This window comes from Phascolarctos cinereus, unplaced genomic scaffold (genome assembly GCF_003287225.1).
Source record: "Phascolarctos cinereus isolate Bilbo 61053 unplaced genomic scaffold, phaCin_HiC Scaffold_726;HRSCAF=1367, whole genome shotgun sequence".
Classification (NCBI taxonomy): domain Eukaryota; kingdom Metazoa; phylum Chordata; class Mammalia; order Diprotodontia; family Phascolarctidae; genus Phascolarctos; species Phascolarctos cinereus.
In genome coordinates, this window is record NW_027556098.1 from 205,895,625 (window position 1) to 206,183,982 (window position 288,358).

A 288,358-nucleotide genomic window follows, 5' to 3' on the forward strand; every position below is an offset into this window, starting at 1 on the left:
GCTGAGAAAACATGTAAATAGTGTGCCTGTGAGCTGGAGGCTGTTGAGTTATAGCCACCCTGGAAAAGATTAATTATGGGAATTTGGAGAGAGAGAAAGACTTACACAGAAGCTATCTGAGTTCATTACAAATAACCTTTTTCAGCTGTCATATAGGAATGAAGACAGGGCTTTTCTGTTTGCTTGGAATCTAAATAACATCCCCCAGAACAAAGGTCTATGCTGATAGGAAAGCTTCTTAGTAGAAACTGGGAAGATAGTGATGAATATGGATAGATTAGCACAGAAATGAATTTATTCTGTAATAGCAGTTAGAAAGGCAACATGATGTAATAAACAGATTGCTGGCTAGGAAGCCAAGAAGACTTGGGCTCAATTCTAGTAGGTCTTGGGTTCTTATTAGCTATATGACCCTAGGCAAATTTTTTTACCCTTGAGGAGTCTATTTCCTCATCTCTAACAGGAGGGCTTGGAATTGGTGACTTCTAAAACCCCTTCCCACTCTGAATCTATCATTCTTTCAGAACTTTATCATCTAATCTCCTTTATTTCGAATCAGTGATGGTCATGAGATAAGAACATAGTAGTAGAGGATGTGCTATTATCAGGGTCCCACATTTCTTACTAAATTCACTAGACTCACATAGTGAAACATACATATGCATATATGGATGCCAACTGTGCACTCCTCCTTTTTTGACTGTGCCCATTCAAAATGATTAGGGTTCAAAGAAACAACACTATGTACTAGAAAGGTCACTGGACTCAGATTTCATTCCTTTTTGTTCTATTTTTTTAATTGCTTTATTTTTAAATTGATGGAATAAAGCAACCATATCTATAATATAGTATAATAAAAAGACAATCGTACATGAAACTGCAAATCTATTATATACAACTTGCTATTCTTTTAAAATATATAATAAAGTTAAGAAAATTCCTTTTTTCTTTTTTCTTTTTCATTCCCTGTACTCTCTCACACCCTCCCTCCTGCCCTGGAGACCATTAGGCACAAATAGGCATATATATGTAAAATTATTCCATACATACTTCTACTTATCAGTTCTTTCTCTAGATGCAGATAGCATCTTTCTTCATATGTCCTTTATAGTTAATTTGGGTATTTATAATAGTCAAAATAACTTATTCATTCAAAGTCGCTCTTAAAACAACATTGCTATTACTATGTACAATGTTCTCTTGGTTCTGCTCATTTCACTCTTCATTATTTTGTGCAATTCTTTCCATGTTTTTCTAAGATTATTGAGCTCATAATTTCTTATAACACAGTAGTATTCCATGACAACCATATAGTACAACTTGTTCAGCCATTCCCCAATTGATGGGCATCCCTGCAATTTCCAGTTCTCTGCCACCACAGACAGAGCTTCTATAAACATTTTAGAACATATAGGTTCTTTTTCTTTTTTTCCTAATCATCTTTGGAAATAGACCTAGTAGTGGCATTTCTGGGTCAAATGGTCTAGGCAGTTTAATAACTCTTTGGGCATAATTCCAGATTGCTCTCCAAAATGGTTGGATCAGTTCACAATTCCACCAATATTGAATTAGTATCCTAATTTTTCCACACCCCTCCCAACATTTGCTGTTTTCCCCTTCAATCATTTTAGCCAACATGGTAGGTGTAAAATTATATCTCAAGGTTGTTTTAATTTGCATTTCTCTAATCAATAATGATTTAGAACATTTTTTTCATATAACTATAAATTGTTTTGAGTTTTTCATTGGAAAACTGCCTATTCATACCCTTTGAGCATTTATCAGTTGGGAAATGACTCATATTCTTATAGATTTAATGAAGTTTTTCATGTATTTGAAATATGAGACCCTTATCTGAGAAACTGTCTGTAAATCCCTACCACCACCAATTTCCTTCTAATCTTGGCTACATTTGTTTTATTTGTATAAAAACTTTTTAAATTTCATTTCATTTCATGTCAGCAGAATATATGGATCTTTTGAGGGATAGAAATCTTTTGCGTTCACATCCCTAAAACCTCATACAGTGCTTTAACTGTTAGACTGTGAGCTTCTTGAGGGGAAGGACTGTCTTTTGTCTCTTTTATATTCCCAGCCTTATTTATAGTAGGTGCTTAATAAATGTTTATTGACTGACTGACATAAGCCAGCCCTTAATAAATGCTTTCTGAATTGATTCAACCTTCTGACTGATTTATACTAGCCATGAGTCTTAGGTAAGAGATGTTTTCATCCTTCAGCCTCAGTTTTTTTTTTCCATCTAAAATGAGGATAATAAGGCTTGAATCCTCTTCCTCACATGGTTGTTATGAGGAAAAGTACTTTTTTAGACTGATTAGATAGCTCTGAATGTTGCTTATTATTATTGACTCAATCTTCAAATAAAATAAACTGTACAAAATCTGTGTTCCAGAATTTAAGCAGCCCAGAATTTAAAAATATTTTGAAGGACCATTTTTTGTGTCAATTTATGTTCTTGCTTCTTCTAGTGTTTTAATCACTCAATGCCCTGAGTGCTTTCCAGTGTGTTTGTTTGACTATTACAAGAGCTGATAGTTTCATTCTTGTATCACTGATAGACCTACCTCAAAGGATGTTGACATTTTATTTAGGTTGTGTGACCCTGGGTAAGTCACTTAACCACTAGTAGCTTTAGATAGCTTTGTTAGCTATAGAGAAGGTGCTGGTTTGCATTAGTAGAGGGTGTCTGACACATCACAGCCTACATGTGTGTTCTTGCTTTATTCTCTTCCATGGTATTCCCTCCTTCTATATTCCTTTTAAAGAAATATAATTTGCTATAAATTTATGCAGAACTATTGAAGTGTGGTGTCATTTAGGTCAAATTCGATTACATAAATTCAGAAACCCCTAACTTGGTCTAATCACATTCCCCAAATTACTAGATTTGCATATTTATTGCTCCTAGGGCATTTTTCTTTTCATCAGCTCTAATTGCAACCAGAATTTATGACTTGGGATCTCTTTAAATCCTAATGCAATAGCCAAGTACTTAGGGCCTGGAACTTTGCCACCCTGCTTAAAAAGAGATCCTCAGCAGACTAGAATCTAAAAAAAAACTGAGGCTCTAGTTGCTCTTCATTTCATGCCTAGTTTTTTTTTCCTATGGGGTAGTACTCACCACCCTATTTAATAAATATTGCACACATTCCCAACAAACTCCGCTGCCAAATGATATCGAGGAAAGAGTATTTATAGTTCCCTAATTGAAAATGTACATTTCCATTCCAATTTAGGCCTTCTCCTATGACCAAATTCAAATGGAATCCAAGAAATCTGGGTTTTTCCTTTGGGCACAACTTACAAAATATCAAATGATTTAACAAGGTCTTGATTGCGAAGGGAAATAGACAATCGCTAAGATCTTTTCTAACCCCCAAATTCTATATTCCTATAATTCTTTAATTCTTAAAGAAAAGGTTTTTTTAAAAATTTGTTTTTCTCCATTCAATTATCAACAAGCATTCATCTGCAAAGTATTCACAACATATCAAGCATTGTGCTAGACACTGAGGATATAAGACCAAAACAATCACTGACTTTAAGGAGCTAACTCTACCGAGAGAAATACAAAGTGGATAGGTACTTATAAACTGGGGTTTTTTTAAGTAAATAAGTATGTAAATACTTATAGATGAAAAACTAGATAAGCAAACAAGTACTTATAGATAAAAAATTAGATAAATATATAAGTAGTCATAGATGAAAAATAGATAAGTACATAAGTACTTATAGATAAAAAGTAAATATATAAGTATTTATAGATTAGAAAGTAGGCATATATAATTACTTATAGATAAAAAGTAGATAACTATAAAGGTACTTACAGATTAAGAACTACATAAGCACTTAAGAAATCAGCATATAAGTAGGTACAAAATATGTACAAAGGAAACAAGACAATCTTTGGATGAGGGAGACAAAAGGAGATTATTGGATCAGGAAGGCTTCATGTAGCAGGTAGAGCTTAAACTGGGCTTTGAAGGAGGCCAGGGATTCTAAGACATGAAGGCAGTAAGGGAGTATATTTCAGTGCAAAAGTATGGAGATGGGAAGCAGTATACCATGTGTGAAGTACAGCAAGAAAGTTAGTTTGGCTGTACTCCAGAAGGGGAAAAGGAAATTACGTATAAAAAGTAGAGATGTGCTAGTAAATGTTTAACAACTGATCCTCTGAAGAAAAGAATGTACACTAGACACACCTTTATGTTTAATCTACACTATTAACATTTTCTCCCTCTCTTTCTTAACTCTAGACAATCAACAAAACAGTAATGGGCAAGGGATGATTTTTGCCTTTCTTTATATCATCAGCACTTATCACAGTGCCTGGCACATAGTAAGCCTTTAATAAATGCCTGATGACTGATTGATGATTAATTAGCATCTCCCTATCGCTGGTACCTGATATGCCTCCTTGCTAATAATTTGTTGTTATTCTGTCATGTCCAACTTTTTGTGATGCCAGGAGCCATACCACGCCAATTCTGGCCCATGCTGTCAACAAGGATTTCTTGGCAAAGATACAGGAGTGGTTTGCTCTTTACTTCTCTAGTGGATTAAGGCAAACACAGGCTAAGTGACTTGCCCAGAGTCACACGGCTACTAAGTGTCTGAGGCCTGATTTGAATTTAGGTCTTCCTGACTCCAGGCCCAGTGCCCTCTCCACTGACCTACCTCAAATGCAGCTATGCTGGGGGAGGGGAGGTTGTAAATATATTAATTTATTATTTGCCATTACTGAATCTGTATAGGTTAGAGTATAAAATTAGCTGGTTTTCAGATTACCATAAGTAGGGTCCTCAGGGAATGGGGAAAGGATTGTTGTTCAGTAGTTTTGGTCATGTGTGCCTCTTCATGACCCTGTTTTGGGGTTTTCTCTGCAAAAAAAAAAAACTGGAGTGGTTTGCCATTTTCTTCTTCAGCTCATTTTACAGGTGAGAAAATTGAGGCAAACAAGGTTAGTAGATTTTTTCCAGGGTCACACAGCTAGTAAGTGTCTGAGGCTGCATTTGAATTCAGGAAGATGAGTCTTCCTGGCATTCTATCCACAGTAACACCTAGTGCCCTTACTAACAATAGCTTAAATTATTTCCTGTAACACTTTGCAATTATAATGTATTTTCCCATACATTATTTAATTTGAGCCTCACAAGCCTATGGCCAAGTAGCAGGAATCCTAGAATGTAAATTCCTTGCCAGCAATATCATTTCATTCACTGTATTTCTACTCCTTATCTGGAAAGTACTAGGCACTTCATAAATACCTGTTGGTTGATTGATTTTCTTCCTTTTACAAATGAGGAGAGTAAAGTGACTTGTCCAAAGTCACACAGCCAGGAAGTGACAGAAAAAAATACCTGTATTCTGATTCCAAGGCCAAAACTCTTTCCAACATACCATGTGATTCTGTGATCACACTATTGTACAATTAGGTGGAGGCACCAAAAAGATAGACAGGATTTTCTAGAAGTGCCGTGGATATTCAAAGACAAAGCTTCTTCCAAGGCCAAAACTCTTTCCAACATACCATGTGATTCTGTGATCACACTATTGTACAATTAGGTGGAGGCACCAAAAAGATAGACGGGATTTTCTAGAAGTGCCGTGGATATTCAAAGGCAAAGCTTCTGAGAAATTTGACTGGATTTCAGTCCTCCAGCTGCAAGATCATAAACAATTTTTAGGATTCAAAATAAAACCTCACCTTAGTTACTTCCGTTGACTGAGTAGTGTTTCAAGACAAAAACTAAAGGCTACAGAGGTACAAGGTGGGGAGAGGTAGGTGGAGATGAGTCACAATTATCTTTGGAGAATCAGATACATCATGGAAAAATATGATATATTCTATTGAAGAGAAACATACTTGCACATACACACACACACACACATACACAAACACACACCCAAACTCCAGTCAATGTTATTTCCTTTGCCAGATGCTTGGCCTTGTGATAGGAGATAAGAGGGGACCTCTTTTCTGTGGAAATGGGCTGCAGGAGAAGGTTGTTCTGAAGGCTAATTTTGCAGCTGAATTTCAGGGTTACTGGAATAAGCATCAAAGATCATGTGTTCATATTTTACTAATCTTTTTTTATTTCCTTTTTTGACATCATGAAAAAGATTTTGGCTATAGGTAAGTGAGATATACCAAAGTTTGTGAATCCCTCCCCTCCCCTTTGGAAGCCCAAAAAGTTCTTAGTAAGCATCATTCAGTTAGAGATAATCAGATTTAAAAATTACTAAGCTGTTACCTTCAAAATGCATCATATTAAAATTAAAAGGTGACAGGCTGAATGGCTAATTCTTCCTCCAAATGTCGTATAATCAAAAGACTGCATCAGACCTAGGAAAAACTAGGTGAAGTAGATGAAGTTTATTTTTACATCTTTCTCATCTCCCTCTCTAGTGCAGCCTCTTTCTTACCTTTGGAATCCTCTCCTCTGGGTGCCTCAAAATGCCCAAGGTCAACCACTACAGCCTGTTTACTTTGGAAGAGGGAGAGAGATAGGAAAAGAAGAGGTACTGACAACGTGGAGGAGAGAAAGAAGGAAAAGTCTAAGACAGAAGGTGTTTGAGCAGATTCTTAAAGGAAATGAGGGATTCCAAGAGGGAGAAGAGAGAAAGATATTTCAGGAGTGGGAGACAGCCAATGCCCCAAGAAGCGTCATGGGTGCAAGCCAGTATCAAGGCCAGTTTGCCTATGCCTTTGTCCTGTGCCAAAATTTGTTTCTCTTATATCCTCTAAATAAGCTATAACTTTGGAAACTTATCATAAATAAGTTAATATTCATCAAAGTGTTAATGATTGATAAAAAAAAAAAGAAATTTAGAGTATCTTACCTCTTAAGGCTATTATAATATCCCCCCCTTATTTCCCCTCTTATTACCACCCACTAGCTTCTCATCCAGTCTTCCCTATTTCCGTCACTGCTACTACCATTCTCTTAACCTCCCAGACCCAAAATTACATTTGATCCCTTTGTCATCACTCTTCATATCCTAATCAGCCACCTATTCCTGCTAATGTTCTTCTGCAATGTGTCCTGGATTCATTTTCACTATCACTTTAGTTCAGATTCTTATCACATTATCCCTCATTTATTGAAATGTCCTCTTAACCTGATATCCTTTCACATAGTCATGTCCCACATATCAGCCATGCTGCCCATTACCACCAAGTTAATCTTCTATAAGCAAAACCATCTGCCTTCAGAAATTTTCAGTATTTCTTTCAAGATAAAATTCAAATTTCCTAACTTGGCATTTAAGGCCCTTCAAAAACAGGACTCAATCTAGCTTGTTAACATTATTTCCCACTACTCTTCTAAGTTTAATGAGACTCTGGACTCCCTCTCCCACAGCAAGGCCAGTTACATCTCCTTCAAAGGTTCTAGGGGTATTCCTGAGGGGTTAAAATGTTTTTCTCTAGTGATATCAGCTCAGGTCCCCATTCTGATATGGTCCCCTCAATATCAATCACTAGTGATTAATACCACAGTATAATCTAACCCAGTTAACATCAATTAGCTTTTACAAAGGGATATTTACTACAAAGATGAACAAAAACTGAAGTTACAAAATATTTTCACCAAAAAAAAAACCTGGGGAAACATTTCCCCTTCTATCACCTTCATCTCTGAGAAGATTGGGCTCAAACTTAAGGTAGTTTGTACAAAGCATTTGCCTTACCATGTTTATTTCCAAATGCATCATAGGCTATAGACAGAATCAATCCCTTGCTTATAGACACTTGGTTTCAGGGGTTGATACACTTCTGTGCTGTATTTTTCAATCCTACTTGGGTGGTCATGAACTTTCGAATGGATTAGGGCTTCTGGATGTCTAAGGTTTGTTTTTCTGACCTTTCAGTGTTTACAAGGTTGTATCCATCTCCAATAATCTATCTAAGAGCAGGAAAGAATAATACAGAGAGGCAAAAAAAAAAAAACAGAGGCCTACGTTCATATCATGTCTACCCCAGGAAAGGAGAACTTGAGTGTTCTCACTATTTGGAGGCTTACAAAATATCTCTCTTAATAGAATTCAGGAAGGCAGGAAAGAGAAAAGAGGCTCACTTTGGCCAGTTGGTGCCTTTGGGATATACCCCAATTTCAAATGAGCAGCCCATTTAATGTCCATCTCTTCACCATGTGGATAGCATGCCCAAACCATTTATGTCATGTCTGTGCATGCTCCAAAAATCCACTTGGGGAGTTGTGTCGGCTGTAATATTGTGCAGGATCTTCAGAGCTTCTCTGTGACCCCTTTCTGAGCACTCTAGCTCATAGCTACTTTACTCCTCTCTGAACTCCTACAAGATTATATTCACCATTCTGTGACATTCACAGTGAGTTAAGGATTTGTGTTTAGAAAACTAGTTTTTCTGAGGTTGTTTATTTTCTTCAAATACTTTGTAATATGGGTAACCATCACCAGGTAAAGAGTGGTATCTGATAGATTTGTGGGAGCTAGCTGATGTAGATGGCAAAGGGATAAAAAAAAAGATTCCCAGGTCCAGAAATTTTGCTGTTTTTCTTCAAAAATAAATGATCAATTTATGAAAATAATATTAATATTCCAGTATAATGAAAAGTCCTTGAAGACAGGATTTTTCCCCATGCTCTTTCTCTGTCCCTAGGACTTAGGAGAAAGCCTTGAACATAATAACTCACTGCTTACTCATTGACCTTGCAGTCCATTAAAACCCCCATCTTGTATTGAGGAAGTTGATTCTTTTTGGAAAAAAGTATAAGACTTTACATTTATACCAATTGAATTTCATTTTAATAGATTCAGCCTAAGGTTCTTGCCTGTCAAGCAATAGTCATTTTGTTTTGTTTTGTTTTGTTTTGTTTTGACTTGACTATCAAGATCCTTTGAGATCTTGACTCTCATCATCTACTAATTTAAGTATCCCTCCCAGCTTTGTGTCATCTTAAAATCTGATAAGCAAACTATCTCTGCCTTTACCAAAGCCATTGATAAAAATATCTTGAGTTCAAGCATTGATCCCTGGGGATATCCACCAGAAACCTCCAATTGTGTTCATTTGTATAAATATTGTATCCCTTAGTCTCTAAGCTCCGAGAAGGAAGGGTCTGAACATGATTTCTTCCTTGTACCTCATGTAGTGTCTAGTATAGTGCTGTTCCTTAAGCGCTTAATAAATGTTTGTTAAATAGAATTAAACGATGTATTGTTACGAATTAAAAATTTTTCAATAACCAAATTCAAAAGAAAAAAAACAAAAACATTTCATCCAGCACTGTATCAAAATGTAAAAGAAGACACCAAATGTATAAATTGGTGAGTGTATAAAGTCTATAGCCTATTATGATAGAGCCTTCCCATATCAGTCAGGTCTTCTCATTTGTTAGCTCAGGGTCTATACAGATGTTCTGAACTTGAATAACAGTCTCTAACAGGAAGGTTGGCAATCATTGGTGTCAGGCTATGTCTGATGTATGTGTCTAGCTCAGTATCTAGGTGTCCTTTTGTTTTCAATATTTATGCATTAATCAATCAATAACCATTTATTAAGTGCCTACTAAGTGCCAGGCACTTTGAATCCAATTGGTTGTCAAGCTGCTCCTTGGTCAATAAGGTTGGACATAACCTCAAGTTTCACTAATTAAGTTGTGAGATCCTAAAGGATAAGGACTCTGTCTTACATTTTCTTATGCCTAACACCTCTTATTCTTAGGACTTCTGCATCATAGGAACTCAATAAATATTTGTTCATGGTGGATTAATTTTACAAATTTTTGTTTGGAATGCATTTGAAGGGATGCATCTTCAAGGGTCTGTTGGAGGCTTATTTCAAAATTGGGAAGGTTTTTTTTTCCAGTATCAATCAAATCAGCATATGAAATTTAACCAATTTATTACAAACCTACTACAAGAAACTTAGTTCTTAAACCTTTTTTGTTCGTTTGCTCCAAACACAGTATTATTTGCTGTGAGAAATCATACAATGCTCAACATTTGAGAAGGGTTCTGGGGTGCCTTGAGAACCATTACCCAGGCTCTGGGATTTCCAAACTCTCCTTCATATCTCCCATTACTCCCTCTCTTTTTTCTTTATTTCTCCAAAATTTTCAATGGAGATCACTTTACTTCTTCCCAGATAGAGCTATTATTGTGACTTGATGGGAAAGGGCAGGTATTAAATTGCAAAAGGGTTGGAAGGAAGTCTGGAGAATGTTGAAGTCTTAGGGGGACGAATACCTAGAGGGGGAAGGGAGAAGAGTACAAGCTGTCACTACAAAATAAATAAAGGCTTGAAACCTCTTGTAATTCAGCCAGGCATTTTGTTTTCTTTGGGCTCTGATGGCTCATAACTAATTTCAAGCTCAAAAGGACCTAGATTTCTAGTGGATGCCAAAGTGGATATGAAGCTTAAAATGGTTATGTGGAGAGCAAAATTTTGTAGCTCACTCAGCAAAATTCAGGGCATGCCCTTTGATTTTCTAGGGTTTTTTTTTTAGTTGCATGCCTAATTCATTGATCTGTTTCTTCTCTCTTTTGTTGACAAAAATGTTCAGAGTGGTAATTTCCCCCCTATTGAAGGCTTTGGATCCATCCAAATCGTGGTATGTTGTCTCATTGTTGTCGTTTATGCCATCTGAACACCACTATACTCGGCATGAGGCAGCTAGGTGGTATAGTGGATAGAGCACTGGACCTAGAGGAGGATCTGAATTCAAATCCAACCTCAGAAACTTATTAGTTATATTACCCTGGGCAATTCATTAAACCCCTATTTGCCTCAGCTCCTCATTTATAAAATGGCAACACACTGAATAAGGAAATGGTGCATCATCTTTGCCAAAAAAAATGTCATGGACGGAATCTATGAGGTCATGTATAATTGGACATTACTGAACAACAATATTAGGCATAGTTATATGGGAAGGGAAGGGAAATGAAAGGGGAAAGGAATTAGTCCTTGTCCTCAAGGAGCTTACATTCCATTGTAGAGATACAACACATACACAGATAAGTAGATCCAAGGCAATCTGAAGAAGGAGAGAGCATTGTGTATTAGGAGGTCATAAATAGCTTGACCATGAGGGAACACTTGAGGGGGGCCTTAAAGGAGACAAAGGATCCTAAGAAACAGAGACAGGGCATTCTAAGTGTAAGGGGACATTCTGGGCAAAGTCATGGAGAAAGGAAATGGAAGATGGAGTTTGGGGAGCAACTCATAGGACAATTTCAGTGGAACATAAAATACACCAAAGGGAGTAATGTGAAATAAGACTAGAAAGGTAGTTTAGAGCCAAGCTATGGAGGGATACAAAGGCTTGAAAGAATAGGAAGCTTCTTAAGATTTTTCAACAGGCAAGAGACAGAGAAGATATCAAAATAACTTTAGGAAGAGTATGTTGACAGTGGGGAGATAGTTTGAAGAAAGGAGACACTGAAGGCAGGATGCCAAGTCAGAAACTAATGTCATAGTTCAGGTAATGAAGTCCTAAACTGGAATAATGGGCATGCAAGTCAAAAGTAGGGAGTGGATGGGGATTGGATGTAAGTCCCACAGACAAAATGACATATTTTGGGGTGCATAAGTCCAGCCCTGGTAAGTAAACCAACTATCTCCATTAAAATAGCGCTTTTTTTTGCTTTATATGTGACACAAATGATGTTATTCAAAATAACAGCCACAATGATAATGACATTTCCTTGTTTCTTTGTGAATTCCATGACCCTTAGTCAACCCTAGAATATCTGTAATAGACCTTCCCCAGAGTATGCTGGGAAATATTTTGTCCTAAGAAGGGGAGCTTTCTTATAAGTAACAGAAAAGGACATACCAGACCAATGAATCCCCCCATTTTGCATCCAAGTGGTTTAGAATAGTTTTTGAATGGCTGGTAGAAATGTTCCAGGAAACTCTACAGTGTAGGTGTTGGGTGTGGGACTATTCCAGTAGATATGGATGCAGACTGATGAGTCAGACTTGAACTGGGACCAATCTGGGGTAGGATGAGGAGTCCTTGGAAGAAATATAGCCAAATCTAGAGGTCTCATAAGGATTATGATCCATATTGGAAATTTGAAACATGGAAGGAATCTGGTCAGGGCCAAGGAAAACCTAAATCAGAATGAGCAGAAAGTAGGGAACTCTTTAGGTTCACTTTCCACTCGTGCTCTGAAGGTCAGAAACCTCTTTTCCATCCTGGTCTTCTTGAAGCCCTCTGCAGCAGAGCTAAGCCTAGCTCAAACCAAATGCTCAGGTCTATATTTATGTAAAACTGTACTGAGCTACCTCAGAATCAATGATGGTACTAGGGCTAATGTCAAGAGGGAAGAAAGTTCTATAGTTACTGAGCATTTGGCTTCATTTCAGGATGTTCTTGGTGACATTTGGCCCCCAAACTGCCATTTTTACATTTGAAAACTTTTGGAAAAAGACATTAAAATGGCACATTCTCCTAATACCGGCATCTGGAAGGATTTCCTGAAGGGCAAACCAGTCATCTGTTGGTGCTTTAGATACAGTGATATGAGATGAGTATAAAATAATCGAGGAAGCAAATAAAAAAGGGAATAATTTAATTTAACTATAAATATTCTGCCAATTTACCTTAGCAGAGGAGTGCTTCTAAAATATTTCCTAAATCTTTTGCTGAACATCTGTGCTTGATGTGGGTGGACATGAAAGCACCAAATAAATTTGTCAACGCTGATTTATTACTATTGGCTAAAAGTTTATAATGCAATTATATTCTGGAAAAAAAACAAAGCACAAGACCAAAACACATAGAACAATTCTATTTCATATGAATAAATGTAATCATATTTTTTCCATTTAGCATCCCATTGAAGATATGATACCATTTCACTAATAATTGTATTAATATTCATTGGATCAACATAGAACATGTTTTAGATATGCATCACTGAAATTGTCATACAAACCAGAGACTCCTGCTTTGGCTATGCATCTATGGGTAGCAGCATCTGGACCTAAAGAATAAAGGATAATCCCCTTTTTCCTTAGTAGAGGTGACTGCCTTGAAATATTCATTTAATTTTTAATTTATTTTTATGTCTATTGTTGTTATATCACCTTCACGTCTCAATATACCGAGAGAAACATCACTTATAACAAAGAAGAAGAAGAAATACAGTTCAGCAAAGCTAACCAACTCATTGACCAATTTCAATAATTATATGCAATATTCTACACTTGTGGTCAACCACCTCTGCAAAGACGAGAAGGACTTACATTCTCATACTTCTTCTTTGGGACCAAGCTTAGCCATCATAATTTCATAGTACTGATTTTCAATAAATGACTGACAAACTGTTACAATCCATCATGGGAGCAAGTTGATCCACAACTGATGCTGTTGTGCTGCTTCATGTAAACTCAGTCTCCATTGTAATAATAAACAAATGAAATCCTGTTCATTTATCCTCTGGAATTTAAAGCACTGGCTCCAAACCATCTTCCCTGCCTTCTTATACATTGATCCTTTTTACAGTGTGCTAAGGTCCAGCCAAAGTGGATTTCTTGCTGGTGCTCATAAATGACATGCCAACTTCCATCAAAATGCCTTTGTACAGGTTGCTTCCCCCTGCCTAGAATGTACTCCCTTCTCCCTCTCCTTCCTTTCAAGAATCAACTCTAACATGACATAACATAAAGCCCTCAAATCTTTCTACCTACTAACAACCCATCCACAAAGTGACCTTGTATTTGTTTTGTATGTACATATCCACATCTATGTTGTCTCCTCAGAGAAAACATGAGCTTCTTCAAGGCAGGGACTGTTTCATTCTTGTGGTCAAAACAATTTGTGGTCAAACAATTGTCTAGGACTAGAATTCATTGTTCAGTTGTTCAGTTGTTTGACCCTCCATGATTCTGCAGACTTTAGAATGCCAGGCCCTTCTGTCTTCCACTGTCTCCAAAAGTTTGTCCAAGCAATGCTGTCCATGGGGTTTTCTTGGTAAAGATACTGAAGTGGTTTGCCATTTCCTTCTCCAGTGTATCACCTCTTATCAGAACTCTCCATTGTGACCTGTCCATCTTGGGTTACCCTGCATGGCATGGCTCATTATTGACACCTTTAAATTTATCATGTGGCTATGAAGATGTCAGCTAGAATACTGCACATATAGTCAGATGCAATCATAGAAATATGGTTTCATAAACCTAGAGCTGTATGGTACCTTCAAAATCCAACTCCATTTTACAGATGAGGAATTAGAAGCACAGAGAGGGTAAACTGACTTGCCCTGAGTCACACAGCTAGCAAATATCTGAGGTGGGATTTGATGTCAAATCTTCCTCTATTCTATGAATTATATCATTGTTTTTGTTGTGTCCAGAGGCAGCTAGGTGGCTCAGTGGATAGAGTGCTGGCCTTGGAGTTAAGAGGAGCTTAGTTCAAATCTGATCTCAGAAACATACTAACTATATGACCCTGTGCAAGTCACTTAACCCTGTTTGCCTCAGTCTCCTCATCTTTAAAATGAGCTGGAGAAGGAATTGGCAAACCATTCCAGTGTCTTTGCCAAGAAAATCCCAAATGGGGCCATGAAGTCAGACACAACTGCACAACAAGTAACTGAAAGTGTGTCACCTTTCTGTGAGTGAAATAGTTTATAAACCCTAAAAACATATATAGTCTTTACAGGAAGCTAGGGGGTCAAAGAGCATGTTGACTTGATTTGGAGTATCTTGTCAAATGATTCATAAAATTTAGGTAGAGTGCTGGAATTCGATTCAGGAAGAACTCAAGTTCAAATCTTGACTCACTAACCTGCTAGCTGTGTGACCCCAGCAAGTCACTTAACCACTCAGCCTCAGTTTCCTCATATGTAAAGTGAGGTAATAATAGTACTTACTGCACAGGCTTGTTACAAATATCAAATAAAATAACATATGGAAAACACCTTTTAAACCTTAAAGTACTCTATAAGTTCTAGCTATTATTTAGCATATTTAAAGGCATGGTTAGCTACTCATGCTTTTTCCTTTACTGACCCAATTCAATAGGTTTAGGATGTTGACACTCCAGTTTACACAATCATGTCAATTGTTAGATTGATTCTCTGAAGCAATCAAAGAGGGATCCTTACCAGATAAAAATATGAAGCCATAGGGTATTTTATTAAATGATAGAGAGACACAGACAGAAAGAATAGGCAATTTAGTGGAGAAGCACTAGCACCTAGGAGAGTAAGGAACAACCTCACTTAGGAAGTAGCACTTGAGCTGAGCTTTGAAGGAAATTAAGTATTCTAAGAGGTCAAGGTGAGATGAAAGTACATTACAAGTTTTCTGGAAATGCTTGTAAAAAGGAACAGAGTCGAAGAGTATGTGGAAGTAGTCGTGTGTAATAAGCCTGGAAAGGTAGCGAAGGAGCCAAGTTGTGGAGGACTTTATCTGCCAAGCAGAGGAGTTTGTATTTGATCTCAGAGATAAGGAGTCACTGGAGTTTATTCAGCAATAGAGAGCCATTACCCTACATATACTTCAGGAATATCATTTTGGCAACTGTGTGGAGGATGAATTGTAGAGGAGAAGGATGTGATGATGGTGAGATCTCACATCACTATAGAGGTATAAGATTGAAAAAGCACTTGCCTCACAACAATGCCATGAGTGAAGTGGCACCATTCCAGAACCTCCATTTTACAAATGAGGAAACTGAACCTCAGATAGGTTAAGGGACTTGCTCAAGATTATCCTTGACATTGATATATTGGTAATCAAGATTACCAAGATTATCCATACTGTAATTGTAGACTACTCTAGATAACCTGAGTCTAATTCTGGCACTGTTAGGCAATTGAATGAGTCTGAGGAGATACTGCTTAATATTGGCATGGCCAATGCAAGATCATATTTTCAAAGTCTATATATTTTCAAAACCATATTCAAGAGTCATTTTTATGGGGCAGCTAGATGGTGCAGTGGATAGAGCACCAGCCCTGAAGTCAGGAGGACCTGAGTTCAAATGCAGCCTCAGACCAAACACTTGACACATACTAGCTGTGTGACCCTGGGCAAGTCACTTAATTCCAAATGTCTCAAAAGTAAAAACAAAAATAAAACAAAAAAAAGTCATTTTTAAAAGTTTTATTAATTCAAATTTTGATTTACTTAAAACTTCTCTTATTGCTTTCTTATATTATTCAAGAGGAGCTACTATGTTTATACAACTCTTGCCTTATCCCAAATTATCCTTTGTTCTTCCACAAGGTTCACCATCAAAGTGCTCAATGGTTTGTTGTTGTTTGTTTGTTTGTTTTAGCTTGGATGAATATCTTCATAAAATGTACAGGACATAGGCAATTCATAGGGATTTTTTTCTTCCATAGCAAGGATGTATTTGGGACAAAACACAAAACCCTCTACATGTCATTAATGTTTCATCATTTAGAACGTGTTTTGAACCCCAAACTGGTAACAAAATGGGAAGATTAAATGAGATTTGGTGACACAATGCCATCAAATTCTGGGCTGCAAAATGACCTACAGCTTTCTCAAGACATTAAGATGTTGGCAAACAACCAAATTCCTATGTAGACAAAGCAATGAATGTAAATGAGGCATCTTTTATTCATGATACTTTTCTGTGATGAGGATTTCATCCTTGGACTCAAAGAGAACAATGTAAAGGGTATTTTGAAGTTAATTTATCAACTACAAACACAGTGACCTACTCTACTCTCTAACTCTTCTTTGTGTTCAGAGTAAGGGGAAGAGGAGAAGAAAGGCAAATACTCTGATGCTCAGAATTACTGCATCCTTTTATTATTCATATTAACCACCAAATTCTCAGTAGCTTGTATTTGTGACTCACATATTAGACACTAATCCTGTAATACATCTCACTTTGTAGGGAGCTGTTAATGCCATTCTGTGAGGATTAGAAAGAAACTAAGAATTTTAAAGTGGGAAATAAACTCAAATGGAGTCATAGTCTCATCAAATTTTAGAGGTGGCAGGATGATAGAGGTCATTCTGGCCAAACTACTCATTTTATAAATAAAAAAAATGAATCCCAAGGTAGTTAAGTTCATACAGTTAATTAATGTTAAGGTTATAATTAGAATTTGGGCTCCCTGCCTCCCAAGACTGTTGCTATTGGCCACCTAATAGTCCACCTCTCTACTTTCAAACCATGCTTGAAATAATCTTTGGATTGGATTTGGAATACGATTATTATTTATCTCCACCTAATCATCTTCCAGAAGTTTTATTGTCAACAATAGCTCAAAACTTTAGGTAATATCTTGATGAGGTTAGTGATGGCAAAGAGAAAAGGTTTATTTAATAAATCCTGAAAGTACTCATTTTCATTATCTGGAGTCTTGTAATTTGATATTTCTATTATTTGAGGGTGGGGAAGGGTAGCTAGCTCTTGTACTCACGGGGATTTCTCCGTTCCTGGAGATGTATGTTTTGTCAGCAACCAGCATGGTAAAATACTGGCCTGTCAGATTTCCTGACACCACATTTTGAATAAATGCCCAGGGTAAATTTGAGGTCTTTCATTTAAAAGTGCTAGTGTTTTGTGTGTATGCATGTGTGTGTGTGTGTGTGTGTGTCTGTGTCTGTGTGTGAAAGAGAGAGAGAGAGAGAGAGAGAGAGAGAGAGAGAGAGAGAGAGAGAGAGAGAGAGAGAATGTGTGTGTGTGTATTATGCATGTACTTTTTAAAGACTAGATTGAGGTAAAGGAATATGTGGTATATGTACTTATATTCTTGTCATTACTTAGAAGGAAACTATTTTTCCCTTATTACAATGAAAATAAAATAAAAACAGTTGTCTCTACTAAAAACCTGCAGTAATTCCTAGATACCTCATCTTTATCATCTTCAGGTAAGATGTCATTACATTTAAGTATTCATTAGCACTTTGTAAATTTCTACTAGCCTATTAATTTCATTCATAGCCAGATAGCTTTTAATTAATTAAAAGGTTGGCAGGATTATGTTCCCAAATTTGGTATTATAGATTTTGCTTACACAAAACTTTATTAAGTGCCTGACACATTCAAGGCACAGTTCTAGGCACTGAGAGCTCAAAGACAATAACAAAAAAGTTCTACTCTGTTCCTATTTCCCCATCTATTCATCAACAGGGACATTTGAAAAAAGTTGACAGTTGGAAAAATGAGAAATACAGACCCCTTGCAATGTCTGAACTTTATTGAGTCAATACTACTTGCTTTCACAGATTAAAAACTGGGAAGTATATGGAATGCTCACTATAAGCTAGGGTTAGATATCTGAGTAAGTGTCCCAAGTCTTCTGGGGAACATGAGAGAACTCAGTAGACAGAACATAATAAATAAAATAGAAGAAACAGAAAGAATAGCTTTTTTATGGTGGTAAAGGAAGAGTCTAGGAGTGGCAATAGGGAGCAAGGGTATTACAACTTTCTTACCACTACCAGTTCCATGGAGAGAGAGAAGTATGAATATGTTATGGAAATGCTTGTTTTATTTCTTAAGTTCAGAAATATTTTTTTAAAGTACAACCAGTGCTTCAAAAGGCAGCAAAGGAAACCGAGTCATAAGATAGCAAGAGTTCAGTGAATAGAAGAAAATGGAGGGAGGGAAAAGGGAAAAGGTTAAAGTGAAATCCAATTTGTTACCTATAGAGCAAGAATTCCAGAGAGTACAGTGGAAGGATTGGGTGGCTTTAGAGTAGGAGGTGGGGGCAGAGTTGTGTTGAAGGGGATGGGAACAAGTGGAAGATTATGAGTCATCCCTCAATGCACGCCTTCTGGCCATATGTATTTACTACAAGAGTTTTCCTCCATGAATATGCCTTGGCTCCACGTGTTTCCTATTAATATGCCTCTTCACGTGTGGGCACTGGTGACATATATTTCCTATATATTTGCCTCTCCTTCTGGGTTTGCTTCACCAGTTTCCCCAGCGAAGCAAGCTTGTAATCTGGGTATCTTCTTAGTCTGCTCATCCAACATACTCAATTTATTCAGTTTTCTTGTCTGTACCTTTAATCTCTCTCATAAACAACCCTTTCACTGCACTCACACAGCTACAACTCTGATGGTGTACTGCTGCCTTCTAATAGGTCTCACCTCATCTAGTGGTTCCACAGTCTCCCCCTGCATCAAATCTGTCTTCCATTTGGCAGCCAAAATGATTTCTCTAAATCAGTCCCTTATTCAATAAACTCTTCTGCTTTGCTATTACCTGCAGGATAAGATATAAAACCCACTGTTTGTTTGGTATTTAAAGACTTTCACTCCATGGCCTTGTTATTCCAGGGGTACCAGCTTACATGCTAGTTTTCACACATAATAATATCCTATCATTTTATTCTACCTTTCTACTCTCTGTCTCCCATACCTGGAATGGTCTCCTCCCTCACCTCTGCCTCCTGGCTTCCCTAGTTTAATTCATGACTCAGCTCAAATCCTACTTTCTGCAGGAGGCTGCCTTTCTCAGATCCTAACTGCTAGTGCTTTTTCCTCAGAGATTATCTTCAATTTACTCTCTCTCTCTCTCTCTCTCTCTCTCTCTCTCTCTCTCTCTCTCTCTCTCTCTCTCTCTCTCTCTTCTCTCTTTCTCTCTCTCTCTCTCTCTCTCTCTCTCTCTCTCTCTCTCTCTCTCTCTCTCCCTTCTCTATGTGGTATATGTATAAAAACAAATATATGTCTGTGTGTGTGTGATATGCATAGTTATTTATGTATTATTACCCCTATTAGAATGTGAGCTCCTTGAAGGCAGGGACCACATTTTTGCTTTTCTTTGTATTTCTTTGTATCTTTGCAATCTTAGTAAATGTTTGTTGATTGACTAACTGAATAATTATGGTCTCTAGATGACTAATAAGGCCAAACATATTTATGGAAGCTCATGAACTATACATTTAAGAGATGTGGATACAGAGTACCCTAAATCTGAATTAGGCATTCTCTACAGCACCTGCCCTGCTAGTTGAAGACTACCCCTAAACATTATATAAGGTAGTAAACACATACATCTGATAATAATATGATAAAGAAGAGATTACTAATAATTAAGGGTATCAGGAGTCCTGATCAAACATATAGATAACTATAATACAAGGTAGTTAGGCAAGGGAGTGTTAGCAACTTGGGTTGGGAAGGGTTCATGGAGGAGGCAGCATCCGAACTGAGTCTGGAGAGAAGATAAGGATTTTAAGAGGTTGGGCAGATCGGTTTTTTTAGAATGGGAAATCTAACATACTATTTTATAGATGAAGAAACTTATGTGTTGTATCCAAAATACTCAGGCAGTAACAGCAAGAGCAGGAATTTGAGCCCAAGTCTTTTGACTACCATTTCAACTCTCTTTCCACTGTACCAGTAGGTTGGAGGTATCTAAGCAAATCACACAGGCAGGAGACAGAACATTAAGTTTGTGAAACAGCTAGTTGTCTAGTTTTAGTCATTCAGTAAGGAAGTATTTATGTGTCCTAGCCCAGTGCTCCACTGAGCTAAGTGCTAGAAATACAAAGAAAACCAAACCATGCTCCTTGCCCTCAAAGAGCACTTATTTTAATGGGAGAGACAATGTGTAAATATACGGTGAAAATGAAAGATAATCTCAGAGGGAAGACACTAGCAGATGCAGAGACTGGAAAAGCCTCCCGCAGAAAGTGGAATTTGAGCTGAGTCCTGAAGATAGGCAGGGAAACTAAGTGGTATAGGTGAGTGGGGAGAAGATGCTAGGCATGGGGGACAACCAGCTGAAAGATGAGGAAGACGGAAATAAAATGAATAACCTCTGCCAGGAATAGTATGTAGACCAGTATGACTGGATTATAGAGAGAAAGGGATATACTTGAGAGTTTGAGAAAGATTTGATTACTGATTGGGCATGTAGGGTGAGGGAAAGTAAGGTGTCAAAAATGATATGGAGGTCATGAATTTGAGGGACTAGAAGGATGATGGTAATAGGCAATTTTGGAAAATTGAAAAGTTTTTGGAAAAAAAGGTAAGTTCTGTTTTGAATATATTGAGTTTTGCATGCCTCAGAAACATAGTTCAAATTGCCCAATCAGTGATTAGTGATGAATGGCTGAATTTCAGGAGAGAGACAAGGACTACATATATAGATTAGAAGTCATCTATATCTATATAGATATAGAGGAAAGAGAAGATGGCTCATGACACTCAAGGATTAGTTCAAAGTATTAATGAAAGGGCTCCAGAAATTTCTAGAGTAATTCAGGCTATCTGTAGATCAGACTTTGGGATCCCTTTCTGCCCTAGTGGTTTCCTACCTTTCATTAACGAGGAAGGAGGGATAATCCTTCATCTCTTCTCTTGCACCATTATTGGTTCTTCAGTTACTTAGAATTTGGCTTAGTTTTAATTATATTTCCATTTACTTTGTGGCAATCATCACATATATCACCATGTTCCATGTTTAGAGCTTAGCATAGTATCTGGCACATAGCAGGTGCTTAATAAATGCTTATTGATGCTGATGCTGAAGATAACTAGAGTATAGGGAATGAGAGAATTAAGTAAGAATCAAAAAGAAAAACCTTTTTGCTGTCACTTTTTCAAAACACTCACATAAACATGTACAGGCACACATACACACATACACACAAATTCACACACATTCACACAAATGCATTTTTGATGTTACGAACTTGTTACATTGGAAAGAGTATATTTCTGAAGTCAGATGACCTGGGTTGAATTACTGTCTCTGATACTTGCTACCTGTGTGACTTTGACTAAGTCACTTAAACTCACTGTATCTCAGTTTCCTCATCTGTAAAATGAGGGGGTTGAAATAGATGGTCTCTGAGATCCCTTCCAGATCTAGATCAATTAACTAAAAAATAAAAATCTATATTTAAAACAATGTTAGATTAAGAAAGTGTAGCCTGAAGGAGCTTCTGTGTGGAAATTGTGAAGAATTCACCAACGAGAACCAAGTAATGGTCTCTTGAAGTGAATATTTGACTGTCATTCATTTTAATTTCCAAATAATTCATCAAATTCTTCACTAAGATGGGAGCTCTACTAAATAAAAATCACATTGTAAAGGATAATATATTTTGGGATGTTCCCAGAGTTATTGAACTGTTAATTAAACACAGATCAGGGTTTGGTTACATACCCTGTTAAGAGTTATCTCCCCCTTGGGTTTGAAGAGCACAGCAGGTCATCCTGTTCAACACAGCCTCTCATGCAACATTAAAGACTGTCATTATTCCCACTAAATTCTTTGGGTTTCTTTCAAGTTTGCTGAAAACTAAGGCTGCTTAAATGTAAGTTGATCGTTCTGAACATTAGCAGTATCGTAAAACAATAATTAGCAGTTCCCAATGACTGGGTGAAATGTTCTATCTTTCTTGATGATCTATATTCATTCATGAATAAAGAGGCACTTTAGGATAACGAGACATTTTTTTAATGAGAAAGATATCAGAAAGGATAATAATAAACTGAGCCTGCTGAAGGCATTAAAACTTCCTAAAATGGCTAATGAAGTCTAGAAATCTGTCTGATTCTTGGGGAAATTAGCATTTTCTGTAAATGAGTCTTCCTTTGAGTGACTTGATCGACCTCAAGTTTTTCAGGGTGAGATGGAACAAGACATTTTAATTTTGATGCATGCATAGCTAGAGGCAGTGCAACAGTACATAAAGGCTTATGTCTCAAATCAGGAAGCCCAGAGTTCAGCTCCAGACTTTGAAACTTCCTACCTATTTGACCGTGGTCAAGGCATTTCATCTCTGTGTTTCTCAAGAAACTCTTTAGGAGTTATTTACTGAATCACAGATGCGTGACTCTCTCGTGGAAGGGCTCTCACATGAGAAGTTCTCAGATAAAAAAAATCACTTTTTTTTTTAATATAGGCCTAATGGATAGAACATTGGAGTCAGGAATACCTGAGTTCAAATCCAATTTCAGGCACTTACTTACTTTGTGATCCTGGGTAAGTCATTTACCCTCTCTCAGACTCAGTTTCCTCTTCTATAAAATGAGGATAAAAATAGCACCTACCTCCCAAGGTTAATAGTGTGGATAAAATGATACGGTATTTATAAAGTTCTTTACAAACCTTAAAGTACTATATGGTGTTGGTGGTGGTGGTGGTGGTAATAGTAGTAGTAGTAGTAGTAGTAGTAGTAGTAGTAGTAGTAGTAGTAGTAGTAGTAGTGGTAGTAGTAATTGTTTTAGCCCAAATATTCTTTCTAATGCACATAGTTGAAACAGGTCCTAGTTTAAAATTCAAAGTAGTTGACAAATCCTTCATTTTTAGGATCTTGGTTTTGCCTCTTGGAAAGAGATTATATGAGTGGGAGACAATGTGGTAAAGTAGAAAGCAAATTGGATTTGGAGGACCTGATTTCAAATTCCAGTTTTGTTACCTGTATAGCACTGGGTAAGTCACCTAATTTCTCTGAGCCTCAGTTGCCTGATCTGCAAAATCAGGTAGATGGACTAGATGATATCTGGGGTCCTTTCCAGTTCTAATCTATGAACTTAAGTTGTCAGAAAAATCCTGTTAAGGTTTCTTATCATTTTCTTCCTAGAAATCGTCAGAGCCCATTTTGAAATTATGTTTCTTATTTTAAATTAAAAAGCAAACCCATAGTTGAGCCACTTCCAGCTGTCTTATAAATTCTGCGCACATTTGGTCTGTTAGCAAAAGTTTCTTTCTTTAGAATTTTCTTGCAAGTTTTTTCCTCAGTTTTTTTGATGTTTCTAATGCTAGTGAGAAAAACATAATGCTAATTTAGGCTCTATAGTTGAGCTAGGTTGTAACAAGCTGTTTCTTAAATGACCTCTCCAGTAACAGAACAAGACATGTAGATTCAAAAAGGATAATTTGATCAAGCAGACTTCTAAGTGTCATTCATTCCTTTTATTCAGATATTTAGAATCACTGAAAACAGTGATTCTACAGTTGAAAAATTCTTTGAGATTTTAATTTGCCATCTCTACAATAGTGGTTCTCAAACTTTTGTTTTTAAACACATTATTCTTTGGTATATGGAATCATGGTATAACAGCACTTTAAGCTGACCAAAGAGTAGGGCTCCCGAGCAGTGGGACCTCCAGACCCAATGTAGGATGGTAAGATTCCTCTACTTCTCCTTTTAATTCTGGCACCCTTCATTATCTTTTTTTCTTTAATTCCCCAGGACTCACTAAGGAGGGAACTTTGCATCTCTGAGGATAGAATTTCTTCTTGATGCCAAGCCAGGAAGACTGGGCAGTAAATTGAAGCTGTGGATTGTAATACTAGTGTGCTGAGCCACAGCCTTCAAAAAGCCTACCATTCCTTTGCATACACAGAATATGAGAATGAGTTTTTAACATGCTTAGCAGGAAATTGCTTTTATATCTTCCAGTTCTCAGGAGAGAAGAGGGAATCCTTATTTAGAAAAAGATGCTGACACAGGAGATTTGGCTGTCTGTGCCACCCGAATGCTATATAAGCATGGCAAAATCAGATTCCTTTATACCTTAGAGGGCCACATTATCTCAACCAATGAATTACCTCACATCTAAATGTTGACTTAGATCATTTCCAGGCTATTTAATTCTTTAAATTTCTGTCTTTTGTTGAGCTGGTCACATGGCAAGGGCAAAGGATGACTGATGGAGAGACTTCATGCTTCATTGGTATCAACTCATTGTCAAGAAAGAGGCTCCCTGGAGTTTGGCTAGACCCCCTGTGATGGATTTATGGGAGGAAGAGTTTCATACAATGGGCAGGCAAGAATGGGTGACAATCTCATGGGACAGCTAGGTGGCGCAGTGGATAGAGCACTGACCCTTGAGTCAGGAGCACCTGAGTTCAAATCCAGCCTCAGACATTTGACACTTACTAGCTGTGTGACCCTGTGCAAGTCACTTAACCTCGATTGCCTCACCAAATAATAATAATAATAATAAGGCTGTTCATTAGTTTGGGGCAGCTAGGTGGTACAATGGATAAAGCACTAGCTCTGGAGTCAGGAGGATCTGAGTTCAGATCTGACCTCATAAACATAATGCTCACTAGATGTGTGACTCTGGGCAAGTCACTTAACCCCAATTGCCTCACCAAAAAAAAAAAAAAGAATGGGTGACAATCTGTATCACTGAAAAAAGTAGCCACATAGATAAGATAACAGACCCATCAAAGTACTGACCTCCATCAATCAATCAATTAATCAATTCAAAGTATTTATTCAGCACCAACTACATGCCTAATACTTTGTGAGGGGTGGAGGTAGTGGTGGGGGTAGGGATACAAAAGAAATATAAGACATGGTCTCCATTATTAAAGACCTTGCAATGTGGAAGACAGACAAGAAAAATACCAGTAAAATAAGAAGCGTACTATAATAATTATAGTTTATATTGATAAAAATATTTTAAGGTTTGCAATATGCTTTACAGTCTCATTTATTCTTCATAGCGATCCTATGATATCTATAGAATGCATTTAAGCTTAGTGTCAGCTCTACATATGTGTATCATCTCATTTCGGTTTCACAAACACCCTCATTGGCACTATACAAGTTATCCACATTTTACAAATGAAGGAACTGAGTCTCAGAATGGTTAACACAGTTGTCTAGAGTCATGCAGCTGATAAGTAATAGAAGCAGATTTTGGACATAGGTCTTCTGGCCTCTAAGACCAACACTATCCACTGCAATGTGGAGTGAAATTATTATCATTCCCAACTTACAGAAGTAGAGAGTGAGGGGAAGGTAGGTGGTGTAGTGGCTAGAGGACTGGCCCTGGAGTCAGGAGGACCTGAGTCCAAATCCAGCCTCAGACACTTGATACTAGCTGTGTGACCCTAGACAAGTCACTTAACCCCAATTGCATAGCAACAACAACAACATAAAAAAGTAGACAGGGAGGCTCAGAAAGCTTGCGATGTTAATAAGGGTTAACGAGTGGCCATTAATGAGTGGCAAAAGCAAGACTCCAACTGTTCTTTTCTGACCATAACTCTGGTGCCCTTTGAATGCCATCACACTGTAGTAGGTCATTAGGGAGTGAGGCAAGTGGCACAGGCTGCAAATCCTATGAGAATTACTAAAGGGAAGGATTTGTGTGTACTGGAGAGTTCATAAAAGTCTTCCTGGGGCAAATGGGACAATAGCTAGAAGCTTAAGAATGGCTAAGGATTTATGAGAAATGTAAAAAGGAAGAGTAAAGGACTAGGATGAGAATAAGCACGGTGTAGACACGTCCGACCAAAGCATTTCCATCACCATTCAATTACTCCTTCTTCACCCACTTTGTACCCTAAATGCCAAAATGAAACACCTACCTATATGTTTATAGAAGAAAACAAATCAATATAAGACCTTGCCCTGAAAGTGGAGATATTTCTCTCCAATTCTTCACTGGTTGTGTTTGATCTCATTTATTTCTATCTCCTGGATACAGAGCATAATCCCACTTCACTTCATCTTCTGTGATTTTTGTCCATGTTCTACCATAGATTCTCTACAAAAGATTTAGAAAGATGCTGAAATCTTTCCTCTAGGTCTTTCAATATCTCGTAGGTACCAGTGTGGGTGGTATAGTGGATTGTTACTTGGATTTGGACTCAGGAAGACCTGAGTTCAAAGCCAGCCTCAGACACTTTCTCTCTGTGTGACAGCTGGGCAAGTCACTTAACCTCTATTTGTCTCAGTCTCCATTTTGCAGATAAAGAAACTGAAACAGTCAGGGGTCAAAGGACTTTCCCAGGGTCACATAGCTTTTCACCACTATTTTCAAATAATAAATGAGATAATATTTGTAAGCACTTAGCACAGTGCCTGGCACATAGTAGAAACTTACATGTTTATTCCATTTCATTTTATAGATAAGGAAAGTGAGGTAGACAGTGGTTATGCACCATCTAGCTGACTGTAGAAGAGAATATGATTATAAATGCAACATAGATTTTGCCTTCAAGGAGGTTATAATCCAGTGAGTGAATGGCATTTATTTTGATATTGTGTTCATCCTCATTGAAGGTATTTAACAACATGGCTGAAAACTTCATGCTAAAAAGCATGTGAGCAAGCACACAGCCTTGTTTCATTCCACTGGTGCCTGGGAAAGCCTGAGAGCAGTGTCCATTTTCCAGAACCCAGGCCAGCATGCTGTTATAAAATTGACATATAATACTGATGAACTTCTCCAGGTAACCAAAATTTGGCATAATTTTCTGTAAGCCCTCATAACTGACAGTATCAAAGACCTTGGTCAGATCTACGAACATTGTGTACAGACCTCTGTTCTGTTCCTGGCATTTCTCCTGGAATTGTCAGGAAGCATACACCATATCAACCATTCCTGGTCCTTTCGTAAGCCACCCTGGCTCTCAGGTAGATGACCATGTTTCAGGTGAAGGATAGACTATCAAGGAGGATTCTTGCCAGCCAAGAATTGCCAAGAGTCTTGCTAGCAATGACTACAAGAGAGAACCGTCCTGTGATTGTCGCAGGACAATGCATTTCATTTACCTTTATAGAGATGGACAATGCAGAAGTTCTTGAACTCCTGGAGGAAAACCTCCTCTTGCCATATAACCTGGAAAATTTTAGTCAGTTTTTTTATGAGCAATGGACACCCCCCCCCCACAACCCAACTTTGTAAATCTCAGCTGGAATAGAATCAACACCAGGTGCTTTGCCACACAAGAGGAGCCTAATGGCATTCAAAACCTCTTCTTCAGTTGAAACTTCAACTAGGGAGGAAATGACTTCAACTTGAGGTAAATGGTCATTGGCTTCAGCATTGATTGATGATGGTCTGTTGAGAACATTATGGAAGTGTTCACCTCATCTCTCCAGGATTATGTCCTCATCACTAATCATTGTGGCTCCATCAGCACTGAGTAGTTGAGATGCAGCATATGTCTTTGGCCCACAAATAGCCTTCAGGGCATTATAAAAGTGCTTTGGATTGTTACTATCAGCATAAATCTGAATTTCATCTGCCTTCTTACTAAGCCAAGAATCTTGTATCTCTCTAAGCTTCACTTGTACTTTCCTTTTGATAGAGTTAAATGCTGGCTTCTTAGAGATGAATGAATTGTCCTGGTAAACCCTGTGGAGTTCTTGTGTTTCACTTAGCAGCTTTTGAATTTTGCCATCATTTTCATCAAGCTAGTCTTGATGTTTGTAAGTGTTCTGACCCAGAGGAGCAAATGCAGTGCTATACACCAAATCTCTGAAAACTGCCCACTCCTTTTCTATTCCACTGTTGCCAACCATGTGTTGGCTCAACTTTCCTTCCAAGTTAGCAACAAATTCTTTCCGCTCAGAGAAGCACTCTAATCTGGTGATATTAAGTCTTCTGGTAATCATTTTGCTTTGGGGCCACCACTTTTGTTGAATGTAAATATCTGTGATCAGTATAGCACTTTGCATCTCACATTGCCTTCATCACTTTCACATGCTGTCTGTCTCTTCTCTTTATAATCAAATAGTCTATTAAATGCCAATGTTTGCTGCAAGCGTGCATCCATGAGGTTTTTATTGCATTTAGGTAAATGGAAAACAGCATTGGTGATGAGGTCATGAGATGCAGAAGTCTTCAGTAGTAAGTGACCATTGCTGTTGCTGTTTCCAACTCCATTCCTCCCAAGGATTCCCTGACATGTCTGGTAGTGTGAGCCTACTCTAACATTAAAGTCACCCAGAATTGTAAGTTTGTCATCTTTTGCCACATTGATGATAAGGGTCTCCAGGTCTTCATAAAATTTTTCCTTGACCTCATCAGGATTCGTTATGGTGGGAGCATAGGCACTGATGATGGTGGCATGGTGTTTTCCTGCAAGTGGCAATCACATTGTCATGAGCCTTTCATTCAGTCCTTTTAGTAGACATACAAGCTTGTTGGCTAGACTAGATTAGTTTTGATTGCAAAACCTCCTCCAGCTTCACGACACTCCCCTTCACTGTAGTCACTCCAGAAAAACACATATCCAACTCCCAGTTCAGTAAGCTAGCCTTCATTTGCCAGTCTTATTTTACTCAGGGCTGCTATTTGAATGTGATACCTGCTGAGTTCCCTCACAACAAGAGCTGTTCATCTTTCAGGTCTATTGGATTTCATGTTGTCTATAAGTGTGCACACATTCCATCCAACGGTGAATGGAATCATCTTTGCAGAAGTTTTTGTACATTTTTTTGTGTTTTGACTGCAGGGTGGGATCCCTGCTTAACATGGTAATCAGGCCAGGGTTGGGTAAACAGACAATTTTTAGGGCAACTTTTCTCACCCCTTCTTCACACCAGGAGGTGAGCAGTGTGGTCTTTAAAAGACTACTCAGACACCCAGGGGGCTGCCGAATCCCATTGATGATTCCAGTGAGAAGATGATCCTATGGCTTGGGTGGCCTGTGTATGGGGGTGTGAGTACATCTCCCAGTGTATCTGCACCTGCTGCTTTGTCACTTGCCTGTCACTACCAGACTTCGAGATAGGTAAAAATGGTAAAATGGTATGTGTGATGTCTTTTGATTCACACATACGTTGGATTTAAGTGAGGCAGAGTTGCATGAAATCATCAGCCTCACTCTCTCTTCCACAGTCATCACAGTCCAATGGCAGGACAGAGTCAAGATGACTGGTGATGGCTCAAGGTACAGTGCATGACCTCTAAGCTCTCCACAGCACCTGCTTTGGCTGCCTTCATGGCCATTGGAATAAATTGTTCTCATCCACCCATTCCACCAGGGGAAGTCTTTACATGTTTGGGGTAGACACTGCCCCCTAACTCACTGATGGGTTTGAGACCCCTGCATACTCTCAACCTGGTTTAGCCTGTCTGCTGAAACAATTTACTAGCTAAGATGTAACAAAGTATGGATGGATTCTTTGTTGTTGTGCTAATTTTGGCCTAATAATTAACACCAAGAAAACACAGGTGCTCCATCAGCCAGCACCACAACATCCATGTGTGGAACCATTGGTTACAGCAAATGGAGAAGTTTTGAGTACTGTGGATAAGTTCACTCACCTGGTGGTATTCTTTCCAGGGATGTACACATTAACAATGAGGTTGATGCACACATTTCCAGGGTTGGCTCAGTGTTTGGGAGGCTCCAAAGGAAAGTGTGGGAAATAAGAGGGATTAGACTGACTATCAAACTGAAGGTCTACAGAGCTGTTGTGCTGACCTCATTATTGTATGCCTGTGAAACCTGGACAGTATACCAGCACCATGCCAGAAAACTGAATCGCACCCATCTGAATTGTCTTAGGAAGATTCTGAAGATCACTTGGCAGGATAAATACCAGACACTGAGGTCCTTTCTCAGACTAAACTGCCAAGCATTCAAACTGTATCTGGCCACATTATTCAAATGCCAAATGTATGCTTGTCTAAAAGACTATTTTATGGAGAACTTACACAGAGCAAGTGCTCACATGGTGGCCACAAGGACACTCTCAAGGTCTCTCTTAAGAATTTTGGAATTTATTCCATGACATTGGACATAGTGGCACCAGACTGCCCAGCACGGAGTGCCCTAAGGTGCTATACTCTATGAACAAAGCAGAATTGAAGTAGCTCAAAAGACATGTAAGGTGTGCAAATTTAGAAAATCCACCCCAAGTGTGCATATGGACTATTTGTGCCCAACCTTTAAAGAATCCACCCCAAATGTTCATATGGATTATTTGTGCCCAACCTGTGGTAGAGCATTCTGAGTTCATATCACTCTGATATGTCAAACACACTGTAACTTGACTCTAACTGTGATGTAATTTTGGTCCTCTTCAAGAATGAAAGACAACAATGATCTTCCTTCCTTTCTTTTATCCTTCTTTCTTTTCTATCTCCTTCCTCTTTTGTTCCTTCCTTCTTTCCTTTCTTCCTTCCTTTCTACCTTTTCATTCTCATCTTCCTTCCTACTTTCTTTCCTTCCTTATCTTTCTATATTCTCTCTTTTCTCTTCTCCTTCTTTTCTTTCCATCTTCCTTCCTATCATCTTTCCTTCTTATCATCCTTCCTATATTCCTTCTTTCCTCTCTTCCTTCATTTCTTTCCTTCCTCTTTCCTTCCTATTTTCCTTCCTTCCTTCCTTCATTCTTCCTTCCTTCCTATCTTCTCTCTCTCCTTCCTTCCACTATGCTGAGAGTAACAATCCTGATTCCACAGGGACCCCTCAAATTCATATAAGCAAAACACTTACTCATAGAAAGGAAGTTTTAGAAAATGGGTGGCAACTTATTAACTAATCACCATCGTACAACCAGGGAAAGTGAAGCACCAGCCAATATCACAGAATCAGTTAGGAGTCACTCTGGTGATAAATGCTGATCAATCCAGCAAAGGCAAAGAGACGCTGATTAATATTTTCCCCAATGTGGAGGGCACAAGAAGCACCGTAGGGTTCACAACAGGAGATGCACTTTCTGCTTTAGATGTGAGCTGAAGGAGTAACCAACATAATTCTTTACTTTCACTTCAGCCTTGGACTTTTCACCAAGAATCAACAAAACACTCAGCTGATGAGAACCTCTCATCTATAAAATGAGTTCACTTAGGGTAGCAAGGACTGCAAAACTCGAAGCTGGCAATTTAGCAAATTGGGACCTCACAGGAAATGTTTATTTATCCCAAGAGAGGCATTACAGCCTTCTGAATCCTGGAAAGTGATACAATACGTAGTTGAGCATTCAACAAAATCTGCATGTTGGCTGCCCCTGTGGGTATTCAATAGGCTCTCTCAGACATTTAGTACCCTCATGGTGATCCTATAAAATGGACCAAAATAAACATAACATAAACCAAAATATAAATGAAAGAAAGTGGATCAGTGAATATGGATATTGTGATAATAATATAAATCTAGTTCTGAAGGCTAAGACTATGTGTGTGTGTGTGTGTGTGTGTGTATATATATATATACATATATACATATATACATATATACATATATACATATACACATATATATCCATATCTATATATCTATATCTATCTATATCTACGTATCTTTTATCAGCACCATGGAACACAAGGCAGAACTCATTAGACTACTCCAGGCAACAATCCTGTTTAACCTGGAAATGGTGATAGATTTGGAGTCAGAGAAACCAAGTTCAAATTCTGGGTCCTGCTATTTACTACCTCTAGTGACTTTGAATAAATTCTTCATTTTTCTGGGTCTCAGTTTCCTCACCTGCAAAATGAGCATCCTGAATCAGATATCCTCTAAGATTCCATTACTTCTACTTCTATGTGCCTATGACCAAAAAATAAAATATTGCATAGCATCCTTCCCTGGCCTGCAGCTTCAAGGTCAGCACATTTTTGAAAAGTAGGGAGAACCCACCAACTTCCATTTTTATTTTTCCAGCCCATGGTATCTTTTTAAAAGACAAACCCTGAACATGTCGAGCTTTGAAATCCATTTCTGATTTAATGTAATCATTTTATCATCTGGAAGAGCGTAACAGTAAAATACATCCTAAATATTGGCTTAACTACTCAAAAGCTGTGCCAGCTCGCTTCAGAACATTAACAGAGCAAAGGCCCAAGAAAGTGTGTCTCCTGTAATAGGCCTCGCTCTGCACAGCTAAAACTGCCTTAATAGAAATCATGGCAAAGGAGGAGAGAGAGGCATCTGCAAACCATGAAGCTTATTAAACAAATTTGTTTTCAAAGTCAAGTACTTTTGGTACCCTCAGTCCTAATTAATGCCTCGCTCAGATGCAACCTCATAGCTAACATTCACTTTCTTAATCTGAGCCATATGTTGCTTCGATCACTGTAACAACATTAATGAAAATTATTCTTTTTGTACCAATATTTTTATTCCAAAAATGTACCTTCTAGGCTTATGCTTAATGCTGAAAAGAATGAGTGAGAAAAATCTCTGGAAGGAATAGCACATTTTGCTTCTTCACTTTTCCTCTGTTTTTTTTTTCCCACCAGATCATTAGGGCACAGAAAAAAGACAATATGAAATGTATTGATTTTTGAAATATTGCAATTCCAAGTTAGTTCTTTGCTTTTAGTAGACTTGACAAGAGTAGGCGATCTCCACCTTAAAAAAAAACACAGAAATTTAATAATTATTTAATTCAACAAGCACTTATTAAGTGCTTACTGTGTACATAGCACTACACTATAGTCTGGGAATACAAAGACAGAACTGAACTCTGTCCTCGACATTCTTACATTGTGTTAGGAAACTAACAAAAATAAGGATAGCTGAACACAATACATATTAGCGTTTTTGCAGTGTGATGTAAAACAAAGCAAAACAAAACAAAAACCCAAAAGACGAAAACCTATGTGTGTGAAAGGTAATTATCACATTTCTCCTAGAACACAAGATGTATTGCAGTTTGCATTAAGGCTTAGTAAATATTTAACATTTTCTTGAATGGCTAAAATCTTAAAGCAAATACCCTTTCCCTTTGTTAAACAATGGTCGGTATCTGTTTCCTACTCAAGCAGTTTCCTTTGTAAATTGGAATTATAAACAGAAGCATGCAATGGCTTCCTCACATTAATATATTTGGAATAAAAGAATTTTAGAGCTAGAAGGGATATATTCCAAAGAATTTTAGAGCTAGAAGGGATATATTCCAACTCATGGAGGTCAAGAGATTAAGTGATCTGCTCAAGGTCACCCAGCTAGCTAGTGTAAGACTTGGGGTTAGGGACTGGAATTCCCAGGCCAAGGCTCTCATTACCCAAGGCTGCATGTCCTTTTAAAGTACATACAACAATGTATGCTGTTTGTTCCTGTACTAAAATGCAATTAAAAGATAAAAGCCAACAGTTTCTTCTTAAAATCTGAGCCAGCAGTTAACTGCTAGTCACATCCTTCAAGGACTTACCCATCAAAATTCAAAGATAGTTATTTACATAGGTACTAGGGGTGAGAGTGTGACAGACACTAGTCACTATTTCAAGGCTTTGGTATGTATTGCATGTAGACACTATTGCTTCTAGCAATCAGTCAGTATAATCAAAATTAAAAAAAACTGGCTGTAAACACCTTGGAAATGAATGCTCAGCTTTTAAGATTAAACTGTGACTATAATAGAAATTCACAGGCACATTATGAAACAAAGAATAAATTGTGGTAAATCATTCCAATTGCTATAATTCATACAGCTCTGCAAAGATTTTATTGTGTTTCCTTTATATACTTATTCACATAACCCATGTTTACTGATCCACCGTGAAGTAGGTATGCACTACATTTATTAGGGAAAAGGAGCTCATCAGAGCCGAGAAGAAGGATTCATTCATGATCCGAATGCAATGGCCTTCATTATATTCCAGCTTGCTTATAAATGACTGGTGGAGAGTTAGCAGATGGTGTTTTCTTTCACCCTTTGCCTTCCTCTTATTTAGTTATTTCGACTTAGTTTTGTGCTGAGGCCACAATGCCTCCTAAGCAGCTATATTCAAGAGGCTACTTTCTATTATATTGATCATAGCTGCAACAAATTTCCTAGGCTCTGAATCCTAGATTCAGTGTTCAAATCATGTTGTAGAGATCATTAGCATTAGAGAAGATGCTTTAAAAAATAACCAACATTAGAGGTCATAAAATAACCTACATAGAATGGTTTCAGAAAAAAAAAAAAAGAGGCCGCATGAAATCTCCTCTCTGACTTCCTTACTGTATGACCTCAAGCAAGTTACTTAATCTTTCTCAAACTCAGTTTTTTCATCTCCAAAATGAAAGGGTTGGACTAGATGATGATTAAGAGTCCTTTCTGCTTGAGCCGAGCAGATCCAGGTACAAATCCTGCCTCTGCACACTTGCTAGCTATGTGACCCAGGGAAAGGCATTCCATATCTCTAAGACTCAGTTTCCTCATCTGTAATCTGAACTGGTTGTGCTAGATGACCTCTGAGGTGCCTCCCAACTCTAAACTAGTGACCTAATAGTTCTATAACTATTTTGAATATTTTGGGTTTCTACAAAGGAAGGAAAGACCAATACCTAGGTCTTGAATAATAATGAGTTTATTAAAGGATTCACACTTAGGCATGTTGTTTCTTTTAAAAGATGTTCCTAATAGGATAATGTTGAATTCAACAAACGTTAATTATATGTTGTATGAAAAGAACTGTGCCTAAACTGAGGTAGGTCCAAAGTAGGGATTATATATTATCAACCTTACTGAGATTATAATCTGATACCACAGCTACGTGGCTTCCACTGAAAAATTGTCACAGCTTTTGTGAAGTTATCCTGTGAACAGAAGGGCCCACTTGCTATAGAATAGGTGTGCCCCTTTGTTATGTAGATAGGCCCATCTCTCTTGGGAGAAGGGTAATTTGTAATTGATAAGTTATGTTTGGTGAAGTCATGTCTTCCAGCTTTGCCTTCCACTGGCCCATTGTTCACCAATTCAACACAAAGGAAATCCCAAAGAAATAGATCCAGAATTGGGGTGCTACAAAATGCAATGATTAACTACGGCTGCTTGGATACTCTTCACCACCAACTCTTTTTGTTTGTCCTAGATCAGTCACCCAGACTTTCAGGTTTGAGCCAGGGTACAAACTGATTTTTAAAAAGGATAGATAAGGAACATGGATAGGGAAATAACAAAGCCCCTTATTCAAATCAGATGCATGCCAAACAGTTAGGTACCAAAGATTAATTTCAGGTATTGTGGGATAAAGAACAGGAAAAATAGGTAAGAAAGTCCCCGTCTACACTCAAGGAATGTCCTTTGGTACCACCCTCTCAATCCTCAATACTCTGGAATTCCTGTCTGTTATGGTTATACTAGGAGTCAGAAAACTATGACCTTCAGATCAAATCCATCCTATCACCTCTTTTTGTACTGGCAGCAAGCTAAGAATGGTACTTACATTTTTTAAAATAAAGTTTTATTACATTTTAAAATATAAATGCCATCCTTAGCTGTGGGTGGGGTGGGGGTGTGGGGGAGAGGGAAGGGCAGGGCTGTAAAAACAGGCAGTGGAAAAGATCTGGCCCTAGTTATGTAGTTTGATGTCTCCTGGTTTATACCATGACATTATATATTAGTCCCCTGCTTGAAAATCAAAAAACAGGCAGAATCCTCCCAAAATGTACCATGCACAGGACATTTCTAAACTATAAGGACTCTCTATTCTTTCCTCTACAACAGATAATATTTAGATTAATAGAGAAACCAATTCTTTTTTATAGATGTGTTCAATTCAAGGAAGTTACACGCTTTTCATGTAGGAATTTCCACAGTCTGCAGGTACAGAAGACATGATTTAGGGCTTACTTATTTAACATTATTTTTAAGGTGAACTCTGTTCTTCATATTTCAATACAAAATGTTTGGGGATCCCACTAGTAGGGGCGCTCACTCCAGGCTCAACCCACCTATACTTTCTCATCCAGTGCAATTGTTGTCCATTTTCTCCCATAAATCCTCCTCAGAAAAGCTAAGCAGACTTCTGGAAACTTTCCCCTAGGTCTTTTGTCATTCTTTGGACATCCTGGTAATCCTTTGTCCTTGCTCCATAAATAGCCAACCTCTTTTTTTGTTATATCTTTGCTGGGTGATATATTTTATACCACATCCTGACATGTAATTGTGAATAATGGGCTATAGCCTATTTAGCATTATTGACCTGGAGCTGGAAGAGATCACAGAGGTCACATAGTCTAAGCCCCTCATTTTACAGATATCAAAATAAAGACTCAGGTCACAGAGGTAGGAAAATTTCACTCTACAAATATGAGCTTATTGTTGTGACTGCTTTTCCCATGAAGTTTTATATGGTTTAATTTCTTTCTATTCTGCCAAAAAAATATTCATTTAAAAATCTAGACTATAAAGCTCAGAAAAGGCCCAGATAAAATAGATGCTACTTTATAATTATTCATAATAATGGCTCACTTTTAGAGAGCACTTTAAGGTTTTCCAAATATTTTACCTACATTTGACCCTCACAACAATTCTATGAAGTAGGTAGGCAGAGCACAGGCCTGGGGAGTCAGACAGATCTGAGCTTCTCAATTGAGGACTATTTTATGGAGCTGGAGAAATTAGTAGTAAAATTCATATGGAAAAAGAAGTCCGTAAGATTTCAAGAGGACACTTTGAAAGGAAAAAGAAAAACTGATGAAGGGAAATTATTCCTACTAAACTTCAAATGATATTATAAAGTGTCAATTACTCCAGTTGTTTGTCCTTTCATCCTCTGAAAATATTTTGTATTTAGTATATCTTTTGTTATTTACTCATCTGTGTACATGTTGTTTTCTTCCCAGTAAAAAATAAGTTTCTAGAGGGCAACCTCATCTCCCTCTTCCTGACCCAACAACAACGTTTATAACACACAACTCGGCTTCCTAATTTCTTAAGGTCATTTGACTGCACCCCACCACATCTCCTCCATTCTTGAAATCTATCATTTGTGTCTTTGAACTCCCAATGTTTAGGACAATGCATAATCCCTGGAAGGTGCTTAATCAGTGTTGGAGTAGAGTTGAGTTGAATTGGATTTTATCCAAGAGGTCCCTGAGTAGCCTGTGGCTTGGAGAAATGAAACCTATATCATCCACAAGTAGAAGCATGTAGAGGATTGCACCATCCTTACTGAATCCCTCTTCCATTTAGACTCTGTTCACACAAGACATTCTTCATGAAGGAGGCAGCCGCCCTAGCCAAGCTGATATCCCTCTTTGTTTTATGTCTTGCCTGACATCAAAGTAACAGAGTTGTTATAAGATGACCATTGAAGTTGAATCTATTGAAGCATCTCAAAAGGTCTTAAGAGAGGCATGAGACAGGCTAGTTGTTATTAGAAGGTCTTTAAGAATACTTTTTGCTCCATTGAATGAAATACTCTTTAAAATAACCAATAAACAAATGTAGTAGGCTCTTCTTTTTGTCTACTTTTCAGTCAATTAGATGACTAGAGAGATATGGTCTCCTATAACAAACTACTTAGTGCTAAAGCAAGTTTCTTTTTATATTTTCATATAGGATGTATTAGATGTGGAGATGATTCTCAAAGATTTTATGGAGTTGGGCAAGATGATAATTAGTGATGTGCTTTCAATCACCATTTGGGGGTAGGGATACTGTCTGTGATTTGTCAGTAATTTTCTCTCTTTCAAATGTCTTGCAAATTTCTCCCTCAGAATTTTTGTGTATATGCAAAATATGGAAATAGTATTCCTTCTGTATTTGAAAATGGTATCTCCTGAGTGTTATTTTCCACTCTAGGCTTTGAACCTTCACCAAATCAGATGCAATTTGTCTTATCACTAAATACCTATATGCCATAAAGAGCAGAATTGTATGGCATTAAAAGTAAGATTAAAAGTAGATTAAAATTAATCTATATTAATGTATCTGTCATTGCCCCCCTTCCCCACGTGCTGACAGTATTTAAGCAATTTGCTTATAGGTAAGTGGCCTAGTAGATAGAAGGCTGGTCCTGTAGTAGGGGAAATCCAAGTTTGAATCCTATCTAAGACACTTACTAGCCATGTGATCCTGGAAAAGTCACGTAATTATGTTCAGCTTCTGTTTCCTCATCTGTAAAATGGAGATAATAATAGTACCTACCTCTTAGGGTTATTGTGAGAATTAAGCGATACAACACAGATAAAGCGTTTTACAAACCTTTAAGCACTACAAAAATGCTGGTTATTACTATTGCTATGCCCATTTATAGTGGGGTTGCTTATTCTATATACACACACAGTCCTGGGCTTTGGCACACAGAAAGAAGCATGGTAATAAGGATGGCATGACGATCATGACAATGATGAACTCAACCAGTAATTCACTTCTCTGTTTGATTGGGCTCCTTCACCCAGGCAAATGTCATTACCCATTGTCCCCATCCTGGCCTCCTCAGTCTCTCCATGCCAATTTCCTCTTCCTGTCCTCCTCATGCATAACTTGTGAAGGAGTGAATAAGAATTGGTGAACTTCTTCAGAAAGGCTGCTAGCCACTGGATTACAACTTAATTCCGTAAGACAAGGGCCTTAAAGGGTAAAAAATATTTTCCCATCAATGGTAGCAAACAAAAAAGTTGTCTCTTTCATACCCATAACTAAACTTCAAATGAATTACTGAAAAACATATATTGAGTTTAGTATGTGCTAAGCACTTGGCTAAGGGATAAATATAGAAAAATAAGACCATCCCTCCTCTCAACACTCAATTTCTAAAAGAGTGAGACAACACATATAGGAGATTTCAGCTGCAAGACAGATGGGAAGGCCTGGTGGACCTTAGGATGTTGCAGCTGGAGGGATAAAAAGATCTGGAATTCTTCCAGCCTTCTTACACTTTACAGTCCTTACACTCCCCTCCACAATCCAGAAACACTGGCTTCATTGCTATTCTTTGAACATACTCTGTCTTCTGACTCTGCTTTAACTGTCCCCCATGCCTGGAATGTTCTCCCTTCTCCCTTCTGATTGCTGGTTTCCCTGGCTTCACTCAAGGTTAACTTCAAGTACTACCTTCTTCAGAAACTGTTTCCCAGCCTATCTTCTTTAAGCCGCAACCTCCTGTTTGTGCCTTCCCTCTAAAATTACCATTCATTTAAACTGCATATGCCTTGTAGATATAATTTCTTTAATATTGTCTCCTCCATTAGACATGAAGTCCTTGAGGGCAGGGATCATATTTTTGCCTTACTTTGTACCCTCAGCAACACAGTTTCTAGCATGTAGTAAGTGTTTAATAAGTGCTCGTTGACTGATTTGACTGGGAAGGCCCAGTGGATGAGAGGAGCAGAGTAGCAGGGCAAATGGCAGTGATCAGAGGTCTGAATTCTGCTTTACTGAGAGAAATACTAAAACTCGAAATTCCAGGAACCCTTCCTTAGTTGTTCTAGTTGATATCAATCTCCCCACTTAGACCTCATAGTACTTTGTTTTGCTACTGGCTAATGTAATAATATTTCTTTACATTATCAAGAAGGAAAAATGTTTTAAAAATATAAAAACTGAGATTCTTCCAATTACAGATAAATGTATGAAATATTAGCTATCATCATGTTTTTATTAGCTAGAGTTGAATTTGACCTCTGAAGGATTTAAGGAATCAGATACATATTTGTTACATCAGTGAACAATGGTTATTTTTCAAAAATATACTACAGAATTAGGAATGGCTAATCTAAAAAGGAGAAAGAAAACCAAAATACCTGGTTTTGTTTAACTTAATTAGTTCTAAACAAAGGAAAAAAACTAATGACACTATAAATTATCTACTACAAATTCATGACACGTAACCTTGAGGAACAGAGAAAGTAAATAATCCTTTTACTTTATCCCTGTCCTTCTTTATTTAATTTCCTACTAGAACTGTTAAAAAAAATCATTCTTTTCTCCTCTTGCCACCAACTTCATCCATATAACCTAGCAAATAACCTAGCTTACTACTTCTCTAAGAATATTAAGGCCATTTCATACTTCCTCCTCCATTCTAGAAATCCCAGCATCATTTCCCTCTTTCTTTCTTTCTTCTATCCATTAATAGATGCATTCTATGACTCCTTAAGGTCAATCCCTCTATCTGAACCTTTCATCCCTCCAAGTTCTACAGGACCTCAAGGCAGTCATCATCTCTCTTTCCTACATTTTCAGTCCTTATTTCACTGCTGACTTCTTCTATTGACCTATAAATATCCCTATGCTTTCTTTATTTTTACAAAACACTTGCTTTTGATCCTTATGCTTTCATATCTCTCCTCATATGCACTGCTAATCTTTTTGGAAAATTTTGTCTATACTTTTCACCTTATTCTTACCAACTTTCTTCTAAACCCTTAGGCATTGCGTTTCTGTAGCACCATTCTACTGAAGCTATGCTTTCTAAAGTTACTAATGATCGAGTCACCAAAACCATTGATGTATTTTAGCCCTCATTTTCCTTGCCCTGGCCACTTAAACTCTTATCAAAGTTGATTATCTCCCTAGTGTGGATTTTTCCCAAGAGTCTGTCCTTGTCCTTCTTCTCTTTACTCTATACTTTGTTCTTTGGTAATGTTATTAATTATGACAGTATCACTTCCTATAGTATATCTTCATCTGGTTGTCTCACCAACATACCAAACTCAGCAAATAAAAAACCAGGTTCCTTATCTTGGTCTACTCTTTCCTCTTACTTAACTGTTTCTGATAACATTTGCTGTAGTTCAGTTGTTTCCAACTCTTTATGACCCCATTTGGTCTTTTCTTGGCAAAGATACTAAAGTGGTTTACCATTTCCTTCTCCAGCTCATTTTACATATGAGGAACTAAGGCAAACAGATTTAAGTGACTTGCCCAGGGTCAAACAGCCAGTAAATGTGTGAGGCTGGATTTGAACTCAGGAAGAGTTCTTGACTCTTCTTGACTCTAAGCCAGCACCCTATCCACTTCACCACCTAGCTGCCCCATAAATTCCTACTCAGTTTTTAAACTTATACACAAATAGTATCTTTTACAGGAAACCATTTGTGACTGTATTGGTTGATAACAACTCTCGCAGCTCCCATAATACTTTGCTTTATAGCTCTCTAATGCAATCATCATGTCATACAAGGTATTGCAGCTTTCTGTGTTGGTATCTCATGTTTCTACTAGACAGAAATCCTCTAAAGAGCAAGGATAATGTTCTAAGTGAAGTATCTGCTCACTGTATCCAGCACAGTGCACACTCAATTGCTTATTCATTAAAGGGTCATCATACAGTTGTTTTGGCAATGTAAGTTGTAAGATGAGCAAATTAAATGAAATCTGCACATAGGTCTGAAGTGATATATTTAAATTAAACAAATTTGCTGGTCAGTAGTTCCAACTAAGAGTTCTGGTAATCAGGACAGTGCAGTTTTTATCATTTTTCATCAAATTTCTCTACCACATCCCTGAAGCCTTTTTATCCTGGAAGATAACTCTGGCACTGGAATTCACACCTAAGAAATAAGAGGGCCCCTGACTCTGATGGTATGGCTCCTCCCAGAACCTCCATGTCAGGAGGGCACCTGGGTTAACCATGCCTTCATTTCTCACCAGGCTGTACTCCAGATTTCTCTACCATGCACCATCTCCCAATGGATACCTTCCTCTTCCTTCTCAAAAAACCAAAAAACAAAAAACACCCTTTTCAGCTTTCTTTTTTATCTTGTCTTTCTTCTTTAGAATATAAGCTCCTTGGGGTCAGGGACTGTCTTTACTTTTGCTTGTTTTGTATTCCCAGCATTTAGCGCAATGCCTGTTGTAAAGTAAGTGCTTAATAAATGTTTGCTATATTTTAGTCCAGGTTCTGTTACTACCTGTGAGGTCTTGGGCAAATCATTTTGTTTCCCTGATGTTCCATTTCAGCTATAAAATAGAGATAGTTATGTTTTTACTAATTACCTCAAAGGGTTTTAATAAGGATCAAATGATGTAATGTTTGCAAAGTGCTTTTAAAAATCTGTCTCTCTACATATAAGCTATTTTTATGACAACTCTTTTCATGAAGTTTTATATAGTTCAATTTCCTCCTGTTCTGCTATAATTTTGTTTTATTTAAAAAATTCTAAACTATAAAAGGAAAGGCCCAGATAAAACTGATGCTACTTCAGGATTACATAAAACAGTAGTTCACTTTTATATAGAACTTTAAGTTTTGCCAAGAATTTATAGACAGTTGGTCCTCACAACAACTCTGTGAGGTAGGTATTTATCCCATTTACACAATCCTGAGAAGACCATCATCTTATCCACTGTACCATGTTGCCTTTCTAGATTATTATCCCTGTTGCACAAACAAGGGGAAACCTTGGTTCAATGAATCTGCCAATGAAATCATGATTTGAACCCAGGTGCTTCTATTATTTCCCAGAAGACCCTAAAGGGATTTACCATTGTGCTTTCTTTGATTTTTTCCTGTACTGTGAGGGAGCTTTCTTTCTATGAATGCAATATGACATCTGTGTTAGAGGCCTACCACTCCAAGAAATATTCAACTTTCTGTTTATGCTATCTGTTCCTCCCATCAATCGAGGCACAGTATTGGCCCCTTCTTCCTTTCTGTCACACAGTGTATTGATTAGCCTAGAGCACAAAACTACAGAACAAAACACACTCTGTAATTTCTCACTTCAAAATGTTTTACCTTTAATAGATTTCCAAGGCTGATGCTTAAATCAGTAGGCTCTGGTATTTCTAGTTAACTCAATTTCTTCTGCTGAGCATGAGACCATGTTTTTAAAAGCTGTTGCCACATCAAAATAAGAAAAGAAATAGTATCTCCAAAGGGAAAATCTCACTATTCAATATTTTGTCTAGTAGTTGCATACATCATTTGAATTTTAAACTTGTCTCCATTTAGTAAGATAATTTTAACAGAAAAAGACTACTTTTCTTTCAAAGGGCACCAAGCTGGTATTCAAAAGAAGTCTCTGTTTTCATTTCTCTTCTCTTCTCTAACAAGAAAAAAAAACTAAACAAATTTCTTCAAAAGGTTTTAGAAAATGATTTCTTTAAAAAAAATTTTTTGACATATAAATTGAATGCAAGTGAATGTAATTTATCTTTTTTCACAAATCAAAAGGTGATCAGTTCCAGAGCTTTTAATATGGGAGGCATATTTCCCAATAAAAACAAAAACAATGATGATTTTTTAAAAAATGGAATGAGTTCATTACCCAAACACATATTATTTTCCATTTATATTACCAATTTACATAGGAAACTGACTATAGCGGTTAGAGTGCTGGCTTGGAGTCATGAAGATTTGTGTTCAAATCCTACCTCTTGACATTTACGGGCTGCATAACTTTGGGCAAGTCACTTAACCTCTCTGTGTCTCAGCCAACTCTCTAGTACTTATATACTAGGTCGTGGACACATTGTGATCTGTGGGTAGAAGCATCAACACTGGGAGTTCCTCTAAACTGATGAAATCATTGATCATTACATAGTAATTCATTGGCATCTCCTACTTTGGTCTGATCCTATCACCCTCTAACTACCATATCTGCTATTTACCTTAGAGAATGAACTTAGAACAAGTTTGAATTGAGGAGCTTAAATGTTACTCAACAAAACTGAATTCAATTGAAATCAATTCTATTAATATTTATTGGGTACAGAACATTTTATTATAGAAAATCATGGAGAAAAGTAAGAACAAAGTAGGTGCACATTGGGAAATGAACAACTTGTGGTATAGGAATGTAAAGAAATAATTGCACCATAAGAAATGACACTATAAGGAATTCAGAAAAATGTGAGAAGATATATAAATTGATAGTGAATGAATTAAACAGAACCAAGAAAATAATGTATGCAATGGATAAAATAATGTAAATGATAGGAATATTAAAACAAAGATGAATATTATATAACTATGGCAACCAAAGATTTTGGCCCTGGGGGGAAAAAAAGACAAATAATGGAGAACTACACCTCCTTGCTTTTCTTGGAAAGGTTGGGAATTATGGGTGCTGAATAAATTGGATAAATCTTCTAAATATAGAGTATTTGATTCTATATGCTGTCAGACCTTATCACAGGATTGGTTGTGTTTGCTTGACTGTTTTTTCTTTGTTACAAGGGAAGATTCATAAAGTATAGGAGGAACTACAAAGGGGAGATTTCAATGGGGGTGAAGGGAAGTATATTCAGAAGTGACATATAAATACAAAAGACATTATTTTTAAAGAAAATGCTATGGCAATAAAAGCTACTTCAAGAAAGTTTACAGTATGCTGGACAGACCTTCTATAGAAGATTATAATTGAGTCACACAGAATGAAAGGACATGGATGGCTAAGTTGTGATCTTAATTGTTGGATGGGGTACCCACATTGACAGACAGACCCAACAAAGTCAACAAGATTTTATCAGTATCAAAGTAAAGCTTTTAAATGAATTTGCATTTTATTAATTGTAAAAATATGTATATTTGAAAAAGAGCACAGCAAAAGAAAAATCAAGGATAAAAATCGAGGAACTGCAAAACTGGATGACAAATGTCACAATTTTCAGTAAAGAGAATAGACTTCAAATAGCAGTCTAGGAAAATTTCCTGAAAAAAATTCTAGAATGTATTATTAAATGGATACTTTGTGAATTTTTAAAAAGGGAAAGCATTAAAAAGTTTCACCAAGAATAAGACATGACAAATTAAGCTAATTTCCATTCTCAACAGGGTAACTAAACTGATAGATATAAGAATTCTCTCCTTGTTGAAAAAAAAAATGAAGAGATATAGGCCAAAACAAAATAGTCCAATTAGATGGTTTTCAAACTGGTTAAGTGAGTAGACCCAAAGAGCAATCATTAATAAGTCAATGTCAACTTGGAAGAAAATTTCTAGTTGTTGCTGTTGGTGTCTTTCCTTGGCCTTAGATGGTGTTCAATCTTTATAAATTACATTGATAAAGGTGTAAATGGAATTCTTATCAAATATTCAAATCACAGAAAGCTAGGAGAAATAGTTAACACTCAATAGGCTAGAATATTGGGCTAAGATAATACAATAAAATACAATAGGTTTAAATATTATGTCCTTCAAAGATTCAAGAGCTAAAGTGAAAATTGAAGGGGACAAAAATTCATGTGAAAATGATTTGGTAATTTTAGTGACTATAAGCTCAGCATTATTAGACAGTGTGGCATGGTGGGAAAATAATAATAATAATTATAAACAAGACAAAAATGTGATGTTATATTAACTGCATTAAGAGACTCAACATTCAGAGCAAGAGATATGATTGCCCACTAGCACCCTACTATGTTGTGATAGGACCAGTATCTAACAATATTTCCTTTCCTTCCCACAACCTCCCTATCCACAAGGCTGGTTTTTTTTTCCCTAAGAGCAACAAAGTTGGGATGTAATTTGCCTAAGGTTGGTCCAAAACTCAAACTACACCTCCCTTGAGCAGTATCTTGGTTGTGTTTATGGTTTTGTGGTATCTGAATCTTCGTGACTACCTTTGAGATTTTCTTGGCAAAGATACTAGAATGGGTTGTCCTTTTCTTCTCCATCTCATTTCACAGATGAGAATTATAGCTACTAATTGTCTGAGACTGGATTTGAACTGAAATCCTCCTGATTCTTCCTAGATGCCAGTGTATCTTGAGTATTTGAGTATCTTGGTAGCCTCTGGCTATATTGACAGACATAAAAAAGTCCACCCACATAGGGTCATGGCCCTTCAGACTTAATTCATATCCTAGGACCTTACCAATTATTGTACCTTGCCCTGATAATCAGTATTTTCATATGGGAAACACTGAGCTAAGTTTTACTTTATCCTTGTTGAATAATCTTTTTATGTTAGGGCAAAATAAATCTCCTTTTGTTAACTGTTCAATGACCTATGAGTACCTCATTTTCTCCCAAAATTAAACCAGAATTGACAGGATACCAGCCTGTTAAGCCCACCCTTGACCCTTGGACAGATCATGTCTGGAGTGTTGTGTTTAATTTGGGGCATCATATTTTAAGGAGAACCTTAATAAGCTGGAGAATGGCAAAAGGGCAGACAGGAGAGTGAGGGGATTGTAGACCACAATTTAAGAAAATAAGTTGAAAGAACTGGGGGTACTTACTACTTCATTCATTCCTTGACTCAATATCTAGACCCTTTGATAAACCTCTGCCCTGAGATTCCACTGTTCTGACTGATGCCCTTCTTGCCTTCACTACTATTCCATGAACTGCTTCATCCATGATTAATTTCCTACTTCAAATCACTCTCCTAACTTCTGGCACCTCCCCTTCACCCACCAACAGACCATTACCACCACTTACCAGATCCCCTTTATATGTTGTTTCCCCCTTTATAGCATAAGCTTCTTGAAGATAGGGACAATCTTATTCATTTGTATTTGTATCTCTAGTGCTTAGCACAGGCCTGACAATAGTAAGTGTATAAATGTTCTCTAATTCTATCTTATCCTAGAGAATAAAAGAGAAAACTTAAGAGAATTGTGATAGCTGTGTTCAGGGATTTAAAGGTCTGTTCCCACTTGTTTTTTGTTTTACAAACTAGTATATGAAAGTTGAAGAGAGGCAGCTTTTAGATTGATATAATGAAAAACTTTCTAACAATAAGAATTGTCCAAAAGTACATGTGTCAGGATATAGAGAGTCCCTATTATGAGAAATCCTATTCCCATTTGTAAAAGGATAAGGAAATTTCTATTTGGGTATGGTTTGGAATAGAGAACTTGAGAGTTCCCTTACAACTCTGAAATCCTCTAATTCTGTGGGCTTCTGACCTGTCAAATAATGGTCCTTTTAGTGGAGAGATGGATTCATCTCTGAACCAGTATGGCAATGGAACTGTAGACCAGGACATAAAAAAGGAAGTTGAAGATGCTGAAGATGCTTTGTCTAGAGAAAGAAGATTCAGGGAAGCTGCTCATATCTGCTAGATAATACAGATTAAGCTAAGTACTTGTTACTCTTAATTACTTGTGGAACTTCTTGACCTCTTGACAAACTTACTTATTCTGGTCTTCTCAGTACAAACAAAAGTGGAAGGCTGAGCAATTATTTAGTGAATCTAGGATATGTAGCTAGACAGCCAATTCAGAGAAATGAAGGCCAAAGGTAGGATATCTGTTCATTTTGATTTATCCAAATTTTCTACCTCGTCCAAATCTACCAGATCATTATTCAGACTTACAATTGGTAAGGAAAAGGCCTTACCTCAGAGTTCTATGTCTAAATCATAAGAAGGGCTAGGGCAGCCTGAGGACCTATTTTCCAGTACCAGCCCATGATGTCTGTGGCACATAAATTAGTTGGGTGAACCAAGATCTCTGCACAGGCTAATGAAGATGCAATGAGAGAAGCAAAGAGAGGAAAGAAAAGGAAGCAATCAAATGGAAGGAAAGAAATGATGGACAAGAGTTCATAAGACTGGGTACAGAGGCTGAATTAGAGGAGGCTACACTGAGCCCAACACAACTGACTTAAGAAAGTTTAATAAATGTGCTTAGGAGGCAATATGGCACAACAAAAAGAACATTGGACTCCACTTCACAAGACCTTTGTTTGAATATTGAGTCATGTTTACCAGTTTTATGACCATGAAAATGTAACGTTGCATTCTCAGACACTTGGCTTCCTCATCTATAAAATGGTACTATTAACGCCATTCCTACCTGCTTCATACAGTTGTTGTGAGGAAAGAATTTTGTGAAGCTTAGAGTACCTTAGGACTCTAAGTTAATATTGTTATTTAGATAATGGACAAAGTATTTTAAAAAATAGGGGGAAGGGAGAAAGAAGCTAAAAGAAGAGGAAACAATGCGGGAATCGTTGTTTGTCCATGGGCTAGCTCTAAGCATAATGACCTACACTTTGACTCCTTCCTAGGAATGATGCCAAGGAAAGGAGATTAAATAGCCTAGGCCAACATGTAGTCTATTCCTTATCCATCTGAAAGCTGATTTTCTTCTAAAACTGTGAAATGAAAAAGGAATGAGAGTGTTTTCAACAGTATGTACTTACAGTGTGAGCTGATATCTATTTAAAGGGTGAAGCTTGTTGCTAATGAGAACTTTGAAAAAAAAAAAAGATAAAAAAATTAGCTTACTTTAAAAGTGAGAACAAGTGTGGTAAAAAATGAGAAGCTGTTCCAAAAAACATTAAGGAAGTTTACATAGTAAGTATTTACTCTGCTGTTTTGTTTTGTTTTTTAAACGGGTGCAGGATAGGGGAGAAGCACCAGCTAAACACAAGCTAATACCCAATTTCAATAAATTGATCCCTATTTGTTGAGTACCTACTGTATGTTTGGCACTGCATTAAATACTTTTGACAACAAAATGCCCTATGAACCTGTGCTATGGCAACAGGAGATTTTGTGTGTCTACTATGAGGCATGTATATTAAGTCTTGTCACCCCTACAAGATTGTAAGCTCCTTGAAGGTCCATATGTTATTTATTTTTGTACTTTTCCCAGCAGCTAATACAGTTTCCTGAATACAGTAAACACTCTATAATGCTTTAATACTGAAATGAATCTGAGATCTCACTGATACAGATATTTTTTCCATCAGTACAGATGATAACCCATCAATACATTCTCATTTTTCACAATTCTCATTCATGTTCTTCCAAAGACCTCCTTCAGAAAAGACTCAACCACCATACTGGACGTTGTCTTCTTGGTGTTTTGACATTTTATGAACACCTGTGGAATTCTCAGATTGTCTATCTGTTATTTCTTACTCTTTCCAATGGCCTACTTCCTATTCCATTCATATATTTCCTTTATGGCACTTCTTGGATTTGAAGTGTTTCATAAATGTTAAATGATGAATAAATAGATGAATTGATGATGAAGAGTATGCACTCAAAAAATATTCAATGAATGGATGGATAACTAAAAACAGCATAGCACACAAATATATCGCTACACGAAGTATTTTTGATAGAGAACCTATTTACACAAACAATATGGTAGATGTCACAGACTTTTGCTGCCATGAGGCAAGAACCATAAAGTTTGAAGAAGGTTGGTACAATAGCAAAAGTATGTGGACTAAGAAAATTGGGGTTCAAATCTGGTCTTTACCACTTATTGCTTGAGCAATCCTTGTCAAGTCCATCTCTCTGGTCCCTAATTTCCTCACTGTAAAATGGCAGTTGTGGAGTGGGGCGGGGGGGAGAATTGGGTTTTGTGACTTCTTAGGTTCCTTCTTGCTTTATATCTATTGTCTGATGAATATACTGAGTGTTATATAAAAATCTTATTAAAAGTCTTGTTTTCAGGTGCCCACAACCATCACTCAAATAACTTTTGAACTCAGATTGCCAATGCTCAGGCTCAGCCTGAAGGTGAATTATTTTTAAAAGTTTGAGTTAAATTTATTAAGCCAGTTTTGAATTTTTAGGACAGGAAAACATATGTTAATTTTCCCAATGGCATTTTTGCACTCCAATAAGTCAATAACAACTACATTTCCAACCTCTCATATATAAAGTAGCATACATCAATGTTTTACACTGTTTTTGTTTCTATTTATGAAGATTTGAGGGTTCTTTAAATGTCATCTTGGGGTCTGGAATTTTTAAACTTAAATTTAAATTAAATTAGAATATTAAAATAAAAATCTTAAGAGATACATGTTTAAGGGATGTAGTATGTGTCATCCATGTGTGTCCACATAGGTCTGTCTGGATGTGGCTTTCAGGGAGGCATAAATAGGTATCTCTATAATCTCTTCTGCCCATTCTACACTAAGAAAGACTTTGATTCCTGGTAGAAGGGAAGCAGGAGTTTAAGACAAGAGGCTAGCTACTCTTTTCATAAGAGATAGGGTACTGAGCTAGAATTATATCTATCCACCTATCTAAATATTGTTAGGCTAGGGGAAATAATTTTTAGGTTTAAGCTAAGCTTGTGATTGATATGTTTGTTATCCCTTAATGGGGAATGTGTCCTCCAAGTTGTAGATACAAGGCCCATAAATGCCATTTCCATAGTGAACATATGTAGCAAATCACCAATAGACTCATTTATCTGAGCCAATAGTAAACAGAAATCAGAAGATGAGACTGCATACCAGATAATACACAGCATAAATGAGCTCTCTCATTTGGAATGAAATATCTTAGCTCAGTCAAGAGAGTCCCATATCTCACCCAAGGGGAAATTCCTCAAAGTTTCTAGTGTAGTAAGCTAGGGACAATTCTTCTATAAGATGATTTCTCCCCAGGGTCTTTCTCTTCCTTCAGGGAACCTGGAGAGAGTCTGGAATTGAATGTTTTCTCTCTCAAAGCTGGAAGCCAGAAGACCAGGATTTATCTTCTCTCAATTTCCCAATGACTCTACCCCTAACAGAAGCATGAAGCAATGAATAATCAATTTTGACCAATAAGGAGGATTTTAATGCAAATGGGCTTTGAGGCATGGGTTACACATGTAACATATATGCCAAGGAATCCTAAAGTTCAGTGCAAGCATTTCTGTTCCTTTTGAGCTCCCATAGTCATGTGGAGAACACTCATTTCTTTCTTTTTTTTTTTAAGGCAATTGGGGTTAAGTGACTTGCCCAGAGTCAGACAGCTAGTAAGTGTCAAGTGTTTGGTCTGAGGCTGCATTTGAACACAGGTCCTCCTGACTTCAGGGCCGGTGCTCTATCCTCTGTGCCACCTACCTGCCCCAAGAACAGTGATTTCTGAACTTAAGGTTAGCCCAAGGATATACTTTGAAATGATTAAGTACAACCCCATTGAAGGCTTGATCCTCCTTGTTCGGCTATAGTGGTGCCCAGTATAATACACTAATAATATAACTACAAAATATGACATATTTGAAGGTTAATTGAGCCAAGATGAAGATTAAAAACAGTAACAATTAAGCTTTTGGAATATTTATAGATGAATCTTTCTCTGACAGATTCACAGTCCTTTACCAATATCAATAGGTGTCCAAATTTTGAATTACTATTTTACTTTAAATCAAAATGAATGAAGACTTGAAACCACAAGGTATAGACATAGTATGTGATATATATCTAAATCTATGTGTATTGAGAGGAATATCTTTATTTTTCTACCCTTTCTAGTCTTTGTGGGTTAGAAGTGACCCTGAGTTCTTAAAGGCAATGCTAATAGAGTCAAGCATTGGCAAGCCCTGCCAAATCAGAGAAGTTTCAAGTACAGGCTCAGTGACAGACTGTACATCTGTCATTCGATGATCAGTCAAGCTAAGGGACTAAGGCAGGAAAATAAGCTCCATAGGGAAGGAACTTTTTAAAAATGCATATCCAGCACATACAGTACAGCATTATACTTAGTAATTACTTGATAAATCCTTGTTCAATAGAATAAAATTGAGTGTAATGGAAATAGGTGGATTGGGAGAAGTTTCCAAAAAGCAGATCCCACCTTCCTATCCATTACCACAACTCAAAAGTGTAATGGGCTGCCTTGGAGGTGGTGGGTTCAACTTCACCAGAGGTCTTCAAGCAAAAGCTAAAGGAACAGATGTCAGGGATGTTATGAAAGGAAGTCCTTTCAAGGCACAGGTTGGATTAAATCACCTCTGACATCTTTTGTAACTCTTAGATTCTGAAAATTCAATTCAGTTCTAAAAGCTGTTATTAAATAACCTTTATATGCCAGGGAACTGCTAGCCATTGGGAATACAAAAACAAGAATGAAGCAGGTCTTGCCTTCAAGGAACTTACCTTCTCCAGGGTAGAGATGTGACATGGGGACAATATATGTGTTATTAACTAAATTTGAAAAAAAAAATACAAGGTACATACAAAGCAATTTTTAGAGAGAAGTTCTTTTTATTTCAATAACACCTGGTTGGTACAGTGGTTGAAGCACTAGGCTTGGGGTCAAGAAGACCCTGAATTCAGATTTTGCCTCAGATACTCATTAGCACTTTGTCACAACCTCTGTTTGCCATAGTTTCTATATAATGGGGATAATAATAATAGTACTTACCTCCCTGAGTTGTTGTGAAGATCAAAGGAGATAATCATTACAAAGCACTTAATCCACTGCCTAGTTCACAGTATGCATTATTTAAATGTAAAAAAGAAAAAAAAATGGAGAGGATTCTGGGGTGATATTTTGTAAAACTCTTGCACATTAACTGATATTCTAAAAATGGGCTGATGTGTAACAAACAAACAAAATCCCCAAAACCAAACAAGCCAGGCACAGAATTCAGATGACATTTTTAGAACTGAACTCTAGAAACTTAACAACATGTGAGTAAGGAACTCTTGGGGAAATAAGAAGACACATCAAAGTTTGTCTTAACCCAAATTCTAATCACAAATTATATTTTATACCATTGATGGAATAACATATTTCAGCTTCTTCCACATGGGAAACTCAGTAGTAATTTCACTAAAATATTATTGGAAACAGTGGTTATGAGAAATTGGCTGGAGTAGGATTCACGGTATGAGCAAAAAGAAAAACGGGAAGCATAAAACCTTAAAGGCTCCACAGTCTAGAGGCTTGGAAAGCTGTCTTTCATCAGGGTGTAGATGTCCTCCCTGATGGCAGCAAAAGAAATTTGTTCTCCAAAAGGAGTTCTATCCATTCCTTCTGGCTGAAATTTTGGTTTTTATCTAATGCCTAGTCAAAATAGAGAATCCAGACAGTTCTGATATTTTGCTGTCAAATTTACATGCTCAGGTGTTGTTTTATCAAAAGAGGGTAAAAACCAAGATAGCATCTATGAATATAGTCTAGTGTTCCTTCTGCTCTCTTAGGGACAAAGCAAAATATACCGCTATCTAATGAATTAAAAGGCTGATTTCATTTTTTTTTCTATGGACCTTTGATGTAATGTGGAAAATCACCCAGGTACTAGGAGTAAGAAAGTTATTTGTTTTTCTTTTTCATCCAACTGATGTTTTAGACTTCTATTTTTCTTAACTATGGGTCAATACTAAGACATACACAATGGAAAATCCACAGGCTCTGGAATCAGAGGCCTTAGATTCAAATCCTACCTCTAAGGAATACAACCTGTACATCTTAGAGAAGTTATTAAACTTTCCTGAGCCTCACTTTCCTCAATATAAAATGGAGGGTGGAACTAGACAGATGACCTCTGGGGTCCCTTTCAGATCTACAGCTATGAGCCTATTATTTTATTTTCTTTTATTGCTCCAATATTTGAAAAGATTTGGGATTTTCTTAGTGTGAGTACTCTCTCTACCGACAGATCATAATTCTCAAATTCTTTAGTATACGATTTCATGAACAGAAGCCAAGATAACAACAAAAACAACCAGCTAGTAGTTATGAGCTTCTTCCCACTCAGCTAGTAGGCTAGTCCTAGCATAGTTTGTTGCTAGTCTTTCTCAGTTTAGTAGGACTCATGAACTTGAGCACTCTGGCCAAAAACTTTAAGAACTAAGGTGTGTTAGAGTTCAACTAGAAGAGAGCTTGGGAGAGCTGATTGTTAAATTTTTTGTTTGAACATGTATACCTCAGGTATTGGTCAGTGCTACCAATTAGGCCTTGATTTATTGTTTTGTCAGTTGTCTAACCTAAAGAAAATGATGGGGAAAATGTTGATAATTCCCATTAAATTTATAAGTGTTCTATGGGTACATTTTTTTGGAGCACAAACTGTTAAATCTTTACCAGTACACCCCTGTAAAGAATCCAAGGATCCTTCCATATTACAATCAGACAATGGCATAAGACTTTATTTAAGAGCCATGTAAAAAAAAGTTAACATAAAATATGTTTCTATTTTATCCCAAATTAAGGATCAACACCCTTATTTGTATGTTGTAAACCTCTTACTGTTTGAATTTCAGCAACTGCCACCACAAATTATAAACAAAAATAATGTCTTTGGTGAAAACTAGGATGGCCACTAGTTAAAATGTTTGATTAAAGTGTTTGCTGTTTTGAACCTCTCATTTCCTGCCTGTGTTGTCAAGTCAAGGCAACTGTGTTAAGCACACATTGAAAATGCGGGGGAGGAACCCAAAGAACTCTGCCTTACAAATCCTTAGTTCCTAGAAAGTGAATTCACAGTAACCAAAACAGAACCTTGAAGCATTTTTTCTCCTCCTTAGCCAAAAAATCATGATTGAGTCTCATGGAATGTATATGTCATATTATAGTTTAAATCTGGAATCCATTTTGTTTGACCTCAGAAGATAGCAAAACGTTGTAAATTAGTAATTGGCAGCTAGACGGTGCAGTGGATAGAGTGCTGAGCCTGAATTCAGGAAGACTGATCTTCCTGAGATCAAATCTGGTCCTAGACACTAGGTATGTGACTCTGACAAGTCACTTAACCATGTTTGACTCAGTTTCCTCATCTATAACATGAACTGGAAAAGGAAATGGCAAACCACTCCAGTATCTTTGCCAAGAAAACCTCAAATAGGGTCATGAAGTATGAAATGCTGAGAGGCAACACGACACAGTAGAATGAACACTGGCTCTGATACAGAGGACTTGGGTTCAAATTCAGCCCTATTTTTTTATGTCATTGTGATCTTGAATAAATCATTTAATCTCTCTAGGTTTCAATATCCTTATCTGTAAAATTATGGGTTTAGATCAGATGATCACTATGATACCTATAATACCAATACAAATTTTAAATGGAAAATCATCCATTCATTCATTAAAATGGACACCTATACACCAGTGCTTTACTAGGTATTACAATCATTATTTCAATATTAGAAAGATGAATTATTCTTTCTTATTTCTTACATGATATTTGGCAAAAGCAAAGATCTACCATGCTTCAGATCATAGAGTTAGAGCTAGGAGGGACCTTAGAGGTCATCTAGTCCAATCCCCTTACTCAACACACAAGAAAATTGAGGTCCAAAGGGGTTAAGTGAATTTTCTTAGTTCACACAGGTAGTAAATAGCTCATTTGAATCATTTCCTGCTTTCTTTGGATAAATATACCACACTGATTTACAATATTTTGCTAAATTCTGAGGCTATTTGAACCAAATGTTGTCCAGATTTACAATATGACATTTCATGGTTCAGTATACATATAATGAGACTAAATCATGATTTTTTGGCTGAGAGAAAAAAGTTCCTAAATTGAGCATTTTTTCCATTGCATAAACTCCCAAAGAGAACTAGCCTCCTTTTTAAATGCATAGATATTTTAGACAAGCAAGAGAAGGCAATTTCTTTTATGTTTGTACTACATGTTTGGACTTATTCACTAGGCTAACCATTAACAATATATTAGTCAGTAAAAATTTCCCACAGAATCTCACAATAGAATTTCAAACATTAATACTTAACATTATAATAATTTTACCTAAATTTAGAATATCCTAAAAAGTATTTAAACAGTCTAATACTTATAATTCAAGTCCTGGGATAAGTATACATATGATAGAGACTTAAGGGGAGTAACTATAAATAATTTTAATTATTTTTCATGCTATAAAAAGAGTAGTCAAGACTTTCTCCTGATGCTAGTTGCTAGTGAAATAGGTTTGACTAGGTCTATATTCCAAAGACATAAAAAGGTAAAAGAACCCACATGTACAAAAATATTTATAGCAACTCTTTTTGTGGTGGCAAAGAATTGGAAGTTGTGGGGATGGTCATCAATTGGGGAATGGCTGAACAAGTTGTGGTGTATGAATGTAATGAAATACTATTGTTCCATAAGAAATAATGAGCAGGCAGATTTTAGAAAAACCTGGAAAGACTCACAAGAACTGATGCTGGATGAAGTGAGCAGAACCAGGAGAACATTGTACACAGTAACAGCAACATTGTGAGATGATCAACTATAATAGACTTAGCTCTTCTCAGGAATACAACAATCTAAGACAATTCCAAAAGACTCATGATGGGAAATGCTATCCATATCCAGAGAAAGAACTATGAAGTCGGAATGCAGGTCAAAGCATACTATTTTCACTTTTTTTTGTTTTTCTTTCTTTCCTGTGGTTTTTCCCTTTTGTTCTAATTCTTCTTTCATAATATGACTAATGGAAATTGTCATGTACATGTATTACCTGTATCAGATTGCTTGCTGTTTTGGGGAGGTGGGAGGGAAGAGAGGGAAGAAGAAAACTTTGGAACTCAAAATCTTACAAAAGTCAATGTTGAAAATTATCTATATAAGTAATTGGAAAAAATAAAATACTATTAAGTGCAAAAAAATGACCACATTAAAGAGCAAATATTTATTATGTTGGTGACTACTTACAATCAGCCTCTTTGGTCCTGTCGCTACCACTCATCTGAAACTGCTCCTACTCAAGAGCTGCCTATGGATTCATGTGCTTGTTGGCTAGGCCTTTTTTCTCTGTATAAGCAACAGCAGGAGAAAAAAATAAATCTACAAAGGTCTCACTCTTTTTCTCCAACCCCACAGCCCTTCAACTTTTTTGACCCTTCAAATGGCAAGGTTTCTCAATTAAGCAGGAAGAGGATAACACTTAGGGGAAATATTCAGCTAAGGGCTTTCTTTCTCTTTGCCTCTGTCCATGGTAGCACAAAGCTTTACCTCTCCTCGGGGGAAAACAGAGGGCTGGATGGCAGTCAGCATGACAGAAGGAGAGCAGTGCAGCGGAAAATTGGATAACAGGATAAAAATCTAGGGGACCCCAGGAAACCTATCAAAACTGGCTCTTCCTGTCAAAAGCCAGACAAGTGACAAGTACAAATATAGGATGTTATTTATATTTAAATATTTCTAATGATATCATAATTATACTTCTGCCACTGGTAGGCAGCCATTTAACTGTTTAGCTTCAAATGGGCAAACCAAATGCCATGTATAGAAAGAAATCTCCATAAGAATCAGACAGCTTCAATCATACATCAGACAAAACATATAAAACCTCCCAAGAAGCCATTTATAAAGGGCAGAGGATAACTCAAGGAACAAAATTTTATTTTTACAAAGCTATTTTCCTCTTAGATCAATAAGTGAAGTGAATAAAGAATGTCTGAGTGCCAATATTTAGGACATATGAAAAGCAAGTCTTCCTAGCTGAAAGTAAATTATTTGATTACATCTAAAATCCCATATGGTATGTGGCAAAGTATCCTAAATTAGAATTGGTTTTGAGCACAAAAGTTTTACCATTCAACATTTAATGTGTGAGGGGCTTTGTTTCTTCAGTTCTCTGGTGCTAACTATAAGCCGCTCAGTGATTCAAATTAATTCAGAGTGGAGTTTTTTTTTAATGGATTCCACTTATTACTTTAATATGATTGCTAAAGTTCAAAGTGCAAAAGATTGAAGATTCTCTTGATTTAATGATCATGGAATTCAGAATTGAAAAGAGCCTCAGAGGTATCTATTCCAACCCCTTGAAATTTTACTAGTGAGGAAACTGAGGTTAAGTGACTCAGTCAATGTCACATAGGTACTAAATAACTGAGGTTATTTGGAGAGATTTGGGCTCAGGTTTTCTCCCTGCAGATCCAATGCTCCTGCCACTATTCCACATTATTTCTACTTCTACTATGGATGCGAACAGACTAAATTGTAATGGGATGAAACAGTCCACTAATCAACAAGAATTTATTAATCACCTACTATGTGTTAGGCATTTTAGATGCTGAATTATTACTAATATCTTCAATACTTCTCTATTTCAAAAGATCTCTGATTTCACTGGTATGATTGGTACTAACACAGACTATTCCATACCTTTGTAAAGAGCAGGGACTTTTTTTTTGCCTTTCTTTGTATCCCCAGCACCTTGCATGGTGGCTAGCTTGTAGCAGGAACTTAATCACCTGATGTTAACTTTCTGCAGATGTGACTCTTTGTATTTAGCTAAGCTAGTCACTAAATAATATACACAGTATAAGTCATACGGCCCAATCTTAAAGATTTTTCAGATTAGTGGGAGTTTTCAGAGTTGATTCTCTACTGGTATAGCCTTTGAGAACTCACTATGCCATGAGGTGACACAGGATATTGATTTTAGTGGAAAATAACTATTGTCATTTAATGATAAAGAAATCTCATGATCATAGTTACATGATAATAATAATGTAATGTGTTACTGTTGAAAGTTATATTTGCCTATGTACAATATGTATGTCCACATGGATTATTTATATAAATGTGTCTTGTGGGTGGCATAGACATATATCTTTGGAATCTGGTCCATATATTTCTAAGGGAGACTGATTTCTGCCTTGAGGGGAATAGGGGAAAAGCCACAACAGAAGAAGTCATTTGATCCTCACCCTGCCTATTTCCAAGAGGGTTATTAGGGCTAGAATTATATCTCTGTCTCACCCCACTATTGCTTTTCTAGGGATACAATAGGTTCAGAACAAAAGCCATTCCCCTGGTCACTCTTAAGGAGGTTTATCTGCTTTTCCTTCCAACAAAACATTGGTTACTTTAAAGACCATCACAAACAGCAAAGTACAAGTAAACCCATTTATCTAAGCAAAACAGCAAACTGAAATTGGAGAAGGTAAACAGTTTAGAATATACCAGGAAATACACAAGAGTAAATGAGTTCTTTAGCTAGAAGCAATATGAGGGGGCTGCTAAGTGGCACAGTGGATAGAGCACTAGCCCTGGATTCAGAAGGACCTGAGTTCAAATCTGGCCTCAGACACATAACCAGGTACTAGTTGTGTGACTCTGGGCAAATCAATTAACCCCAATGCCTAAAAAAAAATGCTAATGAATTAAAACAATATGAATTTTTTTCTCATTTGGCTTAAGCTCCTCACCAGGAGAAAACCTGACTGTGGATCAAGGTCCAAATCTTTGCCCTTTTTTGCATTTCTGTTTACCTCAAGCCATTCACCACATCTTTCTTTATGCCTCCATTTTTACTAATCATGAATCATAAAACCAGAGAAAAAAAAAACATTGCCCTTACTTTTATCTAGAGCAGGGGTTAGTAAACTTTTTGGGTAGTCTGGTGAAATTAAATGCATAAAAGAAATAAGCCTAATTTTAAAGAATAGAAAACAGAGTTGCATGAAATAATGCATAGTGAAATGAGCAGAACCAAGAGCATTGTATAGAGTAACAGCAAGATTGTTTTAAGAAAGACTTTGAATAAATAAGTTATTTTGATTATTATAAATACCCAAATTAACTAGAAAGGACGTAAGAAGAAAGATACTATCTGCATCCAGAGAAATAACTAGTAAGTAGAAGTATGCATAGAATATTTTTACATATATAAAATATATATAAACCCATTTGTATCTAATGGTAGCCATCTCTAAGGTGGGAGGGGGAAGGAAGAAAAAAATTTATATCATATTTTTGTCATATTTGAAAGGATTAGCAAGTTGTGTGTAGTAGATTTGCAGCTTCATGTACAATCATCTTTTTTTTATTGTAGTATATTGTGGAAATGCTTATTTTATTCCATAAATTAAAAATAAAATTTAATGATAAAAAGAATAGAAAACAAAATCTTCAAATTAGACATCAATCCTTGTTGAACAGAAAAGAGAAGAGAAAGAGGGAATATGGTTTCACTTATATGCATAAAGTCTTGGTTAGGGAAAAGTCTTTACCAAAAAAAAATAGACCCTGTGATCTGGTCACAGCTGTTTCATCTGCCATTGTAGAAAAAGGCACTACCTCCCCAATGGATCCAGTGCATGTTTAACAATCCATGTTCTCTATTTCTTTCTGGATCTTTGTCTCTCTGTATCTCTCTCAAATTGGGTACTCACAGAGTCTTCTATTAAGCCTGTGTGTGTTCATGTATAACTAGCAAGAGACTCCAAGTCTTTTCCAGGTTGGAAATAAAATGATGCTATCTCTTTGAGACTACATTTCCCAGAAGCTCATTCAACTAGTCTCTGACACGCTTCTCTCTGCCTGATGAGGAACCATCTCTCCAAAACCTTCACTACACCTTGATCAAAAACACATTCACCCATTTTTAATAAATGAAACCTTGAAGGTTAGACCTACACAACACAGCATAACATGAAGTATAGGCTTAGTAACATCCTCCTTATAATTCTGTAACACACATTAGCCTCTGCAGTCTTGAAAATCTTTTCACTGGCTCCAGCATATGCCCACTCATTTTTCCTCTGTAACTTTGATCATGCTATTCCCCACTACAAGCTAGAATACCTTCCATTCTCCTGTTTTCTCCCTTCAGTCTTTGCCAATGTTCTGAGCCTTGACCAATACTTCATTCTCCATGAAACCTTCTGCAGACATCTCAGTGCAAACAGAGGGCTTCATAAACTCTTAACAGCCATGAAACAATTGGGGAAAGTATGCACTATGATCACAGAACAGAAATGGATAAGTAAGTGAAATGATAGAATTCTAGAATGGTGTTTAAAAAGCCAATCTGTTTACTACCCGCTCATAACCCTTTGGTTTCAACTCTTGTTAATATATGAAACTAAACCCCCTAATGCCATCTGGTTCTTCCTTATCGCTAAATTCAAATTAATTTATTCATCATCTATCTTTATCAACCTTTGCATTATGGATACTGCTAACCACCTTCTTCTCCCTTGACTTCCATGAAATCATAATAGTCAGGGGAATTGAGTCAATGTCACATGGAAATTGGTTGAAGGAACTGGAAATGGTCAGTCTAGAGTTCAAATATTTGAAGGGTTGTCATATGGAAGAGGAAACTGACTTGGTCAGAGGGCTAAACCTGAAACAGTGGGTAGAATTTGCACAGGTTAATTTAGTTCTGATAAAAGGAAAAACTTCTTAACAATTACTGTTGTCTAAAAGTGGAATACAGTGCCTTCAGAGGCCATGGGTTTCCCCCCTCAGAGCCTGGACAACCACTTATTGGGCATGTTATAGGAAGCATTATTTTGTATATGGACTGGATGGCTACCAAGGGCTCTTCTAACTATGACTTGGAGCTGAGGGTACCACTGACACAGTATGAAGACCCCAACAACAGCTGGTAACACCTGTCTCTATTTTTGTTATATAATGATCCTGGAATGTCATAAAGAAGTTTGTCATGTTTCAGGATATTTCAGACACCCTTGTGATTCATGTCTTCATTCTCCAGATCACAGTACTGTTTCTTCTCAATGACTTTATTTAAAATGACTCAGAATCTCTCCAACCTAGAAGTTCACTCCAGCCCTGAACTTCACACTTTGGGAGTTCCTGTGCCCTTCCCCACTTTTGCCTCCTTCCTCTAACTGGCTGATTTCTCCTAAAATAGAGGCCTCCCACATCTTTATTCCTCACCAGTCTGCACTCCATTCTCCTCTCCACAGTGCCTTCTCCCAAAGTACCTTTATCCCCCACCCTTTGCTTCCCACCTTCCTTTTCTGCCATTAAAATGTAGGTTCCTTGAAGACTATTTTTCTTCTTGTATTTGTAGTCCCAGAACTTCAACACAATGCCTGGAACTAATAAATACTTCTTGACTTGATTTGCTCAATTTAGTCGTCAGCATCATCTGAACTGAAGTGTTTCCAGCAGTTGGGGTCTTAGTATTAGCTAGATTAGTATTCACTAGGTCTTTTTTTATTCAGTATACCTTGCCTTCTTGTGCTACCAGATCAAAAAGAAGTGTCACTCATCACACTACTGTGTCAAACTGGCCATCACAACAGTATTGAGTCAGACTAACCTACAACTTTATGAGGTTATGATATGGTACAAAAGCAGTTCTGTCGTACTGATTGGGCTGCTAATACAATCAGTAGTATCACCAGAGCACAATTCTCCAACATTCCAGGGGTCCTGCCAGAACTTCACTGTTTTGGCCCCAAAGTAAAACAGTTACAGGACCCCAAAATTCCCCATGATAATCATTTTGGCTTTGTTTCCTACTTCGCTATTGTCCCCACTCACAGTAGGGACAGCAGGCTGGATTTTGATTTGGGATTGAAATGGTCAATGATCCCTTTAAAGAAAGCCTGATGAATAAAAGGGAACTATATTGACCTAGGTAAAGGAAAAGAAAAATAATTTTGAATTTGAATAGATATGCTTAATCTCCATTTGAATAAAAATCTTTACTGTTCTCATCGTTAATCTACACTGTAGTGACAATATTTATTCTAGAATTTTAAGCCAATTGCCTAATAAAGGAAAAATAATTGGAGAAAATCAGATGGCAAATGTCTCATCAAAAACAATGTGTTTCTCTGATTTGGGGGCATATTTGTTGGGTTCCAATCATACATCAGCTAAAGGCAGGTAATTTAAATTATCTGCTGAGAGTTCAAAGCTGTGGCTAATTCATTACTCACACATCTCCAGTTGAAGTACTAATTTAAAGTCATGTGTGTCACATTAATTGTAATCTTGTTTCCAAATGACAAGATTAATATCGCAAGGAATATAATATATTATGGTCATAGGTTAAACCAAATGAAGGCCTAAAATAGATTAGCACTAAGTGCATGCAATATGTCATGTTTATAAATTTAAAAAGGATAAATTGTATTAACATTTAGCAGATTGTTCATTACACTTCATTTATGTTTAGTTTTAAGTACATTAATACTCTCGTCTAGTGAGCTCCAGGATTCCTGAAAATGACAGACGTGCAGATGTTAAAAAATTTAGCTTTAAAACCACCACTTCCGCACTTTAAGAAATATGCATATAATATCTTTCCTCCCTTAACCCTTCCTCAGCAATCTGTGCCAGTTTACTTGGTTTTATTGCTCATAGATTTGTAATAGATATTTACTTAATTTTCAAGGAAGCCAATTGTTTGCAAAGTATTTTATCAAAAGAAAAAGGTTTATTTTCATCACTGAGCATGCATTCTAAGGCAATGATGTCATTAATGTGGGTAGAATAACACCAGAACACTGAGTCATATTCCATAACCACATCCCATTTACATAGCTCCTGGTAATTTAAGCTCATCCATCACTAGGAACTAGGTCAGTAACTTTATCCACAGTTCCAGATAAGAAAACTGAATCATTTCCCTAATGTCTCAGGGCAATTAAGCTTCAGCATAAGGGCTGGAGCTCAAGCCAGTAAGTGCACGAGAGGAACAAAGTGGAGAAGAGGCCATTTTCCAGATGATTCCAGACAAAATAAAACGATTAAGGAAAAAAATGACAATTTCTGTCTGAGTAGTCAGGTTTCCTGTCTACCTGTATTAACCGCACAGGAAGTACAGCCTGACTGTCCACATCACTTTTTCTATGCAGACACAGGTTAAGTGCCCCTGACTTCCACTCTTCGTGCAATTACAAAAACTTTCTACCCAAGCAGACACCAGCAAGTTAATGCCACTGTATTTTATTATTTATTAAATGTTAATTTTATTAGATCTTATTATTTATTATTTATTATATATGAAGCAATTTTACACAATCCAGAAAAGCAAAATTGCCTCACCTCAATAACAAATTTTTTCTTCAAATAGAGATCAAGCATGTCTATTTCAATTCAAAAACATTTTTCTTCTTTACCTAGGTCAGCACAGTCCCCTTTTATTCATCAGTTTGTTTTTGTTTTTGTTTTTGCTTAGGCAATCAGGGTTAAGTGACTTGCCCAGGGTCACACAGCTAGTCAGTGTCAAGTGTCTGAGGGCAGATTTGAACTCAGGTCCTCCTGAATCCAAGGCCAGAGTTCTATCCACTGCCCCACCTAGTGGCCCCCATCAGGCTTTCTTTAAAGGGACTGTTAACCATTTCAATCCCAAAGTTTCTCCCAGGGCAAACATCGCAAACCAACTTATGGCTTTCAGATCTTACTTTAGATCTTAACATGTGTTGGGAGGAAACTCCTAACGATGTAGGTCTAGTTTTCTCATTTATTTTAAAGTGCCTTTACATTAGTTGTTTGTCTTAGAGTAGAGGCTCATAGAGATCACACCACTGCCAGTTGGAACACTAAAGAGACACCGGATCTGGAGTCAGGAAGACCTGAATTTAAATCTGGCCTCAAACACTTGACTGGCTGAGTGACCATGAGCTAGTTACTTTACTACTGTTTGACTCAGTTTCCTCACTTGTAAAAATGAAAATAATCATAGCACCTACCTCCTAGGGTTGTCATGAAAATAAAATGAAATAATATTTGTAAAGTCTTTTGCAAACCTCAAAGTGTTATATAAATGCTATTATTATTATTATTATTATATTATTATTATTATTATTAACTATCATCAGTATTATAAATTTCCTCATTTAGTTCAATGTCAGAGCCAGACAAGAAATGGTAGTTACTCCTACTATGATTTCTCAGGGGACAAGGCATCTTCTTACACATGACACAAACTAGAAGAAGAGAAAAAGGAAAGATAATTCCAAGACTATAGACAGGTATTGACTGAAAGAAGCCAAACTTCAATTTCCATTACTGTAAGTCCACCTGTTAGGCAAATCAGAAATTATTTTTCAGTTTAAAGCAGAAATATTTCAGGACCTTTAACAAACAAACAAAAAAAATTACCAGGATTCAACTGAACAAATATTTAGGAAGCAAATACTTAATGCATAGTACTGCATAGTACCATGCTGGAAACTGAGTGAAAGACAAAATTTAAATAAAATGTGGTCCTGGACTTCATGGTGCTTACAGTCTAGTGGGAGATGACTCATATGTAGCTAATTACCCAAGAATGTATGGTAAGTGAATTAAAGGGATTATAAATAACTATAATTTTGAATTCTCTGCAAAAATTTAAAGCACCTGTCTTTATTTGGGGTCTGCTGTTACTTTTATTGCCATCCTATTTCATGCCCTTTCCCCTCATGACCTGAATCAATGGTACTCGTTGTCCCACGTCTGTCTGTGTTCTGTGCCCACCCATCATGCACACCCATGCTGGATATGACAATCAGACCTGATCTGTGTTCTCTGTGTTCTTCCAAATATCACTAATAGTGGCTTGGCAATCACATTCACCATTCAGTAAGTAAGGATATAGCATTAGGGGCAGATAAGTACTTTTTTTTTCTCCTGTTGGGTGGTGCCTCTCTATTCATCAATTTTTATCCTGTCCTTTCCAGGTGAAAGGTCATTCTCCTTTGCAAAGAAAACAGAATCAAAACAAGAATTGGGTGGATCTGTTCAAAACACTCTACTCAAGTGTTATCAAGCCATTGATCATCCAGTCCAAATAGAGATCTGATCTCTTTACTTACTTCATTGTTTTCCCTAGAATCACTTTTAAAAGAAAAAAACAAAGGATACCTTTTGTTGTTCTTAGCTTTCTACACCAGATTCAGGTTATTTTGAGCACTCTTGATACTACTATTCTTATAGTACTTTACCACATTTTTAAATTCATTTTCCATTATATTTATTTCCTTGTTTCTATCTCTTGTATACACGTATTCAGAAAAGATTGTGTGTCCATTTTGACTTTATTATGGCATATTGTTTAAGGTGTTAGTCTATACTTGATTTCTGCCAAAATGCTTTCCAGATTTTCCAGAAATCCATGTCAAATAAAAAGCTCTTTCCTATGTGATTTACATTTTTTGGTTTATTGAACACTGTATAATTAAACTCATTTTTTTTTGTAATGCTTTTATCTAGCCTATTCTATCAACCTACTTTCCAAGTTTTAACCAATGCCAAACAGTTTTGATTAATGTTTTACACTCTAATTTGAGGCCTGGAAGTGCTATTCCCTCTTTAATATGCTTTTTATTGCCTTTAAAATTCTAGATTTTTGGTTCTTCCAAATAAATTTTGTTAATATTTTATCCAACTCTATAAATGATAGACTAGGAGATCTCTTTCCATCAAATATCTCTGATGGGAACTGATTTTCAAATATATTTGGAATTAATAAACATATAGATGAACCAGAGCCTTTCACTTCTATAAAGCAATACTTTTTAACTTGCTATAAAATAAATCTGTAAATTAATTTAAGTGCCAGTATTTAATTCTATTAGTACAATCTAACCATGAACAATGAATAATTCTCCAAAATTTGTTTTCTTTTATTTGTGAAAAGAATATGTAAAGATTATATTTATGTATCTTAAATATTTCTTGCTATATTGACTCCAAAAAAATGTATACATTATATATATATATATATATGTATATATACACACACACACACATATATATGATTTCCTCTTTTATTGTTTTCTTCTAAATTTTAAAATTATATAAAAGTGTCCTGGGCCTCAATTTCCTCATCTGAAAAAAAGAGAGAGAAAGGTTAGCTGTTTTCTAAGGCATGCTGCTAGGATGGTAGGATGATTTTTGTGTGTTTTTATTTATCCATATCCTTTTGTGAAATTACAAATTTTCTCAAGTTCTTTGTTAATTCTCTGAGGTGTTTTAAGTAATCCAGCATATCATCTGCAAATAGAGAACGTTTTACCTCATATTTGCTAGTGTTTATTCCTTTAAATTATTTCTTATTGTCTTACTGTTATCATTATCATTTCTAGCACGGTGTTAAATAACAATGGGGGAAAAGTTCATCCTTACGTTATTCTTGTAGTTATTATTATTTCTTGTATTTTCCCAAAGCTAATAACACTAGCTAAATGATCCTTATGTGCCTATGCTTTGGAGGGTTTGTGTTTTGTTTTGTTTTTAGCATAAAAGGCTTTTAGCATACTTCATCAAAGGCTTGGTTTTTTTAATTTATTTTTTTTGCAGATATTGATGACAAGCTTGTAGTTTGAGTCATTTTTATTTTTAATATAATTGCTTTTTAACTTTAAAAATTCTTGCTATTTCTTGATTGCAATTGTGTGTTGTAGTTTTATATCTATATTGAGTGATGAATTCTGTGTGCACTCACATCCATGTCTTCAGACAATTGATTTTTTTTCCCTATTGTTGGAATATGTCTCTGTCTTCATATTTCCATTTTTAAGAATTTCTTCTTGTGAGGTACGGGCACTGGTTAGAAAGTCTTCCTTTCACATATGATCTAGAAAAAAGTGACATGAAAAATGGTCTAGCAAAAGGGATGCAAAAAAGTGAGGAAAAGAAAAGAAAAACAAGAATGTTATTTTAGCACTTTTAAGTGTATGGAAGAGAACTGAAGGTTATTCAGAAGGATACACAGTTATGATAGCTTTGAAATTATCATGTTGACTTTATTACAGTAAATTATTCTCCTTACAAGTTGAATATAATAGACATGTGTGATATCACATACAGTCCTCTTTCTGCATTCTGTGTGTATGGAATTGTTCTTATTTTATGATGCCTTTTTTTTTTTTTGGCTAGAGTCACACAGCCAGTAAGTATTATGTGTCTGAGGATGGATTTGACCTCAGGTCCTCCTGAATCCAGGGCCGGTGCTCCATCCACTGTGCCACCTAGCTGCCCCCTTTATGATGCTTTTAAAGAACAGAATAACAACAAAAATTGTACTTAAAAAGAGGAGCTATGAAATGATTCAGTCCCTCTTTTTACACACTTTTCCTCCATTCTAGTCAGAGAAAAAAATAAAGATCGAGGGAAGGAAGTGTGGCAAATAATGTACAGGCACACACATGCATACACATATACACACATCCCAATAGGAACAAAAATGGAAACTTACAGGAAAAACACATGGCAAACTTGAGGAATGATCCTGGACCTCCACTTCCTGATCACCTCTCATCTTTCTGTTTACTTCTCAAGTATAGGTTAGAGATTAGAATTCCCTCGGATGGATTTTGAGGGGTTACCTAAATGAAAACTGCAAGTTTAAGAGTTTCCAATGGATTGAGATAGTTCCTGAGTTTAATTGTTTGAGCACTAGATTCTTCAAAGAAAAAGATTTCCTCAGTAGCCTGCTTCTTGAAGAGTGAAGGTGGTAACCACAGAATACTTCCCTACAACAGAAGTGTAATTTTGTGTTGACAGAGCAAAAGATGTAGACTTTGCCAGCCCTAGTATTGCCTTGACTTGTTCAGGTAGTAAAGTTCCAATGTGAAGGGGAATTGTTTTTCAGCAAACCCCCAAAGAATATTTACCTTCCTGGATTTGAAGGGGGTCATCAAAGAGGCTGTTTTTTAGGTTTCTGTGTTTGTTCATGGATTCCTATGAGTTCTTTGTATCTCATACATTTTCATAGAGGAGTAATGATAAAACATGTTATTCATTACAGAGGGATGATGGATTTAGGGTACAGAATAAGACATATGATACACGTGTGAAGTATCTATTATAATAGAATAATATATATTTACATGTATACTTGTATACAGTCATTGGGGGAATTTTTTTGTGTGTGACTACATATATATATATGTATATATATAATATATATATATATATATATATGTTACAATAAATTTGCTTTTCTCCTTTTTTTTCTACTAGGGTGAAGGATAGGAGAAAAAATAGGTTTCCATTAAATAAAAGAGAGAGATGAGACATACTAAAAAATCTGACATTTTGCATGAACTTTCATAACAGGTCACTATCTTATTAGTTTTTCTTGTCTGTTTAACTTTATTACAAGAGACCCCTCACAATGTGAGAGCATTCCATATTTTTAACATAAAAAGAAACATATCAATAAAACTGAAAATACAACAAAGTAAAAGAAAATCAAAATTGTCTCTTACCCAGAACCCACACCGTACATTTAGGACCTGCCTTGGCATTAAGGAGATATTACTCATATTTGGGGAAACCTATACATAAGTCATATCTAAACTTTGTGTTTCAAGATTTATTATTTCCCAACCTAAAACTACAAATAAGAGCATAAGGTAAAGATGCATAATTATTCAAATATAGAACTTGATCTGTGTGATGCATATTTTGGGGGATCCTGGACCACATATATCTTTTTTCCTCCCCTTCTCTCAGAAGAACAAAAAATAAGTGCCTAATTAGACTCTATAGTCAATAACAAAATACCGTATTATGGAAAATTCAAAATTGTCAAGCTTGTAGGATAGCCTTATGACCTCACTCTTAACATATTTACTTTTTTTAAATTTTAGAACATATGTACCATAACTAACAGGAAGTAGAGTTTAATTGGAAATAATCTAGCTTAGCTGTGAATGTAATCATTGAAGGCTGACACCTTGAGTAATTTTAATGCCAGACAAACTGGCTTTTGTTGTAAAGTGCAACTCTCTGATCAGTCCTTGATTAAATAACAACAATACAAAGGATAACCTCATAATACTCAAATATCAACAACTTTCTGGATTCCAGGTTTCTCAGCGAGATAATGAGCACGGTGCATTGTTTAATGTGTGTGTTTTTAATTGGATATGCATCAAACACACAATGATTTTTTTTCTGGAATTAATATCTTATGTAACAAGATTCTAACATCTCTGTCTTTCTCCCTCATATATATGTATATATTTATGTATATATGTGTGTGTGTATATATATAAATATATATAAATGTTCCTTCTACACTCTTCCTTGTGTTCATTAACTTATTCCTTCAAGCAAAGATAATCGTCACAACCGTACTATTTATATATTGAATTCCTCATTTAAAGTATAGTCATTTATATTTATCCTACCAAAGATATTTTATTGACCTGACTCAATTTACCTTTTACCAATGAGTTGTTGTTGTTTTTATGTAACAATGCTAAGTAAAAACTACTTACTACAACACTGAGTAAAAACGATACTAAGTAAAAACTATATTTGTATATAGTGCATATATACTACATATCTGTAGGGAAGATATTGCTTATTTTTCTTTTGCATCCTCAATATCTGGAATAGTGTCTTAAACATAGTAGTCACTTATTAAATGATTATTGAATTGAAATGAGGAAAAGAATCATAGCATATAGTATGAGCGTGATACTGGTTAGTCACTTAACCCCACTGAGCCTCAGTTTCCCCATCTCTAAAATGAGCAAGTTTGATTAGATGACCTCTAAATAAACTTCCAGGTGTAAATCTGTAATCCATATTCATGCCAGGTGCTCTGGATTTATTGCCTGAAGATATTATGTTAAGATTTAAAATGCAATACAAATGTGAATTGCATTATTGTTGTTCTTTTTGTTTTCCTGATCATTCACTGCATATAGAGCATTGTAACATGAGTAGACAGGAAAGAAATAGAAAGTGTAATCTGTTCCTGCCCTTGTTTATAATCCAGCTCAGGTTATAGAACTTTCAAAAATTGAAAGATTTAGAAACATCTCAGAGCAATAGAGGACAGCTAGGTAGTGCAGTGGATAAAGTGCCAGGCCTGGAGTCAGGAAGACTCATCTTCATTAGTTCAAATCCTGCCTGAGATGCTCAGTAACTGTATGACCCTTGGCAAGTTACTCAATCCTGTTTGCCTCAGTTTTCTCATCTGTAAAATGAACTATGGAGTGAAAAGGCAGACTACTCTAGCTTCTCTGTCAAGAAAACCCCAAATGGGATCACAAAGAATAGGACATGACTGTACAACAACCACCACAAAGTAATAGAAATTACACTATAATTTTGGTCAAAATACATGGGTTTGGATTCAGACTCCAACACTTTCTATGTGACTTTAAGAAAATTATTTAACCTTTGTGAGCCTTGGTTTCCTTGTATGTAAAATAAACATATTAATAATACATTAATAACTGTATTATGGACCTCACAAGGTATATAGTCTAGTCCCAATGGGACTCTGAAAGAACTATAAGCCTATACAACTCCCTCTCCCACCCTTCCCAGTAGATAGCAAAGGAAGCTAAATGAACGAGTTGGCTGAGCTGTAGTCCTCACTCATTGGGGAAAGGCTTACATAGTATACCCAGTGGATGGTGAGCAAAGTATTAGGTGAACCCAAAGATTGCTGGATAGCTGAAAACCAGCTGTAGAAGAAAGGTGATGCCCAGCAGGTAACATCAGGGAGAGGATGTCTGGAAAGAAAACAGGATAACTAGCAAAGCAAATGCCAGTTAAGGTAAATAGGCTCAGTATGACCAGAGATAGGTGAGAGGCTTGTATAACCTCTAGGGATTTGTATATGGAGGCAGTAAGATTGAACTTACAAGGCAGTAAGATTGAACTTACAATGTCAACCTTTATTCCTAAATCATGTACCCATTTTGAGATTATCTTGGTATATGTCATGAGATGATGGCTTATATCGAATAACTTTCCAACTTTCCCAGAACTCCTTCTAAGTTATCCTAAGCTGGAAAATTGTTTCACTCCATCTCTTTGTGGGTTCTGTCCCTCCAAAATCCATTTAGAGGCTTGATTTAATGTTGTTTCTGAGGGAAACTGGGGAGAGCTCAGGCAACTTCCTGGCTTCTCTCTGCCATCTTGGCTCTTCCCCGTCTTTAGGACTCTTTAAATAAAAAATCATATCATCTACAAAAAGAGAGAGAGAGAGAGAGAGAGAGAGAGAGAGAGAGAGAGAGAGAGAGAGAGAGAGAGAGAGAGATTGTTGTTTCCTCTTTCTGCTTTTTCCTTCAACTTCTTTTCTCCCCACTATAGCTAGCATTTCTAGCACAATATTAAATAGTAATGGTTATAATGGACATCCTTGCTTCACCTCTGTTTTGGAAAGGCTTCTAACTTATCTTCATTGCAGGTCAGGCTTGTTCTTAGTTTTAGATAGATACTATTTGTCATTTTCTGGAAAGCTCAATTTATTTCTATTATTTTGAGGGCTTTAAAAACAAGGATAGGTGCTGTATTTTGACTAAATCTTTTTCTGCACCCATTAAAATAATTATGATTTTATTATTAATACGGTTGTTTCTCAATGTTTAACTAGTCTTGCATTCCTGCTTGAAATCCCACTTGGTAACAGTTTGTGACCTTTGAGACATATTGCTATAATCTCCTTGCTGGTATTATATTTTAAATTTTTGCATCAATATTCATTGGGAAAATTGGTCCATTATTTTGTTTCTTTGTTTTGACTCTCCCTAGTTTGGATATCAAGACCATATTTATGTCATAGAAGGAATTTGATAGGACTCCTTTATTTTTCAAAGTCCCTATATTATCAAATAATATAGAAATTAATTATTTTTAAATGTTTGGTAGAATTTACTTGTAAATCCATTTGGTTATGGAGTTTTTTTTTCCTTTGGGAATTTATTTATAGCTTGTTCAATTTCTTCCTAAGATAAGGTGACTTATAAATTCTATTTCCTATTCTGTGAATCTGGGCAGGTTTTGTAAATATCTATTCATTTCATTTAGACTGTCAGTTTTATTAGCATATACCTGGGCAAAAATAGCTTCTAATAATTGCTTTCATTTTTTCCCTGATAATAATGAATTTACCTTTTTCATTTTTATATTGGAAATTTGATTTTCTTTTATTTAAAGCTTATCTATTTTATTGATTTAAAAAATAGTTCCTACTTTTATTTATTACTTCTTGGCTTTGTTAATCTCTCCTTTTGTTTTCAGGATTTCTCTTTTGGTGTTTTATTAGAGGTTTTAAATGTATTTTTCCAAGTTTTTTTTTCATTGCATGTCCAGTTTTTTTTTTAATCTGCTCTTTTTCTCTTTTATTGATGTAAGCATTTAGAGTTATAAATTTTCTCCTAACTTCTACTTTGGTTACATCCCACAAATTTTGGTGTGCTGTCTATTTGTCGGCATTGTCTTTAATGGAATGGTTGTTTTTATGATTTGCTCTTTGACACACTCATTCTTAAGGGTTATTGTTTAGTTTCCAGTTAATTTTTAATCTATGCCTAAAAGGCCATTTATTGAATGCAATTTTATTACATTATGGTCATTAAAAGATACATTTAGTATTTCTGCTTGTCTGCATTTGCCTCTGAGGCTTTTATGCCATAACACAGGGTCAATTTTTGTGAAGGTGCCATAGTACGTACATGGGAGAATAGGCATATTCCTTTCTATTCTCATTCAGCATTCTACAGAAGTCTATCATTTCTAACTTTTATAAAATTCTATTCATCTCCTTAGCCTATTTCTTATTTATTTTATGATTAAATTTATTTAGGTCTGAGATGGAAAAATGAAGGTTCTTTACTACTATAGTTTTATTGTCTGTTTCTTCCTATAACTCATTTAACTTTTCCTTGCTAACTAGAGAGATGTAGAAACTAAGGATAACACCAGTTTCAAGTACAAACTAATTTGTAAATCACTATAGAGGAGGTGAATGTAAGGCTCTAAAAAGTATTGCCTCAAACAACAGCTAGGGCACCTGAAGAGAAAATTGTCTTTTAGTGAATTTAGGGTAAGATATATCTAATCCAAATCACCTTGGCAGTATTTATAGGTGCAGCACTTGGAAGATGGATAACAAATGGATATAAAATGCAAGAGACCTGTTGGCTTTTCTACTGTGATCTATTCTCATTGACAACAATAGTGAAACCACGGCATTTTAATTCTACCACCACAGTATCTGATACACTGTGTGAGAAAGCTTCTCCTGGAAAAAGAAACTACACCTGATTAAAATGTATATGGAAGAAATTCATCTAGAAGCAATACAATTTTAAAGAGATTCAGGTATTTATTTGTAAAATATCTCAAAAAAGGAAGATTATAAAAGAATGAAAAGTATCAGAAATGTTACTTTTCCTCAAAAACTACAGATATTTACTACTAACCCATATACTTTCTTTTTCTTCTCTATAAAATCTGTTTATTGTTGTAAGTTTTTATTTTATTTTAAAAGTTTTTAATTGATACTTGTTGTATGTCATAGATAGTAAAATTATGCCCCCTCTATTCCCCTATCAAATTCTTTAATAGAAAAAACTCAATAAAAATATAGAGTACACATAGATAAATTAATAAAGAGGACAGACCTAGAAGGGGTGGAGCCAAGATGGTGGAGAAAAGGCAGTGCCTGAGATCTCCCCCAAACCACTCTGAAAACCTTTAAATAATATCATAAAATAATTCCTTGAGCAGCAGAACCCACAAAAGGATGGGGTGAAATAATTTCTAGCCAAAGACAACTTAAAAGTTCAGCAGGAAAGTCTGTTGCACCTGGGTGAGAGTGGAGTACAACCCAGCTCAGGCCACACCAGTGTAGGTCAGGCCACAGTAAATGAGGACCAGGTCTTGGGAGCTACCGAATCAGCAGCGGCAGCAGCTGCTTCCAGACTCCTTAGGCCACAGACAGCAAGGGCATTGAACAACTGTTCAGAAGAAGATTACAAGGATCTCTTTGCTAGAACTGACACAGGACTCTGTGGCTTTGCCCATACTTGGATCCCTATCACAGTTCTGGGTGGCAGTCCCAGGACAAGGAGGGGCACTAACAACAACAGAGCTTGCAGCTGCAGTAAGGCAGGAAACCTCCTCACAGTTCCAGGGCAGAAAAGAGTGTCTGTGGTCACTCACAGACCGGAGCATAGACCAAGAGAGTAGTAAACACCCCTCCTTAGATCATACCACCTTGGAAGGACTGAAAACTTATAGGTCCCTAGAAGTATCTCTGAAAACAGGGGGACAAAAGCCCTGCAGCTTGGGACAGTGTGCCCTCCACCCTGGAAGCAGAGCCCTACTTTAACAAAGACTTAAAAGTCAAGTAATAAACTGGGAGTAAGAGCAAACAATGGGAAAACTCTGACTGTAGAAAGATACTGTGGTGACAAGGAAGACAAAAACACACATTCAGAATAAGACAACAAAGTCAAAATTCCTACATCCAAATCTTCCAAGAAAAATATGAATCAGTCTCAGGCCAGGGAAGAGCTCAAAAAAGGATTTTGAAAATCAAGCAGAGGAAAAATTTGGAAGAGAAGTGAGGGTGATGCAAGAAAATCATGAAAAATGAGTCAACAGTTTTGTAAAGGAGACACAAAAAATACTGAAGAAAATAACACCTTAAAAAACAGACTAGGCCAAATGGCCAAAGAGGTCCAAAAAGCCAATGAGGAGAAAAATGCCTTAAAAGCAGAATTGGCCAAATGGAAAAGGAGGTCCAAAGGCTGAAAATAATTCCTTAAAAATTGGAATGGAGCAAATGGAAGTTAATGAATTTATGAGAAATCAAGAAGCAATAAAACAAAACCAGAAGAATGAAAAAATGGAAGACAATGTGAAATATCTCATTGGAAAAAGTACTACTGACCTGGAAAATAGATCCAGGAGAGATAATTTTAAAATTGTTGAACTACCTGAAAGCCATGATCAAAAAAGGAGCTTGCTAACTAGAGAGATGTAGAAACTAAGGATAACGCCAGTTTCAAGTACAAACTCATTTGTAAATCACTATAAAGGAGGCGGATGTAAGGCTCTAAAAAGTAGTTTTCATTATCTTTCAAGAAATAATCAAGGAAAAACTGCCCTGATATTCTAGAACTGATAGAATCCTAATAAAGTTTCCCCCAGACCCAACATTTTAATTTCCTTGTGGGCCCCACTGAATAGCAGGCATGTCCTAATTTAAACATACAATCTGGCTTTAATCACACCACAGGCCCCCAGACTTAATAACAGCCACTGCTCCACCTACCCACTGCCCCCAGATCCAATTCATATATTTGAATAGGTGTGTTCTTGTACTCAACCACAATCATATCATCCATTTAGCCCAAGACAGGACCACAATACCAAACTATCCATCTTCACCAGGGAGGACCACAATAGCTAGCCAAATGGAGGGCAGCACAACAAAGCAGTTTGACCACCAAACCATAGAAGGGACCTTTCTCCATTACATAATCCCATAACAAATCCCTTCTGCCTTTTTAATATTCATAATTTCTGTTCTGTAGTGAGCATCATTACACTACGAATTTGCCTGTGTTGTCTTACTAAGCTGCTAGTCCCTCTTGGAACCTAGCCCACTTCTGAGGGATGCCAATCCTCACAACAAATGCCTGTCCTTAAATTAGAGGTGGTCTGACTCTGAATTCTTTGAGATGGTGCTGCCACAGTGTACCATGAAACCACAACCAAACCAGAGTGTAAAATAGAAATTTAAAGAATTTACCAATCACCTCCTGAAGGAGATCCCAAAATGAAAACTCTGAGGAATATTATAGCCAAATTCCAGAGTTTCCAGGTCAAGAAGAAAATATTGCAAGCAGCCAGAAAGAAATAATTCAAGTACTGTGTAGCCACAGTCAGGACAACACAAGATTTAGAAGCTTCTTCATTAAAGGATTGGAGGGCTTGGAATACAATATTCCAGAGGGCAAAAGAGCTAGGATTACAACCAAGAATCACCCACCCAGCAGAACTGAATATAATCATTCAGGGGGGAAATAGACATTTAATGAAATAGAGGACTTTCAAGCATTCTTGATGAAAAGACTAGAGCTGAATAGAAAATTTGACTTTCAAATACAAGACTCAAGGGAAGCATAAAAAGGTAAACAGGAAAGGGAAATCATAAGGGACTTAATAAGGTTAAACTGTTTACATTTCTGCATGGGAAGATGATACTTACAACTCATAAGAACTTTCTCATTGTTGGTGCAGTTAGAAGGAGTATATATAAACAGAGGGCACAGGTGTGAGTTGATTATAAAGGGATATCTAAACAAGTAAAATTAAGAGGTGAGAGAGGAATGTACTGAGGGAAAGGGAGAGGTAGCTCGGGTAAATTATCTCATATAAAAGAGGCAAGAAACAGCCTTTACAGTGGAGGGGAAGAGGGAGGAAGTCAGGGGGAGTGACTGAGCCTTACTCTTATCAGAATTGGCTCAAAGAGGGAATAACATACACATGCAATTGATATAAAAATCTATCTTACCCTATAGGAAACTAGGAGAGGGGGAATAAGAGGCGTGGAGGGATAGAAGAGAGGGCAGAATCAGAAGCAAAATACATTTGAGAATAAGGGAAAAGAATAAACAGGGGGAAATGGGATGGAGGGAAATATAGTTAGCAATAGTAACTTTGAAAAAAAATTTGAAAAAAGAGTCTCTGATAAAGGCCTCATTTCTCAAATATATAGAGAACTGAGTCAAATTTATAAAAATAAGAGCCATTCCCCAACTGATAAATGATCAAAAGATATGAACAGTTTTCAGATGAAGTAATCCAATCTATCTACAGCCTTATGAAAAAAATGCTCTAACTCACTACTGATTGGAGAAATGCAAATAAAACAATTCTGAAGTATTACTTCATACTGATTAGATTGACTCAGGAGAGAGAAGGAAAATGACAAATGTTGGAGGTGATGTGGGGAAAATGAGACATTAATGCATTGCTGGTGGAATCATGAACTGATTCAACCATTCTGTAGAGCAATTTGGAACTATGTCCAAAGGGTTATAAAATCATGCATACCCTTTGACTTAGCAATATCACTACTATGTCTGTATCCTCACAGAATTTTAAAAAAGTAAAAGGACTTACATGTACAAAATATTTGTAGTAGCTCTTTTCTGGTGGCAAAGAATTGGAAATTGAGGGGATGCCCATCAAGTGGGGAATGGCTGAACAAATTGTGCTATGTAATTGTGACGGAATACTATTGTGCTATAAGAAATGATGAGCAGGATGCTCTCAGAAAAACCTGGAAAGACTTACATGAGCTGATGCAAAGTAAAATGTACTGCATACTTATATCAGATTGCACGCCAGCTTGGAGGTGGGAAAGGAGGGGGAGAAAATTTAAAACTCAAAGGCTTATGGAAGTGATTGTTGAAAACCAAAAACAAATTAACTAAATTTTTAAAAACAGAAATGTACTGCATACAAAGTAACAACAATGTTATAAGATGATCAGTTATGAATGACTTAGCTATTTTCGGCAATATCTGAAAGATCCAAGACAACTCTGAAGGACTTATGATGAAAAATGCTATCCATACCCAGAGAAAAAGTAGATGATATCTGAATATAGACTGATGCATCCTTTTTTAAAATTACTTTTCTTGAGGTGTTTTTTTTTTCAGTCTATGTTTTCTTTCACAACATGACTAATAGGGAAATGTTTTGCATGACTGCACGTGCATAACCTATATAGAACTGCTTGCCTTCTCAATGGGAGGCTGTGGTGTGGAGGGAGGAAGGGACAGAATATGGACCACAAAGGTTTTTTAATGTTAAAAATTATTTTTACATGTAACTAGGCAAAAATAAAATGCTAAATAAATTTTTTAAAAAAAATAAAAAGTAGAGATGATAATAAAACCAGTAGGAAGAATCAGTAACAAACTCTCAAAGAGATTCCCAAATCTCACAACAAATATTTTAAGATTAAGGAAAGTGAACCAATGCCTGATGAAATTAGAAGCCTGTAAACTCTCAATGGAGTATGGAATGAGGACAAGAATATCCAGAATAATTCAAAAGGAGTTCAAGGAGTATTCAGTATTTGGAAAATAATTAAAACCGAAATATCACAGATAAAATAATTATATTAATTATGTACAAAAATCTTCTGACAAAGTACAACATTTATTTATTTTGAAAACAAAGTATAGCCATGGCCCTGGAGTCAGAAGGACCTGAGTTCAAATCTGGCCTCAGACACTTGACACTGACTAGCTGTGTGACCCTGGGCAAATCACTTAACCCAAATTGCCTCACCAAAAAAAAAAAAGTATAAATATAAAAGGATATTTCTTTACTATGATAAAATGTATCTATCTAAACCTGAAGGTAGAATTATGTACAGTGAAAAGAAACTAGAAACTATCCTAATGAATATAGGAATAAAACAAGGGTGCTTCCTTTCCTTACTTTTATTTGATATTGTCCTAGCAATAAAAACAAAAGAAAGTAAGTGAAGGTAAAAAAAATAGTAAAGAGGAGATTTTTAAAAATCTTTATTTGTACCATGATGGCTAACTTCAAAAATTCTAAGTAATCAACAAAGAAATTGAATGAGATAGTGAATAGCTTCTATAAAGTTGCAGGCTATCAAAACAAACAAACAAACAAACCAACAAACAAACTACAAAATGCCAATACCATTTCTACAAAGTAATTACAAAGTCTGGGATGCAATGATAGATAGGAAGTCCCATTCAAAATAACTGTAAGACACATAAAACAAATGAGGGCATACAGAATATTCATATTAAAAACATCATAATGCTTTCCTTAAAGAAATAAAGAATAATATAAATAACTAGAGGTAATGGGAACAAAGATCTAGTGCCAATATAATAAAAATGACAATACTAGCAGAATTAATTTACAGATTTATTGATATGTCAAAGGGACAATTTATGGAGCTAGACAAAACAATAAAATTAATTTAAATGAACAAAAGATGTAATATATCAAAGGAAATAATTTTAAAAATTAGGAATAAAGGAGAAATATCACTTTCAGATGTAAAGCTATATTATAAAGTAGTAATCATCAAAATTATTTGCCACTGGTTTAAAAGAGAGTTTGTTACTTATTCTTCCTTCTGGTTTTATTATCATCTTTATTTTTTTCTGAATAAATCTGAAACAATATGTAGTGTAGAAAAGACTAGCCAAAGAACAATCATAACTGAAATCAATAATACAGCATTCAATAAACCTAATATAAATCACTTTGGAAAGAATTTCCACTGTAACTCAAATTACTAGAAAAACTGAAATTCAGTCTAACAGAAATTATGCTTAGATGAATGTTTTACAACATATACCATAATAAATTAAAAATGGATTTTTGACTTGAACATTAAAGAGAATGCCATAAAAATGTTAGAAGAGAAACAGGTCACATATCTTTTACTATATTGGTTAGAAATTCTTAACCAAACAAGATGTAAAGGTGATGAAAGAAGACAAAATAGATAATTTTAATTATATTGAACTGGAAAGCTTTTGCATGAGGAAAATCAAAGTACCTAGGATGAGAAAGAAAGATGTTAAAGGAAATTTTTTTATCAAATATCTCTGATATCTAAGATATGTAGATAAGCAGTAGAAATATATAAGATGAAAAGTCATTTCCTAATAGTTAAGTGGTTAGCTATTAAGAACATAGTTCTCAAAAAAAATACAAGTTATTAACAACCATATGAAAGAATATTCTGAACTACTAACAAATAAGGGATGTGCAAATCAAAACAATCATGAAGATTTATAGCACACCAAGAATTGGCAAAGAAGGAAAAATATGCTGAAAGCCAATGTTGCAGAGTCTTAGAAAGGTTGACACAATATGGTGCTGTTCAGGTAGCTTTATGTCCAATCATGATAGAAATCAAATTGGAATTATATGTAACAAGACTAAAATGCCAATACTCTTTGAAATAGTGAGTCCACTGCTAGATATATACACCAAAGAGGTCAATGACAAGATAAGGTCCCATGTTTATAGCAGTACTCTTTTGTTATAATAGAGGATCAGAGAAAAAAAACAACATCCATGGATTTGGAAGTGGCCAAACAAATTGTATTATGTGAACGTAATTGAATGTTGTAAGAAATGATGAAGATGATGACCTCAGAAAAATATGAGAAGTCTTATATTTTTTGTTGTTGTTGTTTTTTGTTTGTTTTTGTTTTTTTGGCGAGGCAATTGGGGTTAAGTGACTTGCCCAGGGTCACACAGCTAGTAAGTGTCAAGTGTCTGGTCTGATTCCAGATTTGAACACAGGTCCCCCTGACTCCAGGGCCGGTGCTTCATCCACTGTACCACCTAACTGCCCTGGGAAGTCTTATACGAACTAATACAAATTAAAGGAAGCAGAAATAGAAATATAAAAACACAAATGATACAACAATGCGAATGGAAATAACATAACAATAGAAACTGAATGTTATTTTAAAAATTTTAGGACACACTTGCCTCTAAAGATGAGATATTAGAAGTCAATTCCCAATACTTACTTGCAAAGGCAGAGGATATTCAGGATCCATAAATAGTGGAAGAGGGATGCTTGAGTTAACCTCCACATTCCCATCATACCAATAACTATTGTGATCCAAAGCTCTGCGGGGAGGACCTGGGGCAATTTGAGTTAACTTTGTCTTCAAGTGAATTGATTTGTGACCCAGCTATGAGCTTTATGAGCATGGGGAATTAAAAAAAAAACAGTAGGAGGACTTCAGTGGGGGAATCCCTGAGAATAGTAGGTCGTGTGGGCCAGAAGCAGTTATTAGGCATGTGGCGCCCGTAGGCAGGAAGTGGTCTTTGTAAGTCCTAGTCAGCTATGGAACCAAGAGCAGGAAAAGGAACTTGATTTGGGATACTACATATTGTTTCAGATTCTTTCAGCAATATATCAGTTTTGTTTAACTATTTTCCCCTGTTTTTATTCCTTATTATAAAAAATAGATCTTGGGAAGGGAGTAATTGTATATATTTAGTATATTTAGAAATATAGGCAATGTGAAAACAAAAGGCATCAAAAATGCAGTAAAAATTTCTCAAAAACAGATTAATTTGGCAACTATTTGGAAGATAAGATTGGGAGGGTAAAACAGAAGCTGGAAACCAGTTAGAAAGTTATTTCAATAGTTATAAAAAAGACCTTAAATTAGGGCAACAGTAGTACAAATGGACAGAAAAGGAAAGATGGGGGAGATATCGTGGAAGTAAAATTGACAGCATTTGACAACTTATTGTGTGTATATGGAGGGGATAGAGGAAATGTCATCGTGAAGGTAAAGACTTTGATCCTGGGCACCATCATCAGAAATAGGGAAATTAGAAGGAGAAGATTTCTAAAAGATGAGTTCAGTTTGGAACATTGTGAGGTTAATGTGCCTGAGAATGTGTAGCAGGAAGTTAAGTATAGAATTGGCACCCTGGAGAGAGAGTAGGACCAGCTATATAGGAATACATTTTTCTTCTTGATTCTTCGTTTATATTCTTGCTACTTTAAGAATAGGAGACAGCAAAATTCTAGAGCTGATGAAGACAAGTAGGACAGATGGTTAGAAATCTCAGAATCAAAGATAGTTTTCTCATATGGAAAACTATCTTTTAATTCAATACCATTCAACATAGTTTTGTTAAGCATTTACCATGGTGGTGGGAATACAAAAACATACACCCTACACCCAAGAGGCTTAGATTCTAATGGAATATTTAATTTATATACTGGAGGGGGGGTCTTTCCACATGTAGTGGCTAGAAGGCTTGCTTCTGAGAGAATCCTGATGCTATGTAAAAAAAAGTAGTGCAGTAGATAGATGCATTGGGCCTGGAGTCAGGCAGATCTGGGTTTAAATCTTGCCTCAGACACTAACTAGCTGTGTGGCCCCTGGCAAGTCATTTAACTTGCCTGCTTCAGTGTCCTTATTTGTAAAATGAGAATAATAATAGCACCTGCCTCCCAGGGTTGCTGTGAGGATCAAAATAGATAGTAATTGTAAAGCACCTAGCACAGTGCCTGGCACGCTGCGAGCACTATGTAAATATTAGTTATTGTTATGGTTATTATTAAGACCATGTAGTTTGTGGAGACCTTCTGTAACTGGTCTTGGTCAGTTAACCCATGTTGTAAAAGAAACTTTGGTTTCAAAGGCCTTCAAGGAGTCTTGTCAGCATCAGCCCCTTGCTTTTTTGCCACATTAGCTCTTTAGGGAAGCAGTGATGCCCCCTTCCTTCTGAGGTCATAAGACCAAAAGAAAGATCTAAGTCCTGTGCACATGTCCTTTTCCATTCTAGGTAAAGGGAGTGGAGACTCCTGAACCTTATGAGTTTCAAAAGGTTCTGAGAGTGCCTCAGCATCCCAGCATTCCAGAGTCCGTGGGTTTGTAGCCAGTCCAATATCACTACCCTGAGACACAGGAGTGACCTTTGGCATCAGTATTCAAGACTCAGTGGTAACTAACTGTGGTAACTAAGACATGAACTTGTCTAGCAGTCATATCACCTCTGGACGTGAACTTTGTGGGATGCTATGTAGGAAGTGCTTTGAGTTTGCATTTACCCTCTACCATAGATCAAGATCATGTAGAGGACAGTATTCTGTCCCTCCAAGGTGGGGAAGGAGTGAAGGATAACGTCTATACCTTTGTAATTGCCATCTATTTGAAGTATATATACTTTTGAAAAAGTAAACAATATTAAATGGTTAAATGGAATTAGGATCAGTGAATGACCCCTAACAATGGTGATGAACAGTCGATGGGGACTCTAAGCTTGATGGCATTGGAGAAAAGATACCTCACAAACCCCTCAGAGTACCTGTTGGAGAGATGTAACCTGGCTCTGAAGCAGAGGGCAAGTGCATGCTCGTTACAGACAGAGAAGTAAAAACATGATAATTTGAGGAGGAAGTAATAGTAATAATAACTAGGAGAAACTCAAATTTACACAAAGCTAGTATGCAATATGCATATTTCATACATAACACCCAAAGGAGTTAGGAGGTGGGGGGCATTAAAGGGTCCATTTTTCAGCTAGATAAAGTGAGTCAGATTTAATTGACTTACTCAAGGTCACATAATTGTTTAGAAACACACTGAGGACTGGAATCAAGTATCTCTTGAAAAATCCTTATAATCAGGGCAGCTAGATGGTACCATGGATAGAGCACCGGCCCTGAAGTCAAGAGGACCTGGTTTCAAATCCAGCCTCAGACCAAACACTTGACACTTACTAGCTGTGTGACCCTGGGAAAGTCACTTAACCCCAATTACCTTAAAAAAAAGAGAAAGAAAAATCCCTATAATCAGTGCTCCTCCCATGTGGTAAATGTATCCCTTTCTACTAAGTGAAAGCTCTTATTTCTTGATTTTTGTTGCTCTTGTCAGAAATAGGTTTTTTTTTAAGAAAGGAAATGCAAGTTTACTTTCTTATAAAATATTGATTCAAAGAAATAAAATATATAAAAGTTCCATGTGGTCAGATTGTTTGACCTTGTGTGTGAAGAAAGAAGTTGTAAAAATGTTGTAAACTCATTTTCTAGCCCTACCTTTAAAAAAATCTAGCTCTCGTAGAATAGTCCTGGATGCCACAGTTGTCACACCTACTTCTATTCGGAAGATTTTTCAACTAAAGTGAGCAGATGCTAGAACAGATGGAAAGTCTCTTTTTGGGCAGAGAAAAAGAAACATCCAATTAAGGAATGCCTGGACACTATGCTATCTCCCTCCAGCTGACTGAACTATGAGAGAGACTTCCTTATGTCACAGTTTAAAGATTTTTGAGAAACCTGTCATTTCCTCATCCTTAGCCTTACCTTGACACATAACCACAAATAGGTACTGAAATCCGGACTGATTTCAAAAATTTCTCAGATTTTCATGTCATCTTTGTGAAATTAGAATTCTCAATGACAACAAAAAATGAATACAACTGTCTGTGCAATATTTATATTTACTATTCCTCTTCTCTACATTATCATTCCAATTTTTATAAATTGTTCTTCCTCTCCGATTCATAGAATTTTAGAGTTGTAGGAATTTTAAAGATCATTTAGGTCAGTTCTGTCTCATTTTACGGACGATAGAACTTAGAACTGAAGAGATTATTATCCCACCTTTATTTTATAGAAGGAAACTCAGGCCAAAGATGTTTAGTGACTTATCCTAAGTCAGAAACATTACTTAGGGACAGAGCTGGGGCTGCAACCTAAGTAGTCGGATTCCCAGTCTAAAGTTCTGTCCCCTAAACAACACTGTCTTTCTTACTTTGTGAGCTTTAATTGAATATCTGCGGCATTCTGAGCCCCTAATGGTGTTCTTAGCAGGTACAAAAGAAGTAGGACCCTCTCCTGAAGGAGATTATCCTTCTGTTAAATAGAGTAAACAATATCAACATGTGAAATAAAGAAAAACCAGTAACCCAGGATTGAGACTCAAGATAAATGAGGAGATTGTAAGAGGACCCTGTAGTTGTCCTCAATAAACTCAGGTCACAGGTTGTTGTGTTTGTCCTTCGTTCTTGAAGAGGACCATGATATCAGGGAGATGATGACATGACTTGCAATTGACTTGGATTTGAGTGAGGGAGGGCTGTGTAAGGTCCCCAGCCTCATCAGTCATCCAGTCCTAGTGACTCAGGTCACTAGGACTGGACACACTATATCCCTCCATTCATGATTCATAATGAGTTTGTGGGCTGGTCTATTTGCCTAAATTACTCTTTTACGTTTCCCCACATACAGTACTCATTCATTTTCTTTCTTCTTTTGATCTTCGAATTTTGCGTGTAGCACATGCTTTGAGGTAACTAACACAACTCCTACTCCTACATGAGCTGGGTCCCCAGAGTGTGGTTACTAGTCACTTTGGGATCCAGGGCTAACCATGAGGGGATATGGAATATCTTTCTTCTGCTGAAGCTCACAAGCTTACACCAATGTATTTCCTGGCATGATTGTCAGTTGACATCAATTAGCTAACCATACAACTAAATTTTAGAAAGAGATATTTACTAAGATGGCATAGTAATAACAATTAGTACAAAGCATTACCCACAAAAGTCTATGACATCCACACATCCACACATACACACACACACACACATGCATGCACAAAAGTAAGAAGTAAGAATGGAAGGGCAGATGACACCATCCTCCTTATTCCTTTTTCAGTCGGAAAGAAACAGTAAGATATAGCTTTCTACCCCTCAAATTTCAAGAAACATCTTGCTCCACATGTTAGCCCCACTAACTACTTGGAGCATGTACTTAGTAGGACCAGCTACGGTTTAATTTAAAGTAGGGACAGCTATGGATGCAGCAGGTAATATTACAGTATGTATAGGAAGTAATATTATAGCAGCAGGTATGAAAAACAAAAATTGAGAGACACAATAGTCAGTGTACCTGAGATTAGTAAACATTTTTCCTGGTTGTTAACAATGTTTGAGATGTATCTGAGAAACAGTAAAATCTCCATCTTCTCCTCAGGAATAATTTTAGGAATGAAGATTAAGATAAAATAAAATCTATCAGGTCAGGCCTAAACAACTTCCAACAAAGACCTGCTTTAATACAGTCTCAATACATACAATTGACCATGGGTTTATAAATCCCACAGCAATAGAGAATATGTTATAGTGGGTCTTCTAAGCTGAAAACGCTTTGAGTATAGGCTGTCTAAGGACCAGAAGGTTGGCTACCAAAAGACTAGGTGTTTTGTTTGTTTGTTTGTTTGGGGTTTTTGTTGCTGTTGCTTGCCCATACCAACTCGTGATCTGTGGTGGATGGGGCTTGGCTCTATATCTGTAGAGGATGTGCTCACACTGATGGAAGTTGCAGGTCTGTTGACACAGTTGAAACTAGGATGATGGAGTCCAATGCACCATCTCTCCTGAAGAAATTCTGAACTAACCACTGGCCTAAAAGCTCCAAAATTAGGGATTCTTAACCTGTACGTATGGCGTGTACCCTACCTTCAGCAGTCTAGGGAAAGCTAAGGAGCCTTTTCAGAATAATATTTTCAAATAATTGAAAGAAATGCTATATTCCAGTTAGAAATTAGCAAAAAAAAATTAATTTTTTTCCCCTCCACATTCATGGAACTGCTGAAATCATCCATGATCCCTTGGAGATTCACAGTCCTCAGGTTAAAAACCTCAGTAAAGGTGTCAAATCCACAGATGGGGAGACATTTAACAAAATAAATAAAAATACAATAAAAATATAGATAACATGTTTTAAAACTAAGTGAATATGCAGCCCTCAGGGATCTACTTGAGTTTGACACCACTGCTCAAGGATTCAGGAAATATGTTTCCTAATAATGTATTCATATCCTAGAATGCTTTCACCAGAACATCCCAATTATCTACTAACTTGTCACCAAATAGATAAATCTATTTCCCTTTTCCATTATAATGAAAGCTCTTTGAGAGTAAGATTTCTTTTGTTCTTTGTACTTGTCGCTGTAGTGCCTAGCACAATGTCTAGCATAGAATAGGAACTTAAATCCTTGTTGGTTGATTATCTTCTGATTGACTTGGAGTCAGAAAGGAATCAGTATAATGGACTCAGAAGAGATCACCGAATCACAAAATCATTGACTTTAAAAAGATGGCTGATAAAAAAATTATTTTTACATATAATTGGGGAAAAATATTATTTAAAACAAAAAAAAATGATTCATGGGACCTTAGAGATGACTTTGTCCAAACAGTTTTTTGAATTCCATTTGAGTTTGATTACAGGATAGCCATGCAAAAGGTCCTTCTTTGCTATCAATATATGTCCTGGCTATGACAAAGTAGCTGTGGTCAAGATTATCTTCTGTTTATACTTTGTGACCAGTGATAAAACTAGAAGTGAGACACAGAAGAAAAAAAAAAGAATTGAGAGAGGGGGGGAAAAGGTGGTACAATGCTTTAGGGTTGAAACTCCCACTCTAGCAACAAACAGATAGATGACCAACAAGAAATCCAAGGCCCATCCTTTGACAATCCTGTGGCTGTGGGACAGAACATCATTGTGAGGGTGGTCTACATAGGAAAAATTAAGACACTGGCCTCCATAAAATTGGGCCAAAGTTCTAGTAACATTTTCTTCCAGCTTCAGCTTTTAGTCCAATTTTGTCAATATACTGCCTTGTAATTAAAACATCAATAGTTGATTTCAAGAGCATAGGAATATTTCAGAAACATTTACTCCTAATAATGTGATGGGTAATAATATCCCTAGTGTGCTCACCATCTAATTCAAACCGTAGAAAGGTTGGTCGCCTTTGGGTGTCACTGTCATTTTAATGTATTTAATAACTAGGACAGTTGATTTGATACTGTGGGCAAATCGAGTTGCATAGTAGGTAAGTGGTTTTCTTAAGGGCAAGAGAAGAATGTGGAAAGATATATAGGTGATTTGCTTCCAATGTCCCTACCGGGGAAACTACTTCATTGCTATCCGCAACTTTAAATCACTGTTCTCCAATCTTATCCAAAGAAAAACCTATCTAAAATTGAACCCCCAGGGGTACCATACCAAATCAGCCTGTTATTTCCTTGTTCTAATTCTCAATTGCTATGGCTATAGAATACCGAATCTAAGGGATATTTTAGTTTGTACTATTTAAAAGACACTGAGAAAATCAAATAAGTATGTTGTATCTTTATCCATACTATAGAATTAAGCTAATCCCTTCCTTTTTATTTTTAAAGATTCTATTTAATTTAGCAGATAATTTTTTTCTAGAATTCTCAACTGTTCTGTTATGCCTCAATAGCCTTTTCCTTTGTTTTCTGGGAGGGCATTAATGAACCTACTATTTCTTCTGAAATTAAAGTACTACAGTAAAACCACTATTACCTCTTTATGTTCATTGTCCTTCCTTGGGAAATAGCCCTGAATTTTAAGTGTCTCCATTTTAAAAAAGTAACCAAGAGAAGATCCTGTCTTCACATGGGCTCAATGTCACATTGGAGGTTTCTTTTTAGAAAATTCTCTGTTTCTGTTCTATTTTGTGACTGAGTTTTCATAAAGATAAAGTAAATCAAATCAAATCAAATCTATAAGCATTTGTTAAATGCTCACTGTGTGCCAGGCACTGTGTTAAGCACTGGGAATACAAACCCAAACAGAAGCACAGTCCCTTCCCTCAAATCCTTACATTCTAATGGGGGAAAACAACACACACACACACACACACACACACACACACACACACACACACACACCATATTATAAATCCTAAATTATTCAGTATTTTGTCAACCATGTAGATTTTATCTAATTCAGAAATAAAAGTCTTAATAAAGTTCTCAAAAATTATCCCATTTTTCCTCACCTTGCAACAAACTACTTTTTTGTTTTCTATCTTTGCAAACAAAGGGACTCTGGCTTTGTAGTAATACCCAAAGCAAATAATTGGAAATTGTCTATGCAGTTTCTTAAAGCCATCAGCACAGCTCCAGAACTGGTCATTGGCAGCTGGACTGGCAGAATATTATGAATATTCTGGGGAACCCATAAGAACCATATGGAATGACACACCAACTCTTTAAAGTACCCATCAGCAACTCCCACCCCTGATTGGACTCACACAGCTGCAGGATATTGCAAAGGCGTCATAAATGAAGCAAGGAGCCACTTTAGGGTCATTCCCTATCACAATAATGTTAACTAAAACCTGATGTGGCTGGGGCAGCTCAGTATAGAAGAGCAATATTTCACTGTTGTTTGACAGATGACATAAGCTTCAGGGAGTCCTGTTTCATTTTTTTTCTGTGTGTGCTAAGAAATTAATTTTATGTGCGAGCTTTATAGTAAGCTCTGGGGGCTAATAAACACTTTTTATCACATGGTTTTGCAGAGCTGATAAAATTCCAAAATATGCCTTTATTAGTTAGGATTTGATTTGACTCATAAAAATCTTTGGGAATGTGCAACAATTTCTTTTAAATCTCATATTATTTTTTAAAAAAACTCATATTAATCATCACCAAATAAGATGATGTATATTATTTACAAGGAAATTCTGAGATAACAATCTTAAATAAATAATTCTATTTGTAATGATAATTTATATATTTAGGGAAGAATGAGAAACACATTGATACACAATACTTGTTACTTGCCCTAATATTTTTTCTTGAGCTATTAGTAGTAGTAATTAACATTGTAAACATTTATTAAGCAACTACCATGTGTAAGGCACTGTGCTAGATATTAGGGATACAAATACGAAAAGAAAATAGCCCCTGCCTTCAAGGAGTTTCCATTCTACTTGTGGGAAATAAGGTACGTATAGATTTTTTAAAATACAAAACTATACATGTGGGTATATAAAGTAAATACAAAGTATTTGGGGAGAATGAGGGAGAGAGCACTGAAAACTGGGGGTGAAGAGGAGTTGAGAAAAGTCTCAAGTAGAAAGCAGCCTTTTCAATGAGCTCTGAAGGAAGCTGGAGATTCCAAGAAGTAGGGTTAAGGAAAGAGAGCCTTGCAGGCATGGTGGGAGAGCCTGTGGGAGAGGGAATGTTGTGAAAACGGAGGAGCAAAGAGGTCGGTTTGACTGGAATGTAATATATGTGAGAGGGAGTAACGTGGAATCAGTCTGGAAAAATGGTTTGCAGCCAGATTGTGAAAGGTGTTAAATGTCAGACAAAGGAGTTTGTCTTTTACCTTTGAGGCAATAGCAAGCCATTGGAGCTTCTTAAGCAAAGAAAGGACGAGGTCAGACTTGAGTTTTAGGAATATCACTTTGGCCATGATGTAAAAGATGGTTTGGAAAGAGGAGACATCAGAGGCAGAGAAATCAATCAGGAGGTTATTGTAGCAGTCCAGGTGACAAATAATAAGGACTCCCACTAGGATAGTGGATGAGACAAAAATAGAAAAGAAAAGAGATGAAAAGTGTTTTAAGGTAAAAAAAAAATCAATGAGAATCAGCAGTTGATTGGATAAGGGGGAATGAGTGAGAGGTTTAAAGTTGAGGATGGGTCTTATTGTGTGAAACCTGGGGAACTAAGTGTAGTGGTACCTTCCATAGAAATAAGAAAGTTTGGAGAATATTTCGTGTATGAATTAATGAATTAAAAAACATTTATTAAGTATTTACTTTGTGTAAGGCAGTGTGAATACTCAGAATATAAATACCCTTTGCATGTGCTCCTCTGCCTCATTTCAACTCCACTGAACAAAATTCCCCTCCCAGAAGAAGCTCATCACTTCTAAACTCACCACCATGCTAACTCAAACCTTGACTGACACCACCTCCTCTAGCCTCCTCCCCTCTCTGACTGGAGGGCTAGAAGGTAGAGTACCAAAGTCTTCCCAATGCCCTCCTTTATAGAGGGCAGAAACTGGATTCTCAGCTCACTCCACTTCGCACCTGCTGCTCTATGTGGTTTCAATTCCACTAGGGACCTCTTGGTTTCTCTTCTGACCCCCTTTCCTGTCTCCTTTTGTGTGTTGTCTCCTTCCACTGTATTGTTAGCTCCTTGAGGGCAGGGACTGGTTTTGTTTTGTCTTATTTTTTATCATTTGTATCCCCAGTTCTTGGCTCTGTGCCTGGCACGCAGTAGGCACTTGATTAAGGTTTGTTGGATTGGGTGGGGAAAATGAGGCAGGCCCTGACCTAGCATAGCTTACATTCTAACAAGGAGACAAGGCACATAGGGGATTAGTGGCCAAAATGGGGTATTTTTGTTTTGTAAAATCACGAGGAAGGTGAATGGGGTCAGAGGAGCACTGCCTGAGATTTCCTTTCCAGGGGTGACAATAGAATGCCTATGCAGCTTCTAAGTTTATAACACAGAGCAGATAAAGTGAAGCCTTTGAGTTAGAAAAACCTGTGCTCCAGTCAGTCTCCATCACACACATGACAACTCATGAACACGCATAAGTCATGCATAACCTCAGGGAGCTCTCTAAGACTGCAAATTTACAGAAAAGTGGCAGACTTAATTTGCATTGGTAGATGAAGTTTTCATATTAAGAATTCCCCACAATGATGAAATCATAGACTGGAACCACCCCTTAGGCCTCCCAAATAAATAATTACAAAGATTTCTTTTCACAATTCTATGAAATAGGTAGTATAAGTATTATTATACCCATTTTACAGATAAGGAAATTGTATAACAGAGAAGTTAAACTACTTACCCAGGGTCACTCGGGCTGGAGCAGAGTCAGGAACTAAACTAAGTACCTCTGACTCTAAAAAAGTACTCTTTCCACTGTACTGCTAATAGGTAATACATCACTCAAATATATTTAGTAAATTGGCACTGGATCATAACCACACAATTTTAAACATGAGGAAGCTGAGGCCAAAGAGATTAGGTAAACCATATTATACTCAGTGCATTATTGTGAGGCAGAATAAACTAGGTTCTGTTATCCCAGAGTAGACTGTTCAGTTAATATCCATTTGACCTAAACTGTGCTCTTTGCCTTTTGTAATAGGGGAGGGGAGGAGAAGGAGTAGGAAGGGGAGAGGGGGGAGGGGGAAGGCTTAGGAGAGGGAAAAAAGAAGTTAAATTTAAAAAATGAGGATCACAATTCATACTCTAAAAATAGCAAGTGACTCCATAGGTAAAAAATTCCAATTTTGTACAGGGCTAGAGGAAATGACCTCCACTCCAACTGCATTAGAATCTAGACTGAGCCGTGAAAAAAAACCCAGAGATTGACTGTCACGTTTTTTGTATCCTTACTACCAGGATAACTGAGAAAGTTTTCTCCTTCTTGAAAGTTTGTAAACGGAGCAATGAATGTTGTTGAAACCAGTGCAAGTACTTAATCAAAAAACATAATTAAGAAATCTGTTAAAAAGAAAAAAGGAAAAAGAAGATTTCTCACTCCCTTTCAGTAAGATGGATAATGACCCCGAAGCAGCTGCCAGTCATTCTGTTGTATGCACAGAGCTTCCTGACCTTGTTCATACCATGTTCTGTGATGGCCACATGGGAATCAGAGTAAATGAAGAAGGTGTGAGCTGAGGGCTTGTTTAACTTTTACTGACAATTTCCCAGGGATGACATATTACTTAACTACACTTAGAGATTGGCCTCAACATCTCAGGAGACCTTAGTGAGACTTTCTCTTTAACTTCCTTTTCAAAAGTCTCTATTTCTCACTTTGTTTTGTCTGCAAATCCAAATCTGACCTTAGAAGGAATCAAGTAGCCCAGAAGAAAAACACAAGGGTAAAAAGGGCAAAAGCAGCTGGGTGGTGCAGTGGATAGAACACCAGGCCTGAAATCAGGAAGCGTCATTTTCAGGAGTTCAAATCTGACCTCAGATACTTACTAGCTGTGTGACCCTTGGCAAGTCATTTAACCCTGGTTGCCTCAGTTTCCTCCTCTGTAAAATGAGCTGGAGAAGGAAATGGTAAACCTTGAGTGTCTTTTCCAAGCAAACCCCAAATGAGGTCACGAAGAGTCAGATACAACTGAAACAACTAAACAACAACAAAGGGGGCAAAGGGTCCCTGTACTGAAAACCCTTCTTCCCATTTCACTCATCAGATAATTTTGAATAACTTCATAGAAATTCAAATCTATGCATCTTTCTAAGGTTAGTTGTACATAATCCTCGTAACTAGAGAAATCAAACAAACGACTCCAAGACCCAATATGGCCCACAGCACTGGAGCAGCTGGATCAAGATTAAAATGCAATTGGGAAATCTTTAACAAAATAAATAAAAATACAACTGAACACAGGTAATGTTAATAGATGGTTTTTTAAGTTAACACGTCCCACTCTCCCTCCTAATCTACAGATCATTTCTATTGAGTTTGACACTATCGCACATGACAACGCTGGGATGGAAACAATGCTCAGGTGGATCTGTGATCTCATTGGTGTGGATAGTCATTCCAGTAATACAGATTGCAACCCATGCCTGCCTGCCTATCCTGTGTGAGAACTGTCCATGTTTTCTCATAAGTTCACTCCAGGGAAAACCCCCCCAAGTATGTTTGAGGCCTTCTTTGCTTTCTCCACCTCATCTGCAAAACTAGAATCCTCTCTATTAGAGTACCAGCAATACAGGATAGTTGCATAAAAAACCCTTTGCAGACTTTAAAATGATATATAGCTAAAAGCCGATTCTACTTCAGTGGAATATAACACTTCGGGTTTTTTTTTCAAATTTTGACAATTTCTCAGTCTTAAGGGAGAATCCTCTTTCCCATTTTATAAATGAAGATACAGGGGGTCACCTAATATTCAGACTGTTGTTATTGTTGTTGAGTCCTTTCAGACATGCCTGAGTTTTCATGATCTCATTTAGGATTTTTTTTGGCAAAAATACTAGAATGGCTTGCCATTTCCTTCTCCAGCTCGTTACAGATGAGGAAACTGCAAACAAGGTTAAGTGACATGCCCAGGGTCACACAGCTAGTAAGTGTCTGAGGCCAGATTTGAACTCATGAAGATGAGTCTTTTTGACTCCAAGCCCCGTGCTCTATCCACTGCACCACCTAGCTGTCTGTAGTATAGGCCAAACAGAAGCTCAGAACAGCCATGCTCAGGATCTTGGCATTGCTCTTACCTTTGAGCTACCGTAAAGAGCCCCCTCCTTTTTTTTTTCCTCCTCTCTTTTTGCCCTATTGAGGTTGAGGTACAGAATACAGTTTTGAGCACTTGAAATATAACATTTATTCATCTAAAAATCAGTCTCTGAAACAACAAAAACAAAACAAATTCCTGCTTCAGTTGGAAAGTAGGACTGAGTGATCTCAAAGGCCCCTTCCATCCCTCAGATTCTTTGAAAAACAACTTCATTTGAACACTGGCATTTTGCTACAGAGGCTAAATGCCATGTGAAGAAGGTGGAGGGGATTTTACAAGGATAATCAGCCGAGGCCCATGTTCTGGATCTTACACAATTCAAGCACCTTAAGTACTTGACTAATGCGATTTAGATGTCTTAGAACTAATTTTGAAACTTCAGTTGATGCAAGAGTAAATATTTACAGAAAAAAAGATTGTTTCTTTCATTTTTAAATAGTTCTAAAATGATAGATTCCCTTCTTCCCATTTCTAAATTAAATGGGGTCTCCTTGCATGTCTGAGAAATGATGGACTCTTGGTATTTTAGTTTCCTCATTAATAATAACTCACATCTGTATAGCACTTTACATTTTACCAAGCACTTTCTTTGCAACAACCCAATGAAGTAGGTAATAACAAATATTATCATCTCCAAGGTACAGAGGAAAAAACAGACTCAGAGAGGTCAAGATATTTACTAATTATTTGCTAGTGATCACATAGCTAATTAAGAGTCAGAGCTGGGATTCAAACCCATGTCTGCATTGTCTAAGCTTAGCTTTCTTTTTACAACTGTGCTCTATCTGCTTGACTATTATTTTTACCTTAAAATACTATTAAACAAATATAAATATCAAAATGAGTTTGATTTCTATTTTGGTTAGAAAGGAATCCTTATACTGTTTGGGCTCTTTCAATTCAAGTTACTTCAGCAAGCATTTATTAAGTGTCTACTATGTCAACAAGAAGTATTTATTAAGTGCCTGCTATATACCAGACACTGAGCTAAGCACTGGGGATACAAAGAAAGGCAAAAGACAATCTTTGCCCTTAAGGAGCTCACCGTCTAATTGGCAAGGCATTGTTCAAGGCTCTCTTAGTTCTGATATAAATAGGTTAGTATTTGAAAAGGAGATGATGGGTTAATGAATGAGTAGATCACATGCTGGATTTGCAGGGACTGAATTATTAATTTTAATGGAACAGCCTGAAAATTGTCCATCACTCATTCCACATGTCATGCTCTCCCATTTTTTTAGTAAGCTCTAAGGGCTTCTGATTTTGCAGCCTCAGACAGCATTTCACATTTCACTTTGACAAAATCAGTGATGGCTCTTTTTAGCTTGGTAAGTACCAGATTATGTTACCCCTGTCCTCAAAGGTTTGGCAAGGTGAACAAGGGAGGGAAACCAAAGAGGTGGTTGCAATAGCAACCATTTTAGAAAGAAAAAAAAGTAGATAAGCTTATTTGCATCTTCTTTTCCTCTTCCTCTTGCCTGTCATGTTTGATTTTACAGTTCATTAGGCACTGGACAGGCTGGGGGCTCCATGCTTCTGATGGTAATGGCTAAGCAGGTAGACTCAAGCAAAAACAAAATCTGTTGCCAAGATACAAAAATGTTTCCATCAAGAGATGCAATAAAAAAAAGAGCCTAGTTATGATCATGATGGAAACATGACTTTGTAGTAGAAAAAGTTCTTAGAATTGCAATTATTCTTTGATTTATGATCATCACATTTATAACCAAGCTTTAGTGAAGCAATACATCAGGTACTTTATGGCTTGCAGATACAAGAGCTGTTGTTGCCATGAGCCAACTTCCTGGCACTAGAACAAAGAATATCATTATATTGTCGTAGAATGGAGAAAATAAGAACATGATTCCATAAAATGGAACCAAATGAACCCAATAACTTCTGAGCTTTGAAAATTCCTAACTGGGTTTTTTCTCTGTCTTGGACCGCAGGGAGGTTGAAAGTCCCTACCAATTGATGGCCAGGAAGAAGTTGTTCAGGCACCCAGGTTCTCTCCTCTGGCCCATTCCCTTCCTATCATTGAATGGCGACAACAATTCAAGGGCCTTCATGAGGCCAAAGTCACTTCACTGAGGAACACTTCCTTCCCTTCCACAAACTAGGCACAAATGGGGATGTTGATGTATATGGCAGTTGGAAGTAGGGAAAGGGGTAAATGGGGAGGGGGAAATATAGACCAACTGTAACTATATGTTTGGTGGAGCAGAGATCAGTGGAAAATCAGATAAATTCTCAATGATGATGGGAGTTTCAGTCTGTAGTAGGCCATGGGGCTTACTACCTTAACAATGAGAAAACAGAGCCTAGCGTATGCTAATTTCTGGAGAGCTTAGTCATATGAAAAGGGTTTTTGTGGCTTAGTCATTTTTGACTCTTTAAATTTCAGAGTTTATCCAGGGGTTTATGGCTATTGGATAGCTATGACATGTATGGTGTATATAGGCTCAGACCATTTCTAGTTTCCCTGAAGTAATCTTCACTGACCAGCAAAATGGAGCAAGAGTTAGAATATGAAGAAGGGGGAGGGGACAGTGAGTATGGGGAAATAACAGTACAGTTCTCTTGGAAAGAAATGTTCAATGTGAAGGGATGTCTAGAATTCTTATAAAAAAATGTAGCTGTGGATAAAAGATTGATCAGTTACCTTGAATTTTGTAGGGACAACAGAAGAGATACTTCCTAACTATATGTCTGGATACTCACTGACTAGCTATCACAGTTTGGGAGATGGTAGAATGGATAGGTGAATCTTTACTTGGAAGATGAATAAGGACAATAGAAGTAGAAGGTCCATGATAAAGTCTATTGTCATAGCTTCCCAAGTGCATTTAGTGACAGATAGGGGTCCCTGGAGTTTGGGGATTTTTGCTATGGAATCAATCCTTTGCTCACAGATAGAAAAAGGATAGGGATAGGGGGAAGGGGTTCTGGATTGTCACAGGATGACTGCTACTTTCATATCCAAAGGATCAATTTCTAGCAGAAATGAACTTACATAAATACAGGGACTGAGGTGAACCACTGTCAGGCCTCCTCAAGGCAGTATCTGTGTTGGGAGTCCAGCAGAAGGCAACATGATTTTTTAATATGTCAGTGAAGGTGATGGTCAGGGCTGATGAATAAGTGACAAAGTGTCAGAAATAAAATTGTAGCTCATGAGTGCTAAAAACCTCAGGTTCTTGGTTTTGGGAGTGAAGAGGGTGTCCTCCATTGCAGCACTGCCTTGACCTTCCAATTGTCCCTCAACACTACAGCCCCAACAGGGCCCACAAATGCATTCCTGTCTCATGAATGTATAACCACCTCCATAAGATGCTGCTGCCCCTGGTTAATTCTTTTGTGAAGCAAAACACCCAGCATTCTTCCACCTGTATTGCTCTCTAGACCTTGTTCTGTACAAAAGTGCTTGGTTTGGGGACCTGTTGTTCCCTATGTACAAACTATGTTTTCCATCCTTATGTGGTACAGTAGAAAGAACAGTGTACATGAAGGCAGAAAACCTGTGTTAGGGCCCATTTCTACTACTTAATAGCTATATGACCTTCGACAAGTACCTTCATCCCCAGGGCTTCAATTTCCTCATCTGTAAAACAAAGAAACTGCACTAGATTCATGGTATTCAAACATTTGCAATAACATAATACCTAAAATTCCATGAAGTAGCTATAATTTATGGCATGCCCTTTGAGAACTACTCAATTAGATGATTTGTAAGGCCAGTTCCAGCTCTCTATCATCTGCTATCCTGTGGATTTCTGGCTTTAACTTCTGCTTGTGCTTCCTTTGCTCTCCCCAAGGGTAGCTTGGGCCACCCCTGACCATTCCCCAGGGCTTACAGGCTCTCTCATCTGCTAATCCCTACTAACATCCTGAGCCCTTCCCACCTCTATGGATGGGGGCTATGACCTCCACAGCCTGTCACAAGCCCTGGGAATTACAACTCGTCCTGCCCAAACTGATACTTCTCTAACTTGAAAAATGGTGCTGTCCACAAGTACTGGCCAAGGCCGTATGCTGGCCAGCATGCCTGAAACAAATGAAAACAGCAAGCAGGTAGAAGAGCAATTCCCTGTCTAGCAGGTGATGATTCATAGATTGTATAAGCCTTTTGGGGGCTTTAGGGATGTTACATATTGGAAGCAACAAAGTGTTGTCAAAAGCTCATGGAACCATAGATATTGATCTGGAAGGGACCTGATAGACCATTTGAGCCAAATCTCTTATAGAGGTGGTATTTGGTCTCAGAGAGCATCAGAGACTTCTCCAAAGACACAGAGGTGGCAGGAGGCAGACCTGGGATTTGAAAACAGTTCCTCTGACTTCAAATCTCATCTCCTTTCCACTATGCTATGTCAACTAAGCAATGAACTTGGAATCAGAGGATATTGGTTTCTGTTCTGGCTCCAACACTTAACAGTTATGTGACCCTGGGCAAGTCCCTTGTGCTCTGAGTCTCAGTTTCCTTATCTAAAATTTGCCTAATGACTTATACTGTCTGCCTCACAAAGGTGTTGTCACAAAATTACTTCACAAGCCATAAGTTGTCAAATGACTGTGAACTATTTTTATCTCATAGCTTAAAGGGTATCATACAATAGTCAAATTGTCCTTAGGTCCTTTGAAAGAACATCTGCCACTCATCCCACTTGTGTATCAGGTAAGGTTATAGGTTGCCCATAGGTCAGTATGGTGAAAATCATCACTTGATGTAGCTGGGCTGACAGGTCAGAGATCAGGAGTGGGGATGCTGATAACGGGGGGATACCCAATAATGATGCTGATAGTGGGGATACGCAATAACGGTGGTGAGACCCAGTAACAAAGGTAGAAAACTGGTTTAATCACACAAATTGTTTTAATTGTTATTATTGTTGTTGCTTTTCTTGGAACTCCTAAAATACCTCTTCCTGGAACTTTATTAGCAAATAAACATGGCTAGAGGATAGAAACACAAAGCACCAAGTTAATTGCACAGTTCCATGGCCTACAGAGTGAAATACTTCCACTTCCTGAACACTAAAGAAATCTTATCTTAAAGAAATCTGATACTACTGGGGCCATGCTACTTCTAGTTGTAGCAATAAAGACTTATTCCTTTGGATTGGACATGGGAGGCAGCCCCTTGCCTATCTTTCCTGCAATTCTTGGAGCAATAAGTAAAAAATGAAAATCACTGTCCCTAGGCAATGTATGGATCATGCTGGGCCAGACATATACTGTCCAGACAAGTAATGGGGGGAAAGAAACTGAATTATGTCAGAAGTAGAGGCTTTGCTGTTTTCTCCTGCCACAGCCAACCAAAAGTTTGATTTTTCTGAGTTACTGGTCCCTACTTTCAGGGGCCATCTGCAAATAGTTTTCACTATGAGTGGATTTTTAGGATTAGAAGCTTCTTTTTCTATATCTAGAACATTTGTCAAGGCTTCCCAGTCCATCTAAGCTTATAGGACTCAATTTCTTGGAAGTTCAAGGTTGAGGGGTACCTGGATTGTCTTGGTAAGAGTGAAGGGGAAAATGATTGCAACAGAGTGCCTGTTACTATGAAACCCTTATACCTACCTCCCATTTTCCAGGTCCATTTGCCTTTTTGGGCTAACAGGACAAATGTGTACTTTGGTTGCTCATAATACAAACAACAAGTCAGTGGGACTATTTGACCAGTGACAACTTGGGCCAACCTCCCTCCCCACCCCCTCATGCAGCCCTGAGTATCATGAACCCCCCTAAATCAAATAGTGGGGGATAGAGTTATAATTCAGGCTGGATGTGGCCCTGAGTGAAGCTTCAAGTTAAAATGGGTCTTGATCTGGGTGCATTGCATAATGAGATCTGGCACGTGGATCAATTCATCTTGCAGGGAATCCAATAACATGTCAACAAATTTCAGCACAGACTGACTTAAAAGTAGATCTTGGACCAGCACCTGGAACATGTTTTATATTTTATCTTCAGACCATTCTTATTGAAACTAGGCAGTTCCTTTATTTGGATGAATCACCATGAAGTAGATCATCCTAGGAATCACAAATTCTTTCAGGAACTCCTCAAAGTATCTTGCAGTGGTTGTCCCTCATCAAAGAGGGCATGGCCCAGAAGGCATCTTGCCCAGTGAGACAGAAGACCAAAAGAGCTACTTTGGCACGGTCAGAGCAGAGGAAGCTCTAAAGGAAGACATTAAAAAACCCAATTTCAGCTGGGCAATGAACGCTGCTAGATCAGTAGCTCACATGGAAAATTTCTCTGGGGTACTAATCAGGTTGCCAGATGTCCCCATGGGGTTTCCAACTGGCTGGATGGCAAGACATTTTCCTTTGACAAAGTAGCAACCCTACCCCTAAAAAGTTGACCTTTTAGTCACTGTTTGGCGCACCTCCTGTTGGAGTGCAATATTCTGGGCCTAAAATACCGACAGCTGCTGCTAGAAAGTACCCAGGACTGCTGTCAGTTCCCTCATAGTCTAGGGAGGGGGATTTGTATAGAATGTGAGAAGTTCCTCCTGACACAAATGGTGGTACAATCAAAGGCTGTGGTCCAGAGTCCTCTAGGAATCAGGTCATAACATCAGAGAGAGGACCCGTTTGGGGTAGTAGAGCCCATAGTACTAAAATCTCAGTTTATGAGGAGTCAGAAACAAAATTAGAATAGTGATAAAAGCTAGCATTTACATTTGGGCAGAGCCAACATGGCAGTGTAAAGGCAGCAACTCAACTGAACTCTCCCAATATTCCCCACCAAACAACTTTTTAAAAATGCCTCAAACTGAATTCTGGATTGGCAGAGCCAACAAAAGGTCAGGGTGAGACATTTTCCAGCCCAAGACAACTTAGGAGGTGTGTAGGAGAAGTCTGTGATATCAGAGTGGGAGCCAGCTCAGAGCACAGCACACACTACAGCAATACCAGAAGCAGCTTCAGGAGCTCTTAGCCCAGAGATAGTAAAGGGGCTGGACTCCTGCTCAGAAAAAGACTACAGGGGACCAATTGCAGGCATTGGTTGCAGGATCTTGTTGCATTGCCTAGACACGGTTCCAGGGCAAAGAGGAACACTCGTGCTTGCAGCTGCAGGGGAACAAGGGCCCTGGTCATATTGCAGGGCAGAGAAGCATGCTCGTGGTTGTGTACAAGGGAGCAGCCACCTGGGTCATGGTTGCAAGGCAAAAAGAAGCACTGACACTCGTGGCTTCAGGGGAGCAGGATGCCTTTCTGGGTAAAAGTCAAAGCACAAGTCAGGAGAGCAGTAACTATACCTCTCCTTGGATCATACTACCTTAGACGCACCAACAGCTTAGAGACCCCCAGAGCTAGCTCTGAAAACAGCAGCACAAAGAACTCAAAGCTTAGAACAGTGCCCTCCTTCAACCCAGAAGCAGAGCCCAACTTTAAAATGAAGTTAAAAGTCAAGAAATAAGCTAAGAATGAGCAAACAAAGAACCAGACCATTAAAAAAAAACTACTATAGTAAAAGGGAAGATCAAAACACAAACTCAAAGGAGACAATAATGTCAAAAAGCTATAAGCAAAGCCTCAAAGAAAAACTTTAATTGGGCACAAACCCAATAAGAATTCTCAGAAGAGCTCAAAAAATCCTTAAAAATAAAAAATAGAGGTAGAGGGAAAATTGGGAAAATTAGAGTGATGGAAGATAGAAGAAAGTTATGAAAGAGTCAACAGTTTGATAAAAGAGGTATAAAAAGTATTGATGAAAATAACACCTTAAAAAACAAAATTGGCCAAATAGAAAAGAAGACACAAAAAGCTCACTGAAGAAAATAATTCCACAGAATTATGGAATTGTGGAAAATAATTTCACAGAATTATGGAATTATGGAAAATAATTCCACAGAATTATGGAATTATGGAAAATAATTCCATAGAATTGTGGAATTATGGAAAATAATTCCATAGAATTGTGGAATTATGGAAAATAATTCCATTGGGCAAGTGGATGCTAGTGACTCGGTGAGACATGAAGAAACAATAAAACAAATTCAAAAGAATGAAAAACAGAAGAAAATGTGAAATATCTTCTTTAAAAAACTGATATGAAGAACTCATTGAGGAGATATAATTCAAGAATTGCTGAATTACCTGAAAGCTCTGATCAAAAAAAAAAAAAACAGCCTAGATATCATATTTCAAGAAACTATCAAGGAAAATTGCCCTGACATCTTGGGACCTGATGGTAAAACAGAAACTAAAAGAATCTACCAATCACCTCCTGAAAGAGATCCTAAAAATGATAACTCCAAGGAATATTATAGCCAAATTCCAGAGCTCCCAGGTTAAGGAGAAAATATTGCAAGCAGCCAAAAAGAAAAAAATTCAAATATCATGGAGCCACAATCAAGATAAGATTTAGCAGCTCCTACATTAAAGCACTGGAGGGCTTGGAATGTGATATTCCAGAAGGCAAAGGATTACAACCAAGAAGAACCTACCCAGCAAAATTATTCCTTCAAGGGAAAAATGGATATTCAATGACACAGAGGACTTTACAGCATTTCTGTTGAAAAGACTAATTTTGACTTTCAAATACAAGACTCAAGAAAAGTATTAAAAAGGTAAACATGAAAGAGAAATTACAAAGGATTCAATAAGGTTAAACTATTTATACTTCTACATGGGAAGATGATATTTGTAACTACTAAGAACTTTATCATTATTAGGAAAATTAGAAAGAGTACACTTAGAGGGCATAGATGTGAGTTGACTAGGATAGGATGATTTTTAAAAATTAAATTAAGGGGTTTCAAAGAGGTATGCATTGGCAGAAGAGGGAGGTAGAATGGAGTAAATTATCTCACATAAAAGAGATGTGAAAGAGTTTTTATAATGGAAGACAAGATGGGGAGGATGGTAGATAACACTTAATCCTTACTGTCATCAGAATTGGCTCAAAGAGGAAATAACACACACTCAGTTGGGTATAGAAATCTATCTCACCTTGCTTATCCAGTTGGTGTCAGGGGCTATGTCTACCCCCTGAGGGGTAGATAAAAAAAGCAATTTCTATATTTTTGGCAGGGAGAAACCGATGATGATGTTATACTTTGGGACTATGAGCAGGAAAAGGTAAAAAACTTGTATGTGATAGAATTATTTACTTCTTAATCTAACTTTGATTATGCCGGGTAGAGCCATAGGTACATGCTGACTGCCATGACTTCCAACTTCTCTATGCCACAATCTCTCCTTCAGCTGTATTTTCTGGTTGTCCTATATGTCTTATACTTGCTGTCTTGAGCAAGCTTGACACAAATAAGCTTCTCCCCTAACTGTCCAGGGATGTTCATGTACATATAGGAACTCTAAGATGAAGAAACTCCTCCTACAAATGTAGGTCAGTACTTTCTCTGCAACTCATAGTCTTAAAGAATTGCCTAGAATACTGAGAGGTTAAGTTACTTGCCCAGGGTTACACAGACAGCATATGTCAAAGGTAGGATTCAACCTCAGGTTTTTTTGGCTTTAAGACCAGCTGTCTATTCACTATATCATGATGACTGCAGTTAGTAGGCTTTCAGTATATATTAACTAAGTAATTGAATGCTTCTTCTCCCACTATGGAAATTTATTAGGGTTATAATTCATTCTGTCATGCTTCAATTATGTGAGTCTTTCAAGGTAGTTAGTAACACACACATGATAGACTAATCTATGATAACTGAAGAGACCTAGAGAGCCCCTCTTGACTTCCAGGTACCACACTTTTGTATTTCAATGGAACTGTGATGTCACCTGCATGAATTCTCCCTCCCTAGGCATATTACAAACTTTCTAGACCTAGTATTATGTGATTCTTGTCCAACTCTTTTAAAAATCCTGCAGAGAGGATTTATCCAATGTGCTGGAGAATTTTTTTCTGGATATTTTACTATTTCATTAGAACAAAATATTGGCTATCCATCTGGATTCCTTTATTATGGACTCTTATTCAATGACCAGCAGTCTATATCCCTTTTCTTTCCATATGTGCTTAATTATGTCTTTGATGTCTTTTCTTGCATGCACATCACAACTGATAAAAGGCTGTAGCTTACTTACAGCCACAATATGTTTTTCCATTGCCCTAGTCACACACCATCATTATTCATCCAAGATGGCAATGCTCTTGGATTCGCAGCCGTACCAAATCACTAAAACACTGATGTTTCTAAGTTGTACTTTGGAGCAGGAGGCACTTGGGATCATTGAAAGAGAGAAGTAGTTTCCAAAATGTGATGTAGCTTGTTACCCTCTTCTACTCACATAATCACAGAAGTAGAAGAGACATCAGAGCACATTTACTACAAATTTTACCTGAAAAGGTATTCTCTTTATTACATACCCAACAAGTAATAATAATGATAATGAAAATAATAGCTAGCATTTATATAGTGCTTTAAGGCTGCAAAGTGCTTTACAAATCTTATATCATATGACGCTCAAGACAACCCAGGGAGGTAGGTGCTATTAATACTCCCAATGTACAGATGGGAAAACTGAGATATGCAGTGGTTAATTGACTTGCTAGTTAAGTGTCTGAGGCAGGATTTGAAATCAGATCTTCCTGCTATATCCTCTATACCATCTTTCCCTTGAATGCTCATTTGGCCTTTTCTCAAAAACCTTTAGGAAGTATGAATCTATGACCATTCCTCTTTTGGATAGCACTTTTCTGTATAGCAGATCTTAATGTGACTACTTGCAATTTTTACCCATTTACTCCAGTTCTTCCTATGGTGGTTAAGTAGAACATAGTATATTCCCTTTTCTAAGTGAAAGCCCATTACATACCTGAAGATAGTGATCAGGAAACTGTTAGTCTAGATGTGGTCTGAACAGGGCATTATCATCTCTCTGTTCTTGGACAGTATACCTCTTTCAATACAGCCAACATTTGCATTAGCTTTCTTGGTTGGCATACCACATTGTTAAGGAGGAGGAGGAGGAGGAGGAGGAGGAGAAGAAGAAGAAGGAGAAGAAGGAGGAGAAAGAGGAGGAGGAGGAGGAGAAGGAGGAGGGGGAAGAGGAGGAGGAGGAGGACAATAACAAGAACCACAAGAAGAACAAAAACAAGAACAAGAAGGACAAGAACAAGGAGAACAGGAACAAGAAAAATAACAAGATAAAAAGAACAAGAAGGCTAGATACTGATGGAGATGTTGGTGCAGGTGTAGGTATAGGTATAGGTAGGGATACATAGTGGTACAGTAGAGCAAATTCTAGGCCTGGAGGCAGGAAGACCCAAGTTCAAATCTGGCCTCAGACACTTGCTATGTGATCTTGGGCAAGTCATTTAACTACTGTCTGCCTCATTTTCCTCATTTATAAAATGAGGATAATGATAGCATCTATCTTCCAAGGTTTCTGTGAGGATAAAAATTAGATAATATTTGTAAAGCACTTAGCACAGTCTCTGGCACATAGTAGGTGCTATATAAATGCTATTCTCTCTTCTTGTTTTCCTTCTTTTTATTATTATAATTATTATTATTATTGTTACTGACATATTTAGACATACGCACATACCTACATGCACATATAGGTATATCTATACATACATATATATTTGTGTGTTTCATATATGTAAATTTGATATATACATATATGTATAAATGTGATATATATATATATATGTCTGCATATGTATATTCAAATATATACAAGATAACTATAAGGTAATTTTTTTTGTGGGAAGACAATAGCAGCTGGGGGTAGGGGCAGGACAGGCTTAGTGTGAAGGGTTCTAGAGCTGTTTTCAAGCAATAAGTGGACCTAAGAGGTCAGAATGAGCTAGGAATGTATCCCAGCACAGGGTACATACAACAAGTGTAAAGACATGAAGATGAGAGGTAGAGTATTGTGTGTAAGGAATAGGAAGAATGTCGATGGAGGTGACTTTATGGGACAGGGAGTAATGTATAATAAGGCTAGAAAATTAGCTCGGTTTGGGCCAGATTATATAAAGGACTTTAAATGATAAATAGAGTTTACATTTGATCCTAGAGACAAATTGGAGCTACATTAAATTGCAGAATAGAGAAGTGGCATTATCACACCTGAGCTTTAGGAGAGTCACTCTGGAAGACAAATTGGTGACTTGAACTCATCAGGTCAGTGTTGTTGTTGATGATGATTTTAATTTTTTCCAGCTATACCAGGGCTCCTATCAAATAGGCACCTATGTATTTTTGTTTATTTCATAGGGTTGTCCCTGAAAGCACATGAAGAAAATAGAATTTCATCTTCTAAATCTTTGACTTGCAGTTTATTATATCAAACCAATTCAATGGCACCCAGCACTATTACACCACCTTTTTCATCTATAACATCTGCTTTGAAATCATTTTGTGCTATCAATGTGAGTCATCTGGAACAGTCTTTAGAATAAGAAGAGATGGAAAAAGCAGGTCTTGGTCGGTAAGATGGAAATTTCCTGAGACTGTAAGCAGAACAAATTAAAGCACTTCATTGTTCGAAATACTAGTCACTATAATAGATAAAATATTACATAGAATGGAGAACTTGGGTAGCTAATGTATAAATATATATAGTTAGTAATGAAATAACTCTATGTTATCAGAAAGAGAAAAGAAAGTAAAGAGGAGAAAAAGGTCCCTCTCTCCCAACCCAAATGGAAATAGAAGTGACTTTGATTTAGAAAATATGAGTTCAAATCTCATACCTATGTGAACTTTGACAGCAACTGTCTCCAAACTTGCTCACAGTATACTCATCTATAAAACAAGGGGTTTAGATAAGATTATCTTTAAGATTGATCTGAGTTCTAAATTCTGTGATCCTAAGAAATTACAAATACCTGAACTAGTTCAAGCTAGGAAAAATATTAAACCATATGGTCTCAAAAGTAGGCTTTGAAGATGTTACATAAAAAAATACACAGAAGACTGCAAGAAGTCATCTGGTTTAATCTCTGCCTCCAGGAAACCCTGCCTAATCTTTACAAAGGTGAAACAAAGTGAGCTGCTTTGGTGCAGCTGTGTTTAAAAAAAAAAAGGAAGTATACACTATTATGGTTGATGTTGCTGTGAATTAGTTAAATCTTGATGGAGAGTGATATGGAATTATTTTAACTGAAATGACTTCTAATTATTTATATCAAATGACTTCTAATTATTTATATCAAAGAAAATATAAAATGGGAGAACTTGCCACAGGGTTTGCCATTGTTGTTGAGGAGGTCTGGAACAAAGCCTAAGACAAAGAAGAATTCCCAAGGTGGTGAGGTCCTCCAGATGTTGCTATTTCTGGATAACATTGTACTGATTAGATAAAGCTCCAGGGCCTGGCACATAGTGGGTACTTTAACAATGTTTGTTCATTGATAACATTTATAAATACTGAAAAGAGTCTGGAATAACTAGTCACAAAGGAAAATCCAAATGGGTGAAAAATGGCTATTGTTCAGATTACAATGAGCACTTCCATGGATGACCAACAGATCTTTTCCATCAATACAAATATGTGGGACAAATACTGAAAATGGACAATGATCTTATTTTACAATTTGACAGGAAAACAGTCAACTGGATTGCCTTAGAGAAATGCATAATTTTTTTCTTATATTCCCACCACCCCTTAAGCTTTTTCCTGAAGTAAAAGTTCATCTTTTTAATACAATTTTTTATAGTTATGGTGAACTGAAGCTGAGGAATGCCTAAAAGGCAATGACGAGGTATATGGTGGGTATGAAAAGAAAGGCATAATGCAATATAAATAAGGAATTGCATGAGGTAAGCAGAGTAAAAGATTTCAGAGAAATGTATGACTTGTAAAAAGATGGCCTAATCAAATAGTGAATGTGAGACATAACCTATAGACAGCTGTATGTACCACTGGTATCCACATAACGTCAAGTGCTCTAGGAGAAGGCCCACAGCATATGAAACAATTTGTGACCCTGTAAAGCATTTATGATCAGACATAGATGAGAGCCATTGAAGGTGGGTAGGCATAGATGGCTTACAATTGGCATCATTGGAGGGAATACCCACATTCGTGAGATTACTGAACCATCATAGTATTAAAACATGACATTAGTATTAAAACTGAGTATTAATATTATAATTCTACATTAGCCAGTAAAAGCTACAAAACTTTTCAAACCCTTATTCTAGAGATTCTACTTTTGGAAAATATCTTAACAAGATTATTGACAGAAGAACATTCCTACATGTACCAAATATTTCTTGAAGCTTTAATCATAATACCAAAACAATTTGAAACAATCCATAAAGCTTTACTGTAACAAATCATAATTATAGGGAAATTGCTAAACAAATTGTAGCATATGAATATTGTGCTCAAATGTGAAGGAAATGGGCCTAGCTATTTTGGAATACCAGATTCCAAACTATATTATAAAATGGTCACCATCAAAACAATTTAGTACTAGATAAGAAATAGAGAGGTTGATCAATAGTATAGATTAGGTAGACAACATGCAGATATGCAAATGTAAAAGCAACACAGTCTTCTTTGATTAGCCCAAAAATCCCTGCTATTGAGACAAGAACTCACTATTGACAAAAACTGCTGGAAAAATTGGAAAGTAGCCTGATAGAAATTAGGCATAAACCAACACCTCACACCATATACCAAGATAAGTTCAAAATAGATATGTGATTTAGTCATAAAGGGTGACATCATAAGCATATTAGGGAATCATGGAAAAAAATTACCTGTCAAATTGATGGATAGGGGAAAAGTTCATGACCATACAAGAGATAGAGAGGTTTACAGAGGTAAAATGGATAATTTTGATTATGTAAAATTTAAAAAGTTTTGCACAGATAAAAACCAATGTAGCCAAAATTAGAAGAAAAGCAGGAACGGAGGGGGGGATTACAGTAAGTTTCTCAGAAAAAGGTCTCATTTCTCAAATATTTAGAGGACTGAGACAAATTTATACAAATAAAAGCCATTCCACAATTGATAAATGGTGAAAGGATATAAATAGGCAATTTTCAGAGGAAGAAATCAAACCTATCAATAATCACATGAAAAATGGTCCAAATCACTAATAATTAGAGAAATGCAAATTAAAACAACTCTGAGGCACCACCCATCAGATTGTCTAAGATGATAGAAAAGGAAAATGACAAATGCTGGAGGGGATTTGGGGAAATAGGTACACCAGTACACTTTTGGTGGAGTTATGAACTGGTCCAACAATTTTCTGCAAAGCAATTTGGAACTATGCTCAAAGCACTGAAAAACTGTGCATATCCTTTGACCCAACATTACTGCTACTTGGTCCATACACAAGGAGATCAAAGGAAAAAGAAAAGGACACATATACACAAAAATATTTATAGTAGCTCTTTTGATAACAAAGAATTGGAAATTGAAGAGATATCTATCAATTGGGCAATAGCTGAACAAGTTGTGGTATATGAATGTGATGGAACACTATTGTGCTGTAAGACATGAGGAAGGGGATAGCTTCAGAAAAACCTGGGAAGACATCAACTGATGCAAAATGAAGTGAGCAGAACCAGGAGAACAACATACACAGTAATAGCAATATCATAAAAATTTATCACCTGTAAAAAATTTAGTAAATCTGATCAATACAATTTCTATTACAACTCCAAAAGATTCATGTTGAAAAAAAAACCTATCCACCTACAAATAGAGAAATGATGGATCAGATCACAGATTAAAGCACTTTTTTTCTTCATCATTGTAAGCCAAGCTTATTACCTATTATTTTGGCCTTTGTGTTAATAGATAATCTCAAAATCATACAATGGCAGAATGGCAGAGCTAGCAGGCACCTTAAAGTATTCTTTCCCAATCCATCACGATTATTTGACATGAGAGGAACTGAAGCCAGCTTAGGGAGGCCAAGAGCTACCCAAAGGACATAGGAAGTAAGTGGCAGACTCAATAGGACAATTCATGTCTCCTAATTCCTTGCCCAATTCTCTTTCCACGATATTCACACTGTCCTTGACACCATAAGGTAAATATCATTCTTGTGATATTCAAATAGGCGTAAGGTCTCATCAATTTCTATGTTGCCTCCATCTATGCAGACTGCAAAGCATCCCTACCTGCCTCCTTGTAAATAAGCACAATAGAATGTCAGGGCTATCAGAGAGCAGTTCTGTGCAACACATAGTCCAACCTACTGACTTTACATAGGAGGAAAGGAGACCCATAAGGATTAAGTGACTTGCCGTAGATCACACAGCCACCAGGAACAGAACTTAGACAAGGATCCAGATTGCCTGGTTCCCAGCCCAGTGCTCTTTCTGAAGAAACACCACACTATTCCTCTTATCTTGTTAAGATTTGAAGACAACAATTAAGTCACCTCTCATGGTTTTCTCTTCTAGACACATACACGCACTAATGCTTCCTAGCTTTCCTGGCTTCCTTCAAATCTCAGCTAAAGTCCCACCTTATGCAAGAAGCCTTTTCCAGTCCTCCTTAATTTAGTGCCTTCTTTCTAAGATTATTCACCAATCTAACCTGTATGTATCTTGTTTGTATATAACTTTCTCTGCCATTAGACTGTGAGCTCCGTGAGAGCAGAAAATGGGGTTTTGTTTGTTTTTGCCTTTCTTTTATCCCCAGCATCTTAATACCTGACACATAGTAGGCACTTCATAAATGCTTATTGACTGATTGCCATTGATCTCTTTCCATGAATTTGATTTTTCTACATCTGGATATTTACAAAAAAGGAATTCTTTTTGTAAGATGGATTAATAATGGTTCCAATGTACTGTACAGTGCCTTAAACAAAAGAGACACTCAATAAATATTTGTGGATCTGTTTTGTTGACAAGAAAGAAACCCTCCATATGTGTGGGGCAGTGGCGGGAGGGGAGGAGTAGGAAGTGTGGAGTTAACTTCACCACAGTTAAGGGAGTGGCCTTGGAGAACTGAGTGTTACCTAAACCACTTACGGGAAAACAAAAGTTTAGTTTCTAAGTAGCAGGTTGTATTTTGGAGATTTTTCAAACCACAAAGGCCTCTATTTTGCATATATCATTAACTGTGTGTGTACCCCTAGTTTCTAGCATCTTCAAGGAATGGAGTACCTGCCCTCTGGTTTTATAAATCTGGATGGTTACTTTTGCATACTTTTCCATCTCCAGAAAAAAAAAATCTCAAAAACAAGCCCATTTACTTACTTATTTGTCTCTGCTATGTAACTAAAACTTCTTTCATAAGAAGAAAAGCTAATCTTCTGAGCTATGATTAACAGTTCAGGAAAGATTAAAAGAACAAAGTAAGAGGATTCTCTAACTGTTCATTAAATTAGGTACAGGAGGCCACCATTATAACTCTGCTAATTATTTTATAATTTTAGTTTTACCCTGGCCTGAAACATCTGTCCTAAAGCATAACGAGTATAAGATAATTTGGCAGCTTGCTGTGGGCATTAGTCCTTTCCCTGGACACCCAAAGAGGTATCACTGGTTATTTAGTCAAAGAAGACAGTCCCTCAGGACAATTTTCCCATAACTGTACCTTTGTACATACCATTTTCTAAGCCCCTAACATGCTCTCTTTTTCCCTATCTATACTTGTTGAAGTTCTACTTCTCCTTCAAGGCCCAGCTAAGATGTCACCTCTTCCATAAAGCTTTCTAGAATTTTTCCAATACCAGAAGTCATCTTTGCCTCCCCAAATTCTCACCATATTTAGTTTCTCTTTTCTGCACTCACAACACTCGTTTTGCTATATCATTGTGTATATATACCTTATCCTCATCTGCCAGATTATAATTTCCATTAGAGAAGGAAGTGACTCATGTATCTTATTTATAGATCTAGTCATATTATTCCACTGATCAAAAATCATCCTCTAGAACAATTTGGAACTATTCCCAAAGGTCTATAAAACTATGCATACCCTTTGACCCAGCAATACAAACCACTAGTCTGCATCCCAAAGACAGCACAGAAAATAGAAGAGGACCTTTTAGTATAATAGTATTTATAGCAGGTTTTTTGTGGTTGCAAAGCATTGGAAATCAAGTGAATGCTTCTCAATTGGGGAATGGCTAAACAAGTTGTGGTTTATAATTGTTATGGAATACTCATGCTATAAGAAATAACAAACAGAATGATCTTTAAAAAAACTGAGAAGAATTATATGAATTGATGCAAAGTGAAGTGAACAGAACCAGGAGGACATTGTACACAGTATAAGCAATGTTGTATGATGATCAACTGTGAATGACTTAGGTACTCAATTCAATGACCCAAGACAATTCCCAATGATGCACAATGAAAAATACCATCCACCTCCAGAGGGACAATTGATGAACTCTAAACACAGATTGAAGCATGCTTTTTTTCATTTTCTTTATCTTTCTTATTTTACTTTTTGTAACATGGCTTATATGTTTCACATGATTTAGTATGTATAATTGATATCATATTGTTTGCGTCCTCAATGGATGTGGGAAGGGCTAGAGGAAAGAAGAGAATTTGGAACTCAAAATTTCAACATTCAAAAAATGAATGTTGAAAATGTTTTTTAGAAAATCATCCACAATTTCATATTACCTACAAAGTAAAGTTCAAACATTTTTGCGTGGCATTTAGACCCTCCAAAATCTAGTGCTACCCTACCTTTTCCTCTACAGTTTTGTGTTCCATAAAGTTGTTCCACAATATTGTTTAGTCCACAAACCTATATCACAATTGGGATAAGTACTATGGCCCAAACATGCCCTATGGTAAAATAGTTCTGCCTCTGCATGTCTATCCATCATTTAGAGCACAATTCAAATGCTACCTCCTCCAGGAAGCCTTCCTTTATACATACATACAGACACATATATACACACACATAGACACTCACACCAGTTGGTAATAACCTACATACTCAGATTTCACATAGACTTGGTTTTGTGCCTCTCTAATAATACTTACTATGTAATATTGTGTGCTATGCCCATGGTATAATGGCAAGTGTTTAACAACCAACTCTTGGGGAGAAGAGTTATATACAAGACCGTTTTAAGTTTCATCTACATTATCAACATTTTCTCCATCACTTTCTCAAGTCTAGAAAATCAGCGAAATAATAAATCAAGCCTTATTTGTAACATTTGCTGACTTCTGAAATACAAATGCTTCCGCTGAAAATTTAACAATCAGCTCTTGAGAGCCAATTAGATCTGGATCCCTCTCACCCCTGGCATACCTATCTATGTGGGCATCCCATTTTTGGTCTAGACTATGAGCCCTTTGAAGACAGGTATCATGACATCTAAACTTTGTATCTATATTTTCACTCTCCACCTTCCCTGTGTCTAAGAGTCTGTATTTATACAATAGATACTTAATAAATGTTTGCTTAATTAATATTTCTTAGGGTGTATATCTATTCATTTTCATTTAGGGTGGACATTTCTTAGGGTGGATCTCATTCATTCATTTAGTGGTGTCTCTTCCCTATACCTGGAAGTTAAAGGGTTAACAACTATAACTAATTTGTCTTTAAATAGCAGTGTGGTTGTATAGCTATTTCTAAGCATTTATCTCTAATCAATAAAAATGTGCTCAAGGCTGAACTCTTAGAAAATATATATGATTAAGTACCAAATGTACTCTGTGGCCATCTCTATGCCTTGTGGCTGCCTGCTCATGGCTTATTATCTGATCAGAGGAGGCTCTTCAGCACTTTTATGTGGGAGAAGAAAGTTCAGGCTCTAAGTCCAGACCTGGGGTATTAAATACCATTATCCAGTAAAAGGGTAGTAAATGGAAAAAATAATCAACAATCCAGATCTTTTCCCATCAGTTTGAGATCCTGAGATTGAGGTGGGCATCATCACTTCACTCCTGCTAAATTCATCTTTTTGTGAGGAAGACAGATCTTTTGGTATAGGGATTTTTGCCCCTCCTGAAACATCTGGATATCTTTGTGGATAGTCCGTCTAACAACAACTAGGTCTGCAGGATATTGTTGGGGGGCCATATCCAATTCCATGCAATTGGTTCCCACTGACTCAACAAGAATGGAAATCTGGGTTATGGGAAGTCCTCCAGGCTTTAGAGACATATTGTCACTTTTCACTCTGTTGTCTCATCCTAAAATAATGCTAGCTGCCACTGCTGTTTTGTTTGATTTTTTTTTGATGAAATGACAACATGTGGACATTCTTGAGTATTTTCCCAGCCATATTTTGTTTGTGACTGCAGTATATTAATGGGACATTAAATGTCTACCCCAGCCCACAGTTATTATGTCATAGAGAGCCCATTTAACTTCTGTGTGCTGCTGGCATGTGTCATTTAAGAAAAGTCAGGTATGCAGACATCCCAGTAGCCAACAGGGAATAAAAATAACAGTTATAGTAATGATAATGATAATGATGACGATCATGATCATGATGATGATGATTTAAGATTTACAAAAGTTCTTTACATTTATTATCTCATTTGATTTTCTCCACAACCCAATAAGATACCCCATTTTACAGATGAAGAAACGGAAGCTGAGAGAAATTAAATGACTTGCCAGGGGCACACAGGCAATAAATATCTGAGGTAGGATTAAACTCATATCACATTATGTAGATATACTAACCATGCCAAAAAAAATGTCTAGGGAGCAACCCATTGTCCCTTCACCAGTCTTCTTATTTTTTGGACTCAGAATTTCAGTATTTTTAAGAGAATTCCCATTTCTCTTAGTAAGCATTCACATTGTAAATGCCCTTATTTCTGACTTTGGGTTGAGGGAGCAGTATAGTACCGTGGAAAGAGTACTTGCTCTGGAATGAGAGGACTGCATCAACTCAAACGTCATCTCTGGTACTTACTACCCATGTGACCCTAAGTATGTCACTTAACTTTTCTAGCCCTCAATTTCCTCCTCTGAAGAATGACAGAGTAGGACTATATGGCCTTTGTGGCCCCTTTAGCTTTAGACCACTGATTTTATGAATCAAACAAACCATTCATTCATTCCTTCATCCATTCATTTATTCTGTGAAGATTCATAGAGTTAACTACCAAGACCTTCAACTATGGGAGTTTTTCAAAGGTTTCATCAGTGGCTTTTCTTTTCATATAACAACCATTTTCTAATATACACCTCCATCACTGAACCTCACTCTCTGTAACACAACCATGAGAATGTCTGAGCACACGCTCTCTCTGAATAGGTAGTTCCTTCACCTTTCCACCAAGAGGAGGGAAACTTATTCTTTGGGACCAAGATTGGTTATCACAATTAATCACAGTTGACCTGTCTCTTAATGTGGTTTTTGTTTACATTTGGGCAGTTAGGTGATACAGTGGGTAAAGCACTGGACCTAAAGTCAGGAAAACTCATCTTTCTGAGTTCAACTGTGGCCTCAGACCCTTGCTAGTTCATGTGACCCTGGGCAAGTCACTTAACTCTGGTTGCCTCTATTTCCTCATCTGTAAAATGAGCTGGAGGAGGAAATAGCAAACCATGGCAGTATTTTTGCCAAGAAGACCTCAAATGAGGTCACAAAGAATCAGACATGACTGAACAACAATGAAATCATTGACATTATTGTCGTTACTATGAACGTTTGGTTCTGCTTACACAAATGTAATGCAATAATACTGACTAAAGACTTGGATTGTGGTTAAGGCCTACATGGCCGTAGATGTGGAAATGGCTCTGAAAAGGCAAATAAGAGAGCCCTCCTGTAACACATCTTTCTATTTGCAAAAAGCACCATACATGATGGGATTTATGCCTGGACTAAATAGACCAGTCAGTGCTGTTCTCACAAAGAAGCACTTTTGATTTCAGCTTCAGTGGTCTAAAACTAAATGCCAGAATGACTGATGATACCAAGCATTTAGGTCAAGGCAACTTCTTCAAGGCCTGCTGGCAGAGCCTGAGAGATCACTTCATAACTACAAAAATCTTTGTCTTCAGGAGTTTCTCCCTAGGTTAGAGGAGAGAGATGGGTAACTTCCTTGAGCCCCTCCTTACACCGGGGCCCACTTTGGCACCTGGCCTCTTTTTGAGGCAGAGAGTAGGACAGGACTCTGTACTCAAACTGCACTGGGTAAGCTCTCAGTCAAAGCAAGAATAAACAGAAGGCTTTCTTCCTTCTTCTACTGAACCATAACTTGGTGACAAAGGTCCTTAACCACCCAGCTTTGGCTCTGTTCTCATCATGCATCTTACCCAGCTGTTGCCCTAAAAGATAGATTGATCAACTTCCAATGAGAGCAAGCATAGACCTGCTATCTGCAGATATAGTATAAAACCTTCAACGTTAGTCCTGTTAGAATCCTATGCATACACTGGAAATGCCACAGGGTGTCTGCACTGAGCTTTCAGCTGAGGCCTCAGGACTCCCACCACGTCCAACTGGGTACAGTTGAAGAACTTGGGCCACAGATCTTCCTAAAGGTAAGATATGGTTCTAGACTTTTTGAATTCCACCAAGGCTAACAACTCCTTAACAAATTTCTTCTCAAATTCTGTATTTTGGCCAAAACATGAATTGGCAGAAAAATATTTCTCCCAAATCTCCTCAGCAATGATAGAAACTCTTTGGTTCTTGGTGGAATTGATTGTATAAATTACGCAAAATGAGCTATTACAATCAGAATGTTGCTTGTGTTCCTACCATCTTTTTCCAGAGGCAAAACAGCAATAGCTTCAAGATCTAAAGATTTGTTGTAAACATGTAGGTAGGCTGAACTGGCAGCATTTTCCTTGAAACATGGGGAATGGGGGCAGCTAGGTGGCGCAGTGCATAGAGCACCGGCCCTGAAGTCAGGAGTACGTGAGTTCAAATCCAGCGTCAGACCAAACACTTGACACTTACTAGCTGTGTGACCCTGGGCAAGTCACTTAACCCCAAATGCCTTAAAAAAAAAAAGAAAAGAAAGAGAAACACAGGGAATGTAAGTCTCTCACTTTCTACACATTTATCTACCATCATGCTCCCATTCAGTACCAGCAAAATCTATTTCCTAATAAGTCCCATGTCCTTGATTAAGCATCCAAACTCATCATGGAGTAGTAGACAGCTTAAAGTATAACATGACCATTGAGGGAAATGCTTTAGGTAACAGCAACTGCTCCCTGGCACTGTTCACGGAGTCAGTTAACATCCGGTTACAGGATTCTATTGCATAGACCAAAGCCCTGTCATTGTCTCAACAGTAAATCTCTGGTGACAGAGGGACTGGCTTCCGATCTCCCATCTCTGACGCTTATTACTTGTATGATATGGGACAAGTCACTTAACTTCACTGGATTCAGCTTCCTCAGCTAAAAAATTGGGGAGTTGGGTGCGATGACCTCTGAAATCCCTTATAGTTCTAGATGTATGATTTTGTTCATCCTGACTGGTCACACCCTTCCCTTTGGGCTTTTATCATTTCTCACTGGGTTGTTCCCACCCCCCAGTCACATGAGTACAACTGAGGCAAAGAAGACTAGTTCCGTTCAACGCAGTTTATAAATACTGATGGTATACTCTCTGATGGGAGCGCCAGGCTCTCATCTATACTCTCATGTGGCAAAGGTTTTTCTCCCTTCATGTCATGGATTGTCTTCACTCCTAGTGACATCAGCATAGCTTGGGATTCAAATGGCCTTATAGGTATATTAGCCTCTCTTGGCTACATACATACATACACACACACACACACACACACACACACACACACCCTTGTGTGTATACATATATGCATATGTGTATATGTACATGTATGTGCATGTATGTATATGTCACAGAATCTCAAGAAATGGAAATTACCTCAAAGGCCATCTAGTCCAACTTGAAATCTCTACAGGAACCCATTCTTCTCCCTATCAGGCAATGAGTGGTCATCCACAAGTTTTTTGCTTGAAAACTTCTAGTAAATGGGAACACACCACCTTCAGAAGTTTATCATTCCCCTTGGGAGATTTACAATTGTTAGGACATCAGGTCGAAACTTGCCACCTTGTAACTTCCACCTGGTGCTGCTAATTCTCCCTGCTGGGGCCATACAGAATAAGTTTGATCCTTCTTCCACATGACAACCCTTCAAAAATACTTTTAGATTGCTATCATGCCTAACCTTTCCTCTACCCAAGTCATTTCCATGATTCAATTGTTCACAAATAAGCTACACTTTCAGAATCACTTTGTGCCTCTTTCTTGAGTTGTAAAATTTGTTATGGTTATTGGATTAGTATATGAAATGTTGTAAAATAATCTCCCCTCAAAATAATATCCTTCAAATTTTAGCTCTTTGAACTTACTTAAGAATAATTTGACAGTGCCCCAATTTCAAACGTCTTTGTAGCTTATTGTATTCATTACTTCACCTCATTCAGGTTCTGAATGACATTTCTATTCCAAGAGGAGCCTGTATAAGTATTGTCTAAGCATACGAATAATTGTTGGCCTGATTCTCCCATCCCTATGCCTATGTAACTTCCATTAAATCAAAATCTCTTTCTAAAATGCCTTAACCTTGAGAATTCATGAGCTGTTCGTATGGGAATAGTTCAAATCTCCAAGATGATTACTTTTGGGTTGATATTATTATCTCCCTCTCATAATAAATAGAACCTACAATCCACATTTTGAATTTATATTTTCATGAAGAAACTCTTGGAAAAGTTGAAAAGGTCCAAGTGGAAAAATGTTCTAATTCTTCAGTTTATCCCAGTGGATAATCTCAAGAAACTCCAGACAGTGAGCAACAGATTGAACCACTTTTTTTTCTTTTAGAAATATTTTGATGTTAACAAACACCAGATAAAGCAAATGCTTCTAAATACACCAAATGACAGAAAAAGAAAATTATACATGAAACTAAATTTCTATTATACACACCTAGCTTTTTTTCCCCAAAATGCCAATAGTTTTTATTTGTTCAGTCCCCCTGTTCATATCCTTAAAAGGAGCTAAGAATATTCTTTGTTTTTCTAATATATTTTATTTTTTCTAATTACAGGTAAAAATAATTTCAACATTCAGTTTTTAAAAATCTTGAGTTTCAAATTCACTCCTTGTTTCTCTCCTCTCTCCCCCTTGCTGAGAAAGCAAGCAATTGTATATAGGTTATCCATGTGCAATGATGTAATACATATTTCCATATTAGTCATGTCATGAAAAAAAACACAGACAAAAAAACTTACACACAAATAAAGAAAGTAAAAAATAGTGTGCCTTGATCCGCATTCAGATTCCATCAGTTTTTGGGTTTTTTTCTGGGCATAGACAGCATTTTTCATTAAGAGTCCTTCAGAGTCATCTTGGTTCTTTGCATTGCTGAGAAGAGCTAGGTCATTCACAGTCGATCATCATATGACATTGCTGTTACTATGCATAATGTTCTCCTAGTTCCACTTATTTCACTTTGCATTGGTTCATGTACATCTTTCCAGATTTTTCTGAAAGCATCTAGCTCATCACTTCTTGTAGCACAACAGCATTCCATCACCATCATATACCACAACTTCTTCAGCCATTCCCCAATTGATGGACATCCCCTCAATTTCTAATTCTTTGCCACCACAAAAAAGAGCTGCTATAAATATTTTTGTACATATAAAAGTCTCTTTCTTTTCCTTTTTTAAAAATCTCCTTGGGATACAGACCTACTAGTGGTATTACTAAGTCAAAAAGTATGAAGTCTTATAGCCCTTTGGGTACAGTTCCAAATTGCTCTCTAGAAGGGTTGGGTTGGTTCTCAACTCCCAACAGTGCTTTAGTGTCCCAATTTTTCCACTTCCCCTCCAACATTTGTCATTTTTTTCTGTAATATTAGCCAATTTGATAGGTGTGAGGTGGTACCTCAGAGTTGTTTTAATTTGCATTTCTCTAATCAATAGTAATTTAGAGCATTTGTTTCTTATGACTACAAATAGCTTTAATTTCTTTGTCTGAAAACTGCCTGTTCATATTCTTTGACCACTTATAAATTGGGGAATGACTTGCATTTTTTACAAATTTGACTCAGTTCTCTATATATTTGAGAAGTGAGGACTTTATCAGAGAAATTCACTATATAAAATATTTTCCCCAGTTTTCTGATTTCCTTCCAATCTCGGCTACATTGTGTTTGTTTGTGCTAAACCTTTTTAATTTAATGTAATAAAAATTGTCCATTTTTCATCCCATAATGTTCTCTATCTTTTGTTTTGGTCATAAATTCTTCATTTATCTATAAATCTGACAAGTAAACTATTCCATGGTCCCCTAATGTGGTTAGGGAGTCACCTTTTATGTCTAAATCATGTACCCATTTTGATTTTATCTTAGTATATGTGTAAGATGTTGTTCTATACTTAATTTCTGCCAAACTGCTTTCCAGTTTTCCCAGAAGTTTTTGTCATATAGTGAATTCTTGTCCCAAAAGCTGGGATCTTTGCATTTCTCAAACTCCAGATTACTATGGTCATTTGATACTGTGTATTGTGTACTCAATCTATTCCACTCATCTACCAACCCCATCTCTTAGCCAGTATCAGATTGTTTCGATGATTGCCATTTTATAATACAGTCTGAGATCTGGTATGGCAAGGTCACCTTCCTTCATAATTTTTTCCCATTAATTCCTCTGATCTCCTGGACCTTTTGTTCTTTCAGATGAATTTTGTTACTATTTTTCTAGTTCTGTAAAATAAATTTTTTGGTAGTTTGATGGCATGGCGCTGAAAAAGCAAATTAATTTAGATAGAATTGTCATTCCTATTATACTGGCTCAGACTACCTGGAACCATTTTTAACCTTTTGAATCTTGAATGAATTCCAAAGTGCTTAAAGTCAGGCTCTTTTTTTTTTCCTTCTCTCACACAATGCCTCAAATAAAGATTAAGTGATTATTCTTTGAAATGTAGACCATAGGACAGGAAAATTATGCCCTTTGGAAATCAATTTGCTAAAAAGAGTTTTCCCTGGGGGCTTGTTCTGCTATTTAACTGATTCTTATAAACTTTAGAAATGTAGTTAGAAAAGAAGGTGAGTCAATCAAACAAGAGATAATGCGGAACAAGCTGGAAGTAGCATGGTACGCATATACTCATATGTTAAAACACTGAGAGAAAGGGCATCAACAGTTTGGATGGATTCTCTATAGAGAATTTATAGACAAAAATTACTTGGGATAAAAAGAGGTAGATTAATTGCAAATGCTAAGCACAGTTCCTGGCACATAGTAGGTGCTTAAGAAGTGTTTAATTGATTAGGGGAAACTGTACTATTAGAGGGAGTACCAACATTAATGAGATTATGAACCCATTCAAGCTTTCAGGTAAGTACTGAAGAAGGGCTTATAAATATGTAGTGATTCTTACTTCTCTTAGAATCTACTGAAGTATTGTCAGGATCTCTAATCTTCAAGGGAAAGCATCATTCCAATGTTTTAAGACTGAAAAAACTTTGGTGCTACATAGTTCTTGTGTAACATCATAATGAAGAATTACAAAGTCCCAGAGATGGGGCTAGAAAGGCAACTTGCAGGTCAGAGAGTACAGACATTGAATCTTCTTGTAATTGGGTTGAAGAATTATAGGAATCTCATGTCTTTTTTTTTCTAGTTATAAATCTTCCATAAAAATGTTGCAACTGTTCTAATTTCAATCCTATGTATGGTCTATTCTTATATTACAGAAACTAAAACTAATATTATAAGAGTCAAAAATAAGGAAATTTCCATACAGTATTAAAAAGGAGATGCTACAAGCTCATTTAAATAATAATGTACTCCACCATCTAATGCATGAAACACCCTGAGAAGAGATGTTAATTTCATATCCACCCACTAGTAATACTTTCATAGAATCTATGTAACAATGGTGATTTTATTTCAATGTACCTGAAAATTATGACATTAGTAACTTTCATGTTCCTTTAACAAAACTATTTATTTGGAAGTAAATTGAATATTCACTTGACAGTAATGTTATAAAGAGAATTTATGCTTCAGGTAGATAATCTCCAAGATCCTCCCTGACATTCTATAACAATGATAGCTTACATTTGTATTCAATTCAACAGAGATTTATAAAGCACTTTCTAAACCAATATTTGCAAGGCACTGCATTGTGGGAATACACAGATGAATTTTTTTTTAAATTCCTGCCTTCAAGGAGGACACCTTCTTTAAGACTATTCTATGTAGACATTATCATCTCATTTTATACATGACAAAGATGAGGCTTCAGAGATGTTAGATAACTTCATAGAATTATAAAATTTCAGATTTGGAAAGAATGTCAATGATCATATAGTCTAACCCTTACCCAACCAAGAATCCACAGGACAAAACTTGGTAAGTGATCATGCAGTCTTTACTTGAAGATCTCCCATCAAGAAGAATTCCACTTTTGGACAGTTCTAATTATTAGGAAGTTTTTCCCTTATGACAAATCTAAATAAACTTCTTTGCAGCTTCCACACATTGCCCCCAGCTGTATCTTCTGGGCCAAGCAGAAAAACAAAATCTAATTCCTAATTCACATGACAATTCCTAGTCTATTTTTCCTTGGTCATCAATCAATTAATCATTAAACACTTATTAAGAGCATACTATACATGACTCACTGTGCTAAGAGCTGGAGGTATAAAAAGAGTCAGAAGACAGACCCTGCCCTCAAGGAGTTTACAATCTAATAGGATTGACCACATAAAAATAGTTACAAGGCAAGCTATATACAGGATATATAGGAACTAATTAACAGAGGGAAGGCACTCGAATTAAGAAGGGCTGGGGAAGGCTTCCTATAGAAGATAGGATTTTGTATTGAGTCATTTTTGGTCATATCCAACTCTTCATGACCCCTTTTGGGGTTTTCTTGGCAACAATACTGGAGTGGTTTGCCATTTCCTTTTACAACTCATTTCTACAGATGAAAGACTGAAGCAAACAGGGTTAAGTGACTTGCCCAGGGTTACACAGCTAGGAAGTGTCTGAGGCCAGATTTGAGCTCATAAAGATGAGTCTTTCTGTTTCCTGGCACTGCGCTCTATCCACTGCACAACCTAGCTGCCCAGATAGAATTTTAGTTGAGACTTAAAGGAAGCCAGGGAAGTCAGTAGTCAGAGTAGAAGGGGGAAAGCGTTCCAGGCATGGGGGACAGCCAGAGAAAATGCCTGAAACTTAGAGATGGAATGTCTTTTTTGTGGAACAGCCAGAAAGCCAATATCACTGGATTGAAGAGAATATGATCACATGACATAAGACAGTTATAACCAGCATTCAACATTGTTGGTTAGAACATATCCAAATGACTGGTCGAATAGGGGAGTCAGAAAGACTCATCTTCCTGAGTTAAACCCACCTCAGACACTCCCTGGCTGTGTGACCCCAGGCAATTCATTTAACCCTGTTTGCTTCAGTTTCCTCATCTATAAAATGAGCTGGAGAAGGAAATAGCAAACCACTCTCATACCTTTGCCAAGAAAACCCCAAATGGTGTTGCAAAGACTCAGACATGACTGAAAAATGACTGAACAACAAATGTAACCATGGAATAGCCACACTACCTTACCACATGACAGACAGCATGCAATTTGTGGTCTTAATGGTACTGATTATATCAAAAAGAGGCCATGATCTAGCCACCCCATAACTTGGGTAAGGGTCAGTATATGTGCTTTGAAGGCCATGAGCTATGAGTGGCTGAAGGGTCTGAAGGGTGAAAAATGACTCATCTTTGTGCAAAGGGCAGGTTCTGGTCAAGTCCACATTAATTTTGAGGGGACCCAGGGTCATTCAAACATTACATAAAGTTGATCTTAACCATTGCTTTGAAAGTTGAGCGTTTGGAAAACAGTGCTTTTTAAGTTGGCACCTATATGTTAGGCATAGCAACTCAAGAAAATCTCACATCTCCCTTTCATAAGCACTTATGCTTTCCCACTTACACTGTGTGAGAGTGAGACTGTTCACCAGAAGGTTGTACAGGACTATGAAACAACGTGTTTTTTCACGAGTAAAATAAACATATTTTAGAGGCAAGCACAAGGCAGGAGACATGAAAGACCATATGTTTTCAATGTGGCCTGTGTCAAAACAATACCAGTCTTCAGAAAACAGTTAACTGCTAGTCAGATTGAATTATTTCATGAGCCATCTTCCAATGATTAGCTAGAAGGAAATAGTGTGCTCCATGAACTATGTGACAGATTAAAAAATAAATTTCCCTAAGCCAAGCATATTAAATTCAGTAAATAATTTTATTAACCTTCATCAGATTTCTGCATCTTATTGCTCACAGGTTGGTGGAAAAGGTAAAGGTAGAATAAGGAAGAATGAAGGTTTAATTTCCTGCAAAGTGTTTCTCACTAAGTTATATAAACTTGCTCTGGTTAAAGCAATGTTCTCACTAGACAAAAATAGATAGGGCTTTTTCTTCTCTCAGAAAACTATGCTTTTTTTCCTATTGAAAAGATGTAGGTTCATAATTGTTCTCCCTCTACATGCTTTAAAATCTCTTCAAAAGAAAATGAGTTATTCCTTAGCTTAGAGGGCATCAATGGCTAGTTACATAACTAAATGGACTGGAGGAACCAGTGACCTGCTTGCCCTCCAGCAGTTTACCAGTTGGCTTGTCAAAGTCTGACATATAGAGAAATGGTATTTTCATCCTGCCAGGCAATCTTCTAACCAGAGCTCTCAAATGCTTTTCATACTTTAAGCCAAAGAGGATTGCAATCACGGGAAACAAACTACCCTTTTAATAAACTGCTCCCCTGGGACACTGGAGAATTGAGGGTCTGCAAATCAGTCCTAGGTCAAGCATAAACATGAAGTTGGAAGCTGGCTGGCATCCTACCCAGATTCTGCCAGAAATACACTTCCTAGGAAATCCATGTGAACTGAAAAAAAAAGTAGTTCCCAAATTTCTGCTTGGAAAATTCTCCCTAAATAGTTATATTCTTTTCATAGACCTAAGCCCAATATTATCACCTACCTAGCACTTACCTTGAGTGACTTTTTAAATAGTTCATCTTAGAACCATTTTTTTTCCCCATTGCCTATAGGTGCAATCACATGAGCCATCCTAGATTGACAGAGAAGGTGAGCAAAGCCCTGGGAAATTAAGTGATTTGGCTATGCTAACATAGCCAGTGAATGGCAAAGTCAGCCTGAAAGCAAATGGGTCTGCCCTATAGCCAAAAAGAAGATATTTTCAAGATGTTTTGACCTCAAAACATTTGAATAAGGATTTGCTTTGGTTTTATGCTTGGTAATGATAACAATTTATATGGTACTTTAAGTTTTGTAAAGAGCACTTTACATATGTTACCTAAATCAATCCTTATAACAATCCTATGAAGCAATGAACATTACCATTATGACTTCTGCCACTAGCAAGCGTCCATATAATGCTATAAGGATCACAAAATACTTTCCTTATGTTAACTCATTTGATATTCACTATACCTCTGTGAAGTAGGTTCTATTATTATCCCTATTTATAGATAAGGAAACTGAAACTAAGAGGGATTACTCACTTGCCCAGGATAGCACAACTAGTAAGTTTCTAAAGCAAGATTAGAACTCAAGTCTTCCTGACATCCACTCTGCTATACCTAGCTGCTCCTATTATTATCCCCATTTTGGAGATGAGAAAATTGACACTTAGAAGAGTTAAATGACTCCCCCAGGATCACAGATCTAGTAAGAGGCAAGATTTAAATCCAGCCTTCCAAGTTTGTAACTCTATTCTAGTTGTTTAGGTGGTAATGGTAGTGGTGGTCTGTATATCTGTTCAAGAATCAATTCAGATAAATATGAAGAGGTTTATAATCAGATCAGTCAGCAGAGGGAATAATCATTTTGGCAAAATCAGAGGTCTTTGAGATATTGGAAGATGGAAGATGGTAGAACAGTAGGAAGAAATATAACCAAGTCCTATCCAACAACTTCACGTGAATCTAGAAAATGCACCAGATTAAGTCCTGCTTGGGAAATCCAAGAAAAAGTCACAGTAAGCAATTTTTCCAGCCCAGGTTAATAAAGGGATGTAGACTGAGAAGTCTGTGGACTGGGGAATATTAGAATATACTTCTAAAAAATAGAAGCAAATGTAAAGTGTCAGCAAAACACAATGGAACTGGAAAACAGAGAGATAATGTAAGAATCATTGGAGTATCTGAAATCTATGACCTATGGACATCAGATATGCAATGATAAGAAAAAATTGCCTAAATGTCTTATTTTATTCCACATGACAACTTTCAAATATTTGAAATCAGCAATCATATCCCTCCCATGCCCTCACCCCCTACCAAGCATTCTTTTTTCTAGGTCAAACATCCATAGTTTATGCAATGGAACTTCATGACATAAGTTCAAATCCCTTCACTGTGGTAGTCACCCTTCTATAGACAAATTCCAATTTGCTAATATTCCTCCTAAAATGTGATGCCCAGAACTATATCAGATCTATTCTATTTGCTCAGTTGTTTTCAGTAATGTCTGACTTTTCACGACCCCATTTGGGGTTTTCTTGGCAAAGATATTGGAGTGGTTTGCCATTTACTTCTCCAGCTTGTTTTGCAGATGAGAAAACTGAGGCAAACAGGGTTAAGTGACTTCCCCAGGGTTCCACAGGTAGTAAGTGTCTGGGGCCAGATTTGAACTCAGGGGAGTCTTCCAGATTCCAGGCCCAGCTCTACCTGCTACACCACCTAGCTGCCCCATCTACTCTGTACAGAGTAATGATAAAAACCAACAGTCAGATAGAACCTTAAGATTTGCACAGCTCTGCATATATTATCTCATTTGTCCCCCACAATAACACTGTGATTTAATTACTGTAGATATTATATTCATTTTACAAATGTGAAAAACTGAGTCTCAGAGAGATTAAGTGATTTGTCCATGGTGACACTAGTAACATCAAAGGTGGGATTTGAACCCAGATCTGCCTGACTGCAGAGTCCAGTATTCTGTCTATACACTTTTCCATGTGTACTCTCAGAGTACAGTGGAATTCTAATCCCGGTCACTATTTTCTATTAACATGATGTAAGATCATATTATTTTGTCAGCCAGAATCATTTCAATTCAATAAGCATATTAAATATCCTCTATGTGAAGAAAACTAATAAATATATTATCTACTTACTAATACTGACATTATACTACACTGAAAGGTATGGATTTTTTTTTCTTTTTTCCATATGTATTGCTGTCTGGCCACATTTCCCTCATTCTACACTTTCTGTACTTGATTTCTGGATGTGTAAGACTTCAAAATTATCCCAAATAAATTTTATCTTCTTACATCTCAGCCAATTATTCCAATACATCAAGGTATTTTTTTAACTGATGTTGCCATTCCACATATTAGCCATCTCTCCCTGCTTTCTGTCAACCTTAAATCTGATCCACCTAAGTTTTTATCTAAGATATCAATAAAAAATGTTGAGCAATATCTCCCCAAGGATACAGCCCTGCACCAGATTCAAACAAATACATATTGATTTGAATTTTTTATTGGCCCTGGGAATGAGGGAATAAACATGATCAAATTTTGTCTTTATTTTTACAGGCCTTAGCACAACTGCTCAGTCAATTAAATTTACAGGGCAGAAGTTGGTTGTTAGCCTGAAATACTAGATTAAACCTTTTCCAATCTGGTGTTTTTCATTATATCTTGGTGCTATTCATTATATATGCGGTAGACAGAATTCAACAGTAAAACTTGAACTCTGGGTTTTGGGGGGTTTTTTTACTACTAAGGAATAGATTTACAATGGTTCATCCATGTCATCTTTCTATCTTCTTGTGCCAGCAACATGCTTGAGAAATAGCTACTCATGACTTGTCTATAAAACAATCAAACCTAAAAACTTAACATCTGTGCTATTGTTCATTCATTTCAGTCATGTATGACTCTTCATGACTCCATTTAGAGTTTTCTTGGCAAAGATACTGGAGTGGTTTGCCATTTCTTTCTCCAGCTTATTTTACAAATAAGGAAACTGAGGCAAACAGAATTAAGTGACTTGCCCACAGTCAACCAGCTACTAAGTGTCTGAGGCTGGATTTGAACTCATGAAGGTGAGTCTTCCTGATTCCAAGCCCAATGCTCTATCCACTGCATCACTCAGATATATATATATATATATATATATATATAGATATAGATATAGATATAGATATAGATATAGATATAGATATAGATATAGATATAGATATATAAATAGATAGATAGATAGATAGATATATGTATATAGTCTATACATAGTCTAATTTGCATTTGTAATAATTAATACTAAGGAAATGGCCAACTGAGTCCTTTAGCCAATTTAAATAATCCCACCTCCATGAAAATCCTGCTCTAAGGCTTTACCATAGGGTAGAGAATGTACCATGGGTTTTTGAAGACCATAGCAACTGAGTGCAAGGTTCTGACATGTTCTCACAATCTGGAAAGGCTTCCAAGTACAAGCTCAGTAATGGCCTGGGTGTCTCATATCTGAAGAGCAGCATAGATAAGAGTGAAGAGTTTTGCTGCCAGTTGGGGTCTAGGGAGATGAATATGTCATCTGCAGATGCTCTCAGTGAACACTTACTAAATCTTAGAAGGGCTACAGTATGCCTTGGTGAAAGGGATATCACACTAAATTACAGATCCCTGTATTGAAGTGAATACCTCACATGTTGAGAGTCAGCGTGGTATGGGTCATAGAGAGCCAGGCCTGGAGTCAAGAAAACCTGGGTGTAAGCCCTGCCTCTAAGAAACCCCAGGCAAGTTACTTAAACTTTCATTCCTCTCAGGCATTAGCACAGGGAAATCTTTATACCAAAGAAATCACAGATCCAGATCAAAAACATGTCATAATAAAGCCCAAACTACTTATGTTATTTTTTATACACAGTCTTTAAACTTCATAGGCATCACAACTTTTCCCTTTTGTCTCTTGAAACAATTCAAAAAACTTAGACAGATCTGTGATCTTTCAAATGTGAATCTCTTCCAGATTCAAATCACAGCTCATATAAGCCTTCCTATCCCGCGCAACTCTTGCCCTTATCCTCTGATTAGCTTGCCACAAAGATTTCACCCAATGGTCAGGAATACTTCCTCACTTGCTTTCAACATCACAATAATACCAGCAGAGTAAATATAATGCTCAAAGTTTATCCTTCCCTCTTGCCACACTACTATCTTTTTTTTTGTAATGTAATACTTCCATACGTTGATCTATTTTCTTTACTCTTATTCTTTTTCAGAGTTCCTTATTTGTTATGTGTTACCACTTGGTCACATCTACAGCATTGTCTCCATTACTCTCTGAATGTTATTCTATTCAATTTTAATTCCTCAGATACAACCCTGGTAGTATTTTTGTTAGCCCAAACCCATGATTTCATTAGCATGAAGGTCTCCAAGTGAGGAAGCTCCTCCTACCGATTCAACTCAGCACCTGCAAGTTTTAGTTTTAGATGGCTGCCTAGAGAAATTAGAGCTTAATTGACTCACCCAAGGTCATATAGTCTCTATTTTTCAGAGATGGAATTTAAACCCAGGTCTTTCTGACTACAAAACTGTCTCTCTATCCACTATGCCAGGATGCCTTGGTAGAATATAGGTATTAAATAGATGGAAATAGATGGACCTTTTTTTTTCTTCCCAGGGAGAAATGTGAGATCATTAAAGGAACTCCAAAATTTCTCTAATGGCAAGCCTTCTCCTATTTAATTCTGGGTCCAATTCATTATTCATTATGCATATTTAGATAGCTATGGATATAGATATAAATATAAACACACATATATAAATCTGAGTGCTATTCAATTTTAATTCCTTTAGTTATACTTATCCATTATATATCCATATTATACTTCATATATATATGTAATATATATAGCATATAACGAGTTGAACCCATAATATAGACATATATTCTATATAGGTATACGTAATATATAGAGAGTATAAAGATATATAGTATGTGGACATAGAATAAATCTATAATGTATATATAATATCCTGTTAATTACACAACATATAGAGCTTGTTTATCAACATACATAATATATGCACACATATATGTGTATACAATATACACATGAAGATATATATATACACCAATACATATTATAAATGTATATAATACATACACTATACATACATGTATATATACACTAACATGTACATATTTTGTATGTTGAGCCAGGTCATGCCCACCGTGTACCTTTATATAAATATAGACATATGCATGCATGTGTGTGTATATGTATATATGTATACATGTGTATGTATACATATATACATATACACACACATATATGAATGAACAACCTTTATAGATTGCATATCTAACTACATGTGATAGTCTGGAAAATAAGCATTTTCTATCCATTTGCTTTTTTTTTCTCATGTGGATGGATGATTAGGACAATTGAATGATTATGCATCCCTTCCGGGAGGCTACGAAATGCTCCAGGCTGCTCGATGAACCAGCACAATGTCATTTGCAAATAGGAACAACTCAGAAGACCTCACAGTCTCTAGGGAATCCCTCTTTGACTTAGACTCTGTGCTATATTTCCCCCATGTTATTGTAACTACACTATAGCCCTCAAGGGCAGAAAGAGGAAATAGATGAAGAGTTCAGGAAAGAGATCATAAGCCTGGCACAGACATATGATATGGTACTATTGGGTGACTTCTATCAACCAGATATCTACTAGGTCTCTGTCTGTCAAAAGCAGAATGGCTAGTGTCTCCCTGTCTTGTCTTCATGATAATTTCCTGAGTCAGAAGATGTAGGTACCATTGGAGGGGAATTTTATTTTCTGTGATATCTAGACCTTAGTATTGACCTAGGTCAGTTTCTTTCTTTCTCATTCTTTAAAATTAAAAGAGGGGGTTTTTTTTATTAGACTTTCAAGACATTAACCAAATCAATTCTTACCAGTCTTTCTTAGGTGTACATTATTAGTGCTTAGGAGCTAATAATTCTTGTATTTTAAGCAGAAATCCAGAAATCTAAATTTAATTCTCCAATGCCTCTTTCTTACTCAGATGTTCACAAGGCAATTTTTCAATTCTATATCTCTTGCTGTCAATGGGCAGTGGTGAGCAAAAACACAACATATCTCTACAGGGGTGAGGAACCTGCAGTCTTGAGGCCACATGTGGCCCTCTAGATCCTCAAGTGACTGAATTCAAAGGGTCACACTTGAGGACCTAGAGGACCACATGTGGCCTCGAGATGGCAGGTTCCCCTCCCCTGCTCTGCCTTTTTACTATTTGCTCAAAATCTCATAAACTTTGGAGGGAATTTTTAGATTCCATCTGACAGTATCACTTGTGCTCACATGAATCACCAGAAGTATGCAGTAATCAACCACTTTGACAAATCTTGAGTTCTTTATAATGACTTAGATACATGACCATAAATCCTTCTATTGTCGATATCAGATTAACAAGTAGCTACTTCAGTACCTCTGACTAGAAAAATTATCAATCATTAAAGCTCATTTCTTTTTTTTTCTTCTTTTCCTCCTCCTTCTCCTTCTCCTCCTTCTTCCTTCTTCTAACTGCATTTTTCTTACATGATAACATCTATATTTCTACTTTGTCATGCCTCAGAGGACAAGCAATTGCTTCCCAATGAGAGCATTTATCTACTCAGGAAGAGACTTAAACATGTGTATACTCATATATTTTAACTTAGAGAATCATAGAATTGTCTTTTTTCTCTCATTCCTCCTCAATGTCACATTCTTCAATACTCCAACCTCCTGACAAGGATCAAATTTTTACCCTGCCACTTTAAATACCTTATTTTTCTCCTCACTGAAGCCCTAATTTCACTTTTAAAGTACTCTTCTTTGTCCTAAAAAACCTACAGTGTGGAGGAATATTTCCTTAGACCCTTCATCTTCTCTTCTAAGAGAGAAAGTAGCCAATACCTGCAGCAGAAATGAAAACATCAAACTGAAATGTTCTGTGTAGAAGTGTACCTGTTCTAAAAAAAAAAGTATACCTGTTCTGCACGCTAATTGAAATTGTGCCCTTTAAAAAATACTTATGGAAATTTAGACCTTATCTCCTAAGCTAGTCTTTAAGAACTTACAACCTTTTATCTCTTCTCAATACACTGACAAATAAATACACCCAAGCTTCTTTCTTTTGTCTCAACAATCACTTTGTAGCCACATAAACTCCATTCCTTTTTTTTAAACCACTCTTTAGCTCAACAAATTGTTTCACTTACCAATTTACTTTACCAATTTATTTTACTTGCTTACCCACAACTACATTCTCTTTTTCTTCCCCTCAAGCCTTTTTCTTTGGATCTTTACTCTATATTCCTCCCTCTTATCTTGAAACTTCTACCGAAACTAGAAGTAGAAATTAGATGTGGAGATTGTCCTTCAAATTTTCACTAGTTTCTCCATAATTCTCCAAATTTCTGTTCTCCAAATTTGATATTTGACCTTCTTCACAACTCCAAATGCCTGAGGTATGTAGGTGTTGGAGAGAAACTAGAGTCAGGAAGACCTACATTTGCATCCTGCCTCTCTCTGCCTCAAGTTTCCTCATTTACAAAATGGAGATAACAGCACTTACCTCAGAGGGTTGTTGTAAGAATAAAATAATATCTATAAAATGCTCTTAAAAACTTAAAGTGCTATGTAAATGTTAACTATTTTACAAATCCCCTCTATAGTTTCCTTCTCTTTATTCATCGCACTTCTTGTCTCTGGTTCCTTCTGTTAGAAATTTATCCCACAAAAACTAGAATTCTTCATTTAAATCACATCCTTTCATGTCTCTATAATTTGATTCTTAAGAACTTATAATTCCTTTCAAGCTGACTTTCTCTTTAAAATATTATTCCATAGGATCATACCTATCTGGCAACATTCTTATATTTTATTTGTTTCTTATTTATAATTTTATTTTCTAATTCATGAATCTATTTCTCCCACCTGCATAAAGAATCTTGCATATTTACCTCCTGCGCAAATGAATATTTTAACTCTTGCCTTTGCACATTTCTCATTTTGGAAGGTCATTTAGATTGACATCCATTTACTTTTTTCAAAGATGCAAATATTTATTAGACATTCGACTTGTTAATCTTCTACATTAAAAAAAAAGGCCTACACCTTGGGTTTAAAGCCATTTTCTTTTATATTTTCCTAAAAATAAACGTTTGGATGGAGGCATTTTGTTTTCCAGAAGAATTCAATTAGAAAAAAAATTATTTAGCAAAGAAAACTCCATAATTCTATGTTCTCATAATTGTTAGCATATGTATGTTTGCATGCATATGTATGTGCAGAGAATGAAGAGGTATCAACTATTATTACTATCCTGCTTTTATATTTGTATCCTTAGCACCTAGCACAGCATCTGTCACATAGTAGTTTTCTCATAAACATTTGTTTAATTGATTGCCAGACCAAATACAACCTAAATCTAAATCTAATCACATTGTGCTTGCATAAGCACCCACCATTGCTACACAGATATGGCTTTTATGGATGCATCAATGGTCCTACTCTACAAGGGAATCTGGATTTAATTTTAAAACCCTTTTTGTTTTCTGAACATCTGCAAAATATTTTTTTCTTTGAAGAACTATTCAAAGGCTATGGGCCTTCAGTTCTAATAATGTCTTCTGTTTCTTTATCATTAATTTTGAGTGTTTTACTTAAATATTTCAGTATTACAATGGCTCTATGATCTCCTTAGTATGGGCACCCTCTCAGACAATCCATCCATGCCTTCTTATACTATACAATCCTGGACCATATCTTCCCATAAAGTGTTCACAGAGCATCTTTGCAAGGTGCTAAAAGTTTTCTTTTAGATTTTTTTAATGTGGGTCTTGTGGATACTATGTAGTTGTTCATCTATTATCCCTTCTTCTACCTTCTACCTTCTTCGCTGTCCCATTCTCTTTCCAAACATATATTTTCTGGATGATAAGGCAACCTGGATAATTACAACAGTTTATTTCTATGTCCTCATGTGTTAAGTATTTTAATCACTTAAAATAATAAGGTAAAATATTTTTTCTATTTCATTATTTGTTTTCTGCCTAACGAATCACTTTGCTACGGATAGATAAAAAGACAAAGGAAAGATATATTTCCTTTATGCAGATAGAATAAAAAACATATCACTGACTAGTTTACAATGCTTTCATCTTACCTTCCCAAACATACCCATCATAAAAATAGCACAATAACATCTCCATGTTCAATAATATCCTGGGGAAAATATAATTATCTGGCCGTAAAATGCCAGAAGGTATGAGACTGGAGACACAACTAGAATGGGGCTTTATTTTCAAGTGATGGAATTTGCCAGTGCTTGTCACCATACAATATAAATTCCACCATAGCAATTACCCTGGTATGCCATCTAAGAGTCTCATATCTTTCTCAGGGAACATCTTCACCCACAACCACCACAAGTATGAAGGGAATGGGCTACCCTTCTCCCAATACAACTTTACAAATGGTTGGACTTTCCTTTTGGCCACTAATGTGGTTCCCTTAACCTCACCCAAATTACTTTGGCCCTGCTTACTCATTCCTAGTTAAGGCCCTGCATGAAACCAATTTTACCTTAGCTTGTAGATATGAAATCAATCTCAAGCAAAGCACCTCAAAAACCCCAGGCTGGTTGGACTGAGGAGAATAAGCAAACTTTACAGAGATCCTTTTAAAAACGATGGTAAAGAAATACATAGAGGAAGACAAGAACTACTCCCTGTCAGGGACTGTCCCTGATGAGAATGACATCTGGTAGCCTTATTTTGAAATTCAGTTTACTTCATGTTCTTGACATGCATCACTACACCACATTGGTCTGGTATTAGTGATTGACACAGTAAGAAAATCTCAGTTTCTTCCTCTTTTAAAAGGAGGACCTTAAGCTTATATGATCTCTCAGATCCCATTCCTCTCTAACATTACATCATGCTATGGATTTACAGATATTAACTTATTAAATTAAATTATTTTAAAATACACCCTTTAATACAATTGATTCAAAAATACTTCTCTAAGCATATCCTAAGTAATCCATTCTCTGTTACTAGGCATTCTCAATTAACTTTTTATCACATCAAATTCTATATATCATTAATTTTTTCATTCCATTCATGAGTTTCTCTTGGCTTATAAGACATTTAATACACCATGTATGCCTGATAATTATGAGATATAAATTACAGAAAGAGAGAGAGAGACAGAGAGAGAAGGGGTTGTGCTAAAAAAAAAAAAGAAAAGACAGACAAAATTTCCTGCAAATTGACATATGTTATATGTAGTGAAAGCTAGTTTTAGAATATTCGAATTGGAAGCAACATTCTAGATCAGGGGTAGGAAACCTGTGGCCTCAAGGCCACATTTGGCCCTCTAAATCCTCAAGTGGGGCCCTTTGACTGAGGACTTAGGACTTAGTGCTCTTGAGGACTTAGAGGGCCACATGTGGCCTCCAGGCTACAGGTTCCCCACCCCTGTTCAATTCAACAATCATTTATTTAAGTGTTTGCTCTGTGCCAGGCATTGTATTAGGGTGCTTTGCATACACAAAGACAAAAATGAAAACAATTTTGATCCTCAAGGAGTTCATGCTTTACTGAGGATATGATATATAAAATAAATTAGTAAATACATGATATTTTGAGATGGGATGAGTACCAAGACTAGCAGAAATTAGGAAAAGCTTCCCAACAAAGGCCATGTCTGAGCTTAGCCTTGAAGGACATTAAGGGTTTGAAGAGGTAATAAAGAGGGAGCAGATTCTAGGCCTGGGAGACATCCTGTACAAAGGTGCAGAGGGAAGAAAGAGAAGACTGGGTTTGGGGAATAAAAAATAGGCCAATCTGAATTAAATGTAGAGAATGTGAGAGTAAGCAAGATTAAATAAGTCTGGAAAGATAGGTCAGAGCTTTAAATGTGGAGAACTGTAAATGCCAGGTTGATGAATTTGCATTTTTACTAAAGACAGAAGGGGACCAGGGGAGATTTAGAATAGAGACATGACAGGCTCAGACATATGATTTAGGAAGATTATATTTGGTAGCCCTCATACCAGAGGTACTAGTCTTCACTGAACACACCCTACACATTGATAATGAAGTCGACACATGCATTGCCAGAGCTAGCTCAGTGTTTGGGAGGCTCCAAATGAAAGTGTGGGAGAAAAGAGGTATTAGGCTGCCTACCAAACTAAAGGTCTACAGAGCTGTTGTGCTGACCTCATTGTTGCATGCCTGTGAAACCTGGACAGTTTATCACACTACGTCAAGAAACTGAATTGCTTCCATTTGAATTGTCTGAGGAAGAGTCTGAAGATCACCTGGCAGAAGAAGACATGAGACACTGGGATCCTTTCTTGAGCTAAACTGCCAAGCATTCAAACTCTATTGTAGAGAACACAACCCCAATGGACTGGCCACATTGATTGAATGCCAAACATATAATTTGCCTAAAAAACTATTTTACAGAGAACTCACACAAGAAAGGTGCTCACTTGGTGATCGGAATAAGAGATACAAGGACACTCTCAAGGTCTCTCTAAAGAACTTTGGAATTGATTTGTGACATGCGAGACACTGGAAAAGGACCACCCTGCATGGAGTGCCCTTAGCAGGGAAGGTGCTGTCCTCTATGAGCAAAGCAGAATTATAGTAGCTCAAAAGAAACACAAGATGCCCAGATTTAGAGAATCCATCCCAACTGCTGACACAGACTATTTGTGCCCAACCTGTGGTACAGCATTCCAAGCTCATATTGGTCGGATCACTCACAGTCAGACACTGTAACTTGAATCTAACATAATGGTGTCATTTTGGTCCCCTTCAAGAATGAAGGACAACAACCATTTGGTAGTTATGTGAAGGATGGAGTAGAGAGGATAGAGTCTGGAGGCAGAGAGACTAATTAGGAGGCTAGTACAATAGTCTAAGCAATACTTAGATTGGTAGCTGTGTGAGTAAAAAAAAAAAGGGACAGATCCAAGAGATGCTATAGATGTATCAATAGCATTTGACAACTAATTGAATGGAGGGGAAGGCTAATGAAATAGAGGGAAGAATGATGACTCCATGAGGGCAGTCCTGGATGACTGGTAGCGCCCTCAATAGAAATACAGGAAGGTTAGAAAGCTAGGGAATGCATTGTTTATAAGCTGTTAAAAGTAGCATACCTAATGAGTGAAAAGAGTCTAGGCTAGGACATGTTTCTCTGCTCCCAATACAGTGGTACTTCTGCCACTCCATATTTCTCTTTTAGATACCTGAACATGGAAAAATATAAAATTTTTAGATCTAATTGCATATGATCCAGGGGTATGGGTCTATCTATGCCCAACCTTCTCCTTCACCATTGGCAGCTACATGGGGTGTGGTAAATAGAGTAGTGGACTTCAAGTCAGAAAAACCTCAGTTCAAATCATGCCTCAGACATTTACTGGTTGTGTGCCCCAAGGCAAGTCACTTAATCTCTCTCAGCCTCAGTTTGCTATTCTACAAAATATACTCTTCCCAGTCTATCCTTTTTCAGGAGCCCATTGTCCTGGTATTATAAGCCATGTCATAGATTACAAATTTTGTTCTTCAACACCCTCTACAAATAGCCATTTCTTCATTTGAAGCACTCTTTTTTTCTATGTCCAAGTCAATATTCACAATTGGAAGAAGAAATGAAAATATTGCCTATGCCCCAGATTTTCCCTATTACATGTTATACACATACATACATATATATATATATATGCATGCTTACATACATACATACCTGAATACATTCTAGTTTCTCCTAATATCTTTTGCCCTATAATGCATCAAGTAAAATGGATAGATGTTGGTGATTATCTCCCAACTAGCTATATTTTATCTATATAGAATCAGAAATGCCTAAATACCACAACAGATTTCTTCCTCCTAGGACCAGTAACAAGTTTCTGTAGATCTGCTAGGTAGCACCCATAGAGATTTTTTTTTTGGCTTTTTTTTTTCCACATGAGATGTTGCTGATTCTTCAGAATGCATGGAATTCCTTTATAGAAAGTTCTCCCACTCATACAGTCATAATTCTAGTTCAGGTCCTCCTCACCTCTCACCTGTACTATTAGCTTCCTAATTGGCTCTGTAGCTTAGCTCTACCCTTCCCAACCCATGCTCTAAAAAGCTGCCAAATTGATATTCTAGATCTGACCCAGTCAATCATCCCTGTTCCAATAGTACCAGGGCTCCCCTCTTGTCTCAAAGATAATATACAAACTCTTGGGTTTTTTTTCAAGGCCATTGCAATATGACTACAATCTACCTTTCCAGTCTTATTGCATAGTGTTCTCTCCACATAACCTACATTCCAGACAAGTTGGCCTGCTATCATTTCTCTAGAACAGCAATATTCTATTTCCTATCTCTATAGCTTTGTACTAACTGTGCCTCCCACCTAGCATGAACTCATCCCTTACCTCTACTTCAGAGAATCCCTAACTTCCTTCAGAGCTCAGCCCTAGCATCACTTTCTATCCTGATGTCTCTCGTTGCTAGTATCCTTACCCTGAAATTTCTTGGGATTTTTTTTGCATTTAATCTTATTTGTTGTTTTTCCACAACCAAATATAAGCTGCTTGAGGACAGACTTTTTAAAAAATTTTTTATCTTTGTATCTAAACAATAGGTACACTGTTCCTGGCATTTAGTAGACACTTAATCAAAGCTTGTTGTTTGCTGAATCTTTTAATTTTTATGTGCTTTACTGATATCAAGGTTAGTCTTCTTTTTTCTAATCTGTATACTAACCCATTTTTATATTAATTTTTATTTTTCTCTTCTTCCTTAGAATCATTTTTTCTACATGATCTCCTTCCTGAATTATTTCTTCTATCCTATCTGGAAAATCTTTATCCAGTCTAGTGAGCGAGAGTATAGAATTGTGGTATTAAAAACCCTTTTACTTTCTCCCCTAGCAAGAAAATTGATCAGCTTACATTTACAGCACGCACAGCTGCTGACTACCTCAGGAAGGTTGGTTAACTGGCATATATTCTGCAAGTCTCTGGAATAGGGCTTTTGGTGTCCACACTTCCTGTGTCTTGAGGTGAACTATGGTCCCATGTGGTTCCTCCTAGAAAATTCCTCTGCAGACTGGCTAGTCACAGAAACACTCCTGGGAATGCTGCTGTTAAGCCTGCCTGGTTATTTGCTTCTTCCTTATTTCTAACCTCTGATAATCTGCCAGGTGGTAGTAATTAGCACTGATTTGTACCATACAGGTGTCAAGCCCAGGCTCTTTCCCAAAAGCACATACGTCCCACAAATCTTTGGCGTTCAAAGTGCAAAATATCTGCCCAACTTCTCCTCTTGCCACATGCTCTTCAAAACCACAGCTTTTAACCCCACCTGGTTACCTCCTGAACCTTGCTCCTAACTTTTTAGGCTACTTATGTTCCAGAGTTAACTTGCCCCAAATCAGTGGTTCTCAACCTGGGGTCTATGCACTTTTAAAAAATATTTTGATAACGTTGTTTTATTATAATTGATTTCCTTTGTAATCCTGTGCATTTTATCTTATTCATTTAAAAACATTATTCAACAGAATGGCTTAGGGGTCCATGACACAAAAATGGTTATGAAATACTGCTTAAATCTGCTCAAGATTTCTTATCTAAACTCAATTTTTTTTAGTATTTTCACACACAGAGAGAAAGCAGCAAACCTTAAATCTTTTTTGTTTATTTGTATCTGTTGTCTCCTCGAAGATATTTCTTATGGCTCCATTTTTTTATTTTTGGTAATTACACAGTGCCCCATACCATTAAAATGTCTTCATTTAATTTTACTTGAACATGAAAACAATGGAAGAGATTCTTGCCTACTGTGGGAGCCTAGCATCTTTCTTTAAATGATAACCTAAATAAAACCAAGAAAACATCTTTTCAGCTTGTTTTTCCCAGCTGCAGAAATGCTAGTCTATTAAATTAGATCAACCCCATGGTGGTCGGATGGACTCACAGCAGTTGGCTGTTGCTATGATTACAAAATTATAAGTCAACTGTGGAGTGTTTGATTTATTCTTGCCTCACATGGCTTGGCCCCAGTGTGCAAACACAGGCCTAAGAACCTTGTAACCTTGAGAAGAAGCAGAAAATCTTGTACTGGGCCATAAGAAATCTCATCTGAGGAGACAAGGGATATAATAAGCAAGTGACAAAATATGTAAACATATACACAACTAATTGTTGTGTAATTGTTGCTCCATAGTAAGAAAAATAAAGTGTAAAGATGTGAAAAGGTTGGAGGAAAGTGGGACAAGGCTGTTGCTTGTCATGACAGGGGTGCAGCTGCCAAATAAGATGAGGCTGGAGGGGTCTCCCAAGACCAGCAGCATAATGTAGTGGAGAGAGTTCCAGACTTGGAATCATTAAGATTTGGGTTCAGCTCAACTAAGCAATCAATCAGCAATCATTTATTAAACACCTGATATGTGCCAGGCACTGCTCTAAATGATGGGGTTACAAATAGAAAAGTGCTTGCTCTCAGGTAGTTCTCTTGGGAGGAGACAACATTTCATATATATATATATATATATATATATATATAATATAAATAAATTTAATATTTACATTAACATATTTATCATATAAACATATCAGTATAATAAATATATAATTAATATATTATTTATATGTTAATAATATAATAATGTAAATATATAAATATAAATATAAAATTTAATATTTACATTATTATATTATTAACATATAAATAATATATTAATTATATATTTATTATACTGGTATGTTTATATGATAAATATATTAAATATGTGATATATGATAATAAATATAAAATATTCTAAATATAAATATATTCTAAATAAATACAAAACAAGCATAAGGTAAATTGTCAGAGGAGATACTATTAGCTTGCTGGGGGGAGGAGATGTTAAAGCAGTGCTCTGAAGGACATTAGGAGTTACACATTCCTTGCAAGAAAATCAGCTTTTGCAAAGACATACAGATTGAAGATAAAATAGCAAAGAGGCAAAAAATAGCAAGAAGACCAGTTTGTCAAGGACACTAAGTAGAGTGTGCTTCTGCCACCTTATTGAAGTGCGAGCGGTTGTAATCATAGGCAAATTCTTTAACTTCTTAGGGGCTTGGTTTTCCTCTTCTGTGAAATGGGGATAATAGTACCTAAAGCTTTTAATATCAGTAGCTAGCATTTCTAGAGCACTCAGAAGGTTTACAGAATGCTTTATACAGATCATTTCATTTGATCCTCACTTCAACCTTGGGAGGCAGTTACTATTATTATTCTCATTTTACAGATAAGGAAATGGAGGCACCAAGAAGTTATATGCCCAGGGTAACACAGAAAATAAGTGTTAAAGGCATCATTCAAACTCAAGTCTTCCTGATTCCAAGTTCAGTACTCTCTCCACTTTGCCACCAAACTGCCCCATGTCAGGAGGGTGATGTCAAGCTCAAATGAGCCTAAACACTTCTGGGGTGGGGAGGGGACATGAGCTGCTCTTAAAACTTCTCAGTGCAGCCTAAACCAGGATAAAATGTAATTGGGAAATATTGAACAAAATTAACAAAAATGCAGTAAAACATAGATAATGTTCATTTGTGGTTTTCTAAGTCAATATGCCACAGGGATCTGTTTCTATTTGAGTCTGACTCTGCTGAAGAGCACCTTACAAATATTAAAGTGCTATATCCATGCTGGCCATCCTTATTCCCAAGGATATCCCAGAAGTAAGTCTTTGGAGCTTTGAAGGAAGTTGATATGATATGAAGAAAATAGAGAAAATAGAAAAAAATCCCAGCAAGGATAAATAAAATTGTAGATGACCCCAGAGGAAGGGACAGGGGATATGATAGGGAAATCCTAAGTATATTAGACTGACTAGTTAAGTTCAGATTTATAAGGAAAAGGGGATATTTAGGCAGCAGACTCTCCTAGCAAAGGCCTTAAAAGAACATGGTCAGGAGTTTTGATCTTGTTCAAGACAGATGAGTGAGATTCTCAGGAAAGATGGTTAGGGTAAAATAAATTTATTTTTTAATTACCCAAGTACCTGGGTTGTATGAGCAGCTAGGTGGCTCAGTGGACAGAGTGTCAGGCCTTAAGTCAGGAAGACTTATCTTCATGAGTTCAAATCTGGCCTCAGATACACCCTAGGTGTGTCACCCAGGGTGAGTCACTTAGCCTTGTTTGCCTCAGTTTCCACAACTGTAAAATGAGCTGGAGAAGGAAATGTCAAATCACTCCAGGATCTTTGCCAAGAAAACCCCCAATTGGGGTTACAAAGAGTCTGACATGACTGAAACAACTGAACAACACCACATGCGTTGTAGAATTTTGTCTTTATGAGATTTTCATTATCACTAAGATGGGTATGCAAAGATATCTCAGACAGATTGCCTATGCAGGTTCTACAGCTCACCTTTTCCATTTTGCTTCCTCATAACAGGGACAAAGGAAGAGTTGCTGTGTCAGCTAACTGGAAAAGTACTTCATTTGCCTTTTTAATGTCCACATCTGAAACTGACGATTAAGTTACATGGAGCTTTATGACATTTCTCCCTAGCACATACAGAGTAATGTAGGCCAGAAAGCCAAATGATTCCCCAACTACTAAAAATATTGCAGAAATGTTAGCAGATGAAAGCAACTGGGCATTGTACGTACATTTGATTGGGAAGCTGTTATCTGCCAGCATTTATTAAACCAGTGCTACTAAAACTAATTCTCTGAATTGGCTTAAATAAAGATCTAGGGTCTCTTTTCATAAGTATATAATCTATTAATAAATTTTAAAATAATTCCAAAGTAATACTGCATTATAATTCCTCATTTTATATTAAACAAAAGTTGAAGCTTCATTAAACAGTCTTCACTTTAAAACATGGGGCTGAATAACAAAGAAGAAAGACTGAATAAATGGGGGTAGAAAGTCATGAGTAACAATCAAAAATAGCTGCCATTCCTATTCTGTTTTGAGATTTACAACCCACTCTCTTCACCACAACCTGATAAAATGGGTAGTGTGAATAATAGGATTGCCATTTTACAGATGAGGAAACTGAGGCACAGGGTACTTTAGTGGCCATATAGCTAGGAAACTTCATAGTCAGTAGTAAAATTTTTAGTTTCATGACTCCCAGGTCAGTACACAGCTTGTGAAACATGAAAATGACATTCCCATAAAATGTCACTGCTGAATCTGATTGGAATCTGGCAAATTCCCAGAGAAGTCATAAATCCAAAGTTAAACAACATAATATTACCCATGAAATGGAAGCTGTATAGTTTTTGTTGTTGTTGTTTTCAGAAATATTTTGAAAAGGAAACTTTAGTAATATAATGATGTTAATTTCACCTTCACCCCATTTTTTAAAAAAATCCATCCTATATCGGTATAGTAGAAATAATGCTTGATTAAGAATAAACACAACATCTTTAGTGCCCACTCTGCCACCAGCCAGATGTTTAACCCTGGTCAAGTCATTTAATCCTCACAGACATACTTTTTCCATCTATAAAATAAGAGAGTTGAACTAAGTGAACTCTAATGACTCTAAAATTTCAAATCTTGAGGATCCCCAGTATCCTCCAGCTTTATGGCCCTAGAAGGAAATTAGGCATTGGTCCAGTTGCCTCCAAGGTAACTTTTACTTTTTTAAATAGTACAAGTGGTAGGATGAAACCTACCAGGGACTGCCATCCTTGAACATATCTGGTAGTATTTGTCCCTGGGAGAATGCTTTTTTTTTTCTTTGTTGTGAGGCAATTGGGGTTAAGTGACTTGCCCAGGGTCACACAGTTAGTATCAAGTGTCTCATCTGAGATCAGATTTGAACTCAGGTCCTCCTTACTCCAGGGCTGGTGCTCTATCCACTTCACCACCTACCAACCCCCCTGGGAAAATTCTTTAGCTTAGTGCAGTAGAGGGCTGAACTTGGAGGCAGAAAGACCTGGGTTTGAATTCTATATCTGACTCTTGTTAGCTGTGTGACCATAAGTAAGGCAGAACATTTCTAAGCCTCAATTTCCTCATCTGTAAAATATAGAGAATGATATCTTAATCCTGACATTACAAGGTTCTTGTGGGGTTCTAACAAAATTATACATATGAACCACTTTGCAAACCTTAAATGCTACATGAATGTCAATTGTCGTAATTATTGTAATCTATCTTGTTCTCATCTATTTTTAACAGATTTCTGAGAGAAAGGATTCCTGAACAAGTTACTGTCCTGTTATTATTCCTTCATTTTTAATGGCCTGAAAATGATTGAATAGATGGGTAAGACAGCTTCTTTTTATAACTGAATAAAAGTATTGGGACATAAACTCATTTTCTGTTGGCTCCCTGAAAGCATCTTTGGAATAAATCCAGTAGCAGTCAGGGATAATATATACCTCATCTAATTCCCATGTGATTTTGACCCCTTCTTCTAGGTCTTTACATTTTGAAAGTGTTTCATTCAATGTAGATTTAAGATTGTGGGTATTTGGCAACCTCCATTTTTAGACTGCGGCAACCTCCATTAAAAGTATTATTCTCAAATGTGTCTATGAAATAATGTAATGTCCAAGAGATTGCAGGAAACAATTTGGCTTGTGATAATGGTCAGATTCCACTACAATTTACTTTTTTAATTGCCAGAGACATTTTGAGGTCTGTATTTCTAGTATTAGGATTTGTCATCTATTAATTTACGGAAGATAGCAGGGCACAAGGCCATGTCTTGTTAAATATTTGGTAGGTGCTAACTTTTTGTAGTTTGCAAGTGATATAGTTCATAATTCTGCCAGTATGATTGCAACTTTTATTATTGTTATGGTTATCATCTCATTCACATTTTTTTCCTATGGAATTCAGTTCCAGCACAAGTTTCTATATTACTGTTATTAGCACTTACCCTTCCTATGCTTCTGTTTCCTCATCTGTAAAATGACACAGTGGAACTACATCACCTCTGAAGTTCCAACTGGCCATAAGAATATGGTGGTTATTTAAAATTCATTTTCTCAGAAATTTACCTTAAGGATGCCACTTTGTTTCTCTGATAAAAATGTATGATGATCCCAAAATGATAAATCTCTGGCTTTTCCTATACATTCATGGTCAATTTTGACACTTAGCTGCAAGGGAGGATTTTTGATTTCTTTCACTTTTTACTATTGAGAAAAATGTTTTATTATCACTTCTGTCCTAGGCATGCCTTCTCACTTGAGCTTTCCTCCCATAAGTGCTAAATTATTTGGCTTCCTTTCTAGCATCATATCATGCGATTCTAACAAGCCCTTGCTTTGGGGAGAAGAAAAATAAAACTTCTTTTCTCAAGAGGAAAGTATGTGTCTTTAAATTCTAAGAAAAAAAATTCCTTGAAATCTCTCTATTGTTGATCATCAGATGATCTTTCAAGATTTGGTATAAAAATTCCTACAGAAAATTGCAATATGAGACTCAAGTAATAATTAACTTCAACAAATATTAATTAAGCTCTAATATATGCAAGGCCCTATGACCCCAGGCACTAAGGATGCAAATACACATATATGACCCTACCTTCTACTAGGATGGGGGGGGTGTCAAGACAGGACATGAGCAAAGGTTAGTAAATATAAAGAGTTATGGAATATTGCAAGGTAGACAGGGAGTAAATAGGACATTCAGTTCTATCTTGTCAAAATTAATTTTGTCTTATGTATTGCCCTAATACTGTTTCTATTTTGCTTAGTATGACCATTGATCTAAGCTGGAAGGGACCTCAGAGGCTGTCTATTCTTACCACCTGTAATTTACAGATGAAGAAACTGAGGCCCAGGAAGTTAAGTGACTTGCCCTTATTGCCAAAGAGAATAAGTATTAGAGGCAGTATTTGAACTGAGATCCTCTGACTCCTGAGCCACTATTCTTTTCAGTTCCGTTTGCTGTTGAATTGTTTCAGTCATATCTGACTCTTTGTGACTCCATTCGGGGTTTTCTTGGTAAAGATGCTGGAGTGGTTTAGCATTCCTTTCTCCAACTCATTTTACAGATGACGAAAGTGAGGCAAACAGGGTTGAATGACTTTGCCCAATGTTACACAACTAAGTAAGTGTCTGAGACCAGATTTAACTCATGAAGATGAATCTTGCTGACCCCAAACTGAGGGCTCTAGCCATGACACCATACTCCTTCGTAACAATAATGCTACATATTAACCCTTAGTCTTCTCCGAACCATTTTATAATCATTTTGTTTGTGATACACAGCACCAGACTTAGGAGTTAAGGAGCTTATATTTGAACAATGGCTCAGCACTTATCAGTTGTATTGCTATGGGCAAATCACATCATCTCTCTGAACCTCAGTTTCTTCATCTGTAAAAGGGGTGTAATACTTGCAACTGAAGCTTTGTAAACCTTAAGGCACTATAGGGATGTGGGTGACTATTATCATGCAGCACACTATTAACCTTTGAAAAGTTTTTCACTTTGCTTTGACATTTTCCTTTCACTCATCACCACAGGTGTAATATTACCTCTTTCATTGGGAAATGCTATAATAATAATGGGATGCAACTGTGTGAAGACATCCTGCGTGGAAAGGCTTTTAAAATCCCCAAATGCACAATGATAGCATCTAAAGCAGTAGGTACTAAACCGTAAATTAATCAGTTGCAATTGCCACTTGCCAGCAATGATATGCATGAAATTTCCAGGGGTTAAGGGAATGAGACAGAAAATCCTTTTTCAGAATTAGATTCCCTTGTTGTATGAATTTCTTTTATGTTCTCCACTGGCAGAAAAATCTCTGAAAAGAAGCAATGATCTGCAATCCAGTGACCGCCAGAGGTCAAGATGGACAGATTGATATATTTAGTCAAAAACCTGCATTATAACAAGTGTTTGGGATTGTAAATATTTATGATAGCTTCAATTATAGAGCCAGGAATGGACTATGTTTCTGTCATACAAGGACCAACCTATCTAATCATCTTCCACAGAGAACCTACCTTGTGTTCTGGAGAATTTGGTCAAGGTCTTATACTTTGTCAGTGCCAGCACATCACTAAGTATATCTATCTGTTCTCCAATGCTCTTGCTATATAATCAGCCTGCTTCCTTTTCTGCTCCTTGATGCCATATTTTATGCCATAACTCATGTGCCAGACATTATTGGTAATGTTCTGTAGCCAACTTACATTTTAGATGGCGTGCATCTTTCTGTTCCCCTTTGGTTAATCTACAGTTTTGAAATCTCTAAGATCATGGTATTCTATGAGTCTCAACCACACAGAATCAAGAGGATAATTTTTTTAATATGGATCTAAAACCCCATCAATAACAGGGAGTTTCCAGTGTAGAAATTACTTCAACCAAAGTAAACCAGCAACTCATCTGTAACTCAAAGTATTGGAGGTAGATTAAGGGCCTTGTCTGTGGTCATATATTCTGTTTAACTATAGCAAAAGAGGCAAAAATTGAACCCAGACCTTCCTGACTAGCTCTCTACCACAAGACCATGCTATGTCTCTAATTATGACAATACTGAAGTTTAAAATGATGGGCTTTGGCACCAGTGACCAGCTTAGGATCTCTGGAAGCACAACACACTTTCCTAAATGTTATCCAAATGGGAAGAACTACAGGTGTCTCCTCTCAGAGCACAAAAGATGAATAATCTCTCCTCATCTGAGTCCTTTCACTAGTTCAGGAGTGCGGAACCTGTGGCCTTGAGGCCACATGTGGCTCTCTAGGTCCTCAAGTGTGGTGCTCTGACTGAATCCAAACTTCACAGAACATAAGGGGATTTGTTCTCTGAAATTTGGATTAAATCAATGGACCACATTTGAGGACCTAGAGAGCCACGTGTGACCTTGAGGCCGCAGGTTCCCCACTCCTGCACTAGTTCTACACTTCACTTAGACACACAGTATTAACTCATCATTCTTTCCATCAAGGAGAATGTTGTTGTTCAATTGTTTCAGTTGTATCTGACTCTTCATGACCCTATTTGGGGTTTTCTTGGTAAAGATACTAGAATGGTTTGCCATTTCCTTCCCCAGATCATTTTACAGATGAGGAAACTGCAAACAAGGTTAAGTGACACTCCCAGGGTCACACAGTTAGTAAGCGTCTGAGGTCCTATTTGAACTTAGGAAGATGAGTTTTCCTGACTCCAGGTCCAGCACTCTATGCACTATAGCGCCACCTAGCTGCCCATCAATGAACATAGTTGTACACAAATACTAATGGCTTGAACACAAAGTTACATAGCTGGGTTACAATATCCAACGATGACCACAAGAGACAATGTGGTGGGGAGAAAAAACACCCAAACCACTGAACCACTTCTATATTCCAGTAACACCATTTAGGAACTGAGTTGTGTTTACTCTCTGAGTTTCAATTTCCTCATCTGTCAACTGGAGATAAAAATACAATTCCTGCTTACCCCATAGAGCTACTGTGAGGATCAGTAAGATTATCAGGGAGAGAGCACTCCAAAGACTATGAAGTTTCCTTACAAACTGATTATTAGTGAACATCGATCTATTCTTGTTCTCATTGACTCTTCTCGTCCATCACTCCATCAAGCTAGGGTGTGCACATTCACATTTTATTCCTTGTTTAAAAACTATAATTCATATAAAGAAATCATATTAGTCCTTTCTCCTGTTCCTCTTTAGTATTGAAATGGTTGATTGTTTTTGTAATTGGAAAATTATAAATTGTAAAATTGTAATTGTTTTCCTTGTTGCCTAATATGGCATAAGCAGTTTTTTTTTAACAACCAGGCAAGTGTAATATTGCTCATATATGTGTTCTTTCCCATTTTCAGTCTTTTGGATAGTATCTTGTTTTTTCCTTTACTGTTTTTATTTCACTTTATTCAGTTCCTGGCAGTAAAGTTACACAAACTTTTCCACTTTCCAATTATTCACCAAACCTGGTTTTCAAATACCAGTTTATGACTTGAGGAGATTACTGAGGGCTTGGCATTGCTTATCCTCACCCAAAAGGTCATGTAAGCTTACTCCTCACATTCTGAAAGAAATTGAAAAATAGAAGTGTTGGATATTACATAATTTATCTCATTCATCTTCTTTAATCGTGTTACTAGTTTTGCTACATTAAAAAATATACTGCAAGAGATCTCATTTCCACAAAGCACTGCAATCAATGTGGGTTTTGTCTGAGTTATACAGTCTTAGTGACAATACAATTTTATAATATCGTAGCTACACGTAATAGGAGATAGAAAAGTGGCTTTGTACACCGGAAGTTTGGGATTCAAACTGTGATTCTGACACATACTGGTATATGATGACCTCTCAGTGTCCCAAGCAAATCTCTAAGTCTGTACCTTGCAGAGAGGGTGCTGACCTGCTTTGGTAGAGGGTGTTTCCTCACCCTGGACTTCCCCAGGCTAATTAAATCACAGGTCCAGTAACTATCCCTAACACTAACTTGGTATGTACCAAACCCAAGTAGTAAGAAGATTCCTTTTGTAAATTGGTTGTCCCTTGTTTTCCTGAAAAGAGAAGACTATGGTACTTACACTGAGCTATACACTTTTTTGTCATTCTGAATCCACAGAACACTAAGAATGTCTGTTTGGCTTTTAAAGCCCCTCATTACCTGGCCCCTTCCTGCCTTTCCAATCTTTTTACACCTTACTCTCCTCTACATACTTTTTGAACTAGTGGCACTAGCCTCCTGGCTACTTCTTGCACACAACACTCCATCTCCTAACACTGAGCATTTTTTCTGACTTGGAATTCCCTCCCTCCTTATCTCCTTATCTCCTTCTTATGGCTCCCCTGTCTTCTTTCAGATCTCAGCTAAAATCCCACCTTTTGCAAGAGGTCTCTCCCAGAAACTAAAGCGCTCGTGGTGGAATTGTGAACTGATCCAACCATTCTGGAGAGCAATTTAGAACTGTGCCCAAAGGGCAGTCATACTGTTCATGTCCTTTGATCCAGCAGTATTACTGCCAGGTCTGCATCCCAAAGAGACTTTTTTAAAGGGAAAAGGACCTACACGTACAAAAATATTTATAGTAGCTCTCTGTGGTGACAAAGAATTGGAAATTGAGGAGATGCCCATCCACTGGGGAAAGGCTGAACAAATCATGGGATATACATGTAATGGAATATTATTGTGCTATAAGAAGTAACGAGCAGGCAGATTTCAGAAAAACCTGGAAAAACTTATAGGAACTAATGTACAAGGAAGTGAGCAGAACCAGGAAAAAATTGTACACAGTACCAGTAATATTGGGCAATGATCAACTATGATTGACTTAGCTCTTCTTGGCAATACAACGATCCAAGAAATTCAAAAAGACTCATGATAGAAAATGCTATACACATCCAGAGAAGGAACTGATGGTGTCTGAATATAGATCAAAATATACTACTATTTTCAGGGTTTTTTGGGGTTTTTTTGTAGTTCTTTCCCTTTTGTCCTGTTTCTTCTTATGCAATGTGACTGATATGGAAATGTGTTTTATGTGGTCACATATATATAGCCTACTTAAAATCCTTACCTTTTTAGGGAGGGACCTGGGAAATAAGGGATGGAGAAAATTTGGAACTCAAATTTTTTAAAAATTGAATGTTTAAAAATTGTCTTTACACATAATTGAAAAAAAATACTATTTAAAAGAAAAAAGAAGCCTTTCCCAGTCCTCCTTAATAGTAGTATCTTCCCTTTGGGATTATCTCCAATTTAGCCAGTATTTATTTTGTATGTAGTTGTTTGTATCTTGTTTCCTTGACAACATGAGCTCCTTGAGAACCAAGACTTTTTTTGGCCTTTCTTTGTTACCCTGGTGCCTCCCACAGTGCCTGGCACATAACAGGTGTTTAATAAATGCTTGTCAATTGACTGACTAACTTTGATTATACAGAAGCAGATGTCTGAACAGTTCTTGGTAGCTTTGGAGCACAGGAGGTCCTAATTGCGTTTCTTACAGAAGGAAAGCTCCCATTTGCAAATACTCAGAAACAGTATTTCAACTTCTTCAATAACTACTAAATCCTATGTCTAAAGTTATACAACAATAAGTCAAAGATCTGTAATTTTGTCAGTGAAGTCCTGCCATAGGTGTCATCCCATCTATCACTTAGTTTTACAGGATAGCCTGAGGCTGACAGAAAGCTAAATGACCTGTCCTCTGGCACAGAGTTAGCAAGTAACAGAAGAAAATTGGAAACCCAGATGTTCTTGACCCCAGGTCCCAAACTCTACTACGCCATGCTGCTCCCCTTGCTACATCTATACAGTAATACAATTAAGATGATGAGAGAGAAAAACCAAATTCATTCAGAGACAACAGCAAGTAAGTCAACAAGTATTTATTAAGCACTTCTATGCTATTCCTAAGCACCAAGGAGAAAAAGAAAGTAAAAAACAATCCTTTTTTTCAAGAACCGCACATTCTAATGGAAGAAACAACCATGAAGATAACTACTAGGTACAAGTAAGATACATACAGAGTAAATGGAAGCTCCTCTTACTGGGGGAGGCTCTAGCAGCTGAAGGGACTAGGAGAGGCTTCTTGCAGAGGGTGGGATTTCAGCTGAGTATTGAAGCCACTCAGAGAAACTAAGAGGATAGAAACTGATTATTAGGCCTATGAGGAATTGATTTGTAATCAACAAATAAATCAATAAGAAATTATCAAGTACCTACTATGTATCAAGCACTCTGCTAAGCTCTAGGTATACTCAAAGGTAAATCAAACCATAAGAAACTGCTTAATGAACCAGATGCAAATGTATTGATTTACATAGAGAAGTTTAACTACTGAACACACAAGAACAGTCATGTCAGTTGTTCAGCACCTTCTATTGCCTAGAGAAAAGTCTTTTTGAGAAACCAAACTGAAATCAAAAGGTCCCTTTGTGAATACATAACCCTCTAGACTAGGAGTTCTTAATCTGGGATTTGTAAAATTGTTCTTTTATATATATACAATTTTTTAATTTTTATTTCAAAGTAATTGGTTTCCGTTATAATCCTATGTATTTTGTTTTATACATTTAAAAAAATTCTGAGAAATTGGTCCATAGGCTTGACTAGACTGCCCAAGGGGTCTTTAAAGGAAAAAAAAAAAGGTTATAGCAACCCTTGCCTAGACAAAGAGATTTGGATGGATAATATCATCAAGCTGTGATCCCACCTACTCTAATTTCCAAGACAGGAGCAGAGATGCCAAGAGTACAAGGATACTTAAATCATTTGGTTAGGGCAACCTTTCCCCATGGACAGTGCTGAAAAGGCACCAACAAATTCTGCCTCTTTGACTCTCATTTGGCTAGCACACTTATGCTTGTGTTTGGTTTTCAGATGTTCCAGTTTCCAAGATTACAGACTATTCTGCTTAAATTGCAGTTATGTGGTTGAGGTTTGGAGAACACTCTAGTCTGAGTGGCACCCACCCTGAGTGCGGTTCCTCCGCAGCTGGTGAATCTCATTCATTTGAGGTTGATCTTCCTTAGCTCCAAACTTGTCACACTTTCTCACTCAGATCTCATATTCCATCATCTGCACCCTGTTCAGAGACTGCAGCACCTTAATGCACTGACTACACACCTAGCATTAATAGAAGTCAGGCATTTAGAAAGGACTAGTTGACTAAGAGTTTGAGTCAAGGCCAGATTGTTTGGCACTTGTGAGCATAGCTTGTAAGTGATTGGTTATGCATTAGAATGCTAAAAAGAACAAGAACAAAAATAAAAAAAAAAACCACTCACACATTCTGAACTCCAATGTTGGCTCTGAGTATTAAGGATGAGTATTAAGGATGTGAGGCATGACACTAATCTCATCTGTGTTTTAATTTGCTCATCTACAAAAGGCTGATTATTTCTCTCTTAAGGGGAAGGATGAGGGTTATAATTTCTTCCTTGGTGATTACAAGAGGTCATCTGCAGAGCTATTTCTTAAGAACAATTTTTTTTAAATCAAGTTCGAACTTCAGATACAAACAAAAACAGGTTCTAATATTTAGGTTAGTAAAATCTTTCACAGAAAGTGCTTTGAGTTCCTAGAAGAAATTCAATACATAAATATAAAGAATAAGGGGGCAGCTAGGTGGCACAGTGTATAGAGCACCTGCCCTGGAATCAGGAGGACCTGAGTTCAAATATGGCCTCAGACACATGACACTCGCTAGCTGTGTGACCCTGGGCAAGTCACTTAACCCCATGGCCTAACCAAAAAAAAAAGTCACAGAAGTTCAGAATTAAAAGGGATTCCAGTGGTCATAGTCCAACTCGTACCTGAAAAAGAATTCCTACTGCAGTCTACCCAAAGATGGTCAGACAGCTTTTATTTAAAGACCTCCAAAGAAAGGGAACTCATTACCCCCAAAGGTAATCCATTCTAAATTTGGAAATTTTTTAAAAAGTGTTTCCCCCCAACTTCAAACCTCAATTTGCTTTTTTTGCAACTTCTGTGCAAAGGAGGAAACTAGGTGGCATAATAGATAGTGTTGGACTTGAAATCAGGAAGTCTTGAATCCTGCCTCGGGTACTTCTAGTTTATGTGACCCTAGGAGAGTCCCTTAACCTCTGCTGGTCTCAGCTTTCTTATCTAGAAAATAGGGATAATAAAAGCACCTGCCTCCCCAAATTGTTATGCAGATCAAATGAGATAACATATTTTACATAATGGCATAATGGTATAACTTATATCTGATTGTATACTGGCTGGGTGTGGGGAGGAGGAAGGGAAGGATGAAAGAATAGAATTTGGAACTCAAAACGTAAAGTTTAAAAATGTTAAAAATGTTTAAAAATGTAATTGGGGAAAATAATTATGTGTGTGTGTATGTATGTATAATAAAATTAAAAGTGAAGATAGTCAAAAAATGAGATAAGTAAAGCATTTTGCAAACCTTAAAGTATTATATACATGCTTGGCATTATTATTATTTCATCTCTTGCTCCTAGTTCTTCCCACAGGGACTATACAGAGCAAAACTAATGCCTATGATGACTTTTTACTTCACTACATAAATAATAATGATAAAATTAGAAATTCTGAACACAGATATGTGAGGAAGGTGGTGTGTTAAATGGAATTAAAGTTACATTGCAAAAGTATTGCCCAGGGTCTACATGCTAACTAGCTGCTTAACCTAGGCATCACTTAACTGCACAAAAATAAGGGATTGAAGGAGGACTAGAACTGATTTTTATTTTTGGTAGAGGGATCTCCCTTCTACCAATGCAGGTCAGCATATTCTCTGCAACTATTGTTTTAGAGAGTTGCCTAAAGCATTGAGAGATTAAGTAACTTGCCCAGGGTCACACAGTCAGCCTGTGTCAGAGATAGAACTTGAACCCAGATTTTCTCAGCTCTGAGGACAACCCTTTATCCACTATGCCTCAGCTGTCTCAATGATCATTTACAAGAAGGATTTATTCACTGGCCAATGTCCACTTAACAAAAAGCCTCTAGGGCTTTAGCCTAAACTCTATTCTGTTCAACATGGGCTTTCCCCTCTTTTTAAAATCAATTTCTTGGTTGAAAACACCAATGACAGGCTTATCTAACTGTGTGTCATGAAGCTGAAAGAATAACTAACTTGCTAGGTGACAGAATAGGTCCTCTTCCCCTAATCTCAGAAGGCTAGAATGATAGGTTAACTCCAGCAAGAAGACATTTAAGAAAAACAAAGCCCTGCACTTGGATTCAAAAAACCAAAGCATTAGCACAGGTTTAGCAAGAGTTGACTTAAAAGTAGTTCAAAGGATGAAGAACTAGGTATTTGAGTTGACTGTGAACTATATATGAGACAACAGTGTGATGCATATTGGTAGCTAAAAAAAGTTAATGTTATCTTCTGCAGCATTTATAGAAGCATAATGTTCAAAAAAAGACAGAAAACAGTGGCAAGTGACAAGGCAAGAAGAGATAAGGAGATGCCGCCTGATGTCTGATCAGTGGTGAGACAAGAGAAGAGAAAGGAAGAGGCAAAAAGCAACTGGAGGTTTTACTACCTCAAAGGACCGGCAGTTAACAAGAGAAACAGGAAATGGTATGGTAATTAAACAATGCCTCACTCAAAAGCCCTCAAGTGACTGAGTCCCTGAATGGCAAGTTTCTGAAAGCAGTTTACCCCCCAAGAGAGGCACACAGAGGACTGAGATGGTATCCCAGGCTGGCAGGGAGTGTGCTGTGGTTGTACATCTTCTAGTGAAAGGTGATCGCTTGTACACATGTAGAAGGCAGGCTGTACTCCCTACCAGAGCAGAAGATTACGGGACAGGAAGAATGTTCTTCCAACCTGAAGTTTAGGAGACAGAAAAAAAGGTTTCATGAAAGATGTACTTAGAGACAAAAACAAAAAAGCATATATATATATATGAGGTCAGAGGGCATCTGTTTTAGGAGTTTGGAGGGCTGAAGAAATGAGTGAGTGAAAGGAAGGGGGAAGGGAAAGTGAAGGGAAAGAAAAGGGACAGAGGAGGGGGGAAGGGAGAAGGGGAAGACAATGGAAGAGAAGGAAAACCATTGGAATGGTATAATGAACTTGGGCTCTTCCCGCAGAAAGGGGAGTCAGACGGCCTGAGGAGAAAGCTGATTCAGTACTCCATGGAATGGTGATGGAGATTTGTGCTACAGTGGAAAAGATGCCAATTACTGATCACAAGAATAAGAGATAGGTCATGATGGTTGGTGACTCCTTGCTAGGGACTCCAAAACACCACCTGTGACATGAAAAACTGAGTCATACAGTGTCTTCCCAAAGCATACATCAGGCACATAATAATGGATGGCCAAGACTCAAAAAATCCAGTGACCACTACCTACTCCTGTAATTCATGTGGGAATAATGATATCACCAGACAGCAACTAGAATAATTCTTCCTTATCAGGCCTTAGGCAAGACACTGAAGATTTAAGGGGTGATGGCTTCATCCCTGATGATGGTCAAAGGTATGAACTACAGAAGAACCAGAAAATAAAACAAGTAAACAACTCATCAAGAAGAAGGAGGCAGAAAAGAGGATTTGCATTTCTGAACCAGAACTGAGATATAGGCTTTTATCTAAGGTTGCAAGGCATTGATTGTATGAACAGGGGTCAAGAAGAATATAGATATTTCAACACTTTCAGATATTATCAAGAGAACTTTAAAACTGGAAATGGAGGTAGAGGATAAATTGCTAAGCCATATTAAAATATGTATGTATGTGTATATGTGTGTGTGTGTCAAATGTATATATATATATACATCTATACACACATATATACATACACATACATATACATACATATATGCACGTATAAATCTCAGAGCACCAAGTACACCAAAGGAAGAGGAATAACCATGAAGAGACTATATCAAAGGAATGGGACTTCCCCTTCTCACTCACTTTGCATGGTCAACAAGTTGCCAAATATTGTAATTTCTATATCTCCAACAACTTTTACATCCTTCCACCTCTATCCACTCACATTGTCACCAACCTTAGACAAGCCTTTATCAGCTCTTACCTGGTTTGTTTCATTAGCCTCCCAATCAGTCTTGGGCTTCAAATCTCTTCCATTTCTAATCTACCCTCCAAATAGTCACCAAAGTAATTTTCTAAAGCACAAGTCTTATCATATCACCCCCCCTACTCAGTGTACTCCAGTACCTCTCTGTGACTTCTAGGTCCAAAAACAAGCTCCTCTGTTTGGCCTTTAAAACACTTCACAATCTGGGGCCTATCTTCATTTCTACTCTAATTATAAATTACTTCCTTTCACATACTCCAGTGTCCATACAAACTGGTCCTCAGTTGAATGTCTCACCTGCATGCCTTTATACTAGTTGTCCTCCATGACTAGAATGAATTTCCTCCTCACCTCCAACTTTTGAACTCCCTAATCTTCAAGACTCAGTACAAGAATGACCATCCACAGTGAGGATTAAGATATCTTTATCCCCACCTTACAGATGAAAAAATTGAGGCTCAGAAATGTTGTGTCTTGCCTATGGTCACACAGCTAAGAAGAGTAAAAAATGGGATTTGAACCCAGGTCTTTCTGCCTCCAAGTTCAGCACTCTACTGCAGTAAGCTAAAGAATTCTCCTAAGGCCAAATACTACCAGATATGTTCAACTTCCTTGGTTCCATCTCCCCACTTTTACTATTTGAAAAAGTCTATTACCTTGGAAGCTACGGGACCCCTGAACTCCTTCCTTAACTGCTAGTGCATCCCCTCATTCATTTATATGTGTGCGTTATTATATGACAGAGTAGCTAGGTGGCACAGTGGATAAAGTGCTGGGACTAGGGTCATAAAGACTCATCTTCCTGAGCTCAAATCTGGCCTCAGATATTTACCAGCTGTGTGATCCTGGGCAAGTCACTAAACATGTCTGCCTCAGTTTCCTCATCTGTAAAATGAGCTGGAAAAGGAAATGCCAAATCAGTCCAGTATCTCTGCCAAGAAAACCCCAAATGGACTCATGAAGAGTCAGGACAACAGCAAATTATTATATAAGGTTCTATTATACGTATATCTGTCTCACCTCCTAGAGAATGAACTCTTTGAAGGCAAGGCTGTTTCTCTTTTATTAGCCCAGTGTTGAGCACATAGGAAGTGCTTAATAAATATTTACTGAACTTGGAGACTAAAGTGCAAGATTGTGGACCTGATAAAGCTCTATGAGATGGATAACTTATTGGATTTAGAACTGATTGAATGACCAGACTTTAATAATAAATGAAATGACATCAACCTGGAGGGAGGTCTCTGGTGGAGTACAATTTTCTGCCTTTGATTCTGTTCTATTCAACCTGTTAAGATTTAGAGGGGACATAGATGGCATGCTTATAAACTTTGCAAATGGCATGAGATTGATAGAAATGACACTCAGGATAAGAGAGTCAGGTTCTAAAAAGATCACAACAAAGTTGAATAATGGACACAATCCAGCAAAAATAATATTTGACAGGAATTATAGGAAACTTAATTGGAATCATTGTCACAAGATAGGTAAGAAGGGCAGCTAGGTGATACAGTGGATAGAGTGCCAGTTCTGAAGTCAAGAAAACTCCTTTTCCTAAGTTCAAATATGGCCTCAGACACTTAAGCTAGGGCAAGTCACTTAACCTTGTTTGCCTCAGTTTCTTCATCTGTAAAATGGGTTGGAGAAGGATATAGCATACCACTCCAGTATCTTTGCCAAGAAAACCCTAATGAAGTCATAGAGAGTCAGACATGATTGAAATGATTAAACAACAACAGATAGGTAAGATACAGCTAAAAAATAATTAAATGGAGGGAAAGGGGGCCCTGGGAATTTTAGTTAGAGTATCAGCCCAATATGAGTCAATAGTGTTACCTGAGGGACAAATGAGCTAATGCCATCTTTTCTTTTTTTCTTTTTCTTTTTTCCTTTTCTCTCTTTTTTTTCTTTTCTTTTTTTTGTGTGAGGCAATTGGGGTTAGATAACTTGCCTAGAGTCACATAGCTAGTGGTACATGTTTGAGGCTGGATTTGAACTCAGGTCCTCCTGACTCCAGGGCTGGTGCTCTATCCATTGTGCCACCTAGCTGCCCCAAGCAAATACCATCTTTAGTTGCATTAATACAAGCATGAAGTGTGGCATGAGGAAGCTATAGCCTTGCAATATTCTGTCCTGGCTAGACTACATCTGAAGTTTTTTGCTCAGTTTTGAATGCCCCAATTTGAGAAGTTTGTTGGCAATGTGGAGTATACTGAGAATATTAGAATATGCCAGGGTGACCAGAATGATGATGATTATGATGGTGATGATGATGGTAATAGTGATGATGATGATGATGATGATGATGATGATGATGGTAGCAGTTAGCATTTAGATAGCACTTTAAAGTTTGCAACGTGTTTTACATAAGTTATCTCATTTGATGCTCACAACAACTATGGTAAGAAATAGTTGTTATTGCTATTTCCAATTTACAGATAAAGAGGCTGATACTAAGAAAGTTTAAGTGACTTCCCCAGGTTCACAACACTACTAAGTGCCTGAGGCAGGATTTTAAACTCCAATTTCTATCACTCCAAATCTTGCACTTTAGCCATCTAGCTGCCTCACATATGTCAAGGATATTCATTATCACAAAGAAGTATTGGGGTAGAACCTTTTCAGCATGGTTTAATCAATTCATAATTTCACCAACAATATGTTGGGGAGTCTATCTTTTGGTAGTACCTCCAGCATTAACTAGTTTCCATCTTCTGTCATGTTTGTTGATTTTCTGGATATCAGTATTATTTTAATTTGCATTTCTCTTATTAGCAGATATTCAGAGTAGTCTTTCATATGGTTGTTGATAGTTTGAAATTATTATTTTGAAAAATGTTTGTATTCTTTAGCTATTTAAGTATTAGGGATACCACTAATGACCTCTGAGCAAAGTGATGTGACCAAATTAGTTTGGTAGCAGCACAAAGAATTTGATTGGAGAGTAGAGTCAGCAGCATTAACATTTTCTGTATCTATGATTGTCTTTGTTGGTTGGTAAGTTCAGCACTCCTCATAGACATCCTGTGGGTAGGCTGTATTACTACCCCCAATTTATAAATGAGAAACATGGGCAGCACCACTAAATATCCCACAGTCAATCAATCAACAATCATGTTTAAGAGCCAGTCTCTGTTCCAGGCTCAGGAGATATAAATACAAAAAGGAAACAGTTCTTGCCCTGAAGGAGCTTATATTCTAGTAAGACTCAAAGATAAGACATAAGCCTGAATTTTCTTACTCTAAGACCCCATAACATTACCTCATCTCATTTAACAAATGCATTTTTCAAGGACTCTCTAAGGCTGGACAAACACTTGTTCAGTACATTATAAGGGGGTTCTGTTCAGTCATAGATTGACCTGGTGACCACTGAGGTTATGTCCAAATCTTAAATTCTGGGATTCTTTGATTCCATGAGTAGAGTTAGATAGACATGTTAAGAAGCTATTTCAAAAAAAGAAGAAGAAAAAGTTATTTCATTAGGACAGGCATATGGTAATAAGGGTGATGGCAAAAGTAAGCAAGAAGAGGTAACACATGCAAGAGGTATTGTGGATATAAAATTTACATGATTTAGGAAACTGAATATGATAAAAATATGAGACATCAATTGTCTCCCCTCAACTCTTCAAATTTTGGCATAGAACTATAATTTTGTCAACTTAAAAATTTTAAGCCATCATTTCTCTTCTCCTTAAGTCAAGAAGACAATGCCCCTAAGAAACAGAGAAACAACTCATTCTGATTAATAAGTCCCCTTCTCTGCATAATGTTAGAGCTGAGGGATCAACTGCGCACACAGGTTCATATTGTTATTGGAAGAATCCCTTCATTGTGTAGTATAGTTTGAGATAACTGGTACTCCCTCCCTTCTGGGATAAGAACTCACTATTTAACAAAAACTGCTGAGAAAACTGGAAAAGAATATGGCAGAAACTAGGCTTAGACCAAAATCTCACACCACATACCAAAATAAAGTCAAAATGGGTCCATGATTTAGATATAAAGGCTGTTACTAAAAACAAACTGAGAGCAAGGAATAGTTTACCTATCAGATTTATGAAGAACAGAAGAATTTGTGAATAAACAGGAGATAAAGAACATTATGAAATGCAAAATGGATAACTTTTATTACATTAAATTGAGAAGTTTCTGCACAAACAAAGCCAATGCAACCAAGATTAGGAGGGAAGCAGAAAACTGGGAAAGAATTTTCACAACTAGTATCTCTGATAAGGGCCTCATTTCTAAAATATATAGAGAATTAGTCAGATTTATAAGAACATAAGCCATTCCTCAATTGATAAATGGTCAAAGGATATGAACAGGCAGCTCTCAGATGAAGAAATTAAAGCTATCTATAGTCATATGAAAAAATGCTTTCAGTCACTATTGATCAGAGAAATGCAAATCATAACAACTCTGAGGTACCACATCACACCTATCAGATTGGCCAACATGACAAAACATGAAGATGATAAATGTTGGAGAAGATGTGGGAAAATTGGAACATTAATACATTGTTGGTGAAGTTGTGAACTGATTCAACCATTTTGGAGGGCAATTTGGAACTATGTCCAAAGGTCTATGAAAATGTGCATACCCTTTGACCCAGCAATAGCACTATTAGGGCTGTATCCCAAAGAGATCATACAAATTGGAAAAGGACCCACATGTACAAAATATTTATAGCAGCTCTTTGAGTGGTGGCAAAGAATTGGAAATTGAGGGGGTGCCCATCAATTGGTGAATGGCTGAACAAGTTGTGGTATATGAATGTAATGGAATACTATTGTGCTATAAGAAATGATGAGCAAGTGGACTTTAGAATTATCAGTCAAGGAGAAAATCCTGCAGGCAGCCAGAAAGAAACAATTTGAATATTGTGGAACCACAGTCAGGATTACGCAGGACCTTGCAGCTTCTACATTAAAAGATTGGAGGGCTTGGAATATGATATTCCATAAAGCAAAGGAGCTTGAATTACAACCAAGGATCAATTACTCAGTGAAACTGAACATAGTCTTTCAGGTGAGGAGATAGACATTCTCCTAATTAAAAGACCAAAGCTCAATGGAAAATTTTGATCTTCAAACATAGGACTCAAGAGAAGATTAAAAAGGTGAACAGGAAAGAAAATAAAAAAACATGTTACTCAATAAGGCAAACTATTTACATCCCTACCTGGGAAGATGATACTTGTAACTCTTGAAGACTGTATCTTTATTACAACATTTAGAAAGTATATACATAGACAAAGGGTGTGTGGGTATAAATTGATGTGATGATTAAAAAACTTAATTAAGGGGTGAAAAGGGGTTGTAATGGGAGAAGAGGAAAGGAGGAGGGAGAAAAGGGTAAATTAAATCACACGAAGACATACTACAGTAAAGGGAAAGAAGGGAGGGAGATGAGCATTGTTTGAACTTTACTCTCATTGGATTTGGCTTAGGGAGAGAATAAAATACTCAGTTACATACAGAAATCTAACTTGCCATATAGGTAGTAGGAAGGTAAAGGGAGGGAGAGGAAGGAGGAATAGAAGGGAGGAAAGAAGTAATAAGGGAAAAGGGAAAGAAAAGGGAGGGGGCTGATAGAAGAGAGGGCAGATTGAGGGAGGCAATGGTAAAAAAAAAAAAAAGGCAGTAGCTCAGTGTTTAATAAACCCATGAACACAAATTATTGGGGAAACATACTTTATTGAGCAAGATCAGCTTGGAAAATAGGAAAGCAGTTTGGCAGGAAATAGTTTTAGACCAGCATCCTATAGCATAAATCACAATGGGTTGAAAATGTACATAGAAGGATAATTCTTTTTTTTTTTTAATTAGAGGAGGAGAGAATAAAGTACCCTTCAGAACTATGACTCAGAGGTAGGGGAGGCAGGGCAGCATTCTTAATGGGGAGGAAAAGGATAGAAGTGACAATGAAAACATAACAGAAATTTTGATTAAAATTTAAAAGTTCTGTGTATACAAAATCAATGGAGATAGAATAAGAGAACTCATTATGGGGGCAAACTTTTCAATTATATCTGATCACATCAAATATAAATGAATTAATTATATCAAGTATAATTGACTAAAGCCTGTTGTCCAAGCTATAGCAAACTGGCACAAATATATAAGACAAAGAACCATTCCCCAACAGATAAGCAGCTGAAGGATATGAACAGCTTTCACAAAAGGCAATAACTATAGGGAATGGCTGAACAACTGAACAATAGCAATAACAATTTTGGGTGTACTCCCCAAGAATGTAAAAAATAGAGAGTGTGGTCCAATATAAACTAAAAATGTTCATGGAAGCACTTTTGTGGTAGCAAAGAATTGGAAATAAAGTGGATGCACATTGATTGCAGAATAGTAAACAAAGTGATATGAATATAATGGAATACTGTTGTACAAATAAGATACCACAAATATGAGAAATTTGGAGAAAAATGGGAAGATTTGTATGAAATTATGCAGAGTGATGTAAACAATCACCACAATACACATGATGTCTATAATAATGTAAAATTTTTTAAAATACACTGAAAGAAAGCTAAACTGGTAGTATTTATAATTACCAGTCTTGGTCCTAGAAAATAAATAATGAAATAGTAGGAGAGAATATTGTATACAATGGTAGATGGGGTAGTGGTATTGATAGATTTTTTTTTGTCATTGTGCTAGGTACAGTTGGGGTTACAAGAATGATAAAACTGTGATCTTGCCAAAAGAGTTTATAATCTAGTAGGAGGAATAAGGCACATTTTATACAGACACACAAAGGAAGGATTTAGTTCTGGGGGAAAAGGGAGGATGGATATATTCAGAAAAGACTGTGATGCAAAAACAAAAGGCATCAATAAATTATTATTTTAAAGAATGGGTGTAAAAATATCATAAAGAACATGCACAACTACAAAATGAGCTAGTCATATAATGAGCAAGTGATAACAGAAAGATAAAGTATTTTAATATTATCTACAAAAATTTCAAACAATCACAGTAATATCTCCTATGAGTTGATGTTTTACAGCAGATTTATAGGAAAGAGAAGGGAATAAGGATTTATATAATGCCTACTATGTGCCCGGCACTATTTCATAAAAAAATTATCTCATCTGATCCTCACAGCAATCCTGTAAGGCTGGTGCTGTTATTTTCCCCACTTTGAATTTGAGGAAAATGAGACAGACAGAGGATAAATGACTTGTCCAGTATGACCCAGCTAGTAATTGTCTGAACCTGGATTTGAATTCAGGTCTATCCACTGCATCTCCTAGTTGCCCAAGGCTTTATGGAAGGACAGGGAAAAGAATCACATAGTCCGAAAGGTATAGATGGGTTGTGTAAGGAGATTATAGATTCATAGGAGTATCTAAGTATTTTAATATGCTATGTATAGTTGTAAGTTTCTTTGTTAAGGCTGTAAAAATTTTACTTTAATAAATCATATTATCATATCATCAAATATGTGATGTTTTCTGCCATAATATTTACAACCTCATTTTGCCAACTTCTTGAGCACACGTTTGATTTGGCTTTTTATTGTCCTGTTTAGTAAACACATCTCCTCTACAGAATGGAACAAATGAATGGAGGGTGATCTAACAAACAATCTGATTCAGGAACAATATTTCAAAAAACTGAGGTGAGCTTACAAAGGAAAACTAAGAGTTGGGCAAGAATGCCCACACAAGGGTGCTATAGCAATATAAGGATACAGATATATATATACAAGTTGTCTCAAAAATCTTAGCGCAGTGTTAAGCTTTCCTAGCTTAAAGGCATCAGAATAGGACTTTCCCCAGCTTTGACCTTCTAAGTTTTAACAACTTAAAACTCCACTAAGACTTTTGGGACAAGTTGAATAGTGTAAATAGCTTTCATTGTCTTTGCTAGGACACCCACAGATATCTATCCATTAATAAGAAGGGTTAATTAAAAACAGTGACTCTAAGAAATTTTGTTGGGTGAAGTAATGGATTTGATATTTTAAAATAATAGTTGAACCCTTGATTTGAGGGACAAACAATCCTTTGCTGTTGCAATAAAATATTACAAATGCCAAGGATTTCAAAGCAAATATATGTATTTTCTTCTGTATGGCCTTTGACAGAAAAGGCTGTTTTAACAGGGGCCTAAGCAAAGACAGAAGTAGGGAGACTACAAAGGAAGTAAGACTCATTAGCTTTTGGTGTTAAAAAAAAAGGGGGGGGAGGGGGAAGGTGTGAAGCAGAATGAGCTTGGTTAGTGTGAAAATGTATAGAAATAAGCATTAAAAACAAGCATGAGAAGTTATGCAAGCACTAGCTTACAAAGAGGTGTGATCTTGACAAAGTGATTGTGAACAAAATGTGTGAAATGGGGTGTAAAATGCATTAAGTATATATTTACAGCTATGATTTGAAAAAAGCCCCTCACTTACCAACATGGATTAAGACGGTAAGATCTTTAAATACATGGCCCTCCTTGAAAGAAAGCAAATTTCAGCACAGTAGAATAACATTCAATGATAAACAGATCATTTTATATTTGGCTAACTGTCTGAGAGCCAACACTAAGCTGCCAGGACAGAGATTAAGTTTCTTACACCCTTTTCCAGTTGACTGATCTCTTAGCCAATGGGAGTGATAAAATGCATTTTATTCCCAAGAGACAGAAATTATGTCTGGGATGGAAGGCCTTGCTAAACTCTTAATCTGGAAGGACTGTGTCACTAGCAGAACAACTGATAAATATTTGAAGAACAATTTCTTTTTGAATCTCCTTTGCTATTTTTTAAAAAATAATCCAGTATAATGATCTTATTTTACTTTTAGGTCCCTACCAGAAAGATTGTTTTATACTATGTGTACCAGAAAATTTCTGATCCACTAACTTAAGAAAATCTGATAAGAAAGTGGCCCTTTAAGATATTTAGGATGCCTCTTGCTGCCAGCTTTTGTGATCAATATGACACTCATTCCCTTTTTCTATTTCAATTTCCAATTTTGGATTGCCTGTGCATGGGAGAATTGAAGAAAAGCTGATAAATGTTCTTCTGTGTCATGCATATACATGGCCCATCCAGTCTGAGATTCTATGTGGCACAAGAATTCTAATTCTAATTCTAAAAATGACATTGAGACTTTTGTTAAAGGGCATGGTAGCCCTCTGTGACATTCACCTCATAAGGTTAGCGATGTCCCTGAAACACAGAGAGGCAATGTGTAGCTAGATGCTACATTCAAGTATGGCTCTGCCATTTACTAGCTTTGTAACCTTCAGCAAGTTATTCTTTCACATTTCTCATCTACAAATGGGAATAATCATATTTATACTATCCAGCTCCCAAGTTTGTTGGGAAGAAAGCACTTTGTAAGTTTTATTTATTAGTTGAATAGTTTTCATTATTTCAATTTTATTAATCTCCCTTTAGTTTTCAGTATTTCTAATTTGGTATTTAATTGGAAGTTTTTAATTTGTTCTTTTTCTAGCTTTTTTAGTTGCATGCCCAATTCATTGATCTCCTCTTTCTCTATGGTATTCAAGTAAGCATTTAGAGATATAAAACTTCCCCTAAGAACCACTTTTGCTGCATCCCATAAGTTTTGGTATGTTGTCTCATTATTGTCATTCTCTTGGATGAAGTTATTGTTTCTATTATTTGTTGCTTGACCCACTCATTATTTAGGATTAGATTACATAGTTTCCAATTAATTTTTAGTCTATCTTTCCATATCCCTTTATTACATGTAATTTTTATTGTATCATGGTCTGGAAAGGATGAATTTAATATTTCTACCTTTCTGCATTGGATTGCAAGGTTTTTATGCCCTAGAAAATGGTCAATTTTGTGTAGGTGCCATGTAATGCTAAGAAAAAGGTATATTCCTTTCTATCCCCAATGAATTTTCTCCTGAGGTCTACCATATCTAAATATTCTAAAATTCTGTTTGCCTTCTTAATTTCTTCCTTGTTTATTTTGTGGTTAGATTTATCTAGTTCAGAGAGATGGAGGTTGAGGTGCCCCACTAGGATAGTTCTGCTGTCTCTTTCTTCCTGTAACTCCCATAACTTCTCCTCTAAGAATCTGGATGCTATACCACTTAGTGCATATATGTTTAGTAATGATATTACTCCATTGTCCATGGCGCCTTTTAGCAGGATGTAGTTTCCTTCCTTATCTCTTTTAATTAGATCTATTTTTGCTTTTGCTTTGTCTGAGATCAGGATTGCTACCCCTATTTTTTTTTACTTCACCTGAAGCATAATATATTCTATTCCAGTCTTTTACCTTTGTATACCTGTGAGTATCCCTCTATTTCAAATGTGTTTCTTGTAAACAACATATTGTAGAATTATGGATTTTAATCCATTCTGCTATTTACTTCCATTTTATGGGAGAGTTCATCCCATTCACATTTACTATCTGTGTCTTTCTCTCCATTCTGTTCTCCCCCACCTCCATTCATGCTTTTATTTCTCTTTTCTCCCTTTCCCTCCTCACTAGAGTTTTGCTTTTGACCACTCCCTCCCTCAATCTTCCCTCCTCTAAATCCCCTCTCTTTTCTTTCCCTTTTCTCTTACTACCTCTTCCTTCCCTTCTAACCATCCCCCTCCCTTTTCTTTCCCCTTTCCCCTCCTACTGCCTATAGGGCAAGTTATATTTCTATGTCTAATTGAGTATGTTATTCCCTCCTTGAGCCAAATCCAATGAGAATAAGGTTCAAACAATGCTCATCTCCTTCCCTTCTTTCCCTCTACTGTAATATGTCTTTGTGCCTCCTCATGCGATGTAATTTACCCTTTTCTGCCTCCTCCTTTCCTCTTCTCCCATTACAACCCCCTTTCACCCCTTAATTAGTTTTTTTTATCATCACATCAAAGTCAATTTATACCCACACCCTTTGTCTATGTATATCCCTTCTAAATGTTGTAATAAAGATACAGTCTTCAAGAGTTACAAGTATCATCTTCCCAGGTAGGGATGTAAATAGTTTGCCTTATTGAGTAACATGTTTTTTTATTTTCTTTCCTGTTCACCTTTTTATTCTTCTCTTGAGTCCTATATTTGGAGACCAAATTTTCCATTAAGCTTTGGTCTTTTCATCAGGAAAGTCTGGAAGTCTGTTATTTCATTGAATATCCATCTTCTTGCCTGAGAGATGATGCTCAGTTTTGCTGGGTAGTTGATCATTGGTTGTCATCTAAGCTCCTTTGCTCCAAATATGCCTGGCCCTTTCCTTTGTCCAAGCTAGTACTTCAACCTAAGATCTCCTACTCTTTTTCTACCTGTCAAAATTCTACTCCTCCTTTAAGGACCAAGTCAAATGTCACATTCAGGAAGCCTCCCTTAATCCCCTCAATCATATAGAGTTGCTTCCTCTCAGCCCTTTGTACTTCCCAAGATTGTCAGTCATCCTGACCTATGTGTTACCACTGGACTCCAATGACCTTGGAGGAGAGAGTGAGTCTGATGAATTTACACAGTGCTGCCTCACTTAAATCTAATTTACTTGCAAGTCAAGATATTACCCTCCTGATGTCATTAATCCTATTCCAGAATGAAGGACAAACAACAAACAACAAATTCCCCTTTATCACATGTAACTTTGAACCCTTGTTATTTCTGTATCTTCTTTTATTCTTCCCAATAGATTATAAATTCCTTCAAGCAAAGGCTATGGTTTTGCTCTTTTTTAATCTTTCCAATAGTACCTACCACAATGGCTTGCACATAATAGTTCAGCTGTTTTTCAGTCATGTCAGACTCTTCATGACCCCATTTGGGGTTTTCTTGGCAAAGACACTGGAATGGTTAGCCATTTCCTTCTCCAGCTTGTTTTACAGATGAGGAAACTGAGGCAAATTTGGCTAAGTGACTTTCCCAGAGTCACACAACTAGTAAATGCCTAAAGCCAGATTTGAACTCATGAAGCTAATTCTTCCTGACTCCAGGTCTATCCATTGTACCATTTAGCTATCCTTGTACATAATAGGTGCTCAATAAATTTCCATTAAATTGAATTTGCTGAAATTTCAGATGCATTTTCTGATTATCCCAGCCATTTTGACAGCTTTTTTTTTTTTTTAACCACAGCTAGGCACTGGACTTGAAAGAATTGTCCAGGATAAGTCTTCCTTATAAATGCCAAAAAATATTTGGATCATTTTCCCCTAAATATACCCTGATATTGATGCTTGTCTGTCATTGTCTGTCTATTCAAAAATCTGATAATATATTTCCCCAATTTATACTGGTTCCCATGAATCTAAAAGAGAATATAATTATGTCATCCATAAATTTGGGGATTTTTGTATGCATTTCTTTCCCTGGATATCTTATAAAATAATAATTTGATTAAAATAAATTATAAAATGATATTTCATAAAATAATAAAATATTCTAAAAGTGCAAAATATTTCCCAGCACCAGTTCCTGAAAGGCCTTAATGTTCATAATTCTTAATGCAGAGAAATCCTTGCTTATCTTAAAACATATTTCCTACACATGAAAAACTCCTTTGATTTCATGGCACTTCAATATTTTTTTAAACTTCTGTGTTTTTATGTTTAATGGCTACTAGTATAGGAACATAGATTAAAAAAAATGTATAGATGCCATAGATAAGAGCACTGGTTAAAAAAAACCTACAGATGAATTAGATAGATCACTGGACCAGAGGTCAGGAAGGCCTGAATTCAAATCTGGCCTCAGACTTGCTAGATGTGTGACCCTGGACAAGTCACTTAATTTCTGTCTGCCTCAGTTTCTTCAACTGTAAAATGGGGATGATAATAGTACCTATCTTCCAGGGTTGTTGTGAGAATAAAATGAGATGTTTGTAAAGTGCTTTCTAAACTTTAAGGCTCTATATAAATGCTAGCTATTGTTACTATGACTTTTTGAAAGATTATAAGAATTATCTCAACTCTAAAATTCTATTTTCTATTATTCCTGATTTTCCTTTATCCAGAGTTTATTCGCTCAGAGAAATAAAGATTACTGAAGGCTGAATTTGAATTGAAATTTAATTATAAATTCAAATTTTCAATGTAAAATAATTTTTAATTTAAATATAGTTTTCATTATCTGAATGAGTTACCCTAGATCTCTGAATTTATATATTCTGATTAGTAAAGAATGTATAATCCAATTTGCATGGTACAAAAAACATCCAATTTGCATGGTACATAGAGACTAAGCTGGGGTGGGGGCAGGGTGTGTTAGTACATGTTTAACAACTAGCTCTCCAAAAACAAAAAAAATTAGTGTCCATGACACACTTTTAAGCTAAATCTGCATAATTAATATTTTCCCTATCACTTTCTTAATTCTTGACAATCATCAAAACAATAAATCAAGCCCTGATTAATAGCATTTGATGATTTTCAAGATGTAAATGTTCACACTGAAAATTTTACAATCAGCTCAGAAGCCTGTGGAGCTGTCTCTAGTACCGCCACCACCATCATCACCACCCCCACCACCCTGGGGTCAGGGGAAGATGTGAGAATAGAAAGTCAGCCTGGAAACATAGTTTAGTAAAATATTACGGAGGACTTTATATGCCAGGTGGAAGAGTATAGACTTTATTTTGGAGGATCTCCTAGTTAGCAAAAGGATTTCCTTCTCCTTCTGTCCTTAACTCTGAAATAAAATCAAATTAGATGTCTATTTCAGTTGCAAAATTTTGAAAGAAAAACAAATTATATTCCTCACAAGCAGTTAATTTTTTTAAAAAGTAGCAAATAAATAGCAAGTGAGCTTCGAAATCCCAGGAGGTCTGGGCAGCTCTCTTGGAATCATGCCCCTGGGGTTCCCAGGGATGGATAGGGCCAGTGGCTTCTCTGATGGATCACATGACCTTTCTCCTTGGGCTCCTATTTTCTTTTAGGAGCCCTCCCCTTCAATATCCAGGTCAACTGACACCTCAGGCCTCACTTCTCCCCTGCTAGAACCAAGTCATTTTAATGACATCCTTCTCATTTTTTTCCTCTGTACTCCTAGGCCCTCTCTTGTCTGGTTTCTCTTAGTAATAAGGACTGCAAATGAGCCAGGCTAAGTGAATTTCCTCTCCACCCCCATACAGAGAATGAGGGAAAACAAAACATTCTCATGGGTTTGGGAATGAGAGCAGTAGGTCAAACTCTGGTCACCCCCTTTGGATAAATGCAATTTTCCTGATGTGTCTGGGAAAGAGCTATGTCAGAGAAAGCCAAGAAGAAAGGGACAGGGAGCAGGACTGTGACACCGGAAACAAGCCAGCCACGGATCAGCCCCTACTCTTCCCCTCCCTTTTTCTACCTTGCCAGCCCCAGAGTTCCCAGTCCCAAGTATCATTGGATTCTAAAGAACCATAAACCACATGGTGTGCAGCGCAGAAAAGGCATACCAATGAAGTCTTCTGAGGGGTACTTTACAGTCATTTTTGTGTGAATGTGAATCCAGGAGAACATGTGATCCAAAGAGAATGAATGAACTACTCACCCCAACCATAAAGACTGGGAGTGACATCAAAAGTAAATAGCCTATTGCAATTAAACTTGGGGTCAGAAATCTCCCATTATTTCATGACAGACTATTTTGAGATTAATTGATTATTAGCCAATGAGATAAGTGAGAATTGAAGGACAGAATCAGATTTTAGGGGTCAATTCTGCAACAACAGATATCTATGAGTAAGCAAATCTTTCTTGTCAGGTTTGTTGTTCAAATCAGCAACAAACATAATAAGCTTTTACAGAAATCTTTATTAAAACAATACAAAAGTGTGGACAATGCTCAATTTTTCCTAAATGTCATATGTCTGAGGGCTGGAGTGCTAATCTTCATTCACAGAAGAAAATCAACTCCAAAGTTATCTTAAATTCTTCCACCTTCACCTTTCCAGTGCTCATCGCTCCTAACTGTGCCTTCCATACAGCCACTAGAGGTGCAAATGGCAGGTGTGAGGAAAGGAAAATAAAGTATCTTTCATCAAAAAACACCCTAAGAAGGAATGCAGACAAGTGTGTTAACATTCAGTGACACTGAAGTAGGTGACCCAAACCAGAAATGTTATTGCTCTGAAAAATCATTACATAGTAATGGAATCAATTAACACAGCCCTGTTTCACCTTCACAAATTGTCTCTAAGAGAGTGTATCTTACACTTCCCTGGGACCCAGATGTTGAGAAAAGTTGAATTTTTTTTCTTTCCCACTGATATTATTTTTCATCAGTGTTGTCTTGTGGGAAGAACCAAATTACCACAAGTTAAAAAAACTGCTGAGATATTTTTAAACTTTCCATTAGTTTTTTTGAAAGTCATCATTGACCCACATGTACAAAAAATATTTATAGCAGCTCTTTTTGTGGTGGTAAAGAATTGGAAATTGAGAGGGGACCTATCAATTGGGGAATAGCTGAACAAGTTGTGGTATATGAATGTAAGGGAATGCTATTGTTCTATAAGAAAATGATGAACAGGCAGATTTCAGAAAAACCTGGGTTTATACGAACTGATGCTGAATGAATTGAGAAGAACCTGGAGAACACAGTAACAGCAACATTGTGTGATAATCAACTATGATTGCTCTTCTCAGCAATACAATGATCCAAGACAATTGCAGAACAACTGTGGGAGTCTGAATGCAGATCGAAGTATACTATTTTAATTTTTTGTGTATTTTGTTTTTTTTTTTCTCATGGTTTTTCCCTTTTGTTCTGATTCTTCTTTCATAGTATGACTAATGTGGAAATATGTTTAACATTATTGGACATGTATAGCCTATGTCAGATTGCTTGCTGTCTTGGGGTGGGGAAAAGAAAAGAGGGAGGGAGAAAAACTTGAGACTCAAAATATTGCAAAAATTATCTTTACATGTAATTGGAAAAAAATAAAATACTATTAAGTGCAAAAAAAAGAGTAAAAAGAAAAGAATGTCATCAATGAAGAATCCCACAAAGAATGGGATCATAGGAGATTTTTTATTACAAGTTTAATTACAATATGGTGTTCATTCTTAACAGAACTTAAAACCCTTCAAAGTTGAGGCATCAGTAACACAAAAGAGGGAAGCTGGTCACCTAACCAGTGTGAGAGACATCAGAAAGAAAGGCTTGATAGTAGTACTGTGGTATGCCCACAGATATTAGATCAAAACACACAGAAATCCTCCAACGGAAATTCATAGGCATGAATTACGTAGAGGGATTGAGATCTGCATTAGTGGAGGAAATATTTCATACCAAAGAGGCCACAGATTCAATAAAGCTTCAACTTGATTTTAGAGCACATAACTTTCTGCTAATTCATCTAATCACTGACATTGGCTCTGGTTCTTAATCCACTCCTACCAATTTATTCTTACGCTAAAGAATTTTTTCCTAACAATTTTTGTTGTTCAGTCTTTTCAGGTACTGTTCGACTCTTCATGATCCTATATGGTTTTCTTGGCAAAGATACTGGGAGTGGTCTGCCATTTCTTTCTCTAGTTCATTTTACAGAGGAGGAACTAAGGCAAACAGGGGTAAGTGACTTGCCCAGGGTCACACAGCTAGTAAGTGTCTAACGTTGGATTTGAAATTAGGTCTTTCTGACGATAGGCCCAGTGCCCTATCCACTGTGCCACTTAGCTGCCTTTTTCTAAGAATAGCTAGTATTTATATAGTACTTTATTGTTTGAAAAGCACTTTACAAATATTATCTCAATGACCCTCATAGCAACCCTGTGAGGTAGGTGCTATTATCTCCATTTTACATATCAGAGAACTGAGGAAGACAGTAGTTAAGTTACTTGTCTAGGGTCACACAGGTAGCAAGTGTCTGAGATCAAATTTGAATTTAGGTCTTCCTTAATCCAAGTCCAGCACTTTACTCACTTTGCCACCTGGCTGTCAACTTCTCTTTTTTTCTGATTCCCTACCACCCCCTTCCAAATTTTGTTCCTCTTCTTATCCTCATATTCACTCAAGTACATTTTCTCACATCTCACATTCATATGTCTCCTGTCTTTTCTTCCCTTAACTTCCATTAACACAGGCTTGTGATAGAATTGGAAAGGAACAACTTCTAAGACTTCTGGTTATGATGATGATGATGATGATGATAACAACTAGCACCTACAATGTGTCAGGCATTGTGCTGAGTGCTTTACAAATATTGTCTCATTTGATCCTCCCAGCAATCCTGGGAGGTAGGATTTTTTGCATTTTGCAGTTAATGAAACTGAGGCAAACAGAGGTTAAATGACTTGCCCAATGTCACAGAGCTAGGAAACATCTGAGGCTAGATTTAAATCCAGGTCTTCTGACTCCAGGTCTAGAACTATCCGTTGTTCCACCTATATGCCAAAACTAACCTTTCTGACTTGAGTCAAACAAAAAGATGCTCCCAAATTATCTCTTAAGCAACTATAAATCTCACAACCTTTGCATATATATATCTCCAACAGAAATTGGTTATGCTATTCCCCCAACCATCTTCATTTCATGCTCTTATACTCCAACAACAACTTCCAGCCTATGTTGTTTTCCTCTATTAAACTGTAAGCTTCTTGAGAGCAGGGACTGTCTGGCTTTTTATATTTATATTGCTGATGCTTTACATGGCTGGCATATAGCAGTTATTGTTCAGTTGTTTGTCAGTTATGTCCAATTCTTCGTGACCCCATTTGGGGTTTTCTTGGCAAAGTAATGGTTTCCCATTTCCCTCTCCAACTCCATTTTACAGATGAGGAAACTGAGGTAAATATGGTTAAGTGATTGCCCACAGTCACACAACTGGGAAGTATCTGAAGCCAAATTTGAACTCAGGAAGATGAGTCTTCCTGACTCTAGGACTAGCACCCTATCCACTACACCACCTTGTTGCATATAGTAAGTGCTTAATAAATAATTTTTCATTTATTCATTAAATCAAATAGCATAATTTAGGTCCTGAACTAAAGTTATTTTTAATAGGTATCTATATTCATTTTATTCAGTAAATTCAAAATCAGCCATCACCCTGGAAAAATTTTTGTAGACTATCTCTTACAAGTGTGTTTAACATTCTTGAAAAGTACTGCATGATAGCTTTAAATTTCAGTTATTCTTGAAACCTAGCAATGTCTTCTATTTTTTAAAACAATAAATCAACAAGAATATATTAAGTGTTTATTATGTGACAGGCACCAGGCTAAGTTCTGAGGATACAAATACAAAAAGGCAAACAGTTCCTGTCCTCAAAGAGCTTATGTTCTAACGAGAGATAATATGTAAGTATCTTGGTACACATAAAATATATACAGAATAGGCAGATGGTCACCTTAGAGGGTTACCATGGAATGGTACCTTAAAGGGTACCACTGGGGAGACTGGGAAAGGCATCCTAAAGAAGACGGCAGTTAAGCTGAGTTTTTAAGGGATTCTTAGATGCAGACCAGAGGAGATGAACTCGGAAAAGCCAGTGCAAAGGCACAAAATGGAAGTGTGTGTGTGTGTGTGTGTGTGTGTGTGTGTAGAAAGGTAAGGGGTCCAGTAGAGCTTGATTACTGAGTGTGTGCAGAGGAATAAATAACATGTAAGATGATAGAAAAATAGAAAGTAGCAAGACAGTAAGGAGCTTTAAATGTCAAACAAAGGATTTTGTATTTTATCCTGGAGATAATAGGCAGCCACTGGAATTTATTGAGTAGGGAGAGTGATAGGATCAGACATGTGCTTTAGGAAAATCACTTCAGCAGCTGAGTGGAAGATGAGACTTGAGACAGGGAGACCAATTAGAAGATTATTTTCATAATCCAGTCAAGAGGTAATGAGGAACTGAATTCCGGTGGTAGCTGTGGGAGTAGAGAAAAGGAGACCCCTTTGACATATGTTATGGTGAAAGAAATAATAATATTTTTCAACTGACTGTGCATACGGAGTGTATGAGCATAAGGAGTGAAGGATGAAACTAAGATTATAGGCCCATGTATTTGGAAGGATGACACTGCCCTGGATGACAGGAGGGAAGTTCAGCAGACAGGCAAAAAACAAAACAAAACAAACAAAAAAAACAATGAATTCCATTTTGGACATAACAAGTATGAGATGCTGAAAAAATATACAAATAAAATGTTCAATAAGCAGATGGTGATACATAATTGGTGCTCAAGAGAGAAACAAGGGTTAGATATATAGATCTAGGAATCATTAGCATATATATGATCATTGAATTGGAGGGAACTGATGAGATCACCTAAAGAGAAGATATAAAGAGAAAAAGAGAAGAGGATACAGGACAGAGCCTTGAAGAACACCCTCAGTTACTATGAGTGACATGGATGACGACCCAAGGCATGAGATTGAGGAGGCAAACAAGCAGGCAGGAAAAGAACTAAGAGAGAGCAATAAAACAAAAAAAAAAAAAAACAGAGAAGAGAATGTATACAGGAGGAAAAGGCTGAGTCAAACAGAATCAAATTTATTTTTAACAGTATTTAATTTTTCCAATTACATGTAAAGACAATTTTTAACATTCAATTTTTTTAAATTTTGAGTTCCAAATTTTCTCCATCCCTCACTCCCCAGACCACTCCCTAAAAAGATAAGAATTTTAAATAGGTAATATATGTGCAATCACATAAAACATATTTCCATGTTAGGGAAATGTTGGGAAAGAAGAAACAGACCAAAAGGGAAAAAAACATGGAAAAAATTAAAGTGAAAATGGTATGCTTTGATCTGCATTCTGATACGGACAGCATTTTCCATCATGAGTCCTTTGGAATTGTCTTAGATCACTGTAGTGCTGAGAAGAGCTAATTCACAGATGATAATGGCACAACATTGTTGATACTATGTACAACATTAGAGTCAAATTATTCAGAGAGGTCAGGAAGGATATGGATTGAGAAAAGACCATTGAATTTGGCAATTAAGCAATTTTTTAAAAATAACTTTTGTAACAACATGGCCATCTGTCACCTACTACAATTAGCCACAGGGTAGTAAGGTAACAGAGGAAAGAAAAATAATGATTTTAGTATAGCTGAGCAAAGTGATGTGTGCTTTTGTGTTCTGGAGGAAAGACAAAGAAAGGTTTATGAAAGTTTTCAGTGTGTAGCCATCATAATGAAACCAACTACAAAGATTACTTGCTCAGGGATACCCTGGTCATAAATAGTTAAAGTGGGATTAGAACCAGGTCCTTTGAGTTCTGTACCATGCCTAAGGTGACAGGTACATTAAAAGTAATATCTTTCTAAGATGGTTGATTATTTTTCCTAGATTTGTTCTATGATATTTGGAAAAGAAATGAGAGAACAAAAATATTTGACTTCATATGAGAGTGGCATCTAATAAAGGCCACCTGGAAGTGAGACCAGGATCTATATCCTATTTTTATTCATAGCATTGCACATAATAGATGGTTAATAAGAGTCCTGCCTCTAACTCCTACAAGTAGGGTGACCTTCGGCAAATCACCTAACCTGTTATTACTCTTTTTTTTTTTTTTTTTTGGCTAGGCAATGGGGTTAAGTGTTATGTGTCTGAGGTTAGATTTGAACTCAGGTCCTCCTGCATCCAAGGCCGGTGCTCTATCCACTATGCCAGCTAGCTGTCCCCCCTGTTATTACTCTTGATAGCTATAAGACTGAATTTCAGAAAAGATACTAAACTGCATTAGTAAAGGGGAATTCCCACATCTAGGAGTTCCATTACTAAAGAAATCATAGGTAAGTCCCTGTCTACCTACTTGTCATTTCTATTTGGAATTCATTTGCTAATTCAATTTCACAGACTTGTACTAACCATGTAGTAAAGTAGTTGGCTATAGCTCTAACCCTGTTGGTTTTGAGACCAACTCTGTTCACTACCACAGGCTGTCTCCCTGAGCAGGAAGATGTTCTGTTCAAATACCACGCAAATCTCTAACCTCTTGAGTTTTGTTCCACCACCACCTCAACCACAAATCTATTTTTACATGTACTTTATACTTCATCAAAAATCAATGTTTGTTTACAATGATGAGGATGAGGATGATTCCTAAAAATAAGAGTGGGGTTACCTTTCAGTGTCAATGAGCAATGGATATAATGCCTTATATTGGAATAATATGCTATATTTCTAAAGGGTTTCCATAGCTCTTATCCCATTAATTTTTACAACAATCCTATGAGGTAGCCAAAGTCTATATTATAATCCCCAATTTACAGATGAGGAGACTGAGACTTCAAGAGGTTAAATGATGTGCCCAGAGGCACATACCATGTAAGTGACAGACTTGGAACTAGAACCCATGTTTTCTGACTCTTAGACCTGGGCTCTCCAATATAGCCTTATTCCAAAAAAGCAGAGAATGGGAAGGTGATTTGAACATTTATTGTTTCTTTCATTTATTTTTCCACTTGGCTCAATGGTAAATATTTGCTCAGCTTAACAAAAGGGATAATATTGAGAAAGAAAGAAGGACTAGAATGGAGAAAAAAAACATACGCTCTCTATATCTTGTTTGGTCATATAATATAAATTGTTCATTTATCCATAGATCTGACAGAGAAACTATTCCATGCTGTCCTAATTTGCTTATGGTATTATCCTTTATATGTAAATTATGTACCTATTTTCGCTTTAGCTTGGTATAAGGTGTGAGATGCTCATCTATACCTAGTTTCTGCCATACTATTTTCCTGTTTTCCCAGCAGTTTTTGTCAAATAATGAGTTTTTGTTCCAAAAGCTTGGATCTTTGGGTTGATCATATGCTAGGTCATTATGGTCATTTCTTTCATTCTTTCATTTCGGTATGAGTCTTCTTGTATAAAATGACTAATATGGAAATGTTTTAAATGATTGCACATGTATAACCTCTATTGAATTGCTTACTGTCTCAGTGAGGAGGGAGGGGAAAGAGGGAAGGATGGATAGAATTTGGAACTCAAAACTAAAGAAAAAGTTTAAAAAATTGTTTTAACATGTAATTGAGGAGGAAAATAAAATGCAATGATATGGAAAAAGAAATAAATGAAAAATAGCCTTTCTAAAAGAGGAAAGTAAAATTGTGAGAGAAGGGAGCTTTAAGGAAGCATTAGGTGTGGCTGGGTGTGTATTGTGTAGCTTTAACAGCAAATGGCTACTTTGGCTTCCTCTCTTCACTCATCATGGTGGAGGAAGAACAAGAACAAGAACAAGAAAAACAAGAATAAGAACAAAAAGAAGAATACTGTAAGTTCTATTAGATTATAGGCTCCTTAAAGGCAAGAACATATAAAGAGCAAGAACAAGAAAAACAAGAACAAGAAGAACAAGAAGAAGAATATTGGCTCTTTTTGTTTCCCCAACACTTAGCATAGTGCCTGATACATAGTAAGCACTTAATAAATGTTTATTGATTGATTGATTGATGTCTAAGGTCAAAACAGGGCTAGAGTGGTATCAACATTTGCAGTTGCTGGAAAAGGAAGACCAAAGTGCCAAATAGTAAGAGATTTCCTTTTCAGTAGGAAATATTTTCAGTAGGAAACAGGAACATTTGCCTACTTCTTAACCTACTTGTGAGGCTGCTTAGTGTAAGTGCTAGAGTTAAAGTCAGGAAAACTTGAGTGTAAATCCTGCTTCTGATACTACATGTGTACCTATGAATGAGTTACTTAAAATCTCTGAATCTCAGTTTCCTCATCTTTAAAATGGGAAAAATATAAGTTATTACCTCTATATGTGATTTTAATGATTAATTTTGCCAGTATCAGGATCGCAATCTAGAAGTCATCCTCTAAGTGATTTCATTAGGTTTCCTCTCTTATGTGGTCATACTTTTATATGCCCAAATTTCCATGGATCTGTGGATATTTTCAGATGTGGATATTCCTCTATCAATGAATATCACAACCATCCATGTCTGCCTATCTTGTGAGATTCTCATTTATTTCTCTCCGTAACTTCATGGTCAGAGATAGATCCAACATGGCAGAGGCCTTCCCTAAGTTCTCTTCACATCTAAAGAGACCAATGAAGTATGCAGATTATCCGTCGGTTTTTCTTTTTTTCCCCACTTTGTGACAGGGCTGTCTTCCTTTTCTGCCATTCATTTCTTTGGTTCCAACTACTTCTCCTGAAAAATTCCTCATTTCTGGTTTTCCCATGTCCAGCATGTACCTCTCCATTGATATCTGGGTGATCTCCAACTTCAATCCTTCAGAGATGATAATGTTCCATAATTCACAGTCATAACCATGATATTGGAAGAATATAGTAATCCAGAAAGACAGTCATTGTTTCTGAGAGAAGCTTGGCATCATAAAAAGAACTTTACAGTCTCCCAGAGGCAATACAGCCTCTCTCCCTCCTATTCAATTCTCACAACTCCTTGTCCATTTACAATGCCTGCCCAAGATAGTCACACTAATGGATGAACTCTATAGGTTGTCTATCCACCTGCATATCTGTTCAACAATTGCGGTAATCATAAAAACAAAAATCCCACCACACTCTTAACAACATTAGTTTCAGTTCCTGATTTACTTAGGTTAAGGCAAAACAATGTTCTATATATAAATACCTAAATGTGCTTAAATGGACTATTTTCCCAAAGGACACTCTTTAAGGGAGTTAAAACTGCTTACACTATTATGAAAATGTAAGGTAGTCTGAGACACTGAAAAAATACAAGTGGAATATGAAGTGATGGAAAGAAATTTTTTTAAATGTTAGGGAGAAAGTAGCTGGTCAATCCTTTTTTCTCCTGAAGGATTTGAATATTTTTAACCCAAGGAATGAGTGAAGGTCTCTTTTTCTTGGACTAAATTTAGTTTCATTTGAACCAGTCTTTCTTCTGTTCCTTTTAAAATTTATTTCTCTAATTAGCTTTGCTTAATCACAAAGGTAATGTGAAAGCTATTGACCTAGATCTATCTCTCTAACATAAATTACAGAAACACTTAGTGCTAGGACCATAGCACAGAAACAACTTCATCCCTCCACAATCATCTATAAATCTAATTTCCTGGCATTACTTCTTACCTCTATCCTCAATTTGTGGTCTATGATACCTGCCTTTTCAGTGGGGATCAGTCTTACTTTTGACTTCCTTGAACTTCATAAAAAATTAATAACCAAGATGGATATGGTAGTACGGGACTATAATTTCACCTACATGGGAGGCTGAGGCTCGCAGATCTCTTGAGCTCAGGAATTCTGAGCAGCAATAGGCTGTGACAATTGAGTGCCTGAACTAAGTTCAGCATTAATATAGTAAGCCTGGGAGTTGTAGAGGAAGGAATGGAATTAGGCCACTGCATTTGCAGCTTGAGAGGGTGAAAAAAGGAAAGAAAGGACAGAATAGAAGGAAGGAAGAAAAGAAAGAGGTGGAGAGGATAGGAAAAAAGAGGAGAGGAGAAATTAATAATCAGCCTTCCTTAGTCTGGATTATATTATGAATATCCAATAGCTTCTACACCTACTGTTTACTGAAAGTTAAACCTGGTAAGAACTTTATCAGTCATGGCTTCAGTTATTTCCTTACCATTTCCAACTAGGTGAAAAGAATACAACTATCTATCTGCTACAATAATGTTCCTCCCTTCTCCCCCATGGGATCATTATCTACTTAAGACTATTGATCTAGAACTAGGAAGGACCTGATAGGCCATCTAATTCAAGTCCATCACTTTTCATAGGAGGAAAGTGAGGTCCATGATCACGTAGATGGTGTCAGAGGTAGGATATGAACCCCAAATCGCTAAATCTAAACCAATTAGCACAAAAACACAATTAAAGGATTACTGAACAGGAGAGGCAACGTTTCATTTCATTTCTTTTCCATCACTAACCAGTTATCTTTAGTCAGTCACTAAGTTTTTACATTTGATTAGTCACTTGACTTTCTTTAGGCCTGAGTGGAATTTTCATATTCCTCCAACATTTTATTTATTGGCCTTGCTGCTTTATACATACTTCACCTTTGGGCTCATTCTCTTCTCTTCTGATTTTTGGGATCTTTGTGAATTTAAACACCATAGAAAACTGCTATTTGCCTCATAATGGCTTCTTCAGAGCTTTTGTGGAGACTAATGATATAATGATAATGTTCTCAGACCTATATTTTCTACTTGATAAACTTGCAATTAAACGATTAGAGCATTTTTTTTAGAAACCCACATTAAGTATATAATACACTAGGAAACCAGGCCATCATATAATTATAGAGGCAGGAGAAGTGATTTGCATAACTGTAAACTATCAGAGCTCCTACTGCTTATGCTTAGAACAGGATTTTTTTTTTAAGATTGTACATGTATTTGAAATTGAAAACACTTTAATGAAGGTGGCAAATGAGACAATAACTATTTTCACTCAGATCTAAGTATTCACTATATCATAATCATTCGAAACAGTTAAAACTTTTCTTTCTTTGAGGAAAGGTGACCCTTGTGAAATCTACTGAACATGTTACTCTAGAAAAACTTGGACAAAAACAGCTAAAGGCAGTGATCAAACATTTTCCAAATCTCTCTACCGGTAAGGTAAGATAACTATTGGATAATTAACTATGCCAGTTATTTCAGTTCTCTTCCTACATCACAGAAAAGTTATGAGGATCAAATGGGATAGGGGTTTTTTTTTTGGGGGGGTGGGGTTTTTTTTGGCTAAGTAATGGGGTTAAATGATTTGCCCAGGGTCATGCAGCTAGTGTCAAGTGTCCGAGGCTGGATTTGAACTCAGGTCCTCCTGACTCCAGGGCTCGTGCTCTATCCACTGTGCCACTGAGCTGCCCCATCAAATGGGATACTAATAATAACTGGCATTCAAATAATGCTTTAAAGTTTGTAAAGCACTCAGTATACATTGCCTCCTTTGATTCTCACAACAACCATCTCAAGTCAATACTGAAAGTATTATGATACCTACTTTACAGGTGAGGAAACTGAGACTTGGAAGTTCAGTGACTTGCACAGTCATGCAGAAGAACAAGGTTTTAAACCAGGATCTTCCTGACTTTGCGTCTTTATCATCCATTTTATCATCCATTATGCCAGGCCTTCTCTTCATAGGATAATAAACGTGAAAGAGCTGGGAAAGTATAAATTGCTATAAAAATGCAAAGTATTGTCATTGTATATCTTCAAATGGAATTTTACCTATATGTTTCTGTTTCCTTTGAATCTTGTCCAATATACATTAGCAATAGGGTGACTGGTCTTTCTGTTCTTTAGAAGAAAAGGAAATTAAAATAATCCCCAAAAGTTCAGATTAGGGTGAGGGAAAACTCAAATCCTAATTTTAAAAAGAATTTCTTTTTCTTCCTTTAAAAAATACAATTTGTTATCTTTTGCAAATGTAAGTTTAGTTCAGATACATTTGTTGTTCAGTTGTTTTCAGCTGTGTTCAATTCTTTGTGAACCTATTAGGAATTTTTGTTTTATTTTGTTTTTTGACAAAGATACTGCAGTGTTTTGCCATTTCTTTCTCCAGCTCATTTTACAGATGAGGAAACTAAGGCAAACAGGGTTAAGTGACTTGCCCAGGGTCAAACAGCCAGTAAATGTGTGAGGCTGGATTTGAACTCACAAAGATGGGTTTTCCTGACTCCAGGCCCAACATTCTATCCATTGCACCATCTAGCTGTCCCAGGTTCAATTTCATAGTTTCTTTTAAATTCACGAAAGATGACTGCTAAAAGGGTGTAAAAAGATATCTTACTTACTCTCATAAAATAAACTCACTACTCCAGGCTAAAAGCACAGGTTAGGCAGCCACATAATTTTGCCTAAAAGGCAAAGGGGCCAAGATTAAAGTGTGACAAGGTAGAAATCATAAATGGACGGTGAGGGTGGGAGTGAGTGGAAGTCATGGGTGTGGGAGGAAGAGCACCAGGGTGGAGTCAGCAGCAGCAATGAACTTTACTAATTCACAGCTAAAAGGCCTCAAAGAGTGGAAGTGGGATGCTTCACCTCAAATCAAACTACAAATATTAAGTGTCTTTAGTTTGTTTTTCTATCTTCTGGACAGACATAAGTTTCTAATTTAGTAAAAAGGTAAGCAATACATCTAATTTTAAGTCTTAATAATAAGTTCCCTTTATGAGGAGGGTAGTCTTACTACATGGGATTTCAGGAAAACTTTTCTGGTGACCAGTGGGTATGACTCACAATTCTAGCAGCTGATTTTCCTTTACCCTTGATCCTTACTGTTAGATTATATAATATCATGTAACCCCAGAAATTTTGCCACCTGGAACAATGTCTCTCATGGAAAAAACCCTGGACTGGACATCATTTCAATTATAAATTCCTTAGTGGCAGGGATTATGTTTTAATTTCCTACAGTCAGATGATAAGCATTTATTAAGCACCTACTATATGCAAGGCACTGTGCTAAGTACTGGGGATACAAAGAAATGCAAAATAAAATAGTCCTTATTCTCAAGGGACTCACTGTCTACAGCATTTCACCTATGCCTTGCAAATAATTGGTCCTTCAACTCTCTTTTTCTCAAGTTGTTGAAATGAATTGATCTTATTTAGGAGTACTGGATTATGCTACTAGTAAAAGCTAGCATTTATACAGTGCTTTAAGGTTTGCAAAGCACTTTACATATGTTTATCTTACTTGATCCTCATAGGTGCTATTATTATCCTCATTTTATAAATGAGGGAATTGAGACTTACACAAGTTTAATGACTTGCCCAAGGTAATACAGCTAGTTAATGTCTGAAATAGGATTTTAATTCAGACTTCTTGACTCCAAGTCAAGGATACTATCTAGTTCAATACCAGCTGCCTGGTACCAGGTCTATTGCAAATTGACTGCGTAAACTTAGGCAAATCATAAACTGTGGGCTGGAATTCCTGCACGTATAAAATAGGGAACTAGATGATCTCTAATGTCCCTTGTAGCTCTGAGAGTCTATGAGTCTGAGTTTCATTGTCAGGACCCATTCAACCACTCTGGTACTGAGATATGAGTTCTACAGGGCTATTGTCGTTACCTCAGCACCTAGCTTGAGCTTTTTCCTTCTTTTCATTCAATGATTTCATCAGCTTCTATGGGTTCATCACTTTGCAGAGGACTCCAAATCTACATCAGGCCCTAATCTCTCTCCTGAACCCTACTACCAGCTTACTAACTGGTAATTGGATATTTCCTCCTAGATATTCCAAAAGCATCTTGACATGTCCAAGATAGGTCCCACCCCTCCTCTCAATTTCCTCATCCCTATCAATGGCACCACCATCATTCTTATTGATAGGGTGTGGGCCCATCATTCAGTTTCAGAAGCCAAGAATTTGGCTCCCATTTGTCTACAGGCCCCAGAAAACCCTTAAACTTTTTTTTCACTCTGGTCTCAAAACTCCCCTTATCTCCCTTGGAAAGCCCTAGCTCCACCTTTTGATCTTATGCAGATGCCTTTCAAACTTCTTCCTTCCAGTTCCTCTTACTATCTATTCAATTTCTCAGACCTAATCTGAATTCTCACCTAGATTCTTTTCCCAGCCCCTTTCTAGGTTACCTAAAGTTACTTTAGTGTATATAAGAGCCACCCGGGCCCCCATTTAGATGCTGAGACTTTCTTATGCCCAAAAGGCTGAGACTTTCTCATGCCCGCTCGTCCCCATGGGCGTTACTAATGTTCAGATTCCATAAGAGTCTGGCCTGTATGGTTTATCTCTAATAAACTTTTTCTCTGGCTGGAAGATTTGGGTTGAATCCATTCAGGCAGGGCCCATGGCATGATCTTTGGTTCCAGTACCCTAAACTTCTAGACCTCATCACTTATCATCTACATTCTTACCCTTAAAGTAATCCTTGATTCTCCCTTTTTCTTCAATCCCTATAGCCAATTGCACATCATTCTTTTGTTATATCTTCAAATCACTCATTTTTCTCCTCTCCTCTTCACTCATACTGCCTCTGCTTAGGTCCCTTATCATCTCTGCTCTGGACTATTACAATAGCCTCCTAATTAGTTTCCCTTCCTCCAGTTTCTCCTTTTTCTAATTCATCCTCTATGTAATTGCCTAAATGAATGTTCCTAAAAACCAGATCTGACCATGTCATCTCCTACTTAGAAATCTTTAATGGTCTCCCATTGCCTCTAGGTGAAAATATAAACTCTTTGTCCTGGCATTAAAAGCTTCCTACCAACTTTTTGATGGGAATGTGAAATAATACCTCTTACTACTAAAAACACAAAATGATTATTTCTGATTATTCCCTAATATGTACTCTCCATTTCAAGTAAACTGACCTTCCAGTTGTTCCCCATGCATGATATTCCACGGCCTAGGCCTCCAAGGCTTTGCAGAGTGATTTCCTTTTTCTGGGATACAGTCTTCTCTCAGATCTCCCTTCAAAACGGCTCAGATGCCACCTCCTACACAGAGTGTTTCACATATCTCTTGGTATTCCCAGGGCTCAGCATAGCATCTGGCATATAGTAGGTACTCAATGCACGTTTACTGATTGATTGATTGATTGATTGATTGTTCCTTATTCAACTCAATTCAACATTTCTAACCTGGTCTGGTTTTCCCCTCAGAAGCAAGGAAAAAAGGAAAGGAGGGAGGGAGTAAGAGAGTGTGGAAGGAGAAGAAGAAGGAAGGAAGGAAGGAAGGAAGGAAGGAAGGAAGGAAGGAAGGAAGGAAGGAAGGATTTATTAAGCATATCCTATGTGCCAGGCACTGTGCTAGATGCTTTTAAAATACAACTCATGTTCTCTTCTCCATGTCCAGTGCTGGACTTAGGGTGGGCACTCAATCAGCTTATTCCCACTTCAGCAGAGAATTCCTAAACTCAAGTAACCCAATGGTCTCAGCCTCTCCCGTGGCAAGAATTACAGGCCTGCATCATCTTGCCTGTCTATTCTGCTTATCTTCATGAATTCCTGAAGAAAAATAACTCGAATTCTCTAATTCTTTTTCACCAAGCTCCCATCATTCTGATGCTAATGTTGTCAAATACTAAAGAAATAGATCAACATAGACCTCTATGGAAAAAGTCAAAGTTGTGCCAAAGAATACAAGTCATCCTAAACTTCTGAATATTGTACCTGAAAGAAAAATCTGCAGCACTTTCCATTTGGATTTCTCCTTCTTCTGGGCTTGCATATGAGGGGTTTCAATGCATGCTAAACAACTGTATTTATAGATGCCTATCACAGTAGACCTGAAATGCTTCACAATAAAAGCTGTTCCAGTACTAAAGTCAACAGTTCATTGTGGGTTGTCATCTTGTCATTTGCTTCCTGTTGCTATTTTTCACTTTTATAAAATGTCTTAATGATGGTGTAGAAACAGGGCAGATGTATGTCAGGGTCTTTAGCATCTTCATGATAAGAGAGAACAAAGACAGAGGCAGAGAAAGAAGTGTTATTTTTTTCATTACATATTTAAGGAAAATTATAGGCTAAGACAAATATTAGGGGGGAATTCAATTATTACTTCCTTGAAAAGTTCATCTATCATTCCAAAGAATACATTTTAAACTGTTTCTGATTGTATTTCAAGTTGGTGCCATTTACCTGAAACCAGCAAAAGGCCTGGCCAATAGATTACCAACTGAGAAACTAATAACTCCCACCTCATTTTAGGATTTCAATTCTATCTTTCTAAACAACGTGATACTAAAAAATTAGTGAAAATACAATTAATCATCTTTATTTGTATTTTAATTTCTTCTATAAAATGATTTTTAGCATTTATTTAAGATGTTTTAAAATAATGAGCATTTGCAAGTATGCATACTTTTACCTTTTATATCTAGAGGAAATATAATCTAGAGTGGAAAGAGCTCTGATTGAGTCAAAATTCCTGGTTTTGATACTTCCTGTGTAACTTTGGACAAGTAATTTAATAACTGACATATATGTACATATGTGTATCTATATATACATATGGATATATCACTTTAAAGTTTGCAAAAGTACCTTACATACATTATCTCATTTGAGCCTTACCCTATGAGGCCAGTATAATTTTCCCTTTTTTACAGATGAGGAAACAGGCTTAGAAAGGTGAAATAGCCTATCAATGTGACTGTAGTTATTAAACATAAAAGGCATCATAGTCCAGAACATTAACTACTACTCAATGTCATATCTCCAAAAGAATTATGGGAGTACGGTGGCATATTAGGTCCTAGAGGAGCTCATTTCCCCCACGACACCCCAAATGTGTAAGATGAAAAATCTAAAATGCAGAAGATGAAAAAAAATTATAAAGAAAACCCAAGAGAAATAGCTTTAATCTCTTCCCTACAGACTAGGAGAGATTGCAAGGATCTTGCAGAAGCTCTGAGTGGATGTGAGTCTGGTAGGCCAAAGGCAAATACGTGGGACCTAGAACAAGAGACAGCATTAGACCAAGGTCCATGCAGTTCAAGGCCCAAACACCTGAATCCTCCCAGAAAGTATGAGGCCAGACTGGAGGCCAGGCAGCCCACAGAGCCATCATAGAGGGCAAAAGTGCTGCGGTAGCAGTGGGCCAAACATGGCACCTGGAATGATAAAGAACAAACAGCACTGTCATCCACAATGTCTGGGTGGGACCTGTCAGGCTTTCAGAAAAGGACAGGATCAACTCTAGCATCAGAACTATGTGAGGAGATAGAGAAGGAAGGCAGCTAAGTCAAACCACTGAGAGACTGAGCTCAATCCCAGGAACTCCTGCAGAAGGTGGGGCTTAGTCTTAACCACCACATCCAGGACAAATAGGGTCTGTCCACAACCTCGAAGAGTACAGGAGGGCACAAAGTTTAACAGAAGCACAGAGACCTTAAAGATATATAAATAATAATAGAAATCTCTAACATTTACTTAGCATCTACTGTGTACCTCCTCACAACAACCCTGAGCTTTAGGTACTATTATTAGCTCCATTTTACAGTTGAGGAAACTGAGGCAAACAGAGGTTAAGTAACTTCCCCAGAGTCACAGCTAATAAATGTCCGAGGCCAGATTTGAATTTGGGTCTTCCTGACTCCAGGCCCAGCTATCCACTATACAACATAGCTGCCCAACCAGAACGAAATGCTAAACACAATGGAAAAAACAACTATGGACTGAAAGGAACCCAAGAGGTAAATCCAGAATAAAAGAATAAATAAACACGTCTAAGAGACAGGAAGATAGATAGAGACTGAAAGAGACAGGGATAGAGAGGCAGAAAAAGAGAAAAAAGGAGAAACAGAGAGAACACATTCATTAAGTGCTTACTACTTGCCATGCATTATGCTAAGTATTAGGGATATAAATATAAGCAAGATGGTACTATCATCAAAGAACTTACATTCAAATGTGGGAAGACATCCCATAAAATGGAACAGGAAAGGAGAGGGGATGCATTAAGCCTGATTCTGGGCAAAACAAAAAGAAAATTCACCTTTCAGAACCTAGTTTCCTGGGGGCACAGTCCAAGTTTCCAGGTGAGAGAGATGAGCATGATGACCAGAAACAATAACCATAGGAGTACCTAAAAGAAATGAAACAATAAATACAAAATTTAATGTTAAAGGAAACAACAGCCAAGGTGCTTAGACCAAATGGTAGAAAACTCTACCCAACAAATGGGAATGGGCCAAACAGTAAGCCACAATTACATAAGACAATAAAAAATATTAAAACCAAATCAAAATATTGGGGAAAAAAAAGAAAATATAATATATGTGATATCAAAATAAGTTAACCTAGAAAACAGTTCAAGGACAGATAATCTAAAAATCCTAAGAGTACCTGAAGATCAGAACCAAAATAAAATGCCATGGTATTTTGATAACCATAAATTCAAGAAGTTATAACTGAAAACAGTTCACATCTATTAAAACCACAAGTAATTGTGAAAATATGAAGAATCCAACAGTCACATCCTAAATGAAACACCAAAATGAAAATTCCCAGGAATACCAAAACGACATATCATCCTAAGTTTCCAGCACACATCGAAAAAGAGTTTAAGTACCAAGGAGAAAGGATCACACAACACTTAGAAGTTACTACTTTAAAAGAAAGGAGAGTTTGGAATAAGACATTACAGAAGGCCAAATGTAAAAGCTTATAACCAAGAATAACCTTTCTGGCAAAACTGAGTCTAATCTTGGGGAGGGAGGGGGTGAACCATTAATGAAATAGAGGACTTCTAAGCAATCTTAATTAAAAGCCCAGAACTAAAGACAAAATTTGAAGTAAAAACACAATAAACAATTGAAACAAAGAAAGATAAATACATATGATAAATTGGAAGGGACTATATAATAATGAAATGTTTACATTCGAACAGGGAAAAACAAAGTACTGTTGTTTCTCTCGTAACTCTAAATGTCTTCAAGGGACATAAAGTTAAATAAGACAGTCAAAGGATCTGCGAATGTTTTTATTTTGTTTTTATAGTGTTCAAAGAAGAAAATGGGAAGGAAAGAGGAATACAATAGAAATACAGAAAGAAGGAGAGGTCTCTGGCTATCTCACAGAATAGGTTTACATAAGATAAAGAGTATTAAAACATGGAGAAATGGATGAAAAGAACTAGCATCACATGAACTTTATTTTCATCTGAACCAAAGGAGAGTTGAACACATTCACATAAACACATAAACACAGAAAGAGTATGGTGTAGAAATATGTAGACGGAGAGAGGGAAAGGGTTAAGAAAAAAAGACATGATAGGTAAAGGAATAGTAAAACGCAAAACAAACTCCAACATCAGAGGGTGGGACATAAAAGACAGATAAAAAGAAATAGAAACCTGAGATCAGGGGCAGGACAAGGAGAAGAAATAAGGCCCATAAAGAGGAAATGGATAACTCTAATTATAGATCACTAAGGTTAAGCAACTCCTTGTCATGTAAAGGCTTCCTTCTAAAAACTGGAGTGGGGAAAGTTAAAGAAAAATTATAAGAAGATAAGACAGAGAGAAATAAGCAATTAACAATCATAACTGCTTGAAACATAAAAATTCACACAGAGTTAAACTAAGGAACTAAAGCAAAATCTGTATCATGATTTCCAACAAGTCAACAATAACAGAAAAAAAACATACACATACCCCCCAAAAAAGAAAAAAAAAACCTGGGAAATGACATTATGATCAAAAACACTATAAAAAACAAATCAATATACTACTTAATATAAATATACCAAATGGCCTAACAAGCAAATATATAAAAGAAAAATCAAATTACAAAAGGAAAATTATAAAATCATAATAATGGAAAACTCCATTGTACCCCTTTCAGACTTAAACAAATCTAATAAAGAGATAAACTAAAAAAGAAATTAAGGACTTGAACAGAACCTTGGGGAGGGAGGGGGAATAGAGATGATAGATATCTGGTTATTAAAGTAAGAGAACAGAAAAGAATTTATATATTCCTCAGTTGTGAAGGGCATTTTTACAAATATTGGCCATATATGAAGTATAAAAACCTCACAAACAAATAAAAAAGGTAGAAATTTGAAAACATCATTTATTGAACATAATGCAACAAAATTACATTAAAAAGAGGCCTTTGAAGAAAGGATTAAAAATTAATTGGAGGCTAATTGAATCCTAACCAAATAGTGAAACAAATAACAGAAAATGTCGTAAGAGAAAATGACAATGCCAAAATTTTTAGGATTCAACTAAGAAATTTCTATCTCTAAATGCTTGGATCAACAAAAGAAAGAAGGAATAGATCATTAAATGGAAAACGCAATTTAAAAACCTAGAAAATCAACAAAGAAAAAACTCTAACTAAACACCAAAATAGAAATTCTGAAAATCAAAGAAGACAATAACAAAAGTAAAATTATTAAATTTAAATAAATTTTAATGAATTTAATGACTTTTAAATGAAATTCAAATTATTAAATTTAATGAAATTATTAAATAAACATTGAATTAAAAAATAGAACTATGATCTTTAAAAACAAAAATAAACAGCTAATATGATAAAACAAAGAAACCAAATTTTCTGTATAAAAATGCAAACGAATATTTCATAACAATTGAAAATTAAATAAACTATCAGGAAATCTTTGCCACTTACATACTAACTACAACAAAGCTAATAATAGGTGAAATGGATAGACATTCATAAAAGTATAAAATATTCAGATTAAGAGATGTTGAAACAGATTTATTTAAATGACAAAATATCTGAAAAATAAACTGAACACATTGTAAATGAACTCTCAAAGGAACAAAAAATTCAAGACTAGATGGGATTTACAAGTGAATACTATCAAACATTAAAGAGACCAGTGAATTTAAATACTGCATAGGCTGTTCACAAAAATAAGAAAAGAACTATCATTCTAAAAAAATGTTTTTGATACTGAAACCTAGGGGAGAAAAAATGGAAAAAAAGTACAGACCAATACCCCTAATGATCATTAACATAAATGTATTAAAAAAAATATTAGCAGGAGTCTACAACATTATAAAAGTTTATACAGTTTGATTAGGTTGGATTTATATCAGTTATTCATGATTGTTTCAATGTATAATTACTTTAAAATTAAAAGAATACAGATTAAAACCATTTAATTATGTAAATAGATGCTGAATAACCTTTTGGCCAGATGTAGTGGCTCATTCCTGTAATCCCTGGGGAGGCTGGAGCTGGTGAATTGCTTGAGTTCATGAATGCCAAGTTAAAATAGGACTAAATCCAATTAAGTATCCACACGAAGTCTGGTATCAACATGGTGAGCATCCAGGAGCAGTGGGTCAGACCATCAGGCTACCTAATAGAGGTAAAATGGTTCAGGTCAGAAATACAGCAGGCCAAAATTCTTGTCCCAGTCAGTAGAAGGATTAGACCTATGGAGTGGCCCCTATACTTTGAGCAAGATAGGAAGACCTAGTCTTGAAATAATAATAATAATAAGGAGAGTGGGAAGAGGTTGACAAGAAATATCCATCTCTATTTAAAAAAAAAGAAAAACAAACCACTAAAAAGCACAAGAATAAAATGGAACTTTCCTTAACATGGTAAATAGTATCTGAGACCTAAAGACAATGTCATATTCAGCGGGAAAAGGGTAGAGCTCTTTCCAAGGATATCAAAGGTAAAACAAACATGTCCATTACTACCTAGCAACATAATTTAACATATTTGTTAATCTATATGTAATAAATATAACACAAAAAGAAACAAATGAGTGTTTTGGTCCAGTCATATGTTAGTCTATCTACAGAATTCAAAAGATTTAACTAAGGACTAATTGAAAAAAAGTTAGTGGCTTCAACAAGGTTATGCAGAAAGAAGATAAATCCTCATAATCATCAGTATTGCTGTATGTTAATATCAAAATCTAGCATGAAGTGATGAAGAGAAATTCCATTCAAATTAAGTACACAATGTATAACATATTTAGGTTTATATTTACCAAGACGTACTCAGCAATTATATAACCATGTCTACAAACAGTTATTGAAATTAAGAAAAGCATAAATTGGAAAAAAATACTAATTGATTACGGCTAGGCCGTGCTAAGATACAAAACTACTGAAGAACTACTCTATACAACTGGAAAAAAATTAAGAACAAAATTCATACAGAGAAACAAAGTTTAGAATGTTGAAGGAAATAATGAAAAAGGTGAGAAGGAAGGGGGTACCAGTGATCTCAAACTATACTACAAAAAAGTAATTGGTATTGTTGAGACAGATAGACAGAGACACAGAAAGAGAGAGATAGAGAGACAGAGACAGAGAGAGATCACCAGATCAGATTTATAAGAATAAGAACTATTCCCCAAAACATAAATTGTCAAAGATTAAGAAGAGGTAAATCTCAAAAGAAGAAATCCAAGCTACCAGTAATATATCATGTTGCCATATGAAATAGAAATGCTACATATTGCTAATAAAGAAATATATATTGAGCAGTTTGGTGTGGGTGAGCAGGCCTCAACAAACCTGGAACAGCACTCAGAGGACTGAATCACAGGCAGCTATGGCGGTTTCTAGAACTCTCAACTCACAAAGGCCAAAAACAACTTAGAAGGTTAGTGGGTAAAGTCTGTGCCTGCAGTGATAGAGAGAAGCACAGTGGTCTCAGCCTTAGTCTCCAAGCTTGGCTCCCAGGTGGCACTGTTTCCAGAGCTTCCAACCCACAGACTAAGGGGGAAGCAAGTGGCTGATCAGAATGGGATTGTAGAAATCTCTTTGCTGGTGCAGGATTCTCTTGCTTTGCTTGTGCTTGGATTTGGGTCACAGTTCTGGGTGGCGAGGAGGAGTGCTGACATGGTGGAGCTTTCAGTGGCAGTGCAGAAAAAATCCTTCTCACAGTTCTAAGACAGAAAAAAGTGCTTGTGGTCACTCAGAGACCAGAACACAGTCCAGGAAAGGAGTAAACACCTCACCCTTGATAATAGCACCTTGGAAGAACTGAAAATTTACAGGTCCCTACAAGTATCTCTGAAAACAGCTGCACAAAACCCCCAAAGCTTGGGACAGTACATTCGCCACACTGGAAACAGACCCCTACCTTAACAAAGAGTTTATAACTGAAGTAATTGGCTGGGATCATGAGCAAGCAGCACAAGAAGAGTCAGACTGTAGAATCTTACTTTGGTGACAAAGAAGATCAAAACATATAACCAGAAGAAGACAACAAAGTCAAAGCTCCTACATCCAAAGCCTCCAAGAAAAATATGAATTTTTGTCCCAGGCCATGGAAGAGCTCAAAAAGGATTTTGAGAAGCAAGTAAGAGAAGGAGAGGAAAAAGTGAGAGTGATGCAAGAAAATCATAAAAAACAAGTCAACAGCTTGCTAAAGGAAACCCAAAAAAATACTGAAGAAAATAACACCTTCAAAAATAGCCTAACCCAAATGGCAAAAGAGGTCCAAAAAGCCAATGAGGACAAGAATGCCCAAAAAGGAAAATTGGCCAAATGGAAAAGGAAGTTCAAAAACTTACTGAAGAAAATACTTCCTTAAAAATTAGAATGGAGAAATTGGAAGCTAGTGACAATTTGAGAAATCAAGGCACTGTAACACATCCAAAAGAATGAAAAAATAGAAAAGAATGTGAAATATCTGATTGGAAAAACAACTGACCTGGAAAATAGATCCAGGAGAGAGAATTTAAAAATTATTGGACTACCTGAAAGCCATGATAAAAAAAAGAGCCTAGACATCATCTTTCAAGAAATTATCATGGAAAATTGCCTTGATATTTTAGAACCAGAGGGCAAAATAGAAATTCAAAGAATCTACAGATCACCTCCTGAAAGAGATCTTCCAAAGGAAAACTCTTAGAAATATTATAGCCAAATTCCAGAGTTTCCAGGTCAAGGAGAAAATATTACAAGCAGCCAGAAAGAAACAATTCAAGTATTGTGGAAACACAATCAGGATAACACAAGATTTAGCAGCTTCTACATTAAAGGACCGCAGGGCATGGAATATAATATTCCGGAGGGCAAAGGAGATAAGATTACAACCAAGAATCACCTACCCAGCAAAACTGAGTATAATCCTTCAGGGTAAAAAATAGTCATTCAATGAAATAGGGGAATTTCAAGCATTCAGACCAGAGCTGAATAGAAAATGTGACTTTCAAATACAAGACTCAAATGAAACATGAAGAGGTAAACAGGAAAGAGAAATCATAAGAGGCTTATTAAGGTCGAACTGTTTACATTCCTGCATGGAAAGATGATATTTGTAACTCATGTGTCCTCTGTCAGTACTAGGGTAGTGAGAGGGAAAAACTTCATATGTATGTATGTATGTATAGATGGATAGATAGATAGATAGATAGATAGATAGATAGATAGATAGATAGATAGATAGATAGATAGATGAATAGAGGGCACAGGGTGAGTTGAAGATGAGGGGGTGATATCTGGAAAATAAAATTAAGGGGTGAGAGACAATTATACTGGGAGAAGGAGAAAGGGAGAGGTAGAATGGGGTAAATTATCTCACATGAAACAGACAAGAAAAGGCTTTTACAGTGGAGGGGAAATGGGGGAAGGCGAGAGGGAATGAGTGAATCTTATTTTCATAGGATTTGGCTTAAGGAGGGAATAACATACACAATGGGGTATGGAAATCTGTCTTACCCTACAGGAAAATAAGGGGGGAAGGGGACAAGAGAGCAGGGGGATGATGGAGGGGAGGGCAGATTGGGGGAGGGGATAATCAGTAGCAAACACTTCTGAGGAGGGACAGGGTCAAAAGAGAAAATAGAATAAATGGGAGGCAGGATAGGATGAAGGGAAATATACTTAGTTTTTCACAACATGACTACTATGGAAGTGTTTTGCATGACTACACATGTATAACCTGCATCGAGTTGCTTGCCTTTTCAATGAGGGTGGGTGGGGAGGGAGGAAGGGAGAAAATTTATAAGTTTTAAAAACACATGTTAAAAAAATTGTTTTCACATGCAACTGGGGGAAAAAAATAAAGTAATTTCCATAATGGAAAAAAAAAGAAATGTATATTGAAGCAACTAAAATAACTCTGAGGTTGTACTTCACATCTGTCAAATTGGCAAAAATGACAAGAAAAGAAAACGATAATTGTTTTAGGGGCTGAAGGGAAATCGGCGCATTAATACACTGATAATAGAGATGTGATTTAATTGGTCCAACCATTCTGGAAAGTGGTTTGGAACTGTGCTCAAAAAGTCACTAAGCTAGATATTCCCTTTGACTCAGCAATACAACTACTAGGCCTGCATTCTACAGAGATCAAAGAAATCAGAAAAATACTCAGACATATAAACAATATTTATAGTGGCTCTTTTTTTTTTTAATAGAAATGAAATAGAAATAAAAGAGGTCCTCCTCAACTAGAGAATTGATGAACAAATTATTACATATATTAACAAGAATATTTTTGCACCATAAGAAATAAGATCGGGTATAGTTTCAGAGAAACTTAGGAAGACTTTATCAACTCATGGAAAGTAAAGTGAGTAGAATCAGAATAAAAATTTATGCACTAACAACATTATAAAAAAAAGCAACTTTTAAAGTGCAATGACCAACTCAGTTTCTAGAAGACTGATGATGAAGCATACTACCCAACTTTTAACAGAGAGAGGGGATGAATTCAAGAATCAGAATAAAACATGGATAATGTGAAAGTTTATTTTTCTTTTTTAATTCAACTGGGGAGTAAAGAATAGTAAGGAGATTGGGATAGAGTAGCTTCCCTGGCTCCCTCCACCAAAAAAATAAATAAAAAGAAAGAAAAGAGCATCTTTTTTTCAATCAAAAGATTGTTGTATCTTTCAAATGTTTAGAAAAGATTACCAAGAAATCCAGAATCACCAACAGGACAGCTTTTAAAATCACATGTTGAATTTATTATAAATTTTAAAAGAAAGGCAAGTTATGCATAATAGAGATCTGCAATTTCAGATACAACCAATATTTTCCTCTTTTACTATGTATATGGAAATGCCCATTTTATTTAGTGTATGCCAAATTCAGAATACAAACTAAATCAATTAAAATTTAACCACTTAGTATTCTGTACCACTCTGTAAGAATATATACTGCAGGGGCAGCTAGGTGGCACAGTGGATAGAGCACCGGCCCTGGATTCAGGAGGACCTAAGTTCAAATCCGGCATCAGACATATAACACTTACTAGCTGTGTGACCTTGGGCAAGTCACTCAACCCCATTGCCTAGCCAAAAAAAAAAAAAGACTATAAGTGCTTTATGGTTTGCAAAATACTTTACAAATATTAGCTCATTTGATCCAACAACCTTGGAAAATATGTGCTATTATTATCTCATTTTACAGGTGAGGAAACTAAGAAGATTGGAGTTATTCACCCAGGATCACACAGCTGATGTGTCTGAGGCTAGTTTATAACTGAAGTCTTCCTGGCTCCAATTCTAATACTCTATCCACTATGCCATCTGACTGCTATGAAAATGAAATCACTGGTCCAGTCCCTCTCTCTGACCTTTGGGATATATAACTTACTGGCAGGGTAAAGTATAAATATATCAGTTCTCACTTTTGTCATTTGTCAGCCCACCTTATTTTCTGATCCTACTCCCAACTTGTAAAAAATAAATAAGGATATTGATGATGATTGTGATAAATATGATTTCCAGGGTTACTTTCAGTTTTAAATCCTCAAGATTTATACATGTTTTTGTATCAGATTTATCCTTTGTATTTCATCTTTGCATCAGTTCTTCACTAGGTGTTCCTGAAGCAAAGGTATTCTGACCATGTTGACATAGCCTCAAGAATAGTCCGAGTCAAACTTCAGGGCAAGATGTTGGTCAGAACCTACCTATCATCAAAAAACCAGGACTCTAATATGGACCCTCCTTCCCAGTTCTACTAAAGCTGTTGAGGATCTTGTTCACATGAAACTTGAGAGAGTTCTACTTTCAAATGCAGGTAGGAGACCTGATGACCAAAACTGTCTGCCAAAAGGAGCTGGTAGGTAATCTGCTTTCACTTTATTATGAGCTTTGTTCATACCACTATCACAGTGTTCACAAATCTACCAATCAAACCTAACTAATAAGGCTTACCAAATACTTGCCATGTGGTTTCCTTTATTTATTTCCAGAAGGTCAGGGAGGATCCTGATTTTTCAAAGAAGACCCATTTTTTTCCATTTTGCTCCTCCTTGAATCCACCTTTCTCCTCCCAATCTTCTTTTCCTCCCTACTTTGCCATTCCACCCCACTCTCATCTTGCCTTCCCTCTCTCCTTAGTAATTTTTTAACCACAATCAGCAAGAAAAAAAATAGTTGATCTTTGGGGCAGGAAGGCAAGCACCATTGTCAAAAGCCCTAACAATGTCATGACTTTTTCCCCCGGTCCACAGCTGGCTACAGAAAATAAGTCAAAGCAGGGTAGTGTGTTCCAATATACTACACTTTCAGAGCTATATGTATCAGAAGAAGAGAGATGAAGAAAACTAAGGGAAGCTTCATCACAGCAGAATAGCATTGCTCTGGAGGTCTGGTTTATGGGGATGGCTTTGTCTGTATGTTTCGGCTTATGTTCCTCTGTGTTGTGTAGACTGGAAAAGACTGGAGAAGTCTTATGTTCTGGGCTTTGCTGTTAGCTACGTGAAGTCTTTCTTGGGCTCAGAAAACACTGAAGGATTAGATAACGATCACTCTATCACTAAGTTAATAACAACTGTGTCCTTGATAACAGCTTCCCAGCCTTTCCCTATTGTCTCAGACATAGATGGTTGTACCAGATGTTATGGAGCCTTTGTAATCAGAGGTCACAGGACCCTGATACTCTGGAACCTCAAATGTTCCAGAAAATCTTGAGAATGTTATTAATAGTGGATTGAAGTTTCCATATACATTTAATGCTTGAACAAACAAATATTATTCTTCCCTTTAGTCTTAAAGTCTTTCTTCCTAAGAATATAATTTATTATAAAATAAAGGAGAAATTAGCCTTTTAAATATTTCTATTTTGAAAATCTTTATACAAAAAAAAAAGATAATTTGTGACAAGTTAGATAAGAAGAGCAGCAATTCCTCGGAATTCAAGCCAAGAGAAAAGAAAATGTGCTCAGGACAGCAAAGCAGCCGAGACACCATCTGCAACCCAACAACATGGCAGACCCAACAGCAACTCCAAAGCAACCAACAGAACCACCTTTGTCATCTGCCAAGAGAGCAGCTGCAGTCTAAAGAAGAATACCTTCCATATGTTGGCATCTCCACTTAAAGAGTAAAAGTGTTGTATACAATAGCCCATGCACCTGCAGTGCTCCTGACATCATCAAAATAAATGTTATTAAAGCATGTAGAAAACATACGTAAATGTGTATGTACACATGTACATATGCGCGCGCACACACACACAGAGACACGCTACAGAGCTAGACGGGAAAATGAACTGGATGGCCTCAAGTCAAGCTATGTATTTCACAGAAAACAAACAAAAAAAGAACAAGAAAGAAAAAGAAAAAGAATTCTAGCTGTATTGGATGTCTATTGCAGAGTGACATTTTTCTCACCTTGAAATAAGCTAATGGAATCATTGGCAGCCCAGCTTCTCCCCAAGAATAAAAGTGAGACATTAATTTAGATCACTGTGCCCACCAGAAGTGAAGGTGCTGCAGGGATTTTCAATTACATGCATGCAGATTTGGGACTGTGTTTGGGTGTCACTTGGCTGCCAGTATCCAAGTGTGAGCTGTATAACACTCTTCTGTCATAGAGCTCATGTGAGAAAACTATTCTGTTGTTTAAGAAATGGCACACATCTTGGAGACCTTCCCAGTTATACAAAAGGGCATAATTTCCACATTATCACTAGGCATACCCTCTGTGGCGATAATTCTATGATCACTTCATGTGCAAATTATATATACAGTTTGACTAATGAATGGCTCATGGGCTCCTTTTTTGGTGGTAGTGGTGGCTGGGCAAATGAAATCAAATTTATTTGGCAACATTTACAATATGACCCCTAGAGTGTACATATTAATCAAATCAGGCTGTTGTAGGGTTACATAGTACAGAAAGCAAATGCACTGTGGCTATTTAGAATAACAGGAAATTTACAGAGAGGTTTTTATCTTATTTAAGCAAACGAATGACTTAAATTAGTATTTTTATTTTAACTAACAGATACATTATACTTCAAACTTATTAGTTCTCATCAATTGCATTGTACATGTCAGAACAAATGCTCAGAATTGAGGAATGCATTTTATTTTCATTACTTATTTAAAAAATGTGATTTCCCAAGAGTAAAAAGATGAGCTTTTAAAAAATCATTCAAGTTGGTTGTTTATTATTATGCAGCTTTTGAGGAGGAAAGTTTGTGTTTTGTTTTGTTTTGTTTTTATTGCATTCAACCATTTAAAAAAAATCTAGTCAAACTATTTTTGTATATGCTGCCTTAAGGTAAATACACATCAAGAAAGTAAAATTGAGATAATAATATATAATTCAGAGCTTTAAAAATTCCCTTACCTGAAATTATTTAGCTTTCTTGGGCTTTAGCCTATTGACTTCTATTTTATGATTTCATACGACAGTCTTAATAAAGAATTCATTTTTTCTGTTCTTAAAAGTCACTAGGGAAAAAGAGCAAACTAATTCTTTGCTATGGCTTATGTTTCATCATTACTAAGTGTGGGTTATTTATTTGACCTTTTTTCCTCTCCAGCTTGGTTATGTTTTATTGCCAGACTTCCAAACGAAATGGCCTACATTTGCATCAAGGCCCTAGGCCTATAAAGATCCCTAAAAAAGCAGATTCTCCTCATTCAAATGATCCATGAGATCTTTGCCTTTAGCTCTAGTTTTTATCTTTTGATATTGTATAAACTCCACTAGTTAATGAACCCCAACTCACGGAATAGGGTCTACTGCCCTTACCCAGGCTCCTGAGCCAGCTTGACCCTATGCATTCAGGTATTTTCAATTTTTCACCCGAAACCTTATTTAAATCCCCTTATTTAGATGCTTTCACTGTTCACTATCACCCTGATCTAGCATCCTCCTCCTTCCAGCCTTTCTATTCCCTGTCTCTATGGACAGGAAACCATGTGAGAATGCTTTCTGAGGCTTACTTACAAGAGAAATGAGAATACGTAAATTCAAAAATAATACACGAGATAATTTTACTGTTGTAATTGGAATCTGTGATTTCATCTCTTATAGTACAGATTGGTAATTTGTCTGTAACCTTTACTTGAACCTAATTCATTCTAACTCTGAGCCTAGACCACTATCCATTATGGCAGACCGCCTCTCTGATAACTAAACATGTGAAGAAAAGAAAGCCACTTAATAACAGACTATATAGCACTTGCAATTCCTATGATATTCTGCCTAGCTACAGTTTCACAAACCTAACCTTAACTATCCTCTTTCTGTCTAGGTTGAGAGATCCTGATCTCCTTTGCGGACCCCATTGAAGAATGGTATCTTTTGCACCAGGACATTTTCAGGCTGTTTTGGGGTTTTCTTACTCAGATTCCCTGGATCAACCTCATCAATCTATTATACAATTGCAAGCTTACTGTCTTCCAAAAAAGAAACTTCTCCACTATATGATGGGATGAAATGGAGTTAATGGCCCCCCTTTCCCTATGTAATCTCTGAGATAAGTAACTCTGTCCTTCCTTCTTCCCTTCTCTAGGAACAAGGGGAAAAAACAATGTAACATAAGACAAAGTAAAATCAACATTGCTATACCTTAGATTTACAATTCAATCACCACCCAGATAGACACAAAAATAAACCCATCTTAACCTGCTTCCTCTTCTTCACCATCCATTTTTTCCTTACTCTTTATGGTCTGCTTCTATTTTCACTATTCTACAAAAAAGGGCAGTGTCATTAGTCATTAGTCACCAAATCTGCTGGTCTTTCCTCAGTCCTCTTTTCTTTTGCCCTCTCTCTAGCATTTATCACTGTTTATACTATTCTCTCCTCCAAAGCCAATACTACCATGATCCCTATAACATTTCATCTCACTTTCTTTCTGGTCATTTATTCTTTGTCTCATTCAATAGTTGCTTCTCCTCCTTACCATTCCTAATTTTAGAGAGTACCCTTTGGGGCAGTTGGTGGTGCAGTGGATAGGGCACTGGCCCTGGAGTCAGGAGGACCTGGGTTCAAATCTGGCCTCAGATACTTGACACTTACTAGTTGTATGACCCTGGGCAAGTCACTTAACCCCATTGCCCACCAAAAAAAGAAAGAAAGAAAAGAAAAGAAAGTACCCAAGATATTACTCTGCTGTTGTTTACTTAAATTCTGTCCATCAACCAGTCTTCCTATCTTCTCTGTTCATTTTTAACTGTCCAACTAGGAAAATAAATGGTATAATTAAAAAGAGAAATAAAAACAAGAAACTAAACTTCAAAACACTGAAAGTTTTAGGCATATCACCCTATTGATTGGTTTTTTCATTATTGTTTGTGGAATTAGCAGAAGAAGTAAAAAATACAACTTACTTTGAAAAACCAGTGGTTTTCAAGTGAATGCCTATCAAATACCATCTTTTATTTTGCAATAAACAGTAACTTTTAGGGAAAAAAAATCAGATTTTTAGTACTGAGACAGAAAATGAAGAGAGAGTGATAAAGAATAAAACCATCTAAATACTTAAAGCACAATTAACCCCATTCATCCATTCTAGTCTGTCAAGGGGAGACAATGAGCAATGCAAGGAAAAAATATTTCCATCTTTCAGTTACCTTCAGGTAATCCTGCAGGAGTTCTTAACCTGGAGTCTATGAATTTGTTTAACTTTTTACAAAAACATTTTGTTAACTATATTTCAATATAAATTTTCCTTTGTAATGCTGTATATCAAAGGCTCCATAAGCTTCACCAGTTTTCCAAAGAGCTCCATGACCCAAAAAAAATTGAGAACCCCCCACTTCAGAAGTAAGTCCTCCAATAACCTATTTCTTGACTTACAAGTCAGAGAGAAAAAAAATTAAGAACTAAATGCTTATTCTTCAGTGATGCAAACATGGAAAATGCATCTATGAATATTTCAGGAAACAATTTGTTTAACATATGAAGTCAGAGTAGATTTGATGTTATTAAGGTCATGTTTCCTAAATTAACTGTGAGAAAGAAAATCATACTATTTGACATAATTTATGAGCATACATAAGATTCTGAAATGTTTTTAACATTACAGATTAAAAAGGAAACATTGAGATATACAGAAGCTAACAGTTCTTTAGATATTGACAGAATGTTTTCTAAACATGAAGCAAATATTTGAAAGTCATCACAAATACTTCTCCCCTTACATTCTTTCTCTTCCTTTCATTTCTTATATATACAAAGGTATATACACATAATTTGTATAGGTATAGATAGATATACACATAGATAAAAATATCTCTCCTTGGCCTGAAAATATCTCATTTATTTCATAATCTGTCTCCATTTATTCCTAGATAAAAGTTGTATCCAAAGTGAGCATCCAGACAATTACAAGTAAAAATCATCCTTTGATTTACTCTAAACCCGTTTCATCAACCTCCCTGGTATCCAGGCTTCCAACTTCACATTTTACTCTTCCCTCTCATTCCCCCTCATCCACCGTAGCTAATCATTTACCAAATCCTGTGGATTCTACTTCCACAATATTTCCTGAGTCTGTACCCTTCTTTCTATTCACAGTTACATCACCCTTGGTCAGGTTTTCATCCTCTCTCTACTAGATTACTATAACAATCTCCTAACTGGCCCTCCTCACTATGTTCTCTCCACTCTCCAATTCATCCATCACAAAAGTGCCAAAATAATCTTTTTAATATATGGCTATGGCCATATCAATTCCCTTTTCAGTAACTTTCCATGTTCCCCACTACCTAAAAGATAAAATACAAACTCTTTTGTCTGTGCCTAGGTAGTCTCCATTGAAAACATTTCTGATAATACATTTTCACACACTCTAAATTACTGCTATGCTACTATTGTCTTATTCTGGTCTTTCCTGACTACATATATTTGCATATCCCCCCTCCTATGGACTCAGTTTTAAGGGTATTAAAAATTCAATTTTCAAAGGAAGTCTTGGGTGGAGGGGGGGATGTTGGGAGGAACAACCATTAATCTAAGTGCTTGTTAACCTATTGTTACCTCACTGAAGATGAATGATTGAAGTATATCCCTGAAATACAATGTTATTAAATGGATGGTTAATGCCATGATTGATTGGGTCAGGGCTACTGTGGATCTAAGCTACACCCTGAACTCCTCTCTAAAAAGGGAACAGACAGGTCAAACATAGAACCAAATAAAAATATTATTAAGAAGCCTTATCTCAAACCCCAAAATTGAAGCTACTTCCTTCCCCGAGCTAGGGCTTCTGAGACAGCATTTGCATTAAAAATAGTCACACAAAAGATAGAACCAAAAGTGGACTGCAGAGAATTAACATAAAAGGATAGCATGGTCCTTACAAGACAATAGCTCTGAAATTTAGGATAATATGAGTCTAGTAAGAAAGCTAAGGACACCAGAAAGGGTGTTTTTATTGTTTTGTTTTGTTATGTTTTCACTGCAATCAGGAAAAGGATGTCATAAAAAAGGGATAAGACTTTAGCTTGGGGTAGATGGCATGATGTAAATGGATGAGAGAAAGATAGTTAAAAACAACTCATCTTTCTTTTGTTTATTCTGCCAAGGAAAATCATCTTTGCTCTGGAAAGGACACAACAAGAGTATTAAAATCTAAGATCAGTAGGGGAACAATAAGAAAGTTATCTTGGATATCTAGTTATCTCTGATGAGTATGTCATCAGGTGTAGACTAACTTTATCCCCAAATTCCAAGAGAACAGGTGAATATGACTGCTGAGTAACTGTCAATGAATTTTGAAACAGTATAGAAGAGTAAAAGGACTGCAAGACTGCAGAAAGACATCGTTTTTCTGATCAGGTGAGACAGTTAAGTCTATTTGAGATATATATATACGTATATATGCAAGTGAGCTTTGCTTCAATTCCTGGTGATATTCTCGAACATTTTATTAAAAAGGTGGCTAATGAAGATCCAGAAAAAGAAAAAGAAACAAGGACCACAAAGAGCCAATATAGTTTTCAAAGCTCATGGCAGACTAATTCCATTCCTTTTTTTGATACAAGAGTGGTAGATCAGGAACATGCTGTAAAGCTTCCTACTTTTTTTTTTTTTTGGCTAGGCAATGGGGTTAAGTGATTTGCCTAGGGTCCTGTGGCTGGATTTGAACTCAGATCTTCCTGACTCCAGGGTCAGTGTTCTATCCATTGTGCCACCTAGCTACCCCAAAACTTCCTACTTTTTAACAAAATCTCACATACTATTGTAATGGAAAACATGGAGAGATGTGTGCTAGAATCAAGTACAGTTAGGTAGATTTTAAATCAATTAAATGACTAGATTCAAAGATCAGTCATTCATGTTTCAAAGGCAACTAAGAGGGAAGACTCTAGCAGAAGGCTAGGCCACGTATTAACATTTTTATCAATGGTTTGAATAAAGTGGTAGATGGCATGCTTACCACATTCAGAGGTGAAACAAATTGGAAGGAATGGATATCACACTGGATGATAGAGTCAGAACCCAAAAAGATCCCACAACACTAGAATATTGAACCAAATGTAATGAGATAAAATTTCATAAGGAATAATATATGAAAGGCAGTATTTGAATCCAGGTTCTCTGACTCCAGGGCCTGGGCTCCTTCCATGGTATAACAATGCCTCCACAGTGTGATACAAAAAACGACTACAATCCTGGGCTGAAAAAGAGGAATATCTAGGACTAGTGTTGTGATAGTCCAACTGTTGTCTACTCTGGTCATACAACAACTAAAGTACCATATTTAATTCTGGGAGCCACAGTTTAGGAAGGATATTGATGACCTGGAGAAAGCTCAGAGGAGGGCAATCAACATGATGAAAGGGCCAGCAATCATGCCATAAGAGGATACACTGAAGGAACTAAGGGTGTTTAGCATGGAGAAAAGAATTTGGGGAGATACGATAAATTCATTAAGTATTAGAAGGATTGCCACGTGGAAGAAAAATTAGAACAAGGAATTTTGAAGCATTTAAGAACTTTGATCAGCTACATAATCAACCAGGACTCCAGAGTACCAGTAAGGAAGAATGTTACTCACCTCCTGACAGATAACAAAATTATAAATAGAATATGGAAATTCATTTTTGTATATGACCAATATGGGAACATATTTTGCTTGACGGTGCTACATAATACATGGGTTCTATATTCTTTTCTTTCTTCCTTTCTTTCTTTCCTTTCAGTGGACAGGGGGAGGTGGGAAGGGGAAAATAAATTTGATCATTGAAAAAAATTAATTTTTAAAAAGAAGAGTGATTAGGCTTCTGCTGGGTCACAAGGGCAAATCCAGGGGCAACATGTGAAAGATTCAGAGGCAAGCTTGTGCTTGGATAGGTCAAGAAAGAAAAGAACTAAGAAAAAATTTGGCAACTAAGAGATTATTAGGAATAAGTGGGTCTAAGAACAAATTGTAGAAAAAATCAATAATGTCATTAAAGAGAATGACAACAATGAGATAACATATTTGTGGGATGCAACCAAAGCATTACTTAAGGGAAAATTTACATCTCTAAATGTGCACATCAATAAAAGGGAGAAAGAGCAGATCAATGATCTGGCATGCAACTAAAAAAACTACAAAAAGAACAAATAAAAATTCCCAATTCAGTATCAAAATTGAAATTCTGAAAATCAAAGAAGGTATTAGTGAAATTTAAAATTTAAAAATTGAACTATTAAATAAAAGTAGGAGTTGATTTTATGGGGAAAATAGAAGAACAATTTGTTAATTTAATTTTAAAAAAAGAAAGAAGAAAACCAAATTACCAAGATCAAAAAATAAAAAGGAAAATGTGCTACCAATTAAGATTAAATTAAAGCAATTATTAGGAGCTGTTTTGCCCAATTACATGCCAGTAAAACTGAGTGAAATGGATAAATATTTGCAAAAATATAAATTTCCCAGATTAACCTAAGAGGAAATAGAATATTTAAATAACCCTATTTTAGAAAAAGGAATTGAACAAGCCACCAATGATCTTCCTAAGAACAAATCCCCAGGACCAGATGGTTTTATAAATGAATTCTACTAAAGATTTAAAGAATAACTATTCCAGTAGCATACAAAAAATTTTTTAAATAGGCAAAGAAAAAGTCCTACTAAATTCCTTTTATGACACAAATATAGTGCTGATACCTAAATCAGGAAAAGCAAAAACAGAGAAAGAAAACTAGATACCAATTTCCTTAGTGAATACCAATGCAAAAATTTTAAACAAAATACTAGCAAGATGACTACAGCACTATATCACAAAGACATACACTACGACCAAGTGGAATTCATACCAGGAATACAGGGTGGTTCAATATTAGGAAACTTTAAGCATAATTGACCATATAAATAACAAAAAAAAAATCATATGATTATCTCCATAGATGCAAAAAAACCCCTTTTGATAAAATACAACACCCATTCCTAGTTTTAAAAAAAATTAGAAAGCATAGGAATAAATGGAACTTTAAAAAAAAAATAAGTACTATCTATCTAAAACCAAGAGCAAGCATTATCTGTACTGGGGGTAAACTAGAAGACTTCCCAGTGATATCAGGGGTAAAGTGAGAATGCACACTATTATTCAATATTGTATTAGAAATACTAGCTATACAGCTCTTTTTGTGCTGGTCAAGTATTGGGAATTAAGAGGATGCCCATCAATTGGGGAATGGCTGAACAAGTTGTGGTATGTGAATATAATGCAATATTACTGTGCTATAAGAAATGATGAACAGGCAGATTTCAGAAAAACCTGGAAAGACTCACATGGACTGATAAGTGAGCAGAACCAGGAGAACACTGTACATAGGAACAGCAACATTGTGAGATGATCAACTATGACAGACTTAGCTCTCCTCCGCAATACAACAATCTAAGACAATTCCAAAAGATTCATGATGGAAGATTCTATCCACATCCAGAGAAAGAACTATGGAGTCTGAATGCATATTGATGCATACTATTTTCTCTTTTTTGTTGTTTTTTTCTTTCTCATGGTTTTTCCCTTCTTTTCTGATTCTTCTTTCACAACATGACTAATGTGGAAATATGCTTAATATGATTGTACATGTATAGCCTATATCAGATTGCTTGCCATCTTGGGGACAGAGGTAGGGAAGGAAGAAGGAAGAAAAAAATTTGGAACCCAAAATCTTATAAAAGCAAATGTTGAAAAGTATCTTTACATGTAATTTGAAAAAACAAAATATTATTAAGTTGAGGGAGAAAGATAGGCTAGCTATAGAAGTCAGACAAGAAAATGAAATTGAAGGAATAAAAAATGGGTTAGGAGGAAAAAAACCCACCACTTTCTGCAAACAATATGAACCACAGAGAATCAACTAAAACACTAGTTGAAACAATTATCAATTTTAGCAAAGTTGTAAGATATAAAATAAACCCACATAATGGCATATCTATATATTAACAACAAAGTCCAGGAACAAGAGATAGAAAAAGAAATCCCATTTAAAATAAATGCAGACAATATAAAAATTTGGGAGTTTACCTACCCACCCCCCCAAAAAAAAAAACCCTGGGACTATATGAACACAATTACAAAGTACTTTTCACATAAATAAAGACAAATCTAAATAAATAGAAAAATATCAATTGCTCATGGGTAGGTTGAACCAATATAATAAAAATTATAATTCTACCTAAATTAATTTACTTATTCAGTGTCATACCAATCAAACTATGACAAAATTTTCTTTCAGAGATAGAATAAAATAAGAACAAATTTCATCTGGAAGAAAAGGTCAAGAATATCAAGTAAATCAATGAAAAAAAAGTAAAGGAAGGTGGCCTAGCAATACCAGATTTCAAATTGTATTACAAAGTGAAAATCATCAAAACAATCTGGTACTGGCTTAAGAAATAGAGTGGTGCATCAGTGGAATAGATTAGGTACACGATACACAGTCGTAAATGACCATAATACTCTAGTGTTTGATAGACCCAAATCAAAGCTCTGGGACAAGACCTCATCATCTGACAAAAATTTCTGGGAAAACTGGGAAGCAGTTTGGAAGAATTTTGATTACATGAAATTTAAAAGGTTCTACACAAACAAAATCAATGCTGCCAAAATTAGAAGGAAATCAGGAAGCTGAGGGGCAGAAGGAGGAAATACAGCAAGTTTCTCTGATAAAGGTCTCATTTCTCAAATGTAGAGGGAACAGAGCTAAATTTATAAAAAATAAGTAATTTCCCAATTGATAAATGGTCAAAGGATATGAACAGGCAGTTTTCAAGAAGAAATCAAAACTATTAATAGTTAACATGAAAAAAAATGCTCTATAGCACCATTGATTAGAGAAATAAAAATTGAACTTTGGGGTACTATCTCACATCTAACAGGTTGACTAACATGACAGAAAATAAAAATGATCAATTCTGGAGTAGATGTGGAAAAATTGGTACAGTATTGTGTACTCTTGATGGAGTTGTAAACTGGCTCAACAATTCTGGAAAGCAAACTGGAACTATGCCCAAAGGGTTATAAAATTATACATACCCTTTGACCCAGCAAGATCCCTACTAGATCTATATCCCAAAGAGATCAAAGAAAATGGAACAGAATCTATATGCACAAAAATATTTATAGTAGCCCTTTTTGTGGTGATAAAGACTTTGAAATTGAGAGGATGCCCATCAATTGGGAAATGATTGAACAAGTTGTGGTATATGATTGCCACAGAATACTATTTTGCTATAAGAAATGATGAGCAGGATGGTTTCAGAAAAACCTAGGAAGGCTTATGTGAACAGAGTGAAGTGAGAAAAACCAGGAGAACATTGCACATAATAATAGCAATATTGTAATGATGATCAACTGTGAAAGACTAAGCTATTCTGATCAAGGCAATGACCCAAGACAATTCCAAAGAACCCATGGTGCAAAATCACATTCACTTCAAAGAAAGAACTGATGAATTCTAAGTGCAGATTGAAGCATACTTTTTTCCCTTTCTTCATGTTTCTTAGCTCTTTTTTTTTGTAACAAGGCTACTATGGAAATACGTTTTGCATTAACTTTAATGTATAGTTGATATCACATTGCTTGCCTTCTCAATGACAGGATAGGGAGAGCTAGAGAGAGAGAATTTGGAATTCAAAAGTTTTTTAAATGAATGCTAAAAATAAGTTTAAAATTAATAAAAGAAGAAAAATGAAGTAAAAAGATAATTGGTCAAAAGAGCAATTTCAGTTGAAACTTTAGTCAGAAGACACATTGCAAAGTGTTGAGGAATGAAAAGAGGAGAAAGGAGAATATTATTTATATCTCATGGCCCTAGTATTTTTCTGATCTCTAATAATGATAAAAGTTTGTGGATAAGAGTTTGTGCCAAATATACTACATTATATTGGATCAAATGAATGAGTGAAAAAGTATTCATTAAATGCTTTCTAAATGCCAGTCACTATGCTAAACAGAGGGGATCAAATATAAGCAAGGAAGACAGAAAGTCCTTGCCCTCAAGGAACATATATTCTAATGGGAGAAGATACCACATAAAGGGAAGCTAGAAAGGGGAGGGAAAGGTAGTATGTTCAAGGCCCCACAGTTCAAAAAATGGCCATGAAGTGACATAAAGACCTGATTCTGGGCAAAAGAAGGTGAAAAGCTCACCCGTCAGAGTTTAGGGACACAGAGGCAGATTATTGTCATAGTGTTATTACTTCCTCTTCATTTCCCACTAGGCTTCACTCCAGTGGACTTCTCCATAATGCCCCAGGAAACTCTTCCTCCTAGATCACTTCAGCCCTGAAACTAACACCTCAGAAGTACCCTCTGTCCCTCAGTCAACTCTTTAATCGGAAGGTGGAGGGTTCTAGAGCCCTGTTTAAAGAGAGTAACCAGGCCAGCCATCTGTTCATTTCTCACCAACCTGTAGTTAGGTGGTCTCCATCATGCTCCCACTCCAGTATCCCCACTCCCCCTTAGCCCCACTGCCTTAAGCTTCCTTTTATGTGATTTCTTTCTCATTAGCATATAAACTACTTGAGGACAGGGATTGTATTTGTATTTCCCAGTGCTCCTGGCACAAAGTAAGTGCATAATAAATGCTTGTTGACTCACTCACTATTACATAACTATGTTGTAGATGATTAACAAATTCTTTGTGGTGTTTCAGTGGTAAATTCCACGTATTAAGGTTCAAAGTGAGCCCTCCTTTAATGAATCCCACATGATGGTAGTAGTTATTTACAGAAAGAAAAAGCCAATATGTATGGAAATGGCTAACTCACACAGGCGTAGACTAAAAGGTATTTACCTTTCATATATTTTATATATAAACACATTTACATTTAATAAGCATATATTTATATATTTTATAAATATACCTTTTACTTTTTATAAACTGTTCAAGTAAAATAATAACAAATGTATTTTTTCCACATTACTAAATAGTGTTATTTGGTGAGCAAGTTCTCAATCTATATCACATTTTAATGAGTAATAAGACTTGTTTCATTTGAATACAGGTACTTTTTAAAAATTAAACTATTTTCATAGGGTAAATTAAATAAGCATGATTATTTTTTTATTTATGAGGAAGTGTTTCTTTTTATTTTCTAAATACCATTTTAGGCTGTCAGTTGTCATTTCTGATTTTTTATATGGCCTGCTCAGCATTTTACTTTTTATTAAGATATTGTAACAAGCAAATCTCCTATTCAAGTCATAAATTTCTGACTTTGCCTTGGAAAGGGCTTTTTTCCTCTTTCTTGTGATGGAACAAAGTAAAACATCAAGACATGAGGTCCCCAAGAAAAAGGAATTAATGAATATCATTTGAAATAGTACACTAGGCAAGAAGGAATGGCATAGATTACTGGGTAGTTTCATCAGTGAAACTTTTTCCAGTACAGAAAAGAACACAAATAGAGCAAATTAATTACTATTTTGTTAAACGATATATGTATTTACCTATATAGACATATGCATTTTCTCATTTTTAATAGTTGCAATCAATGTATTAAAAGAGATGATTGATTAGGAATCTGCAGTGGTGACTTGAGCTTCTACTTCTGGTTCAGTGCTGATAGAAGCGATCTGTTTAACAATTTTAGAAGGACTGTGCAACTAAATAAGTTGTTTTTGGATTCTCATGTGGAACCAATCCCAAGTGTTTGAACCTTCACAGAAATGAGTTTTTCTAGTTGTGATTCCAAGTGTCTTATTGGTCATTTGAACAAGCCCCTTCACTTTCAAGTTCTTTTCTTTAGCTTCTCTAATTAGGTCCACACACACTTTTTCAAGCGAGTTCACGTTGCAGCTGGCAAGGTTGGTAAGAATCCAGGGAGTGGACACTTCAGTCTCCACAAGTGTCTTGCCAGTGTCTCTGAATGTCATGGCCATGGATTGGCATCCTTGGTGAGAGTGAACAGCGGTGAGTCAGGAGGAGGAGAGGCAGGGACTGCTGACTCCATGGGTCTGCAGTGATGATACCCTCACCAAAGAGGCAACATACGTATTTTCTAAAAGCCAATTTAAAAAATTCCCAATTGTTTGTGTAATTCTCTTCCTTGTCCTTTTGCATATTGAGTTTTTGTCTGTTAATAATTAAGTTCACAATTTCTAAAAACTATTTTTAAAATGAAAGAATGGAGTAAAAGAATAACCAAAACTGAAAAGCATCTCTTCAAATAAAGTATTCATGGAATATAAACCAGGAAGAAGTTGTAAAATGAAATTAAACAAGTTTGTGCCAAACATTTTAATTTAATCTGTATTTATTATGCATTATTCAAAACACTGTTGAGAGTCTTTGGGAAAAGGCTCCCTGCTGATTTGCATACACCCAAAAAAAATTCTTTATACTGCCAATGATGTGTCTGATTTTGTGAAGGATCACTTCTTTCTTTTTCGTAGTTTGTAACATCAGAAATGTAAAAAGTTAGAATGGTAGATTATAAGAGCCTTGAAAGCAGAAATTGTGTTTGTCATCCTCTTGCCCCCTACAACAGCTCCATGGTCCCTTGAACAAAACAGATTTAAATGTAACAGCAACAAATAGCTGTTGAATTTGTTAAACAGATTAAATTTGATGAACTACATAAATGAAATTATTTTGAACCTACACCTCCTTAGCTCCATTTCTGTATGTCTGTGAAGGACACCAGTGAAGCAATAGAAAGGCTTCCTACTTAACATTCTTGAAGGTACTTCCACAGATTGGAATCTCCCTGAAGTCATTTTAGCTTGGGGAGAAACAAATGCTAATCATACTGAAGGAAAAGGAAACAGGAGGAAGATATTTCTGCAACATTTACATGAAGATTGACTAAAAACAGGTGTCAAGTACTGGACTCTGGAGCATAGGGCTCATCAGATACTTTTGTATTCTAGAAAACCACTCCCTAGGAGCTTTGTGACTCATTTCTTAAATACAGTGGAGACGCTGTGTTGGGCCCCAGATGTACAAAGTGAAAGTGTATTGAAGTCAACAAGGCTGCTTCTATTCTCCCTCTCTGCCAGATTACTCTAATTAAAGTGCATCGTGTATTTGCATTTTGTTTTTCAAAACCTGTAAAAAGGTGAAGATTTTCAGTTTCTCTGCAAGCAAAACAGCTATACACTGAGCATTTATCTGCCTAGAAGAAATACACTTCCCAAGAGCTGCTGCGTTGTCTTCAAATATCTGAACTGAAAGTTCATTAGCATATCATTAGTATTCGAATTCTTTTCTTAATATTGAAAGAAAACAGCTGGTTCTAATCAAAAGATGGATATTTCAACACAGTCAGAATTAGAACATTCAAAGCAATTTTGTTATGAGTAGCTCATATCATGTCAACCGCATTTGTTCCAAAACATTCCACTTTCTCCGTTGGAAAGGCTTCAAGTACAAGCCTGGTGACAAATCATGAGACCATCATCTAAGAACTAAGCTAGCTAAATTGGAAAGTTTAGTCACCTGATGAATTGTTTTAGCCTCCATAATTCTCATACTATGCAGCTACTTATCCCCCAGTTCACTGTGTAGCACTGCCTTCAAGTATTCGAAGGGACATCAGAAAGAAAATATTTGCTCCTGTTGATCTCAGAAAGACAGAAATTAGGACCAATAGGTGGGAGTTGAAAAAGACGGGAAATTTTGGTTTTGAAATTAGGAAAAATTTCTTAACAATTAGATATGTCCCCAAGTGGAATGGGCTTCCCTGGGAAGTAATGAGTTCCTCCTCATTGAAAGTCTTCAGGAAAACTTGAAAGTCTGGATATTCACTGTCAGGTATGTTCATATACAGGTACAAGTTATTGGATAAATCTCTGAGGTCCCTTCCGATTCTGAGATTGTTTGATCCTGTGATTCTGTGACAGATAGAACCCTCAAATAAGGTTGTAGAGGGCTTATGATCTAAATCAGTAAAGTAAAAAACTAGACTGGTAAAATCTCTGAACTAAAGGAGGAGGAGAAAACATAGAAAGTCATGCCATATTTGTAGTAAGCAACAACACAGGTCAACAGGCCCATGAGTCTTTAACAAGTCATAGCCTATAAAACATATCAAGTGAAAAAAGTCAGCAGCAGCAACAATTGTCCTGTGTTCATTAATTATATAAATTTTCTGATTATATGAAACACATCCTTAGGTTCTACCTAGGGATATAGAAACACTCACTTTGTCAGCAGGGGGAAGCACCCTGCATTTCTCTAAGATATGCATGCATATTTTAAAATACTCAAAGGACTTGGGTTTTAGAAACATGACATGGAGGAAGAGATGGCTTAAAGAAAAATAAAACTAACAGCTCAATAAATGAGTGCCCTGCATTCTAGTTATGATATGAAATTCTCATTTTCTTTGGTCAAACTCAGTGTTCCTATTTTTTAGTGAAATGATATTTGTTAAAGTTTTAGTAATACCTGTAATGTTGCCCTTGGCCCAACTGAGACAAACAATGCAGTGAAATTTCTTATCTTACTTGAGCAGTTTTTGAAACTGTTCTCAAATTACATCAATCCTTTTCATCCTCACAAGGATATTAATAAGCTGGGAACACTCTAAGGCATAAAGCAGCATGTTTGGAAAAGGAAGTAAAGCAACAATCTTACAAAATGATCAAATTGCCATGAAGTCTTCTCTTTGCCATAAGAAACTTAAGGTTAGCATTTGTGAACAAAACTAAAAAGTTTAAATTGGACCATTTACAATTGAGGCAGATACATGTGTGCTTGCAGTTTTCTATTAATGTCAGTGGAAGTAACACCTGTGGGCATATGTGCCCACATATAGACACACTCACACAAAGGTACAAGGAAACAAAACCCAAGCTGAACAAAAGAATCACAGAATCTCAGTTAGGAAGGACTTCAGAGGACGTCTGTCCAGCCTGAACAAGGAACATTCTCAATCATTAGCTAGAACTTTAAGGTTTAAAAAGAACTCCACAAATTTTACCTCATTTGATCCCCACACCAACCCTTAGAGGCAGTTGCTATAATGAGCCTCATTTTATAGATGAGGAAACTGAGGCACATAAAGGTTAAATGACTTACCCAGGATCACACAGCGAGGATGTGCATGAGAAGGGATTTGAACTCAGGTCTTCCTGATTCCCAGTCCAGCTCCCTTACAATAAACCTGACAAGTGGTTGTTCAGCATTTTCTTGAGAACCTCCAGTGAGAGATTGCCTACCACCTGATGAAGCCTGTTCCACAATGGGAGAACTCTAATTCTTAAAATTGTCCTGTTCCTGGTTCTGCCTTCTGGGGTCAAGCATAGTAAACCCCTTCTCCCCCCCCCACACACACATACACCTCCTTACCCCCCACCAGTCGTTCATACTCTTGAAGATGGCTCTCCTTTCCCCAAATGAATAGTTCAAATCATTCAAAGGTCACAACTGAATGACTGTATGTATCCCTTTCCCGAAAACATAGATTTACTAGCTGTTAATTATTCATTCTAATGTTACTGATATCATGCATATTTTTGGCCTCTGTCCACATCTTATCTTTCTAGGTTTCTCCACTCAGCCAGGCTATGTTGTCAGCGTGTATTCTGTGATTGGTCACATATTACCCTAAACTTCTATCAAAAGGCCTCCCCCGAGTTCTGTATGTGTGTGGGGGAACTCTTCTCATTGAATCACCAGCATTATGATGGCATTCTGCTGAGCCTGCTCTACTGCCCCAACCAATCAGGGCTTTGAATACAATTCAATTCACATTTACACCTTTAACACTTACTAACTCTGTGCAAGGTACCCACACTGCCTTCTTCACAATAATGCTGTGAGGTAAACAGTGCATTTTTATTCCCATTTTATAGGTGAAGAAACTGAGGTTGAGACAGGATGAGCAACTCATCCACAATCACACAGCTAGGTAAGGGTCAGAGCCAGGCCTGTGGTTTAGGTCTTCCAAAACCCTCTGAGGCCAGTCCTCTCTCCAATATACCCCACTGTGCTGCTATTACTGCTTCTGATCCTGCTCCTTGCACTGACTTGACCCAAATTAAAAACTGAATCTAATGGAAGATGTTACTGAGGGTTGAGGGGAGATCAAGATATCAAAATATTGAAGTTGATGCAAAAAAGATATCCAGGTGAGACAAGTAAGCTCTTGTCTCACTCTGGCAATCATTTTAGCATTCAAGTATCAAGCATCCTTATTTATTCTAGATAATTGAAGTGGAGGTTTAACCATGGATAATTCTACCTCAACACCACCCCACTATCCTCCATCTAACATATTCCTGGGTGTCCTCCATTCATTGCTAATCTGGCCTATATTGTAAGAATTCAATCTAACAGTAGTATTAATAAGTTGTGCATAATTACCCTGGAGTCAAGAGGACCTGAGTTCAAATCTGACCTCAGATACTTACTAACTGTGTGACCCTGGGCAAGGTATTTACCCCAATTGCCTTACAAGCCTCCCCCCTCCAAGAAAAATGCATTATTATTAAGGTGACAACTACAAAATTATATCATGATTTTAACACTAAATAAAAAAAGAATTTTGTTTTATCTGCTTTGGGGGATTATCTGGGCCACTCCTCCCTCAATTACTACAAAAAACCAGAAATTTTAATGCTTATAATTTAACCAGTGTTTACAATTTGGGGCCAAAAGTTCCTGCTTTCTTGGAAAGATGGTATTTTTCAGGTATACAATTCTTATAAAAATCCAGGGAGCCCCAAGAGTCATGAGTATGATGTGGCAGGTGTGGCAGTATTACACATAGTGATTTCTGTACCTTTATCATCTCTATCAGCACTAGGGTTACCTTGAAGACTCAGAGCCAGATAGGGGAAAATTCTGATGAAGCCATGACTAGAGTTACTGGGTATTGGCATGGTCTAGTAAAATGAACATTGACTAGCTTTGCTCTGCTTGCCACTCATTTGGTCTTAAATAAGTCACTCAATGTTCTTTGATTTTTCCCATTGGGTGAGTCAAGATAATGATAAGAAAACTTGCAGTATGATATAATGGAAAGAGCACTTGATCAAAGATGGTTCCATGATGAAGCTCTCCTGTTGGTAGGTTCACAGCACGTATTAGGTGATGAACATGGCATATGCTGATAGAAAAGAATGTTAGCAAATGATCTTTCTTAACTATTCTTTATTATAAGGACAGGTCCTTGTGTGTGGGCAGGGGAATGCTGAAGGGAAGCAAAATACTGATAAATGATTATAACTAAAAAAAAAAGGCACCAAGGTAAAAATTATAATTAATTATAATAATTTATAATATAATTATAAAAATTATAATTAATTATAATAATTTATAATATAGTTATAAAAATTATAATTAATTATAATAATTTATAATATAATTATAAAGAAACATTTGGCTTAGAGTCATTCAGTTCCCAGCTCCAATATTTATTAGCTGAGTGACCTTGGGCAAATTAATTCTATTCTCTGAGTCTCAGTTTCCTCATCCATAAAATGGAATTAAAATTTTTGCATTTATCTTTTAGTGTGATGGGAGGGGAAGTACATTATAAACCTTGGGTGCTATATAGATGAGTTATTATTATTAATAGCCCCAACCAGCAGGACTGTTTGAAGGATTCAGTTGACCATCAATAATGCAATGAACATTTGTGAAATATCTTCCACATACAGAAAACCATGTCAGGTGCTATGAGAGGCTTAAGTTTTTGATTAGACATGGTCTCTGGCCTTATGGAACCCAAAATTGAGAAGAGGTGACTCATACATAAGTAACTAAAATATAAAATATGACAGTATAGACACATAAAAAATGTTCAAGTGAACTGTTTTACAAGATCCTATCATAGAAATAACATTATTGACTAAGAGTATTATGGAAGGTTGTCTCGATGGGGTAGCATTTGAGTAGATCTTTAAAACATAAGACAGTTTCTATTAAAAACTAAAAAGATGCAAGGAATTGCATGAATGTCTACCATAGGTGGTTCAGTATACAGAGTGTCAAGCCTGGAGTCAGGAAGACTCATCTTCCGGAGTTCAAATCTGGCCTCAGACACTTACTAGCTATGTGACTCTAGGCAAATTACTTAATCCTGTTTGCCTCAGTCTCCTCATCTATAAAATGAGCTGGAGAAGGAAATGGCAAACCACTCTAATATCTTTGTCAAGAAAACTCTAAATGGAGTCACAAAGAGTCAGATATGCCTAAAAAAACCTAAACAACAACAACTACTGATAATCCCAAGGTCTCAAATGAAACAGTTCTCACTGAGAGAAAATCTTCCACATCTTTAGACCTAACTCCAGACTCAGTGGTTACATTTAGGGCAGTTTCATTTGGTCTGCTGCTGAAAGAATGCCAGACCCAATACTAGCTGCAGGAATTTTTCAGAAAGTAAATCAAAGGAACCAATGTATATCTGACTTTATGTTCAATTGAAAGGCATGCCTTTTAACCTTAAATCAATATTCTAATCTTTAATCCAACAAATTGAATGTTTCAAAAGATCCATGACATTAGTATGATGGATAACTACTCTAACGAGACAGCCCATACTCCTTTTCATGCCTCAGCACATGTCAGGGAGACTAACCAAGGGGCTGTTGGAAGAAGTCTCAGCCAAAGATGATGAGAGCCCTGAACTAAGGTAAAGCTATGTGAATGGAGAACAGGGATAAGATGCAAGAGATGTCACATAGAGGTAGGACAGCAAGATTTGGCAACTGACTGGATGTGGGATGGAGAGAGAGGGAAGTGTCTAAGATAATGCTGAGGTTATAAATCTGGAACACTAAAAAATAGTGGTGCTTTAACAGAAATAGAGAAGTTTGAAAGAGGACAGGGTTTGGAAGAAAAGAATGAGTTCAAATTTAGACTTGAGTTTGAGATATTTCAGAGACATGCTGGAACAATCTGAAATGTTCAATAGCACATTGGTGATGTGAGATTAAAGCTCAGAGAAGAGATTGGAAATGGATAGACAGATCTGTGATTTATCTACCTCGAGATGATAATTAGGTCCATGGGAGGTGATAAGTTAAGTGAAAGAGAACTCTTATCAATAAGAAAGAAAAAAAGAGGGCATGAGATAGAACCTTGAGAAATACCCTCAAAGAAAATACAAAAACCTAAGAGAACCAGGAGAGAGTCTTGTCATGAAAACCCAGAGAGAAGAGAGTATCCAGGAGTTTGAAAGATAGTCGACAATGCCATTTGCAGTCGTTAGGTTAAGATGAATGAGGGCTGAGAAAAGACATCAAATTTGGCAATCAAGAGATGGTTGGTAATTTCAGAGTAAGCAGTTTAGGTTGAGTGATGAAGTAAGAAGTCAAATTACAAAGGGTTAAGCAGTAAGAGGAGAGGAAATAAAAGCAGGAGTTTGAGAAAGATGCAGGACCACACCTTGAGTTTGTTTGTTTGTAGGAGTGGGGAGACTTGGATATACTTGAAGACTGTAGGGTAAGAAGTAGTTGGAGAGAGGCTGAAGACTGCAAAGAAAAAGAGGATGATTTACGTAGCCCTCCCTCTGTTTCTGCCTGTTGAAATCTCCTTTCAGACACAAATCAAATGCTACCACTTCCAGGAAGCCTTCCATGATTCTCACAAATAAAGGTGATCTCTCCTCCAAATGTACCATAAAACTTTGTCTCTCTTCTTTGCCCTTATCACATTATGTTTTGTATCATGCTTACTTATTCATGCATTATATCTTCCTTATTTGGTTGCAAACATGTTGAAAGCAACATTTGCTTCATTTTTCATCCTCATTCACCAAGCCCCTGACCACTGCCTTGCACTTTAGAGAATGGGAGGGGATCATAGGATAGCAGGGTGAAAACCTCAGATTTCATCAGTCTAGGAAACCCCTGGTGTGAAAATAGTTTTAGTTGCTTTGCACACTGAAAGACCATGTTACTTGACCATGATCAAGCCATTGGTACATGTCAGAGGTGGAAGATGAACCCAGGTCTTCCTGACACCAAGATTGGATTTCAATCCACTTTGCCATGTTGCCTAATAAGAGTTCAATAAATGTTTGGAGAATTGAACTGAACTGAAATCTCTTTTTCCTCCATCTCTGAAGGAAACTAGGAGAAAAATGCTGATAATCATAGAAAGGGAGAAGGGTAGAAGTAGAAGATAAAAGCTCTGAACTAAAAAGGAAAAATAAAAACACTTCAGTGGCAAGTGAGGCAGCAAGTCCTTCACAGAAGAGAGACATATCTTTCAAAATTAAAAGGGCTTTCTATGAATAGCTAAGGACAAGTTTTGATTTTACATTAATTGATATATTTAGTTACCTTATATTCATTAAGGAGAAAAAATATCGAAACTCATGGTATTTTTCAGATTCTTTTGGCAAACACATTTTGCCTAACCATGTGTTTTGTATTCCGTCAAAGAAGAAGGCATAATAAACAGCTTGATTCCCCTCTCAGTTAAAACCCTCAATGGGAACAAGGCCCCAGGAGGCATGTTATTGTAGCAAGGCCTCTATTATGTTAGAATCACTAATTTTAATCACATTTTAATGAGCATCTTGTACTCACAAGACAGACATTTAAAAAAAAACTCAAAAGAATCTGTGTAAAACCCAAAGCAGACCATAAAGCTTCGGTTTGATTTTCCCAGCCATCATTTTGACTTTTAAAGTCCCGCTAACCTTCCCAAAGAACCCAAGCCATTTCCTCTTGTCTAGACAACATAACTTGCTTCCTTCTGGAGATAGGACATTTGGGAACTCTCTCCCTCCTCCCCCTTCCTCTCCTATTCTACAAATTACTTTTGGTCCACAGTCATTCTGACATCTAACCTGTGCTCTGTCTCATTTCATGAACACGAGGTTGGATTCAATCTAAAACAGGACTGTTTCTACAAGATACCCCCCACTTTCCACTGTCCCTGTCCCCCACTCCAAATAAGAAACCCTCCATGCTTGGACTTATGAACATTTCTCAGCTGGTATCTTCATAAATTACTTATTTTTTTTTCTATGGAGGTGCTTTCTCCCCCCCATGTTTGTCTTTTTTTTTCCTCACCAAGCAAGGTCTCATGGCCAGGCTGTCTGACAGTTGTTTTGAGCGTAGACAACAGAGAAGCGATCGAGCAGTGGTTAGAGAGATGGTTTCCTGTGGAGCTGAGGCAACGCTGGCAGTTGGATGCAGCACACATGAGCTTTGTGTCCTCGGAGGTCAGGTCATCATCTGAAACAGTCAAAACGAGAAGTCAAAGAGAAGTCAAGATCAGGCAGTTGAATGGTTTCAATGCACCCACACAAACAAGAGTTAAAGTATTTCAGCTGCTGAGTTTCCCTGAAGCTCAGACATTTGCTTTGGTAAAACTTTCCAATGAAGCATCACAGAGAGTATTACGGAGAGAGGAGAAACCCCTCTTCTTTAAAACATAATAGCAATGAGTCTCTAGATATTAAATTCTATGTCTTATTCTCAATTAAATAGAAGTCATTTACATATGACACAAAAGACTTAGACCTAAGTTAACATTCCTGCTTCTGACACAGACAGACTGTACAGTCACATATCCGCTCAGTGACCTAGCCTAGGCAATTAAGAGGAAGGAGAAGAGAAGATGCTGGCCTTCATCAGAAAAGGGAGATTCCCTCATCTGGGAATCCCCCATAGCCATGAAATGTTAGATCTAGTTGCTAGCTCTATCTTAGCAATAAGTATACTCCAATAATCCAAGGTATTAGTGATGTCACTGGTATGGTTATTTCCATGAGTCTTTTCTATTTTCTCTAATAAACAGAGAGCATCTGTCCTAAGTGCTGAGTGCCCCAATTAGAGGAATATACTACTACTCCTACTACCACCACCACCACTACTGCAGCTGTTGCTACTGCTATATTATTAATAATAGTAGCTAACATTTATATAGTACCAACTATGTGCCAGGCACTATGTGAAACACTTTACAAAAATTATCTCATTTGATCTTCACAATGCTTCTCAGAGGTAGGTGCTATTATTATCTCCATTCTACAGTTGAGGAAACTGAGGCACCAAGAGACTAAGGGACTTGCCTAGATTCACACAGTAACTAAGTGCCAGAGGCTGGATTTGAACTCGGGTCTTCCAGGTTCAGCATTCTTTCCACAGAGCCACCTAGAATAATACTCTACTGTACCAGTACTCTCTGTGAGCCTTTTTGAAGGTAAGGACATGCATACTTTTTGTGTCAATTCAGTTCAATAAGCATTAAACACCTGCCATATGCCAGGTTCTGTGCTAGTTACTGAGTATAAAAGACAGAAGTAGAGTAGTCTTTGATCCAAAGGGAAAACAAAATGTATGCAAATGAAGAACATAAATAAAACGCATACAAAGTAAAATTGGAAGAAGGGAGGAAGAAGTACTAACAATTGGAAAAATCACAGAGGGTCTCTCTTAGGAGGTGGAGCTTGAGTTTGGATGGAGAGAGAGGTTCCAAGAAATGGCATGGAGGAGGGAGAACGTTCTAAGCCTAGTGTGACCACAGCTTGGAGGCAGAAGACAGAATGTTGGGATGGAACCAGGAAACCAGTCTGGCAGGTGCGCAGAGGCCAGGAAAGGGAAGGAATATGTGATCAGCCTGGAAAGATGGATTAGGTAGGACCAGTTTGGGAAGGGCTTTAAATGCCAAGCAGAAGTCTTGATATTTTATTCTGGAGGCAACAGGGAGTCCCTGCAACTTCTTGATCAGGAAGGGGAGTGACGGAGTCACTTTAGAATTATCACCCTGGGAGCTGTGTGGAAGATCAAAGAGGGGGACAGACTGGAGATAGCAAGTCTAATTGGCAGGCTACTACAATCGTCCAGTTAGAGGTGATGAATTTGAATTAGGCTTTTGGCTATGTGAGTGAAGAGGAGATAAATGGGAGCTGGAGGCAGGACTAATGCTCAATTTGATTATTTTTAAATGTCCATTCATGTTATGAAATAACTGCCAATTTTCTACAGAAAGGCCCCATTTTCTGCAGAAATGATGCCTTGCATCCAAAAAAAATTACTTATTTGACTTATTGATTCTACTGTGAGATGTTAGTTTCTTAATTAGCTATCCTATACTTTTTGAAAGAAAAAAATCCATTAAAATATCACCTTTCCATCCCTCACACAGTACCTCGCAAAATAAGAGCTTAATAAGTGTTGAAATGAACATTGATCTTTAAGCTAAAAGGGCAAATTTCACTTTAAAAACAATTAAAATTAAACAGCATTGTATATTTATTACATATGAGATATGAGTTGCCCCAAAAGTCTAGGTGAAGTTTTAAGCTTTAATAACTTAAAAATACTTGAGAATACTAGGTTAGACCCTACCATCCAAGCAACCTTGTGCCAGAAAATGTGCACCCTGCTTGGACCTAAATTTTGTAAACTCTTGTTTCACCAAAAAGCCAAACACATTGGCTTCCTGAACTGTAACAGCTACTTCCTCTCCAGGAAGTATAGTACTCCCCCAGGATAGGCTGCAGTAGTCTCCTGCTGCCTTCTATCTCAGTTTTCTTCCCTCTCAGGCACCTGAGGACTTAAGGTGCCTATAACCATTTCCTCTGGTTGTATCTGGGCAGAAGACTAAGCATGAGGCCATCATGCTATTCACCTAATACATCTAAGAAGCAACACAACCACACCTTCTCCTTCTCAGCCTGGAACACATCCCTCCATCATACTAGCCCAGTCCTCCCATTGGTGAGTTCCTCTTGGAACCAAACTTCATTCCTCTCCAGACTCTTCTAAATTTCCAGACTTCATTGACTCTACACTTCCTCATACCTCCTCAGATACTTCCTTCCTCCCCTCTTCCCCCTATTCCCCATATCTTTGTCAAGAACACCCCAAATGAGGTGATGGAGAGTTGGACACAAGTGAAACAATTCAAAGACAGTACAAATATTAGTTATTATTGGATGGATTTTATTAATACATATTTTGTATAATGTAACAAGTAATCTATAAAATATAATAAAAGTTAGATATCATAGCACATTAATAACCTTGTTATAATCTATTTGCTATAGATTAGCATTCAGTTGAGAGAACAGGCAATATTATCTTTCTGTAAAACTCTTTTCCCTAAGGAGAGGTAAACTACCCTAGGTGGGAAATAGATCATGACTTTTGGGCTAATCAGTAAAAGGACCTGCTAGTAAGTAGGCTTTGCCCTTCTAGATTAGGTGAGATAGGAAAATCCAGTTAAAAAAAAAAAAGAAGAAGAAGACTGCCCTCTGCTAGGGAGCCTGAGAAAAATAATTAGATGGTTCAGTTAATGGAGCAATAGACTTTGAGTTAGGAAGACAAGTTCAAATCCCACCTAAGATACTTACTTAGCTATATGATTCTCAGCAAGTCACTTAACCTACTTCTTCCTTGTCTGCCTCAGTTTCCTCAACTGTAAAATGGAGATAATGATAACACCTACCTCCTAAGGTTGTTGTGAGGAAACCAGGAGATAATGTTTGTAAAAAGCTTTGAAAATCTTAAAGTGCTAAATAAATGCTAGCTATTGTTATAATTTTTATTATGTTTAGTCAGGACTAGGTGGCACAATGGATTAAGTGCCAGGTCTTGAGTCAGAAATATCTGAGCTCAACTCTGGCCTAAGATCCTTACTAGCTGTGTGATTCTGTACAAGTCACTCAACCTCTCTGTCTCAAGTTTCCTCAACTGTAAAATGAGGATAGTAATAGCACCTACCTCTCAGGGCTGTTGTGAGGATCAAACGGGATAATATTTGTAAAGTGCTTAGCACAGTGTAGCACATAGTAAATAACATATATATAACATATGTGTAATATATATTATATAGAGAGACTTGTTAGCTATTCATGTTATTGTTGATTGTTTATTATTATTATCATTAATTCTTATTACTGATTCCCATGATTCCTCTCTCCAACCAACATTCTATATTTGGGAATTATTTCTCCATCAAAACTTATCTGGTTTGAATTTTCTGTTTCCCTCAGGACTCTTACATTTTGATTTCAAGGAAAGCAAATTAGTGATCATGATTAATCAATGATAAGGATGAAAAACATTTTAATCTGTTATCATACCAGATATTTTGAATTTTATCTTTGACTCCTCCTTTCTCTTCACCCTCCACATCCAATGTTACTACATCCTATTGAGTATTTCTTCATAGTGCATGTTCTGGTCCTTTCCATCGTCACAGCATCCATCCTAGTTCAAATCCTCATCACATTATGCTTAGATTTTTCCCCCAGAGGCTTCTTAATTGGTATTTCTGACTCCCAGATCTCCCTGTCCAACAAATACTATTTTAAAAAATTTTAAATCTGCTTTTAAAAAAATTAAATAAAAGCCTCCTATTACCTACAGCACAAAATCAAAATTCCTTGGTCTAGCATTTGAGATTATGCCATTATTTGTCTCCCTCATCCATCTCCAATCTTAGCTGACTTTTTTCTCTATATATACCTTCAATTTTAGACAAACTGTCAGCATGTCAATAAACATTTATTAATTACCTACCATCTACAGGCACTGTCCCAAGTACAGTTACAAAGAAAGGCAAAAGATGGTATCTGCTTTTAGGAAGCTCACCATCTAATGGGGAAAAGAACATGCATACACTTTTGTACAAACAAACTATATACAAGATAAATTGGAACTAATCAATAAAGAGAAGTCACGAATGAAGGGGGATGAGGAGAGCCTTCTTGTCGTAAGTGGGATTTTTAGCTTGGATTTGAAATATTCCAGGGAAGCCAGGAGGTAGAAATAAGGAGGGAAAGCATTTTAGGCATGAGGGACAGCTAAGAAAAATCCCTGGAGTAGAGAGATGGAAGGTCTTGTTCAAGGAACAAGAGAGTCAGTGTTACTAGGTCGAAGGGTACTTGGAAGGCTGGAAGGTATAAGAAGTGCCAAGTACCTTGCAGCACTGCCACTCTTCCCAATTGGAATGCCCTCTGTCCCCTCTACCCCTCTGCTTATCTTGGTCCTCATCCTTCAAGGACCAGCTTCAGACCCACCAACTTCATAAAGTCTTTCTCTAGCATACTAATATTTAGCTAACTCTCCTTCCACCAAACTTCTGTAGTACTTAGAAAATGAGATATTGCTTATAAAGCACTTTGTAACTTCAAAGTGCTGTATGTGAACTATACTCATTATTATCATCCTCATTCTCACCGATTTATTCATTACTTTGTTGTTGCTACTGCTGCTGTACTTGTTGCTGTTGCTGAGACTCTTTGTGACCCCATTTGGGTTTTTCGTGGTGAAAATACACTGGAGTGGTTTGCCATTTCCTTCTCCAGTTCATTTTATGGATGAAGAAACTGAAACAAACAGGATTAAATGACTTGCCCAGGATCACGGTAAGTGTCTGATGCCAGATTTGAACTTAGGTCTGCCTGACTTTCAGTCTGGCAGTCTGGCACTCTACCCACTGTACCACCTAACTGTCCCATTGCAAACTTAGCATGTGCCATTTTATATTTTTGGTTATCTTTTTATCCACTTCCTATATTTCCTCCTTCATCCCATTCGCTCACACTATAAGCTCCATTTTTACAGCTGTAGAGTCACTGAGTGGGCAATTAAGGAAATACATCTGGAAAAATTTTTGATACAAAAATAAAAGAAATCAATAAAATTTTAATAAAAAAAATAAAGCAAAATTGGAGGACAAGAACAGGGTACAATAGATCTATCACCTTCTTTATTATGGTCTCTATACTTGTATCAATACAACCTAAAAGTCAAAATTATTTTCAGCAGGCACTCATATCCTAATGTTGACTTATACTGATCTTTTTCCATGAATCGTTGATAAGCCATACCTCCCTTACCCTAAACTCTTGCAGTTGATTTTTTGAACTGTCCCCATTTTATTTAATCTTCCAAGGTTTGTTTTATCATTTTAGTCTATTAATATTTTTCTGGATCCTAGGCTATCTCCCAGATTTGTGTCACGTACAAATCTGAGAAGCATGCCAATCCAACTCAGGGATAAAAATGTGGAATAAAACAAGGTCTAGAGCAGTCTTTTCAGCACTGATTTTCCTCCAGGTTGACACTGATTTTATATTTGTTATTCAATTATAAATCCATGCATATTCCCATCAAGGAAGGAATGAGATTAATCTGATATGACTTAGTCTTACTGAATCCATGCAGATTCCTAGCAATCATTGTTTATGTTCCTTTTTAAATTTTTTTTTCCATTTTCAACATTATCTGCCTCATGCACATTCTCCCCTTCCCTTTGTAGAAAAAATAACAGAAAAACAAAACTCTTATAACAAATAAGTGTAGTCAATCTTCACCATATGTCCAGACATACCCATATTGGCCATGTCCAGAAATGCATCTCATTCTGCATATTAATTTCTCCAGAAGTGGGTGGCAATCTTCATCACTGATCCTCTGGAATCATGGTTGACCATTGCATTAATCAGAGTTCTCAAATCTTTCCAAAGTATTTGTTTTTATAATGGTCATGTTATAGCAAAACTTGTTTTCTTGGTTCTCACTTCGCTCTTCATCATTTTATGAAAGTCTTCCTAGGATTCTCTGAAAATGCCTCTCTTCATGTCTTATAATGCTCATTTACAATAATTTATTCAGCCATTCCTCAATTAATAAGTGCCCCCTCCCCTTAGTTTCCCATTCTTTGTCATTACAAAAAGAGCTGCTATATTTTTGTACATAATGGATTCTTTCTTCTTTTTTGATCTAATTATAGACCTACTAGCAGTACTTAGTAGGCAAAATTTAGTTTGGGTCATAGTTTCAAATTGAAACTTGCTTATATTTCTCAGTGTTCATAGAGCATCCATTTCACAATGGAGTTGAACAAACTAAAGAGAGAGAACTATTCATCACATTGCTGCCAATAACTATCTTTTTGACAGTTATTAATTCTAATGATGAGATAGCTGTGATCATTAAAAATATTTTCTTTATACTCAGTCAAAATCTTGCCACCCTGTAACTTCTATCTATTGTTCCTAATTTGTGCCACTGGAAGAAAGCACAATAAATCTTTTATTGTCACATAATAGCTCCTCAAATATTTGAAGGAAAGTACCATAGTTCTCCCTTTGCTATCTCTTCTCCAAGATAAATATTAATTCAGGCAACATGCATTTTCAAGGAACCAAGAGTGTACAGATAATACAAACATCATGAACGACCAAGAAATGAAGTCCCAAGGCTTCCTGGATGCACATAACAGCAAGAAGTAAACAAATCTAAATACAATCAATGAAAGTTGTAACCACCACGGAGTCACAATCACTGCAGCTGATCATTGATGTGTGGAGACCAATATCATAACAGAGAAAGTGGTAGAGCCAAGATGGTGAAATAAAGGCAGGGAAATTCCTGAGCTCTCCAAAATTCCCCTCCAAACAACTTTAAAATAATGTCTCAAAATGAATTATGGAGCTACAAAAAAAAAAAAGACAGGATGAAACAATTTTCCAGTCCAAGACAACTTACCAAGTCAGCAGGAAAGTTCTGTCTCACTGGGGTGAGAGTGGAGCTCAGTGCAGCATAGGCCACCCTACCATGCTTGGCAAGCCAAGAACAGATTTTAGGGGCATGTGCATCAGCATTAGGTGGCTTCAAGAGCTCTCACCCCACAGACAGTAAGGGAGTCAGACGACTGGTCAGAAAGAGATTACATGAGACCCTTTGCTGGCACTAAGAGCAAGACTCTGTTACATTACCCATATACAATTCAGAGGCACAGTCCCAGGGCAAGGAGTAGCACTCACAGGAGTAGGGATGCAGGTCATGGTTCCAGCAGTGAAAAGAGTGCTTGTGGTCACTCACAGACCAGAGCACAGGTTAAGAAACCTATAACCATACCTCTCCTCAAATCATGACATCTTGGAAGAGCTGAAAACTTACAGATGCCCAGAAGTAGCTCTGAAAACAACAGCACAAAAAGCCTGAAGCTTACCACCTTTCACCCTGAGAGCAGAACCCAACTTTAACATGAAGTAAAAAATCAATAAAGCTAAGAAAATGAGCAAACAACAACAAAGAACGAAAAAAGAACCTGATCATAGAAAGTTACTATGTGACAGGGAAGATCAAAACACAAACACAGAAGAAGACAATAAAATTAAAGCAACTACATTCAAAGTCTCAAGGAAAATTTGCATTGGTCTCAGGCAATGGAAAATCTCAAAAAGAATGTTTAAAATCAAATAAGATATATAGAGGGAAAATTAGGAAAAGAAATGAGAGTGATTCTAGAAAATAATGAAAAAAGAGTCAATAGCTTGGTAAAGGAGGCACAAAAAAAAATACTGAAGAAAATAACACCTTAAAAAACATAATAGGCCAAATGGTAAAAAGAGGCACAAAAATCCACTGAAGAGAACTTCTTAAAAAGTAGAATTGGCTAAATGGAAAAGGAGGTACCAAAGCTCACTGAAGAAAATACTATAATTCCTTAAAAATTAGAATTGTTCAAGTGGAAGTTAATGACTCTATGAGATATCAAGAAACAATAAAATGAAATCGAAAGAATAAAAAAAAATAGAAGAAAATGTGAAATCTCTCATTGGAAAAACAACAGACCTGGAAATAGATCAAGGAGAAACAATTTAAGAATTACTGAACAACCTGAAAGCCATGATTTAAAAAACAGGAAAGAGACTTATTAAGGTTTAATTGTTTACATTCCTGCAGGGAAAGATAGTATTTGTAACTCATGAGTCCTTTGTCAATATGAAGGTAAAATTATATGGATAGATAGATAGATAGATAGATAGATAGATAGATAGATAGATAGATAGATAGATAGAGGGCACCGGGTGAGTTGAAGATGAAGGGTGATATCTGGAAAATTATGGGGTGAGAGAGGATTATACTGGGAGAAGGAGAAAGGAAGAAGTAGAATGAGGTAAATTATCTCACATGAAACAGACAAGAAAAGGCTTTTACAGAGGAGGGGAAATGGGGGAAGGTGAGAAGGAATGAGTGAATCTTATTCTCATAGGCTTTGGCTTAAGGAGGGAATAAATCTATCTTACCCTACAGGAAAATAAGGGGGGGAAGGGGACAAGAGAGCAGGGGGTTGAAAGAGAGGAGGGCAGATTGGGAAACGGGATAACAAAAAGCAAACACTTCTGAGGAGGGACAGGGTCAAAAGAGAAAAGAGAATAAATGGGGGGTAGGATAGGATGAAAGGAAATATACTTAGTTTTTCACAACAGGACTACTATGGAAGTGTTTTGCATGACTACCTATCTATAACCTGTATCCATATGCTTGCTTTTTCAGTGAGGGTGGGTGGGGCGGGAGGAAGGGAAAAAATTTGTAACCCAAAGTTTTAAAAACATATGTTAAAAACAAAAAAAAAGAAAATTTGACTTTCAAATGCAAGATTCAAGAGAAGCATAAAAAAGGTAAACAGGAAAGAGAAATCATAAAGTTTTGATAAGGTTAAATTACTTACATTCCCATATGGGAAGCGGATATGTGTAACTTCTAAGAACTTTAACATTTCTAGGGTAGGTAGAAGAAGTACACAATACCGATGAACTTCTCCAGGCAATCAGATTTTGACATAATTACCCACAAGCCCTCATAATTGAAAATATAAAAGATTAAAATTAATTGAATACTAAATAATCTAATTCTAAAGAATGACTGAGTCAAAGAATAAATCATAGAAACAAGCAATAATTTTGTTAAAGAGAATGACAACAATGAGACAACATGTCAAAATTTATGGGATACAGCCAAAGCAGTACTTCAGAGAAATTTTATATCTCTAAACACTTAAATCAATAAAACAAAGAGCAGATCAATGAATTGAGTATGCAACTTAAAAAAAATAGAAAAAGAACAAATTAAGAACAAATTAAAAATCTCTAATCAAACACCAAATTGAAAATCCTGAAAAATCAAAGATGAGATTACTAAAATTGAACAAAAGAAAGCCATTCAACTAATCAATAAAAATAGGAGCTGCTTTTATGATAAAATAAAACAGATAAACCTTTAGTTCATTTGATTTAAAAAAAAAAACAAAAAGAATACCAAACTACCAGCATTAAAAATGAAAAGGATGAGTTTGCCACCAGTGAATATGAAATTAAAGCAGAAGCTATTATTAGGAGCCCTTTTGCCCAACTGTATGCCAATAAATCTAACAATCTAAGTAAAATGGGTGAATGTTTACAAAAATATATATTACCCAGATTAACAAAAGAGGAAATAGAGTATTTAAATAACCCTATATTAGAAAAAGAAATTGAACAAGCATTCAATGAGCTCCCTAAGAAAAAATTTCCAGGACCAGGACCAGAATTCACAAGCAAATTCTACCAAAGATTTAAAGAACAATTAAGTCCAGTACTATAAAAATTATTTGGAAAATTAGGCAAAAAATGGAGTCCTACCAAATTCTTTTTATGACACAAATATGGTGCTGATAACTAAACCAGAAAAAAAAAACAGAGAAATAAAACTATAGACTAAATTCCCTAATGAATATTGATACAAAAACTTTAAATAAAATACTAGCAAGAAGATGACAGCAATATATCACAAAAATAAAACACTATGACCATGTGGGATTTGTACCAGGAATGTAGGACTGGTTCAATATTAGGAAAACTATCAGAGTAATTGATCATATCAATAACAAAAAAAAATTATTTTATCAATATACACAGAAAAAAACTTTTGGCAAAATATGGCACTCATTCCTATTAAAAACACTAGAAAGTATAAGAATAAATGCAGCTATCATTCAAATGATAAGTAGTATCTATCGAAAACCATGAGCAGGCATTATCTACAATGGAAATAAACAAAAAATCTTCCCAATAAGATTAGGGTGAAGCAAAGATGACCATTATCACCACTATTATTCAATATTGTACTAGATATGCTACCTATAGCAATGACAAGAAAAAAGAAATTGAAGGAATTACAATAGGCAAAGAGGAAACACAACTATTGTCCTTTGCATATATCATGATAGTATACTTAGTCCTAGAAAATCAACTTAAAAGCTAGTTGAAAAAATTAACAATGTCAGCAAAGTTGCAAGATATGAGACAAACCCACATAAATCATCAGCATTTCTATAAATAATAACAAAATCCAGCAGCAAGAAACAAAAAGAGAAATTCTATTTAAAATAACTGCAAACAATATAAAATACTTGGGAGTCTACCTGCCAAATAAACTCAGGAACCATATGAACACAATTACAAAACACTTTTCATATAAATAATCAGGTCTAAAGAATTGTAAAATATTAATTGCTCATGAGTAGGCCAAGCCAATATGATAAATATGATCATTCTACCTAAATTAATATATTTATTCAGTGCCATACCAATCAAACTATCAAAAAAGTCATTTTATAGAGCTAGAAAAAACAATAATAAAATTCATCTGGAAGAACAAAAGATCAAGACTATCAAGGGAATCAATAAAAAAAAAATGTGAAGAAGTGTGGCCTGGCAGTACCAGATCTCACTGTATTACAAAGCAATAATCATCAAGATAATCTGGCACTGGCTAAGAAATAGAGTGTTGGATCAGCAGAATTGATTAGATACATAATACACAGTAGTAAATGACCATAGTAATCTAGTGTTTGATAAACCCAAAGTCCTACCTTTGGGGACAAAAACTCACTACTTGACAAAAATTGCTGGGATACCTGCAAAGCAATTTGGCTTAAATGAAGTAGAGACCAACATCTCACATCATATATCAAGAAAAGGTCAAAATGGATACATGATTTAGATATAAAGGGTAATGCCCTAAGCAAATTACAGGAGCATGGAATAGTTTACTCGCCAGATCTATGAACAAGGGGAAAATTTATGATTGTACAAGAGATAGAGAGCATTCTGGAATATAATTCTGGTTACATTAAATTAAGAAGTGTTTTTTATTTGTTTGTTTGTTTGTTTTTACAAACAAAATCAATGCAGCCAAGATTTGAAGGAAAGCTGGAAACTTGGGGAAATTTTTACAGCAAGTTTCTCTGATAAAGGCCTCACTTCCCAAACATATAGAGAACTGGGTTAAATTTACAAGAATACCATTCCCTGATTTATAAATGGCAAGATGTGGCAGTTTTCAGATGAAAAAATTGAAGCTGTCTGTAGTCCTACGAAAAAATGCTTTAAATCACTATTGATTAGAAAAATGCAAATTAAAAGAACTCTGAGGTACCACCTCACACCTATCAGATTGGCTAATATGACAGAAAAGGAAAATAACAAATGTTGGAGAGGATGTGGGAAAATTGGGACACTAATGCATTGTTGGTAGAGTTGCAAATTGATCCAACCATTCTGGAGAGCAACTTGGAATGATGCCCAAATGGTATAAAATTGACCCAGAAATATCACTATTAGGTCTATATCCCAAAGAAATGTTTTTTAAAAAGGAAAAACTTTATATGTACAAAATTATTTATAGCAGCTTTTTACAAAGAATTGGAAATTAAGAGGATGCCCATCAATTGGGATACGACTGAACAAGTTGTGGTATGCCATTGTGATGGAATACTATTGTACTATAAGAAATGATAAACAGGACGCTTTCAGAAAAATAAATGCAAAGTAAAGTGAGTGGAACCAGGAGTACATTGTACATAATAATAGCAATATTGAAATGATGATTAACTGTGAATGATTTAGCTATTCTCAGCAACACAAATGATCAAGGCAATCCCAAAGTAATCATGATGAAAAATGCTATTCACCTCCAAAGAAAGAAGTGGTGAAGTTTGAATACAGATCAAAGCATTATCTTTAGTTTATTTTTCTTATGGGGTTGGGTTTGGGTTTTTGGCTTTTGGGGGGTGTTTGTTTTGGTCTTTGTTTTCTTTCACAACATGACTGATATGAAAATGTTTTCTGTGACTACACATACATAATCTATATCAATTTTCTTGCCTTCTCAACTGGAGGAAGAGAATTTGGAATTCAATTATTAGAAAAAGTGTTAAAAATTCATTCAAGTAATTGGAAAAATAATTTTTTTAAATAACAGAGAGAAGTCAGTTGTCAGGTGACACACATAGATGTTCTCATCAGTTTCTATCACCACTGGAGACAATTAATGTGAGTATATATGAACCAGCATCAGAGATGTCTATTATAATGGTGACCTGATATGATCCAGCCATTTTTTTAACCTCACTAAGAGGTATTATTGCATAGTAGGAACTCCAATATCACTGCTATAGTGCTCTTACCAAATCATATGAAGGTAGGTATCCCTTCAGTGTCTGGGACCCCTCTCTCAATTGGCCTATTGTGGGATTTTGTGTCCCCTCCACTTTTGTACTGGCACACAGAAAACATACCAAGACTTAGTCTTCCCAGGAGTGTTGGGTAAAACTCTTGCTCTTGTAGCTAGTGATCTATGGATACCAAAAAAGGAATAGTTTAACCTTTCTGTTTGATCAAATAGCTAGAGGTAATGGCCAGGAATAAGAACTGGACCCATGTAAGCTAATTAAATTCTTATCTGGGAGTAAAAACATGAGGAAAATGTTTTGTTTATTTGTTTCAGGGGTAGAGTGAGGAGAGGGATAGAAAGCTGAATAAAATATGATCCCTGCCCACAGTTAGTTTAATAATTTCACATATGATATGGTTCCTAACTTCTTAACCATCTTGACTATTATCCTCTAGATGAATGCTTCTTACTCTTCAAATCCTCATTTCTAACCTAGCTACCCTACTTTGGGGGTTCTCTACTTTTTCCACCATGCCCCAGGATTAGGAAAACCTCATCATCTTGCAAGATCTCATCAGTCTTGGTATTCTATCTCATCACTACCCTCCACCCCACTGAATGGAGGGTAGAGCCATGAGCTTCAAAAAAAAAGTCAGAATGAGGCAAATAGGTGGCACAGTAGATAGAGTGCCTGATCTAGAGACAAGAAAACATGAGTTCAAATCTGGCCTCTGACATTTTACTAGTCGTGTGAAACTGGACAAGTCATTTAACCCTCTTTGCCTCAATTTCCTCATCTATAAAATGAACTGGAGAGGGAAATGGCAAACCACTCCAGTGTCTTTGCCAAGAAAACCCCAAACTGGGTCATGAAGAGCCAGGCAAGACTGCACAACAACAACAGCTTGGAATATCTAATTTCTCACTTGCTGCACTACTTAAGTAATTCCCAGATTTCACTATGCCCTCACATCAAGTATTTTTCAAGCCTTCTCTGTTCGCTTTTGTGTGTCATCTGCCTCCATTAGATGATAAGCTCCTTGAGGGCAGAGACTGTCTTTTTTCACAGTTGTATCTTCAGCACTTATCACTGTACCTGTCTCATAGTAAACATTTAATGAATGATTATTGATGGACATACTAATAACCTAAGGCCCAGAGACCCTGAAAATATCTGCGGATAGATTTTTTTTTTGGGGGGGGAATCTTATGAACTTGGTTGGGGGAAAAATTATATCTTTGTTACAATATATTATAATTGGATTCCTTACTTATTTTATCTTATGTAATTAGAAAAGGTTAATCTTAAAAGGTGTCCATCAGATTACTGAAGAGGTCCATGACACAAAGAGGGTTAAGAATCCTGACTCTAGAGTACAAATTTGCTTATGTTCTTCAAAGTGTGGTCCCCAGGACTATTACAAAATATCCTAGCTATGTTCTTACCAGTGAAGAATACAGTGTGACCATGAATTACCATTGAAGAATATGGCATAAAAAATTGATCAACAAACTCTTATTAAGCCAGGTACAATGTTAAGTGCTGGGGTACCAAAAACAAAACAAAGTAAAACAAAAGGAAAACCAAAAAATGGCCCTGCCCTCAAAGAATTTACACACTAATGAAGGAAATAACATGTAAATAAATAGATGCACATATGATACCTACAGAGTAGAAAGAAAGTAACTTTTGAGAAGATCCATGTGTCTAGGGAGACTGGGAAAGCTTCCTGCAGAAGGTAGCATTTGTCTAATATTTCATTAGCTTTTTTTTCAGAAATCACTTCCTTCTTTTGGTTTATATTAAATTTCCTTCCAAACTTCAATAAATTTGCTTTCTCACTGATATGGGAATTCTCTCTAACAATGCAAGTCGCAACTGATCCATACCTGCCCATCATGTGCAACTCTTGTCTGTAATGTCCTATGAAGTTTACCTTGGGGGTCTGCCTGAAATGTAGGAAGCTTTCTCCTCATTCTCTTGATGTCTCAATGATACCAATGGAGCTAGTGAGCTGTCCATCAATTATCCCTATTTCTCACAATATGACTGGCCATCCCTTTTTTTCTCTCATACATTTATTTGATAATATCCTTTATGCTACTTCTGAATAATTCTTCACTCATGATGTATTGCAGGCTGCTCAGCCCACCATAAGCCTCTCCAAAGCTCTTTCAATAGTCCTTAACTTCAAAGACTACAGAATTGTGTGGTTTGTTGCCTGAAAAAAAATATTAGTTTAAAAAAATCAGTCACATCAATTGGGGAATGGCTGAATATATAATGATACACAAATGTGAAAGAATATTATTGTGCTGTAAGACATGATGAAAGACATGGTTTCAGAGACATCTAGGAAGATTTATATGAACTGATACAAGGAGGAGAGCAGAACCAGGAGAACAATTTATATAACAAAAGCAATATTGTAAAGACTATAAACTCTAAAAGATTTAGGAACTCTGATAAACACAAAGACCAGCTACAATTCCAAATGATTCATGATGAAACATGTTATCCACTTCCAGACAGAGAAGTGATGGACTCAAAGTGCAGATCAAAGCATATTTACCTGTTTTGTACTTATATATATATATATATATATAACTAAGGTGTGACTTTGTTTTACATGATCATACATATTTGTAATGAGCTTTATTTTTCTTGTCTTCTCAACTGGTGGGGAGAAGGAGAGAATTTAGAACTGAAAATTTTTAAAAATTGAATTTTTAAATTTTGATCAATCAAATCCCTCAGGTCTTTTTCACATGGATTGTTTTTTCAGCCACACCTCTACCATCCTGTAATTTATTCTTTGACTTTAAATGTAGTACTATATGTTTATTCCTGTTGAATATTATTTTGTTCCATTCAATCCAGTTGAGGTAATTGGGAACTTGATTCTGTCATCCACTGAATTTGCTATGCAACGCCCCCCCCGAACTTTGTGTCATTCATTTGAAAATATGAATAACCTTTTGGTTCCAAACATCTGACTTACAAATGATCTGTATATATAAAAGTGGATGCCAATGCTAAACACACCTCCAGAGTCTCTGCTCTCTTTCTGCTTGGGCCTTCAGTGTACAGGAGCTAAAGCTACATACCCTAAGCTCTATCACCCTAGAAAAAAAGATTAAGAATCTTAAGCCAATCTCCCTTTTCTCCTGATGAAACCCTGACTCTATGCATGGAGTCCCCACTTTGGGAATTAAATCAAAAAGTTGTGAGGGGAGGAGGAAACTGTATCCCTGCTATAGAGTAGGGTTTGACAGTCTCCCACCACTGCAGCAATGGTGTTCCCAATGTCTTCAGTTCAAATTTGGAGTGAATTTTCCTGCAGAATTTTTAAGTGCTATTTAGATTCTACACTACAATTAGTAGTATAATTCAGCTGTTTTAATATTTAATTTAATATTTCCTTTCCAGGAGGCTTAGCAAAACTAGTCTGAACTTACAACATTGTTTCTCTAGGAAAATACATTTATAACTTCAAACACTCAAGAGATTCAAACTTGGAACACAACTGGTTTGTATACTGGAGACTGTCTGCATTTTATCCTGGTGATGTTACTATTGACTTTTCATTTCTAAGCACAAGATAGATATGTCTATTATTAAGGGCACCGGTGTTCTTATTCTAATTGGCACCACCAGGAGAGACATAGCTAAAAACTTCTAATGAATTCGTAATCTCTTTGGGAAGCCATTTTTCTTAAGTAAAAGTCTATAAATCAATCTATTTTAGACCTTATATAATATTTACTATTCAGTAGGGTTTTTCAATTCTTGCTAGTTTTTTTTAATATAATAAGGATATTTTTCCTTAAAACAAGAATTTTAACTATGCAAGATTTGGACTTACGTGTAAATTTATTTTCACTACTTCAGAGCAATTTTAAATAAATCACCACAGCAGGAAAAAATAATTAGTTTTCTCTCTAATTTGATATCTTGCTTTTATCTGGGATTTGGAATCTAAAAACAGCTGGAGTCTCTTCACTATACTAAATATTCTTTATCTATAAGGGCTACATCAAAATTTTATATTTCAAAGTACCCTTCATCTAATAAATGTCCAATTCTTTTTTTTAGGCAATTGGGGTTAAGTGACTTGCCCAAGGTCACACAGCTAGTAAGTGTCAAGTGTCTGGTCTGAGACCAGATTTGAACTCAGGTCCTCCTGACTTCGGGGCTGGTGCTCTATCCACTGTGCCACCTAGCTAAGTGTCCAATTTTGTTCATTCAACAAATACTTAAGTGTCTGTATTATCTGTATAGTCACACAATTGACTAAAATATGTGTAAAAATACAAGGTCCCATTGTAATTATTATTTGCTAACTATTAAAAATTTTTTGAATTGGTAGAACAAACTGCTGCTTTAAAGACTTTCCTCCAACAATGTGTCTTCCATGAATTTGTCTAAATCATAAAAAATTCCTCAAAAGATGCAATCATAGAAATAACTTTAGTGAAGCATAAAGCAGGAAGACATATGTTTGCTGCTGTCAGGGAAGATAGCCAGTATGGAGTCCAAATGGAAGAAGAAATCTTTGTAGAGTGTGAAGTCATTCTAATTTGTGGATAGCATTGCACTGACTGAATCAAGCCCTGGAACATTATAAAGCTGCTAAAATAAGATCCACAATTAATCATAACAGTGTACCCTAATTATCCACATGGGAAAAACCCATATCATAGATACACATTTCAGATAATCAAAGAGTTGGGTCAAAAAATAAATAAGAGAAGAAACTGGGCATTTGGGAAATAATATGGGGCTTTTGATGATCCCAAGATTCTCCCTGAAATGCTCACCCATCTTTTACACACCAGTATCTTCTGGTAACTATATGTAGTTATAAGTCATGGATTACTAAACTCTGAAGCACTAAAATTTGCAGGGCCGGCCAAGGGTGACAAAAAGACACATAGCAGAAATGAGTAGGCTGCTGCATATTTTCAAGCAGCAGAAGCAACAAAATGGATGTCATGAGAGAGAAATATGACTGGAAAAGGCAGTGGGACTTTTTTGAGATTTCATTTCTACTTGACACAATACTAGAAATGCTGACCATAGCAATAAAATAAGAAATTGAGCAAATAACCTTGGGTAAAGAAGAAACAACATTACTTACAAAATTTTACTTTTATAATAGTATGGCCTAAAGAGTTAACTAGAAAATTAATTGAAATGATAACTTCAGCAAACTTGCAGGATATAAGATGAATCAACAACATTTCTATATAGTACCAATAAAACCCAGCAGAAGAGAAGGAGAAATTCCATTTAAAATTACTAGAGAATGTGTAAAATACTTGAGAACTTATCCCTCAAGATATACACAAGAACTATATAAATATAACTACAAAGAACTATTTGCAGAAATAAAAACAGAATTAAATAACTGGAAAAATATTAATTGCTCATGAGTGGGATAAGCCAATAGAATTAAAATGACAATACAATCTAAATTAATTTGCATATTCAATGCCATGCCAATCAAACTATCAAAGGACTACTATATAGAATAAGAAAAAATAATAATGAAATTCATATGAAGGGGAAAAGGTAGAGAATCCTAGAAAAAATAATGAAAAGAAATGGGAACAAAGGTGGCATAGCAGTGCTGGATATTAAACTATATCATGAAGTAGTAATTATTAAAATAATTTGGTACTGGTTAAAAAAAGAGATTGATCAGTAGAACAGATTAAGTATACAACATATTGAAGCAAATGCTTCTGTTATTTTTTAATAAACACAAAGACCCCAACTACTGGGATAAGCACTCACTATTTGATGAAAATAGCTAGGAAAATTGGACAGCAGTATAGAAAGAATTAGAGCTAGACCAACATCTCACACCATATACAAAGACATGTTCCAAATAGGTAGGTGAACTAGATTTAAAAGGTCATGTCATAAATAAATTAATGAAACATGAAAAACAATGCCTAGCAGATCTATGAATAGTAGAAAGTTTATGACCAAACAATGAATAGAGAGGATCACAAAAGATAAAATGGATAATTTTGATTCTATAAAACTTAAAAGTTTTTGCATAAATAAATCTAATAAAGTTAAGATTAAGAGAGAAGCAATTAACAGGAGAAAATCTTTTTAGTAAATCTCTCTGATAAAGATCTCATTTGTAACATATATAGGGAACGGATTCAAATTTATACGAAAAATAGCCATTCCTCAATTGATAAATGGTTCAAGGATCTGGACAGTTTTCAAGGGAAAAAATTCAGTTATTTACAACTATATGTAAAAATGCTTCACATTACCATTAATTAGTGAAATCCAAATTAAAGCAATTCTGAATTCCATCTCATACCCATCAGAGTGGCAAAGATAACAAAAAATATCAAAATGATATGATATGATAGGTATTGGATGGACTGCAGATAAGCCGGCACATTGATACACTGCTGATGGACGTATGGGTATAACCATTCTGGAAAATAATTTGGAATTATACACAAAAAGTTAGTAAATAGTGCTAATGTACCCTTTGACCCATTTATACCACTTATTGGCCTACACCCAAAAGAGATCAAAGAAGAAAAGATCCTTTATCTACCAAAAAATAAATATTTGTAATAGCGATTTTTGCAGGGACAAAAAAAAATCCTGAAAACTTAGGGAGGTATCCATCAATTAAGAAATAGATGAATAAGCTATGATGCACAAATGAGATGGAGTACTATCATGCCATAAGAAATTAGGAAATAGATAATTTCAAAAAAAATGGAAAAACATACAAATTGATGTACTGTTTGCACTATGTTGGCCTCCCTCTAAATGGAGGGTGGAGAACTTCCATTTAAGCAGGTCCTCCAGACTAGCCATGTCTTCATTTCCCATTGGACTGTACTACTTTGGACTTTATTATTCCAGGTACCTTCCTTTCCTCTCCCCGATCCCCTTTTCAGTTTCCTTTTATATGTTGTCTTCTCCCATTAGATTGTAAGGTTTTTGAGAGCAGGAACTGCTTTTCTTTTTCATATTTGTATCCCCAGTGCTTACACAGTGCATGGTGCAAAGTAGGCAGACTGTGTTAGCATTAAGACCATTTTGCCGGAAACAGCTGAGCTGTCCTGTGTCATCCTTTGAACAGTGTGTAGGAGAAAGCACTAATTGGAATATTTAAAGAGAAAGAAGGGCTATTACCAGCTACCTGTTCATAACTAGGCTTGGTAGCCCCTGTGTCTTTAGGCAATTTAAATTGCTTGTAAGGCAATAATCAGGCTCAAGTGAGCCTCCAGACCTTGGAACAGATGCTGCTGCAATGGTTTCTCTGAAAAGAAATTGTACTGACATGGGTCTTTTGTCCCTTTCCCACAGCCCTGATTGACAGAAAGGCAGCCTGAGAAGAGTGTGCTGTTTTCCTTGCCATAGGCATCTGACATCCTGTGGCAGTTTTTGGAATGATCCCTAACAGTAAGAGGCAAAGGGGGTTAGGGGGAGGGTTAATCTAATAACAGCATAGACTGTGATGAGAGGTACTTTCAAAAAGATGCATTTCTGATGCTGCATATGTCTGAGATTCTGCCCCCTCACCCTGAGTATGCTTAAAAGCCAAGATTTAATATCTATTATTATAACAGAGAACTTAGAAGATTTTTTAAGTACTCAGTAGGGCAACTTGGAAAGACCTCTGCAAGACCACTGAACCACTCCACCACAAGCATACACACACTATAGCCCCAACAAGTAAGTACTTATAAAGAACTCTCTAACTGCAAACTCATCCACCTTTGGGCAAACTCACTCAGGTAAATGAACAAAAAAAAAAAACAGACATACTTGACCCTTTCCAGAAAAATTGAACCAAAATTTCCCCCTGTATTCAGACTTGAGTAGCTTTCTAATCACAGCCACCCTGCTCAGTTCTCCTCACCTAGGCTTTTTCTGGCATCTCGCCTTAGTCCACACTTGGTACGTACACAAACACATTACAAACAGCTCAAAAGTCACAGTGGACATTTGCAACACAGCCCACACCCAGATTTTATTAGGCATGGGCAGCTCCCCTGTGTCCAAGTTAGTCTCTCTCTCTCTCTCTCTCTTACCCTAAGTCCTCAGAGCCCATCATAGTTTCCAGATGTCCTGTTAATGGAAGGAAAAGGACAATTTTGCTTCACATTCCCTGAATACTTCAAGTTTTAGGGGCCTGGCCAGGCATTCAGACCCTGTCTATAGACTAGAAACTGCTAAGAAAGGTAAAGCAGTCAAAAATGAAATACCACAGCCTGGAGACAAGTTGCCCAAAGGATGAAATTCAATGGTATCTACTGCATCCTAAGCCTTCAGAACAATTTTGTTTATTTAAACTTTTTTTTTCCATTGAACTGTTTCTGAATCAGTCCAAAATGTTTTAACAAGCAAAAAAAAATCACTTAACAAGCCGACTTCCTCATTTTAAGATGATCAGTTACCTACTCATGTCTTCCACATCAATTCATCTGGTTAAAGTCACCTCACTGTTTCTTGAATTTTGTGTAATGGTGAGATGAATTCATATGAAAATGTCATAACAAGGTACCTGATTTTGTTATATGTTTTTGTTTGTTTTAAAGAATGGCAGAGTAGATAGAATGCTGGTTTTAAAATCAGTAAGACCTGGATTCAAATGCTGTCTTTAACACATACTATGTGATTATAGGTAATACAAGTCAACAAGCACTTATTTATAAAGCACTTACTTTGTTTCAGGCACTGTGTGAAGGACTGAGAAAATAAATAGAAGTAAAAAGAAAGCCACTCTTTGCCCTTGAACAGCTTACATTTTAATGGGGGGAAACAACCCCATAAAAGAAAACTGGGAGAAATGGAGGGCACAATCTCTAGAAGACCTGGTGGAGGAAGAATTCTAGGAAGTCAGGAGCTAAGAGAGGAAGGGCAGAAAGGAATGAGGGAGTGAACATGGTTAGCCTGGGGCCCTTTCCTTAAAATGGAGGTCCCAGGAGGAAATAGCCAATCAAAGGAAGGGGGCAACAAGGACAGAGGTATCTGTCAGGATGAGAAGGCTACAGGGAAAAGTCACTTAACACCTTGCTGCCCTGGACAACTATCTAAGACTAAAAGTTACAAATGAGTTGGAGCAATATCAGTGAAATTGTGGATCTGGATAGATTAGATAGATAGATAGATAGATAGATAGATAGATAGATAGATAGATAGATAGATAGATAGATAGATAGATAGATAGATGATAGATAGATGATAGATAGATAGATAGATAGATAGATAGATAGATAGATAGATAGATAGATAGATAGATGGATGGACAGATGGGTGGATGCATGGATGCATGGATGGATGGATACAGAGATACAGACATAAATATAGAAATCTATAAATTGACAGATAAATACACATATAGAGATATGGAGATGGATAGATACAGAGATAAATAGATATATAGAGAGACAGGAAGACAAACATATATCTACATATAGAAGCAGATATTTTATGTTGCATGTATGCATGTATACATAAAATTCCAATACAAATAAACTTTTTCTTTGTTTTGGGAAGTTCTGGGAGAAGTAAAAGATAGGTCCATTTTCACAATGCAAATCATGAAATCTCTTCTCCTAGGTTTATGAATAAATCAGTTTTATTTCTACACTTAGAAGTACCTAACAAAAAGAATAATCAAAACCTGTGGCTTTGGACAAGGCCAAATTACAACACTACTCATAAATCCAGTGTGCTCCTAGTGGAAAATCTGTAAAAATCTTTGTGTTTTTCCTCTGCGTTTCCTAGTGATCTTTATTAGTGTAGTTGGATAACATGATTGTACATCCCTACATATTTCTACTCAAAACTGACCTGTGCTTACTGGATTAGAAGCAGTCTTTCTCCCTTACTATTCCTGACAGCCTGGAAGGGATCTAATTAGAGTGGAATACTAGGTACTGCACAGATTAGGTATTCAGCCAATCAGATTTGCTATTGACATGGTGGTTATTGCCACTTATACTCATTTCTGGCAGTATTGTTAGGAATTAAATCATGGCATTAGAAAGCCCTGCTTGGCTAAGAAAACCTAATAGGTCATCATTTTGTGTCCTGACCCCCAGACAAGTGGCAGGTGGAACAGGCAACGTCGGCTCCCAAATGCCAAGAGCTGGATGCTCAGCCTACTAGATGGGTGTTTATGGGGGTTTTTTTGAGGTTTTTAAAAAAAAAAATCCATCATGCCATATGCTGCCAGGCTCGTATGCAAATAGACAAAATTACAAATAATAAAAAAGAACCAACTGTTTTAGAGGTTGGCTATTTACTGTCAGCACTGCCATCTATGTAGTAGGTCAGCTAATGAAAGGAGTCTAGGGTGCCCAGTGTTATCAACCTGAAGAGGTAAGCACCATCAAATTCAAGCTTCATTCAAACCATGTTCAACCTCCACCCAGGGGTAATTGGGTGCCAAGTGTCTATTTGGCTGGGAAGGACAGTAGCCTTGCCTTCCAGCTGGCCTGAAGGTTGGGTTAGCTTTCCTAATACTCGGTGCAGCTGAGACCCATTGTCCACTGATTTGGTAAGAGAGAAAAGGTTAAGTCCTATTTCAATTGGGTTGAGTTAGTGTTCCTGGATTTGTCAGATTCAAGCACTTCAGATGTCGGACAGATTTAGTAATAGAAGAGATCATTTAATGCCATTCGCTATTTTAAATCACAAGAGAATCAGCTTTTGCAGCCTGTTTGCAAACACCTAACCTTTCAATATGAAACAGGCTAAAATCTCTCAAAGCACTCTGAAATTGTAGAAATGGTATTCACTTCTGATTTCTCTTGGTATTAGAGCCAATTATTATCAAGTTTCCCAGACTATTCAAATACAGAATTTCACACACCCCCTAGTTAAATTCACACATTTATTTTCCATTTTGAATAATAGTTTTTAAAATCCTACAGCAACCAAAACCACTATTGTAGAGTTGATATGTATTCATACCTCCATGTGTGCAAAATATAAAATTATTCCATTTTTTAAATGTTGTGCTAACATTCATTTGCACCTCGAACAGGTCATTGGGAAAACCTGATTTGCACCTTTTTAAAGGAAATTTTAAACGAGTCACACTAGATGAATATGGAAGGCTCTGCAGTTTAAAGAACTGTCAAAATACTAGTCATCAGAAAAAAAACCATAAATACACATGTGTGGGTGCTCTGAGAAGGTTGTGATGACAGTCTCTTGTTACATTGACTGCACACAGCACAGAACTCGTAGATGATTATGTTATCACAGGCAACAAGCCAAGTACTTTGCAGGTATCTGCATTAGGCAAGAATGCATGATGATATACTTCCATTTCCTTTACCTTGTCAGGAAAATCAGCTGTTTCTTGGATTCATCAATCTGGCTGGTTTTGCCTCCTGGTTAATTTAACAACTGGAATATAGAAAAAAAAAAAGAGGCAAGCCTGTTAAGATGATCAAGGACTTGCATTTGCTGTCAGGAAGTGGTTCTTCTCAGACAGGCTGAGGGGCAAATCATCTTGACAGGTGGAAACTGTTTGCCTCCCACAAACTGCCAGAAATGCTCCATACCAAAGCTTGACCATAGCTCAGCTTTAAAAGCAAGAATAATGTGATGATCCTTCTTCGTTAGCACAAGCATCCTGCTTATGAACATGTTTGGCTATTCCTCACAAAAGAAGGATTTTAAGAATCAGGTAGATGCCAGAACACTGCCTTTCATGTTTCATTTAACAAGGTGTTAAGACTCTGGGGACTCCAAAAGGGAAAGCCAAGATCGAATGTCACTGCCATTATAATTTTCAATTTCACATCTGTATTAATGGTCTTGATTTTTAAGCAGGAGCATCACTAAATGGGAGCAGGTTCAGTCATAAATGTCATTTCCTTACAGGGAAAAATCTGGAGTTAATGTATTCAAATCAGCCTTTACTAAAATATAAGTTAGAGCCAAGAGTAAAATAACTGACAACTATTGTCAAGAGTTATATGAAAGTGAATGAGGTGTGAAAGAGGGTGTGACTTTCCAATCTCTGTGAAAGAAAACCAAGATAAACTCTCCTTATATTCTCTCCATTAAGATTTATAATTCACAACTGCTACTGAGGACATGCATTCTCTCAGCTAAAAATTCACAACACTGAATGGCAAATTCATTCATATAAAGCAAGCTCATACCTAATCAACTAATCCACAAGCATTTAATAAGCACCTCCTCCTGATAAGTACAAGGATAAATATGAAACACTCACTGCCCTCCAGAAGCTTATATTCTATTGAAAGAGACAGCATGTACATACAAAAGCATAGATGATGCACTAATAAAAATTCACTGTCATAAAATACATCTTAAAGCAACATTTTTGTTGCTTTAATTTTATAATTACTCAAAATTAAAGTGGGAGGGAATGGATTGAGAGACGTTGTAACAGTAAAAGAAATAAAATTTTGCAACTGATTGGATATTTGAGGTGAGAGACAATGAGCAGTCAAGGCTGGGGAACTAGAGGCACAGTGGTATCCTTGATGGAAACAAACATTCCAAAGAGCGATGGGTTTCACAGAAAGATAATGAGTTCTGTTTTGAATACATTGGGTTTGAGTTGCTGACAGGACATGTAGTTGGAAATGTCCAACAGATATTTGGTGATTTAGGACCTGAGCTCACAAGAGAGTGTATAGGGTTATACATATAGATCTGAAAATCATCAGAATAGAGAGGATAGTTGAATGGAATCTGTCGAGATCATCATCAGCTGATGAGAGAAGACAACTCACATTCTTGAGGTACATTTACACAGATTAATTAGGGCTAGAATATGGATGACGGACACTTTGAAAGAATGATCATACAAGTAGAAGGAAAACAAAGAGAAAGTGACATCACAAGGACCTAGAGAAAAGAGAATACCCAAAAGGAGAGAATAGTCAGTAGTGCCGAATGCTGCCAAGAAGTCAAGAAAGATGAAGACCTATGTCACCCTGGAAAATGCACTTCATTTGCCTGGACTTCAGTGTTTTTATCTACAAAATGAGAGGGCTGAACTGGATGATCTTAAGAGCTCTTCCAACTCTAATGCTATGATTCATCAATTAAACTCCAAGTCCAGTGTCCATGCCACAAAAGGACGAGGTAAAGTTTACTGAAAGGCATTTTTGATAGAGATTCAAGTCTTAGGTGGCAGAGTGAATAATAGTAGGGCCTGGAGTCAGGAAGACTCATCCTCCCAAGTTCAAATATGACTTCAGACACTTACTACCTGTGTGACCCTGGGCAAGTCACTTAAACCTGTTTGCCTAGTTTTCTCATCTGTAAAATGAGCTGGAGAAGGAAATGGCAAAAACACTCCAGTATCTTTGCCAAGAAAACCCCAAATGGGGATTTTATTATAATCTATACAGGTTTGAGCACTTATCACCAGCACAACTGGCATAGACTAATATTGATTCAGTGATTTTTATGTAACGGAGAATTATAGCACCAGAAAAGGTACTGTTTAGCAACAACCAACAGAAGTCTGGATTACAACAAATGGTAAGGCTCCCCTCCCCCCCAAAAAATATATACATATATATATATATGTGTATACATATATATATGTCTATGTATACACACACACACACACACACACACACATATATATAGGAGCAATTAGGTGGCACAGTGGATAGAGCTCTGGCCTTCGAGTCAGAAGGGCCTGAGTTCAAATCCGACCTCAGACACTTGACACTTACTAGCTGTGTGAACATGGACAAGTCACTTAACCCCAATTGCCTCCCCAAAAAGCAATAAATAGATAGATATAGATAGATAGATAGATAGATAGATAGATAGATAGATAGATAGATAGATAGATAGATGCATAGATAAATAAACAAGCAAATGAATGAATTAATAAATGAATAAATAAATAAATAAGCAAGTAAATAAATAAAGTAAATAAATAAATAAATAGATGAATGGATGAATGGTAAGACCCACACTGTAGGCAAATCATTTTGACAGCTGAGCAGAGAAGGATGCGGCAGGCAGACCAACAAACAGTCTCTTGAAATAGTCCAGGCGTTTGGTAATGAGCACTTGAACCAGGGTAGGGGATAGTGTCAAAGGAGAGGAGGGGGTATTTATGAGAGACATTATGAAAGTGAAATCTATAGGCCTTGGCAACAGATTGAATGGGGTCAGAAAGAGAGTGAGGAGTCAAGGATGACACCTGGGCTGCAAGCCTGGGTGATCGAGAGGATGGTATTGTCTTCAACAGGAAGGTAGGAAACTTTGGACGAAGAAGAAAGGGGTTTTTTTGTTTTGTTTTAGGATATGAGGTGGAAGAAGATAATGGAAGTGATGTAAAGGATGCTACCAACTAAATATATGAGCAACAAGGAAGGGCTGGTTATCCAGTGAGATTAACCATTGTATAAGCCACCTACTTCAACGTGTCAAAAGAATATGAGAAATCTCCTTTCCACTTCCCAGCATTTTGGAAGGATCTCCTGTGGTAGGCTTATGGATGAGAGAGTCATACAGAATAGGCAGGCACAGATGAATTACAATCTGTACTGTAGGAAAAAATACACAGATAATGAGATCATAGCCCCACTGGAGTATTTGGGGTAAAAAAAAGGGGAGGGGCAGCTAGGTGGTGCAGTGGATAGAGCACCAGCCCTGGATTCAGGAGGACCTGAGTTCAAATCTGGCCTCAGACACATAACACTTACCAGCTGTGTGACCCTGGGCAAGTCACTTAACCCCTTTGCCAAGAAAGAAAGAAAGAAAGAAAGAAAGAAAGAAAGAAAGAAAGAAAGAAAGAAAGAAAGAAAGAAAGAAAGAAAGAAAGAAAGAAAGAAAGAAAGGAAGGAAGGAAGGAAGGAAGGAAGGAAGGAAGGAAGGAAGGAAGGAAGGAAGGAAGGAAGGAAGGAAGGAAGGAAGGAAGGAAGGAAGGAAGGAAGGAAGGAAGGAAGGAAGGAAGGAAGGAAGAAAGAAAGAAAGAAAGAAAAAGAAAAAGGGGGGGTATGAGGAAGAAGGGAGGTAGATAGTTAAAATAAATCCATCTGCTTCCATGATTAATTCTGTGTATATTTAAGGTATAATAGATGAATAGAGCAGTGTTAGATAGGCTTCAAAATTATATAATTGCCTGGGAAATTTGCCATAGGAAAAAAAAAAAAGAGGGAAATTGGCTACTCTCTCTTCTTGAAGCCAGTGGTGCTAGTGTATGAGGCCACCACAGCATGGAACCCTACCAGCAGATGAGGCTCCACTCTCAGATTGGCAGAGGCCCTTGTTGAGGCACGTGTGCAAGTCTCCAAAATATCCCATTACATCAAGTGGTTCAAAGACATTTCATAATCCTGACTTCTATAACAAGAACAGATAATTAATAATCCTGACAGAGCTGTTTATTTTTACACTCAACTGCATCACATTGAAGTAAGACACAGAGGCTACATCAAGTGCAACATTTTTTGTTCCGTGAGTAATCATTTCTATGGATGCTGCTTATGTTACCACATTCCCCTCTTCCCTCACCAGTGGGTAAAGCTAGAATAGCATGTCACTATATAGCTACTATATCATTTTTTCCTAATTTGTAGAAGTTATTTCTAGTCATTTTCACTGGTGGAAATTTGATATTGACAGAAAGTGGCTACAGTGGAAATAAAGTGTTAGGAGAAAAAAAAGATTTAAACATAATCTGAGAGCTGAAACTGTTTAAGACAAAGCATGTTCAATATTGATGGGGGAAATGATGACACAAATTTGGTCATGACAAAGGACAGGTCAGAGTTACATTTCTTCCTTAAATTAAGCATATGGTTCTATTCTCAAAGGACTGTTCTTGATATATTTCAGTGCATTAATCATGAAAAACACAGATTTCAAGGAGCAAAATTTTATCTTTCTTTATAATTCATGTCTATACATGTCTAGCATAGATATTAACACTAGATTATTGTGATAATTTTCATTGGCATACAAGAAAAGTCAAAACTAGAGCTATCATTCTTTTTTAATGAAATGGTTTATAATATATATTCACACACACATGTATGTATGTATATATATATATATACATACATACATATACATATATATATACACATAAATGTAAACAGAGTGTTCCTGTTTGTAAGTTATAAGTTTATAAGCTCAAAACTATACTAAGACTTTTAGAACAGCTATATAAGTAAATGATGGAAAACTGACTTACCTAACAGACATAACCAGGGTAATTAAAGTTTAATTATTGTAAACTAAGGCTATATCATTTTGTATATAGGCTATATCATACTGTAAACTATTGTAAATTCATAACATATGTGTGTGGGTAATTCAACATGTCCAAAACAAAACTCATTATCTTTCCTCCTCCTCCCACTTCTACCTTCCCTATAGAGGGCAACACCATCCTCCCGGACCCTCAGGTTCACAGCCTAGGTTTCAACCTCTACTCCTCACTTACTCCAATCCCTCCATTTCCAATCTGTTTCCAAGGCCTGGTGATTTCACCTTTGTGACATTCCTTAAATGTGCCCCTTTTACTGACACTGCCACCACTCTAGAGCAGGCCTTTATCACCTCACACCTGGATTATTGCAAAAGGCAGTTGGTGGGTTGTCCTGCCTGAAGTCTCTCCCCACGACAATCCATCCTCCCTTCAGCCACTAAAGTGATTTTCCTAAACAGCAGCTTTGACTGCGTCACTCCCGACCTCTCTACTCAGTAAACTCCAGTGGCTTCCTACTATGTCCAAGAACAGATAAAACATTCAAAGCTTTTCATAACCAATCCCCTCCTATCTTTCCAGTCTTTTTATACCTTATTTCCCACTATCCCCGCCATTCTTCCATCCAGTGATACTAGCCTCCTTTCTGTCCCATGAAAAAGACACTCCATATTTTCTCTGAAAGTTCTCCGTGCCTGGAATTCTCTCCTTCCTCATCTCCATCTACTGGCTTCCCTGACTTCCTTTCAAGTCCCAACTAAAATCTCACCTTCTACAAGAAACCTTGTCTAACTCCTCTTAATTTAATGCCTTCTCTCTCTTAATTATTCCTATTTATCCTGTGTATAGCTCATTTGTATATATTTGTTTGCTTATATTAGATTGTGAGCTCCTTGAGGGCAAGGACTGTCCTTGCTAAGTCCCTGGTACATAGAAGGCATTTAATCAATGTTTATTGACTGACTGGGCATGTTCATACATGCGTGTACACCCTCTACAAAGTCCTACTCTTAATAACTCTCATCACAGTATAGAAGTGACCATAGACTCTTGAGGACAATTCTTACAGAAGATAATCTCAAACAAGTTCTCCCATATTGAAATGGCTTTGAATACAGTACTGGTAAGAGATTCATTAATTCTAATTTCTAATGACCAAACCAGGTAAACATAGTACAATTCATCATTAGTATACTGGTCACTTAGTGTTGAATTCTTTCACTTTGGAAACCAGTGAAACAAATTAAAATGCAAATGACCCTCATCCCTATGCAATCTCCTTCCGCTTCAAAAATGACAGTGGTATACTAGCACCAAAAAAAGGACAGAAGAAGCAAAAAACACAGCTTTCAAACTGTTAGATAGATAGATAGATAGATAGATAGATAGATAGATAGATAGATAGATAGATAGATAGATTATATATATAGATATAGATATAGATATAGATATAGATATAGATATAGATATAGATATAGATATAGATAGATATAGATATAGATATAGATATAGATATAGATATAGATATAGATATAAAATCATTTTTCAGTTGTGTCTGACTCTGTGATCCCTTTTGGGGTTTTCTTGGCAAAGATACTGGAGTGATTTGCCATTTCCTTCTCCAGCTCATTTTACAGATGAAGAAACTGAGGCAAATAGGGTTAAGTGACTTGCCCAGGGTAACATAGCTTGTAAGTGTCTGAGGTAGGATTTTAACTCAGGTCTCCCTGACTCCAGGCCCATCACTCTATCCGCTGTACCACCTAGCTGCCCCTCCAAACATGAGATCCTTGTCCAATAACTAATGGGTGGATGGACTACTGGAGTAACTGAATAGTATCAATATTAACATTCTTGTTATTAATGAAACCAAAAGGCCAAAGGAATTTATAGCTAATTGGAAGGCTGAGATGGATGAGAGTGTTGCAGAGAATACCTAAATTGAAGAGATCTCAGATTCATTAGTATGCTTGTATATGTAAATATACATGTGTGCGTGTGTACACACACACGCGTGCACACACACACACACACACACACACACACCCCTAAGCTAGTGAAGTTTCAGCTCCAGTAGGTTCTATATATAGGTATACACATACACATGTACTTGTATATATGTACATATTCATGTGTAGCTACATATATGTATACATACATGGACTGTATGTACATGTTTTGATCTTTCAGTACTTCAATAGTTCTTCAGTGTGGGAACTACTCCTTCCATTGATGCATACTGAAACCCATTCACATCTTCTCATTCTGTGCAAATCTTGTCCTTAACTTTCTGTAACTTCTTCACAGAGTATGCACCCATTGTCCTAGTGGTTTTCCTCTACTTCTTTTAATATTTTGTGGGTATTAATGCAATGCTCCTTCTGTTGGTCTTTTAGCTCTCATTCTTACCAGCCCACATCCTCTTCCAGTCATACTCATCCTGGATGGTGTCTTTCTCAGGTACAAGTCATCATTTGCAATATGGTGCAATGGCTTCATGCCTACCCCTTGTCTTTCCATTGCATTTTAGTTCAATGTAGTTATGATTCTCTTGAAAAGATGAAATGAGGAAGAGTAGCTAGATCTTACCAAATGCACAAAGGAATCTACACTGGATATAATGCAATTTTTAAAGGGGCCTCCATAGAATATAAGTTCTTTGAGATTCACAACCATAAAGTTTTTGCCTTTGTACTATAATCCTAGAAAAGTGATTCACACGTGCTAGGCAATTAATAAAGTCCAGGAGTATGAAATAAAGACTATGTAAGCAAAAGATTGTTTCTTATTCTTAATCATAATTATGATTTACTAAAATATCCTGCTTTGTCTGTTTAATGAGTTAATGATTAATTTTGAAAGTATCTCAAAGATTTCCCCCAAAACAGAAAAAAAAAATTTAAAGGATTGTCAAGCACATGTAAAAATTACCAGAATATATGTTTACTGCCATTACAAGAATGACATATGTATGCATCAAGGTTATTCATGATTTAAAAAAAAAAAACTCAAGAAGGGAATAGGTCAACTTTTACAAAATATAGTAGACTATATCTCATTAAAATTCTTATAGATGTTCTTTTCTAAAAGCCAATATCACTTCCCAATGACTTCCTCTCTGTGTGACCATATTCCTCATAAGAGAACTCTACCTTGTAATAAAAAATTTTAGATAAGCAATAGAAATCAACTTATTCACATCTCACATATATACCTCATCCTGTACATATAGTCTACCACCTCTCTGCCAAGAATTGAGACACCTGTTCCACTCTGAGTCCTCTTCAAGTTCATTGTACCCACACTGATCACAGTTCTGATGTCTTTCAGTGTTATTTTCTTTTACCTTATTTTGATTATCACATGTATTGTTTTCTTCGATGGGCTGAATTTGCTTGGATTATTTTATACAAGTATAATACATAATACCTCCAAAGTCTCACAACTGGATATGAGTTGTAGAGAATAAAAAATCCTGCTGACTTATTGATTACCCCCAAAAGCACTTGACTAATACAAACAAATTGAAGGCTTAAAGATATTTCCCATGCTTGTATTAAAATTATTAGAGATTGCCTTATAGATGCAACCACGGAGAGAACTATAGTAATGTTTCATATCCATCCTTTTCTCTCTATCCACTAGGCAACCAGCCTAGTTCAGGTCCTCATCAATTCTCGCCTGGTCGATTGTAATAGCCTTCTAATTGGTATTTCTGTCTCCAACGTCTACATTCTCTACTCTATCCTTCACACAGCTGTCAAAGCGATATTCCTAAGACTCAGATCTGACAATGACAATTCCCTGATCTAAAGCCTTCAGTGACTCCTTTCAAAAATCTCTACCTTTGCTGGGGCTTTGTCTCTGCCAAAATAAGGAAGCTAATACCTTCTTGACGTGCCTAAATGATAATGTCTTACTATAAAAGATGGAGAACAAAGGGAAATTCTACTGTGACCCTCACTAACTGGGAAAACTTACTGCTGGATGTTGTTAAGTGGCATAGTAGACAGAATACAGGGTGTGGAGCCAGGAAGACCTGAGTTAAAATCCTGCTGCAGATAATTACTAGCTGGGCAATTTGCTCCAGCACTCTATGCCTCAGTTTCCTCATCCATAAAACAAGGAGGTTGGACTCAATGACCCCTAAAGTCCTTTCCAGGTCTAAATTTAAGAGCCTATGATTCTATGAACCTAGTAGGACAAGAAAGGGAAGGGGAGAGGCAGGGAATAAGCATTTATATAATACCTACTATGTGCCAGGCACTGTGCTAAGTACCTTTTACAAATGTAATCTCACTTGATCCTCACAACAACCCTGTGAAGTAGGTGCTATTATTATCATCCTCATTTTATAATTGGGGAAAATGAGGAAAAAAGAGGTTAAATGACTTACCCAAGGTCACACAGACACTTATGTGTCTGAGGCCAGATTTTAACTCAGGTATTCCTAATTCCAGGCCCAAAGCTCAAACCCATTTATCCAAGAAACCCATTTATCCAAGCCAATAGTAAAACAAATCAGAGAAAGTACACATGGGAGATTATATGCCAGACAATACAGAGTGAAGGAGCTCTCCCACTGAGAGCAAGATAACTCTGCTCAACCGAGAGAGTCCCAGACCTCACCCAAGGAGAAATTCTCCAAAGCCTCTAATGTAGCAAGCTGGGGATAGGAACATGATGGTGACTTTGAGTTCCTCTCCCACTGGCTTCTTCCCAGAGTCTTATTTTCACTCCTCTAGCAGTGGTGTTTGGCAGCACCCATCTTCTCTCTCTCTCTCTCTCTCTCTCTCTCTCTCTCTCTCTCTCTCTCTCTCTCTCTCTCTCTCTCTCTCTCTCTCTCTCTCTCTCTCTTTTAGTTGTTTTTTTCCATCTTCTCTCTCAAAGCTGCTTGGTAGAAGCACCTGAAGCAATGAGAGAGCCCAAAAAGACTGAAGAGATTGCTGTGAGTCATGAGACACAAGCTTTCCTCTCTCCCTCTCTCACCAATTCTGCTCCACTCTGCATGTGGGTACTGATCTCCACTAATGACAAGAAAATCCCACACCAATGAGATTTGGCACTTCGGTTACATAGAATAATGACAGAAATAAAGATATCATCAAAACTTGTATAACTAGAAAAGGAGATGGGTTAGTCAAGTGACTCTCGTTAAAGTCAAGGATAAATAACAGCTGGACCATTATCCTGATCTCATCAAATGGCTTACAGTCTTCACAGTTGGAGAGAATACCCACAGGCATGAAATCACAGGGACATCTGAGGTTTTTTCCCTAAAAAATCAGTCACATTATAGTCAGAAAGCCTGTTTTGGAGCACAAAAGAGTTATAACTAAATGGCATCCCATTCAGCCATCTACTTGTAAACCAGGACCTACCTGGACATCTTGTCATCTACTCTGTGAATGTGTCCATAACTGCACACACACTTCCTTCACAACATTTCCCTCTTTGCTCATCTCTTAATTCAGAAACAGCAATTAAACACAAATTTACTACTGGAAATATATGACATTTGGCTGTCCTATGGCTCCAGTCACAATTCTTGTGACAGAAACTTCATTCCCTAGCCACCATTCCCCCACATCTGTGATTTCCTACATTAGAATGTAAGCTCCTTGAGGGCAGAGACTGTCTCACTTTTGCATTTGCATCCACAGTACCTAGCAGAGAACTGATACAGAGTTAGCTCTTAATGGAGGCTTTTTCATTCATTCATTCAACTCAATCCTTTGCAAACTTACACTCTAGAAAACAGTAGTTTTATCATTCCCTATAATATGCTTATGAAATGTTACATTTGATGGAATTCAGAACTACCCCCTCTGGATTCATGTTATTGATTTTCTTTTTTAAAAACCATATCTATGATCCTAGAAGCCTGTGATCTAAGAATGTGCAATAAAAGTTTATGAAAAGCCTGACTAAATTAAATTCTAAAGAATATTTTAAAAAAAGAACTTTGACATCATTTTATGACCTGCCCACTTCCATTTATTACTCCCTACATCATTAAGTTAAGCAAATACAAGCACCTGGGGACTGTTCACAATCCAACATGCATAAATCATGTTTCGACAGAATCATTTCCTATATTCACAGGAATTAGTTTTTTAAAATACTTTATTTGGAGGCAAAAATAACATTTCATCATGTGGTTCATATTTGTTGTTGTTTCTTAACCAACAATCAAAAGCAAAAAAGTTTCTGATGGTATTTTTTGAGCTCTGTGAGGTAGTCTACCTGAGAAGTGGCTCTGGACTCTATCTTGAACTGCCTCAAGGAGCTTCTAATGCCATCCCATCAATTTGGATTTTAATGTAGAGAAGTCATCTAATTAGAGTGCACTTCTTGACACTCACACCAACAGAGGCACATAAAACACTAAATATCTCTTTTATTTGATTGGCATTCAGAAATGATTTCCTGAGGAAGTCACAAGAAATCACTGCTAAGCAAATGATTATTTTTGATGTTGCTTTGCTTTTCTTGCCATAACATTCTTTCAATCTTTCTTACAATGAGAAAATATTATTAGTAGTTTTTTATATAGTATTTTTTTTTGTGTATCTAGTCATGTTGGACTACAATTATTAAGAATCAGTTGGGGTTAACCCAGAGATTCCACTACCAGGGCCTATACTCCTGAGGAGTTTAAAGACAGACAGAAAGGCATTATTTTCACCAAAATATTTACAGAATTGCTTTTTTGTGGCAGGGAAGGATTGGGGAAAAACAGATGTCTATAAATTGTGGGATGGATAAATAAATTGTGGTATATGAATGTAATTGAACATTATTGTAACATTTATGTTGTTGGGTCATTTCACTCATGTCTGAATCTTCATGACTCCATTTGGGATTTTCTTTTTCTTTTTTTTTTTTTTGGTGAGGCATTTGGGGTTTAGTAACTTGCCCAGTGTTACACAGCTAGTGAGTGTGTGAATATTATGTATCTAACACTGGATTTGAACTCAGGTCCTCCTGACTCGAGTAAGCCAGAGTTTTATCCACTTCACTACCTAGCTGTCCCACCATTTGGAGTTTTCTTGGCAAATATACAAGAGTGTTTTGTCATTTCCCTCTCCAGCTCATTTTTACAGATAATAAAACTGAGGCAAACAGAGTTAAGCAGCTTGCCCAAAGTCATACAGGTAGTAAGTGTCTGAGGCCAGATCCGAACTCAGAAAGATGAGTCTTCCTGACGGCAGGCCTGGCACTCTATCCACTGCATCACATAGCTACCTTTTTATAACATAAGAAACAATGAATATGCCAAATAAAAAAAGTAGAACCAGGAAAACAATATACACAGCAGCTACAATAATGTAAATGGAAAGAACAAGAAATAAAAATACTGAATGCTATAAATATCACCAAGCTTATTCCCAAGAAGAGATAAGGAAATGTACATCCCTCGCTTTTCTAAAGAAGTTGGAGGTAAAGCATGTTGGGGAGGATGACTGAATTCTGGTTAAGATTGCAATATAAATGCCCAAGTCTCCTGCATAAACCAGATCTTTAAACGACCTCAGAAATACCAACAAGGAAGAAAACTGAAAAGATTTAGAAGTGTCTCCATCCAGTTTAGAATTGCCCAAAAACATTTCCAAAGCTAACAGAGACAGGTAGAAAGGTAACACCAGGAAACTAATCCAAGTGTAGGTAAACTCCATGTTTACCTACCAAAAGAAACAGAAATAGAGGTCTTAGAAAGAAAACCAGCCTGAAACTGGAGAGGTGAGCTATGCTAGAGTCAGCTTAAGGACCAGAAAGCGGTCTGGCCAGCAGAAACAGGAAGGCCCCACTAGGAGGAAACTCTGGAAAATTCTGACCACCACAAGGAGCTACCTTGATTTGAGAGATGCCTGGGAGTAAACCCTGGAGATGATAGGACATCATAACAAGGACAGATAAAGCCTCAGAGGAAAACAGGCACTGACCACAGAGACTGCAAGAGTACCTAGAGGAAATGAAACAAGAGATACAGAGTAGAAAAGTTAGGAAGGAAAGAATGGCAAGAAAACTAAAAACTTGACAGGGAAAGCCTGTCATTCCAGAACAGAATGCTCCGATAACTAAAATGGAGGGGGAACAATGACTCAACAATACAAGACATATCAAAATGAAACAGAAAGGGAAACACAAAACAGAAGAAAATCTAAGAAATTTAGTATCAAAAACTAGAAAAACAGGTCAAGGAGAGATAATCCAAGAAACAGCAGATTCACTAAATATTAATGGATATCATACTTCAGTAAATTATAAACCTAAGAAAACTCCATATTTTATATAAAATTATATAAATAAAAATTTCTCAGGACTTTTAGAACCGGAGCAAAGTGAAAATAGATAAAAATCTACCTGCCACCTCTTTTTTAACCAGTGCAAATTTCCATGTTGCTTTCTCATGGGAAAGCGAATTTATTCAATAGATAGAACAGTGGGCCTGGAGTTGAGAAGACGTCAGTTCAAATCCAGTTTCATACAGTTATTAATTGTATGCAAGTCACTTCATCTCTGCCTCAGTTTCCTTATTGCATGAGGGGATAATAAGACTACCTACTTCCCGGGGTTGTTGCGAGGTTCAAATGAGATATATTTGTAAACTGCTTAGCACAATGAGTAGCTGGCACACAGTAGGCACTATATAATGCTAGTAATTATTATTAATTATCCTCTTGTACAGTTCTTACCTGTGTCTTTCAGTAAATTTTTTGCTGATTTCAAAATGAGGAAGGCTGAAGAGGCCACAGGGCTTCCGCTTCCGGGAGCCAAGATGGCGGAGTGAAAAGGTAGTCTTTATCACTCTCCCCTATCAACCTCTGAAAACCCAGAAAATATCACCCCAGAAAAAAAAACCCTGGAACACCTGAACTAGAACAAAGACAAGGAGCAGCAGTGCAGGAGCCCAGCAAACAGGTCTCCCAGTGCCTCAGCAAAAATAAGGGAGGCAGAACTACAAGGGGCCCCAGGCGGACAAGTACCCTGCTGCATTCATCTGAAAGGAGATGAAGAAAACAGCCTAAAGGCTTCCTAAAGCCCTGGCCTTGCTGATTCCAACCCAACACCAGGTGAGTTGTAGGAGCCCTGAAGCCTCTAATTGTGAAGAAATCCTGAAGCCCAGGTGGTAGAGCAGGCAAACACCAACACCTGGACCTGAGTGCCTCAGTGGGGGGGGGGGGAACCAGTGGAAACCAGCTCAGAAAACCACCAGGAGTCTCGGCACTCCACCGCAATGGAATCTCCCAGTGCATTAGCAGAAAGGAGGGAGACAACTGCAGGGGGCCCCAGGCAGATAAACATCCTGCAGCAGCCATCTAAAAGGAGCTGAAGAAAGCTAAAGGAAAGGAAAAGCAGGCAACCTAGAATTGCCTGAAAGTTCCAGCCTTGCTGATTCCAGCCCAACACAAGGTAAGCTGCCAGAAACCTACAGCTCCAATTCCAGCATAAGAGGCCCAGCACAAAGCCAGTGACCAAGACCTAGGCTCCCAACACAAGAAGCTTGGGTCAGTACCCTCTGTTCCCAGCAGGAGAGCTCAATCTCTTTAAAGGCCAGGGAATAAAGAAACACCATGAGTAAAAAGAAACGTACCATAGATTCATATTATGAGAAGAGTGAAGATCAAGACAGAAATTCTGAAGAGGACAACATTGTCAACACCACATCTGCAACAACAAAAGGGAATATGAACTGGTCTGAAGCCCAAAAAGCCTTCTTAGAAGAGCTCAAGAAGGATTTTAATAGTCAAATGAGAGAGGTAGAAGAGTCCTTCAAAAATACAATTGGCCAATTGGAAAAAAAATACACTGAAGAAACAAGTCCCTAAAAAACACAATTGGCCAGTTGAAGAAGGAAGTACAAAATAACAGAAGAAAACAATCTGTTAAAAAGAATTGGACAAATGGAAACTAATGTCTCTATGAGAGAGCAAGAATCAGTCAAACAGAAACAAAAAAATGAAAAAATGTATGAAAATGTAAAATACCTCATCAGTAAAACAACCGACCTGGAAAATCAACTCAGGACAGACAATTTGAAAATTATTGGACTACCTGAAAAAAAGAGCCTGGACAGTATCTTTCAGGAAATCATAAAGGAAAACTGCCCAAAGTCCTAGAACCAGAAGGGAAAATAACCATAGAAAGAATCCCGATCACCACCTGAAAGAGATCCCAAATTGACAACGCCAAGAAATATAATAGCAAAATTCCAAAATTACCAGATGAAAGAGAAGGTGCTGCAAGCAGCCAGAAAGAAACAATTTAAATATCATGGAACCACAGTCAGGATTACACAGGACCTTGCAGCTTCTACATTAAAAGACCAGGGCATGGAACATGATATTCTAAGGCAAAGGAGCTTGGAATGCAGCCAAGGATCAATTACCCAGCAAAAATGAGCATCATTTTTCAAGGGAGGAGGTGGATATTCAACAAATAGGAGACTTCCAAACTTTCCTGATAAAAAGACCAGAGCTCAACAAAAAATTTGATCTTCAAGTACAGGACTCAAGAAGGACTTAAAAAGGTAAATGGGACAGAAGGATACAATATGTTGTTAATAAGGGGGGGGTGTTTAAACCCTACAAGGGAATATGAGACTTGCAACCCTTGAGAACTGTATTGTTATTACTTGTTAAAGGAGTATACATAAAGAGGGTGGATATTAGTTGACTTTGATGTAATGATAAAAAAAAATCTAATCAAGTGGGTTAAATGGATCCAAATAAGTGGATCAATCTGATCTTAGAAAAGTACTGAGAAAGGAGGAGGCAGACAAGGGTAAATTACATTACAGGAAAAGACACAAAATCCTATTACAGCAGAGGGAAAGGGGGGAGCATTGTTTGAACCTTACTCTCATCAGATTTGGCTCAAGAAGGGCATAATATAATCAGTTAGGTATAGAAATCTAACTTGCCCTATAGGCAGTAGGAGGGAAAAGGGGAAAGAAAAGGGAGGGGGGAAAGAAAAGGGAGGTGGGGAAGAAGGGAGGGAAGCAGCAGTACGACTAAAGGGGAAGAAAAGGGAAAGGGATAATAAAAGGGGGGAGAGACTGAAGGAGGCGGTGGTCAAAAGCAAAACACTAGTGAAGGGGGAAAGGAAAAAGGAGAAAGAAAAGCATAAATGGGGGAAAGGATGGAGAAAAAGACACAGATAGTAATCATAACTGTGAATGTGAATGGGATGAACTCTCCCATAAAACGGAAATGGATTGCAGAATGGATTAAAAACCATAATCCTACAATATGTTGTTTACAGGAAACACATTTGAAAAAGGGTGACACATACAGGGATAAAGGTAAAAGGCTGGAGCGGAATATATTATGTGTCAGCTGAAGTAAAAAAAAGCAGGGGTAGCAATCCTGATCTCAGACAAAGCAAAAGCAAAAATAGATCTAATCAAAAGAGATAAGGAAGGAAACTACATCCTGCTAAAAGGCACCATAGACAATGAAGTAATATCATTACTAAATATATGCACCAAATGGTATAGCATCCAAATTCTTACAGGAGAAGTTCAGGGAGTTACAGGAAGAAATAGACAGCAAAACTATACTAGTGGGGGACCTGAACCTCCCCTCTCGCACTAGATAAGTCTAACCACAAAAAACAAGAAAGAAGTTAAGGAGGTGAATAGAACATTAGAAAAGTTAGGTATGATAGACCTCTGGAGAAAACTGAATGGGGATAGAAAGGAATATACTTTTTTCTCAGCAGTACATGGCACATACACAAAAATTGACCATGTACTAGGGCATAAAAACCTCACAATCCAATGCAGAAAGGCAGAAATATTAAATGCATCCTTTTCAGATCATGATGCAATAAAAATTATATGTAATAAAGGGCCATGGAAAGATAGACTAAAAAATAATTGGAAACTAAATAATCTAATCCTAAAAAATGATTGGGTCAAACAACAAATCATAGAAACAATCAATAATTTCATTCAAGAGAATGACAATAATGAGACAACATACCAAAACCTATGGGATGCAGCAAAGCAGTTCTTAGGGGAAGTTTTATATCTCTAAATGCTTACATAAATAAAATAGAAAAAGAGGAGATTAATGAATTGGGCATACAACTAAAAAAACTAGAAAAAGAACAAATTAAAAATCCTCAACTAAACACCAAATTAGAAATATTGAAAACCAAAGGAAAAATTAAAAATTGAAATTAAGAAAACTATTGAACTAATAAATAAAACTAAGAGCTGGTTTTATGAAAAAACCAATAAAATAGATAAGCCTTTGGTTAATTTAATTAAAAAAAGAAAGAAGAAAACCAAATTACTAGTATCAAGAATGAAAAGGGCAAGCTACCACCAAGGAAGAGGAAATTAAAACAATAATTAGGAATTATTTTGCCCAACTATATGCCAACAAATTTGACAATCTTAGTGAAATGGATACATATTTACAAAAATATAAATTGCCCAGATTAACAAAGAGGAAGTAAAATACTTAAATAACCCCATCTCAGAAAAAGAAATTGAACAAGCCATTGATGAACTCCCTAGGAAAAAATCTCCAGGGCCAGATGGATTTACATGCGAATTCTATCAAACATTTAAAGAACAATTAATTCCAATACTATATAGACTATTTGGGAAAATAGGTGAAGAAGGAGTCTTACCAAATTCTTTTTATGATACAAATATGGTGTTGATACCTAAACCAGGAAGAGTCAAAATAGAGAAAGAAAATTATAGACCAATTTCTCTAATGAATATAGATGCAAAAATTTTAAACAAAATACTAGCAAGTAGATTGCAGCAACTTATCACAAGAATAATACACTATGACCAGGTAGGATTTATACCAGGAATGCAGGGTTGGTTCAATATTAGGAAAACTATCAGCATCATTGAGCATATCAACACAAAAACAGAAACCACATGATCATCTCAATAGATGCAGAAAAAGCTTTTGATAAATACAACACATTCCTATTAAAAACTAGAAAGCATAGGTATAAATGGAGTCTTCCTTAAAATAATAGCATATATCTAAAACTTCAGCAAGCATTATATGTAATGGGGACAGGCTAGAAGCATTTCCAATAAGATCGGGGGTGAAACAAGGATGTCCATTATCACCACTGTTATTCAATATTGTACTGGAAACCTTAGCTTTAGCAATAAGAGAAGAAAAAGAAATTGAAGGCATTAGAATAGGCAAAGAAGAAACAAAGCTATCACTCTTTGCAGATGACATGATGATATACTTAGAGAATCTTAGAGAATCAAGTAAGAAACTACTTGAAATAATAAACAACTTTAGCAAAGTTGCAGGCTATAAAATAAACCCACATAAATCATCAGCATTTCTATATTACCAACAAAGCCCAACAGCAAGAGATAGAAAGAGAAATCCCATTTAAACTTACTGTAGACATTATAAAATATTTAGGAGTCTACCTCCTGAAACAAACCAGGAACTCTATGAACACATTACAAAACACTTTTCACACAAATAAAATCAGATCTAAATAATTGGAAAAACATCAGTTGCTCATGGGTAGGCCGAGCTAATATAATAAAAATGACAATCCTACCTAAGCTAATTTACTTATTCAGTGCCATACCAATCAAACTACCAAAAATTATTTTATAGAGTTAGAAAAAATAATAACAAGATTCATTTGGAAAAAAAAAGGTCCAGAATATCAAAGGAACTAATGAAAAGAAATGCAGGGAAGGTGGCCTAGCAATTCCAGATCTTAAATTGTATTATAAAGCAGCAATCATCAAAACTGCTTGGTACTGGCTAAGAAATAGGGAGGTGGATCAGTGGAATAGGTTAAATATGCAAGACACAGTAGTCAATGACTATAGTAATCTATTATTTGATAAACCCAAAGACCCAGCTTCTGGGATAAGAACCCACTCTTTGAAAAAAACTGCTGGGAAAACTGGAAAAGAGTATGGCAGAAACTAGGCATAGACCCAAATCTCACACCATATACCAAAATAAAGTCAAAATGGGTTCAGACTTAGATATAAAGGCTGATACCATAAGTAAACTGGGAGAACAAGGAATAGTTTACCTATCAGATCTATGGAGAACAGAAGAATTCATGACCAAACAGGAGATAGAGAACATTATGAAAAGCAAAATGGATAATTTTGATTACATTAAATTGAAAAGTTTTTGCACAAACAAAGCCAATGCAACTAAGATTAGAAGGAAGGTAGAAAATTGGGAAAGAATTTTTACAACCAGTCTCTCTGATAAAGGCTTCATTTCTAAAATATATAGAGAATTAAGACAAATTTATAAGAACACAAGCCATTCCCAATTGATAAATGGTCAAAGGATATGAGACAGTTCTCAGATGAAGAAATTAAAGCCATCTATAGTCATATGAAAAAATGCTCTAAATCATTATTGATTAGAGAAATGCAAATCAAAACAACTCTGAGGTACCACATCACACCTATCAGATTGGCCAACATGACAAAACAGGAAAATGATAAATGTTGGAGAAGATGTGGGAAAATTGGAACACTAATACATTGTTGGTGGAGTTGTGAAATGATCCAACCATTTTGGAGAACAATTTGGAACTATGCCCAAAGGGCTACAAAAATGTGCATACCCTTTGATCCAGCAATAGCACTTCTAGGGCTATATCCCAAAGAGATCAAACAAATGGGAAAAGGACCCACATGTACAAAAATATATAGCAGCTCTTTTTGTGGTGGCAAAGAATTGGAAATTGAGAGGATGCCCATCAATTGGGGAATGGCTGAGCAAGTTGTGGTATATGAATGTAATGGAATACTATTGTGCTATAAGAAAGATGAACAGGCTGACTTCAGAAAAACCTGGAAGACTTATATGGTCTGATGCTGAGTGAAGTGAGCAGAACCAAGAGGATTTGTACACAATAAGCCACGTTATGCAATGTAAGATTGTTAAACTGAACCCTTCTCAGCATTACGGATCTAAGCATCTCAGAGGCCTCAGGATGGAAAATGCTGTCCACATCCAAAGAAAGAACTATGGAAGTTGCATCGCTCTCACTTATTTTTACCTTCTGTTGAGTTTTGTTTCATCTCTCTGATGGTTCCTCCTATTGGTTTTAATTTTTACTTACAACTTAACTAATGTGAAAAACGTTTAATGGGTATGTAAATGTAAAGCCTATATCAGATTGTGCTCCATCTTGGGGAGGGTGGGGGGGAGGAAAAGGGAGAAAAATTTTCAACTCAAAAGCATATGGAAAAAATAAAAAAATTTTTAAAAAGTAAAAATTAAAAAAAAAATAAGGAAGGCTTTCCTATGCCTATTGTTTTGTTGTTGTAACATATCTCCAGGTTACCAGCATAGTGCTCAGTCCACCTATCTATTCTATTAGAATGAGAGCTCCTTGAGGGCAAGGATGGTGTTTTTGCCTTGCTTGGTATCCTCAGTGCTTGGCACAGTCCCTGGAACATAGTGAGCCATAAATAATCCATGATCAGGGCCTACCTTATTGTTCATTGGTAGTGTTTATCTCAGTGGAACCTCCAGGGCTTTTAGGTGGCATAGTAGTTAGAGTGCTGGACCTGGAGTCATCTTCCCAAGTTCAAATCCAGCCTCAGACACTTACTAGCTATGTCACCCTGGGCAAGTCACTTAACCCTATTTGCCTCAGTTTTCTCACCTGTAAAATAAGTAAATGACAAACCACTCCAGTATCTTTGCCAAGAAAACCCCAAATGGGGTCACAGAGAGTCAGACACCACTAAAAAACAACAAAGTGCCTATCTAAGATCCATGCACTGACAGATTAATGCAATGGTCTATCCCTTTAAACACATCCTGTAATGTGGACAATATGCATTTTTCATCCATTTTTTGTTTTACAGTGTGAGTGCCTAGGGCTCTATCTACTAAATCACTTAATGTTTCTGGACTCCATTTCCTCACCTTTAAAATGAAAATGTTGTATTTCTAAATTTTCTTCTAACTCTAAATTGATGATCCTATGAATGTCAATGATGGCTGTGATTGAGGAGACTTAAGTATGTGTCAGGGATCGCTATAATAAACACGACATTATCTGAAAATAGGAGTGTTCCAAAAACCTCACCATCAGCCAAGTATTCCTTCTATCTGAATGATGTATAGGTTATCCTCCTGAAAAACACTGGCACACAGCTTAGGCAAGCATATGTTTCCCTGCTTTACACCTTGTTTGACACTGATAATCAGTAGATCCTTCAACAAAGTTATCTCCATGGTCACATCTGTCATAGAATCTTACACAACGTTAGCATATTTATGGGGACACTTTGTTGAAGGAAAATGACTAAGGCTTCATTTCATCTAACTGTTGTATGTTGATCTCATTTTTAAAATGCATTTTAAAAGCATCTGATGTGAATTACATGTACATATATACTATACTTGCATGCTTACATGCATGCATGCATACATACATACATACATATGCCACATGGTTAATACTGGTTTCATTCGGGCTTCTCACTATCTCACAGGACCTGAAATTTGAGCAACTATACCACTGTTTCAAATATGAAAAAGGATTCACTGGATGAATGAAGGACAAACTGGATAAACTATGGGGAGATGTCTGCCAGCAAGAACTCAAACCAGACCAATCTGCCAGTTGCATGGTGCAAACATTTATCAAATATTCAATATAGAGTATAAAGGAGTGTTTTATGTATTAAGCCCAAGAGGAATACTATCAATTTTCCTTGATTCAACTTCTAAATACATGCAACTTAAATATCCCTTAGTGATATATTACTTAGAAAAATATTTGTAGGTCTTTGGTCTTCGTTTTCTTTGAAATTTTGCTTTGGATCCCCAAGGACCTTAAACATTTGCATATAACAAATCAGCTAGACAACTAAAAAGAGTGCCTGTTTTAACCAATTAAATGTTTAAAAGCAAATTTTCACTGATGATGACTCTGCCACTAACTGGATGACTCTGGATAAGTTGATCATAGTTCATTAAATTCTAGATTATGCTAGGGCTACAAAGGTTCATATTTGGTGCTACCTTCTAGAGGCTTTTCCTGATCTTCCCAGATACTAGTGTTTTTCTACCCCACCAAAAAAAATTGTTTTACTTTGTCTATATTTTGAATATACATATATATCTGTGTGTATTCATTCATGCATATATGTATAACTATGTATATGTGTGTACTTTATCTCTCCTGATAAAATGTCAGCTCTTTGAGAGAAAGAAACTGCATTTTTTTGCTCCTAGCACAGAACCTGGCCCACAGTGGGCACCTAATAAATGTTTGCTGATTAACTGATTAAAATCTGTTTCTTAGTTTCCTTATCTGTAAAAGAGATTGGACTAAATGTTCTCTAATACTTCTTCCAAAATAAATAAACAAACAAACAAACAAACAAATAAATAAATGAATGAATAAATAAATAAAATATTGTATGAAATGAACTATGGAATATTTCAATTGATTGAATCAATATTTTATGATTAGTTAAATATATAGTACTACCAATCTAAAGAAAAGCAGCTTTGTCATATGGAGTTAATCCAGATGACTTGGAGGTACTTTTCCTTTCTCATTATAATTCCCAAATCCTCTAAGCTACTCATTCTTTTTTTTTTTTTGGTGAGGCAATGGGGTTAAATGACTTGTCCAGGGTCACACAGCTAGTAAGTGTCAAGTGTCTCAGTCCGCATTCGAACTCAGGTTTTACTGATTCTAAGGCTGGAGCTCTATCCACTGCACTACCTAGCTACCCTAAGCTACTCATTTCTTATCCCATACTCTTTCTATATGACTAGGTCATTTTCTTTTTGAATAATAAATTTCTTTGATTACCTCCTTTCCTCAGGATAGTTTTCATATTTCCTTATTTGCCATGTGTAACAACCTATTTATACCCACCTCTGGAATGATACTCAATTTTGATTCCTCAGAGACCATAATATCCTATAACTTGTAACTATACTGCTATACTGGTGGAATATTGATATTTAAAGGATAGGCCTTGGTTTTAGGGAGGAGTTTGGACTCAGAAAAATTATATAATTTCCCAAAGGAAAACTGTCTCAGTCTCCTACATTAATTTTGGCCCAATGTGTTGGTCCCTTTGCACTGTCTGCCCAAAACATGCTAAAGAAAGCGCTCTATAAAGTGTCCGTTTAATTCAATGTCATAATCTGGGCAACAGCCATCATAATCCACTTGCTTTTTCCTGTGTAGATGGTTAAGTTAGACTCATTTGAGTGGTTAAGGATCTTGCCCAGAAAGCTCAGGGCTTGATTTATGCAGCACAGTGTCATTTGCAAATGGGAATATCTGTAGGATGCAAGGCATCCTTAGGGAATCCCTCTTCAACTTGGACACTACAGTGGCTTTTGTCCACGACTGTGGTTCACATTTCAATGTGAACATTGTTTACCTCTTTCATACCTTGCTTAATGTTAACAATTGAAGGGCCTTCAAACAAGGTTACCTCTATTATTATGTCTTTTTAGGAATTTTTGCATAATTTTGATGTATATATTCATCAGGAACGCTGTTGAAAAAGTACTTTAAGGCAGTGTTTTGCTCTAACAAATAGTAAGTATATAGATCTTGTACTTTCTAAAGCATTAGTGCATTTTATAGGTAAAATTGTGTTGATAATTTTGATTGTTGACTAGAAACATCACAGGCTCTGGAGTCAGGCCTCCTAGGTTTAAATCCCATCTCTGACAATTTGGGGCCTGGGTAAGCCATATATAACCACATGGATCCACAGCAGCTCTAGGCCTATAATCCTAAATGCTTGTTAACAAATTTAGAGGAAGGAAAATTCTCTCTTCATAAATACACAAAGATGTGACAGATTGATGGCAAGCCTAAACATATTTCAGGCTGGGCTATTGGGACTTTACCCTAGCATACTGAAATTAGAGGGCCCTGATTGTATTTGAGTAGAAACAACAGAACTTAGCACCTAAATAACCAGAAGAATTGCTTAAAGTAGGAATTCACCAGATGCTTCCCCCCACAGCAGCTATTTTCTCCATCCCACACACAAGCATCCTTGATTCTCTCCTCACTCTTACCCCAAGTGGCAGCCTCTCCTACAAGGAGAGCCATCCTAGTTTAAAAATGCTTCTTACTGCTTGCTTCAAATATAGTTTTTGTCATCTCAGGTACAGAAATTACTAGTTACTGCTCTAATGGTGGGGAGTGAAAGCCACGCTAATCCCAGAAGTATGAACGATGCAGAAAGGCTACCATAGAAGCAAGTAAATAGAATGGTGGTGCACATTTGCAAAAGCCACACCTGGCCCAAAAGGCAGTTGTCACAAAGTACAAACTCATAAGGGAAGGTGTAGATAACAATCAATTACCAAAGGGGGTACTTTGTAGAGCTAGACTATACAGTTACAAAATTCATTTGGAGGAACAAAAGTTCCAGAATTTCAAGGGAAATGATGGCAGGGAGGTAGAGAACATAGTAATGATTGAGAATAGTACTTCCAGACTACAAAGCAGTAATCATCAGAGCTATTTAGCACCCGTTTAAAAAAAAAAATTAAAAAAAGATGAGAACAGACTAGATTAGAAAGGCTTATAAACAATAAAACTTGATAAACCAGGCTTGAACAAGCTGAAGAACATAACTTTCTTAGGGAAGAACTCCTAATAGTTGACAAGAACAGCCAGGAAAATTGTGAAGCAATTTGATAGAAATTGCATTTAGAAGGGGGCACCTAGGTGGCACAGTGGATAAAGCAAACCTGCCTTGAAGTCAGGAGGAGCTGATTTCAAATCCGGCCTCAGACCAAACACTTGACACTTACTAGCTGTGTGACCCTGGGCAAGTTACTCAACCACAGTTGCCACAAAAAAAAAAAATGGATTTAGAGGAACATCTTGTGCCATAATAAACTAGACACAAATGGCTTAAATCTAAATATCACACCATTAAAAAACCGAGAGGAAATAAAGAAAGGTCCCTTTCACATCTATGACTGAGGAGTGGTGACCTCTAACCAAACAAGGAATATAAGCACTCACAAATTATAAAATAGATAACTTTGATTACACGAAATTGAAAAAGATTTTATGCAAATGAAATCAATGAACTGGGATAACAAGATATAAATTAAGAAAGAGGTTTGGATGCAATATTTCTACTAATGCTCTGATATCCAAGATATATGGGAAATTAATACAAATATAAAAGACCAAGAATTATTCCCCAATAGACAACTGGTCAAAATATATGAACTAATAGTTTACAAATGAATTAAAAACTAACAACCATCTGAAGGACTGCTCAAAAACACCAAAAATAAGAGAAATGCAAATTGAAAAAACACAAGGTTTTGCCTCATACCCAACAAATTGGCCAAGATGAAGAAAGATGGATATAAAATCAATTCTGTCTTCCAAAGACAGGAACTTTATAGGACCATAGATGTAGAGCTGAAAAGGACTTCAAAGACCCTTCTGGCTCGATATCTTCATTTTATAGATGAGGAAAGTGAGGTTCATGGAAGTTAAACGACTAGTGCAGGGGCACAAAGGTAGTAAATGTCAGGGGTGAGGATCTGAGCCCAAGTCCTCAGACTCTAGAGTTAATCTCTCCACTCTACAGGATGTTCTGTCCCTTCTTTGCCAAAGCGGGGAATTAGGATTGTAGAATATTGCATGCACTGTTAGACAAGGTGTATGTGTTAGCTTGGCTTGTTTTACTAGAAGTCTTTTTGCCTCTTTCTTTGTTACAAGGGATGGATTGCTACATAGGAAGAGAAGAAAGGAAAATTAAGAAACAAAGGTAATATAAAAACATATCTCTAGACTTTTTTTAATGCAGACGGTATAGCTTCTGCAATGTAAATAAGGCATGCCCCCCCATCTGATATCACTCTCCTGAGATGACAGGCAACCCAGTCCATAAAAGCCAGTGATATCAATATAGTACAGCAGGTGACCTGATGTAAATCACGGGCAGGCACACAACTTAGCTCCATTGCATCAGGGAAGTTGTGCACATTTATTGACAAAAACAGAAGCTACAAGTATTGAACAAAAACCATGAATTCAGTCCATCAAAACTAAGCATTGTTTTGGAATGTCAGAGGCAGAATCTGGTAACCCAGAATTCATTTGAAATATCAAGCAAGGTAATTGTGATGTGCTTAGCACGTAGTAAATTCTATATAAATGTTAGCTATTATTATGTGCAAAGAGAATTTAGTTGAGTGTTCTGGGGTAGGGAAATGGAGGCACATAATACAGGGACAGGGACAGTCCCTTTGGTAGCCTGTCCCCTGGAGAGTTTGGTCTATTTCCTTCTGCAGTTTGGTGGTATACACAAGCTCCAGGAGAAGGGCACCTCTCTTTCTCCTCCACTACAGATCTCTCCCATTCCCCATTTGGAAGAGTCCAAAAGTCTCTAAAAAACCCGTTTCTTCATACCTTCTAGATGTTTGTGTCTTTTCCCTAGGCTCTGACCCTTCCCCTGCAATAGTTTTGTCACAGGAAGGGGTATCCTTCCCTGTTGTTGTTTTTGTTAGTTCAATTCTTGACTTTCCTGTGAATTGGATTTTTGTGCCCCTAGAGAATGGAGACTCTATGGGGAATTGGGGGAGGAGCGGACAGTCTGCTAGTCTGCTAGTTTGTGATTTACTGTGGACAGCAGGAGAGAACTAAAGAGTCTGACCCAGGTGGCTCAGATTACTTACAACTAAGAATAAATTTAGGTATAAAATTAGAATAATTAAACTCATGCCTGATAGTGTGTTATATCCCACCACCACCTTCCCCTTATTCCACTTATCAGAATTCCATCAAGAAAAGATGAAGTTAATTGAATAAGTTGAAATTAATTTAATAAGATGAAGTTAATTATGCGAGTAAAAAAAGGCAGCTAGGTGGCACGGTGTTTAGAATATTGGGCTTGGAATTAGGAAGATTCATCTTCATGAGTTCAAATCTGACCTTAGACACCTACCAGCTGTGTGACCCTGGGCAAGTCACTTAAATCTATTTGCCTCGGTTTCCTCATCTGTAAAATGAGCTAGAGAAGGAAATGGCAAACCACTCTAGTATCTTTGCCAAGAAAACTCCAAAATGGGGTCACAAAGAGTGAGATACAACTGAAACACTGAACAGCAAAAGCAGGGGCATGTCATTTTCAAGATGGGATGGACATACATATGACATTCGTATTACAAGTTGGTCCCACCTTATGCTGGGAGACTACAAAGTACAGTAACGTCAAATGCTTCAGCGATAGAGGTTAGAAACCATGGAAATGGGCCAACAGGGAAACTGAACTATTTTAGACACCGATCAACACATTAGAAAAATGCTTAAGTATTATGTTTAGAAATAAAATTAAATATTGTCACATTAGCAGATGGTCTAATTTTTTTTCATTCAAAGTTACACTTTATTATAAATATCAATGAAACTGAACAACTGGCCCTAGTGCATACCAAATTTTAGCAAATGTAGTAAGATTTTCCAGAATTAACCACACCACACTTTGAGTGATCTAACCTTAAGTAGACATATTATTATTAAATGTTTCTCTTATAGCTCATTTCCCACTTTAGATTATAAATTCTTTGAGGGACGGCCCCAATCTTATTTTATGCATATTTTCCTTAGCTCAGAGTACGGACTTATTAAATAGTGAATGACCAGTATAACCAGTAGCCCCTAACCTCAGCTATAACTAACAGGGGCTGAGTGGGGCTTTACCCTGGGATGTCAGTGTGTATGTGGAGGGGAAGAAGAACTCTCCCCATGCTTAGCCTTAAGACAGTCAGTCTCAGTCACTTTGTGGAACTACCAGTCCAGGGCTGCTAACTCTAGGATCATGTCAACATGGTGCCCTTCTCCTGGGGCTTGTGTATACCACCAAACTGCAGAAGGAAATAGACCAAACTCTCCAGGGGACAGGCTACCAAAGGGACTGTCCCTGTATTATGTGCCTCCATTTCCCTACCCCAGAACACTCAACTAAATTCTCTTTGCACATAATAATAGCTAACATTTATATAGAATTTACTACGTGCTAAGCACATCACAATTACCTTGCTTGATATTTCAAATGAATTCCTGGTTACCAAATTCTGCCTCTGACATTCCAAAACAATGCTTAGTTTTGATGGACTGAATTCATAGTTTTTGTTCAATACTTGTAGCTTCTGCTTAATACAGAAACAAGAAACAGCAACTAGGATATTATACTGTGCTGACTTGAGATATGGATCTAACATTTGATATATGAGAAACATAATGGGTAGAAATTGCTTAGTTTTACTTACCTAATAATAATTTCCCAATTCTTTCAAATACTTCAGGCAAGAATAACAGAGAGGCCATTGGTTCTTGTACCTGACATCTTTGGTCTCTGATGTTGGAGGGTGACTTGTAGGGACCCCTCAATCACATATTTAAGACTTGCTAGTAAGAACCAGCAAAAAACACAAAAGTTTAATTAATTAGCTCAAATACTGCTCACAGCATAGAACCACAAAGGTGGGCTTATCCTATAATGGAAATAAGCTGATTAATTTTGATTTGTCTCTTGGCGTAGTGATGCAGGCCTATAAAACCAGCTATGGGAGAGGATAAGGTTGGTACATCTCTTAGGCTCTGTAGCTCTGAGCTGCAGTGGGCTATGACCACAGTAAGTCAGGTGTCCTCACTAAGCTCTATATTAACATGGTAAGCCCCTAGTTGGGGAGAGGAGGTCACCAGGTTGAGGGGCAAACTGGCCATTGTCAAAAAGACAAGAAGTTCTCTGCCAATCAGAAAAGGACTGGACTGTTGAGTAGCCCTAGTATTTCTAACCTGGGAGATAAAAAGAGGGGGAAAATGAATTTTGATTTCTTTTCCCCTCCTCATGAGGGGTCTAGAATACACACTTAACTGGGATTCCATCACTGCTCTAATTGAATGCCGCTGTCTACAACTTAGATCTGCATAGTAAAATTGTTTATCATCACTTTGGTACGTGGATAGAGCTGTGATCACACTGATGGGAGTATTCTTCACGCAAAAGTCCAGTGCACAGATCCCTATCCATTCATGTCTGCCTGTTCTGTGTGACTATCCACATCCTCCTGTAAATCCCCCTAGACAGTCCATCCATCAAACCAGTGGCTTTCCTTTAAATCACTTGCTATTGTATGGATAATTACCATGTGGACTTTCCAATTATTATCCCTCATTTTTGCTTCTGACCCCCCCGACTTCTTTTTCTGATCACATATTTCTCTATAATATTATTTATGCCATTTCCTTTGTGTCAGTGATGATGATGATGATGCAACTCATCATCACTATACCACAGAGATAATCTGCTAAAATTATAATCAAGACAGTGCATTGTTTTCTTTGTAAGTAAAAAGAGCCTCCATTTACGGAACTAGAGGGCTTCTGTCCCTTTGGTAAAATAGGCCTTTTCTGAATTTTTTCCAATGGTCATCCTAAGAAATACAAGGTATAGATTTGACAGCTGAGTGGAGGATGGTTTAGAGTGGGGAGAGACTTGAGGAAGGGATACCAACCAGCAGGCTATTGCAATAGTGTGGGCATGAAGTGATGAGGGCCTGCACCAGCATAGTAGCAGTGTCAATAGAGGGGAGGGGACATGTATGAAAGGCATTTTGAAGGAAGAAACCACAGGACTTCACAAGAGATTGGATATGGGGGGTGAGATTGAGGAGTTGAGGATAACACCTAGGTTGTGAGCCTGGGTAATTTAAAGGATGGCTGTACCTTCAATAGTAATAGGGAAGTTAGGAAGAGGGGAAAAGTTTGGTTTTTTGAGGGGGAGGGGTTTGTTTGTGGGTTTTTTTTTTTTTGAGTGAGGGAAGACAAGTTGAGTTTTGGATATAGAATTTAAGATGTCTGCAGAGAGGGCAGCTAGGTGGCTCAGTGGATAGAGCACACAACCTTTGAGTTAGGAAAACCTGACCCCAAATCTGGCCTGAGATACTAACTAGCTATGTGACCATAGGCAAGTCACTTAACTCCAATTGCCTCAAAAAAAAAAAAGACGTCTACAGATTTTCAGTTCAAGATGTCCAACAGACAGTGGTACAAGACTGGATGCCAGATTAGATATTAGGGCTGGATAAGTGGATCTGAGAAATCATCAACCTAGAGATGCTCATTGAATCTATGGGAGATAATGTCACCAAGTGAAGTAGTATAGAAGGAGAAGAAGATGACCCAGAATAGAGCCTTGAGGGACCCCATGGTTCGTGAGTGTGACATGGATGAAGATCCAACAAAAGAGACAGAGGAGAGGTTAGACAGTTGGAAGGGGAGCTAGGAGAGAGCAGTATCCTACAAAGAAGAGAGTATCAAGGAGAAGAAGGCTATGAACAGTGTCAAAGTCTACAGAAGTCAAGAAGGATGATGATTGAGAAAAAGCTGCAATTAAGAGATCATTAGTAACTTTGGAGAGAGCAATTTTGGTTGAATGATGAAGATAGAAGTCATACTTTAGAGAGTTAAAAGAGAGAAAAAGGAAAGGAGATGGAAGGAATGGTTGTAGACCACCCTCTCAAGGAATTTAGCCACAAAAGGGAGGAGAGATATGAGATGACATGTAGAGGGGATGTGTGGATCAAGTATTGGTTTTTCAAAGAGGGGGGAGACATGGGAGTGTTTGTAGGCAGTAGTGAAGCAGCCAGTTGACTGGGAGAAATTAAAGATAAGTGAGAGAGTGGAGATAATGAAAGGGTACTCTTCTGGAAAAGATGAGATGGAATGGGATCACTCGTGCAGGTTGAAGGGTTTGCCCAGGCAAGAAGGGCCACTTCATGTGAGACAAAGGTCAAGGAGGAAGACAGTTGCAAGAGGCATCTAAGAGACACGAAATAAGGAGGGAGTAAATAGAGGGGGCTCTCAGCAAATGGCCTCAATTTTTCAGAAAAATATGAGGCAAGAGTCCCAACTGAGATAGATGATAGGATAAGAGGCAGTCATGAGAAGTTTTAGGAAGGATGAAAACTTAGAAAAGCCCAGTGGTGAGTGAGATAGTAATTCATTTAGAGAGGTATAAAAGGATTTCCTTGTTACACTGAGGGCCCAGTCAACATTACATAACATAAATTTGTATTAGATCCAATCAACATGGTTTTGTGATTTTTTTTCCAGGAAAAGTTAAAAGGAAAAGCTTCAATGGGTGTGATTAAGTTTCAAGATATTAATTATGTAGGTTACAATTACTTAATGTACTGTGTTTTATTTCTACAAAACTATTTTTTTTCTGGGAGATTTGAGTCCTTTATGTTGGGGCATTATTAATAACAAACATACAGATATGTGTGTATGTGTGTATATATTTGGTATTCATATTAGGTATTTTGCATTTGGTATTCATATAGTACCTTGAGGTTTAAAAAGTGTGTCATATATATTATCTTACCTGAGCCCCACAATAACCCTGCATCCAATTAAATCACTCAGGCCCAACAACTACCATATAAGGTAGACAGCAGAGATACTGTTAGACCCACTTTTCATGTAGAACCTGGGGTACCGACCTCTTTTGCTTAGGGACTCCATGAAAGTTGCCCATATTAAAGGTTCTCTCTAAATCCACATCCACTCAGAACCACAGCTCACAGGTTTCCACTGATGTGTTCATTTTTGCTAGTCAGCCAGAGGATAAAATGAATTCAAAACAATGGCATTTAATGAAAAAACATAGTAAAAAAGGAAAAAAAAAGTGGGGGGGAGCAGAATGTTTTCCCCACAAATACAGAACCCATCAGTGGGCATGGCTAGAGAACATATGTGAAAAGGCACAAACACAGGTTATGTGTGTGGCCAGGATACAAGTGTGGAAGGGTAAATACACAGGAAACGTGGCGGCAGGGTACACCTGGACAGGCCTAACTCCTGCTTCCTGTGATGCTGAGCTGCTCCTAACTTCAGGGAACATCACGCGATGCTTCTGCTGTGCCTGCTCCCTGCTGGTCTCAGATGATGGACAGGATGTCTTGTCTGGAAGTGCTCCCCTGGTCTTGTAGTTCCTGCTGGGCACTGCTCTGCTGGGCATGTGGTCATGTAGCTTCACTTGGCCGCAACTCCTAGGTTTCAACTGTCTTTTTCAGTTGAGCTACCCTTTTTTCCCCATAAACGGAAGAGTGATTTTTGCCATCTCTCTTTTTAACATGGATCCCAGAGGCTTAAGCTTCAACTCTTTTAGTGAGGCAAGCAGGCCCTTCACATACCAAAACATCAAATGGAGAGGAAAACCCTTAGCTTTGTTTTTCTTCTAAGGAGATGAATTTGTCACTTCCTAGAGTCTTAGCTTTGCGTGTCCTTTCTCCCCAGAAACTCCAGGTATTTAGTCTGTCGTTCTACCTACTTATTTTTCCTTTCATTAGGAGTAATATCTTTGTTCTAAGCCTCTATCTGATCTAGGGTTGAGAATCCCTTTTAACTCCTCTCATTTCGCAATTACCAATTTGGACCCCTTCAAAATTATTTTAGAGTTTCCCTTTCAACAAATAATTGCTAAGAGCTTCCTGGATTTTCCCATGTTTTTTTTTCTCAAGCTCCAAAGATCCTTTGGTTTTTTTTCCATCCCAATGAAAATGAAACAAAGTGGGAGGAAAGACAGGAACAACTCTCAAACCTAAGTAAAACTCACATGAGAAATCTGTTGTTCCATATTCTTACCTTATTATGTATATGTGGCTAAGAACAAACATCTCAGGCTTTCAGTTACCCCACATATTTTCCCTACAAGCCTGAGGAAATGAAAGGAAAAATTGAGACTCTGAGAGGTTGTGACTTTCCCATGGTCACATAACTAATAAATGTTACAGTCTGGATTTGAACCTATATCTTCCTGGCTCTGAGTACAGTACTCTATCCCTTATAATTCAGCTGCCTCTGTATTTAGAGTATTTAAAGGAGAAGGAAATTAGCAATTTGTAACCTAAAATTATACATAACATTTTGCTCCATTTAAAATTAGAGCACCAGAGGAAGCCGACTTCCATGGCATTTTCATTATGCAGAGAGGTAAACAATAAATAAGGAGTTCCTGAATATGAAATTAACAACACGATAATTGCTTTACTCCTTGAGTGCAAGCAATATTAAATACTCAAATAAACACTTACTTAACCCTCATTTTCCAATATGCTTATGACTTTTATCAAAGTAGCAAACTTTGTACACTGTCCACCTTCCAACCAGGCAACCTCTAAATGAAGGTGAAATGTCAGATGGGAATCACTGCAACTCCTTTACAATTCAGAAGGATTTTTGGGACAAGCACTGTCACGGAGGCAAGTAGGCCTTAGAGGCCAGAGGACATTTAAGAGATAACATTGGGGAATGTTTCCTCATATTATTATCTGTTACTATTATTACTTACATTTTAATATACTTAACCATTCTGCAAGCTCGTCAAAAAATCTCATCTAGATAATGTGGTTATTTTGATAACGTGACCTCCCCGCTGAGCTAAAGCCCCGTTGACACCAACCCCTCTCCCCCGACTGGCATCATAACATTTATACAGGAAACTGTTAAACTTTATTTCTAGGGTCCTCTTTCTTTCTTTTCTCAACCAGCCTCACTCCATCTCAACCCCCATTTGTCTAAAAAGAGTAACTAGTTCTTTAGCTATGGTGGGGTTTAAGATGACATCTTAATAAATAACACCAAAGATGCACATTTTCAAATACTGAGGAGTTCTGATGAGATTTCCCAAGTTGTTCTGACTACTTTTTCTCCCACCCTTTCAGAGAGGAATCACCTTTTTTTTTTCTTTTCTTACCCTCTAGTCTTAAGACCTGATCACTACTGTAATTAATGTCTGTTTTATTTTGCATAGTCAATGATACCTTGATTTTAACTCTAGTTAAATGGTTTCTTTATCTGACTCAGATTCTGAAACTGATTCATTTGATGACTTCATATATGAAAGTTTGGCTCTTAGTGGAGTTTTCCAACAAGCTAGGGTTAAAAGGTCAGTAAGATTATCATCCTATGGGCAAGAGTATAGAACTGAGTTCCAAGTTAATCTGATATAATTTTACAACACCCCCGAATTCTAGGTGCTTTCCCCCACCATATTCCAAAAAAAAAAAAAAGACATCAAGTGAAGATGGAGGTGCCACACGTTTATCTTAGGAACACAACCTCCCAACCTGGGGCATCAACTATTTCATTTGAACTCTATAAATGATAAAGAAACAATTCTGATTTAGGAAAGCAAGACAACCTAGTCTGCCTAAATAAGCTTCTCGAAGAGATATTCAGGTTTACAGTTACGGCAATGAATACAACCCACGAACCAAACAAAAGGAGTGTGTTTTCATGAGTATAAACTTCACTGTGACATCAAGCACAAAGCTAAAGCCTGGGGCTCTTCTGCCATTATCAGAGGCTGTGCCAGGGAGTGCTGTAACCTAATTACTTTTGATGCAGCAAATCAACAGAACCACTACTGGTTACAACCTCTGCCAAGAGCACTAGAGATTCAGACGAATGAAGCTTGAGATGCCGTTGTTTGTTCGGGTTGCAAAGTTCCACATAAAAAATGACAGGATGTTGTTGCCTGACTTCAGCGTCCGTTCTCCAGATGGCTTCCTGCACTGGCTTGTGGCAAGGCTCACAGGGAGGGAGGCTGGCACATTTTCTCTGTCAGAATGAAAGTTTTCCAATTACGAAGAGATAATGTGAGGAGATGCAAACTTAATCTCCTGAACAAAGGGTTGCAAGCTGTGTAATGGCCGATTCACAGGGAAAAATTTCACTATAGTTCAATTGATTTAAACACTGAGGATCACAAAATTGGCTACGTTTCCTAAGAAAACCAAGAAATCAGCCGTGTTGATTCCATTTACTGGAACTGCTTCTGTAATGGTTTCATTCTCCATGAGACAGGAAGTGCAGGTGTTTTTTCTAAGTTAGTATTTTTAGGTTAAATCGAACTCTACCTTTCTTATTTGAATGAATTTGAATGAAAAGGAGGAGAGAAAGAAGGACAGACAGACGGAGACAGAGAGACAGAGAGAGAGAGAGAGACTTTTCTTTGAGTAAACCAACAAATTGCTTAAAGACAGCCTGAAGATGACAAAGCATCAGTTAAATAACCATGAAAATAAAAAGATAATACCCTTGATCATCCCATGGTCTCTAATACAATCCTGCTTAAACTGACTATTTCCCCTCACCCAAAGTCAGTGGAATTCTAGCTGTCAAATTGGATTTCTTTTTGTTAAACCTGGGGCAAAAAGGGTTAGGGAAGGAAGAAGCCCGCAGGAAATAATCTAGCTCTGAGTCTAAGAGTTACCCGGGAGAGGGGACATTGCAGGAATTGGGAGGGAAAGTTACTATAGCCATGGGACTCTGGGTTAGGGGAGGAGTAAGGTCCTGTGGAGATGCCGTGAGGTGAGACCCAGGGACTGTGTTCACTACTAGCAGGAATGCCATTCCCTTTGCCCCTTGGTTCCATAGGGCAAGGACCTTTTGCTTCATGCTCTGAGAAATGCTAATGGAAATGATGTCTTATAGATTTAGAATCAGAAGAGATTTAAGAGGACATTTAGAGCAATATTCTCATTTTACAGATGAGAAACTGGAGCCTGGAAAAAGGACGTGATCTGTCCAGGGTCACAAGGCTAGTAGTGTGCACAATGGAATTTGAACCCAGGGGTTCCTCTGGACTCTAAATCCAGCACTTTATCCATTACTACCATGATTTTTATCAATAGCTCTGCTTTCCTATATGTGTGTGTGTGTGTGTGTGTGTGTGTGTGTGTGTGTGTGTGTGTGTGTGTAGAGGGAGGGAGAGAGAGACAGAGAGAGAGAGAGAGAGAGAGAGAGAGAGAGAGAGAGAGAGAGAGAGAGAGAGAGAGAGAGAGAGAGACAAAGGGAAAAGGTTTGTGCATATATATGTCTAGTAAGTCAACAAGAACACTGCCTCAGGGGAAAGAACTCTGACTGTGATGAGAATATTATTGTCATTGCAGCTAAAACCTTGAGTTTTTCCTCTCCATCAAGATCAAATCACACAGATTTGGGGAGAATTTAAATGCAAATGATAGCAATAAAATTCTGATATCAGCTTAATATTTATGTTGCATTCCTTTCTTGTGAGGTTTGTTTATTCAACAACCTCAAGCACAGACACAGAATATTAAACAAGTCAGGCAATCTTAAAGAAAGTAACTAAAAAGTTATCTCACAGGCAGAAAAAGACATTTTCATATTAGCCTATAAACCTGTCTTCAAAATACATACTTTTCTCAATAGCTCCAGATGGAAGCCAATGTTGCAATAAGATTTTTCAGAAGATGGGATGGTTGTTGACAGGTTGGGGCCACTACAGACAGATGATTTTTGCCATTTCCATGTGACATTGCTAGGAAGCGCTGGTTGTATTACTGAAAATGCAGCCAGCCTAGACACACACACACACACACACACACACACACACACACACCACACACACACACACACAACACACACTCCATATTCAATTCCAAATAGTTTCAACTGCAGCAGCTGAAGATCAGTAAATCAGTCTGAAATATAAGTAAGCCCTCCAAAGCCCTCGGAAACCTTCAACAGATTCCTGCTGAAGAGTTAACATTTCCAAGCATTTTTAAAAAGTCACAACATCAACATAAAGTGGTGTCTAACAGCTGTTGTAAAACTCAACATCAATTTAATGTGGGCTCAACTACTAAACAGCAATCACAATGGCATCCCCCAGGAGGCATTTAAGGACCCAAGAGTATAGCCATTTTTAAACTAAGGGAGAGAGCTAAGTAAGTTCATAGCCTACAGAAAGAAATATTTCTGCCCGTGTTCTTGTACCACCACCTAGTGGCTTCAAGTATCTCGAATAGAAGCTATGAACAGAAAAACAAAAACAGAAACAAAAATTTGCTGCAAGAAATAAATGTATAATGGCTCCCAGGATTTAATGCTTCTGACAAAATGTGCAGAAAATTATTAAGATTCATATTAAAATGAACCTAAAAGAAGCCTAAAATCTTAGGCTATTTTTTAAGCCAGAGACATGTATCAGCATTCTGAAGTCTACCATTTTGTAAGAATACATTTTCAAGGCTGTGTGTTAAACACTGGATGCTGTTCAGCTTATATATTCAATTTAAGCAGCATGTATTAAGTGTCTACATTCAAGGACAAAAAGAATGAACAGTCTCTACTTATAAGTTTCTACCTATAAGATTTCATTTTATCAGAGGAAAATAACATGTGCATGGATAAGCAAAATATATGCATAACAGTGGATAGAGGGCTGAACTTGGAGTCAAGAAGATCTGGGTTTAGATCTTGACTCAGACATATTATCACTTAACTTTTATCAGCCTTGGTTTCCTCATTTGCAAAATGCAGATAATAAAAGCACCTACCTTTCCTGGGACTGTTACGAGGATCAAAGGAGATGATGTATATATATATGTGTGTTGGCATTAGAATGCAAAGTAATTTTGGTGGATGCAATAAGAAATACCAATAACTTTAGGGCTCAGGAAGTGTTCTATAGGAGACGACTGTTGTTCAGTCGTTTTTCAGTCATGTATGAGTTTTTGTAACCACATTTGGGGTTTTCTTGGCAAAGATATTGGAATAGTTTGCCATTTCCTTCTCTAGCTCATTTTACAGATGAGGAAACTGAGGTAAAATGGGTTAAGTGACTTACTCAGGGTCAGACAGCTAAGAAGTTTGAGGCTGGATTTGAACTCAGGTCTTCCTGACTCCTAGTCCAGCACTCTATCCACTCTGCCACCTAGCTGCCATAGGAAGGGGTATCTGAGGTGTTCTTTGAAGGTAAATAGACTTGCTATGAGGCAGAAGCGAAGAGAGAGTGCACTCGAACACAGGGAAGCCGGGGAAGAGGAGGAGGGGGCATGGAGATGGACATAGACATGGAACGCCTTGTATGAGTAATAGCTAAAAGGAGACTGTGAAGAGAAATTATCTGTGTAATCAGGTGTACCAGATGGGGCTGTAAATGGTTAGTACCGCAGGCAAACCCCTATTCCCAAAGGCCTTACCTTTGTTATGCAAGTGGAAGTATTCTTTAGCCGACCCCCAGAGGGACTTCATTTAATCACTTCTACCTGCTGGAGCCTATGACAAGTGTAGCTAGAATGGACTAAGGCTAAGGAACTATTTATCTCCTTATCTGCAAAGGATGGATGTTTAAAGAAGAGAAAGACTGATACAGAGAAGAGAGACAGAAGGTCTCCCCCAGTTTGTCTGAAACACTAGGTTTTCATACTTGCTAGAAGCAGCTAGGTGGCACATTGGTTAGCACACTGGGCCTGGAGTCCAGAGTCCTGAGTTCAAATTCTATCTCAGACACTTACTTGCTATGTGAATCTGGGCAAGTCTCTTCACCTCTGTCTGCCTGAGTTTCCTCAACTCTAAAACGGGGATAGTAATATCATCTACCTCACAGGGTTGTCATGAGGATCAAATGAGATAATAAAGGCTTGGTACCTCAGCTGAATCCATGCCTGTCTTTGTTATCCCAAATCTCTTTCTGAATGAGAGACAAAGTTGAAGGCAGCTCTAAAATTCTGGATTCCAAATTCATCACTCTTAGGACTAAGGCAGTAAGAGTGAGGGCCATTTTTCATTTGTTTTTGTCTTTTTCCCTCATACCTAGTTTTATTCATTGCACCTAGTAGGCTCATAGCCATTATCTGCTAAATAAATAAATGCACAGTTTCAGGTTTAGTCTCAGTAATCTCTAACCAGATTCTAAACTCCTCACAGGAAACTACCAGGTTTTATACTTCCTTTGATTCCTCACAGAGCACAGCATAATGCTGTTATTGAGGTTTTTAACAGTTTGATGTTAATATTGTTGTTGTTCAGTCATTTCAGTCGTTTTGGACTCTTCGTGACCCCATTTGGGGTTTTTTTGGTGAGGAGTGGTTTGCCATTTCCTTCTCCAGCTCATTTTACAGATGAGGAAACTGAGGCAAATAGGGTTAATTGATTTGCCCAGGGTCACACAGCTAGCAGGTGAACTCATGAAGAGGAATTTTCCTGATTTCAAGCCCAGTGCTCTATCCACTGTACCACACAGCTTAGCTGCCCATAGTATTACTATTACTTAATAGTGACCAAGTTCTCTATGCTCTATACAAGCCATAGGAAAACTTCTTGTGACTAAGAACTGCTTTTCTTTTTCAAGTGTTTTTTTTTTTAATAAACAGAAATCTATTTTCCCACCTTGTAATCTCCTATCCCACTAGGAAAAAGAGAGAAAAGAAAAACAAATTCCTTGTTAAAAATATGCAAGTCAAGCAAAACAAATTTCCTCACTGGCTGTGTTCAAAAGATTTATACCTCCCTCTGTACCCTAAATCTATCACATCTCTGTCAGGAAGCACTGGATCAACTAGTATTTCTTAAAAACATCTACTGTGTAACAAGCACTGTGCTAAGTGCTGGGTACACAAAGGGGGAAAAAATAGTCTCTGCCCCTCAGGAGCTCACTGTCTAAGCAGGCGGTCAGAAGTGAATAGCAGTCAATTGGTCAGTCCTCTGGAATCATGGGTGGTCATCACATGGATCAAAATTCTTACAGCTTCCAAAGTTGTTTGTCTTTTCTGTGTTGTTATATAAATTGATTTCTTAGTTCTTCTCATTTCATTTTTCATCTATTTATAAAAATATTCAAAATAGATCATTTTAAAGACTTTGATCTCATAGTATAAATCGTTTTTCTGGTTCTGCCCACTTTACTCTGCATCAACTTATACACATCCTTTCCATGTCTTTTTAAAATTATCTTTTTCCTTGCTCTTACAAAATTTTTTGATAGCAAAAAATACCAGGGTTATAGCTTTTTGAGAAAGTTATAGAAGAAAAAGAGATAAAGATCTTAACTGTACTGTGATGAATGATATACCTTTTACTGTTACTTTTGGTCACACCTACACTGATGATCATTAACATCACAAGTGATAGCAGTCTTGAGTAAAACAATACAGAATAATTCTTTCTTCTTGTTGTTGTTTGCATAGATCTACATGCTACCTACCATTCAATGAAGTTTATCAAATACATAATTTACAGGAGTCGTCCAAATTTGATGGCCAAAATGTTTTATGCGAACAAGCTCCTGACCAATTTATCCATTTCTCACTTACGCTTGCATATATGTATGGCTCTTTTCTCTCCTGGGTTGAGGTCCAGCACTCTCCCTCCTCCTGCTCCTTACCCCCAAAATCAGAGAGGTAGAGAAGGTCCTAGGTTCCTACCCATTTAATCAGTGGGCAGGGAATCCTGAGGTTAAGTATGCAGAGAATGAGGAGCGGGGATGAAAAAAAAATATGAGTAGGAAATAAAAGGAAGAGGATAGTGGTGGTGGCAGGGGTGTGCAGCTAAATGTTTAAAAACTACTCTGAGAAGGAAGGTAGAAAATTGGGAAAGAATTTTTACAACCAGTCTTTCTGATAAAGGCCTCATTTCTAAAATATATAGAGAATTAAGACAAATTTATAAGAACACAAGCCATTCCCCAATTGATAAATGGTCAAAGGATAGGAACAGACAGTTCTCAGATGAAGAAATTAAAGCCATCTATAGTCATATGAAAAAATGCTCTAAATCATTATTGATTAGAGAAATGCAAATCAAAACAACTCTGAGGTACCACATCACACTTATCAGATTGGCCAACATGACAAAACAGGAAAATGATAAACGTTGGAGAAGATGTGGGAAAATTGGAACGCTAATACATTGTTGGTGAAGTTTTGAAATGATCCAACCATTCTGGAGAACAATTTGGAACTATGCCCAAAGGGCTACAAAAATGTGCATACCCTTTGATCCAGCAATAGCACTTCTGGGGCTATATCCCAAAGAGATCAAACAAATGGGAAAAGCACCCACATGTACAAAAATATTCATAGCAGCTCTTTTTGCGGTGGCAAAGAATTGGAAATTGAGAGGATGCCCATCAATTGGGGAATGGCTGAGCAAGTTGTGGTATATGAATGTAATGGAATACTATTGTGCTATAAGAGATGAGGAACAGGCTGACTTCAGAAAAACCTGGAAAGACTTATATGGTCTGATGCTGAGTGAAGTGAGCAGAACCAAGAGGACTTTGTACATAATAACAGCCACATTATACAATGAGTAAGATTGTTAAACTGAACCCTTCTCAGCATTACAAGGATCTAAGACACCTCCAGAGGCCTTGGGATGGAAAATGCTATCCACATCCAAAGAAAGAACTGTGGAAGTCGAATTGCTCTCACTTATTTTTACCTTCTGTTGAGTTTTGTTTCATCTTTCTGATGGTTCCTCCTATTGGTTTTAATTTTCACTTACAACTTCACTAATGTGAAAATATGTTTAATGGGTATGTAAATGTAAAGCCTATATCAGATTGTGCACCGTCTTGGGGGGGGGGAGGAAAAGGGAGAAAAAATTTTCAACTCAAAAGCATATGAAAAAAAAAAAATAAAAAATAAAATAAAATAAAAAGAAAGCAGAAGTAAAAAAAAAAACTACTCTGGAAGATACATACAACACTTTAAATCTCCATTATTAAAAATTTCTCCATCACTTTTCAAAGGCTAGGCAATCACCAAAACAATAAATCAAGCTTTGATTTTTATCATTTGTGCATCTCCAAGGTATAAATGCTCACACTGAAAATTTATCACCTCTTGATAACCCATTTTAGCTGGTTCCAGCCTCTACTGTGTGATGGAGACATCTCCCTAATATGCACTGAAAGCTTATCATCAACAAGCAGCCTGTTAGGAGTAGAGTTCAGAGTACTGGATTATATATAAGCAGGGAAAGAGTAGAGGAAGGATAAGGAAAGAAGAAGCCTCAAGTATAGTGACGGGTCCTGTGTGTAGCAAGGCCCATCTATGGCAAGAGCTGTCTTTGTGTGGTTCATGGGGAAGCAGAATAGGCATCTCTAGCCACTTCTCCCCTGACCCCTCTCCAAGGGAGTCTCTAATTCTTACCAGGAGAAGAAGCAGGAAGTTGAGTCCAGAGGTCCCAGTTCTACTCTCTTCAGAGAGGGGTTACTAACCTAGCATTATATCTATCTACTTTCTTATATATTATTAGTCTAGGGGATATGATCTGGTTCACTCCAACTTCTGATTGCTTTGTCATCATTATTGGGGGAAGGAGAACCCTTCTATCTCCTATAGCCAAGGCTTGACCCCTTACCTTATTGTTTTTCAGTTGATCAGTCATGTCCAACTCTTTGTGACCCCATAGACCATGCTGTCCACGGGATTTTCTTGGCAAAGATACTGGAATGGTTTTGCCATTTCCTTCTCTACTGAATAAAGGCAAACAGAGGTTAAGTCACCTGCGCAGGGTCATACAGTTGATGAGTGTCTGAGACTGGATTTGAACTCAGGTCTTCCCAACTCCAGGCCCAGCACTCTATCCACTAAATCACTTAGCTGCTTGACAA

General features: G+C 36.8%; 1 long non-coding RNA gene across 3 annotated transcripts; it reads right to left on the minus strand.

The window, feature by feature from the left end:
• Nucleotides 1-66,444: 66,444 nt before the first annotated feature.
• LOC144454546 (uncharacterized) lies at nt 66,445-221,967 on the minus strand. Of its 3 annotated transcripts, none has more exons than XR_013483034.1 (6): nt 221,492-221,967; nt 192,022-192,197; nt 188,854-188,943; nt 186,525-186,799; nt 67,136-67,267; nt 66,445-66,519 (listed from the first exon to the last, which is right to left on the minus strand). It is a non-coding gene; the product is annotated as an uncharacterized LOC144454546 (long non-coding RNA). The 3 variants fall into 3 exon arrangements; XR_013483036.1 differs by lacking the exon at nt 221,492-221,967 and adding an exon at nt 215,538-217,755; XR_013483035.1 differs by lacking the exon at nt 186,525-186,799 and having other exon boundaries at nt 221,492-221,959.
• Between the last annotated feature and the right edge of the window lie 66,391 nt (nt 221,968-288,358).